Consider the following 243,793-nt stretch of genomic DNA (forward strand, 5'->3'; position numbering starts at 1 on the left):
TCAGATAGGCCTAAATACTGAAATAGTTTAAATTTGACTGTATAATAGTGCCATGTTATTAGTCTGATACCATGGTGTTAATAGTGTGTTTCCATTGCATTGGTGTCCAGGTTATTGAGAAATACCTGTCTGGTGGGATGTGCGGGTTCGACCGGGAGGGAAGCCCCATCTGGTGGGATGTCATCGGCCCTGTGGACCCCAAGGGCCTCTTCCTGTCTGCCTCTAAACAGGACTTCATCAAGTCTAAGATCAGAGACTGTGAGATGCTGCAGAAGGAGTGTGACCTGCAGTCTGAGAGGGTATGGGGAGGTTTCATTCATATAAATAGAATTATTAGAATGGGGATTCCCATTTAAATCAATGACGCCACTATCTATTCAGTACTATATTTGGAGGGTCAGGAGTTTTACATGAATATACAGTATGTTTGACAAGACCAGGAAAAACCCCTGGCACCAACCTTACTGAGATTCTATACCACTAATGAAGTGTTCCTGTAGAATCTTTGTCATCCTTGTTGAATACCCTACCTATGGTGACAAATCTGTCATACACTATATACAGTGCCTTGCAAAAGTATTCGGCCCCCTTGAACTTTGCGACCTTTTGCCACATTTCAGGCTTCAAACATAAAGATATAAAAATTTATTTTTTTGTGAAGAATCAACAACAAGTGGGACACAATCATGAAGTGAAACGACATTTATTGGATATTTCAAACTTTTTTAACAAATCAAAAACTGAATAATTGGGCGTGCAAAATTATTCAGCCCCCTTAAGTTAATACTTTGTAGCGCCACCTTTTGCTGCGATTACAGCTGTAAGTCGCTTGGGGTATGTCTCTATCAGTTTTGCACATCGAGAGACTGAATTGTTTTCCCATTCCTCCTTGCAAAACAGCTCGAGCTCAGTGAGGTTGGATGGAGAGCATTTGTGAACAGCAGTTTTCAGTTCTTTCCACAGATTCTCGATTGGATTCAGGTCTGGACTTTGACTTGGCCATTCTAACACCTGGATATGTTTATTTTTGAACCATTCCATTGTAGATTTTGCTTCATGTTTTGGATCATTGTCTTGTTGGAAGACAAATCTCCGTCCCAGTCTCAGGTCTTTTGCAGACTCCATCAGGTTTTCTTCCAGAATGGTCCTGTATTTGGCTCCATCCATCTTCCCATCATTTTTAACCATCTTCCCTGTCCCTGCAGAAGAAAAGCAGGCCCAAACCATGATGCTGCCACCACCATGTTTGACAGTGGGGATGGTGTGTGTTCAGGGTGATGAGCTGTGTTGCTTTTACGCCAAACATAACGTTTTGCATTGTTGCAAAAAGTTCAATTTTGGTTTCATCTGACCAGAGCACCTTCTTCCACATGTTTGGTGTGTCTCCCAGGTGGCTTGTGGCAAGCTTTATACAACACTTTTTATGGATATCTTTAAGAAATGGCTTTCTTCTTGCCACTCTTCCATAAAGGCCAGATTTGTGCAATATACGACTGATTGTTGTCCTATGGACAGAGTCTCCCACCTCAGCTGTAGATCTCTGCAGTTCATCCAGAGTGATCATGGGCCTCTTGGCTGCATCTCTGATCAGTCTTCTCCTTGTATGAGCTGAAAGTTTAGAGGGACGGCCAGGTCTTGGTAGATTTGCAGTGGTCTGATACTCCTTCCATTTCAATATTTCGCTTGCACAGTGCTCCTTGGGATGTTTAAAGCTTGGGAAATCTTTTTGTATCCAAATCCGGCTTTAAACTTCTTCACAACAGTATCTCGGACCTGCCTGGTGTGTTCCTTGTTCTTCATGATGCTCTGCGCTTTTAACAGACCTCTGAGACTATCACAGTGCAGGTGCATTTATACGGAGACTTGATTACACACAGGTGGATTGCATTTATCATCATTAGTCATTTAGGTCAACATTGGATCATTCAGAGATCCTCACTGAACTTCTGGAGAGAGTTTGCTGCACTGAAAGTAAAGGGGCTGAATAATTTTGCACGCCCAATTTTTCAGTTTTTAATTTGTTAAAAAAGTTTGAAATATCCAATAAATGTCGTTCCACTTCATGATTGTGTCCCACTTGTTGTTGATTCTTCACAAAAAATACAGTTTTATATCTTTATGTTTGAAGCCTGAAATGTGGCAAAAGGTCGCAAAGTTCAAGGGGGGCGAATACTTTCGCAAGGCACTGTATAGACAATTAGGCTATTTCAGCCACACCCATTACTGACAGGTGTGTATAATCGAGCACACAGTCATGCAATCTCCATAGACAAACATTGACAGTACAATGGCCTTACTGAAGAGCTCAGTGACTTTCAACGTGGCACCGTCATAGGATGGCTCCTTTACAACAAGTCAGTTTGTCAAATTTCTTCCCTGCTAGAGCTGCCCCGGTCAACTGTAAGTGCTGTTATTGTGAAGTGGAAACGTCTTGGAGCAACAACGGCTCAGCCGTGAAGTGGTAGGCTACACAAGCTCACAGAACGGGGCCGCCGAGTGCTGAAGCACGTAACTCATAAAAATCGTCTGTCCTCTTTTGCAACACTCACTACCGAGTTCCAAACTGCCTCTGGAAGCAACGTCAGCACAATAACTGTTTGTAGGGAGCTTTATGAAATGGGTTTTCATGGCTGAGCAGCCACACACAAGCATAGGATCACCATGCACAATGCCAAGCAGCGGCTGGAGTGTAAAACTCGCCGCCATTGGACTCTGGAGCAGTGGAAACACATTCTCTGGAGTGATGAATAATGCTTCACCATCTGGCAGTCCGATGGACAAATCTGGGTTTGGCGGATGCCAGGAGAACGGTACCTGTCCGAATGCATAGTGCCAACTGTAAAGTTTGGTGGAGGAGGAATAATGGTCTGGGGCTGTTTTTCATGGTTCGGGCTAGGCCCCTTTGTTCCAGTTAAGGGATTTTTTTTTACACTACAGCATACAATGACATTCTAGACAAGTCTGTGCTTATAACTTTTTGCCATCAGTTTGGGGAAGGCCCTTTCCTGTTTCAGCATGACAATGCCCCTGTGCACAAAACATCTGATATATGGCTTTTTCTTTGCAGCTCTGCCTAGAAGGCCAGCACCCTGGGTCGCCTCTTCACTGTTGAGACTGGTGTTTTGCGGGTACTATTTAATGAAGCTGCCAGTTGAGAAATTGTGAGGTGTCTGTTTCTCAAACTAGACACTCTAATGTACTTGTCCTCTTGCTCAGTTGTGCACTGGGGCCTCCCATTCCTCTTTCTATTCTGATTAGAGCACATTTTGGCACATTCCTCCTGACAGAGCTGGTGTAACTGAGACAGGTATGTAGGCCTCCTTGCTCGCACATGCTTTTTTTGTTAAGCCCACATATGTTCTATAGGATTGAGGTCAGGGCTGTCCTTAAGCCATTTTGCCACAACTTTGGAAGTATGCTTGGGGTCATTGTCCATTTGGAAGACCCATTTGCGACCAAGCTCTAACTTCCTGACTGATGAGATGCTGCTTCAATATATCCACATAATTTTGCCTCCTCATGATGCCATCTATTTTGTGAAGTGCACCAGTCTCTCCTGCAGCAAAGCACCCCCACAACATGATGCTGCCGCCCCTGTGCTTCTCGGTTGGGATGGTACTCTTCGGCTTATAATTATGGCCAAATGGCTCTATTTTTGTTTCATCAGACCAGAGGACATTTCTCCAAAAAGTACGATCTTTGTCCCCATGTGCAGTTGCAAACTGTAGTCTGGCTTTTTTATGGTGGTTTTGGACCAGTGGCTTCTTCCTTGCTGAGCCGCCTTTCAGGTTATGTCGATATAGATACTTTTGTACCAGTTTCCTCCAGCATCTCCCCAAGGTCCTTTGCTGTTGTTCTGGGATTGATTTGCTCTATTCGCACCAAAGTACGTTCATCTCTAGAAGACAGAACGCGTATTCTTCCTGAGCGGTATGATGGCTGCGTGGTCCCACGGTGTTGATACTTGCATGCTATTGTTTGTACAGATGAACATGGTACCTTCAGGCGTTTGGAAATTGCTCCCAAGGATTATCCAGACTTGTGGAGGTCCACAATGTTTTTTCTGAGTTCTTGGCTCATTTCTTTTGAAGGTAGGTCTTGAAATACATCCACAGGTACACCTCCAATTGACTCAAATGATGTCAATTAGCCTATCAGAAGCTTCTAAAGCCATGACATCATTTTCTGGAATTTTCCAAACTGTTTAAAGGCACAGTCAACTTAGTATTTGTAAACTTCTGACCCACTGGAATTGTGATACGGTGAAATAATCTGACTTCTGACTTCTGACAATATTTGTTTTATGTTTGTATTTGTTGGGATTTATATATTGTTTATTTGTATCTGTTGGACTTTAGTTTAGGTTATCCTTTAGAGTCAATTTGTCCAGGCTCAGTTGTTCCTTGACTAGCACCATTCACTCTCGCTGTCGATGTTTCCAATGTTATACCTTCTAATAGTAACTGTATCCACTGGTGAATTGGGAGAGAGTGAGGTGATTGCCATCTAAGAGCCAACATCTTTTTTTGTCCACGTACTTTGGTCATGTAGTGTACATTTATTAACACTTTTCCTCTCCCTTCCACTTTCTCACTCTGTTTTCTGCCTTCCTTCTCATCGCTCTCTCTCTTTTCCACCCTCTCTCTTTGTCTCTCCATCTCCATCTGTCTCACTCTCTCCTCCAGCTCGGGAGGCATGTGGAAGCCATCACTATGATCTATGACTGTGAGGGGCTGGGTCTCAAACATTTGTGGAAGCCTGCCATCGAGACTTACGGAGAGGTATACTAAATGTCGTGTCTTTACTATCATGAACTGAAGACTGATAGTTTTTATCAAAGATTCTCTGTAATTAGTTACTACGCGATCAACTGATTAATCACGTAACAAATTAATTAGGAAGTCGGGGCACCAAGGAAACATTTTCAGATTACTAAGTTATCATTTCCTAAAATAACTTTTCAGATATTTTATCTGATCAATTAGTCTTTGAATTAATGAATTATTTACTTTACCTCACGTTAGTCTCATTCCAAACGTCGTAAATTGTTGGTTGTCTGCACGAACCCAGTCTTCACTATGAGTCATCCATACATCAATTGTTTTAAATCATTTATTTATTACTAACTAAATAATTCACATAAACAAACAAACAAACAAGGTAAAGGTAATGATAGGAAAATGTGCCCGAGTGGGCTAAACCGGCATGGTGGCTTGTTAGATAAAAGAGGAAGTGGGGGGTCTAAGTGACTAAGAAGTCACTACAAAGTGATAACTATAACAATTGAAATGCTAATCCTTTGCACATGAACGCTCACTCAGTCGGGAACAATTGCAATCAATATATATATTTATGCTCAATGTGTCGTCTTGATCACTGGTGAAAAGTTAATTTCTTTTGTAGAATTGTCCGTCTCTCTCCCTCTCTCTCTCGGTTGTGGTTAGAGGGGATTGTTCAGAGTGACATTCGTTAGAGAATGGATGTTTCGGTGGTTGTCGTTCTTCAAATTCCTAGCTGCAGACTAGTAATCAATATCAAAGACTTGTTCTTATTCTGTCGGTATCGATAGTCTTAAGAGTTTAACCACGTGGTATGGTTAAACGATTCAGCAACGGTCTACAACCTTTGTTCCCCTCCTAATGGAGAAAAATATGGTCTGCAACCTTTAGCCATCTCGTAATTGAGGTAAGCTCGGTCTGCTGATCGAAAACCCGAGTGGGTTTTTTATTGGGAATTGCAGAAAAGGCTGTCACAGGATGTCTGACCCTAACTGGGCTCAGGGGCGGTCCTCTGATTTAGTTCAAATCAAAAGGGAATTGTATTTTTCTTCATTAAACAGTCCAAAATCATATTACACAATTATACAAACAGTATCATAACGCACTCATTCATCTTATACAACAATTAGATGTAAACCTCATATCTGAGGCTATTATACAAACAGCGTTAAGGTAATGTGGCCACACAGTCTCCCATGAGCTTTCCCAAATTGTGACAAACGGACCAGTTCATAGCTGGATTCTTCACCGATCTTATATACTCTCCCTGGAACATGAAATTTGTTCGTACCTCAAGTTCTGTGAGGTGGAAGGATTTCCTTTGTCCTCTATGAAAGTTTACTCTCTCTCTACTATGTGTCCATGAGGAGATCCTTTCAGGAATTTACTACCTCTGACCACAGCAGCCTAGTTGAAGGAGGCAAGGGGGAGGCAGGGAGAGGGGGATGGGGTTGCTATACCCAAAGAGGCCAACGTCATGACAACACACACACACACACACACACACACACACACACACACACACACACACACACACACACACACACACACACACACACACACACACACACAGAGAGTTCTGTTGAATCCATAGGGGGGGGGATCTGAGATGATACTGTCTGATCAAAGTGTTGTATCCTTACAGATCCTGACCATGTTTGAGGACAACTACCCTGAGGGCCTCAAGAGACTATTTGTCATTAAAGGTAAGTTTCACCACCACTTTTTCGTCATATCAATCTATTATATTTGGATGTGGAGAAATGATCTGGAGAAGACCAACCATGCTATCGTTTCTTTGTACATTTGAAAAAGATAGATCCTAAAGAAACCATGAATAATGGACACAGCTCATTAAAAATCGAATCCGCATTTGGGGAAACAGAGTCACTGTTTGCCCCACCACCTTTGTTATTATTTTGGTTTTGTTGATGAAACAGAGAAGAGGAACGTCCGGCAGTATTTCTTGTTATTTCTTTTTTTAAATGCAGTACATATTCTGCTGTTTTACCACACGTGTAATGATGTCCGAGGCTAAGGACCATCGTCATTGTTTGCAGTAAATTCTTTGTTGTTGTAATATCCCAAACGGAGGTGGCAATTTCACCAATTAAGGATTCCAGAGGGAGATGTTACCCCTTAGTATCCCAGTAGTTGTAACGATCATCGTAGGTGGAAGAGGGAGTAGACCAAAACGCAGCGTGGTAAGTGTTCATGCTGTACATTTAATCAAAACTGAACACTAAACAAAATAACAACAAGGAATAACGAGAACGAAACAGTTCTGTCAGGTGATACACACAAAACAGAAAACAAACTACCCACAACTCAAGGGCGAAACCAGGCTGCCTAAGTATGGTTCTCAATCAGAGACAACGATTGACAGCTGCCTCTGATTGGGAACCATACCAGGCCAAACACATAGAAATACAAACATAGAATAACCACCCATATCACACCCTGACCAAACTAAAAATAGAAACATACAAAGCATACGGTCAGGGCGTTACAGTAGTAAACTTACTTATGTTGTGTGTTTCACATCTCTCAAACCTTATTTAGACAGCATTGTATCACACTTGTTCTCTCTTTTCCCACTCCTTAGCACCCAAGCTCTTCCCCGTGGCCTACAACCTCGTCAAGCACTTCCTTAGTGAGATCACCCGCAACAAGATCATTGTCCTGGGTGGTAAGACACTTCCGTATTTCCATTTGAATGTTCTCATAAAAATATACTGTTCCAGAATGCTGAATCATGTCAGCTCTATGCGTGGCATTTCTATTACAGTAGGAACATTCCATACGCTGTGAATACATACAGTATATGGTTGCATCGTCTCTAACTCTACCCAGCTTAACCCTTCAGGTCAGTAAAGGTAATGAATGCACTCACTGTAAGTCGCTCTGGATAAGAGCGTCTGCTAAATAACTCAAACGTAAAATGGCAATATCAGTCTCTCTCTCTTTACCTGTCTGTTCTGCAGCCAACTGGCAGGAGGTGTTGCTGAACTACATAGACCCAGAGCAGCTTCCTGCCGCGTACGGAGGGAAACTCACTGACCCGGACGGGGACTCTCGCTGTAGGACCAAGGTGAGCTCACACCACCAGGAAGTGGGTTGCTTTTTTCATGACCCCCCCCCGAAATGAGACGAGAGATGTCCAATGCTGTAGTCATTGCTGCTCTTCAGTAGATTTAGGATAAAAATTCAATTATACATGGCGACAACATTTAGGGCTTGCAGTGCCACCTATTACTAGTTGCTCCACACCTGCCTAAGGGCTTTTGCAGTAAGGAAGGACTCAACATGCTGCAATATTGAAGCCATGCTGTGAGATGAGAGCAGCTTTGCTTTGCTACCTGCAACCACAAGATGCTGCAGGCAGGGCTAATAACGTTCCTAAGCTACATCCTGCTACTAGTGGGGCCAGTGGAATTACTAACTGTTGGACTTTGTATGTGTGATACATTGAGATTGTGGGCTATATATCACCATGAAACAATTCACAATGAGTCTCGAGTCTTTTTATTCCTTCTGGTCATTGAGATGTTATAGGAGTTCCAGATGGTTTCCTTAGTCTGCTTCAACAGGTACAGTCTGATGATTGGGTATTTTTCGAAGACAATACCGCATGGATATATCATGGATCTGCTTATTTTTGCTCTTCAGTTCAATTCTGCCTTGCCACAAATGACCTTCCTGCCAACCAGCTACAACCTCTGGCTCTGTAGTCATCTACCTGCCAGTAAATGCCATGACACTTGAGTCTAGATGCATTTGAAATGTTCTTACCTAAGAAACTGACCCTTGCTCTGATGTCTCTGTAGATGCATAGGTAGAGATGTCTTCCTAACCTGGAGAGGAACAGGAGGAGTAGGAGGACAAGTCTTTGTCATCCCAAATGAGACCCAGGAAATGACCTTTTGAAATCTTCCGGAAGACTAAGATTCTACGGACTGAAATTCTCCCTAACTTCATGATTCCATTTTACTCAACTGAGTAATTTAGTCTTTCAACACAGGATTGAACAGGAACTTCAGCTTTTATCATTAATAACTATACTATAGGGTTCTATGGAGTGTTTAGATCAGGGACTTAATTGGTAATCTCGGTTAACCCAGAACTAAATATTTTTTTCATTTGGTCAGATGCCATCTGTTCTGAACAAACAGAGAAAAACTCAAACGGACAACTAGAAAAAGCTCAAACCCAAGTTTATTCACCCACTGGGTCATACAGCTGCAAAGACAAGGTATGATTACACAAGCACATATAACCTCTTACTAGGCAGGGTCAACTCCTTACACATCTAGACAGCCAATACATCTCTGTTGCTAGGCAGGAACTTATTGGTTCCTCTCACTGGGGTAGTCATGGCCCTGCCTGATGCTAGAACCTTCGTGGGTGTGGAAGTGTATGTATATGAGGTAGGACTGTAGTAGGAGAGTCATTGTGGTGGGCCCCCCTCCCCAAGGTTTCTTCTCACTTCATCTGTTGACTTGACCTCGAGTCGAATTCCTCACTCGTCCCTTGTTCCACACCCGGTCTGCCTTATCAGAGACTAACTAGACTGTTGCCCTTTGCCTCCCTCCTTACAAACAAACAATGAACTTTCTGCACTTCCCCCTTGTCTCACTCAGTAAATTTCCATACACCAAATTCTTATCCACCCTTCATTGACCCCAACATATACATTCCTTATACATGTCAAATAATCAATAAGTTCTATTATGGTAACAGGAATAAGTATATTTCAAGCTACAATCCAACAGTCCCTCTTTTTTTAATAGTATCTCCATACTGTTCAACAATTAGGGTAGCCTAGTGGTTAGAGCGTTGGACTAGTAACCGAAAGGTTGCAAGTTCATATCCCCGAGCTGACAAGGTACAAATCTGTCGTTCTGCCCCTGAACAGGCAGTTAACCCACTGTTCCTAGGCCGTCATTGAAAATAAGAATTTGTTCTTAACTGACTTACCTAGTAAAATAAAGGTAAAAATAAATAAAAATAAACTTAGAAATTACTTATAAATAAACAGAAAAGAAAACATGATTCATATTCTCAGTTGATTACCTTAGAGACTTATGGCCTCTGACTATGTAATCTGCTTTCATGGCATAAAGCCCTGGCCTCAAACCTATAATCACACTATGCACACTTTTACTCCCCCCTGTCTGCCATTACCCCTCTTGTTGTACAACTGATAATGACATTTCAGCTGGAGATTTTGACTTTCTCTTCCTCCTTCCGGTTCCTACGAGATTGAAAGCAAAAAACTTGAAAAGAAAACACAAAATATGACAAGTGTTAGTAATGCGTTAAGCTATGCATAATCATATATGGCAAAAACTGTTCCTTTGGATACTGTTCTGCTGGGGTCCACAAAAATTAAAGCTCAAAATACCTCCTCATGCTTGTACCCAGACTTCCCCCATCAGGCTGCAGGTTTTACAGGTGGTGTTCCCACGCGATGTCATCCTCACTTTGGCCCTCTGTTTCCCCAGACAAGCGCCCCCATCCCCCCCCCCCCCCCTTTGTCTAGGATGTACAATGAATCTCTGTGTCTAGGCAGGTGGTGTTATCCTCCCATCCCGAGTCCAGAACCTTTCATACTCCTCCACATATCTCCCGGTCTTCTTATCAGTAGTATACATTATTGCACTTTGCCTCAGTCCATTGTTAATTACCTGGACTCAGGTATTTGAGAATAAGCGACCCATTCCTACTCAAGTGAATATGAATATCATGAAAGCTAGAAGACAGTATTATAGGGCAATAGTTCACAATCTATGGTATAAGCGCTATCATATGACTCCTATCTCCCTTATGGGAACATTCTGTCTCTGAGACAGGCCATCGTTGTACTTTGCCTCCGGCCACAAATACATTTGCACATAGATCATTCCATCTAAACCATAACACACTCATTACTACTGCTAGGCCACTTACAGTGGGGCAAAAAAGTATTTAGTCAGCCACCAATTGTGCAAGTTCTCCCACTTAAAAAGATGAGAGAGGTCTGTAATTTTAATCATAGGTACACTTCAACTATGACAGACAAAATTAGATTTTTTTTCTCCAGAAAATCACATTGTAGGATTTTTTATGAAATTATTTGTAAATTATGGTGGAAAATGAGTATTTGGTTAATAACAAAAGTTTCTCAATACTTTGTTATATACCCTTTGTTGGCAACAACAGAGGTCAAACATTTTCTGTAAGACTTCACAAGGTTTTCACACACTGTTGCTGGTATTTTGTCCCATTCCTCCATGCAGAGCGCCTCTAGAGAAGTGATGTTTTGGGGCTGTTGCTGGGCAACATGGACTTTCAACTCCCTCAAAAGATTTTCTATGGGGTTGAGATCTGGAGACTGGCGAGGCCACTCCAGGACCTTGAAATGCTTCTTACGAAGCCACTCCTTCGTTGCCCGGGTGGTGTGTTTGGGATCATTGTCATGCTGAAAGACCCAGCCACGTTTCATCTTCAATGCACGACACGGGGATTCTTTAGCTAAATAGCCCAGTACTGTAGCCTACTCCCGACCATCACATTCCATCCATATTTTTCGTTCCATCCTAACAGAAACCCAGAAGGTTTTTCATTTTTCTTGGAATAGAAACACCATAATATTAATAAAATTAATGCAACCTATGCCGCAGTACGCTGCAACTTTTAAAGGACGAACCACTGTAGAAAATGTTCTTTGTGCCCTTTAAGGTGCATCCTTTCTATCTAGTGAAATACCAAACTAAAACCAAATAATAAGACCCCACGCAACACCACAAAAAAATATTCATAACAGGTGGTTTGTGTGCTGGTGTGCATGGTAAAAAGTTGGGCAAAAACAAACAAATGGCCAGACCTTACTTAATTGTGACCTCCTTTTACGGCCGGATCCAGGTAACTTTATACTTAATAGAAGTGCGGAATTTCACTAACTGCTCTCCCAAGACAACAGCCTCGGAAATATTTCAAAGGGAGAGATATGAACACCCTATCCTATCCTGGAAGAGAAAATGTAAATTTCGTTAGTTTTCACTACGCTAAATCAGCAACACAAATTTTAATTACAGACAAAACAAAACATGATAATTTTTGTTTACAGAGAGGCTACTGTCCTCCACTCTTTGAATCACTTGTGTTGTAATCCACCCCAACCTTTACTGCATATACTATAACCAATATCCATTGGATATTCACTATTTGCTTCACACTCATTAATGTCTACTATTTTAAGATTAATATTCACTAAATCGAGACAGGTCTAATTTTGGCCCATTGTAATCAAAGCAGTGTTCTCTCGCCTGCACTGCACTTAGACACGACGGCATTCCTCTTGCCAAGTCTAACAATTTTTTACATTTTTTAAACTAGGCAAGTCAGTGAAAAACAAATTCTTATTTACAATGACGGCTTACCGCGGCCAAACCCGGATGACCCTAGGCCAATTGTTCGCCACCCTATGGGATACAACCTGGATTTGAACAAGGGCTGTAATGACAATATTAACTCGGTTGCAACACTCACTACCAAGTTCCAAACTTCCTCTGGAAGCAATGTCAGCGCAATAGCTATTCTTCGGGAGCTTCGTGAAATGGGTATCCATGGCCGAGCAGCCGCACATAAGCCTAAGTTCACCATGCGCAATGCCAAGCGTCAGCTAGAGTGGTGTATAGCTTGCCCCCATTGGACTCTGGAGCAGTGGAAACATTTTCTGGAGTTCTGAATCACACTTCACCATCTGGCAGTCCAACGGACGATCTGGGTTTAGCGGATGCCAGGAGAACGCTACCTGCCCGAATGCATAGTGCCAAGTGTAATGTTTGGTGGATGAGGAATAATGGTCTGGGGCTGTTTTTCATGGTTCGGGCTAGGCCCCTTTGTTCCAGTAAAGGGAAATGTTTACGCTACAGCATACAATGACATTCTAGACAAGTCTGTGCTTATAACTTTTTGCCATCAGTTTGGGGAAGGCCCTTTCCTTTTTCAGCATGACAATGCTCCCCGTGCACAAAGTGAGGTCCATACAGAAATGGTTTGTCGAGATTGGTGTGGAAGAACTTGCCTGGCCTACAAAGAGCCCTGACCTCAACTCCATCGAACACCTTTGGGATGAATTGCGAGCCAGGCCTAAATGCCCAACATCACTAATGCTCTTGTGGCTGAATTGAAGCAAATCCCTGCCACAATGTTCCAACATCTAGTGGAAAGCCTTCCCAGAAGAGTGGAGGCTGTTATAGCAGCAAAGAGGGGACCAACTCCATAATAATTCCCATGATTTTGGAATAAGATGATTGACGAGCAGGTGTCCACGTACTTTTGGTCATGTAGTGTGTATATTTGTATGTGTGTATTTGTTGGGCTTTAGCTTAGGTTATTCTTTACAGATTCAAGTATATTTGTCCAGGCCTCAATTGTTCCTTGACTAGCACCATTCATTCTGCCTGTTGATATTTCTAATGTTACAACTTCCAATAGTAACTGTATCCACTGGTGAATTGGGAGAGAGTGAGGTGATTGCCATCTATGAGCCAACAACTTTTTTTGTGGCAGTGTCACCTGCCAATGGTAATCATCTCTGATTTGATTAAGAGATTCAAGGAGCTATCATCGTTAAGTAACATAGTAGATGGAAAGCATTGAATATTTACATTCATGCACTTCAAAATTAATTTAGTAACTTTTTTGCCAGAAGCATTTAACTGCAGCAGGGCACTCCCACATCATATGAAAGAATGTGACTACCTGATTTAGGGTACACGGTGAACAGTTGGGAGTTGGGGCCAATTTCATTGTAAAACAAATCCTTGGTGTTAAATACAGTCTGTGACAAAACTTTGAATATACACTGAGTGTACAAAACATTAGGAACACCTGCTTTTTCTGTGGCATAGACTGACCAGGTGAATTCAGGTGAAGGTTATGCTCCCTTATTGATGTCACATGTTAAATCCATGTCAATCAGTGTAGATGAAGGGGAGGAGATGGGTTAAAGAAGGATTTTCAAGCCTTGAGACAATTGAGCTATGAATTGTGTACCATTCAGAGGGTGAATGGGCAAGACAAAATATTTAGGTGCCTTTGAATGGGGTATGGTAGTAGGTGCCAGTGTTGATTTGTCAAGAACTGCAATGCTGCTGGGTTTTTCACTCTCAACAGTTTCCTGTGTGTGTGGTCCACCACCCAATGGACACCCAGCCAACTTGACACAACTGTGGGAAGCATTGGAGTCAACATTGGCCAGCATTCCTGTGGAATGCTTTTGACACCTTGTAGAGTCCATGCCCTGATGAATTGAGGCTGTTCTGCGGGCAAAACTCCTGTGTTCCTTGTGTTTTGTACAGTCATTGTATACAGTTGAAGTCGGAAGTTTACACACACTTAGGTTTGAGTCATTAAAACTCGTTTTTCAACCACTCCACAAATTTGTTGTTAACAAACTCGGTTAGGATATCTACTTTGTGCATGACACAAGTAATTTTTCCAACAATTGTTTACAGACAGGTTATTGTAATCACAATTCCAGTGGATCAGAAGTTTACAAACACTAAGTTTACAAACACTAAACAGCTTGGAAAATTCCAGAAAATGCTGTCATGGCTTTAGAAGCTTCTGATAGGCTAATTGACATCATTTGAGTCAATTGGATGTGAATCTGTGGATGTATTTCAAGGCCTACCTTCAAACCCAGTGCCTCTTTGCTTGACATCATGGAAAAAAACAAAAGAGATGAGCCAGGACCTCAGAAAAAAATTGTAGACCTCCACAAGTCTTGTTCATCCTTGGGAGCAATTTCCAAACAGTAGTACGCAAGTATAAACACCATGGGACCACGCAGACGTCATACCGTTCAGGAAGGTGACACGTTCTGTCTTCTAGAGATTAATGTACTTTGGTGCAAAAAGTGCAAATCAATCCCAGAACAACAGCAAAGGACCTTGTCGAGATGCTGGAGGAAACAGGCACAAAAGTATCTATATCCACAAAATGAGTCCTATATCGACATAACCTGAAATGTGCTCAGCAAGGAAGAAGCCACTGCTCCAAAACGCCATACAAAAACAGACTACAGTTTGCAACTGCACATAAGGACAAAGATCGTACTTTTTGGAGAAATGTCCTCTGGTCTGATGAAACTGTTTGGCCATAATGACCATCATTATGTTTGGCGGAAAAAGGGGGAGGCTTGCAAGCCGAAGAACACCATCCCAACTGTGAAGCACGGGGGTGGCAGCATCATGTTGTGGGGGTGCTTTGTTGCAGGAGGGCCTGGTGCACTTCACAAAATAGATGGCATCAGGAGGAATGATAATTATATGGATATATTGAAGCAACATCTCAAGACATCAGTCAGGAAGTTAAAGCTTGGTCGCAAATGAGTCTCCAAATGGACAATGACCACAAGCATACTTCCTAAGTCTTGGCTTAAGGACAAGAAAGTCAAGGTATTGGAGTAGCCATCACAAAGCCCTGACCTCAATCCTATATAAAATGTATGGGCAGAACTGAAAAACGTGTGTGCCAGCAAGGAGGCCTACACACCTGGCTCCATTACTCTAGCTGTGTCAGGAGGAATGGGCCAAAATTCACCCAACTTATTGTGGGAAGCTTGTGAAAGGCTACGTTTGACCCAAGTTAAACAATTTAAAAGCAATGCTACCAAATACTAATTGTGTGTGTATGTAAAGTTCTGACCCACTGGGAATGTGATGAAATAAATAAAAGCTGAAAGAAATCATTATCTCTACTATTATTCTGACATGTCACATTCTTAAAATATAGTGGTGATCCTAACTGGCCTAAGACAGGAAATTTTACTAGGATTTAATGTCAGGAATTGTGGAAAATCTGAGTTTAAATGTATTTGGCTAAGGTGTATATAAACTTCCGACTTCAACTGTAAGTATATGGATGAGCGATGGCCGAGCGGCATAGGCAAGGTGCAGTAGAAGGTATAAAATACAGTATATACATGTGATATGAGTAATGTAAGATATGTAAAAAAAATAATGGCATTATTTAAAGTGCCATTGTTTAAAGTGACTAGTGATCTATTTAATAAACTGGCCAGTTATTGGGTCTCAATGTAGGTAGCAGCCTCTCTGAGTTACTGATTGCTGTTTAGCAGTCTGATGGGCTTGGGATTGAAAAACAGCTTCTGTCTCTCGGTCCCAGCTTTGATGCACCTGTACTGACCTCGCCTTCTGGATGGTAGCGTTGTGAACATACAGTGGCTCGGGTGGTTGGTGTCCTTGATGATCTTTATGGCCTTCCTGTGACATCGGGTGCTGTAGGTGTCATGGAGGGCAGGTAGTTTGCCCCCGGTGATGCGTTGTGCAGACCGCAGCACCCTCTGGAGAGCCTTGCGGTTGAGGGCGGTGCAGTTCCGTACAAGCTGTGATACGGCCCGACAGGATGCTCTCGATTGTGTATCTGTAAAAGTTTGTCAAGAGTTTTGGTTACAAGCCAAATTTCTTCAGCCTGCTGAGGTTGAAGAGGCGCCAGAGGAATAATCTTAATTTCTCCGAACCAGAATAGACTGACGAGTTTCAGAAGAAAGTTATTTGTTTCTGGCCATTTTGAGCCTGTAATCGAACCTACAAATACTGATGCTCCAGATACACAACTAGTCTAAAGAAGGCCAGTTTTATTGCTTTTTTAATCAGAACAACAGTTTTCAACTGGGCTAACATAATTGCAAAGGGGTTTTCTAATGATCAATTAGCCTTTTAAAACGATAAACTTGGATTAGCCTACACAATGTGTCATTGGAACACAGGAGTGATGGTTGCTGATAATGGGCCTCTGTAGATATTACATTAAAAAATTATCTGTTTCATCTGACATTTATAGCTTATTTGCTGTAGAGGGAGATCAGACTGGGTCTGTGTGTACACTACAGGCAGATTATGCAACAGTCAGTCAAGTTTTAAAGATCATTTTTAACACCTTTACCGCTTTAGTGCCACAAATGCATTTGGATCAAGGTCCTGTTTGTGTCTGCAGCTGTCCTCAGCTCAACATTTCCCTTGGCTTGCTGTGTTATGCTAGACATGTAATGAATGGTGTGACTTGTGTGATTTGACTGTGGACCAATGCTAATTGCCCTCTGCTTTTGGTTGAGATGAACCATCCCATCTGTCTCTCCCTTCACTCACAAATGGAATACATCACCCCTTATTGCCCCCCCCCCGGTGGTTCTCAATTACTGCTGCAAGCAGCATTTTTAACATCCATCTGTGTTTGGTGTGTCAGTATTTCTCAAATCCTTGGTTTTCTTGAGCTGAGGGCTCAGACTGTTTAGGAAGATGAGATCATTAGCCAGTAAGGTGGTCTAAAGAAAATTGTTGGTCTTGTTATTATAGCAAATAAATTACAAAATTAAACTCTAAGGCTGATACTCTGGACTTTTATTTCTCAGCTGAAAGTATGTGAAGCTCAAAAAGCCTATGATAAAACATGTACGCAGCAGATTCGTAGTTGTAGAAAGTAACGCTTTCTTTTTTATTTCCTCGTAAGTTCTTCCCTAAAAAAAATGTCCTACTGACTTTCATAGCATTTTTATCAGCTACAGTACCTTGCAAAAGTATTCACCCCCTTGGTGTTTTTCCTATTTTGTTGAAATACAACCTGTAATTTAAATATATTTTTATTTGGATTTTATGTAATGGACATGCACAAAACAGTCCAAATTGTTGAAGTGAAATGAAATGACTTGTTTCAAAAACTAAAAAAATGTAATGGAAAAGTGGTGCGTGCATATGTATTCACCCCCTTTGCTATGAAGCCCCTAAATAAGATCTGGTGCAACCAATTACCTTCAGAAGTCACATAATTAGTTAAATAAAGTTCACCTATGTGCAATCTAAGTGTCACATGATCTCAGTATGTATATATATATATATATATATATATACCTGTTCTGAAAGGCCCCAGAGTCTGCAACACCACTAAGCAAGGAACACCACCAAACAAGCGGCACCATGAAGAACAAGGAGCTCTCCAAACAGGTCAGGGACAAAGTTGTGGAGAAGTATAGATCAGGGTTGGGCTATGAAAAATATCAGAAACTTTGAACATCCCATGGAGCACCATTAAATCCATTATTATTATTTTTTATATGGCACCACAACAAACCTGCCAATAGAGGGCTGCCCACCAAAACTCACAGGCCAGGCAAGGAGGGCATTAATCAGAGAGGCAACAAAGAGACCAAAGATAACCCTGAAGGAGCTGCAAAGCTCCACAGTAGAGATTGGAGGATCTGTCCATAGGACCACTAAGAGCTGGGCTTTACGGAAGAGTGTCCAGAAAAAAATCCATTGCTTTAAAAGGCACGTGGGAGACTCCCCAAACATATGGAACAAGGTACTCTGGTCAGATGAGACAAAAATTGAGGTTTTTGGCCATCAAGGAAAACGCTATGTCTGGCGCAAACCCAACACCTCTCATCACCCCGAGAACACCATTTAACAGTGAAGCATGGTGGTGGCAGCATCATGCTGTGGGGATGTTTTTCATCAACAGGGACTAGGTAACTACTAGTCAGAATTGAAGGAATGATGAATGGCGCTAAATACAGGGAAATTCTTAAGGGAAACCTGTTTCAGTCTTCCAGAAATTTGAGACTGGGACAGAGGTTCACCTTCCAGCAGGACAATAACCCTAAGTATACTGCTAAAGCAACACTTGAGTGGTTTAATGGGAACATTTAAATGTATCGGAATGGCCTAGTCAAAGCCCAGACCTCAATCCAATGGAGAATCTGTGGTATGACTTAAAGATTGCTGTACACCAGCGAAACCCATCCAAATTGAAGGAGCTGGAGCAGTTTTGCCTTGAAGAATGGGCAGAAATCCCTGTGGCTAGTTGTGCCAAGCTTATAGAGACATACCCAAAGAGAATTACAGCTGTAATTGCTGCAAAAGGTGGCTCTACAAATTATTGACTTTTTGGGGGGGCACATAGTTATGCACAGTCAAGTTTTCAGTTTTATTTGTCTTATTTCTTGGTTGATTCATAATAAAACAAATATTTTGCATCTTCAAAGTGTTGTGTAAATCAAATGATACAACCCCCCCCCCCCCCAAAAAAAAAATCCATTCTAATTCCAGGTTGTAAGGCAACAAAATAGGAAAAATGCCAAGGGGGGTGAATACTTTCGCAAGCCACTGTAACCCCACAACATCCATCCTCTTACTCTGTCTATATATATGTGTGTATTCAAGATCCACTATGCTGGGACAGTGCCTACGTCCTACTATGTTCGTGAGTCAGTGAAGGTGGACTATGAACAGTGTCTAACAGTCAGCCGTGGCTCCTCACAGCAGCTAGAATATGAGATCCTCTTCCCTGGCTGTGTGCTCAGGTGAGTGGACCGATATTACTACCGCTATTTCTTTCTTTCTATCCCTCCCTCTTTCTCTGTCTTACCTCTCTGCAACCCCACTACTTGTCCTGTTCTATCTCGACCTCCCTTACCACCCTCCACCTTTATTTTCCTCTCTCTCTCTATCTCTTTTATTACCCTCCTTAACTCCAGTGCAGGGTGGCCCTGCATCGAGTCCGATACCCACGGTTCCCCATGGTTGACCCGGAAAAATGTCAGTTGGTGGGTGAAATGAAAACGTTCTTTCAACCCACGGGTCGGCTCGCGATTCAGAACAATTATAATCCGGATCGAAATATTTTAAATCAATATAAAAAATGGTTTACAGACCCAGGACTTGTGTTGCATTGTGTTGCGAATTCCATTCTGTGAGCGATGAGGCAGACATATAAGCTACCACGCTGTGGATCAGGGAGCTGTCCATTATTTGTGTGGTGCTAAAATGTATGTTTCGTCCTCCCACACGAGAATACTTTGCCAAGTGTACTTACCCTGGCTCGCTTAGCTCATGTGAAAATGGCCAACGTAGGTATTTGTTTACGATAGGCTAATTGAGTTTATTATCAGTTAACTATTAAGCTACTCCAGGCATTCATTTGCAGCCTTTCTTAAATTATGGGTCGGGTCGCGGACCTGTTAATGGTGAATCGCGATGTGTCAGAGTACATTTCTAATTATTTAATGAATTACTGGAATTGATTTGGCCAAGTGCGCTCTCTGCTTAGCAGCGGTCTCTGCTCAGTTTGGCAGCTGCGTGAGAGTGAGATGCCCGTGTGCTTCGCGGTTTACCTGATCTTTTTTCTGCAGTTTTCTTGAAGATTACTCCGCGACACAGGCGATGCAGCGCTGTCGTTCAGCAGCAGATGATGCGCTGTCTGCCACTGACTTGTCATTTCCATTCGCCATCACTCACCGCTGTCATCAAATGGATTCATGCTGGCCACAAGTTCTGACTGAGCTCAATTGTCATGAAACGCATATACAGAGAGCGTTTCTCTTTCATAGAAATGTATAACGAAGAGCGCCCATGTGTTTTGTGCGGGGAAGTGCTTAGTAATGAAACGACACGTCCTGCCTGACCAAACATCCACAGCATGATGGTAAACCAAGGGAGTTCTTTCAGAACAGAGTAGCATGCTTCAAGAAACAGTGCTACGACAGTGGAAAAGTAAGTCAGCTAGCATGGCATTGTTATTTTATAACAGGTGATGATAAGTAGAAATAAGGGAGCACTAACTAACTTCCATAGTTGTAGATGTGAGTTTATCTTTCAAACAATCCCCTGGCCTTGTACACAGCTAATAGCTATCATTTGCCAAAGCAAGCTAGCTACTGATAGTGCAACCCTAGTAACAGTACAAATGAAGATGAAAAATGATCAGGCCTACTGTAAATGATTGTTGAAAACTGGTCTCTGTTGGAACTGTTGCTGTTAAAATACAATCATATATTTTTTTATTCTTAACTGGAATAAACTGATTGAAGCAAGATGCTTTTTGAGGCAAACACAGCTGTCTCCTGCCTGACTGAGAAAGCAGTAGATGTTCTGGTCTAGTTTGGCACCACATACCTATGCGAGTCAACTCTGACATACTTAAAACAAGTACAGAAACAGTTTCAAGGTTGAGCATGACCTCAGTATTGCACTGTCAAGAACGGAGCCCAGAATAGACATGCTCTCAATAGGACTGTGTGTGTGTGTTTTCTGGTCTACGTCTGTGTGATGTGATCAATCAGTTTATTCCAGTTCAAAATAAAACATATGTATTGTATTTTAACAGCAACAGTTCCAACCTAAACTTTCTTTCTACAATTTCTACAGCAAGATGTACAGTAGGCCTGATCATTGTTCATCTGTACTGATGCTTAGAGTTGCACTATCAAAAAGCCTGTGTGTGTGTGTTCTGTTATTCATATGTGTGATGTGATCAATCAGTTTATTCCAGTTCAGAATGAAAATGATTTATTGTATTTTAACAGCAAACAGTTCCAACCTAGTTAGATATGGAAGAGTGTTTTTAAAGGGGGGAAATAAACATTAATATATATGGATGTGGATATTTAATTTCATTGTTATTTGTTCTTGTCTATATTGCAATTGTTTTAGGCATAAGGGCAATGAAATATACCAATATTTATGTATAGTTGCATATTTTGCTAAGCTTGGGTCCCAGGAAAACACAGAATTTCTCATTTGGGTCCCAGGCTGAAAAGGTTTAAGAACCTCTGATTTAGACCATAACGCTGGCTATATCAAGTTTAAACCGGTGCGCTGGTGAAAGTTTGAGCAGGCCTAGGTTATAGCCTACTAATTAAATGTAGTTTTGCATCCTATATTAGATTCTGGGAATTGTTTATATGATTTTCAATTAAACAGTTTTACTATCTAAACAATATTGAATGTAAAGGTCTTGTTTTATTATGTCGGCTATAGGCTTTCATCAGGTAAGAAGGCTAATGAGAAGACCCTTTTTCAGAGCAATTTTAGTTGTCAATGTGCCACATCTCATTGTAAAAAAAATGTATTATTTCGTTCTGGCATGGTTTCATGGCATAGTTTCCTTTTTATCTAAATGTTGATTAGACATGCATATACATTAACTCATGCAGGGAGGGGAATAGTAGCCTATGACTAGTCACATAGCCTTGTCATAGCCTATGATAGTCATAAAAACGATTAAATAAATTAATGTTATTTGGCGGGTCACAGATCGGCTCTCGGAACAATTCTATGCGGGTGTGTCGGGATATATAATTATGTAATATAATATCTCCCCCCCATGCAGGTGGCAGTTTTCTAGCGATGGGGCAGACATCGGCTTTGGGGTGTTTATGAAGGGGAAGATAGGAGAGAGGCAAAATGCGGGGCAGATGCAGGAGGTGGTTCCCAGCCAGAGATACAACGCACACCTGGTGCCCGAAGACGGCTCTCTCACCTGCAGCGAGCCTGGGGTCTGTGAGTACAGGACAGCTAGACAGAGACACATAAGCGATTTCTAAACTTTATACCCCTTTCACACTATCGTGCCATCCCAAACCAAACTGTGCTGGCTTGGGTATTTTCTTTTCACATTTGCCTTTTTTTCATGGTTCTAGCCACTTTAATGCTTGGTTTGATTAGTCTCAGTAGTGTGAAAAGCCCTACAGTGGGCTACAACAGAGGTACAATGACACATGAAGACTTGGGTAGGGGCACATAAGAACCTAGTCTAGTGGTACTAGACAGAGATTGGATCTCGGCCTACCAGTATAACACTAGCCCACCGTGTGACTACTTTACAGACCTGTGTCTTTGCCTGTTGGGTGACGTTTTTTCACACTTCTGAAGGTATATCCGTGGTCAGTGGATCGTTCTGATAAGGAATGCATTGTTTGCATCACCAAGTGTTGTCCAGGAAATAATTTATTCAAATTGTAAGATACTACCACCCCACCTCAAAATCAAAACCAATGTTTGTAAGCTCGGTCATGGGAAAATTGTCACCAAACAAGCATAGGAACGGTCAGCAAATAACTAGCAAGGTGGGTACATGTTATAAAGCTAGACCCAGGTTCCACTCAGGTCTAGAAACTGGGCAATTAAGAACCAGGCCTTGCATACAAGCACACAAAGAGGACAAGGGCGGGAGTAAAGGTGTAGGACTTGACTTAGGCAACATCCATGTTGTTTTCCTTCTTCTTCAGATGTGCTGCGGTTCGACAACACCTACAGTATCTTCCAGTCCAAACGCATCAGCTTCACCGTCGAGGTCTTGCTCCCAGGCCAATCTCAGTCTCCGAAAAAACGGGCTGGCTCACAAGTGGAGGCCAGCAACCAATCGCAGTCTCCGAATAACCAGGGTGGGTCAGAATCTGGGGCCAGCAGCTAATTGTGACAGACTTTACTGAGCTAGAGCTAGTCTCAGCCCCAGCCATGGTTAGTGAAGTCAGACCTGAAACCACTGAAATAGACTCCAATGATTATTAGCACTGAGGTACTTCATCTGACAATGGGCCATTGTGCTGCTCACGAATGAAGGTATGTAGCTCTGGTCCAGTGCATTACATGCGGCTTGCTGATGCTGAGACTTCTACATCTGCAAGCCACACGCAATGCCCTGGGCCAGAGCTAGAATGTACAATGAAGAGAAACAAGTCCATAACTCAGGGTTCCTGGAGTAGAGGAGATGTATTCAAACACAGACTGAAACAACTGGTTTACTTTCTACAATAAGTGTATGGCTTTTAAAAATCTATTTTATTTTAAAGACCAGGAAGTATATTATATCTGAATGTCATTGATGGTCCAGGGTGTATTATTTTGCAATGCTGAGAGCAGAGCAGCAAGACCTCAGGAGATATTTATTTCTTCAACACTCCTCTATATAACCATCTGTTCAAGTACAATCCCTTTTCCGTGGCAACAACGCATTATGGGCTTCACCCTGTCTTCTCTCTCTCAAGCACTGGGTGAATTTCAAGGTTTTTCCCTTGATTTCTCGTGTCCTTGATTCCTCACCTTCTTCTCAAAAGGCAAGGAATAAGGATATACTTTTGAGATGTACCCTCTCGCTCTCAATCTTTCTTCTTTCTGTCATGATTTATGAGTCATGACAAAATTAGGCCATTTTGAGTATGCCTTTACTTTTCAAAATCAACACAGTTCTGTTCAAATGAATATGTTGACATACTGGTAGTTTTATTTTCAGGGAAAACAAATCTATATTTTGTATTTTAATTGTTAGAACATGAAAGGCAAGAAATCTTTGAGAATGCTAATCCACTGTCCAAAATCTGTATCATTAAGCATTATTGCAGTAGAATGACATTCCATTTTGTTGTGTAATCTTCAGCACCAGTTTTTTCCTGTATAGGGTTGCAATTTGCAAAATTCCAGTAACTTTCCCAAAATTCCCAGGATTTCCAGAAATATGTAACAACAAAAGACATACATGGTGTAAATGCTTGCCTTAAATACGTCAGTGTGTTTAAAGAATGTGCAGCACTCAACGAACTGGCCCTTATGGGCAGTTGAAACACTCAAAAAGCTCTATTATATGTCGTCTGTAAACAGTACTTATTGATTGAAGTCGTCTTCTGCCAGCATCTGGATAAAGTATTTGCACAGTGAAAATCATGGAATGTAGCTAGCTATTATAGCCTTATTCAACGTTGGTTTGTGCTCACTGTTCAATAGATAATTTATGTTACCTTTATGTATTTTAGTAATGAGTAGGGGGAACAGTACCCACTCCGAAACATTTAAATTGTTATCTTTTTGTGAACATTTGTCAATCTTTTCTTTAGTTAAAATTGGAAACATGTCATTTATTTTTGTAGGATTCATGTAGTCAGTGCATATCTAATGTAACAGAAACCAATCTGAGCTGTTCCAATCTATTGGGGAAATAATATACATGTTTGAATCAACTTGAATTAATCTCGTCCACAAGCCGTCTCTCTTTCTCTGTCTAACCTATATGCAGATGTGGTAACAATTAAGCCTGGGGACTGAATATACAGTATACTAACTAAACAAGTACTTGGACGTACAGTATGGTACAAAATGATCGCACTTTAGAGCCCTTGACAGTACCTTAGTCTACAAAAGTAAAAGGTATGTCTGGGTCTTTCTCCAGTAGTTGTATCTATTGTCTGACAGTTCGTTTTCTAAGCATTGTTTTTATTAGGAACATATACAGTTGAAGTCGGAAGTTTACATACACTAAATTGACTGTGTCTTTTAAATAGCTTGGAAAATTTCAGAAAATTATGTCATGGCTTTAGACGCTTCTGTGAAGATGCTGGAGGAAACAAGTAAAAAGGTATCTATATTCACAGTAAAACGAGTCCTATATCGACATAACCTGAAAGGCCGCTCAGCAAGGAAGAAGCCACTGCTCAAAAACCGCCATAAAGAAGCCAGACTATGGTTTGCAACTGCACAAACCTTTTGGAGCAAAGTCCTCTGGTCTGATGACACAAAAATAGAACTGTTTGGCCATAATGACCATTGTTATGTTTGGAGGAAAAAGGGCTAGGCTTGCAAGGCGAAGAACACCATCCCAACTGTGAATCATATGGGGGTGGCAGAATAATTTTGTGGGTGTGCTTTGCTGCACTTCACACAATAGATGGCAACATGAGGGGGGAAAATTATGTGGATATATTGGATATATATGTTATTGGGCACAGGGACTATGGTGGTATTACAGACTCAGTCAGGGACAGGTTGATAATGTCAGTGAAGATACTGTCCAGTTGGTCAGTGCATGCTCGTAGTACACGTCCTGGCAATCCGTCTGGCCCTGCGGCCTTGCGAATGTTGACCTGTTTAAAGGTCTTACATCGGCTACAGAGAGAGTGATCACACAGTCGCCAGGAACAGCTGGTGCTGTCATGCATGTTTCATTGTTACTTGCCTCGAAGCGAGCGTAGAAGCAATTTTGCTTGTCTGGTAGGTCGTGTCACCGGGCAGCTCTCGGCTGTGCTTCCCTTTGTAGTCCGTAATAGTTTGCAAGCCCTGCCACATCCGACTAGTGTCGGAGCGGAGCCAGTTTAGTACAATTCAATCTTAGTCCTGTATTGACGCTTTTGCCTGTTTGATGGTTCATCGGAGGGCATAGCGGGATTGTTGATAAGCTTCCGTGGTATTTTCCTGCTCCTTGAAAGCAGCAGTTCTACCCTTGAGCTCAGTGCAGATGTTGCCTGTAATCCATGGCTTCTGGTTGGTGTATGTACGTACGGTCACTGTGGGGACGATGTCATCGATGCACTTATTGATGAAGCTAGTGATTTATGTGGTGTACTCCTCAATGCCATTGAAAGAATCCCGGAACATATTCCAGTCTGTGCTAGCAAAATAGTCCTGTAGTTTAGCATCTGCTTCATCTAACCACTTTCTTATTGACCGAGTCACTGGTGCTTCCTGCTTTAGTTTTTGCTTGTAAGCCAGAATCAGGAGGATAGAATTATGTTCAGATTTGACAAATGGAGCACGAGGGAGAGCTTTGTATCTGTCTGTGTGTGGTGGTCTAGAGTTTTTTTTTTCCTCTTGTTGCACATGTAACATGCTGAAAGAAATTAGGGCAAGCTGATTTGAGTTTCCCTGCATTAAAGTCCCCGCCACTAGCAGCTCCATGTCTTGATGAGCATTTTCCTGTTTGCTTATGGCTGTATACAGCTCATTGAGTGCGGTCTTAGTGCCAGCATCGGTCTGCGGTGGTATATAGACAGCTACGAAAAATATAGATGTAAACTCTCTTGTTAAATAATGTGGTCTACAACTTAGATACTCTACCTCAGGCGAACAAAAACTTGAGATTTCCTTAGATTTTGTGCACCAGCTATTGTTTACAAATATACATAGTCCGCCGCCCCTTGTGTTACCAGAGGCCGCTGTTCTGTCCTGCCGAAAAAGCATAAAACCTGCCAACTGTATGTTAATCATGTTGTTGTTCAGCCATGACTCGGTGAAACATAAGATATTACAGTTTTTAATGTCCCGTTGGTAGGATATACATGCTCGTAGTTTGTCTATTTTATTATCGATTAATTGTACGTTGACGGGGATGAGGGCCTTGTCGGGTGTCTGGAGTAAATACTTCCCGTCCGACTCATTGAAGAAGAGGAATTCCTTCAGAACGGGGTGAGTAATCACTGCCCTGATATCAATAAGTTTTTTTCGAACATAAGACACTGTGACAGAAACATTATGTACAAATTAAGTTACAAATAACCCCAAAAAACACACACAATAGCACAATTAGTTACGGGATCGTTAAACAGCGGCTATCTCCTTCGGCGCCATTAACTTTTTATGGCTGCAGGGGCAGTATTGAGTAGCTTGGATGAAAGGTGCCCATATCAAACGGCCTGCTCCTCAGTCACAGTTGCTAATATATGCATATTATTATTAGTACTGGATAGAAAACACTGAAGTTTCTAAAATTGTTTGAATTATGTATGCGACTATAACAGAACTCATTTAGCAGGCAAAAACCTGAGAAATTCCACTTCCTGTTTTTTTCTAGAGGTGGCAGAGTTTCAACCAAGGTCTCATTGAAATTACAGCCAGATATGGATGAGTTTTCACTTCCTATGCCTTCCACTAGATGTCAGCAGTCAATAGAACTTTGTCTGATGGCACTAATGTGAAGGGGGGTCGATTGACACAATAGTCACCACAGCCATGAGTGGACCATGCTTTCACCAGGCGCGTTCACGGGGGAAGGACTTGCGTTCCACCACTCATCTGAAGTAATTCTAATTCTCCGGTTGGAACGTTATTCAAGATATATGTAAACAACATTCTAAAGATTGATTCAGTACATCGTTTGACATGTTTCTACTGACTGTTACGGAACTTTTGGACATTTCGTCACGTTATAGTGGACGCGCTTTGTGACTTTGGAATTGTTTACCAAACGCACTAACCAAAGTAGCGAATTGGACATAAATAACGGACATTTTCGAACAAATCAAGCATTTATTGTGGACCTGGTATTTCTAGGACTGCATTCTGATGAAGTTCATCAAAGGTAACGAAACATTTATCATGTATTTTCTGGTTTCTGTTGACTCCAACATGGAGGCTAATTTGGCTACTGTTCTGAGTGCCGACTCAGATTATTGCATGGGTTAATTTTTCCGTGAACTTTAAAAAAAATCTGACACAGCGGTTGCATTAAGGAGAGGTATATCTATAATTCCATGTGTTTAACTTGTATTATCATCTACATTTATGATGAGTATTTCTGTTGAAACGATGTGGCTATGCAAAATCACTTGATGTTTTTGGAACTAGTGAATCTAACGCGCCAATGTAAACTCAGATTTTTTTATATAAATATGAACTTTATCAAACAAAACATGCGTGTATTGTGTAACATGAAGTCCTATGAGTGTCATCTGATGAAGATATTTCAAGTTTAGTGATTAATTTTATCTTTATTTATGCCTTTTGTGAATTCTATATTTTGCTGGAAAATGGCTGTGCTTATTGTGGTTTGGTGGAGACCTAACATAATCGTTTGTAGTGCTTTTGCTGAAAAGCCTATTTGAAATCGGACACTTTGGTGGGATTAACAACGAGAATAGCTTTAAAATGATATAAGACACATGTATGATTTACGAATTGTAAATACGAGATTTCTGTGGTTTGAATTTGGCGCCCTCTATTTTCACTGGTAGTTGTCATATCGATCCCTATATCGTGATTGCAGCCATAACAGGTTTTAACAGCCCTGCACCCCTCACTGCAACTTGCCCAAGCCTCCCCATTTCTCCTTCACCCAAATCCAGATAGCTGATCTTCTGAAAGAGCTGCAAAATCTGGACCCCTACAAATCAGCAGGGCTAGACAATCTGTACCCTCTCTTCCTAAAATTATCAGCCGAAATTGTTGCAACCCCTATTACTAGCTTGTTCAACCTCTCTTTCGTATCGTCTGAGATTCCCAAAGATTGAAAATCTGCCACGGTCATCCCCCTCTTCAAAGGGGGAGACACTCTAGACCCAAACTGATACAGACCTATATCTATCCTACCCTGCCTTTCTAAGGTCTTCGAAAGCCAAATGAACAAACAGATCACGGACCATTTCGAATCCCACCGTACCTTCTCCGCTATGCAATCCGGTTTCCGAGCTGGTCATGGGTGCACCTAAGCCATGGTCAAGGTACTAAACGACATCATAACTGCCATCAATACTAGACAATACTGTGCAGCTGTATTCATCGACCTGGCCAAGGCTTTCGACTCTGTCAATCACCATATTCTTGTCGGCAGACTCAACAGCTTTGTTTTCTCAAATGACTGCCTCGCTTGGTTCACCAACTACTTCTCAGACAGAGTTCAGTGTGTCAAATCGGAGGGCCTGTTGTCCGGACCTCTGGCAGTCTATATGGGGGTGCCACAGGTCTCAATCCTCGGGCCGACTCTTTAATCTGCTGTCACTCTTGCTGCTGGTGATTCTCTGATCCACCTCTATGCAGACAACACCATTCTGTATACTTCTGGCCCTTCTTTGGACACTGTGTTAACTAACATCCAGACGAGCTTCAATGCCATACAACTCTCCTTCAGTGGCCTCCAACTGCTCTTAAATGCAAGCAAAACTAAATGCATGCTCTTCAACCGATCGCTGCCCACACCTGCCCGGCCGTCCAGCATCACTACTCTGGACGGTTCTGACTTAGAATGTGTGGACAACTATAAATACCTAGGTGTCTGGTTAGACTGTAAACTCTCCTTCCAGACTCACATTAAGCATCTTCAATAAAAATTTAATCTAGAATCGGCTTCCTATTTCGTAACAAAGCATCCTTCACTCATGCTGCTAAACATACCCTTGTAAAACTGACTATCCTACCGATCCTTGACTTCGGCGATTTCATTTACAAAATAGCCTCCAACACTCTACTCAGCAAATTGGATGCAGTCTATCACAGTGCCATCCATTTTGTCACCAATGCCCCATATACTACCCACCACTGCGACTTGTATGCTCTCATTGGCTGGCCCTCGCTTCATACTCGTCGCCAAACCCACTGGCTCCAGGTCATCTATAAGTCATTGCTAGGTAAAGCCCCGACTTATCTCAGCTCACTGGTCACCATAGCAGCACCCATCTGCAGCACACGCTCCAGAAGGTATATTTCACTGGTCACCCCCAAAGCCAATTCCTCCTTCGGCCGCCTTTCCTTCCAGTTCTCTGCTGCCAATGACTGGAACGAACTGCAAAAATCACTGAAGCTGGAGACTCATATCTCCCTCACTAGTTTTAAGCACCAGCTGTCAGAGCAGATCACAGATCACTGCACCTGTACATAGCCAATCTGTAAATAGCCCATCCAACTTCCAATCACCATATTTTATTTATTTTGCTCCTTTGAACCCCAGTACCACTACTTGCACACTCATCTTTTGCACATCTACCACCCCCGTGTCTAATTTGCCATACTGTAATAATTTCGCCACGATGACCTATTTATTGCCTCACCCCCCTTATCCTACCTCATTTGCACACACTGTATATAGACTTTCTCTATTGTATTATTGACTGAATGTTTGTTTATTCCATGTGTAACTCTATGTTGTTGTTTTTGTCACACTGCTTTGCTTGATCTTGGCCAGGTTGAGGTTGTAAATTCAAACTTGTTCTCAACTAGCCTACCTGGTTAAATAAAGGTGAAATATAAATAAATAAATAAAATTAGTAGTATTTTAGTATTTTGATAAAACAGGGAGAGAAAATGAGCATTGCAGGCTGTGAATTCTGCAAACAACATTTCTAGGATGGGCTATTGGCAGGACAATCAACTTTTTCCTTTATTCAGATTACAACCGCTGACTTTAGGTTATTTGAAAACTAAATCTACAAAATATCGTTATTTGTTAAACAAGGACTTGAAAATGGGATTGTGAGCTCTGTGAACAACATTTCCCGTCCGAGAATGGTAAATGACTAATTAATACATTCATTCAATACATTGGAATACAACATTAACCATTCATCCACCCATTATGAGCAGGAGCTGAGAGGATCACCAAAACTAAAGGTATTTTGGTTTCAGTGCATTTTCTTTAAAAAAGGTTTTATATAGCCTATCAATGTGCAGGCATACTGTGTAATAGAATTGCTAATTGTGTACTAAAAACGTGAATGTGTTTTTGCCGAGCATACAAGCATGCCGACAACCATCCGTGGAGATCAGTGGACAACAACAGGCTGCAGAGAAAAAATGCATGGTTCCGTAGAGTACCAACTGGGATGGATCCCATGGCAAATGGAGTTTCTTCATCAACATCTTTATATTTTCATTTACATTTACATTTAAGTCATTTAGCAGACGCTCTTATCCAGAGCGACTTACAAATTGGTGAATTCACCTTCTGACATCCAGTGGAACAGCCACTTTACAATAGTGCATCTAAATCATTAAGGGGAGGGGGTGGTGAGAAGGATTACTTATCCTATCCTAGGTATTCCTTGAAGAGGTGGGGTTTCAGGTGTCTCCGGAAGGTGGTGATTGACTCCGCTGTCCTGGCGTCGTGAGGGAGTTTGTTCCACCATTGGGGGCCAGAGCAGCGAACAGTTTTGACTGGGCTGAGCGGGAACTGTACTTCCTCAATGGTAGGGAGGCGAGCAGGCCAGAGGTGGATGAACGCAGTGCCCTTGCTTGGGTGTAGGGCCTGATCAGAGCCTGGAGGTACTGCGGTGCCGTTCCCCTCACAGCTCCGTAGGCAAGCACCATGGTCTTGTAGCGGATGCGAGCTTCAACTGGAAGCCAGTGGAGAGAGCGGAGGAGCGGGGTGACGTGAGAAAACTTGGGAAGGTTGAACACCAGACGGGCTGCGGCGTTCTGGATGAGTTGTAGGGGTTTAATGGCACAGGCAGGGAGCCCAGCCAACAGCGAGTTGCAGTAATCCAGACGGGAGATGACAAGTGCCTGGATTAGGACCTGCGCCGCTTCCTGTGTGAGGCAGGGTCGTACTCTGCGGATGTTGTAGAGCATGAACCTACAGGAACGGGCCACCGCCATGATGTTGGTTGAGAACGACAGGGTGTTGTCCAGGATCACGCCAAGGTTCTTAGCGCTCTGGGAGGAGGACACAATGGAGTTGTCAACCGTGATGGCGAGATCATGGAACGGGCAGTCCTTCCCCGGGAGGAAGAGCAGCTCCGTCTTGCCGAGGTTCAGCTTGAGGTGGTGATCCGTCATCCACACTGATATGTCTGCCAGACATGCAGAGATGCGATTCGCCACCTGGTCATCAGAAGGGGGAAAGGAGAAGATTAATTGTGTGTCGTCTGCATAGCAATGATAGGAGAGACCATGTGAGGTTATGACAGAGCCAAGTGACTTGGTGTATAGCGAGAATAGGAGAGGGCCTAGAACAGAGCCCTGGGGGACACCAGTGGTGAGAGCGCGTGGCGAGGAGACAGATTCTCGCCACGCCACCTGGTAGGAGCGACCTGTCAGGTAGGACGCAATCCAAGCGTGGGCCGCGCCGGAGATGCCCAACTCGGAGAGGGTGGAGAGGAGAATCTGATGGTTCACAGTATCGAAGGCAGCCGATAGGTCTAGAAGGATGAGAGCAGAGGAGAGAGAGTTAGCTTTAGCAGTGCGGAGCGCCTCCGTGATACAGAGAAGAGCAGTCTCAGTTGAATGACTAGTCTTGAAACCTGACTGATTTGGATCAAGAAGGTCAATCTGAGAGAGATAGCGGGAGAGCTGGCCAAGGACGGCACGTTCAAGAGTTTTGGAGAGAAAAGAAAGAAGGGATACTGGTCTGTAGTTGTTGACATCGGAAGGATCGAGTGTAGGTTTTTTCAGAAGGGGTGCAACTCTCGCTCTCTTGAAGACGGAAGGGACGTAGCCAGCGGTCAGGGATGAGTTGATGAGCGAGGTGAGGTAAGGGAGAAGGTCTCCGGAAATGGTCTGGAGAAGAGAGGAGGGGATAGGGTCAAGCGGGCAGGTTGTTGGGCGGCCGGCCGTCACAAGAAGCGAGATTTCATCTGGAGAGAGAGGGGAGAAAGAGGTCAGAGCACAGGGTAGGGCAGTGTGAGCAGAACCAGCGGTGTCGTTTGACTTAGCAAACGAGGATCGGATGTCGTCGACCTTCTTTTCAAAATGGTTGACGAAGTCATCTGCAGAGAGGGAGGAGGGGGGGAGGGGGGAGGATTCAGGAGGGAGGAGAAGGTGGCAAAGAGCTTCCTAGGGTTAGAGGCAGATGCTTGGAATTTAGAGTGGTAGAAAGTGGCTTTAGCAGCAGAGACAGAGGAGGAAAATGTAGAGAGGAGGGAGTGAAAGGATGCCAGGTCCGCAGGGAGGCGAGTTTTCCTCCATTTCCGCTCGGCTGCCCGGAGCTCTGTTCTGTGAGCTCGCAATGAGTCATCGAGCCACGGAGCGGGAGGGGAGGACCGAGCCGGCCTGGAGGATAGGGGACATAGAGAGTCAAAGGATGCAGAAAGGGAAGAGAGGAGGGTTGAGGAGGCAGAATCAGGAGAAAGGTTGGAGAAGGTATGAGCAGAGGGAAGAGATGATAGGATGGAAGAGGAGAGAGTAGCGGGGGAGAGAGAGCGAAGGTTGGGACGGCGCGATACCATCCGAGTAGGGGCAGTGTGGGAAGTGTTGGATGAGAGCGAGAGGGAAAAGGATACAAGGTAGTGGTCGGAGACTTGGAGGGGAGTTGCAATGAGGTTAGTGGAAGAACAGCATCTAGTAAAGATGAGGTCGAGCGTATTGCCTGCCTTGTGAGTAGGGGGGAAGGTGAGAGGGTGAGGTCAAAAGAGGAGAGGAGTGGAAAGAAGGAGGCAGAGAGGAATGAGTCAAAGGTAGACGTGGGGAGGTTAAAGTCGCCAGGACTGTGAGAGGTGAGCCGTCCTCAGGAAAGGAGCTTATCAAGGCATCAAGCTCATTGATGAACTCTCCGAGGGAACCTGGAGGGCGATAAATGATAAGGATGTTAAGCTTGAAAGGGCTGGTAACTGTGACAGCATGGAATTCAAAGGAGGCGATAGATAGATGGGTAAGGGGAGAGAGAGAGAATGACCACTTGGGAGAGATGAGGATCCCGGTGCCACCACCCCGCTGACCAGAAGCTCTCGGGGTGTGCGAGAACACGTGGGCGGACGAAGAGAGAGCAGTAGGAGTAGCAGCATTATCTGTGGTGATCCATGTTTCCGTCAGTGCCAGGAAGTCGAGGGACTGGAGGGAGGCATAGGCTGAGATGAACTCTGCCTTGTTGGCCGCAGATCGGCAGTTCCAGAGGCTACCGGAGACCAGGAACTCCACGTGGGTCGTGCGCGCTGGGACCACCAGATTTCTTTAATAAAATAAAGATACAAATACTCTCCAGCTTTGATCCATGCCTGGGCCTGCAGGACGCAAATGTCTTTGTCAGACGAATCATTGGGTCGAAACTGCAGAACAGTTAGCAGGACAATTAGCATGACAATATACAGTATATTGGTAATGGTTCCCTAGTGGCGAGGCGGTCTAATGTATCGTATCTCAGTGTAAGAAACTATAGTTCCTGGTTCGAATCCAGGCTGTATCACATCCGACTGTGATTGGGAGTCCCATATGGCAGTGCACAATTGGCCCAGCATCATCTGGGTCTTGCCAGGGTAGGACGTCATTGTAAATAAGAATTTCTTCTTAACTGACTTGCCTATTTAAATAAAAACAAAACAATTTTGTAATGTGTTTTGTTTGGTAAATTGTTTTGTAAATATGAATTCACATTTGTGATGCCACTAAATAAACAATGGAAACATTTGTATTTATTTTTTCTACTTGATCAGAACAAGCTGTAACTGGACTGTAGCATATTACTTACTAAAACTGTTGTTATACTAAGGTTGTTATTCTGAGAGAAACAAAAATGACCTGGACGCCATGTACAGTATTATAGACTCTAAAAGGAAACATTACCACTGTCTCTTGCGCATGTCATTTTCCTTTCATAATGCATCCTTATTTACAAAGTGATTATTATTATTATTAGATATTCTCACAGCGCACATTTGTAAATCCCAAATTCTAAAAGTAATTGGAACGGTAGATACAAATGATTTGTGACATTGTGGTTACAATAAAGAATGTAAACATGCTGTGTTTTTAATTACAGAAGTGATGGACAGCTGGAGGCATTTTGAAAACAGGTTTTCATAGGGGAGTGTAGCAGGTGTTGTCCATCATGCAAACAATGTTTCCTATTAGCAGGACAATAGACTGTTCATAGCCAGGTGTGAAAATCCTCCAATTCGCAATGTATTCGATACTTAAGTACTCTAAAGTGTTCCATTTCTAACTCAAGACCTCATACAACAAAACTCAAATATACAATTGATAGAAAAAACTTCAACAAGTGGAAGGGTGAAAAGTATTATTATTATTAACCCTGCATTATAATTATATAAAAGCCCCTTAGACATTCTGTGTTTTTATTTACAGTAGTGATGTGCAGCTGGAGGCATTTTGTTAAACAAAGTTTATTATTTACATTTTAAAAACCTCACCTCGCGAGGGTATCGTTTTCTTAGCATGGGAGGAGAATTCTCCACCTGGGCGGACTGTGAGAGGATCAGGTACAACACAATGATATCCTTGGGCATGCTGTAGTCTTCAAATCTGGTGGGTAAGTTGTCCCTCAGCTGCTTGATGAAATCTTCCATCACCTCTGTGACAATGCCTGGTCCCTCTTTCTTCAGTGTGCTGAAGTACAGTAGCCTTTCAGATGACAAGTCCAAATTGAACAACTCAAGCTTCCTAGTAAAGGCCTCAAATTTCTCCACCTTGTCCGCGACTGTTTCCCAGATTTAACCCGTTTAAGTTAGAATATGTCCGCAAAAAAAGCTGTGTGTGCAGCTTGCAGTTAACGAGGCCTGTATATGGGGCAGGAAGGCCACTAAAAGCTCTATGCTAGATTCATAATTAGTCTGAGATTGAATTATTTGCAAACAGCAATATTTTCATTGCAAATGAGACACTCTGGCTTGGCAATGGGAAAAGATGGAGAGATGAAAGCATATCTATATCTATCTCTCTGTACATTCTTCTCTGAAATTTCGATTTTCATTATCCACCTTTCTTGATACTTTTTGAGAGTGATATTTGATCTTGCTATCAAGTAAAATGTTATGAACAAATGTTGACGTTACAGAAAGTAGAGTAGCCTACATTAGGCTACATAGACCAACACACGCAAGGTGTTCTGCAGTATGATGCAACTTTTACAGGAAGAACCACTGTACGGAAGGACCCCTTATCTGCCAGTAGATGTGCTCTTCAGAAAAATCCTGAACGACCCAGCTGTGACCAGTTACCCGTGGAGGAGAGAGTGAATTAAATTCCTGAAAGAGGGAGAGATAATTCCTTCCCTGAGCCTGATGGAAGAACTCGAGAATGGATAACACAGCTACCAAGTAGAAGAGATGATTGAGAAGAACTCAGTGGGGCTTCAGCACCTCTGGTCTCTCAAGACTCAAAAGATACTCCGAAGAGATCCAGTGAACAGTTACAAGGGCTTGTCTTGTTCACTGGATCTCTGGCACTCACACTGAGCATTGTAGTGCAGTTACACAAGTCAGGAGCCATATGTTGGTTGCATTGTCAAACCTGTCAGCATCCTTCAACCAGTAGTTGGTTGGAGAGTTAGGCCAGCTCTCTTTCCACTTCATCCTTCATCATGGATACGTCAGATGTTGTCAATTCAGTCTATGGAGACCTATGAGTTAACAAGTGATGTACCTTTTACCCTATGGTTGTAAACTGTTGCTGAAATTCAGTGTGGATGGGTGTAACAGGGTTAGAAATGTCCCTGTTGACTGACTTTCTCCATAATTATTTGTTTTTCATGCTATTTGTGTGTTAAGTGACATCTACTGGCATAATGTGGTACTGCAGTTACGCAGTTAATCTAAATAGGAAATTGTATTTATTTATTTAACTAGGCAAGTCAGTTAAGAACAAATTCTTATTTACAATGATGGCCTACCGGGGAACAGTGGATTAACTGACTTGTTCATGGGCAGAACAACAGATTTTTACCTTGTCAGCTCTGGGATTCAATCTAGCAACCTTTCGATTACTGGCCCAACGCATAAACCACTAGCTGCCACCCCAGAAGGTGAGGTGAATTAAGACTATATACACATATGGACGAGCGATGTCAGAGCGGAATGGACTAAGATACAGTAGAATAGTATATAAAACAGTATATGCATATGAGATGAGTAATGCAAGATATGTAAGCATTATAGGTGAATGAGATACCATAGAATATTATAGAAAACAATATAAACACATGACCTCGCCTTCTGGATGATAGCGGGGTGAACAGGCAGTGGCTCAGGTGGTTGATGTCCTTGATGATCTTTTTGGCCTTCCTGTGACATTGGGTACTGTAGGTGCCCTGGAGGGCGGGTAGTTTGCCCCTGGTAATGTGTTGGGCAGACCGCACCACCCTCTGGAGAGCCTCGCGGTCATGGGCACCTATCTCTTTAAGGGTTGATCCGTGTGTTCTATACTAACTTGCCAGCTATATCCAGACATCTAAGAGAGAGAGAACAGCTCACTGAACATTACTCGCCCTAGCAGAGCTGGGTAGGCTGTTATGTTATCCAGAGCGTTGGTGACTGCAACTGTGCTGTCAGATTGTCTGTAAATTCAGAGCGTTCTGCATTCAGAACGCACACCGGACCCTCTGGCCAATAAGTAGGGTTGTTCCAAAAGCTCTGACCTCACAATGACAGTCAAGCACCGAAGCTAACATTGGCTAGCTACTTCCAGACACATAATGAGAGAACACCCTACTCTGACCATTTTACTCTCCCTGGCAGAGCTGGTTAGGCCGTTTTCATGTTATCCAGAGTGTTGATGATTTACAGTGGGACAAAAAAGTATTTAGTCAGCCACCAATTGTGCAAGTTCTCCCACTTAAAAATATGAGAAAGGCCTGTAATTTTCCTCATAGGTACACTTCAACTATGACAGACAAAATTAGATTTTTTTTCTCCAGAAAATCACATTGTAGGATTTTTAATGAATTTATTTGCTAATTATGGTGGAAAATAATTATTTGGTCACCTACAAACAAACAAGATTTCTGGCTCTCACAGACCTGTAACTTCTTCTTTAAGATGCTCCTCTGTCCTCCACTCATTACCTGTATTAATGGCACCTGTATTAATGTTTGAACTTGTTATCAGTATAAAAGACACCTGTCCACAACCTCCAACAGTCACACTCCAAACTCCACTATGGCCAAGACCAAAGAGCTGTCAAAGGACAACAGAAACAAAATTGTAGACCTGCACCAGGCTGGGAAGACTGAATCTGCAATAGGCAAGCAGCTTAGTATGAAGAAATCAACTGTGGGAGCAATTATTAGGAAATGGAAGACATACAAGACCACTGATAGTCTCCCTCGATCTGGGTCTCCACGCAAGATCTCACCCCGGTGGGTCAAAATGATCACAAGAACGGTGAGCAAAAATCCCAGAACCACACGGGGGGACCTAGTGAATGACCTGCAGAAAGCTGGGACCAAAGTAACAAAGCCTACCATCAGTAACACACTACGCCGCCAGGGACTCAAACTGCAGTGCCAGACGTGTTCCCCTGCTGAAGCCAGTACATGTCCAGGCCCATCTGAAGTTTGCTAGATAGCATTTGGATGATCCAGAAGAAGATTGGGAGAATGTCATATGGTCAGATGAAACCAAAATATAACTTTTTGGTAAAAACTCAACTCGTCGTGTTTGGAGGACAAAGAATGCTGAGTTGCATCCAAAGAACACCATACCTACTGTGAAGCATGGGGGTGGAAACATCATGCTTTGGGGCTGTTTTTCTGCAAAGGGACCAGGTCGACTGATCCGTGTAAAGGAAAGAATGAATGGGGCCAAGTATCGTGTGATTTTGAGTGAAAACCTCCTTCCATCAGCAAGGGCATTGAAGGTGAAACGTGGCTGGTCTTTTAGCATGACAATGATCCCAAACACACCGCCCGGGCAACGAAGGAGTGGCTTCGTAAGAAGCATTTCAAGGTCCTGGAGTGACCTAGCCAGTCTCCAGATCTCAAACCCATAGAACATCTTTGGAGGGAGTTGAAAGTCTGTGTGGCCCAGCAACAGCCCCAAAACATCACTGCTCTAGAGTAGATCTGCATGGAGGAATGGGCCAAAATACCAGCAACAGTGTGTGAAAACCTTGTGAAAGACTTACAGAAATCCTTTGACCTCTGTCATTGCCAACCAATGTATATAACAAAGTATTGAGATAAACTTTTGTTATTGACCAAATACTTATTTTCTAACATAATTTGCAAATAAATTCATTAAAAAATCCTACAATGTGATTTTCTGGATTTTTTTTCTCCATTTTGTCTGTCACCATGTTACCTAGCCTCAGTGCAGTGGGAAGCTGGGAGGAGGTGCTCTTGTCCTCCATGGACTTTACAGTGTCCCAAAACTTTTTGCATTTAGAGCTACAGGATGCAAATTTCTGCTTGAAAAAGCTAGCCTTTGCTTTCCTGACTGACTGCGTGTATTGGTTCCTGACTTCCCTGAACAGTTGCATATCGCAGGAACTATTCGATGCTATTGCAGTCAGCAGGATGTTTTTGTGCTGGTCGAGGGCAGTCAGGTCTGGAATGAACCAAGGGTTATATCTGTTCTTAGTTCTGCATTTTTTTAACGGGGCATGCTTATCCTTTTTTGACTAGGTGGCAGAATTTTCATTTTTGGAAAAATAACATTCCCGTAGTAAACAGGATATTTTGTCAAGACAAGATGCTAGAATATGCATATAAGTCACCTGATGGCTCCCAGAGTGTTCTCGCGTAAAATACAGAGGTAGCCATTATTCCAATCGGTCCTACTGAAAAACCAATTGTCCCGGTGGATATATTATCGAATAGATATTTAAAAAACACCTTGAGGATTAATTATAAACAACGTTTGCCATGTTTCTGTCGATATTATGGAGCTAATTTTGAATATTTTTCGGAGTTTTCGTGACTGCAATTTCCGGGTGACTTCTCAGCCAAACGTGAAGAACAAACGGAGCTATTTCGTCTACAAAAATAATATTTTTGGAAAAAAGGAACATTGGCTATCTAACTGGGAGTCTCGTGAGTGAAAACATCTGAAGCTCATCAAAGGGAAACTATTTAATTTGATTGCTTTTCTGATTTCCGTGACCAAGTTACCTGCTGCTAGCTGGACAAAATGCTATGCTAGGCTATCGATAAACTTACACAAATGCTTGTCTAGCTTTGGCTGTAAAGCATATTTTGAAAATCTGAGATGACAGGGTGATTAACAAAAGGCCAAGCTGTGTCTCAATATATTTCACTTGTGATTTTCATGAATAGGAATATTTTCTAGGAATATTTATGTCCGTTGCGTTATGCTAATTAGTGTCAGTCGATGATTACGCTCCCTCATGCGGGATGGGGAGTCACTTATCTAAGATGGTGAGGAAAGAACTTTTAAAAGAATGACCGGGCATCCTCAACTGACGGGATGAGGTCAATATCTTTCCAGGATACCCGTCCAGGTCGATTAGAAAGGCCTGCTCGCAGAAGTGTTTTAGAGAGCGTGAGGGGTGGTCAGGATGATGTCTATGAGGGTGCCCATTTAGGGTTGTTCCTTGATTTGTGTGAGATTGAGGGCATCTAGCTTAGATTGTAGGACTGCCGGGATGTTAAGCATATCCCAGTTTAGGTCACCTAACAGAACGAACTCTGAAGCTAGATGGGGGGGGGGGCGATCAATTCACAAATGGTGTCCAGGGCACAGCTGAGAGCGGAGGGGGGTCGATAGCAGGCAGCAACAGTGAGAGACTTGTTTCTGGGGAGATTCTTTTTTTTAAATTAGAAGTTTGAACTGTTTGGGTAGAGACCTGGAAAGTATGACAGAACTTTGCAGGCTATCTCTGCTGTAGATTGCAACTCCTCCCCCTTTGGCAGTTCTATCTTGACGCAAAATGTTGTAGTTGGGTATGGAAATGTCCGAATTTTTGCTGGCCTTCCAAAGCCAGGATTCAGACACGGCAAGGACATCAGGGTTTGCGGAGTGTGCTAAAGCAGTGAGTAAACAAATTTAGGGAGGAGGCTTCTGATGTTAACATGCATGAAACAAAGGCTTTTTCGATCACAGAAGTCAACAAATGAGGGTGCCTGGGGACAGGCAGGGCCTGTGTTAACCTCCACATCACCCGAGGAACAGAGGAGGAGTAGGATGAGGGTACGGCTAAAGGCTATGAAACTGGTCGCCTAGAGCGTTGGGGACAGAGAATAAAAGGAGCAGATTTCTGGCCATGGTAGAATAGGTTGAAGGCTTAATGTGCAGACAGGGGTATGGTGGGGTGCGGGTACAGCAGAGGTAAGCCCAGGCACTGAGTAAGAGAGGTTGTATCTCTGGACATGCTGTTTATAATGGGTGAGGTCACCGCATGTGTGGGAGGTGGGACAAAGGAGGTATCAGAGGTATGATGAGTGGAACTAGGGGCTCCATTGTAAACTAAACCAATGATAACTAACCTAAACAACAGTATACAAGGCATATTAACATTTGAGAGAGACATACAGCGAGGCATAAAGTAATCACAGTTGTTGATTGGGAGAGCTAGCTAAGACAACAACGGGTAAGACAACAACAGCTAATCAGCTAAAACAACAACAGGTAAAATGGCGATGAATGGGCAGAGGGGGGTTCGTGGCTGGGGCAAAAAATAAACAGAATGGAGTACCGTGATTAATGGACAGTCCAGCAGGCATCAGCTATGTAGCCAAGTGATCATAGGGTCCAGGGGGCAGCAATAGATGGAACAGGGAAGCCGCAGAGTAGCACGCTGGCGACACAGCGTTTAAAGTTAGTAGCTAGTAGAAGCGTCTGCTCCGACGTCTGATGGAGGCCGGTTGAAGGCACAGCTGATGGAGTATTCGTTGGCAGACCTGTCGTGGTGGTACGGCAGGGCGCCGTGTTGACAAAGGATCCAAGCCAGGTGGCGAAAGAGGTATTGTAGTTGAAGTAATTTAGTTTTCTAGTCGGGAGATGCGCCTGGCTCACGGCTAACTGGTGCTAGCTTCGGGGCAGGGGTGTTAGCCACTATAGCCACTCGGTAGCAGCGGTGATCTGGTGCCAAGGTCCAGAACTTACGGCAAGGATCCGGTGGAGTAGTGTGTTCTAGCCATGTTTGGGTGGAGTCCGGGTGATCAAAAATACACAAAAACATACGAAAAGTACACGAGAGGACGAACAAAACATGTCTGCACTGCTACGTCATCTTGGAAATAGACTCCAATTAAGCCCTCTTGTTGTTTGTAAAGTACAAATTCAAAAGGCACTCACACATCTGAGCTATCTTTTTTTGCAGGTGCATGGCAACAGGAGGATAAGATGAGGAAAAAAGAGGAAGGAACCCGCACACTGCTCTTGATCGTATCACTGATCTTAAATAAGCTTTATTTATTGGCCTCACGGCCTTCGTCAACGCTTTTGTGAGGTTTTTAAATTAGCACGCTTATGTAGACCTAGCCACACCCACATCCAATCCATGTGAAGGAAAAACAAAAAGGTGCTATCAAATATAACAATATGCATTTCATAAATATTCAAATAAACTGAGTCCATAAAACGTAGCGGGTAGCGGCCCCCATTACCTCACTGCTGAAAGGGGGGGGGGGGGTTGGCCGAGGCTGACAGAGCCTTCAATAGGTTGAAGGTGCTGTTCACAGACGCCCCGTGTTGGCGCACCCGGACCCCTCTTTAGCATTCATAGTGGAGTTGGACCTGTCCGAGGCTGGGTTGGGTGCCGTGCTAACACAGCGCTCGGGTACGCCATCGAAACTCCGCCCCTGCGCTTTCTTTTCGAGGAAACTCAGTCCGGTGGAGCGTAACTATGATGTGGGGGAGGGGTTGTTAGCGGTGGTAAAGGCTCTGAGGGTGTGGAGACACTGGCTTGAGGGGGCTAGGTACCCTTTTCTCATCTGGACCGACCACCAGAATCTGGAGTATATCCGGGCAGCTAAGAGACTGAATCAGGCAAGTCAGGCAAGGTGGGCCATGTTCTTCACCTGATTCAGGTTCACCCTGTCTTATAGACCAGGCTCCCTGAACACGAAGGCTGACGCACTGTCTCGTCTCCATGACACGGAGGATCGGCCCACAGATCCTAATCCCATCCTTCCAGCCTCTAGGCTGGTGCACCAGTGGTATGGGAGGTGGACTCGGACATCGAGTGGGCATTATGGGTGGAACCTGCGCCTCCTCAGTGTCCGACTGGTCGCAAGTACGTGCCGCTTGGTGTTCGTGATCAACTGATTCGGTGGGCTCACACCCTACCCTCTTCGGGTCATCCTGGTGTGGCGAGGACAGTGCGGGGTCTCAGGGGGGAAGTATTGGTGGCCCACCTTGGCTAGGGACGTTAGGTTATGTCTCTTCATGTTCGGTGTGCGCCCAGAGTAAGGCTCCTAGGCACCTCCTAGGCACCATTGTTATTATCCAAGATGGCGTAGCAGTCAGACATCTTTGTCCTGTCGTGTTCCTTGTATATATAATTTTACATCTTTTTCTTCGCATATCTTTTAAAATATTTTGCTAAACCTCAACATCTAAATACTCTCCTGCAACCCGCCTCACCCAATGTAGCGTGGATCTGCTTTTTTCCCGAAAGTATTTATATTTACTTCGGCTCTGGAATCCCTCAACTGAAGCTAGCCAGCTAACTACCAGCTATCAGTCAGCAAACCATTGCCAGCGGTCATCAGCTAACCTTCAGCTCAGAAAGCTTTCGCCAGTTCGAACAACGTGACTCTAACCAGAGCATAACGGACCTATTATTATTATCCCCGGATTCCTACTGCAAACTGAACATTTTCATCTGGATCTTCACAATCCGCAATCCCGGATGACTACTCCTGGCTAGCGTTTCCATCCCAGAGCAAACACCGATTAGCTTGAAGCTAGCCCGGCCAGGGCTCCTGTGCTACCACCGAAGCATACTCCTGGGCTACAATATCCGGACCCCTTCTACAGCCGGTACGGGGCATGGAACCCCGCAGATTCCCTACGACTGGAATACCGACATAATCTGCCCGAGGACTCCAACAGAAACATCAGGCGCGACGCCCGCTGAAGGCCCATTATGCTAACCAGCTAGGCCTGCTAGCTACCTAGAGCTACTTGGAACCCTACTAATTCCACGACTGGTCTATCGACGTCACCGCACGAAGAGGCAAAAACAGACTTACCTGCTATCTGCTTGCTTGCTAACCCGGTCTGCTAACTGCTAGCTAACCCGGCCTGCTAACTGCTAGCTTACCCCGGTCTACTAACTGCTAGCTTGCCGGGCCGGTTTGCTAACTGCTAGCTTGCCTGCCCGGTCTGCTAACTGCCAGCCCCTGCTAACTGCTTGCTTGCTAACCCGGTCTGCTAACTGCTAGCCCCGGGGTGGCAGGGTAGCCTAGTGGTTAGAGCGTTGGACTAGTAACCAGAAGGTTGCAAGTTCAAACCCCTGTAACTGCTAGCCCCTGCTAACGGCTTGCTTGCTAACCCGGCCTGCTAACTGCTAGCTTAGCCCCGGTCTACTTGGTGTTAGCTTGTTAGCATCGGCCTGGTAACTGTCTGAATCGTCGTGTCCCCAGCCCAACCTCTCACTGGACCCATATGTTCACTTGGCTACGCAATATCAATATGCCTCATCCATTACTGTCCTGGTTAGTGATTACTGTCTTATTTCACTGTAGAGCCTCTGGCCCTGCTCAATATGCCTTAACCAACCATGTTGTTCCACCTCCTACATGTGTCACCTGGTTTAAACATCTCTAGAGACTATATCTCTCTCGTCATTACTCAATGCCTAGGTTTACCTCCAATGTACTCACATCCTACCGTACCTTTGTCTGTACATTATGCCTTAAATCTATGCTATCATGCCCAGAAACCTGCTCCTTTTACTCTCTGTTCCGAACGTGCTAGACGGCAAGTTCATATAGCCTTTTAGCCGTACCCTTATCCTACTTCTCCTCTGTTCCTCTGGTGATGTGGAGGTTAATCCAGGTCCTGCAGTGCCTAGCTCCACTCCCAAACCCCAGGTGCTCTCATTTGTTGACTTCTGTAAACGTAAAAGGCTTGGTTTCATGCATGTTAACATTTTAAGCCTACTCCCTAAGTTTGTTTGACTCACTGCTTTAGCACACTCTGCCAACCCAGATGTCTTAGCCATGTCTGAATCCTGGCTTAGGAAACCACCGAAAACCCTGAAATCTCCATCACTAACCATAACGTTTTCCGCCAAGATAGAACTGCCAAAGGGGGTGGTGTTGCAATCTACTGCAAAGATAGCCTGCAGAGTTCTGTATGACTATCTAAGTCTGTACCCAAACAATTTGAGCTTCTACTTCTAAAAATTCACCTTTCCAGAAACAAGTCTCTCACTGTTGCCCCTTGCTATAGACCTCCCTCTGCCCCCAGCTGTGCCCTCGATACCATATGTGAATTGTTTGCCCCCCATCTATCTTCTGAGTTCGTGCTACTAGATGACCTAAACTAGGAGATGCTTAACACCCTGGCCATCCTACAAACTAAGCTTGATGTCCTCAATCTCACACAAATTATCAATGAACCTACCAGGCACAACCCCAAATCAGTAAACACGGGCACCCTCATAGATGTCATCCTAACTAATTCGCCCTCCAAATACACCTCTGCTGTTTTCAGTCAAGATCTCAGCGATCACTGCCTCATTGCCTGTATCCGTAATGGGTCTGTGATCAAACGACCACCCCTCATCACAGTCAAACGCTCCCTGAAACACTTCTGCGAACAGGCCTTTCTAATCGACCTGGCCGGGGTATCGTGGAATGACATTGACCTCATCCCGTCAGTAAATGATGCCTGGCTATTCTTTAAAAGTGCCTTCCTCACCATCTTACATAAGAATGCCCCTCTCAAAAAATGTAGAACTAGGGATAGATATAGTCCTTGGTTCACTCCAGACCTGTGTGCCCTTAACCAGCACAAAAACATCCTGTGGCGTTCTGCATTAGCATCGAATAGCCCCCGTGATATGCAACTTTTCAGGGAAGTTAAGAACAAATATACACAGGCAGTTAGAAAAGCTAAGGCAAGCTTTTTCAAACAGAAATTTGCATCCTGTAGTACTAACTCAAAAAAGTTCTGTAAAGAACACTGTAAAGTCCATGGAGAATAAGAGCACCTCCTCCCACTGTCACCACCGATAAATCCACTATAATTGAGAATTTCAATAAGCATTTCTCTACGGCTGGCCATGCTTTCCACTTGGCTACCCCTACCTCGGTCAACTGCCCGGCACCCTCCACAGCAACCCTCCAAAGCTCCCACCATTTCTTCTTTACCCAAATTCAGATAGCTGATGTTCTGAAAGAGCTGCAAAATCTGGATCCCTACAAATCAGCCGGGCTAGACAATCTGGACCCTCTCTTACTAAAATGATCTGCCAAAATTTTGCAACCCCTATTACTAGCCTGTTCAACCTCTTTTTCGTATTGTCTGAGATTCCCAAAGATTGGAAAGCTGCTGCGGCCATCCCCCTCTTCAAAGGGGGTGACACTCTAGACCCAAACTGCAACAGACCTATATCCATCCGACCCTGTCTTTCTAAGTTCTTCGAAATCCAAGTTAACAAACAGATTACTGACCATTTCGAATCCCACCATACCTTCTCCGCTATGCAATCTGGTTTCAGAGCTAGTCATGGGTGCACCTCAGCCACGCTCAAGGTTCTAAACAACATCATAACCGCCATCGATAAGAGACAATACTGTGCAGCCGTATTCATCGACCTGGCCAAGGCTTTCAACTCTGTCAATCCCAACATTCTTATTGGCAGACTCGACAGCCTTGGTTTCTCAAATGATTGCCTCGCCTGGTTTACCAACTACTTCTCTGAGTTCAGTGTGTCAAATCGGAGGGACTGTTGTCCGGACCTCTGACAGTCTCTATGGGTGTGCCACAGGGTTCAATTCTCGGGCCGACTCTCTTTTCTGTATACATCAATGATGTTGCTCTTGCTGCTGGTGATTCTCTGATCCACCTCTACGCAGACGACACCATTCTGTATACTTCTGTCACCTCCTAGGACACTGTGTTATTAACTAACCTCCAGACGATCTTCAATGCCATACAACTCTCCTTCCGTGGCCTCCAACTGCTCTTAAACGCAAGTAAAACTAAATGCATGCTATTCAATCGATCACTGCCCGCACCTGCTCGCCCGTCCAGCATCACTACTCTGGACGGCTCTGACTTAGAATACGTGGACAACTACAAATACCTGGGTGTCTGGTTAGACTGTAAACTCTCCTTCCAGACTCACATTAAGCATCTCCAATCCAAAATTAAATCTAGAATTGGCTTTCTATTTCGCAACAAAGCATCCTTCACTCATGCTGCCAAACATACCCTCGTAAAACTGACCATCCTACCGATCCTCGACTTCGGTGATGTCATCTATAAAATAGCCTCCAACACTCTACTCAACAAACTGGATGCAGTCTATCACAGTGCCATCCGTTTTGTCACCAAAGCCCCATACACTACCCACCATTGCAACCTGTACGCTCTCGTTGGTTGGCCCTCGCTTCATACTCGTCGCCAAATCCACTGGCTACAGGTTATCTACAAGTCTCTGCTAGGTAAAGCCCCGCCTTATCTCAGCTCACTGGTCACCATAGCAGCACCCACTCGTAGCACGCGCTCCAGCAGGTATATCTCACTGGTCACCCCCAGTTCCCCCTTTGGTCGTCTTTCCTTCCAGTTCTCTGCTGCCCATGACTGGAACAAATTGCAAAAATCTCTGAAGCTGGAGACTCACATGTCCCTCACTAGCTTTAAGCACCAGCTGTCAGAGCAGCTTACAGATCACTGCACCTGTACATAGCCCATCTGTAAACAGCCCATCTATCTACCTACCTCATCCCCATACTGGTATTTATTTATTTTGCTCCTTTGCACCCCAGTATCTCTACCTGCACATTCATCTTCTGCCGATCGACCATTCCAGTGTTTAATTGCTATATTGTAATTACTTCGCCACCATGGACAATTTATTTCCTTAACTTCCCTCATTTGCACTCACTGTATATAGACTTTTTTTTATTTTTTTCTACTGTATTATTGACTGGATGTTTTGTTTATTCCATGTGTAACTCTGTGTTGTTGTATGTGTCGAATTGCTTCGCTTTATCTTGGCCAGATCGCAGTTGCAAATGAGAACTTGTTCTCAACTAGCCTACCTGGTTAAATAAAGGTGAAATAGAAAACATTCCTAGAGGGAAGTTACAGCCCCTCCCCGTTCCACAACGGCCATGGCTCCTGCGGTGGAGGAGTGGGTGCAGCGCTCCAAGGAGACGTGGGGAGCCATCCAGGAATCCCTCAAACAAGCTAGTGGACGGCAGAAGAGGAGTGCTGACCGCCACCGCAGTGAGGCCCCGGTGTTTGTACCGGAGGACAGGGTCTAGCTCTTGACCCGAAACCTACCCCTCCGCTTGCCCTGCTGGAAGCTGGGGCCACAGTGTGTGGGGCCCTTCAAAGTCCTGAGGAGGATAAACGAGGTGTGTTATCGATTACAACTCCCTTCCTATTATCGTATTAACCCCTCGTTTCATGTGTCTCTCCTCAGGCTGGTGGTAGCTGGTCCCCTGCAGGAAGGTGAGGTGCCGGAGGGGTACTCTCTACGGCTCTCACGGCTCCTACCGAAGGTGGCTCCCCTTCCTATTTTGGTGGAGCTCAGCAGTCGTCGTCACTGGCCTACTAGCTGCCACTGATCCTTTTCCCCCTTTCTGTTGATTGGTTTCACCTGTGTTGTGTTTAGGCTGATTAGTCGGGCTATAATTACCAGGAGTCCCGCCTGCCCGATTGTTTTGTGTGACTTGTGTGCACGAATGAGGTTTACGTGTTTCCCATTTCGTTGGGTTTTGCTGGACCCGTGTTTGGGGCATTTGGTTTGTGTGCGCCCTGCCCTGTGTTTCGTGGGGTGGCTTATGTTCGCCGTTAGTGCATTAAATAGCACTCCCCTGAACTCTCTGCTTCCTGCGCCTGACTTCGCACCCACTACACCCAGATCGTTACAGACAGGCGCAGGAATACGTAATATATGGTTTTATTACTCCACCCAAAATACAACATGTCATGAAAAAAGGCAGGGAGACAAAGCCCAAAACAAACATATATAAAATACACAGGGATGTAACCTAAACTAAAGAGTCAGGTTTAAACCTCTAAACATCAGCATCCTGGTGTCGCCTCTTCACTGTTGATGTTGAGACTGGTGTTTTGCGGGTGCTACTTCATGAAGCTGCCAGTTGAGGACTTGTGAGGCGTCTGTTTTTAAACTAGACACTAATGTATTTGTCCTCTTGCTCAGGTGTTCTCTGGGGCCTCGCACTCCTCTTTCTATTCTGGTTAGAGCCAGTTTGCTCTGTTCTGTGAAAGGAGTAGTACACAGCGTTGTACGAGATCTTCAGTTTCTTGTCAATTTCTCGCATGGAATAGCCTTCATTTCTCAGAACAAGAATAGACTGACGAGTTTCAAAATAAAGTTCTATGTTTCTGGCCATTTTGCGCCTGTAATTGAACCCACAAATGCTGATGCTCCAGATACTCAACTGGTCTAAAGAAGGCCAGTTTTATTGCCTCTTTAATCAGGACAACCATTTTCAGCTGCGCTAACATAATTGCAAAAGGGTTTTCTAATGATCAATTAGCCTTTTAAAATGATAAACTTGGATTAGTTTACACAACGTGCCATTGGAACACAGGAGTGATGGTTGCTGATAATGGGTCTCTGAACGCCTATGTAGATATTCCATTAATAAATCTGCCGTTTCCAGCTACAATAGTCATTTACAACATTAACAATGTCTACACTGTATTTCTGATCAATTTGATGCTATTTTTAAAAAAAAGGACATTTCCAAGTGACCCCAAAGTTTTGAACGGTAGGGGATGTGTATTTGTACGTATCTATTTGTATGTGTATATGTATGCATACTTATATATAAATATGTGGGTATGTGTATGTACAGTTGAAGTCGGAAGTTTACATACACCTTAGCCAAATACATTTAAACTCAGTTGTTCACAATTCCTGACATTTAATCCAAGTAAAAATTCTATGTCTTAGGTCAGTTAGGATCACCACGATATTTTAAGAATGTGAAATGTCAGAATAATAGCAGAGAGAATAAATTATTTCAGCTTTTATTTATTTCATCACATTCCCATTGGATCAGAGGTTTATATACATTCAATTAGTATTTGGTATCATTGCCCTTGAATTGTTTAACTTGGGTCAAACGTTTCGGGTAGCCTTCCACAAGCTTCCTACAATAAGTTGGGTGAATTTTGGCCCATTCCTCCTGACAGGGCTGGTGTAACTGAGTAAGGTTTGTAGGCCTCATAGCTCGCTCACGCTTTTTCAGTTCTGCCGACAAATGTTCTATAGGATTGAGGTCAGGGCTTTGTGATAGCCACTCCAATACCTTGACTATGTTGTCCTTGAGCCATTTTGCCACAAATTTGGAAGTATGCTTGCGGTAATTGTCCATTTAGAAGACCCATTTGCGACCAAGCTTTAACTTTCTGACAGATGTCTTGAGATGTTGCTTCAATATATCGACATAATTTTCCTCCTCGTGATGCTATCTATTTTGTGAAGTGCACCAGTCCCTCCTGCACAAAGCACCCCCACAACATGATGCTACCACCCCCGTGCTTCACGGTTAGGATGGTGTTCTTCGGCTTGCAAGCCTCCCCCTTTTTCCTCCAAACACAACGATGGTCATTATGGCCAAACAGTTCTATATTTGTTTCATCAGACCAGAGGACATTTCTCCAAAAAGTATGATCTTTGTTCCCATGTGCAATTGCAAACAGTAGTCTGTCTTTTTTATGGCATTTTTTGAGCAGTGGCTTCTTCCTTGCTGAGCACCTTTCAGGTTATGTTGATATATGGCTCGTTTTACTGTGGATATAGATACTTTTGTACCTGTTTCCCATAGCATCTTCACAAGGTCCTTTGCTGTTGTTCTGGGATTGATTTGCACTTTTCGCACCAAAGTACGTTGATCTCTAGGAGACAGAATGCGTCTCCTTCCTGACTGGTATGACTGCTGCATGGTCCCATGGTGGTTATACTTGCGTACTATTGTTTGTACAGATAAACGTGGTATCTTCAGGCATTTGGAAATTGCTCCCAAGAATGAACCAGTCTTGCGGAGGTCTACAATTTTGTTTCTGAGATATTGGCTGATTTCTTTTGATTTTCCCATGATGTCAAGCAAAGAGGCACTGAGTTTGAAGGTAGGCCTTGAAATACATCCACAGGTACATCTCCAATTGACTCAAATGATGTAAATTAACCTATCAGAAGCTTCTAAAGCCATGACATAATTTTCTGGAATTTTCCAAAACAGTAATTATAAGTGAAATAATCTGTCTGTAAACAATTGTTGGAAAAATTACTTATGTCATGCACAAAGTAGATGTCCTAACTGACTTGCCAAAACTGTAGTTTGCTAACACGAAATTTGTTTTAATGACTCTCACCTAAGTGTATGCACACTTCTGACTTCAACTGTATATATATATATATATATATATATATATATATATATATATATATATATATATATATATATATATATATATATATATATATATATATATATTTACCCTCCAAAATATAGGGGATTGGAAATTATGTTGACAACTTCCTTTTATGGACAAGACAATCTATCTGCAACATTAAAGCTGATCCACCCCCTACATGTTTTTCAAAATTGTAAATTCCATTATTTAAAAAGAATGTATAATAACATGAAAAAAATAAGGGTTATTTTATTTCTATTTTCTTCCCATTATGTTTTGCTCTGTCATCTCATCCTTTTCAAAATATCTTTATTGAAGAGATTATTGTTTTCACTCACCTTTTTAATTACGTTGTAATTACATAATCATAAACCATTATTTTGACACATCACCCCCACCTCAGACATTCTCCCTTCAGACATTCTCCCACAAACCCCCGATTTGCCTTATTGCTAATATAAACTGATTATCAAAGTAATTAGAGCAGTAAAAATACATGTTTTGTCATACCCATTTTATACCGTCTGATATACCACGGCTGTCAACTAACCAGCGTTCAGGGATCGAACCACCCAGTTTATAATACAAAACATTTCGTGGAATAATAGTTTATCATCAATACATCTATTTTGATTCCAATTATTTTCTTATTCAATAATAATTATATTTGGCTATGTGATAATTTAGAAAAGACAGAAGAGATACAGTCTTTTGAGGTAATTTAAATGTTCATATTGGCTGCAGGGTAAGTCGATTATGTAACGAGATTGTATTCGCTTATCTTCAGTTGGCCGCTTGGGCACGGGGCATGTGGCGAGCATGCCCTCAAGCAAGCACAGCACATACGCACGGAATTGAAGTCAATAAAGATACTACTTCTTCGTGGAGAAAATATTCTTCAATAGAACGAAGGTGAGTTATATTGTAATCTTGGGCTTTATTACGCGCCGCGTTCGTTCTGTGAAGAATTCGGTATTTTTATTGCAAGTACTGAGCGAGTTGGAGTAGAGAATTAGGGCACAATGGATTAGGTATAGTTTGAACCCAGTGACTCCTGAAAGCTTTATAGAACAAACAGCACACTACGTTGTATAACAAGCTGCATGTATCTCATAAAATCTTTTCACTTTCCTTGCGTAAGTGATGCCCACAATATGTCGAGAACAAAATGTTCCAAAAACAGGACATAGACTTTGTTAAATGTCCAACAGACCGTGATTACATCCCCAAATCAAACCAGCGCCATGCACAATGCGTTATGTAAGAGATGATGAATAGAAGGTATTTTCTAGAGTGGATTTTCTATGGATAGGGAAAATGATAATTACTCTCACCTCCAATGGGGTTCCATAGGCTAAATTCAAGTTGCAGATTCTTATGTTTAAATGTATGCCTCTACAGTCTTAGAAAAATGGGTTCAAATAGTTATTCGGCTGGCCCCATAGGATAATCCATTTTGTTTCCAGATAGAACACTTTTGGGTTCCATGTAGAACCTTAATGGAACAAAAAATGGTTCTCCTTTGGGCTTCTCCTATGGGGACAGCCAAATAACATTTTTAGGTTGTACATAGCAGTGTGTTCTTCTAATATATTTGTTTAATAATGGAGTAATATGTTTCCATGTGAATTATTGAATAGATTGTCGTGCGAAATACAATAAAAATGCCTACAGTTCTCTCAATGTATACAAATGAGTTATGGTTTCTGTGTATCCAGATCTCATGGGGAAATGTGCGGACTAAGTGGCCACTAGCTTCACAATGATCTTTACTTGACATTGTTTTGATAATTATTTCATAACTTATTTTCGAGTGATATCCATATCCAGTCTTGCAGCGCGGCTACTAGACAGTGTAGAGTAGGCTACACTCCCATTCCTCGTGTGCGCGACGATACACCTGACTCTTTCTTTTTACTCACTCTCGGTTTCCCTATACTGTGTTGTCGTTCTCTTCCTTCCAAACGTGGGGGATAGCCTAGCAATTCTTAGCTTTTGAGAACATTGTGAATAATCACCGCCTGGTTATGCCTTCCAGTTTTGAAATAAAATATTTTTGCGGCGCTTGTGCATTTATAAATGCTCACTCGGCATTTTCTGCAGTTCTGAGTTTTTGCTTTGGATACATTCTGTTACATTGATTGTACTCTTTCTTCTGTTTACTTTTGCATGATGGATCATGGTTACTTTCCTGATTTAGTTCGATAGTATTTCAAACGTGTAGCCTAATTTTGGGAGGAGGGGGGGGGGGGGGAGAATAGGCAATTGCTTCAGGCCTCACATCATAAGGACCCCTTGAATTGGGCATAATTAAAAAATAATACTAATAATACAATAATAAAATCTTGATGGTGCATAGATTATATAAGTCTTTACTATAGCCTATATACTAGTCAAGAGAATTTAAAGTATTTATAAACAAAGTAAAGTATTTATAAACAAAAAATCTTATCTCTTAAACTTTTCATTAATTTTGTTCTATTTATCTATACAATAGGCCATAATTGATTTTGGCCCAATAGGCCTGCCATATTCTCACATTGAAGGAGCTTTCGTTAAGTTATTTTTTGCTTAATAACCTTTAGGCCTACCTATACAAACATTTTAAAAAACAACTCTGCATCTCTTCCCAGCCGCAGTGGCTCTGCAAGTGTGGAGAGGATATTATCCGCTGCTGGCTGGCTCTCCAGTCACCATCGCATGAACCTGATGGCCACAGACTGGCCAAAGTCGTGTTTCTACAAATGAATTCTAAAAATGAATTCAAAAGGCACCAATTTTTTGTTGAATTTTATTTCATTCTTAGTAAGCCACAGCCAACGTATATGAACAATTGATAGACTATAATTATTTGATACAACAAAATGTTGTTTAAATGCTGAGCGCTTTATGTACCGTCTCAGGGAAGCTCATCTGCATGCTCGTCATCCTCACCAGGGTTTTGACCTGCCTGCAGTTCGATGTCGTAACCAACTTCAGTGGGCAAATGCTCACCTTCAACGGCCACTGGAGAAGTATTCTCATGGATGAATCCTGGTTTCAACTGTACCGAGCAGATGGCAGAGATGGCAGATGGCAGAGTATGGTGTTGTGTGAGCAAGCAGTTTGCTGATTTCAATGTTGTGAGTCCCCAATGGTAGCGGGGAGGTTATGGTATGGGCAGGCATAAGCTAGGGAAACCAAACACAATTGCATTTTATCGATAGCAATTTTAATGCACACAGATACCGTGACGAGATCCTGAGGCCCATTGTCATGCCATTCATCCGCCGACATTTACATTTACATTTAAGTCATTTAGCAGACGCTCTTATCCAGAGCGACTTACAAATTGGTGAATTCACCTTCTGACATCCAGTGGAACAGCCACTTACAATAGTGCATCTAAATCATTTAAGGGGGGGTGAGAAGGATTACTTATCCTATCCTAGGTATTCCTTGAAGAGGTGGGGTTTCAGGTGTCTCCGGAAGGTGGTGATTGACTCTGCTGTCCTGGCGTCGTGAGGGAGTTTGTTCCACCATTGGGGGGCCAGAGCAGCGAACAGTTTTGACTGGGCTGAGCGGGAACTGTACTTCCTCAGTGGTAGGGAGGCGAGCAGGCCAGAGGTGGATGAACGCAGTGCCCTTGTTTGGGTGTAGGGCCTGATCAGAGCCTGGAGGTACTGCGGTGCCGTTCCCCTCACAGCTCCGTAGGCAAGCACCATGGTCTTGTAGCGGATGCGAGCTTCAACTGGAAGCCAGTGGAGAGAGCGGAGGAGCGGGGTGACGTGAGAGAACTTGGGAACGTTGAACACCAGACGGGCTGCGGCGTTCTGGATGAGTTGTAGGGGTTTAATGGCACAGGCAGGGAGCCCAGCCAACAGCGAGTTGCAGTAATCCAGACGGGAGATGACAAGTGCCTAACCTCATGTTTCACCATGATAATGCATGGCCCCAAGTTGCAAGGTTCTGCACACAATTCCTGGAAGCTGACAATGTCCCAGTTCTTCCATGGCCTGCATACTCACCAGCCATGTCACCCTTTGAGTATGTTTGGGATGCTCTACATCGACGTGTATGACAGCATGTTCCACCAATATCCAGCAACTTCGCACAGCCATTGAAGAGGAGTGGGACAACATTCCACCGGCCACTATCAACAGCCTGATCAATGTCTTGCTGCATGAGGCAAATGGTGGTCACACCAGAAACTGACAGGTTTTCTGATCCAGGCCCCTACCTTTTTATAAGGTATCTATATTCACAGTCATGTGAAATCCATAGATTAGGCCCCAATTAATTTATTTCAATTGACTGATTTCGTTATATGAACTCTAACTCTAAAATCTTTTAAATCTTTCAATGTTGTCTTTATACTTTTGTTCAGTGTAAGCATTGTCTTGGTGCGTTCACACTCTTAGGGCCGGCCCATGGGTCCCAAGCTCCTCGTCCACTAGGAAAAGGCATTGTCAGATTCGAAGAGTTTCTCCAGGGTCTTGCCTGTCTCATCTGCCCCCTCTCCTGTCTCAACTGCACCATTTCTTTCCATTGTGCATGAGGGTGCTTGTCAGAAGAGCCACTCCAATTCCATAGTTGTGTGTTGTTGTGAAAGTAATTGTGCTTGTAGTCGCTGGACTTGGGCCTCATCTGTGGGTGTGGGGGTCCTTTGTAGGCTGTGTCTGTCTTTGGGCCCATCCTAAGAAACAGAAAAGAAGCATTGAATGTAGCTAGGCCTACATATCCCCTCTCATATCAAAACAACAGGATGTGATCTTCAAGTTAGATTGGATTGCTACATTTTATGTATATTTACCTGCTTATAATTGGTGTACTGATTTCTCAGAGAAGTCCATCTCGTAGTGACATCTGACACAAAGGGGAAAGGAGAAATATTAAACTATGTTTCTAGCAGCAGGGTAGTAGTGCAGGATCATCTGCAAATATTCAGGCTTTAGCTTTGTGAATTCACCATCTCAAATTGTAGAGCAGACATTGTTTTCACCCAAAGAAAACAATCAACAAGTTGGATGAGTCAGTTTGTTATCTGGCTAGCATCCACCACTCTTCATGGCCAACTAGTTAGCTAGAAAACAAACAAAGTAACAAAACAGACATAGCCAGCGTGCTTCATAACATAGTGTGGCATACAAAACAAACAAAGTCCAAACAAAGCTACCTAGCTACAAATGGAATTCATAACAGGAAGCAATCAAGCTACAGTTGGTAGTGGTCATTTAGCTAGCAAGCCAGTTATCCAACTAACATTAACTGTGGGACAGGCAAGGGTTTCTGACTCAGTCATAAGCCAACTTTTTTTTATAGCAAGTTCAACAAGGACTAAATTATCTTACCCGAACTGAGGACACAGGATAGGTGTAGTATTCCAATGAGATACTTCATTTCAACCAGTGGAGAATGTGAAACACTTTTTGAAATGTTATTATCCAGGTGTTATAAATACAAAATACATGATTACAAATATTATAATTGTAATATATTATAAATACAAGTTCAATATGTACTTCAATGCACATAAGAGGAGGTGGGGAGAGAGGTGTAGAAGAAGAAAACAGAAAAGGAAATGGATAAAACATAGGAGGAGGGAAGACAGCATATGATAAAGATGTACAGTGCTACCCTAATATTCTCTCAGTTCATCACAATAACATAGTGTCTCTAGCGGTATCTCCTAACCAGTTTTGGGATCAAAGTCGGCCAGGAGGTTATCTTAAGAGCGGGTGAGGTGGCGATGACGGGACTGGCTTCTTCTCTCACATCAAAACATACCTGCAGACGAGAGACAGATGGATAGAGAGAGAGCATGATTAAGCTTTGTTTTATTTTCATTCTAACACAGTCAGTCATCATATCAGGAGGTGAAATGGAAAGCTGACCATGAATCATTAACTCTACTACTACATCTCTATCTGTATTTCAATGTAAAGCATCTCTTTAATAATACTTCCTGTATAATATAAGCATAATTTATCTTATAACAAATCAGAAAAACACTGGATAGATAGATCCATGTGCATGTGTAGCATGTGACAATTGCAGGATCATATCAAGGATAGCATCACAAATTAATACATACAGTTAAAGTTGGAAGTTTACATACACCTTAACCAAATACATTTAAACTCAGTTTTTCACAATTCCTGACATTTAATCCTAATACAAATTCCCTGTCTTAGGTCAGTTAGGATCACCACTTTATTTTAAGAATGTGAAATGTCAGAATAATAGTAGAGAGAATGATTTATTTCAGCTTTATTTCTTTCATCACATTTCCAGTGGGTCAGAAGTTTACATACACTCAATTAGTATTTGGTAGCATTGCCTTTAAATTGTTTATCTTGGGTCAAACGTTTCGTGTAGCCATCCACAAGCTTCCCACAATAAGTTAGGTGAATTTTGGCCCATTCCTCCTGACAAAGCTCGTGTAAAGGTTTGTAGGTCTCCTTGCTCACACACGCTTTTTCATTTCTGCACACAAATGTTCTATAGGACTGAGGTCATCTTGAGATGTTGCTTCAATATATCAACATCATTTTCCAAACATAACGATGGTCATTATGGCCAAACAGTTCTATTTTTGTTTCATCAGACCAGAGGACATTTCTCCAAAAATTACGATCTTTGTCCCCATGTGCAGTTGCAAACCGTAGTCTGGCTTTTTTGGCGGTTTTGTAGCAGTGGCTTCTTTCTTGCTGAGCGGCCTTTCAGGTTATGTCGATATAGGACTCGTTTTACACCTTACGAACCATATAGCATATCATTACAGCAGTATGTACCAGTATGTTAGCTGTCTACCCAACGTTAGTACCTATACATCAAACTTGACAGTATATTAACTATAGGCTATTTAACTACCCAACATTTATTGACTTGATTATTCCTGTCATTCTTACGTTCCCTAAATGTTATAGTCGTTGTGCGTTCTCAATGGACATTCGGTGTGCTTTCGTAAATCCGCTCTTATCTACTCCGATTTCAGAGCACTCTCAACTGAGTGTACCAGACCGCAGAATAATGAATTTACAAGCGCTAAAAACCCGTTGAATATGGCCGGTGTCAGTAAACATCGGCAAAAAAACTTACTTAATTTATTTCCAGCAGCACAGTTACAGTCACTAACGCTTTGGTTAACACGAAAGCTGCCTAACCAGCTCTGCTAGGGCAAGTAAAATGGTCCGAGGGGTCTCACTTGTGTCTGGAAGTAGCTAGCAAGCTAGCCAATGTTAGCTTGGGTGCTTGACTGCAGTTGTAAGGCCAGAACGCTCAAATCAACCCTACTCCTCAGCCCAAACGTCCAGTGTGCGCTCCGATAGTGAAACGGTGGGAATATACCCAGAGGGTTTTTCATTTTCATTGAATAGAAACACTATCATATTAATCAAATGAATTAAGCAAGTACCAGTCAAAATTTTGCACACACCTACTCATTCCAGGATTTTTCTATATTTTTACTATTTTGTACATTGTAGAATAATAGTGAAGACATAACAACTATGAAATAACAGGTATGGAATCAGTTAAGAACAAATTCTTACTTACAATGACAGCCTATTCCTTCCTCCCCGTCGGGGAATTGAACCCCAGTCTCCCACTTGCCTGCAATATGGAGGACTATCAAATGCTTCTCAAACTACCAATAACTTGCATTAACAGAATAAATGGCTGACAATTAGATAACGTGACACAGAATGCTGCAGCAGCCCACAAGGTGTGCCACAGTATGACATAACTTTTATAGGAAGAACCACTGTATCTATAGAATACATTATGTACTCTATTGCTTTGGATATGAAAGTGTTACAGACATATAGCTTGAACTTGATATTGATAACCCATTCACAAGTTGCATTGTAATGAAACAAGTACTAGTAAAGTGGGTGCTAGACATTGGTGGTGAATGAGGTCAGTTTTCCACTTACTATTTAAGCTCTTTGAGCATCTGGAAAAGCAATATATTAATGCAATCAAGTATTAGTATTATTATAAAATATGGTGGAGATTGAGGTAACCGGTCCTGCAAGTACAGGGAACTTTATGGTCTGCCCGCTGGTCTTATTTTCTGAAGGGTTAGGAAGGGAAGAGGGAGGGAGGGGTATACTATGTGGGGTATGCACTGGAACAGACCACATGGAAAGTGTTTGTGTATACAGTATGTGTATGCTTTCATATATCCATACCACATAGACTGTGGTCTATACATACTGTATGTGTTGATATTTATTCAGGTGTCCATACATGTGTGTGTGTGTGTGTGTGTGTGGGTTGTTTATGTTTCCATTCATAGTATGTGTGCGCATGCATGCAGTGAGTGTTTTTTATATGGGTGTTTGTGCATATGTTTATTTAAGTATGTTTAATGGTGCATATAGCTACACGTGCTCTCATTTCAAGTACAATACCCTGATCTATCCACTGTCTATTGTTCCCTCATCTTCTTGGGATGGGAAGGGGGTGGGAGGTGTCTGGGTAGGTGGGTAGGACTCTGGCACATAGACTACTACTTCTCAAGCTGCACTGAGATGGTGTTTGTTCAGAGAGTAAGGACTGAAGTGAAGTTAGGTTCAGATATTGTGTTCAGATATTTTGGTTATCTGACTTACACCCCCCCCCCCCACACCAAGTTTAGCCACAAAATGGTTCCCCATGGTAGGCACTGTGTACTTATAGTTACACTTCCAGCACTATGGGTACAACCTTATGGATGGAACCAACCCCCAATGGCAACAGGGCATGCTAGCTAAATGCCTGATTTGTTGACAAACTCAGTAAGTTGTTTAGTTGATTGTACTGAAGGTCACAAACAGAGATCCTACCTAACAGGTAATATCTATTGTTACTTCAAGTCAGTGCTACATTTTGTGTCATATTTTAGTTGACTGTCTAAAACAGCTTGCAGGTAGCTTTAGGCTGATCAAACATCATTTACCAACTAACCTAACGTAGCAGGTGTATAAGAAATGCCTGAAACTACATGCCCCACATTTGTATTTGTATTAATTATGGATCCCCATAAGCTGCTGCCAAAGCAGAAGATCATCAAAGGTAAGGCATTAATTATATCGCTATTTCTGACTTTCGTGGCGCACATGCCTGGTTGAAATATATTTTTCATGCTTAGTATGTGGGCGCTGTCCTCAGATAATCGCATGGTGTGCTTTTGGCGTAAAGACTTTTTGAAAGCTGACACAGCGGCTGGATTAACAGGAAGTTAAGCTTTATTTTGATGTATTACACTTGTGATTTTATGAAAGTTAAATGTATTAATTCTGTAGTTTGAATTTCGCACCCTGCAATTACACCGGATGTTGGCCAGGTGGGACGCTACCATCCCACCAGCCCATAAGAAGTTAAGAAGATTCAACAACTGAGACATAAACTGAACAAGTTCCACAGACATGTGACTAACATAAATGGAATAATATGTCCCTGAACAAAGGGGGGTGGGGGGTCAAAATCAAAAGTAACAATCAGTAACCAGCTGTATTAAGTACTGCAGTGCATCTCCTCCTCATGGACTGCACCAGATTTGCCAGTTCTTGCTGTGAGATGTTACCCGACTCTTCCACCAAGGCACCTGCGAGTTCCCAGACATTTCTGGGGGGAATGGCCCTAGCCCTCACGCTCCGATCCAACAGATCCCAGACGTGCTCAATGGGATTGAGATCTGGGCTCTTCGCTGGCCATGGCAAAACTCTGACATTCCTGTCCTGCAGGAAATCACACACAGAACGAGCTGGTGGCATTGTCATGCTGGAGGGTCATGTCAGGATGAGCCTGCAGGAAGGGTACCACATGAGGGAGGAGGATGTCTTCCCTGTAACGCACAGCGAAATCGACCCCGCTCCAGTGTATAGACCTCAGTGTAACACTCATCCTTTCGACGATAAATGTGAATCTGACCATCACCCTTGGTGAGACAAAACCAGTGAATAAGAGCACTTTTTGCCAGTCCTGTCAGGTCCAGCGACTGTGCCCATAGGCAATGTTGTTGCCGGTGATGTCTGGTGAGGACCTGCCTTACAACAGGCCTACAAGGCCTCAGTCCAGCCTCTCTCGGACAGTCTGAGCACTGATGGAGGGATTGTGCATTCCTGGTGTTTTTAATTTTAACCTTTATTTTACTAGGCAAGTCAGTTAAGAAGAAATTCTTATTTTCAATGATGCCTAGGAACAGTGGGTTAACTGCCTGTTCAGGGGCAGAACGACAGATTTTGTACCTTGTCAGCTCGGGGATTTGAACTTGCAACCTTTCGGTTACTAGTCCAACGCTCTAACCACTAGGCTACCCTGCCGCCCCCGTGTAACTCTGGCAGCTGTTGTTGCCATCCTTTACCTGTCCCGCAGGTGTGATGTTTGGATGTACCGAACCTGTGCAGGTGTTGTTACACGTGGTCTGCCACTGCGTCACTGCATCTCTCTGTAGTGCTGTCTTAGGCATCTCACAGTACGGACATTGCAATTTATTGTCCTGCCACATCTGCTTTCCTCATGCCTCCTTGCAGCATGCCTAAGGCACATTCACGCAGATGAGCAGGGACCCTGGGCATCTTTCTTTTGGTGTTTTTCAGAGTCAGTAGAAAGGCCTCTTTAGTGTCCTAGGTTTTCATAACTGTGACCTTAATTGCCTACTGTCTGTAAGCTGTTAGTGTGTTAACGACCGTTCTGCAGGTGCATGTTCATTAATTGTTTATGGGTCATTGAACAAGCATGGGAAACTGTGTTTAAACCCTTTACAATGAAGATCTGTGAAGTTATTTGGATTTTCACTAATTATCTTTGAAAGACAGGGTCCTGAATACGGGACTTTTCTTTTTTTGCTGAGTTTAGAACTAAGTTCTATTTTAGCACCTGGCTACGCAGACGCTTGCAAGCAGTTTGGATGAAATGATTGAATAACATGTAGATGTAAATTTATTTTGCAACATTCAGGCAGGCAAAGTGCGCAGTGGTAAGTGTTGGGAGTTACCACAGGATAATTCCAGGGTTCTCAGGCATTATTGCTTAATTAAGTACAAACATTTTAAAGACCCCAAGGATTTTATAGAATTTGATTCTATAAAAAGTGACATCTTTCACATGCGTCTGTTTCCAATTACATCTCATTGAATGTTGACTATTAAATAGAAAAGAGCATCCACCATCTATTTCCTTTCTCTTCTGTTGTCCGAGTGAAGATAAAACGACCATTAGTTAGATACACAAGTGAACATGAAAGATCGAAGCAGGATTATTGGTATTTGTTGTGACACGTGGATTAGTTTAGATGACAATGACATCTCAGCAGATGTGTAATCTCCTCTTCTTCCCTGCACAGCCGAGCCATGCTAGTCTAGACTATTGTTTGTTTTGTTGATCATGTTATGCACTCTAAATGACAGGGCTGAGAGATGTTTTCTTTGTTAGAATTTATGACAAATGCATTAATATAATGACTACGATAAACTACAACAGACTATAGTAATCAAATAAATAGATAACAACAAGACAATTTAATTACAAAAGATAATGTTGCAATACTAATGTTAGAAGACACACAGATCACTCTCTCACATAGGTTCTGTAGATCTGCAAAGTGCAAAATCTGGTCTGCTGCTGGCTTTCCAACAAGTACTAAGAATTACACTCTCAGTTTGTTAGGCTAAATCTGCTCATCCACCAGTGACCAGTATTGTGGGAGTTGTGTTAATAACCACTGATCTGTAGTCCTCCAGTGCAGTTTATGGCAGTAGGGATGGAGGCAAGTCACGTCAATGCTTTCCCTGTACTGTCTGGTACCATTACAGCCACATGTCAATATGCAATATACAAAGGTTTTAGGGCTCAGTTCCAACCAACAGTTGAACTAGTGTTCTCCAAAAATAAGCGTCATGTCTATGTCATGCAACTGACTTTTTCAAGGGCTCCAGAAATGACAATGAGACATGCCTAGTTAAATAAATAATAAAATAAATGTAGAAATATAACCACTTATTTTCTGACTGAGTGATCCGAGTGATTCCCTTTTAACACTGCTCCATTGCAAGATTAATATATTATTTAAATGAGACTTCCCTAGTGAAATAACAATCTATTTCAATAAATAAATACGATGTGTCTTCACAGAGCTTATCTGTGATCTCTGGTGACTGACTGCTCTGTGTTCCTGTGGGAATGGAGTTCCCTGTGGACGGCCTGGCCAGCGTGACCCAAGAGGTCCTGGAGAGATCAGCCCAGGACTACATGAACAGCATCCTCCACAGCAATCCAGACTCACCTGCACATCTCACCCTCGCCAACAACACACAGGTAAACACCTCACCCTCAGCAATGCACACAGGTAAAGGAGCTTTGACTGCATTTGTGACCGACTAGCTCGATTCAGTCTTATGTAGCAAAATTTGAAATTGTGTTTTTTACATTGGATCAAAGTACAGACTCAGAGCTAGAGAATTGTATATCATACCATACAGTTGAGGAACGTTGGGAAATTGATGAACTTATAACCTCACTTATGAGAAAATGTCCCTTGAATATTTTGGTACACCTACTGGAGAGCTCTTCTTTGTCTACACCTATTCAGCATTGTTCACACAAGCTTTAGCCCCACCCAGCTCTTTAAGAATTCATGTGAGAATTCATACTCAACAACCAAAGATTTCAAGACTAAAGGCTGATTTGTACTTCTGGTGTGTTCATAAATTCAATCTGGTGTACCAGAGTGTGTTTAGAATGCACTCTGGGTGTACCGTAAACGCAGAGTGTTGTCAGATTGTCCGTTGGTAAATTCAGAGCGTTTCACTCTCGGAGCGTTCAAAGCACACCTTAGACGATCTGGCCGAGGAGTCGGGTTGATCCAAGCGTTCTGACCTAACAACAGCAGTCAAGCACCCAAGCTTACTGGCTAAGGTTGGCTAGCTTGCTAAATACTTCCAGACAGAACAGCTCACTCTGACCATTTTACTCACCCTAGCAGAGCTGGTTAGGCTGTTTTTATGTTACCCAGAGCGTTGGTGTCTGCAACTGTGCTGCATTTTGATAATATTTTTTTTTTGCAAACGTTTACTGACACAAGCCATATTCAACAGGTGTTGCGCGTTTGTAAATGTGTCAGTTATTCTGACGAATTTACCAGCTACGTCTATCGAGAGTTGTCACAGTGGAGTCTTTTGATTAGACATTTAACTAGCTAGCTAAACAATTAACCATAATCCCAACTCATAATGTTACTACCCTGCATGAATCTGCAGGGAGCTAACCAACCAGGTTCAATGATAGCTAGCTAGCTAACATTAGGCTATAACTAGCAATGCAAATGGCTCTGAGATATGAATAATATTATTACACAGATCATGCATGTAACATTAGCTAGCAAGCCAGCCAGCTAACATCAACTAGCTAGCTAACAGTACGCTTTAACGTGAAATTAACCCAACTTTTTGACAAAATTAGAAACGTGTAATATCTGAAAATGTAGCTAGCTAGACAATCTCACCCGTATACATGGATGGACGCTTCTCCCTCTCTGTCATGGATATCATGGTTGCCTTAGTTTGAAGATGTAATCCAGAGACAGCTGTTTTATACAACAGCCTTCGGTGTGTTCTCTTTTCGACTCCGTCTGCATATTTGCAATCAAACGGCAGAATTTTCTTAATCTCCTTAGCTATCATACTCTAATTCCACAGTGTTGATACCGATTTAAAAAAACTTGGAGAGCGACCCCTTTGCAGTGCTACTACGTGATATCTTTAAAAACATTTAAAAAAAAGCTGTGTTAGAAAGGATTACAAACACATCAGCTCAGGTTTAGCCACAGAAAAACAAAAGACCTTCCCTTTAGCCATGATTGGCTAACAATTGTGTTTGTATTTAAAGATGGCATACAAGTTTGTTATTAAGGCACATGGAAGTTGGCAAGTTCCAGAAGGCATTTCTACCAAAAAACATTTACGTTCAAATGGCTCTCCTGTGAAGTAGTGACGCGTGACATACTCCTAGTTTGCTGAAATTAGTCACATTTGACTGCCAAAAATCTTTCATTGAATCTGCCTTGGCTAGATTTACTTACTTCCAGTGCTACAGTTAATCCAGGTCCGCTTCGCTACTTTAAAACTACAGTTATATTATGAAATCTGCCCCTTTTCATAGGAAGTAGCCTATTTGATGGAATTCAAATGTACAACTTCCCTAGCATTTTTCTACTATATGCTAAATTATACCCCATTAGATTAAATGGTTGAATTTTGATCTTGTGCTCCTGTCCTCACCCAGGTGCCCATTGGGCTTTCCAATGTGGGTTTCGTCCCTCTGTATGGAGCCAACCTGAGACAGAAAGTCCTCGCCCTGTTCTCCCCACAGGACCAGTTTACAGGTGACCCCCCCCCCCCCTAAGGCTAGTGTAATGCCACTGTGTCTTTTGTGCCTTCAGGAACTGTAAAATGGATCATGAACATGTTTACCAATTGTAACAGTTAACAATGTAATAATATGTATTTAAAAGCATTTCTAAACGTTTATTGTATTCTTAGTCTATATATTGTGCATTCAGAAATTATTCAGACACCTTCACGAAAATGTATTAAATGAAAAAAATATCTCATCAATCTACACACAATACCCCACAAGGTCAAAGCGGATTTTTTTTTCTTCTATTGAAGATAGAAAACAGAAATACCTTAAGTATTCAGATCATTTGCTATGAGACACGAAATTGAGCTCAGGTGGATCCTGTTTCCATTGATCAACCTTGAGATGTTTCTACAACTTGATTGGAGTCCACCTGTGGTAAATTCAATTTATTGGACATGATTTGGAAAGGCACACACTTGACTATATAAGGTCCTGCAGCTGACAGTTCATGTCATAGCAAAAACCAAGCCATGAGGTTGAACAAATTGTCCATAGAGCTCCGAGACAGGATTGTGTCGAGGCACAGATCTTGGGAAGGGTACCAAAAAATGTCTGCAGCATTGAAGGTCCCCAAGAACACAGTGGTCGCCATCATTATTAAATGGAAAAAGTTTGGAACCACCAAGACCCTTCCTAGAGCTGGCTGCCCGGCCAAACCGAGCAATCGAGGGAGAAGGGCCTTGGTCAGGAAGGTGACCAATAACCTGATGGTCACTCTGTCAGAGCTCCAGAGTTCCTCTGTGGAGATGGGAGGACATCCTTGAAGACAACCATCTCTGCAGCACTTCACCAATCAGACCTTTATGGTAGAGTGGCCAGATGGAAGCCACTCGTCCATAAAAGGCACGACAGCCCGCTTGCAGTTTGCCATAAGGCTCCTAAAGACTATCAGACCATGAAAAGCAAGATTCTCTGGTCTGATGAAGCCACGATTGAACTCCTGAATGTCAAGCATCACGTCTGGATTAAACCAGGCTCTGCTCATCACCTGGCCAATACCATCCCCACGGTGAAGCATGGTGGTGGCTGCATCATGCTGTGGGGACGTTTTTCAGCAACAAGGACTGGGAGACTAGTCAGGATCAAGGAAAAGATGAACGGAGCAAAGTACAGAAGAGATCCTTGATGAAAACCTGCTCCAGAGTGCTTAGGACCTCCCCAAATACCCAAGAAGAATCAAGGCTGTAATCACTGCCAAAGGTGTTTCAACAAAGTACTGAGTAAAGGGTCTGAATACTTATGTAAATGTGATATTTTCATTTTGTGAAGGAGTCTGAATACTTTTCAAATGTATTGTATGTAATTGTTGTGTGTGTTATCTCTATCAGCGGTGGGGCTGTACTTGTTGGATCGATGGTGGTCACTGGAGGACATCCTAAAAACAGCAGACCCTGCCAGAGATGGATGTGTGGAGGTACTATCTTTGAAAACTATTTTAGCTGTATGTGTACTAATACACCACCTGGTTGTTGAGAAACAGCATGTGCAAGAGTTCTCACTATTGTTGCAGAAATTATTATACAGCTGCAAAAGTAAATGTAAAATAAGATGCATCCAAGAGACAATAGGTATATATTTGTGGGTTTATTTTTTAAATGTTTTTTTTAACAAGAATTAGATAGTATTGGGTCAGTGAATTGAATGAGACACACAGGGGTGCTGACTGATGTGGTTGTGTGTTTTGCTATGTGTTCCTCTACAGGTGGAGACTCTAGGGGAGAGGATAGTCCTGTACATTTTGAATCGTGTGGTGTACAGAGCCATGGAAATGAGTTCAGACGAACTACCTTTCCTCTGCCACGGGGAGAGCGACAACGCCAAGATCCTCTGGAAAGACGGACAGGCAGTCGGCTTCTACTCAGTCAAACCTTCAGGTAAGGAACCTGGCATTGACATTGAAGATAAAATCATTGATGCTCAATTCTTGTCACACATCAGGTATTATGGAGTAGAGCTGAGTTCAAGTGTCTATGTGCTGTTTAGTAAACTATGGGTGACCTTTAATACTGAAATTTTTAAATACAGAACAGCATATGTGTGCAAAACAAAGATAGTTCCTAACTCACAAAGCCAATGCGCATTTTCGCATAGACGTTTATATGTATTGTATGCTTTCCAATGTGTGTATATACAGTGGCTTGAGAAAGTATTCACCCCCTTGACATGTTTTCTATTTTGTTGCCTTACAACCTGGAAATAAAATAGATTTTTGGGGGTGTTTGTATAATTTGATTTACACAACATGCCTACAACTTTGAAGATGCAAAATATGTGTTATTGTTGTAAGAAACAAGACAAAAAAAATGAACTTGAGCGTGCATAACTATTCACCCCCCCTCCCCCAAAGTCAATACATTGTAGAGCCACCTTTAGCATCAATTACAGCTGCAAGTTTCTTGGGTATGTCTCTGTAAGCTTTGCACATCTAGCCACTGGGATTTCTGCCCATTCTTCAAGAAAAAAATCCAGCTCTTTCAAGTTGGATGGGTTCTGCTGGTGTACAGCAATCTTTAAGTCATACCACATATTCTCAATTGGATTGAGGTCAGGGCTTTGACAAGGCCATTCCAAGACATTACAAATGTTTCCTCTTAAACCACTTGACTGTTGCTTTAGCAGTATGCTTAGGGTCATTGTTCTGCTGGAAGGTGAACCTCCGTCCCAGTCTCAAATCTCTGGAAGACTGAAACAGGTTTCCCTCAAGAATTTCTCTCTAATTAGCACCATACAACATTCCTTTAATTCTGACTCCCAGTCCCTGCCGATGAAAAACATCCCCACAGCATCATGCTGTTACCACCATGCTTCACTGTAGGGATGGAGTTCTCCGGGTGATGAGAGGTGTTGGGTTTGCGCCAGACATAGCATTTTCCTTGATGGCCAAAAAGCTCAATTTTAGTCTCATCTGAGCAGAGCACCTTTTTTCATATGTTTGGGGAGTCTCCCACACGCCTTTTGGCGAACACCAAATGTGTTTGCTTATTTTTTACTTTAAGCAATGGCTTTTTATCTGGCCACTCTTCCGTAAAGCCCAGCTCTGTGGAGTGTATGGCTTAAAGTAGTCCTATGGACAGATACTCCAATCTCCGCTGTGGAGCTTTGCAGCTCCTTCAGGGCTGTCTTTGGTCTCTTTGTTACCGCTCGGATTAATGCCCTCCTAGCCTGGTCCGTGAATTTTGGTGGGCGGCCCTCTCTTGGCACGTTTGTTGTGGTGCCATATTCTTTCCAATTTATAATAATGGATTTAATGGTACTCCGTGGGATGTTTCTGATTTTTTTTATTACCCAACCGTGATCTGTACTTCTCCAAAACTTTGTCCCTGACCTGTTTGGAGAGCTCCTTGGTCTTCATGGTGCCACTTGCTTGATGGTGCCTCTTGCTTGGTGGTGTTGCAGACTCTCAGGTCTTTCAGAACAGGTGTGTGTATACTGAGATCATGTGACAGATCATGTGACACTTAGATTGCACAAAGGTGGACTTCATTTAACTAATTATGTGACTTATGAAGGTGATTGGTTGTACCAGATCTTATTTAGGGGCTTCATTGCAAAGGGGGTGAATACATATGCAGGCACCACTTTTCGGTTTTTAATATTTTAGAATTTTTTGAAACAACTTGGACTATTTCTTGTATGTCCATAACATGAAATCCAAATAAAAATCCATTTAAATTACAGGTTGTAATGCAACAAAATAGAAAAATGCCAAGGGGGTGAATACTTTTGCAAGGCACTGTATACTGAATGAAATTTTAAATGCAAAAAACAACAGTTCCAAAGAATTTACTGAGTTATAGTTCATATGAGGAAATCAGTCAATTGAAATAAATGTTATTAGGCCCTTATTTATGGATTTCATGTGACTTGGAATACAGATATGCATCTGTTGGTCACAGATACCTTTAAAACAATGGGTCTCAGGATCTCATCACTGTATTTCGGTGCATTCAAAAAGCCATCAATAAAATTCAATTGTGTTCGCTGTCTGTAGCTTATGCCTGCCCATACCATAACCACACGGCCACCGTGGGGCGCTCTTTTCAAAACATTTACATCAGCAAACCACTTGCCCACACAACGTCATACATCCAGTCTGTGGTTGTGAGGCCAGTTGGATGTACTGCCAAATTCTCTAAAATGACATTGGTGGTGGCTTATGGTAGAGAAATAAACATGAAATTAACTGGAATCAGCTCTGGTGGACATTCCTGCAGTCAGCATGCCAATTGCACACTCCCTCAAAACTTGAAATATCTGTGGCATTGTGTTGTGTAACAAAACTGCACAGTTTAGAGTGGCCTTTTATTGTCCCCAGCACAAAGTACACCTGTGTAATGATCATGCTGTTTAATCAGCTTATTGATATGCCACACCTGTCAGGTGGATGGATTATCTTGGCAAAGGAGAAATGCTCAGTAACTGGGATGTAAACAAATTTGTGCACAAAATTTGAGAGAAATAAGATTTTTGTGCGTATGGAACATCTCTGGGGTATTTTATTTCAGCTCATGAAACATGGGACCAACACTTTACATGTTGCGATTATATATTTGTTCAGTGTACATTCTATATATGTTTCTGACTATATATGTTTCTGAGTCTCCATATGTTTTCTTGTTTTCCATATAGGCAGCTTGTGCAGTACCTTCTTAACCCAGTGCTATCAGCTTCCTATCATGGACTCCATATTCGTCAGGAAGTGTCACCGTGACAACGGCCTGGGCCTTCAAATGCTGGAGAACTTTGTTGAATGTTTCAAAGAGGACTGCCTTGGGTTGAGATACCCCCTTTCAAAAGTTATGTACAAAGGTAATCATCAACCTTTTTTACTAGTTGTGGAATACAGGAAAAGGACAGAGCACGCCCCCATTCTCATCAACGGGGCTGCAGTGGAGCAGGTTTAGAACTTCAAGTTCCTTGGTGTCCACATCACCAACAAACTATCATGATCCAAACACACTAAGACAGCCGTGAAGAGGGCACGTCAAAGCCTATTCCCCCTCAGGAGACTGAAAAGATTTGGCCTGGGTCCTCAGATTCTCAAAAGGTTCTACAGCTGCACCATCGAGAGCATCCTGACTGGTTGCATCACTGCCTGGTATGGCAACTGTACGGCCTCCGACTGCAAGGCACTACAGAGGGTAGTGCGTACGGCCCAGTACATTACTGGGGCCATGCTTCCCGCCATCCAGGACCTCCATACCAGGAAGTGTCAGAGGAAGGCCATAAAAATTGTCAGACTCCAGCCGCCCTAGTCATAGACTGTTCTCTCTGCTACCGCACGGCAAGTGGTACCGGTGCACAGTGGCAGTTCTAGCTTGTATGGCTCCCGGGATGAACCCCCCCCTTCAAAAAAAAATATTTTTTTTTTGCATTAACTGTCATTTTCATTCAGACATTTGGAACAACACAAATAAATAACCATAACATTTAAGACTATATAAATGTATACAAAAATAAGACTCATAAATCTCAGAAGTAACAAAGAAAAATAGAAACAAATTGTAGTATATAAATACAAATAAAAAAAGAGAATTGAATTATTACACTATTGCACTTCAAACAATAAACACACAAACTAAATTGCACAACTAATGGCATTACTAATTGCATTAGTATTGTACAAAGTTAGAGGTGCACTATTTGATAGATTCCCCCGCTCCCCCTACCTTATTATTATTAATTTTTATTCTTAACTTCTTAAAGCATTGTCAGTTAAGTTCTTGTTGTATTTGGCGCATGTGACAAATAACATTTGATTAGTTGTTGAAATACTTACAATGTTCACACAGAGAAATACAAGGTTGATTGAAAGATTTCAAAACATTCCCTATCCTCTCCTAACCTGCAGCCATCAGCCTACCAGTCCACTTCCATAACAACTTCTTATCGTTTTCCAGTGTGTGGGAAGTACCTGAGCCTGTACCCGGCCGACAGAGACCTGCTGTGGGAGGTGGAGAGTGTTGGAAGACCCAGCCAGAGGACTAACATAGCCAACAAGATCCAGGCTATGGGTCTGAGCTGTATGTTTATCACAGGTTTAAAATGGCAGACGTGCACATCCCAGACGTGCACAATATAGCCTAAGTGTCTATATTGCTGTACTTAGGATGCTAGAATGACAATAATAGAAACAACTTCCTAAATTGTCCATAACAACATACTAGTACAACAACATACTAGTACATAGCCAAATGGTCCCCCTCCTTCCCCCATACACACATTCCACTTCTGCTATGTGCTGTATGTCTTGAAAAGAGACATTTCCCACTAAAATTATGGAATTGTAACTTCTTCCCTCAGCCTTATCCAAGTACCTCTCCTTTACGGAGCACTCTGTGGCGAACCGTGTGGGGGCTGACAATGAGCGGGTAATGGAGAAAGTGACATCACGCATACAGGAAGCCATGGAGTGCACTGTTGAAATTGTGGTACGTTTTTAAATATAACAATAGATTTAATGTAAAGAATATAAAACATGTTATGTCACAAATAATCTCTATTGTTCAATATTTATTTTAGTTTTGTATTACTGACTTATAGCATTTGCAATGGAATGTTTATTGTTTTGCTTACATAATAACATACATTTACTTTGTTTATAGGAGGACGTTACACTGGTCAAAGTGACAAAAGGCAAGTATTGGTTGTTTCATGTACTGGATCATGGTAATAGGTTCTAACATATGTTCTCTAAAACGACAGAGTTTCGCCTCCTAGCATAATTTTTTATGATGTTTCCAGAGAAGGAAGAAACGCCGGTTACAACCAGAGGCAGGAGCAGTGGCCAGAAATTCAAGAATATCTCGGATGAAAGCAAATCAGAGGAAATCAAATCAGAGAAAGTCATCAGGTAACAGAATGTGAATACTGCTTTGTTTCAAATGTTCATGTCCAGTAAAACACACAAACAGTTAAATAACTATTGCCTAAATGAAGGTCATTCACTTTGGAATATATGTGTGGTGTAGGATTGAGGATATTGAAGCAGAGGTGGATACCCCAAAAGAGAATTCAGTTTCAGGGCATCAGCAAGAGAATGAAAAAGTTGTTGCTGTAGCTGAATGCGACGAAGAGGAGTTAGCTGAGGTATATATAAATGTAATATGATTCATAAACAATTTATCTGTTTTTCAAGTGTCCAGGAGTAAGAAGGCTTAAGTGACACAGGCTCTTTAAAAAGTTTATATTTTACAGGATGTCGTTGACACAGCCACAGAGGACACAGCAATTGAGCTTGATAATGTGTCCTTGGAGATTGAGGAGGAGGAGGAGACGGAGGAGGTTCCAAAGAAGGTGGCAGGAACCAATGAAGACAAAGAAGAGAACAAAGAAGAAACAGCCGAAGAATCCTCGAAGGAGGGGAAAAAAAGAAGAGGCAGACCAAGATCCACTCGTCTCACCAAACATGTTGAGGCTGAGGAGGAGAGAGTGGAAGAGGAGCAGCCAGTAGTTGAGGAACCTGCTGAGGAAGAGGAGAATATCTCACCAGCAGAGGAGGAAGAGGCAGCTCCAGTGGTAGAAACAAGAGTCTTGAGGAGAGGAAGAAAAAGCGTTCCACCTACCCTAACACCAAAACGCAAGTCCACAAGAAGAGGCAAACTGCCTGAGGAAGAGAAGGCGGAAGAGCCAGAGGAGAAAGAGGCAGCTGAGGAAGAAGAGGCACCAGTAGTGGAAGCACTAACTGAGGAAGAGGAAAAATTGGAGGAAGAGAAGAAAGAGGTGGAAGCAGAAGAAGAAGAAGAAATGGTAGAAAAACTAGCAGAGGTAGTTGAAGAGGGAGAAAATGTGGAGGGGGAGCAAACAGCAGTGGATAATGTAACAGATGAACCAGTAGAAAAAACAGTTGAGGAAGAAGAGAAGACCACACCACCTGAGGAGGAAGAGGAGGCTCCAGTTGTAGAAACAAGAGTCCTGAGAAGAGGAAGAAAAAGTGTTCTTGTTACTACACCAAAATGCAAGGCCACACGAAAAGGCAAACAACCTGTGAAAGTGGAGGCGCCAGATGAAGAGTCAGCTGAGGAAGAAGAGCCACCAGTAGTAGAAGCCAGAGTTTTGAAGAAAGGAAAAAAATGTACCCCTGCCAAACCCAGATGCAAATCCAAACGACGCCACAAACAACCCGAGGAAGAGGTAGAGGAGGTGGCTGAACCTGTGTTGGATTCTGTGGATAAAAGGGTAGAGAGAGAAAAAGAAGTAGAGGAAACAGCAGCAATAGAGAAGGGAGAAAAAGTGGAGCAAGAAAAACCAGTGGAGAAGGAAATGGCAGAGGAGGAGGTAGCTGTAATAGTGGAAGAAGAAATGGTGGAGGAAGAAGAGGAAACTGAAACTGCACCAGTGGGAGAGGAGATTGTTGCAGAAGAAAAGGTGGAGGAGGAAGCAACAACTGAGGAAGAGGAAAAGGTGGAGGAAGAGAAGGAGAAAACTGAAGCTGAACCTGAATCAGCGGAAGAGGAGAGTGCTGCAGAAGAAAAGGTGAAGGAGGTAGCAACAACTGAGGAAGAGGAAAATATGGAGGAAGAGAGGGAAGCAGAGATAGTGGAGGAAGAACAAATAGAGGAAGCTGAAGCTACAGTTTCAGCTGAAACTCTTACTGTGGAAGAAAAGGTGGAGGAGGAAGAAAAAACCATAGAGGAGGAAAAGGTGGAGGAAGCAACAACTGAGGAAGAGGTAAAAGTGGACGAAGAGAAGAAAGAGGAAACAGTTATAGAAAAACTAGCAGAGGAAGTTGCTATGGTAGAAGAGGCAGAAAACGTGGAGGAGAAAGAAGAGGCAAGAGTAGTGGAATTTGTTGCAAATGAAGTGGTAGAAAATCCAGTTGAAGAAAAGAACACCTCACCATCTGAGGAAGAGAAGACCTCACCACCTGAAGAAGATGCTCCAGTTGTAGAAACAAGCGTCCTTGGGAGAGGAATAAAAAGGGTTCCTGCTGCTCTGACTCTGAAACGTAGGTCCACAAGAAAAGATAAACAGCCTGAGAAAGAGAAGGTGGTGGAGCCAGAAGAGGAAGAGGAAGCTGAGGAAGAGAAGACCCCATTAGAGGAAGCCAGAATCCTGAGGGTAGGAAGAAAATCAGCCCCTGCTACTGCCACACCCAGACGCAAATTCACACGTGCCCGCAAAGAACCTGAGGAAGAGGTGGTGGAGGTGGCTGAACCTGTGGCAGAAGAAGAAAAAGCTGTGGAGGAGGAAAAAGGAGCGGACGAAAAGGAAAAGGAAGCTGAAACTGAGCCAGGGGAAGAGGAGAGTGCTGCAGAAGAAAAGGTGGAAGCAGAAAAAGCAGAGGAAGAGGAAGGAACAAATCAGGAAGAGGAAAATGTGGAGGAAGAGAAGAAAGCGCAAATAGTGGAGGAAAAGGAGAAAGAGGAAGCTGCTGCTGAAGCTACAACTGTGGAAGAAGAGACTGTTGCAGAGGAAAGGGTGGAGTATGAAGCAGCTATACTAGAGGAAGAAGATATTGTGGAGGAAGAGAAGGAGTCAGCAGATGAAGAAAATATTGAGGAAGCTACAGCTGTGAAAGAAAGAGTGGAGGAGGAAGCAAAACTTACAGAGGAAGAAAATGTGGAAGAAGCAATAACTGAGGAAGAGGAAAAAGTGGAGGAAGAGAAGAAAGAGGCAGAAAAAGAATCGGGAGAAAAACTAGCAGAGGTAATTGAAGAGGCAGAAAAAATGGAGAGGGAGGCAACAGCAGTGGAGAATGTAGCAGGTGAAGCAGTAGAAAAGCTAATTGAGGAAGAAGAGAGAACCACAGCACCTCAGGAGGAAGAGGAGACCCCAGTTGTAGAAACAAGAGTCCTGAGAAGAGGAAGAAAAAGTGTTCCAGTTACTCCACCAAAACGCCAGTCCACACGAAAACAACAACAACCCGAGGAAAATGAGAAAATGGAGGCACCAGATGAGGAAGAGGCAGCTGAGGAAGAAGAGGCAACAGTAGTGGAAGCCAGAGTTTTGAGGAAAGGAAGAAAATCGGCCCCTGCCAAACCCAGATGCATATCCAAACAAGGCAGCAAACAACCTGAGGAAGAGGTGGAGGAGGAAAAGGTAGAGGAGGTTGCTGAACCTATGCTGGATTATGTAAAGAAAAGGGAGGATAGAGAAAAAGCAGTGGAGGAAACAGCAGCAATAGAGGAGGAAGAAAAAGTGGAGCAAGAAAAACCAGTGGAGAAGGAAATGGCAGAGGAAGCAACTGAAATAATGGAAGACGAAATGGTGGATGAAGAGGAAGAGGAAACTGAATTTGCAGCTGAACCTGAATCAGTGAAAGAGGATAGTGTTGCAGAAGAAAGGGGGAGGAGGTAGCAACAACCGAGGAAGAGGAAAAGATGAAGGAAGAGAAAGAAACGGAGATAGTGGAAGAGGAGAAAATTGAGGAAACTGAAGCTGCAGTTGCAGCTGAAACTATTACTGTGGAAGAAAAGGTGGAAGAGGAAGCAAAAAACATAGAGGAAGAAAAGGTGTATGAAGCAACAACTGAAGAGGAAAAAGTGGATGAAGAGAAGAAAGAGGAAACAGTTTTTGAAATAGCTATAGAAAAACTAGCAGAGGAAGTTGCTATGATAGGAGAGGCAGAAAAAGCGGAGAAAGAAGAGGCACGAGTAGTGGAATGTGTTGCAGATAAAGTGGTAGAAAAGCCATTTGAGGAAGAGAAGAAGACGTCACCACCAGAGGAGAAGGAGGAAGCGGAGCCTCCAGTTGTAGAAACAAGAGTCCTGAGGAGAGGAAGAAAAAGTGTTCATGCTACTCCGACTCCAAAACGCAAGTCCACACAAAGAGGCAAACAACCTGATGAAGTAGAAAAGGAGGATGAGCCAGAAGAGGAAAATGGATATAAAGAAGAGCCACCAGTAGTGGAAGCCAGAGTTCAGAGTAGAGAAAGAAAATCTGCCCCGACACCCAGACACAAATCCAAACGAGCCCGCAAAGCACCTGGGGAGGAAGAAAAGGTAGAAGAGACAGCTGAACCTGTGCCTGAAGCTGTAGAGGAAAAGGTGGATGAGGAAAAAGTAAATGAAGCTGCAGCTGAAACTGCTACTGTGGAAGAAAAGGTTGAGACAGAAGCGATAGAGGAAGAACATGTGGAGGAAGCAACAACTGAGGAAAAGGTAGAGGAGGAGAAGGAAGCAGAAGCTGCACCTGAAACTGCACCAGTGGAAGACGAGACAGTGGCAAAAGAAAAGATTGAGGAGGAAATTAAATCTGTAGATGAAGAAAAGGTTGAAGCAACAGTTGAGGAAGAAGAAACAGTGGAAGAAGCAATAACTGAGGTGACTGTGGTAGTAGAGGCAGAAAAAGTGGAGGAGGCAATAGAGGTGGAAAGTGTAGCAGAGGAAGTAGTGGAAAAGCCGGTTGAGGATGAGGAGAAAGCCTTACCACCTGAGGAAGAAGAGGGTAAAGTTGTAGAAACAAGATTCCCGAGGAGAGGAAGAAAAAACGTTTCTGTTACACCTCCAAAATGCAAGTCCACACGAAGAGGCAAAGAAGCCGAGGAAGAGGAGAAGGAGAAGACAAGAAAGGCTGAGGAGATGGATGAATTTGTGCAGGAAGCTGTGGAGGAAAATGTGGAGGAGGAGGAAGAAGAGGCACTAGTAGTAGGAGCCAACATTCTGAGGAGAGGAAGAAAATCTGCTCCTGCCACACCCAGATGCAACTCCAAACAAGCTTGCAAAGAACCTGAGGAAGAGGAAGTAAAGGTGGGGGCTGAAAAGATGGAGGAGGCAGCTGAACCTGTGCCAGAAGCTGTGGAGGAAGGAAAAGCAGTGGAGGAGGAAATGGTGGAACAGAATAAGATGGAGGCAGATGTTGCGATGGTAGAGGACGAAGGAAACACTGAAGTACAAGCAGACAGTGGTGCTCCTGAGGCAAAAGAAGAAGCAATCACACATCAGCCAGAGGAGGTTATGGCAGAGCAAACCAAGGAGAAGGAAGAAGAGGAGAACACAGAGGAGAAAACTACAGAAACATCAAAAGAGGCAGCTGAAGTAGAAACAGCTGAAGCGGTAGATGAGGTGGAAGAAGATGTTGATAAGGTAATGGCAGAAGAGGCAAGCATAGTAGAAGAGGAAGTGGCCTCAGTGGCTGAGGGTGCTGTCAAGCCTGAGGAAAACGGAACAGAGAAGGAAAAGAAGGAAGAAAAATCTATTGAGGAGAATGGCATGGAAAATGTAGAGAGCGGGGAGACAGAGGCAGAGGATGGAGTTGGGGTCAAGGTGGACAACCTTAATTTAGAGTTGGCAGAGGACGATGAGGAGGAGGAGGAGAAAGAGGAGGGGGAGAAGATGGAGGTAGAGGAAAAGAGAGCGGCTCCAACTCAGAAGGAAGAGCTGAAGAGCTCTGAGGAAGAGGAGGCTCCAGTGGTTTTAACGAGAGTTCTGAGAGTGAGGTTAACTGCCACACCCACAACCACACCCAACTCCAAGGCCACGCCTCAGCGTAAATCCACAAGAGACAGCAAAATAGTAACACCGGAGAAGTTTGATCCTGAGGTGGTCCTGCTTTCATCAGATCAAGAGCAGGAAGAAAGCCTTGTGGAAAAGAGACATCTACGTAAGAGAAAAAGCACAGGGCCAACACCTGTTCACAGATCCAAGTGCCACAGCAGAACTTAGACTGTGAAGACAGGTGTTTTTGTTCTCCTCTTTAAATATAAAGCTATAGAGGAAAGATTTCATATGGGACCAGATCATTTCCTTTTATCTATTTGTCAGAAGAAGAAAAAAATGGGAAAAATGCTTCCTGTTTTTATGTAATTTTCTGAGTCGATATGCTGCATATTTAATACCTTTTAATATTGTACGTACATTTAGCATTTTAAGTACAAATCTGTTTACTATTTTTTCAAATTGCAGCTGTCATTTTGACCTTAGTGGCGGGTAACACAATGTGTTTCAGTAGGCTGGGAGGCTTTGGTTTTCTGATAAATGTATAGTATTTTTAGGTCAAACGGTTTTTAACTGTTTCTGTTGCAGTTAAATTCTATACAATTTTTTTGTAATCACAATTTAAACATGATCTTCTAAGATAACATTTATTCTCTCAAAATACTACAGGGTGTATTTCAGTATACCATAATTCCAAACGGTGTCCCCTCAAGTATAACTCAACAACTCTATAAATAAATAAATATATTTTTTTTACATTTACATTTTTACATTTAAGTCATTTAGCAGACGCTCTTATCCAGAGCGACTTACAAATTGGTGAGTTCACCTTCTGACATCCAGTGGAACAGCCACTTTACAATAGTGCATCTAAATCATTAAGGGGGGGTGGTGAGAAGGATTACTTATCCTATCCTAGGTATTCCTTGAAGAGGTGGGGTTTCAGGTGTCTCCGGAAGGTGGTGATTGACTCCGCTGTCCTGGCGTCGTGAGGGAGTTTGTTCCACCATTGGGGGGCCAGAGCAGCGAACAGTTTTGACTGGGCTGAGCGGGAACTGTACTTCCTCAATGGTAGGGAGGCGAGCAGGCCAGAGGTGGATGAACGCAGTGCCCTTGCTTGGGTGTAGGGCCTGATCAGAGCCTGGAGGTACTGCGGTGCCGTTCCCCTCACAGCTCCGTAGGCAAGCACCATGGTCTTGTAGCGGATGCGAGCTTCAACTGGAAGCCAGTGGAGAGAGCGGAGGAGCGGGGTGACGTGAGAGAACTTGGGAAGGTTGAACACCAGACGGGCTGCGGCGTTCTGGATGAGTTGTAGGGGTTTAATGGCACAGGCAGGGAGCCCAGCCAACAGCGAGTTGCAGTAATCCAGACGGGAGATGACAAGTGCCTGGATTAGGACCTGCGCCGCTTCCTGTGTGAGGCAGGGTCGTACTCTGCGGATGTTGTAGAGCATGAACCTACAGGAACGGGCCACCGCCATGATGTTGGTTGAGAACGACAGGGTGTTGTCCAGGATCACGCCAAGGTTCTTAGCGCTCTGGGAGGAGGACACAATGGAGTTGTCAACCGTGATGGCGAGATCATGGAACGGGCAGTCCTTCTCCGGGAGGAAGAGCAGCTCCGTCTTGCCGAGGTTCAGCTTGAGGTGGTGATCCGTCATCCACACTGATATGTCTGCCAGACATGCAGAGATGCGATTCGCCACCTGGTCATCAGAAGGGGGAAAGGAGAAGATTAATTGTGTGTCGTCTGCATAGCAATGATAGGAGAGACCATGTGAGGTTATGACAGAGCCAAGTGACTTGGTGTATAGCGAGAATAGGAGAGGGCCTAGAACAGAGCCCTGGGGGACACCAGTGGTGAGAGCGCGTGGCGAGGAGACAGATTCTCGCCACGCCACCTGGTAGGAGCGACCTGTCAGGTAGGACGCAATCCAAGCGTGGGCCGCGCCGGAGATGCCCAACTCGGAGAGGGTGGAGAGGAGGATCTGATGGTTCACAGTATCGAAGGCAGCCGATAGGTCTAGAAGGATGAGAGCAGAGGAGAGAGAGTTAGCTTTAGCAGTGCGGAGCGCCTCCGTGATGCAGAGAAGAGCAGTCTCAGTTGAATGACTAGTCTTGAAACCTGACTGATTTGGATCAAGAAGGTCATTCTGAGAGAGATAGCGGGAGAGCTGGCCAAGGACGGCACGTTCAAGAGTTTTGGAGAGAAAAGAAAGAAGGGATACTGGTCTGTAGTTGTTGACATCGGAGGGATCGAGTGTAGGTTTTTTCAGAAGGGGTGCAACTCTCGCTCTCTTGAAGACGGAAGGGACGTAGCCAGCGGTCAGGGATGAGTTGATGAGCGAGGTGAGGTAAGGGAGAAGGTCCCCGGAAATGGTCTGGAGAAGAGAGAAGGGGATAGGGTCGAGCGGGCAGGTTGTTGGGCGGCCGGCCGTCACAAGAACGTATGAATTTAGTTACACTTATTGTCATTAAGAGACATCTGATTTTGTCAGTCTCACTCAGATATAATATTAAAACCTGCAAACATTTCTCTCCACCCTATAGAAAAATGTGTATAATTGCAGGAAATTAGTTATAAAAATGCTCAATCTTTTCTCTGTCGAATTGCAAAATCTGTAGAATTGCAGCAAACTTGTTTTAAAACTGCAACATTTTCTCTACACTCATGGCAAAATGTGTAGAATTGCTCTAAATTAACTGTATTACGTATGCACAAATGGGTACGCAGACCCATGAGCAACTGCGGCACCTGATTAGTTCAGATTTTTTGTGGCCCCCACCCTCATCAAAGTTGCCCATCTCTGATATAAATGCTATTACATAAAATGTGTAATATGTTCTAAATGTGTAATATGACACAAATATGATAATTTGTGTTTCAAAAGTGTAAAATATGTCCTATTTTATTAAGGGAATAATGTATTAAGCAAGTTATATTTTTATTTTACTGCACATTTGAGTGACATTTCTCTTTGACATTTTTTATGGTTCCATTTTTACCCAATTACAAATGTTTTAAGCGGAACTGTCACGTCTGACCAAAGTAAGCTGTTTTTCTCAGTTTTGGTTGGGGCGTGATAGTGACGAGGGTGGGTCATCTAGGTGTTTGTATGTCTATTTTGGCCTGATATGGTACCCAATCAGAGACAGCTGTTTATCGTTGTCTCTGATTGGGGATCATATTTAGGTAGGCATTTCCCCATTGTTAGTTGTGGGATCTTGACTATGTGTAGTTGCCTGTCAGCACGATTGTATAGCGTCACCTTTCGTTTGTTATTTTGTTCAGTGTTCATTCTTTTAATAAAGAGAATGTACGCATACCACGCTGCGCCTTGGTCTCCTTCATACGACGAATGTGACAGGAACTCAGGATCTAAAATCACATTTGATGTTGTTTTTGTCTATGGTTAATTTCAACATAATTCTTGATTTGAATTGTCAACACTGTCATGGTGTTACACTTTATGTGTATTTAAATATTTGGTACACCTTGAACATAATGATATTTAGTGTTAAAAGATATAAAAATGAATAAACACAAATATTTCCTTACTGAGCTGACGAGGCATAATATTTTAGTTCATTTGAAAGGGATGTTGTTCGCAATATTGATTTATATACCAATAAATGTATGTATATCCTCACATTTTGTTTATTGTTAACATGTGTTATTAAGGTTTGATGTACAGGAAGTTTAAATTTAGTAACAGTATAGTTAAATCCACAGTAATACCATGGCCATACAGAACAGTTTGTAAAATAACATTTAACTGTTTAAAACAACACTTATAAAAGCTGTGATGTTAAACTGTAAATGTTTTATCTTGAGAGGTGAAAATATAGCTAGCTTAACTCTGCGTTTTCGTTTTGTGTTATCGTGTTTCAAACTTTGAATGCTTTCTTATACATCTCAGTGTTCCACAAAAGCACAAGCCATGTAGCCTGTCTTGATCACAAAGATTTCCATATGTTGTATGACACACCTCTCGTTGCATAATTTGTTTTAATTAGGCAAGTCAGTTAAGAACAAATATTTCTTTACAATGATGGCCTAGGAACTGCAGGTTAACTAACTGCCTTGTTCAGGGGCAGAATGACAGATTTTTTTTACCTTGTCAGCTCAGGGATTTGATCCACCAATTTTGGTTACTGGCCCAACGCTTTAACCACTAAGCTACCTGCCGCCCCAAAAACAAAAGGGCAAAAGCGACGCTATTATTATTGTCTGAATTATAATATTTAAGTAACTTTAAGAATGATTACCGGCTGCATTCAACCTATAGCACTAGACTAAATTTCACTTGTGTCATCCTTGTGGTGCTTTCACTGATTTCCTACATGATCAGTGGTGTAAAGTACTTAAGTAAACATACTTTAAAGAACTACTTAAGTGATTTTGGGGGGGATTTGTACCATACTTTACTATTTATATTTTTGACAACATTTACTTCACTACATTCCTAAAGAAAATAATGTACTTTTTACTCCATACATTGTCCCTGACAGCCAAAAGTACTCTTTACATTTTGACAGGAAAATATTCCAATTCACACTCTTATCAAGAGAACATCCCTGGTCATCCCTACTGCCTCTGATATGGCGGACTAACTAAACACAAATGCTTCATTTGTAAATTAACGTCTGAGTGTTGGAGGGGGCCCCTGGCTGACCGTAAAAAAAAAGTATAAAAATTGTGTCGTCTAATTTGCATAATATAAGGAATTTGAAATTCTTAATATTTTTACTTTTAACATTTAACATTTAAGTCATTTAGCAGACGCTCTTATCCAGAGCGACTTACAAATTGGACTTTTGATACTTAAGTATATTTTAGCAATTCCATTTACTTTTTATACTTAAGTATATAAACTTAGCAAAAAAATAAACATCCCTTTTTCAGGACCCTGTCTTTCAAAGATAATTCATAAAAATCCAAAATAACTTCATAGATCTTCATTGTAAAGAGTGTAAACACTGTTTCCCATGCTTGCTCAATGACCCATTAACAATTAATGAAAATGCACCTGTGGAACGGTCGTTAAGACACTAACAGCTTACAGATGGTAGGCAACTAAGGTCACAGTTATGAAAACTTAGGACACTAAAGAGGCCTTTCTACTGACTCTGAAAAATACCAAAAGAAAGATGCCCTGTTGTAAGGCAGGTCCTCACCAGACATCACCAGCAACAACGTCGCCTATGGGAACAAACCCGCTGGACCAGACAGGACTGGCAAAAAGTGCTCTTCACTGAAAACTTACGGTTTTGTTTCACCAGAGGTGATAGTCAGATTTGCGTTTATCGTCGAAGGAATGAGCATTTACACGAGGCCTGTACTCTGGAGCGGGATCGATTTGGAGGTGGAGGGTCTGTCATGGTCTGGGGCGGTGTGTCACAGCATCATCGGACTGAGCTTTTTGTCATTGCAGGCAATCACAACGCTGTGCATTATAGGGAAGACATCCTCATCCCTCATGTGGTACCCTTCCTGCAGGCTCATCCTGACATGACCCTCCAGCATGGCAATGCCACCAGCCATACTGCTCGTTCTGTGCATGATTTCCTGCAAGACGGGAATGTCAGTGTTCTGCCATGGCCAGCAAAGAGCCTGGATCTCAATCCCATTGAGCATGTCTGGGACCTGTTGGATGGGAGGGTGAGGGCTAGGGCCATTCCCCCCAGAAATGTCTGGGAACTTGCAGGTGCCTTGGTGGAAGAGTGGGGGAACATCTCACAGCAAGAACTGGCAAATCTGGTGCAGTCCATGAGGAGGAGATGCACTACAGTACTTAATGCAGCTGGTGGCCACACCAGATATTGACTGTTAATTTTGGATTTTGACCCACCCCCTTGTTCAGGGACACATTATTCCATTTATGTTAGTCACATATCTGTGGAACTTGTTCTGTCATGTCTTGTTATGTCTGTTCCTGTCCTTTCTCTTCACTCTGTCTCTCTCTGCTGGTCTTTTTAGGTTACCTTCTCTGTCTCTCATTCTTCAGCTGTTCTACATCTCCCCTAACTAGCTCATTCACTCTTTTCCCACCTGTTCTCTCTTCCCCCTCTGATTAGGTCTCTATTTCTCTCTCTGTTCCTGCTACTTTCAGTGTCTGATTCTTGGTTGTGTTTTTGATGCCAGAAGCAAGCTGTCGTCCCGTTTGCTTCCACCTTGTCCTATCCTGTCGGAGTCTGCCTGGCAGGTGCATCCTGCATTATACTAACGTTCTTTTTGTTCCATTGACTACGTTGGAAGAGGATTTATGCCATTCCTGTTTTTCATTAAAGAACTCTGTTTTCTGTTAAAACCGCTTTTGGGTCTTCACTCAAGTACATAACAGAAGAATCAGACCAAGAATGGACCCAGCGGCTCCGGATCCTTTTCACTCCGCCGTCGAGATCCAGGGAGCGATGCTAGGCAGACACGAGGAGGAATTGTCTGCTGCTCGACATGCCGTTGAGACCCTGGCCGTCCAAGTCTCCGACCTCACAAGACAGGTTCACCAACTCCACCTCGATCCACCGCCCACTTCCAGGGTTTCCGAGTCTCCGGAGCCCAGGATCAACAACCCGCCGTGTTACTCTGGGGAGCCCACTGAGTGCCGCTCATTCCTCACTCAGTGTGATGTGGTGTTCTCTCTCCAGCCCAACACTTACTCCAGGAGCGCAGCCCGCATCGCTTACGTCATTTCTCTCCTTACCGGACGGGCGCGTGAGTGGGGCACGGCAATCTGGGAGGCGAGGGCTGAGTGTATTAACCAGTATCAGGACTTTAAGGAGGAGATGATACGGGTTTTTGACCGTTCTGTTTTTGGGGAGGAGGCTTCCAGGGCCCTGTCTTCCCTATGTCAGGGGAATCGATCCATAACGGATTATTCTATTGAGTTTCGCACTCTCGCTGCCTCTAGTGACTGGAACGAGCCGGCTTTGCTCGCTCGTTTTCTGGAGGGTCTCCTCGTCGAGGTTAAGGATGAGATCCTCTCCCGGGAGGTTCCTTCCAGTCTGGACTCCTTAATAGCTCTCGCTATTCGCATAGAGCGACGGTTTGATCTTCGTCGCCGAGCTCGTGGAAAGGAGCTCGCGTTCTCCGTTGCTCCCCTCTCCACATCACTGCCACCTGCCGCATCACTGCCACCCTCCTCCGCCGGCTCGGATGCTGAGCCTATGCAGCTGGGGGGTATCCGCATATCGGCCAAGGAGAAGGAACGGAGAATCACCAATCGCCTCTGTCTCTACTGCGGCTCCGCTGGTCATTTTGTCACCTCATGTCCAGTAAAAGCCAGAGCTCATCAGTAAGAGGAGGGCTACTGGTGAGCGCAACTACTCAGGCCTCTCCTTCTGGATCACGCACTACCTTTCCGGTCCATCTCCGCTGGCCCGGTTCATCTGCTTCCTGCAGTGCCTTGATAGACTCTGGGGCGGAGGGCTGTTTTATGGACGAGACCTGGGCTCGGGAACATTCCTCTCAGACAGTTAGGGGAGCCCACGGCCTTGTTCGCTTTAGATGGTAGTTCTCTCCCCAAGATTCAGCGTGAGACGCTGCCTTTAACCCTCACTGTCTCTGGTAATCATAGCGAAACCATTTCTTTTTTAATTTTTCGTTCACCTTTTACACCTGTTGTTTTGGGTCATCCCTGGCTAGTGCGCCATAACCCTTCTATTAATTGGTCGAGTAATACTATCCTATCCTGGAATGTTTCTTGTCATGTGACCTGTTTAATGTCTGCTATCCCTCCTGTTTCCTCTGTCTCTTCTTCACAGGAGGAGCCTGGCGATTTGACAGGGGTGCCGGAGGAGTATCACGATCTGCGCACGGTGTTCAGTCGTTCCAAGGCCACTTCTCTCCCTCCACACCGGTCGTATGACTGTAGTATTGATCTCCTTCCGGGAACTACTCCCCCCGGGGTAGATTATACTCTCTGTCGGCTCCCGAACGTAAGGCTCTCGAGGATTATTTGTCGGTTTCGCTCGACGCCGGTACCATAGTCTCCTCCTCCTCTCCCGCCGGAGCGGGTTCTTTTTGTTCAGAAGAAGGACGGGTCCCTGCGCCCATGCGTGGATTATCGAGGGCTGAATGACATAACAGTTAAGAATCGTTATCCGCTTCCTCTTATGTCTTCAGCCTTCGAGATCCTGCAGGGAGCCAGGTTTTTCACCAAATTGGACCTTCGTAACGCCTACCATCTCGTGCGCATCAGGGAGGGGGACGAGTGGAAGACGGCGTTTAACACTCCGTTAGGGCACTTTGAATACCGGGTTCTTCCTTTCGGCCTCGTTAACGCTCCAGCTGTCTTTCAGGCACTAGTTAACGACGTCCTGAGAGACATGCTGAACATTTTTGTTTTCGTTTACATGGACGATATCCTGATTTTTTCTCCGTCTCTCTCGATTCATGTTCAGCACGTGCGACGCGTCCTCCAGCGCCTTTTGGAGAACTGTCTTTATGTGAAGGCTGAGAAGTGCATTTTTCATGCCGCCTCTGTCCCTTTTCTCGGTTCCGTTATTTCCGCTGAGGGCATTATACTAACGTTCTTTTTGTTCCATTGACTACGTTGGAAGAGGATTTATGCCATTCCTGTTTTTCATTAAAGAACTCTGTTTTCTGTTAAAACCGCTTTTGGGTCTTCACTCAAGTACATAACATGTTCAGTTTATGTCTCAGTTGTTGAATCTTGTTGCGTTCATATAAATATTTACATGTTAAGTTTGCTGAAAATAAACACAGTTGACAGTGAGAGGACATTTCTTTTTTTGCTGTGTTTACTTTTACATATTTACTCAAGTAGTATTTTACTGAGTAACTTTCACTTTTACTTGCATAATTTTCTATTAAGGTATCTTTACTTTTACTCAAGTATGGCAATTTGGTACTTTTTCCACCACTGTACATAATAGAGTGCTAGCTTTGTTATCCAACTGATCTTGCATCCTTTCTGTCATCCTGTGAACCCCGTTCATTGCTGCTCACAGCTATATTTGGAAATCTTCTTGTTCAAATCCTGCAGTGATCACATATACAAACTGTTACCACATCCAACTCAAATCAAATCAAATTTTATTTGTCACATACACATGGTTAGCAGATGTTAATGCGAGTGTAGCGAAATGCTTGTGTTCCAACAATACAGTAATAACCAACAAGTAATCTGGCTAACAATTCCAAAACTACTACCTTATAGACACAAGTGTAAGGGGATAAAGAATATGTACATAAAGATATATGAATGAGTGATGGTACAGAGCGGCATAGGCAAGATACAGTAGATGGTATCGAGTACAGTATATACATATGAGATGAGTATGTAAACAAAGTGGCATAGTTAAAGTGGCTAGTGATACATATATTACATAAAGATGCAGTAGATGATATAGAGTACAGTATATACGTATACATATGAGATGAATAATGTAGGGTATGTAAACATTATATTAAGTAGCATTGTTTAAAGTGGCTAGTGATATATTTTACGTCAATTCCCATCAATTCCCATTATTAAAGTGGCTGGAGTTGAGTCAGTGTGTTGGCAGCAGCCACTCAATGTTAGTGGTGGCGTTGTGTAGACCTCACTACCCTCTGGAGAGCCTTACGGTTGTGGGCAGAGCAGTTGCCGTACCAGGCGGTGATACAGCCCGCCAGGATGCTCTCGATTGTGCATCTGTAGAAGTTTGTGAGTGCTTTTGGTGACAAGCCGAATTTCTTCAGCCTCCTGAGGTTGAAGAGGCGCTGCTGCGCCTTCTTCACGATGTTGTCTGTGTGGGTGGACCAATTCAGTTTGTCTGTGATGTGTACGCCGAGGAACTTAAAACTTACTACCCTCTCCACTACTGTTCCATCGATGTGGATAGGGGGGGTGTTCCCTCTGCTGTTTCCTGAAGTCCACAATCATCTCCTTAGTTTTGTTGATGTTGAGTGTGAGGTTATTTTCCTGACACCACACTCCGAGGGCCCTCACCTCCTCCCTGTAGGCCGTCTCGTCGTTGTTGGTAAACAAGCCTACCACTGTTGTGTCGTCCGCAAACTTGATGATTGAGTTGGAGGCGTGCATGGCCACGCAGTCGTGGGCGAACAGGGAGTACAGGAGAGGGCTCAGAACGCACCCTTGTGGGGCCCCAGTGTTGAGGAGTGGGGTGGAGCGGGGTGGAGATGTTGTTGCCTACCCTCACCACCTGGGGGCGGCCCGTCAGGGAGTCCAGTACCCAGTTGCACAGGGCGGAGTCGAGACCCAGGGTCTCGAGCTTGATGACGGGCTTGGAGGGCACTATGGTGTTAAATGCCGAGCTGTAGTCGATGAACAGCATTCTCACATAGGTATTCCTCTTGTCCAGATGGGTTAGGGCAGTGTGCAGTGTGGTTGAGATTGCATCGTCTGTGGACCTATTTGGGAGGTAAGCAAATTGGAGTGGGTCTAGGGTGTCAGGTAGGGTGGAGGTGATATGGTCCTTGACTAGTCTCTCAAAGCACTTCATGATGACGGAAGTGAGTGCTACGGGGCGGTAGTCGTTTAGCTCAGTTACCTTAGCTTTCTTGGGAACAGGAACAATGGTGGCCCTCTTGAAGCATGTGGGAACAACGGACTGGGATAGGGATTGATTGAATATGTCCGTAAACACACCAGCCAGCTGGTCTGCGCATGCTCTGAGGGCGCGGCTGGGGATGCCGTCTGGGCCTGCAGCTTTGCGAGGGTTAACACGTTTAAATGTTTTCCTCACGTCGGCTGCAGTGAAGGAGAGTCCACATGTTTTGGTTGCCGGCCGTGTCAGTGGCACTGTATTGTTCTCAAAGCGGGCAAAAAATTATTTCGTCTGCCTGGGAGCAAGACATCCTGGTCCGTGACGGGGCTGGTTTTCTTTTTGTAATCCGTGATTGACTGTAGACCCTGCCACATACCTCTTGTGTCTGAGCCGTTGAATTGAGATTCTACTTTGTCTCTATACTGACGCTTAGCTTGTTTGATTGCCTTGCGGAGGGAATAGCTACAAAGGGAAGGGGGAGATACCTACTCACTTGTTTAACTAAATGCATTCAACTGAAATGTGTCTTCCACATTTAACCCAAACCCTCTGAATAAGAGAGGTGCGGGGGGCTGCCATAAGCAAACAATGCCTTGCTCAGGGGCAGAACAACCGATTTTTACCTTGTCAGCTCGGGGATTTGATCCAGCAACTTTTTGGTTAATGGCCCAACACTCTAACCACCAGGCTACCTGCCATACATGATGCAATGGTGGTAACCCTTTTCTGCAGTCAAATGACCAAATCACTCTTTAGTGGCTTCATGGGTGAAATGTTAATTATATTTTTCATAATTACTCAACTTTTCTTTTTTTAATGTCGAAAGTCTGGTGTTTCCATGTCAAGCGGTTTTGTTATATTTCTGTCCTCTGTGATACATATAAAATGTTATATTGGGATGCAAACTCAAAATGTAATACATTTAATCTCTATATCGGTGTCTTATTTTTTTAAACCCATAACCATTTGTGTGAAGTGTATACTCTAGTTTCAAAGTAGATTTGTTTAAGTTAAGACTACTAAGAAACACTTTGATTTAGCCCATTGTAATAAAAGGTTGATGTATAACTACTAACGTTTGGTAGATAGCAAACATACTGGTACATACTGCTGTAATTCTATGCTATGTGGTTCATAAGGACATCCTCGATAACAATTTGTCAGCCAACATGTAAGGTGTAAGGTAACTTATTTCAAAAGTCATTACTTTAGTACATTGATTAGCAAGCTACCGCGAGGACGCGCTCTATCGACTCTGCACTTTGAGCATGCTTTTGGCGCACAGTCGATGGACTTCTGGCAAGAAGGACTTCTGGCAAGAAGGTTGAGGGTTCGAAACCTGCTCCCTGCTTGTTTAATTTGAAGTCATGCACAATTATCAGTTTATTATTTTTATTTTTTTCTCGAGAGCAAAACTTTAAAAAAATGTTCAATCAAAAATAATAGTTCTGAAAGCAAAAATGAGGCTTCAAAGTAAAACAAAAATTGCAATGAAATATTTTGTAATAGAGTCCAAAAGATATAAAGATATAAAACTGTATTTTTTTGTGAAGAATCAACAACAAGTGGGACACAATCATGAAGTGGAACGACATTTATTGGATATTTCAAACTTTTTTAACAAATCAAAAACTGAAAAATTGGGCGTGCAAAATAATTTAGCCCCTTTACTTTCAGTGCAGCAAACTCTCTCCAGAAGTTCAGTGAGGATCTCTGAATGATCCAATGTTGACCTAAATGACTAATGATGATAAATACAATCCACCTGTGTGTAATTAAGTCTCCGGATAAATGCACCTGCACTGTGATAGTCTCAGAGGTCCGTTAAAAGCGCAGAGAGCATCATGAAGAACAAGGAACACACCAGGCAGGTCCGAGATACTGTTGTGAAGAAGTTTAAAGCCGGATTTGGATACAAAAAGATTTCCCAAGCTTTAAACATCCCAAGGAACACTGTGCAAGCGATAATATTGAAATGGAAGGAGTATCAGACCACTGCAAATCTACCAAGACCTGGCCGTCCCTCTAAACTTTCAGCTCATACAAGGAGAAGACTGATCAGAGATGCAGCCAAGAGGCCCATGATCATTCTGGATGAACTGCAGAGATCTACAGCTGAGGTGGGAGACTCTGTCCATAGGACAACAATCAGTCGTATATTGCACAAATCTGGCCTTTATGGAAGAGTGGCAAGAAGAAAGTCATTTCTTAATGATATCCATAAAAAGTGTCGTTTAAAGTTTGCCACAAGCCACCTGGGAGACACACCAAACATGTGGAAGAAGGTGCTCTGGTCAGATGAAACCAAAATTGAACTTTTTGGCAACAATGTTTGGCGTAAAAGCAGTACACAGCTCATCACCCTGACCACACCATCCCCACTGTCAAACATGGTGGTGGCAGCATCATGGTTTGGGCCTGAATTTCTTCAGCAGGGACAGGGAAGATGTTTAAAATTGATGGGAAGATGGATGGAGCCAAATACAGGACCATTCTGGAAGAAAACCTGATGGAGTCTGCAAAAGACCTGAGACTGGGACGGAGATTTGTCTTCCAACAAGACAATGATCCAAAACATAAAGCAAAATCTACAATGGAATGGTTCAAAAATAAACATATCCAGGTGTTAGAAAGTCAAAGTCCAGACCTGAATCCAAACAAGAATCTGTGGAAAGAACTGAAAACTGCTGTTCACAAATGCTCTCCATCCAACCTCACTGAGCTCGAGCTGATTTGCAAGGACGAATGGGGAAAAAATTCAGTCTCTCGATGTGCAAAACTGATAGAGACATACCCCAAGCGACTTACAGCTGTAATCGCAGCAAAAGGTGGCACTACAAAGTATTAACTTAAGGGGGCTGAATAATTTTGCACGCCCACTTTTTCAGTTTTTGATTTGTTAAAAAAGTTTGAAATATCCAATAAATGTCTTTCCACTTCATGATTGTGTCCCACTTGTTGTTGATTCTTCACAAAAAACATACAGTTTTATATCTTTATGTTTGAAGCCTGAAATGTGGCAAAAGGTCGCAAAGTTCAAGGGGGCTGAATACTTTCGCAAGGCACTGTATAAGCAAGGCAAGCTAACACAATTGTACATTCAATTTGCAGTAAATGCTTTAGCTAGCTACATTCTTTCATCCACTGTTTCACAAGACGACAGCCCAGTTTTCTGGTTTTCTCAGGAGTCTCTAAAACATTAAACAACACAAATGACAATTTCATGCTCATAACACTAGCTACCTAGCTGGCTAATGCTAGCTAGTCAGCTAACTTGCTAAATAGTGATTTTCGTAAATTAACTTTATGACAAAAGAATATGCACAATCGTTTGTCTCTACATTAACTAACATGTTCCTCTCATTTGTAATTTTTTTGCTTGACTCATTATGACATTTGCTTCACCCGTAATGTTTTGTCGGCCTCCTTTTGCTGAAGAAAGTCACCAGCGACGGATGGCTCGTGTCAAATTCGTCATTGGAACCACTCGGTTATATGAAAACCTTGGGACCCAGATGCATAATGAGTGCTCTAACTCCCCCTTGTGGTGGTCTGGAGCAATGAAGCCGTCCCGCGGTGTAAGGTCGCAACTTTTAAAGGAGGAACCAAGACAAGACAATATATAATACACACCATTAAGCTGACACTTTTAAGCGACTTAGTCATGTGTAGCTTAAACCTCTTGATACTCCCCATCCCGGATCCGGGATCGTGAATAAAGCCTTAGGCTCATTAGCATAACGCAACGTTAACGATTTCTGAAAATCGCAAATAAAATGAAAATAATGCGCCTGCTCTCAAGCTTAGCCTTTTCTTAACAACACTGTCATCTCAGATTTTCAAAATATGCTTTTGAACCATAGCAATTCACTAATTTGTGTAAGAGTATGCTAAGCTAGCTTAGCATTTTGAGTAGCATTTAGCACGCAACATTTACACAAAAACCAGATAACCAAATAAATAAAATCATTTACCTTTGAAGAGCTTCGGATGTTTTCAATGAGGAGACTCTCAGTTACATAGCAAATGTTCAGTTTTTCCTGAAAGAATCTTTGTGTAGGAGAAATCGCTCCGTTTTGTACATCACATTTGGCTACCGAAACGAACTGAAAATTCAGTCACCAACAACGTCAAACTTTTTCCGAATTAACTCCATAATATCGACCAAAACATGGCAAACGTTGTTTGGAATCAATCCTCAAGGTGTTTTTTCACATATCTCTTTATTGATATGCAGTTCGTGGAAGCCTGCTTCCCCCTCAGAATCGCATGGAAAAATACCAGCAGCTGAAAAAGACGCAGCAATTTCGACGGAGGACCGTTTCATCTTGGTTTTGCCTGTAGCTCCCGTTCTAGGGCACGCACAGAGAATATCTTTGCAGTTCTGGAAACGTCAGAGTGTTTTCTTTCCAAAGCTATCAATTATATGCATGGTCGAGCATCTTTTTGTGACAAAATATCTTGTTTAAAACGGGAACGTTTTTCATTCAAAAATGAAATAGCGCCCCCAGAGTTTCAAGAGGTTAACCTCTTTCTAAATATGTTGGAAAACAAATTGCTTTATGTAATGAAACAAATCACTTTAAAATTATTCTCCAAATAAATATTACGGAATAACCCACATTTTATTGGTGTGACATGCGCCACCTAACTGTGATTGCGCCAAGGTGCTTCTCATTATTGGTGGGTGGGGTTTTCCCTATACATTTCCAGTGTTTCCCGGTTGTCAGAAGTTTCCCATTATTTGTAATGGTTGGCCTGTCTTGAGAGGACAAGAGAAGCGAAGGTGACTTACACCAAACTTCCAGTAATGGTAGTTGAATTGTAAGTATGGCAAAAGTATGACCTCCAGCCGGGATCAGCTCTCCTTCTCCCTGGGCATGCCTTCCTAAACCTTTGTATGTATTGCTGTTTCTAATTTAAAGTAAAAGCTAGTAACTATATATTGGTGATAGGAACATTGTATGGGCTTTAGCGCTGAAGATTGTGATATTATTGCGGAGTGCTCCAATGGTGATTATAGAGATGTGACTCTGGTGCTGAAAGATATTGGTGCTTCAGAAATCTCCAGGCTCCACCCCTCACTGTCACACTCCAGCAACAAAACCCTCATCCATGCCTTGGTTACTTTCTGACTAGACTAGTGTAACACTCTCCTCACCAGATCCCCACCAACCTCATCAACAGACTTCCAACTGGTTCTGAACTCCGCAGCCAGAATCCACACCAGCACCAGATCAACTGAACAAATCAAACCAATTCTGGTCCATGTGCAACACTGTATTAACTTTAAAATACTCCTTCTCACCTACAAAGTCCACAACCTAGCTCTCTGATCTTCTCCCGATCTATGTTCCCTCCCGCTCCTCCTCTGCTGGTCTCCTTGTCTCCCTCCATTCCACAATGGGTGCCGGGGCCCTTAGCTCTTATTCCCAACCCTACCACCTTAAACCAAAACATAACCCTAAACAGGGTAGCCTACCACCTTAAAAACCCTTACCCAGGTTTGTATCTTTTTCCCAACCCCTCCCTCTTTTTATCTGGCTTATTTTACCTGGTCCTTTGATTTTAGATTGTTTCGATGCACTTGATTTTATGACGTCATGTATAGATTTTATGACTTCATGTATATTCATGTATCATTTTATGTAGGCCTACTTTTAATATAAGATGTCCTTGAGTATCCTAAAAGGCATCTGCCAAATTAAAATTAATTATTATTTTTAGTAGTAGTGAATCTGGATAAAAACACCACAAAAAATACGTAATTGGCCTGTTATCAAATAAAATTGTATTAGTCACATGCGCCGAATACAACAGGTATTAGAGTGAAATGCTTACTTATGAGCCCCTAACCGACAATGCAGTTTCAAACAATGTGGATAAGAATAAGATATAAAAGTAACAAGTAATTAAAGAGCAGCAGTAAAAAAATAACAATATATACAGGGGGGTGCCGGTACAGAGTCAATGTAGTCCTGGTAGTCCTGTAGCCGCAGCAGCCTCCGTCACCAGGGGGCACCGGTTAGTTGAGGTAGTATATACATGTAGGTAGAGTTAATTAAAGTTACTATGCATAGATGACAACAGAGAGAGGCAGTGGTGTGGAGAGGGGAGGGGGGTTAGTCTGGGTAGCCATTTGACTAGATGTTCAGGAGTCTTATGGCATGGGGGTAGAAGCTGTTTAGAAGCCTCTTTGTCACGCCCTGGTCGTAATATATTGTGTTTGTCTTTATTTAGCGGAGAGGCGCCGGTATGAGGAAGCAGCATGGCGACGCGGATGGAAGCCCGAGAGTCAGCCACAAAAATTTCTTGGGGGCGGGGGCTCAGGGAGAGTGTGGCAGAGTCAGGAGTCAGACCTGAGCCAACTCTCCCTGTTTATCGTGAGGAGCCAAGGAGGAGACCAGAACCAGAGCCGGTGTTGGAGGTGAGCGAAGCAGAGACTGTGAAGGAGTTAATGGGGAAATTGGAGGAGAGAGAAATGAGGGAGTTGCTGTGTTGGTGCTTTAAGCATGGAATTCGCCCAACGGAGCGTGTCGGGGATTTGATGGCACCTGGGTCAGCGCTCCATACTCGTCCTGAGGTGCGTGTTAGTCGGCTGGTGAAGATGGTGCCAGCCTCACGCACCAGGCCTCCTGTGCACCTCTCTAGCCTTGCACGTCCTGTGCCAGCACTGCTCTCAAGATCTCCAGTACGCCTTCACGGTCTAGCCCATCCTGTGCCACCTCCACACACCAGCCCTCCGGTGGCAGCTCCCCGCACCAGGCTTCCTGTGCGTGTCCTCGGTCCAGTACCACCAGTGCCAGCACCACGCATCAGGTCTACAGTGCGCCTCGCCTCTCCAGCGCTGCCCGAGCCTTCCTCCTCTCCTGCGTGCCGGAGTCTCCCGCCTGTTCAGCGCTGCCAGAGCCTTTCTCCTCTCCTGCGCTGCCGGAGTCTCCCGCCTGTTCAGCGCAGCCAGAGCCTTCCTCCTCTCCTGCGCTGCTGGAGTCTCCCGCCTGTTTAGCGCTGCCAGAGCCTTCCGCCTTTACAGCACTGCCGGAGTCTCCTGCCTGTTTAGCGCAGCCAGAGCTGCCAGCCTGCATGGAGCAGCCAGAGCTGTCAGTCTGCATGGAGCAGCCAGAGCTGTCAGTCTGCATGGAGCAGCCAGAGATGTCAGTCTGCATGGAGCAGCCAGAGCTGCCAGTCTGCAAGGAGCTGCCAGTCTGCAAGGAGCTGCCAGTCTGCAAGGAGCCGCCAGTCTGCATGGAGCAGCCAGAGCTGCCAGTCTGCAAGAAGCCGCCAGAGCTGCCAGTCTGCATGGAGCAGCCAGAGCTGCCAGTCTGCATGGAGCAGCCAGAGCTGCCAGTCAGCATGGAGCAGCCAGAGCCACCAGTCAGCATGGAACAGCCAGAGCCGCCAGTCAGCATGGAGCAGCCAGAGCCGCCAGTCAGCATGGAGCAGCCAGAGCCATCAGTCTGCCAGGATCCGCCAGTCAGCCAGACTCTTCCAGATCCGCCAGTCAGCCAGACTCTTCCAGATCCGCCAGTCAGCCAGACTCTTCCAGATCTGCCAGTCAGCCAGACTCTTCCAGATCTGCCAGTCAGCCAGACTCTTCCAGATCCGCCAGTCTCTTCCAGTCAGCCAGGATCCGCCAGTCAGCCAGACTCTTCCAGTCAGCCAGACTCTTCCAGATCCGCCAGTCAGCCAGACTCTTCCAGATCCGCCAGTCAGCCAGGATCTTCCAGATCCGCCAGTCAGCCAGGATCTGCCAGAACCGCCAGCCAGCCACGATCTGCCGGATCCAACTACCTGCCTGAGCTTCCTCTCAGTGCTGGGCTTCCTCTCAGTACTGAGCTTCCCATCAGTACTGAGCTTCCCATCAGTCCCGAGCTTCCCCTCAGTCCCGAGCTTCCCTTCAGTCCCGAGCTTCCCCTCAGTCCCGAGCTGCCTCAGTCCCAAGCTGCCCCTCAGTCCAGTGGGGTTCTGGGTGAGGACTACTAGGCCATGGTCGGTGGCGAGGGTGGACTATCCAAGGACGCGAGGAAGAGGGACTAAGACATTGATAGAGTGGGGTCCACGTCTTGCGCTGGAGCCGCCACCATGGACAGACGCCCACCCAGAACCTCCCCAATGGTTTTGGTGTGCGTCCGGGAGTCCTCACCTTAGGGGGGGGTTCTGTCACGCCCTGGTCGTAGTATATTGTGTTTGTCTTTATTTATTTGGTCAGGCCGGGGTGTGACATGGGTTTATTGTGGTGTGTTATGTCTTGGGGTATTGTTAGGTGTTGGGTGTGTGGCTTAGTGGGGGTATCTAGCATAGTCTATGGCTGTCTGGAGTGGTTCTTAATCAGAGGCAGGTGTTTATCGTTGTCTCTGATTGGGAACCATATTTAGGCAGCCATATTCTTTGAGTATTTCGTGGGTGATTGTTCCTGTCTCTGTGTTTGTGTTCCCCAGATAGGCTGTATAGGTTTTCACGTTCGTTCTTTGTTTTGTTCGTTATTTCATGTCTTGTTCATTTCATTAAAGAACATGAATAACCACCATGCTGCATTTTGGTCCGCTTCTCCTTCGACAGACCGTTACACTCTTGGACCTAGACTTGGCGCTCCGGTACCGCTTGCCGTGTGTTAGCAGGGAGAAGTTTATGACTAGGGTTGCTGGAGTCTATGACAATTTTTAGGGCCTTCCTCTGACACCGCCTGGTATAGAGGTCCTGAATGGCAGGAAACTTGGCTCCAGTGATGTACTGGGCCGTTTGCACGACCCTCTATAGTGCCTTGCGGTCGGAGGCCAAGCAGTTGCCATACTAGGCAGTGATGCAACCAGTTAGGATGCTCTCGATGGTGCAGCTGTAGAACCTTTTGAAGATCTGAGGACCGATGCCAAATCTTTTCAGTCTCCTGAGGGGGGAATAGGTTTTGTCGTGCCCGCTTCACGACTGTATAGGCTGTCTCCCTATAGGCTGTCTCGTTGTTGTCGGTGATCAGGCCCATCACTGTTGTGTAATCAGCAAATTGAATGATGGTGTTGGAGTTGTGCCTGGCCGTGCAGTTATGAGTGAACAGGGAGTACAGGAGGGGGCTGAGCACGCATCCCTGAGGGGCCCCTGTGTTGACGATCAGAGTGACGGATTTGCCTTACCACCTGGGGGCGGCCCGTCAGGAAGTCCAGGAACCAGTTTCAGAGGGAGGTGTTTAGTCCCAGTGTCCTTAACTTTGAGGGCACTATGGTGTTGAACGCTGAGCTGTATTCAATGAATAGCATTCACACATAGGTGTTCCTTTTGTCCAGTTGGGAAAGGGCAGTATGGAGTGCAATAGAAACTGCATCATCTGTGGATCTGTTGGGGCGGTATGCAAATTGGAGTGGGTCTAGGGTTTCTGGGATGATGGTGTTGATGTGAGCCATGACCAGCCTTTCAAAGCACTTCATGGCTACAGATGTGAGTGTTAAGGGTAGGTAATCATTTAGGCAGGTTACCTTAGTGTTCTTGGGCACAGGTACTATGGTGTTCTGCTTAAAACATGTTGGTATTATCAGTTAATATCATTATTTAAATAATACTCTTACTTTAAAAATAATCCAGCGGGAAACAGTCTTATTTGAAATTAGGAATATATCATATTCTTCTGACTACCTAATGATTCCTGTGGAAAGACGCATTATTGAATGGAGAGATGAAAATGATAGAGCAATTATCAACATTTCACATCCGAATGGAGGACTACATTTTTTATGTTGGAATAAACATTAATCTGAGAATACATGTCTTTCCCCTCCAGCATCTCTGCGCAAAAAAAAAGTTATAGGCAAACACGGTGCGCTTATAACCAGCAGCTTTGCGTCGCCTGGTGTTGCAGGAGGTATTAAGTGATCACAGTTCTGTAAATTGAAAGGAAAGCATTATCGTTAGATGTAACTCAACTAAAAACATTCAAGCATAACATTGTATAACTTCTGTGTTGATAAAATGCAGTTTATAGTACTGTAATTAAACATGATTTTACACTGTTGCCTGATCCTGCCTAATAAGCAGTGTTTTAAGTGGTGGATTGTTTATTCTTTATTTCACAATATTCTAATAATACAGGGCGTTAGGAAAGAAAACACTTGGCCTGGGGTTGTTCAGTTGTCTTGTGCTGTGGTGGAATGTCTCCCCATTATGCTTGCACCAATCCAATGCTTTTAAAATGCTTTTGAAATGAAAGTGTGAACACTTATGGATGCAGGGTATCAGAACACCGGCTATTTATTTCCCCAAAACCAATTTGTCCCCCCAATCCCCCTTTCCACCCCTCAAAATCCAACAACCCTGTAGTCACATGCCCCTAATTCCATCTCCCTCTCACCCCTTCCCTCCATTTCATACCTTAACTACAGACACAGGTAGTCCTGTAGCCGCAACAGCCTCCGTCACCAGGGCTGAGGACATCCTTTTCATACCCCGTTCATGATAAGACACAAGGGTACCCGTGATGTTAGCCGTTATGAGATTTCTTCCTACAACAACAAAGATATATGAAATATTAAATTGCAACATGTAAGTGTTTCCTTGTCTTTGAACAAAAGCCTTCAGGCCTTTTGGTCTAACTGAAAGGTAGTTAGCCTTTGCCAGCAAGACCAAAAGCCCTTGGTCATTGTAGTAGGAGCCAGTCTTTTCATTATACTGCACTCACATAGAGCCTATTGCAGGTTACAATAGGAAGCAAATGAAAAGCACTTAAAGCTGCAATCAGCAGTAGAAACAATAAAGCATCTACCATGTTCCTGTTTGATTAAAAGCTATGGGACGGGGCTGGAAACATGTTACCACTCAAATTCATAGCAAGGGCTATGGATGCAAGGACTGACAATCAATGCTACAACAAACATTGGAGTAAAAGAAGCTTTTATTTGGGGTTCTGGTGGGGTATGACAGTTGAAATAAGCTCACAAGGCATTTATAATTTATATATTCAAGACTCAATGGGTACATATCATTAATTTAAAAGTCTCAAAAATTGATCTAGAAACGGCTGATTTCCCATTTTAAAAAACAAATGACAAGTTGCTAGCTAATCTGACTAAATATTTCACCTGTTGTAGTGTTTTACTTATTCTTTTGAGACAAACATCGAAGGGAATTGTTGAACATACCTTGAGTGATGGGAGATGTCATCATTGAGTGGTAACAGACTAGAATGGGAACAAATAAATTATATTTAGCTACAACGTGATGAGGATAGCTAGCTAATCTTTTTATAGCTAGCTACTGTAACTAACATGCTATAGGTGATACTAGCTATATTAGCTAGCTCAGATAGTATGCAATTATGAAAATCAGCGTCTAAACAACTCTCCAAGTTATAATTAAATGTTTATTTTATAAGAACCACACTTGCCAATGACATAATTCAGTTGTAGAAGAACTTTCCTTATCTGTATAGTAAATATTACATGGTTCATCTCAAAGACAATTTCACGACACCAAGGAATTTGTCTCTGAAAACTTTGGGTGTGGCTTCTATAGTGAAAATGCGCACATAGTCTCAGTTAACATCACCATTGAAAGGTTCGCGTATTGCACAGTACGATGTGTGTGGTTTGAATCACTTTTCAGAGGTAACGCGTACCACACACGAGGCGTGTGGGATACCATATGAATTGTGTGATTGGTAAGATGTTTCCACCTTTTAAAGGGGTGATTGGTGGCTTATCAGGTGCACCCAGCAGCCTCATGGGGCAATTTTTCTTCCCTTTTTCGTCTCAGTGTACTGAATTCGCACTCCTTAACAGTGAGCGATAGGTGGCGCTGTATACACTTTTTAGTTGGTTGCCATCCGCAATTACAAATTTAAAGAAGAAGAAGCGAGGAAGAGACCCGCGTATTCGCAAATATCAAAGCTGAAACAAAGCATGCAATTAATTTTTCGTTTTGCATGAGACTTTATATTCGCAAATTATCTGTGAAAATGCCTAAATCAATCAAGAAGTTCTGCACTACCCAGACATCTATAAGTAGCTACTTCGGCGGGTTGAGCAGCAGTGCCCCTGACAGAAACGTTCAATCCGGTATTATCGGTAACTCTGTTGAGCTATGCGCTGGGCTGAAACCAGGACCTAGAGGAAAGGTAAGGACACAGACAGTGCGAATGTTATTGAGTAACTGTATACAAATAAAGAATTTAACTCAGACATAGCTCAACCAAAGTGCATGACAGAGTTGTGAGAAAGCAATGGCTTTATACTTTGCATGTAACTATTGTTGTTAGCTAACGTTACTTGTTCGCTCTCACACACATCTATATCAATGGTATTGTGTTGCACACTATGAATTAAGTTGTATTTTATTTCCCTCTTCTGTTCTCTGTATTGTGCAGCATAAGCATTCTCCGAATAAAAATGGTGGGTCATTATTGAAACGAGCCAAATTGGCCCATAAAGGACAGGAAAAGGAGGACATGAACTGTGAGGTCATATCCTGGCGTGTCGATGGTGAGCACCCCTAGCCAAATGCCGCGTTCAAGACAACTCGGAACCCGGAGACGCTGACATTTCTGACTTGGAAACTCGTTGAGAAAGATGAGTTTCCCCACTTGGAAAGTATCAAAATCAACCAATCAATCAACCAATCAAAAGCTTCACGCTTTTTTTTCTTTGTATACGTTTATCAGAGGTTCCGATTTCAGAGTTGTCTTGAAAGCACCATAATGCATCAGACTTGATAGCAAGGTCTCAGTCTGAAACAAAGCAATATAGTTACTTGGAATGTTTTTAATTTTTTAAAATGTATTTCACCTTTACTTAACTAGGTAGTCCAGTTGAGAACAAGTTCTCATTTACAACTGCGACCTGGCCAAGATAAAGCAAAGCAGTGCGACAAAAACACAGCATTACACATGGAATAAACAAACATACATTCAATAACACAATAGAAAAGAGTATATTTAGCGCCGCACCCCCGCAGCTACTTGCCCAAGCCTCCCCAGCTTCTCCTTCACCCAAAACCAGATAGATGTTCTGAAAGAGCTGCAGAACCTGGACCCGTACAAATCAGCTGGGCTAGACAATCTGGACCCTCTCTTTCTAAAGTGCTGTGGGCAGCTGGGAGGAGGTGCTCTTATTCTCCATGGACTTTAGTGTCCCAAAACCTTTTGGAGTTAGAGCTACAGGATGCAAATTTCTGTTTGAAAAAGCTAGTCTTTGCTTTCCTGACCGACTTGTGTGTATTGATTCCTGACTTCCCTGAAAAGTTGCATATTGCGGGGACTATTCGACGCTAGTGCAGTCTGCCACAGGATGTTTTTGTGCTGGTTGGGTCTGGAGTGAACCAAGGGAAATATCTGTTCTTAGTTCTACATTTCTTGAAAGGGGCATGCTTTTTTAAGGTGGTGAGCAATTTACTTTTAAAGAAGGACCAGGCGTCCTCTACTGACGGGATGAGGTCAATATCCTTCTAGGATACCTGGGCCAGGTCGATTAGAAAAGCCTAATCACAGAACTGTTTTAGGGAGCGTTTGACAGTGATGAGTGGTGGTCTTTGACCACAGACCCATAGCGGATGCAGGCAATAAGGCAGTGATCGCTGAGATCCTGACTGAAAACAGCAGAGGTGTATTTGGAGGGCAGGTTGGTCAGGAAAATATCTATGAGGGTGCCCATGTTTACGGATTTAGGGTTGTACCTGGTGGGTACCTTGATGATTTGTGTGAGATTGACGGCATCTAGCTTAGATTGTAGGACGGACGGGGTGTTTAGCATGTCCCAGTTTAGGTCACCTAACAGAATGAACTCTGAAGATAGATAGGGGGCAATCAATTCACATATGGTGTCCAGGGCACTGCTGGGAGCTGAGGGGGGTCTATAACAGGCGGCAACAGTGAGAGACTTATTTCTGGAGAGATTCAATTTTTATTTTATTTTTACATTTTACCCCTTATTCTCCCCAAATTTGTGGTATCCAATTGTTTAGTAGCTACTATCTTGTCTCATCGCTACAACTCCGGTACGGGCGTACTGCTTCTTAACACAGTGCCATCCAACCCGGAAGCCAGCCGCACCAATGTGTCGGAGGAAACACCGTGCACCTGGCAACCTTGGTTAGCGCGCACTGCGCCCGGCCCGCCACAGGAGTCGCTGGTGCGCGATGAGACAAGGATTTCCCTTACCGGCCAAACCCTCCCTAACCCGGACGACGCTAGGCCAATTTGTGCGTCGCCCCACAGAAGGTTGCAAGTTCAAACCCCGAGCTGACACGGTACAAATCTGTCATTCTGCCCCTGAACAGGCAGTTAACCCACTGTTCCTAGGCCGTCATTGAAAATAAGAATTTGTTCTTAACTGACTTGCCTAGTCAAATAAAGGTAAAATCATTTTTTTATATTTTTTTTTACAAAAAAAATAAAAAAAACGGCCCATTAATCGGTATCGGCTTTTTTGGTCCTCCAATAATCGGTATCGGCGCTGAAAAATCATAATCGGTTGACCTCTAGTCCTTATACAAACTATCCACAGGAAAGTATTATTAAACCGACATTTCAAAACACTGGTACTGCCGTTGAGATTTCAATCTCCTGGCACATTGGACAAAACCATATAAACACCTACAAGAGCTTGGTAGGTATGCGTGCATCGTGTGCATGTACTTATGTTGTGCACATGTATCCGTGCATGTACTTGCGTGTGCACATGATTAACGAACAAGCTGTGAGAGCCACGCACAGAAACACACATTTTGAAGTGCGATTAATAATACTTTCCTGTGGATATTTAATTTCAGATTTCCAACAATATAAGGATGAAATCAGTGGACACTAGGTGTACTAACTTCAAATAAAGTTCATTCAACATTCTGACATGTAAAGGAGCTGTTAACTATTTTGGAATATTCAAATTAGAGAGTGGAGGCTTGTCCAGTCCGCACTCAGAATTATAGTAGGCACCCCCCTGAAAATGTTAATCCAAATCAGAAAATTATTTTACCTTGAAGGAGAGTGTATAAATATGTACTTAATTTGAAATAATTCAATTTGCCTGCAATCCACACTTTGGGTTTGTTTACACAGCCACTACCAGTTTTCATTTAAACTCTTATCCTTTTTTCCTATCAGAAATCAGGGCCCCCTCCTCTCGAGGGGCAGGCAGCCTCTCCTCTTCCACCCTGGAGAGACTGAAGTGCTTCGTCTGCCCTAGTGAGCCCCAAGGCAGAGGCCCTCCTGGGCCCGGGAATGCGGGTGGTGGGTCTGAGGATGCAGATGGTGGGCCTGGTGACGTAGGCGATGGGTGTGCTCATGGAGGTAATGGGCCTGGGGATGTAGGAGGTAGGGAGGCTGTGGCCCACAAAGAAATGACTGTCGATAAAGAGAGACAGAAAAGCGAAGAAGAGGAGTGGCGGAGTCCAGAGCCATCATCCAAAAAACAGGTAGGAGATCATCATCACCTTTCTCTTTTGATTTTCTCCTAATTAATTGTATTCTGTGAGTTTGAAAATGTATGTTAAAGTTGCACTATGTAAAAATCGCTCCTGCATTAACTAGTTGCTAAAATTCGAATAGTTTTCTTAATTTCAGTTTGTGACAAAAGAAGCAAGTATAGTGTAAAGAGTCATTGTACCATCTACACTGCTGTGAAGTATGTTTTCCATAACCAAAAATATTGTATTTTCAGCTGTTTGAAGCTGCTGTATAAAACCAAAAGTAAAAGATGCAAAAATTCAACTTAAGAACAGGAAGCATAGCAAAAGTACACATATATAACAGATCTAACGCTTCTTACTTGCTTTCAATATGAATGACACATCTATAACACATTTCTATGTGAATTTGGTCATGTCACCCAAAAAGTTACATATTGCAGCTTTAAATGGAAACTTTATTGTTGTGATCCTTCCTAGGCTCTCAGCCTCATTCAGTTTGCCAAGCCAGGAGAAGGAAGAAGAAGGGGGGGTGTAATGAAGACTCCTCCAGGAGTAGGGGGTGAAGTCTGTGTGACCAGTGCCCCCTGTGGGATCTCTAAGAGTGGGTACACTCCTCTGGAGCAGCAGTACCTGCAGATTAAAGAGCAACATAAAGACGCTCTATTGGCTGTGGAGTGTGGATACAAGTACAGGTTCTTTGGAGAGGACGCAGAGGTGAGATGCGTGTGTGTAGAGCGGCGAAGAAGCTGAACATCTGTCACCTGGACTATAACTTCCTGAAGTGTGTTAATCAATGTGTGTATCTATGTAGATCGCAGCAAGGGAGCTAAACATCTGTCACTGGTTTGTGTGTGTGTGTGTAGAAAGCAGCGAAGCAGCTGAACATCTTCTGTCACCTGGACCATAACTTCATGACGTGTAGCATTCCCACACACCGCTTGTTCGTTCACATACGACGCCTTGTCTCCCAGGGCTACAAGGTGTGGAACAGGGCAGATTCAAGGTTCTCCAGTCAGGCCCATTACTGTTGCAACTCATTATCAAAGTCAAAGGACAGACAGAGTATTTTAAGTAATGCAATGTGAAATGTTTTCGGCATACAACTGTTAAATGTCACCATAGCCTTTGTTTATGTGTGATGTTATTGTCTGCCACAGATTAATTATTAATTTAGGAAGAAAAATAATTATTTGTCAGTGATGACAGATGTTAGTGTGTCTGATTTACGTTTGATTGACTGTGATTGGTTCTTTCACCTCAGGTGGGCGTGGTGAAGCAGACAGAGACGTCGGCCATTAAGGCCTCCGGAGCCAATAAGAACACTTTGTTCACCCGCCAACTCAGCGCTCTCTATACAAAGTCTACACTGGTGGGGGAGGGTATCCTTACATATGCTGGTGTGTGTTATTCACCATATCCATACAGGTGATGTATGGACCGGGCATAAGAGTAGTCAACTGCTCACAGCTGCAGTAGTGTCCTCCTGTGTGTGATGACTTCAGCCCACTATAGTGTGCTTATTGACCCTTGACCCTGGGTATCAAGACGTCAACCCAGTGCATAGTCTGGTTGATGTGGAGGAGGGGGAGTGTGATGATGTGGTGACAGATCCTCCAGAGAGCTACCTGCTCTGTCTCAGTGAGACCTGGGATAAACCCAGAAAACAACTAACCATTGGGCTGGTGGTGAGTACACACTCAATTGTACGCACATGGGCTCAATGTGGGATAATTCAGACCCGAGTTATGTGCACGTAAATGGAACTTCATTCCCCATTTTACGCACTTTTCTCTTTAAGCGTATTCTTTACGCACGCGGAAACCATGAATAAAGTCACGCGAACCTGCCAGTTCCAAGTGGAAAAAGCATTCACTTCATTTTTTTTTACGATAGAAATAACAGCATACTCCATGCACTGTAATTTATAAATTGCTAGGTAAATGTGTAATCAGTTTGGATAAGGTGATTGTGTATGTGTATAAGCCAAATAACAATTGTTTTAGATCTATTTTACCTTATCACTGGATATTAATGTCAAACCAGTCACGGTAGGAAATGGAAAAGCATATCAACATGTATTTTTTATGCTCGAAGATGGCGCTGGAGAGGATTGCTGCGGTTTCATGGGCTCTTAACCAACCGTGCTATTTTGTTAGTTTTTTTTGTGTGCATTTTCTCTTAACTTTTATTTTGTACATAATGTTGCTACTACTGTCTCTTTATGACCGAAAATAGCTTTTGGAAATCAGAACAGTGATTACTCACCTTGAACTGGACCAAGTATTTCTCTTTAATGAGTCGGACGAGAGGGATTTACTCCAGACCCCCGAACAGGCCCTCATCCTGTCATTTGCAGGAGAAGGAAACAGAAAAGATAACAGGGAAAGAGATTGGAGTGCCTTGTGAGGATCTGCCGAAAAGTGGGTAATCTGCCCTTGCCATCCGTACTACTGGCAAACGTACAATCGCTTGAAAATTAATTGGGACAAGCTAAAAGCATGTATGTCCTACCAACTGGACATCATTAACTGTCATATCTTATATTTCACCAAGTCGTGGCTGAACGACGACATGATTAACATACAGCTGGCAGGTTACACACTGCATCGGCAAGATAGAACAGTTCTTTTGCCCATCTTAATTTTTATTGGTCAGTCTGAGATATTGCTTCTTTTCTTTTTTCAACTGCCGAGAAGGCCAGCAACCCGGAGTAGCCTCTTCACTGTTGATGTTGAGACTGGAGTTATGCGGATACTATTTAATGAAGTTGCCAGTTGAGGACTTTTGAGGCGTCTGTTTCTCAAATCGGACACTAATGTACTTGTGCACTACTGAGCAAGTGGACTGGGGCATCCCACTCTTTCTATTCTGGTTAGAGCCTGTTTGCGCTGTTCTGTGAAGGGAGTACTATAACAGCATTGTACAAGATCTAAAGTTTCTTGGCCATTTCTCACATGGAATAGTCTTAATTTCTCAGAACAAGAATAGACTAACAGGTTTCAGAAGAAAGCACTTTGTTTCTGGCCATTTTGAGCCTTTAATCGAACCCACAAATGCTGATGCTCCAGATACTCAACTAGTTTAAAGAAGGCCAATTTTATTGCTTCTTTAATCAGAACAACAGTTTTTAGCTGTGCTAACATAATTGCAAAAGGGTTTTCTAATGATCAATTAGCCTTTTGGCTAATTGATCATTAGTCATTTACAACATGAACAATGTCTACAATGTATTTCTGATCAATTTGGTGTTATTTTATGGGACTTTTTTTTTTGCTTTTCTTTCAAAAACAAGGACATTTATAAGTGACTCCAAACTTTTGAACGTAGTGTACATTTTATTTTTCAAATTTTTTTTTAAAGCCCTGTCAAGTTCGTTGTTGACTATTGCTATCATTGACAGCCATTTTCGGTGCATTTTTGGTACACGATATTTAAGGAAGTTTCGAGTTTTTGTTTGCCTGAGGTAGAGTTTCTAATGATAAGCTGTAGACCACATGATCTACCAAGAGTTTTTCATCTGTATTTTTCATAGCTGTCTACCTACCACCAGCACCACTGTTGCTGGCACTAAGACCACACTCGATGAGCTGTACACCGCCAAAAGCAAACAGGAAAATGCTCCATGAGGCGGCACTCCTAGTGGCCGGGGACTCTAATGCAGGGAAACTTAAATATATTTTACCTCATTTCTGTCAGCATGTTAAATGTGCAACCAGATGGGGGAAAAAAACTCTCGACCACCTTTATGCCACACACAGAGACGCGTACAAAGCTATCCCTCTGCATCCATTTGGCAAAGCTGACCATAATTCTATCCTCCTGATACCTACAAGAAAAAACTCAGGAAGAACCAGTGACTCTCAGTGAGGAAGTGGTCACTTAAGCACAAGCTACAGGTCTGTTTTGCTAGCACAGACTGGAATATGTTCCGGGATTCCTCCGATGGCGTTGAGTACACCACATCAGTCAATGGCTTCATCAGTAAGCACATTGAGGAAATCATCCCCACAGTGACTGTACGTACATACCCCAACCAGACACCATGGATTACAGGCAACCTCCGCACTGAGCTAAAGGGTAGAGCTGCCACTTTCAAGGAGCCTGGAAATTTTATAAGAAATCTCGCTATTCCCTCCAACAAACCGTCAAACAGGCAAAGCGTCAATATAGGATTAAGATTGAATCATCCAACGAGCGTTGGAGCCGGTGTTGTATGTGGCAGAGCCGAGAGCTGCCCAGTGACACAAGCCTAATGGACAAGCTAAATTACTTCTATGCTCGCTTCAAGGCAACTAACACTGAAACATGCATGAGAGCACCAGCTGTTCTGGACGACTGTGCTATTCATTGACTACAGGTAAGCTTTCAACAACACCGTGCCCTCAAAGCTCATCAATGAGCTAAGGACCCTGGGACTAACCACCTCCTTCTGCAACTGAATCCTAAACTTTCTGACGGGCCGCCCCCAGGTGGTGAGGGTAGGTAACAACACATCCGCCACGCTGATCCTTAACATGGAGTCCCCTCCTGTACTCCCTGTTCACTCATAATTGCATGGCCAAGTTTGCCTAAGACAACAGTGGTAGGCCTGATCACCGACAACGACGAGACAGCATTTGGGAAGGAGGTCAGAGACCTGGCCTTGTGGTGCCAGGACAACAACCTTTCCCTCAATGTGATCAAGACAAAGGTGATGATTGTGGACTATACAGGAGAAGGAGAACCGAGTATGCCCCCATTCTCATCTATGGGGCTGCAGTGGATCAGGTTGAGAACTTCAAGTTCCTTGTGTCCACATCACCAACAAATTAACATGGTCCAAGCACACCATGACAGTCGTGAAGAGGGTACGACAAATAATTTTCTCCCTCATGAGACTGAAAATATTTGGCATGTGTCCTCAGATGCTCAAAAGGTTCTACAGCTGCACCATCGAGAGCATCCTGACTGGTTGCATCACTGCAAGGCACTACAGAGGGTAGTACGTACGGCCCAGTACGTCACTGGGGCCAAGCTTCCTGCTATCCAGGACCTCTATACCAGGCGGTGTCAGTTAGGCCATAAAAATTATCGTGAGGTCCCTGTTAATTCCCAGCCCTAGTTTTCCTCAATTTGTAGGCTATAAGTTAAATATTATTAGCCACTATCGGTAGCAACCATAAGTAATAAATATTTAATAAATTTGTGTTTGCTTCCTTTCCTTACATTCATAGAATTCCATTCCTTTGTTTGACTTAGCCTAATGTGATTTGTTTCTTCAGTAAACGCTGTCCTGTTATTGTTATTGAGTGTCAAGTAATAGTGGATACTATTTTATGAAGGCCAATTACAAATTATAGTAAAAATAAATCGCGCCATGTACAGTAAGCTTATTAAACCATTACTTTGAACTTGACGCACGGCGCAAGACCTGGCACTTGTCATCGAGTTTCATGATCACTGCGGGCAATTAGGGTATATTTGATCATACTATTCTCCATATTATAATAGTGTATATTACTTCCAATTTTAACATTTGGAAGCTTTCAGAATTAATCAAACCACCTTTTTCATTTCTGAGTAAAGGCTCTGTTTTTCTATTCCATTCCATTTACCTTTCTTTCCTCTGTCTGTGTAGTTGTTCCTGAGGGTCGCTATCAATAGTGGATAATATTAGGCTAAAGTAGTGCAATAATTTGGATTGAACCACTTTTTTTAATTCATCAATATATTTCGTATGTTAAGGCTTTGTAAACCATTTTTCATTATCCATACATACTTTCCTAACCCTAACAAAAATATTCTGATCTTGAAGATAATTTAATCTACCAATTGGTGCTGAAATGGGAGACACATATATATATCTCTCTTAACCCGTTCTCTCTATCTCTTAACCCGTTCTTTCAATGTATTCTAGTTAGTCTGTCGCCAAAATTCAAAATAAAGAGGAACAGTATTTAAAGGGATGGCTTAAGATAAGTGTCCCGAAAACCCTGTTGAATGAAAACACCACAAAAATATGTTTGCCAGCAAGTGGGCAGATTTTCAGCGGTTTAATTAAATGTATTCATTGTGCGCCAGAGAGCCACACTTGCAGAGCGCGTTACGCGCCTGCATAAGTTACTGTAAGTCTGAATACCAACTACTAAGAAGTGCGTAGGAAAGGTGTGCATAGGACATGTATATATTTCCTAAGTCTGAATCGGGCCAATAGTGACTGGCAAAAATTGCTGTGTGTTTGTATGTGTGTGTTAGGCGGTGCAGCCCAGTACAGGTGACGTGCTGTTGGATTGTTTTGTGGACGGCTCAACGCGTTGTGAGCTGGAGGGGCGAGTCTTAAAGGTCAACCCTGTAGAGATCCTGGTGCCCTCTGACCTCTCAGACTCCTCCCATCGTCTGCTGCAGAGCATCGTCACCGCCAGGTAACCTCTAACCCTGATGTCTTATTCTCCTCAGACTGCTGAAGAGCACTAAAAGCTTTTGTTTTCTACAAAAGCAAAGGTGATGCATCTCCCAAATAGACTGTGACATTAACAACAGCCTAATTTCTGGCTGGTTTGGAAAATGGACATGAATACATTTGACCTCTTACACAGCCTGATTCTGCTCTGACCTCTGCATATATTAAAGTATTTTCATTTTATAGCATGCAATGAGAGGGAGGGAGATTCAGAATAGTGATGGGGATGGGATTCAAACCCACGTTGGTTGTGCATGTGTACTACAGGTGATGGTGTTTCCCGCTAGACCAGCCTCAACCTCTGCAGTTGTGCCATCTCTGACTGGTTGGCAGTGCTAGGTGCTGAACACTAGGGGGAAGAGAGAGAGAGAGAGAGAGAGAGAGAGAGAGAGAGAGAGAGAGAGAGAGAGAGAGAGAGAGAGAGAGAGAGAGAGAGAGAGAGAGAGAGAGAGAGAGAGAGAGAGAGAGAGAGAGAGAGAGAGAGAGAGAGAGAGAGAGAGAGAGAGAGAGAGAGAGAGAGAGAGAGAGAGAGAGAGAGAGAGAGAGAGAGAGAGAGAGAGAGAGAGAGAGAGAGAGAGAGAGAGAGAGAGAGAGAGAGAGAGAGAGAGAGAGAGAGAGAGAGAGAGAGAGAGAGAGAGAGAGAGAGAGAGAGAGAGAGAGAGAGAGAGAGAGAGAGAGAGAGAGAGAGAGAGAGAGAGAGAGAGAGAGAGAGAGAGAGAGAGAGAGAGAGAGAGAGAGAGAGAGAGAGCGAGAGAGAGCTCGAGCTCTCCTATGATCTACCCTTTAACCCAGAGTTAATTTAAAGTCATTGTTCTGGTAAGCAGTGAGTTTCCACTACATTTTTTTACACCAGTCAATTCCTTTTTAAATTCACGAGGGGATGTGAACAAGCAAACATTGTTGTATGTTCTCAGTGACTGAACACTGAGGAGAAGGTAATGTCAGGCTCTCATCTCCATTTGTTTTAAAACATGGCTCCCCAACCCTGTTCCTGGGTTTCGCTCCAACCCTAATCTAGCACACCTGATTCTGATAGCTGGTTCATAAGCAAATCGGTTTACTTACAACTGGGGTTGGAGTGAAAATGTACTGGGGGGTAGCACTCCAGGGACAAGATTGGGCAGCCCTGATGTAAAGATTTACTCCTCACTGCTGATGGTCTCTGGGTGATGTAATTTATGAGTGAGTGGCTGCAGGAATGTCTTCTGCACTCTTAACTTTCCTTCTCTCCCATCCCTTTCCCTTTCTATTCACACTCTTCTGACCAACTTCCCACCTGCTGTCATCTCTATTCTTTCTCTCATTCTGTCCCTTTCTCCCTCATCTTTCAATCATTTTTCATTAATACTCATTTTTTTCCCCCTCCATTTTCTTTGTTCTCATTTTCTGACTTCTCTTTCTTTCACAGCTCTCTTATCCATTCTGCCATGTTTGTGTGAATCTCTTAACCTCTTGAAACTCCCCATCCCGGATCCGGGATTGTGACTAAGCCTCAGGCTCATTAGCATAACGCAACGTTAACGATTTCTGAAAATCGCAAATAAAATTAAAATGATGCGTTTGCTCTCAAGCTTAGCCTTTTCTTAACAACACTGTCATCTCAGATTTTCAAAATATGCTTTTGAACCATAGAAATTGACTAATTTGTGTAAGAGTATGCAAAGCTAGCATAGCATTTTGTGTAGCATGTAGCACGCAACATTTTCACAAAAGCCAGATAACCAAATAAATAAAATCATTTACCTTTGAAGAGCTTCTGATGTTTTCAATGAGGAGACTCCCAGCCACATACCAAATGCGCAGTGTTTCCTGAAAGCGTCTGTGTGTAGGAGAAATCGTTCCGTTTTCTACATTGCGCCTGGCTACCGAAACGAACCGAAATGCAGTCACCTACAACGTGAAACTTTTTCCGGATTAACTACATAATATCGACCGAAACATGGCAAACGTTGTTTGGAATCAATCCTCAAGGTGTTTTTTCACATATCTCTTCATTGACATGCAGTTCGTGGAAGCTTGCTTCTCTCTCTGTGCCCCATGGAAAAATACTGGCAGGTGACTTTTGCGCACCAATTTCGGCGCAGGACACCGGGCGGACACGTGGTAAATGTGGTCTCTTATGGTCAATCTTCCAACGATCTGCCTACAAATACGTCACAATGCTGCAGACACCTTGGGGAAACGACAGAAAGGGCAGACTCATTCCTCTTGCGTTCACAGCCATATAAGGAGATCATGAAAGACAGAGCCTCAAAAATCCTTGTCATTTCCTGGATGCCAAGTCATCTTGGTTTTGCCTGAAGCTCACGTTAAAGGGCACGCACAGAGAAGATATTTGTATTTCTGGACACGTCAGAGTGTTTTCTTTCGAACAGTAGCAATTATATGCATAGTCGAGCATCTTTTTGTGACAAAATATCTTGTTTAAAACGGGAACGTTTTTCTTCCAAAAATGAAATAGCGCCACCATAAGTGTAAGAGGTTAAAACCTGATCTTCTCTGCCCTCTCTTCTGTTGACGAGGGTGTGGTGTGTCAAAAAGCAGATGTCACATTCTCCTGACCTTGTGAATTTCATGTGCATTGTCTGAAAGTTGTTTTATATGGTTAGCCTGGTGTGTTTTATTTTATTTAATCTTTATTTAACTAGGCAAGTCAGTTAAGAACAAATCCTTATTTACAATGATCGCCTAACACGGACGATCCTGGGCCAATTGTGCGCCGCCCTATGGGACTCCCAATCACGGCTGGTTGCCTGGAATCGAGCCATGGTCTGTAGTGACGCCTTTAGCACTGAAATGCAGTGCCTTAGACCGCTGCGCCACTCGGGAGCCCTATATTGTGTGTATATCATCTTCTGCATGATGACATGTGTTTTAGCATCTCTGGGTGCTACTAACGTTAACTTGTCTCTGGGGTGGGCTAGCCAGAGAGGCCCCTTAGTAACGGTCTCTGTGTGGTTGTCACATGGCTGTCGAGTGCCCAGTTAATGAGATCCTGGGAGGGTTCCAATGTAGGTGCTGTGTGAAGTCTTTCCCTCTGCTAAAATATAAGACCCTTAACATTTTCACTGTAATATTCACATACTTAGGGTTGCAAAATTCCACCCGTGATTTCTGGAAAACTTTCCCCAATTCCCAGGTTAAAGGAATTTTGTAACCATACAAATGCACACACTGATATCATTGTTGGACTTGTGAGGTTTTCCAGAAATCACGGGTGGAATTTGGGGAATTTTGCAACCCTACCCATGTGAATGTTACGGTGAAAATAAGTATTCAACCCCTTTGTTATGGCAAGCCTAAATAAGTTCAGGATAACATTTTTGCTTAACATGTTACAATTGTAGAATAGTGAGAATTCACTTTGTCTAAGGATTACAGAGAATAAGTGTAGGGGTCTATGATCCTACTCTTGATATACCATCTAACTCCATTGTCATGTGAACGCTATAAGGCCCGTAATCCTATCCAGTGGGTATGCCAAGTTTGCGAGCCTTGCGTCACCACTCGGAATCAAATCAAATGTATTTATATATCCCTTCTTACATCAGCTGATATATCAAAGTGCTGTATGGAAACCCAGCCTAAAACCCCAAACAACAAGCAATGCAGCTGTAGAAGTACGGTGTATGTATTTTGTCCCCCCCCACACCAAACGTGATCACGACACGCAGGCTAAAATATCAAAAACAAATCTGAACCAATTATATTAATTTGGGAACAAAAGCATTAAACATTTAAGGACATTTAGCTAGCTAGCTAATTTGTCCTATTTAGGCAGCTTGCTGTTGCTAGCTAATTTGTCCTGGGATATAAACATTGAGTTGTTATTTTACCTGAAATGCGCAAGGTCCTCTACTCCACCAATTAATCCACACACAAAACGGTCATCCGAAACGTTTCTAGTCATCTCTCCTTTTTCTAGGCTTTTTCTTCTCTTGACTTTATATTGCGACTGGCAACTTTCATAAATTAGGTGCATTATCGCTACCGACCTCATTCGTCTTCAGTCCCCCACGTGGGTATAACCAATGAGGAGATGGCACGTGGGTACTTCTATTTTAGCCCTTGGCAACGCAGACACTCGTTGGAACGTGCAATAATTTAATAATATAGATTTCTAACAAGGAGCTAATATCTTGCAATCAATGGCCGAGCATTAAGTGATTGAGTTAACCTTAGCTCAGAGATGCACATTTGGAGACCAATTATATATGCTATGTATGTTGTGAATAACAATTACCATTAGACATTTCACCAAATAATAATTCAAGAAATATTACTCAAATGTGAGCGCTACATTTAAAAGTAATCCGATTTATTAAAGTTCCACAATAAGAATACAATTAGCAAATGGTACATAACAGAAATCTTCACGATAAAAATAATACAAAATAGTCCAAGTCTTAACAGCATAGAAAATTCACCACTATGATATACAAACGTAGATCGGTTTACCAATGACTCCACAATCAGTGTTTAAACCATGACCAACATCTGCTCTTTAATTACTTGTTCTTTTTACTTTTCTTTAGGTATTTGTTTCTTAACTGCATTGTTGGTTAAGGGCTTGTAAGTAAGCATTTCACTGTAAGGTCTACACCTACTGTATTTGACGCATGTGACAAATAAAATTAGATTTGGATTTAAACCCAGTTTTTATTCTTCCAAGAGCACTAAAATCCCAGTATCTCCCATAGTCTAACATCACTTTGCATGTCCCAAAACATTCAAACAAAAGGCATGACAGTACACGCATTCTTGGATCTACTCATCAAAAACCTTATCTAAATTATATTGGCGCATTCCTGTGTCGCTTGTCTTTGAACTTTCCAATGAACAGTCGGAAATAAAATCCATAGAACTTACAGTACAATGAAACATATCAAAATTCATAGCTCTTCATGAACTCTTGAAACAATCCAAACATGACAATTTAATTCACACTAACATTAATTGTGTTGATTTCAAGTTTCGTCAGTACTTACCACTCCTGGTGAGTGACCCCAGGACTTCCGTGAGAACATCGCCATGGCGAAGGTGTGACTCTCTCCTATGAGATGTAAATATACAGCCAGCCGTCTGGATAATGCCATATTGAATCAACACTCCAGGCTGGTGTGTCAGCAAGTCGCTAGACGTGTCTTCGTCACTGGCCTTCATCGTTCACATTTGTTCACTCTGTCTTCGACTACATAATAAGTTGCACGGATTCACTGTGAGCAATAGTGTTTAGCATAATTTTTGAATGACTACCTCCTCTCTGTACCCCACACATACAATTATCTGTAAGGTCCCTCAGTCGAGCAGTGAATTTCAAACACAGATTCAACCACAGACCAGGGAGGTTTTCCAATGCCTCGCAAAGAAGGGCACTTATTGATAGATGGGTAAAAAGAAGGATTGCTTTATCCTATCCTAGGTATTCCTTGAAGAGGTGGGGTTTCAGGTGTCTCCGGAAGGTGGTGATTGACTCCGCTGTCCTGGCGTCGTGAGGGAGTTTGTTCCACCATTGGGGGGCCAGAGCAGCGAACAGTTTTGACTGGGCTGAGCGGGAACTGTACTTCCTCAGTGGTAGGGAGGCGAGCAGGCCAGAGGTGGATGAACGCAGTGCCCTTGTTTGGGTGTAGGGCCTGATCAGAGCCTGGAGGTACTGGGGTGCCGTTCCCCTCACAGCTCCGTAGGCAAGCACCATGGTCTTGTAGCGGATGCGAGCTTCAACTGGAAGCCAGTGGAGAGAGCGGAGGAGCGGGGTGACGTGAGAGAACTTGGGAAGGTTGAACACCAGACGGGCTGCGGCGTTCTGGATGAGTTGTAGGGGTTTAATGGCACAGGCAGGGAGCCCAGCCAACAGCGAGTTGCAGTAATCCAGACGGGAGATGACAAGTGCCTGGATTAGGACCTGCGCCGCTTCCTGTGTGAGGCAGGGTCGTACTCTGCGGATGTTGTAGAGCATGAACCTACAGGAACGGGCCACCGCCTTGATGTTAGTTGAGAACGACAGGGTGTTGTCCAGGATCACGCCGAGGTTCTTAGCGCTCTGGGAGGAGGACACAATGGAGTTGTCAACCGTGATGGCGAGATCATGGAACGGGCAGTCCTTCCCCGGGAGGAGGAGCAGCTCCGTCTTGTCGAGGTTCAGCTTGAGGTGGTGATCCGTCATCCACACTGATATGTCTGCCAGACATGCAGAGATGCGATTCGCCACCTGGTCATCAGAAGGGGGAAAGGAGAAGATTAATTGTGTGTCGTCTGCATAGCAATGATAGGAGAGACCATGTGAGGTTATGACAGAGCCAAGTGACTTGGTGTATAGCGAGAATAGGAGAGGGCCTAGAACAGAGCCCTGCGGGACCCCAGTGGTGAGAGCGCGTGGCGAGGAGACAGATTCTCGCCACGCCACCTGGTAGGAGCGACCTGTCAGGTAGGACGCAATCCAAGCGTGGGCCGCGCCGGAGATGCCCAACTCGGAGAGGGTGGAGAGGAGAATCTGATGGTTCACAGTATCGAAGGCAGCCGATAGGTCTAGAAGGATGAGAGCAGAGGAGAGAGAGTTAGCTTTAGCAGTGCGGAGCGCCTCCGTGATACAGAGAAGAGCAGTCTCAGTTGAATGACTAGTCTTGAAACCTGACTGATTTGGATCAAGAAGGTCATTCTGAGAGAGATAGCGTGAGAGCTGGCCAAGGACGGCACGTTCAAGAGTTTTGGAGAGAAAAGAAAGAAGGGATACTGGTCTGTAGTTGTTGACATCGGAGGGATCGAGTGTAGGTTTTTTCAGAAGGGGTGCAACTCTCGCTCTCTTGAAGACGGAAGGGACGTAGCCAGCGGTCAGGGATGAGTTGATGAGCGAGGTGAGGTAAGGGAGAAGGTCTCCGGAAATGGTCTGGAGAAGAGAGGAGGGGATAGGGTCAAGCGGGCAGGTTGTTGGGCGGCCGGCCGTCACAAGAAGCGAGATTTCATCTGGAGAGAGAGGGGAGAAAGAGGTCAGAGCACAGGGTAGGGCAGTGTGAGCAGAACCAACGGTGTCGTTTGACTTAGCAAACGAGGATCGGATGTCGTCGACCTTCTTTTCAAAATGGTTGACGAAGTCATCTGCAGAGAGGGAGGAGGGGGAGGAGGATTCAGGAGGGAGGAGAAGGTGGCAAAGAGCTTCCTAGGGTTAGAGGCAGATGCTTGGAATTTAGAGTGGTAGAAAGTGGCTTTAGCAGCAGAGACAGAGGAGGAAAATGTAGAGAGGAGGGAGTGAAAGGATGCCAGGTCCGCAGGGAGGCGAGTTTTCCTCCATTTCCGCTCGGCTGCCCAGAGCACTGTTCTGTGAGCTCGCAATGAGTCGTCGAGCCACGGAGCGGGAGGGGAGGACCGAGCCGGCCTGGAGGATAGGGGACATAGAGAGTCAAAGGATGCAGAAAGGGAAGAGAGGAGGGTTGAGGAGGCAGAATCAGGAGATAGGTTGGAGAAGGTATGAGCAGAGGGAAGGGATGATAGGATGGAAGAGGAGAGAGTAGCGGGGAGAGAGAGCGAAGGTTGGGACGGCGCGATACCATCCGAGTAGGGGCAGTGTGGGAAGTGTTGGATGAGAGCAAGAGGGAAAAGGATACAAGGTAGTGGTCGGAGACTTGGAGGGGAGTTGCAATGAGGTTAGTGGAAGAACAGCATCTAGTAAAGATGAGGTCGAGCGTATTGCCTGCCTTGTGAGTAGGGGGGAAGGTGAGAGGGTGAGGTCAAAAGAGGAGAGGAGTGGAAAGAAGGAGGCAGAGAGGAATGAGTCAAAGGTAGACGTGGGGAGGTTAAAGTCGCCCAGGACTGTGAGAGGTGAGCCGTCCTCAGGAAAGGAGCTTATCAAGGCATCAAGCTCATTGATGAACTCTCCGAGGGAACCTGGAGGGCGATAAATGATAAGGATGTTAAGCTTGAAAGGGCTGGTAACTGTGACAGCATGGAATTCAAAGGAGGCGATAGACAGATGGGTAAGGGGAGAAAGAGAGAATGACCACTTGGGAGAGATGAGGATCCCGGTGCCACCACCCCGCTGACCAGAAGCTCTCTGGGTGTGCGAGAACACGTGGGCGGACGAAGAGAGAGCAGTAGGAGTAGCAGTGTTATCTGTGGTGATCCATGTTTCCGTCAGTGCTAAGAAGTCGAGGGACTGGAGGGAGGCATAGGCTGAGATGAAGTCTGCCTTGTTGGCCGCAGATCGGCAGTTCCAGAGGCTACCGGAGACCTGGAACTCCACGTGGGTCGTGCGCGCTGGGACCACCAGATTAGGGTGGCCGCGGCCACGCGGTGTGGAGCGTTTGTATGGTCTGTGCAGAGAGGAGAGAACAGGGATAGATAGACACATATTTGACAGGCTACAGAAGAGGCTACGCTAATGCAAAGGAGATTGGAATGACAAGTGGACTACATGTCTCGAATATTCAGAAAGTTAAGCTTACGTAGCAAGAATCTTATTGACTAAAATGATTGAAATGATACAGTACTGCTGGAGTAGGCTAGCTGGCAGTGGCTGCGTTGTTGACTTTGTAGGTTAGCTGGCAGTGGCTGCGTTGTTGACACTACACTAATCGAGTCGTTCAGTTGAGTGTAATAGTTTCTACAGTGCTAGTAGACGTTAGCTAGCTGCTGAGCAGATAGCAGTGTAGACTACGTTAGGACGACGAAATACGATAATTACGCAATTATCTTTGATACAAAGACGGCTATGTAGCTAGCTAAGAAGAAATTGCTAAGATTAGACAAATCAAACCGTTGTACTATAATGAAATGTAATGAAAATGTAATGAAAAGTTATACTACCTGCGGACCGAAGTGTAGATGCGACCGCTCGCTCCAACCCGGATCCGGAAAAACGAGAGCTTCTTGGTAGCATAGTGATGGCTGCATCATGTTTTGGGTAATGCTTGTCATTGCTAAGGACAGGATGTTTTTTAGGATAGAAAGAAAAGGAATAGAGCTAAGCACAGGCAAAATCCTAGAGGAAGACCTGGTTGTTTGCTTTCCAACAGACACTGGGAGACAAATTCACCTTTCAGCAGGACAATAACCTGAAACATAAGGTCAAGTATACACTGGAGTTGTTTACCAAGACGATATTGAATGTTCCTGAGTGGCCTAGTTTCAGTTTTGACTTAAATTGGCTTGAAAATCTATTGCAAGACTTGAAAATGGCTGTCAACGATAGTTAGCAATAGTCAACAACAAACTTGACAGGGCTTAAAATGTGTTTTTTACACTACCGTTCAAACGTTTGTGGTCACTTAGAAATGTTCTTGTTTTTTAATGAAAAGCGCATTTTTTTGTACATTAAAATAACACCAAATTCATCAGAAATAGTGTAGACATTGTTAATGTTGTAAATGACTTTTCAGCTTTTTAAGTAAAAAAAGAAGGCGTAGAGGCCCATTATCAGCAATCATCACTCTTGTGATGGTGGCATGTTGTTAGCTAATCCAAGTTTATCATTTTAAAAGGCTAACTGATCATTAGAAAACCCTTTTGCAATTATGTTTGCACAGCTGGAAACTGTTGTCCTGATTTTAAAGAAGCAATCAAACTGGCCTTCTTTCGACTAGTTGAGTATCTGGAGCATCAGTATTTGTGAGTTTGAATGGCCAGAAACAGACTTTCTTCTGAAACTCGTCAGTCTGGCCAAAATTCACCCCACTAAGTGTGGGAAGCTTGTGGAAAGCTACTCGAAATGTTTGACCCAAGTTAAACAATTTAAAGGCAATGCTACCAAATACTAATTGAGTGTATGTGAACTTCTGACCCACTGGGAATGTGATGAAAGAAATTAAAAGCTGAAATAAATAATTCTCTACTATTATTCTGACATTTCACATTCTTAAAATAAAGTGGTGATCCCAACTGACCTAAGATGGGAATTGTTACTATGATTAAATGTCAGGAATTGTGAAAAATTGAGTTTAAATGTATTTGGCTAAGGTGTATGTAAACTTCTGACTTCAACTGTAGCCTTGTTATTGTTATTTAATAAAGAGTGTTTTACTTTAGTTTATTTAGTACAAATTTCTTAACCAACAACGCAGTTCAAGAAAGAGTTAAGGGCTTGTAACCATTTCACGGTAAGGTCTATGTTCTACATACAGGTTGATCAGAACCATTGGTGTGTGAAATTGATTATTTGGAATGGCTGAGTGTATTGGCTATTGATCATAGTGATCAGGTCTACCCAGGGGTGTGATGGTGTTGAAGGGCCTGTCTATAGCTGGTATTTTATAACCATCTCTAGCTAGAATGGAAGTCCGCTGGAGGCATGCTGCTTTGTCTGTGTTTTCAACAATTGAATCCTACAGACTAATATATGGTTCTTTGTTGCAATGGTTCAATTGGTTGTCTGTGTTTTTATTTTATTTTTATTTTTTATTTCACCTTTATTTAACCAGGTAGGCTAGTTGAGAACAAGTTCTCATTTACAACTGCGACCTGGCCAAGATAAAGCATAGCAGTGTGAACAGACAACACAGAGTTACACATGGAGTAAACAATTAACAAGTCAATAACACAGTAGAAAAAAAAGGGGAGTCTATATACAATGTGTGCAAAAGGCATGAGGAGGTAGGCAAATAATTACAATATTGCAGATTAACACTGGAATGATAAATGATCATGTACAGGTAGAGATATTGGTGTGCAAAAGAGCAGAAAAGTAAATAAATAAAAACTGTGGGGATGAGGTAGGTGAAAATGGGTGGGCTATTTACCAATAGATTATGTACAGCTGCAGCGATCGGTTAGCTGCTCAGATAGCTGATGTTTGAAGTTGGTGAGGGAGATAAAGGTCTCCAACTTCAGCGATTTTTTATTTTTATTTATTTTTTTATTTTTTTTAAATTTTGCAATTCGTTCCAGTCACAGGCAGCAGAGTACTGGAACGAAAGGCGGCCGAATGAGGTGTTGGCTTTAGGGATGATCAGTGAGATACACCTGCTGGAGCGCGTGCTATGGATGGGTGTTGCCATCGTGACCAGTGAACTGAGATAAGGCGGAGCTTTACCTAGCATGGCCTTGTAGACGACCTGGAGCCAGTGGGTCTTGCGACGAATATGTAGTGAGGGCCAGCCGACTAGAGCATACAAGTCGCAGTGGTGGGTAGTATAAGGTGCTTTAGTGACAAAACGGATGGCACTGTGATAAACTGCATCCAGTTTGCTGAGTAGAGTGTTGGAAGCAATTTTGTAGATGACATCGCCGAAGTCGAGGATCGGTAGGATAGTCAGTTTTACTAGGGTAAGCTTGGCAGCGTGAGTGAAGGAGGCTTTGTTACGGAATAGAAAGCAGACTCCTGATTTGATTTTCGATTGGAGATGTTTGATATGGGTCTGGAAGGAGAGTTTGCAGTCTAGCCAGACACCTAGGTACTTATAGGTGTCCACTTTTGTGGAGTGTGTTGCTGTTAAAGAGACTCTTCCATCTCTCTCTACCACGTGTTTGCTTTGGTTGTCTTGGAAACAGCAAGAGATGACAAAGCCACAGAGTCCTTGAAATCACAGGAGAGAGACTTTCATTGGAATAAATACTTGTCAGGCACAAGCAAAATATGGGTACTGTATGATGTTGACAGACATTGAAGTTTCAGTAAAACAAATAATATTTTATTTGAAGGGTTATGTTAGTTATAATGCTTAACTTATAGATGCTGTTATAGAGCATTATAACACATTATAATGAAGCAATAAGGTCATTTCCATGTGCACCCACATGTCAAGTTCATAGGAGCATGTCAAATGAAAAATAAAGGGCTTTACACTAGGGGTTTGAACTAACTTTTAAGTGATGTTCGGATCCTTAACAAAATTCCTTAGTGAAAAACATTTATTATAAAATAAAAATAATTGGCTCGCCTGCCCTTCGCTACTGATGCGAGTGGGTGTTCACTCTTCGGCCTGTTGTGTGTAGAATATCCTAGCCTATTCATTGATGATGGGCCCTGCTGTACTGAAATTGCAAGACATTGTAAGCCAAGAAATTGCCAGATACAGCATTCTATTGCAGCTTTTGATTATCGATATTTAGGCCTAGTGCCCAGTTCTAACTCTGTCTGTCTGGTGGCAGACCTGCTATACTGTTCTCTTTCCCAGTCCCTCGCTAGCTCGCTATGAAAGATGCATAGAGTCTATATTAACATAAGGACAACTCAGAGTATGCTTTTTTTTGTTCTTCTGAAATAGACTACATTCTTCATGTTTCTTTAGACCTGTCCAAAGTAAATAAGGGATTTATTGTGATGGTGTAGGCTATATTAAATTGATTTATTAGACATTTTAAAACGTAGATGTTCCAAAGGTCTGCATCAGTGGCTTGTAGGTGTGTGGAAATCAGGAGATGCTAAATGTGTTTATGCTAATTAACGTTTTATGTCATTACCATTTTATGCAATTACCGTGAGACGGGCACTTATTTGCTTGACAATCACCGGCTGACACAATTTCGTGACCTCCACAGCCCTAGATATATTTTCATTTCTCAAAAAGTGTCCATCCCAAAAATGTGGAATAAGCAGGCTTTGTTTTCTTGTCAAACAGGTGGAAAAGGGGCTCTTAAACATTTACCAGAAAAAGTACATCAAACATTTTTTTTTTTTTTTTTTGTTACAACACTTATAACTAATATCAACACTTACAGTGCATTCAGACAGTATTCACATCCCTTGTTTTTTTCCCCTCCACATTTTGTTTTCTTACAGCCAGAATAAAAAAAGTTTGTTGTCACTGGCCTATACACCCCATAATGTCGAAGAGGAATTATGTTTTTTTAAAGCTTTTGCAAATGAATAAAATGATAAGCTTAAATGTCTTGAATCAATACATATTCAACCCCTTTTATGACAAGTCTAAATTAGGTCAGGAGTAAAAAATGTGCTTAACAAGTCACATAATAAATTGCATGGACTCACTCACTGTGTGCAATAATAGTGTTTGACATGATTTTTGAATGACTACCTAATTTTTGTACTCCACACACACTTATCTGTAAGGTCGAGCAGTGAATTTCAAACACAGATTCAACCACAAAGACCAGGGTGGTTTTCCAATGCCTTGCAAAGAAGGACACCTACTGGTCAATGGGTAAAATAAAAACAGACAATGAATATCCCTTCGAGCATGGTGAAGTTAGTAATTACACTTTGGATGGTGTATCAATACACCCAGTCACTACAAAGATACAGCAGTCCTTCCTAACTCAGTTGCCGGAGAGGAAGGAAACAATTCAGGGATTTCACCTTCAGGCCAATGGTGACTTTAAAACAGTTTAATTAATGGTTGTGATAGGAGAACTGAGGATGGATCAATAACATTGTAGTTACTTACTCCACAATACTAACCTAATTGACAGAGGGAAAAGAAGGAAGCCTGTACATAATAAAGATATTCCAAAACATGCATCCTCTTTGCAGTATTACTTTAGTGCCTTATTGCAAAAAAATGTGGCGAAGCAATGAACTTTTTGTCCTGAATAGAAAGTGTTATGTTTAGGGCAAATCCAATACAACACATTACTGAGTACCACTGAAGATCGACATCCAGGTCTACGGCAGCCCCCCGCACCTCTCCGATTCACTTTCCCCCTCCATATTTTCAAGCATAGTGGTGGATGCATCATGTTATAGGTATGCTTGTAATCATTAAAGACTGGAGACACTGGGAGAGTAATTCACCTTTCAGCAGGACAATAACCTAAGACACAAAGCCAAATCTACACTGGAGTTTCTTATCAAGAAGACCGTGATGGTTCCTGAGTGGCCGAGTTACAGTTTTGACTTAATTCTACTTGAAAATCTATGGCAAGACCTAAAAAGGGTTGTCTAGAACTGAACCACAACCACTTTGACAGAGCTGTAAGAATTTAGAGAATAATAATCGTCAAATGTTGCACAATCCAGGTGTGGAAAGCTCTTAGTCTTACCCAGAAAGACTCACAGCTGTAATCGCTGCCAAACGTGCTTCTGCAGAGTATTGACTCGGGTGTGAATAAGTTATGTAAATTAGATATTTCTGTATTTCATTTTCAATAAATGTGTAAACATTTCTAAAAACGTGTTTTCACTTCATCCTTATAGGGTATTGTGTGTAGATGGGTGAGAAAAATATATATTTAATCTAAACTCAGCAAAAAAAGAAACGTTCCCTTTTCAGGACCCTGTCTTTCAAAGATAATTTGTAAACATCCAAATAACTTCACAGATCTTCATTGTAAAGGTTTTAAACACTGTTTCCCATGTTTGTTCAATGACCTATAAACAATTAATGAACATGCACCTGTGGAACGGTTGTTAAGACACTAACAGGTTACAGACGGTAGGCAATTAAAACTTAGGATATTAAAGAGGCCTTTCTACTGACTCTGAAAAACACCAAAAGAAAGATGCCCAGAGTCCCTGCTCATCTGTGTGAATGTGCCTTAGGCATCCCTTTTGAACACTCGACTAAGCATGCCTCTCCTTAATGTCAATATGCCTTGTCCATTGCTGTTCTGGTTAGTGTTTATTGGCTTATTTCACTGTAGAGCCTCTAGTCCTGCTCACCATACCTTATCCAACCTATTAGTTCCACCACCCACACATGCAATGACATCTCCTGGTTTCAATGATGTTTCTAGAGAATATCTCTTTCTTCATCACTCAATACCTAGGTTTACCTCCACTGTATTCACAACCTACCATACCTTTGTCTGTACATTATACCTTGATGTTATTTTATCGCCCCCAGAAACCTTCTTTTACTCTCTGTTCCAGACGACCAATTCTTATTGCTTTCAGCCGCACCCTTATTCTACTCCTCCTCTGTTCCTCTGGCGATGTAGAGGTGAATCCAGGCCCTACAGTGCCTTGCTCCACTCCTATTCCCCAGGCGCTCTCTTTTGATGACTTCTGTAACCATAATAGCCTTGGTTTTATGCATGTTAACATTAGAAGCCTCCTCCCTAAGTTTGTTCTATTCACTGCTTTAGCACACTCTGCCACCCGGATGTTCTAGCTGTGTCTGAATCCTGGCTTAGGAAGACTACCAAAAATTCTGAAATTTTAATTCCAAACTACAACCTTTTCAGACAAGATAGAACTGCCAAAGGGGGCGGTGTTGCAATCTACTGCAAAGATAGCCTGCAGAGTTCTGTCCTACTATCCAGGTCTGTACCCAAACAATTTGAACTTCTACTTTTAAAAATCCACCTCTCTAAAAACAAGTCTCTCACCGTTGCAGTCTGCTATAGACCACCCTCTGCCCCCAGTTGTGCTCTGGACACCATATGTGAACTGATTGCCCCCATCTATCTTCAGAGCTCGTGCTGCTAGGCGACCTAAACTGGAACATGCTTAACACCCCAGCCATCCTACAATCTAAACTTGATGCCCTCAATCTCACACAAATTATCAATGAACCTACCAGGTACCTCCCCAAAGCCTTAAACACGGGCACCCTCATAGATATCATCCTAACCAACTTGCCCTCTAAATACACCTCTGCTGTCTTCAACCAAGATCTCAGCGATCACTGCCTCATTGCCTGCATCCGTAATGGGTCAGCGGTCAAACGACCCCCACTCATCACTGTAAAACGCTCCCGAAACACTTCAGCGAGCAGGCCTTTCTAATCGACCTGGCCGGGGTATCCTGGAAGGATATTGATCTCATCCCGTCAGTAGAGGATGCCTGGATATTTTTAAAAATGCCTTCCTAATTTCTCCTTCTCCCAAATCCGTTCAGCTGATGTTCTGAAAGAGCTGCAAAATCTGGACCCCTACAAATCAGCCGGGCTAGACAATCTGGACCCTTTCTTTCTAAAATTATCTGCCGAAATTGTTGCCACCCCTATTACTAGCCTGTTCAACCTCTCTTTCGTGTCGTCTGAGATCCCCAAAGATTGGAAAGCAGCTGCGGTCATCCCCCTCTTCAAAGGGGGGGACACTCTTGACCCAAACTGCTACAGACCTATATCTATCCTACCATGCCTTTCTAAGGTCTTCGAAAGCCAAGTCAACAAACAGATTACTGACCATTTCGAATCTCACCATACCTTCTCTGCTATGCAATCTGGTTTCAGAGCTGGTCATGGGTGCACCTCAGCCACACTCAAGGTCCTAAATGATATCTTAACCGCCATCGATAAGAAACATTACTGTGCAGCCGTGTTCATTGATCTGGCCAAGGCTTTCGACTCTGTCAATCACCACATCCTCATCGGCAGACTCGACAGCCTTGGTTTCTCAAATGATTGCCTCGCCTGGTTCACCAACTACTTCTCTGATAGAGTTCAGTGTGTCAAATCGGAAGGTCTGCTGTCCGGACCTCTGGCAGTCTCTATGGGGGTGCCACAGGGTTCAATTCTTGGACCGACTCTCTTCTCTGTATACATCAATGAGGTCGCTCTTGCTGCTGGTAAGTCTCTGATCCACCTCTACGCAGACGACACCATTCTGTATACTTCTGGCCCTTCTTTGGACACTGTGTTAACAACCCTCCAGGCAAGGTTCAATGCCATACAACTCTCCTTCTGTGGCCTCCAATTGCTCTTAAATACAAGTAAAACTAAATGTATGCTCTTCAACCGATCGCTACCCGCTCCTACCCGCCTGTCCAACATCACTACTCTGGACGGCTCTGATTTAGAATACGTGGACAACTACAAATACTTAGGTGTCTGGTTAGACTGTAAACTCTCCTTCCAGACCCATATCAAATATCTCCAATCCAAAGTTAAATCTAGAATTGGCTTCCTATTTCGCAACAAAGCATCCTTCACTCATGCTGCCAAACATACCCTTGTAAAACTGACCACCCTACCAATCCTCGACTTTGGCGATGTCATTTACAAAATAGCCTCCAATACCCTACTCAACAAATTGGATGCAGTCTATCACAGTGCAATCCGTTTTGTCACCAAAGCCCCATATACTACCCACCATTGCGACCTGTACGCTCTCGTTGGCTGGCCCTCGCTTCATACTCGTTGCCAAACCCACTGGCTCCATGTCATCTACAAAACCCTGCTAGGTAAAGTCCCCCCTTATCTCAGCTCGCTGGTCACCATAGCATCTCCCACCTGTAGCACACGCTCCAGCAGGTATATCTCTCTAGTTACCCCCAAAACCAATTCTTTCTTTGGCCGCCTCTCCTTCCAGTTCTCTGCTGCCAATGACTGGAACGAACTACAAAAAGCACTGAAACTGGAAACACCTATCTCCCTCACTAGCTTTAAGCACCAACTGTCAGAGCAGCTCACAGATTACTGCACCTGTACATAGCCCACCTATATTTTAGCCCAAACAACTACCTCTTTCCCTACTGTATTTAATTTATTTATTTTGCTCCTTTGCACCCCATTTTTATTTCTACTTTGCACATTCTTCCATTGCAAATCTACCATTCCAGTGTTTTACTTGCTATATTGTATTTACTTTGCCACCATGGCCTTTTTTTGCCTTTACCTCCCTTATCTCACCTCATTTGCTCACATCGTATATAGACTTGTTTATACTGTATTATTGACTGTATGTTTGTTTTGCTCCATGTGTAACTCTGTGTCGTTGTATGTGTCGAACTGCTTTGCTTTATCTTGGCCAGGTCGCAATTGTAAATGAGAACTTGTTCTCAACTTGCCTACCTGGTTAAATAAAGGTTAAATAAATTAAATAAATAAATGCTGCAAGGAGGTATGAGGACTGCAGATGTGGCCAGGGCAATAAATTGCAATGTTCGTACTGTGAGATGCCTAAGACAGCGCTACGATCGGTACATCCGAACATCACACTTGCGGGACAGGTACAAGGTGGCAGGAACACACAATCCCTCCATCAGTGCTCAGACTGTCCGCAATATGCTGATGGGCTTGTAGGCCTGTTGTAAGGCAGGTCCTCACCAGACATCACCCGCAACAAAGTCACCTATGGGCACACACCCACCGTCGCTGGACCAGACAGGACTGGCAAAAAGTGCTCTTCACTGACGAGTCGCGGTTTTGTCTCACCAGGGGTGATGGTCGGATTCGCATTTATCGTCGAAGGAATGAGCATTACACCAAGGCCTGTACTCTGGAGCGGGATCGAGGTGGAGGGTCCGTCATAGTCTGGTGCGGTGTGTCACAGCATCATCGGACTGAGCATGTTGTCATTGCAGGCAATCTTAACAGGGAAGACATCCTCCTCCCTCATGTGGTACCCTTTCTGCAGGGTCTTCCTGACATGACAATGCCACCAGCCATACTGTTCTTTCTGTGTGTGATTTCCTTCACAACAGGAATATTAGTGTTCTGCCATGGCCAGTGAAGAGCCCGGATCTCGATTCCATTGAGTACGTCTGGGACCTGTTGGATGGGAGGGTGAGGGCTAGGGCCATTCCCCCCAGAAATGTCCGGGAACTTGCAGGTGCCTTGGTGGAAGAGTGGGGTAACATCTCACAGCAGCTGTATAAGGAGGAGATGCACTGCAGTACTTAATGCAGCTGGTTGCCACACCAGATACTGACTTTTGATTTTGTTCAGGGACACATTATTCAATTTTTCTTAGTCACATGTCTGTGGAGCTTGTACAGTTTATGTCTCAGTTATTTAATCTTATTTTCATCCAAATATTTACACATGTTAAGTTTGCTGAAAATAAATATTACAGCCTGAATTCCAAATAAACTCAGCAAGAAAAGAAACGTCCTCTCACTGTCAACCGTTTCTATTTTGCTGAGTTTATTTGGAATTCACGCTGTAACACAACAAAATGTGGAATAAGTAAAGGAGCATAAATTCTTTCTGAAGGCACTGTATATTTAGTTTAGGTTATTTTTTCGGTAACATGGCCTTCTCTTACTAAAAATCAACATATCCTTAAGATATTTTAACATTTCTATAATACAGCATTTGGAGGGAGGATAATGAAAGTTCAAATAAGTAACACGTAAAGGTAGACCAATTAGTTATACTGTTTTTACAGATATCAATTTACTTTATTAATTGATTTAAAACAAAATTCTGTTACCAAATCTGTAACAGAATTTCAGAAAAGTCATTAACGTCAATTCAGCAATTCAATTGGCTACAGTGCGGAATCATAATAGTCACAAACCACCGTTGGGTCACCTGCTAATGTTCTCTCTCCCACTGGAATACTGTTATGTTCAGTTAATAACTTTTCTTTCTGTTGTCTGGTGGTCAACCCCTTGCTCGCTTCTCTTTCTTCTCTCTCTCCAATGTCACCGCTCCCAGCTCCTATTGACACCTACTCATGAGCCCCATCTCTTTCCATCTACTGTAACCAGCATCCTCACCCACTGACTGACACCAGACGTCCATGGATATTGAATTCGTTTACAGACATTTTTCGGTTGGTCCGATTATTATTATTTTTTAAACTCAAGGTGTCATGTCATAGCTGACACCCCATTCTTTCTGCAGACATATTTTAATCTTATTTAACCTCTTGGAACTCCCCATCCCGGATCCGGGATCGTGACTAAAGCCTCAGGCTCATTAGCATAACGCAACTTTAACGATTTCTGAAAATCGCAAATAAAATGAAAATAATGCGTCTGCTCTCAAGCTTAGCCTTTTCTTAACAACACTGTCATCTCAGATTTTCAAAATATGCTTTTGAACCATAGAAATTGACTAATTTGTGTAAGAGTATGCAAAGCTAGCATAGCATTTTGAGTAGCATTTAGCACGCAACATTTTCACAAAAACCAGATAACCAAATAAAATCATTTACCTTTGAAGAGCTTCTGATGTTTTCAATGAGGAGACTCTCAGTTACATACCAAATGCGCAGTTTTTCCTGAAAGCGTCTGTGTGTAGGAGAAATCGTTCCGTTTTCTACATTGCATCTGGCTACCGAAACGAACCGAAAATTCAGTCACCTACAACGTCAAACTTTTTCCGAATTAACTACATAATATCGACCGAAACATGGCAAACGTTGTTTGGAATCAATCCTCAAGGTGTTTTTTCACATATCTCTTCATTGATATATCTTTCGTGGAAGCTTGCTTTCCTCTCTGAATCCCATGGAAAAATACTGGCAGCTGACTTTTGCGCACCAATTTCGGCGCAGGACACCGGGCGGACACCTGGTAAATGTGGTCTCTTATGGTCAATCTTCCAATGATCTGCCTACAAATACGTCACAATGCTGCAGACACCTTGGGGAAATGACAAAAAGGGTTGACTCACTCCTCTCGCATTCACAGCCATATAAGGAGACAATGGAAAACAGAGCCTCAAAAATCCTGCTCATTTCCTGGATGCCGTCTCATCTTGGTTTTGCCTGAAGCTCACGTTCTAGGGCACGCACAGAAAATATCTTGGTAGTTCTGGACACGTCAGAGTGTTTTCTTTCGAAAGCTATCAATTATATGCATAGTCGAGCATCTTTTTGTGACAAAATATCTTGTTTAAAACGGGAACGTTTTTCATCCAAAAATGAAATAGCGCCCCCATAGCATCAAGAGGTTAACAGAATTTTGGGAAAACATGTTCACACAAAAAAACAGCGAGATTTTACAGACATTCTGCTACCAAACTTTGCATCTGCACAGTTCTTCCAGTAAATGTGATTTTTGTACATGTTCAGTGTATGTTGTTAAATATAGTCCTTGTGCATAGAGTTGTATTGTTTGTTAAACTTTGAAAACTTTTTTTGGCGCAATTCCGTTATCCTTGGAATTATCTATAATGCAAGCGTAATGTAAACAAATTGTCATATGTGACAATCTTCAAGCAATGTTACTAGTTAAATGGCTTTTTTATTAACTATATTTTTTAGATATTTTTCTCATTTTTATTCACTTTTTTCGTAAATACAGTACTAGTCAAAAGTTTGGACACACCTACTCATTCAAGGGTTTTAATTTATTTGGACTATTTTCTACATTGTAGAATAACAGTGAAGACATCAAAACTATAAAATAACACATATGGAATCATGTAGTAATCAAAAAAGTGTTGAACAAGTCCAAATATATTTTTGATTTTAGATTCTTCATAGTAGCCACCCTTTGCCTTGATGACAGCTTTGCACATTCTTGGTATTTTCTCACAAACTTCACCTGGAATGCAAGGAGTTCCCACATATACTACCGTTCAAAAGTTTGGGGTCACTTTGACATTTCTATGTTTTTTCTTGGCAATTTCTCGCATGGGATAGCCTTCATTTCTGAGAACAAGGATAGACTGACGAGTTTCAGAAGAAAGGTCTTTGTTGCTAGACATTTAGAGCCTGTAATCGAACCCACAAATGCTGATGCTCCAGATACTCAACTAGTCTAAAGAAGGCCAGTTTTATTGCTTCTTTAATCAGAACAAGGTTTCAGCTGTGCTAACAAAATTGCAAAAGGTTTTTCCAATGATCAATTAGCCTTTTAAAATTATAAACTTGGATTAGCTAACACAACGTGCCATTGGAACACAGGAGTGATGGTTGCTGATAATGGGCTTCTGTATGCCTATGTTATTGTAACGGCTTTCTTTAGGTGAAGGAGAGTCGGACCAAAATGCGGCGTGGCTATTTAGATTCATGTTTAATAAAACAACTAAACACAAACACTACAAAACAAGAAACGTAACGTGAAAACCGAAACAGCCTAAACTGGTGCGAACTAACACAGGAACAGGAAAAAGGACTATCACCCACGAAACACTCAAAGAATATGGCTGCCTAAATATGGTTCCCAATCAGAGACAACGATAAACACCTGCCTCTGATTGAGAACCACTTCAGACAGCCATAGACTATGCTAGAAAACCCCACTAAACCACAATCCCAATACCTACGAAAAACCCCAAGACAAAACACACCACATACCATAACCCATGTCACACCCTGGCCTGACCAAATAAATAAAGAAAACACAAAATACTAAGACCAGGGCGTGACAGAACCCCCCCAAGGTGCGGACTCCCGGCCACACACCTAAACCCATAGGGGAGGGTCCGGGTGGGCGTCTGTCCACGGTGGCGGCTCCGGCGCGGGACGTGGACCCCACTCCAACAAAGTCTTAGTCCATTTTCCTCGCGTCCCTCGCCGCCGACCTTGGCCTAGTAGCCCTCACCAAGGACCCCACTGGACTGAGGGGCAGCTTGGGACTGAGGGGCAGCTCGGGACTGAGGGGTAGCTCGGGACTGAGGGGTAGCTCGGGACTGAGGGGTAGCTCGGGACTGAGGGGTAGCTCGGCACTGAGAGGAAGCTCGGGCACTGAGAGGAAGCTCGGGCACTGAGAGGAAGCTCAGGCACTGAGAGGAAGCTCGGGCACTGAGAGGAAGCTCGGGCACTGAGAGGAAGCTCGGGCACTGAGAGGAAGCTCGGGCACTGAGAGGAATCTCAGGCAGGTAGTTGGCTCTGGCAGATCCTGGCGGTTCTGGCAGATCCTGGCTGACTGGCGGATCTGGAAGTCTGGCTGACTGGCGGATCCTGGCTGACTGGCGGATCTGGAAGATCCTCGCTGACTGGCGGGTCTGGAAGAGTCTGGCTGACTGGCGGATCCTGGCAGACTGACGGCTCTGGCTGCTCCATGCTGACTGGCGGCTTTTTCTGCTCTATGCTGACTGGCGGCTCTGGCTGCTCCATGCTGACTGGCGGCTCTGGCTGCTACATGCTGACTGGCGGCTCTGGCTGCTACATGCTGACTGGCGGCTCTGGCTGCTCCATGCTGACTGGCGGCTCTGGCTGCTCCATGCTGACTGGCGGCTCTGGCTGCTCCATGCTGACTGGCGGCTCTGGCTGCTCCATGCTGACTGGCGGCTCTGGCTGCTCCATGCAGACTGACGGCTCTGGCTGCTCCATGCAGACTGGCGGCTCTGGCGGCTTCTTGCAGACTGGCGGCTCTGGCGGCTTCTTGCAGACTGGCAGCTCTGGCGGCTTCTTGCAGACTGGCAGCTCTGGCGGCTTCTTGCAGACTGGCGGCTCCTTGCAGACTGGCGGCTCCTTGCAGACGGGCAGCTCCTTGCAGACGGGCAGCTCCTTGCAGACGGGCAGCTCCTTGCAGACTGGCAGCTCCTTGCAGACTGGCAGTTCCTTGCAGACTGGCAGCTCTGGCTGCTCCTTGCAGACTAGCAGCTCTGGCTGCTCCTTGCAGACTAGCAGCTCTGGCTGCTCCTTGCAGACTGGCAGCGCTGAACAGGCGGGAGACTCCGGCAGCGCTGTAGAGGCGGAAGGCTTTGGCAGCGCTAAACAGGCGGGGTACTCCGGCAGCGCTGGAGGCGAGGCGCACTGTAGGCCTGATGCGTGGTGCTGGCACTGGTGGTACTGGGCCGAGGACACGCACAGGAAGCCTGGTGCGGGGAGCTGCCACCGGAGGGCTCGTGCGTGGAGGTGGGACTGGGTGGACCGGACCGTGCAGGCGCACTGGAGCTCTTGAGCACCGAGCCTGCCCAACCTTACCTGGTTGAATACTCCCGGTCATCCCTTGCCAGTGCGGCGAGGTGGAATAGCCCGCACTGGGCTATGCAGGCGAACCTGGGACACCGTGCGCAAGGCTGGTGCCATGTAAGCCGGCCCATGGAGACGCACTGGGGACCAGATGCGTAGAGCCGGCTTCATGGCACTTGGCTCGACGCTCAATCTAGCCCGGCCGATACGTGGAATGTACCGCACCGGGCTATGCACCCGCACTGGGGACACCGTGCACTCCACCGCATAACACGGTGCCTTCCCGGTCTCTCTCGCCACCCGGTAAGCACAGGAAGTTGGCGCAGGTCTCCTACCTGGCTTCGCCACACTTCCTGTGTGCCACCCCCCAAGAAATTTTGGGGCTGACTCTCGGGCTTCCATCCGCGTCGCCGTGCTGCCTCCTCATAGCAGCGCCTCTCTGCTTTCGTCGCCTCCAGTTCTTCTTTGGGGCGGCGATATTCTCCAGGCTGTACCCAGGGTCCTTTACCGTCCAACTCATCCTCCCATGTCCAGTCTTCCAAATAATGCAGCCTCTGTTGCTGCTGCTGCTCTTCACCACGCCGCTTGGTCCTGTTGTGGTGGGTGATTCTGTAACGGCTTTCTTTAGGTGAAGGAGAGTCGGACCAAAATGCGACGTGGCTATTTAGATTCATGTTTAATAAAACAACTAAACACAAACACTACAAAACAAGAAACGTAACGTGAAAACCGAAACAGCCTAAACTGGTGCAAACTAACACAGGAACAGGAAAAAAGACGATCACCCACGAAACACTCAAAGAATATGGCTGCCTAAATATGGTTCCCAATCAGAGACAACGATAAACACCTGCCTCTGATTGAGAACCACTTCAGACAGCCATAGACTATGCTAGAAAACCCCACTAAACCACAATCCCAATGCCTACGAAAAACCCCAAGACAAAACACACCACATACCAAAACCCATGTCACACCCTGGCCTGACCAAATAAATAAAGAAAACACAAAATACTAAGACCAGGGCATGACAGTTATATAGATATTCTAGAAATAATCTGTCGTTTTCAGCTACAATAGTCATTTACAACATTAACAATGTCTACACTTAATTTCTGATCAAATTTATGTTATTTTAAAGGACAATTTTTTTTTTTGATTTTCTTTTCAAAAACAAAGACATTTCTAAGAGACCCCAAACTTTTGAATGGTAGTGTATTCTAGGCACTTGTTGGCTGCTTTTCCTTCACTCTGCGGTCCAACTCATCCCAAACCATCTCAATTGGGTTGAGGTCGGCGGTTGTGGAGGCTAGGTCATCTGATGCAGCACGTCATCACTTTCCTTCTTGGTCAAATAGCCCTTACACAGCCTGAAGATGTGTTGGATCATTGTCCTGTTGAAAAACAAGCGATAGTCCCACTAAGCACAAACCAGATGGGATGGCGTATCGCTGCAGAATGCTGTGGTATCCATGCTGGTTAAGTGCGCCTTGAATTCTAAATAAATCACTGAGAGTATCACCAGCATAGCATCCCCACACCATCACACCACCACCTCCATGCTTCACGGTGGGAACTACACATGCAGAGATCATCCGTTCACCTACTCTGTGTCTCACAAAGACACGGCGGTTGGAAGAAAAAATCTCTTTTGGCTTCATCAGACCAAAGGACAGATTTCCACTGGTCTAATATCTATTGCTCATGTTTCTTGGCCCAAGCAAGTCTCTTCTTATTATTGGTTTCCTTTTGTAGCGGTTTCCTCTGCAGCAGAGGTAACTCTGGGTCTTCCTTTCCTGTGGCGGTTCTCATGAGACCCAATTTAATCATAGCGCTTGATGGTTTTTCTGACTTGAAGAAAATTTCAAAGTTCTTGAAATTTTACACATTAACTGACCTTCATGTCTTAAATTAATAATGTACTATAGTTTCTCTTTGCTTATTTGAGCTGTTCTAGACATTATATGGACTTGGTGTTTTACCAAATAGGGCTATCTCCTGTATACCACCCCTACCTTGTCACAAAATAACTGATTTGGCTCAATTGCATTTATGACGGAAAGAAATTCCACAAATGTACTTTTAACAAGGCACACCTATTAGCATTCTCTAAAACAGCTTCAGGAGGTAGTCACCTGGAATGCATTAATAGTGTGCAAAGCTGTCATCAAGGAAAAGGGTGGCTATTTGAAGAATCTCAAATATAAAATATATTTTGATTTGTTTAACACTTTTTTGATTACTACATGATTCCATATGTGTTATTTCATAGTTTTGATGTCTTCACTATTATTCTACAATGTAGATAATAGTACAAATACATAAAAACTGGCATGAGTAGGTGTGTCTGAACTTTTGACTGGTACTGTATATTTTTAGATATTTTTCTAAAACATTTGACTTGAGCTTAGATTTTTGTGCCTGAGCTGTTCAGACTAACAGGTTGATTCTTATAGGAGTTGGTGTAATAACCTCTCTCTACCTCCTATTCCCTCCTTCTGTCACTCTTCTCTCCCTGCCTTCTCCCTCTCTCCACTCCCTCTCTATTTGCCTCTCTCTTTCTGCAGTGTGCAGGCTGGTGATGGTGTACGTATAGAGAAGAGGGAAAGTGCTCAGTTTGACTTTGCCTCTGCAATGAACACTGTCACTGAGTTCTACTTTCACGCACAGGACGCAGGTGTGTCAGAGAGAGAGAGACAGAGAGAGAGGCGGGCGGGCGGGCGTACAGGTCCGTGCTTCCGTCTGTCCTTTAAGTGAAAAATATTTTCTGTTGGGACAGCGTGTGTGTGTATTTTGGGGACGCTGGCGGATGATCAACGAAACAAGTATTCTAACAAAATGAGGCACGAGGTTGTGACTCATGGCTGTGTTTGTGTGACCATCCCCAGGTTCCAGACCTCTCTCCAGTATAGCCTCTTTGGAAAGCCCTGTGGTCTGCTGTCTGGGTCCTCTCATCCACTACCTCACAGAGTTTAACCTGCAGAGAGTACTACTGCACCACAGGTACTCAACACACATACACACACACCGCCCTTGTGGTTGCCACAGACTGACTCCCTGTGACTCTTGTAATATTGTATGTGGTAATTCTCTGTGTGTGTGTGACTTTAAGTTCGTTCAGGCACCTCTCCTGTGAGTCAGACGGTATGGTCCTCAGTGCTCCCACTCTCAGAAACCTGGAGATACTCACCAACCAGGTACGTGTTCGTGAATGAGTGGTTGCTCCACTAAAAGTTTTGCGATTATGCTGCGGGACTTAGAGGTAATTTGTGGTTTCGTACGGTACCCTGTGTCACTACTTCATTGCTCCAGACCAGTGCAAGGGGAGTTGGAGCACTGATTATGCTTTTGGGTCCTACTGTGTCTCTAACTAAAGTTTTGCTATTATGCTGCGGGACTTAGAGGTAATTTGTGGTTTCGTACGGTACCCTGTGTCACTACTTCATTGCTCCAGACCAGTGCAAGGGGAGTTGGAGCACTGATTATGCTTTTGGGTCCTACTGTGTCTCTAACTGACAATGAGTGGGTGACATAAACTTAAATAATTATAGATAGATATATAATGGTGCACGACTTGTGCACAACTTAATTATTACTTAATAAAACTGTTGTTACACTAAGGTTTTTATTATAAGAGTAACTTAGACTACAGGGTAGGGTGTGGAAATGTTTAGGATTATTTTGCTCTTACTGTAGTACTGTAGCCAACTCCCGACCGTACAGCGCCTAAGTGGCGCAGCAGTCTAAGACACTGCATCGCAGTGCAAGCTGTGTTGCTACAGATGCTGGTTCAATTCAATTGCCGGTCTTGACTGGGAGACCCATGAGATGACTGTAGGTTTTTACTTTATTTGAAAACAAAATATTCTCCAAAATATTGTTATTTTTTTAAACAAAACAATTATTATTAATTTAGAATAATATAAAAGCCCCTTGGATATTCACACATGTATATTATTAACCCTTTTATTAGCAGGACAATATATATTGGTCATATTGGTCATGGCACCCGAGTGGAGCACAATGGGATTGCTTTGCAGTTCTCTAGCTGTATCCACTGAAGTAGCGGTGGGCGCGAGAGGTTCAAGACACGAGTGCAAGGGGCACGGGACGGGTCGCAGAGCCGTGCACAGAAGACGGACCTAGCCCATTAGGACGGGCGGGGGAGGGGAGGTGGACCCCTACCCCGCTCCACTGGGTAGCACAGAACAACACCTTAAGTGGCATTGCCCTAATAATGGCGCTGACTAGGGAAACGTCCTGCTGTCATTCGTGCCAGTCTGCATGTTAAAACTAAAATAATGTAACATATAATGGCGTGCAAAATTCCCCTTAGATATGAAATCGGAGGGCAGATATTATTAAATATTAAAGCATCAGACCTCTCGCTAAAGGCGTCAGTCAAAAGTTCCACTTAAATCCGAACTGGATTTAGCAAAAAATGACATGAAAAGCACACATTTGTAAATCCCAAACTCTAAAAGTAATTGGAACGGTAGATACAAATTATTTGTGATATAAATAAATTTGATTTGATTTGATTTTGACATATAATGGCGTGCAAAATTCATTGTGGTTACAATAAAGACTGTAAACAAGATGCTGTGTTTTTATTTACAGTAGTGATGGACAGCTGGTGGCATTTTCAAAACAGGTTTTCAAATACTTGTGGCCCGATTAGCAGGACAATAGACTCTTTATAGCCCTGCTACTGTAGGTGTGAACATCCCCCTACTTACAATGTATTCATTTACATTACATTACATTTAAGTCATTTAGCAGACGCTCTTATCCAGAGCGACTTACAAATTGGTGAATTCACCTTCTGACATCCAGTGGAACAGCCACTTTACAATAGTGCATCTAAATCATTAAGGGGGGGGTGAGAAGGATTACTTATCCTATCCTAGGTATTCCTTGAAGAGGTGGGGTTTCAGGTGTCTCCGGAAGGTGGTGATTGACTCCGCTGTCCTGGCGTCGTGAGGGAGTTTGTTCCACCATTGGGGGGCCAGAGCAGCGAACAGTTTTGACTGGGCTGAGCGGGAACTGTACTTCCTCAATGGTAGGGAGGCGAGCAGGCCAGAGGTGGATGAACGCAGTGCCCTTGCTTGGGTGTAGGGCCTGATCAGAGCCTGGAGGTACTGCGGTGCCGTTCCCCTCACAGCTCCGTAGGCAAGCACCATGGTCTTGTAGCGGATGCGAGCTTCAACTGGAAGCCAGTGGAGAGAGCGGAGGAGCGGGGTGACGTGAGAGAACTTGGGAAGGTTGAACACCAGACGGGCTGCGGCGTTCTGGATGAGTTGTAGGGGTTTAATGGCACAGGCAGGGAGCCCAGCCAACAGCGAGTTGCAGTAATCCAGACGGGAGATGACAAGTGCCTGGATTAGGACCTGCGCCGCTTCCTGTGTGAGGCAGGGTCGTACTCTGCGGATGTTGTAGAGCATGAACCTACAGGAACGGGCCACCGCCATGATGTTGGTTGAGAACGACAGGGTGTTGTCCAGGATCACGCCAAGGTTCTTAGCGCTCTGGGAGGAGGACGCAATGGAGTTGTCAACCGTGATGGCGAGATCATGGAACGGGCAGTCCTTCCCCGGGAGGAAGAGCAGCTCCGTCTTGCCGAGGTTCAGCTTGAGGTGGTGATCCGTCATCCACACTGATATGTCTGCCAGACATGCAGAGATGCGATTCGCCACCTGGTCATCAGAAGGGGGAAAGGAGAAGATTAATTGTGTGTCGTCTGCATAGCAATGATAGGAGAGACCATGTGAGGTTATGACAGAGCCAAGTGACTTGGTGTATAGCGAGAATAGGAGAGGGCCTAGAACAGAGCCCTGGGGGACACCAGTGGTGAGAGCGCGTGGCGAGTAGACAGATTCTCGCCACGCCACCTGGTAGGAGCGACCTGTCAGGTAGGACGCAATCCAAGCGTGGGCCGCGCCGGAGATGCCCAACTCGGAGAGGGTGGAGAGGAGGATCTGATGGTTCACAGTATCGAAGGCAGCCGATAGGTCTAGAAGGATGAGAGCAGAGGAGAGAGAGTTAGCTTTAGCAGTGCGGAGCGCCTCCGTGATACAGAGAAGAGCAGTCTCAGTTGAATGACTAGTCTTGAAACCTGACTGATTTGGATCAAGAAGGTCATTCTGAGAGAGATAGCGTGAGAGCTGGCCAAGGACGGCACGTTCAAGAGTTTTGGAGAGAAAAGAAAGAAGGGATACTGGTCTGTAGTTGTTGACATCGGTAGGGATCGAGTGTAGGTTTTTTCAGAAGGGGTGCAACTCTCGCTCTCTTGAAGACGGAAGGGACGTAGCCAGCGGTCAGGGATGAGTTGATGAGCGAGGTGAGGTAAGGGAGAAGGTCTCCGGAAATGGTCTGGAGAAGAGAGGAGGGGATAGGGTCAAGCGGGCAGGTTGTTGGGCGGCGAGATTTCATCTGGAGAGAGAGGGGAGAAAGAGGTCAGAGCACAGTCACAAACCAGCGGTGTCGTTTGACTTAGCGAGATTTCATCTGGAGAGATCTGCAGAGAGAAAGAGGTCAGAGCACAGGGTAGGGCAGTGTGAGCAGAACCAGCGGTGTCGTTTGACTTAGCAAGCCACGGAGCGGGAGGGGAGGACCGAGCCGGCCTGGAGGATAGGGGACATAGAGAGTCAAAGGATGCAGAAAGGGAAGAGAGGAGGGTTGAGGAGGCAGAATCAGGAGATAGGTTGGAGAAGGTATGAGCAGAGGGAAGAGATGATAGGATGGAAGAGGAGAGAGTAGCGGGGGAGAGAGAGCGAAGGTTGGGACGGCGCGATACCATCCGGTAGGGGCAGTGTGGGAAGTGTTGGATGAGAGGGAAAAGGATACAAGGTAGTGGTCGGAGACTCTAGTAAAGATGAGGTCGATATTGCCTGCCTTGTGAGTAGGGGGAAGGTGAGAGGGTGAGGTCAAAGAGGGAGGAGTGGAAAGAAGGAGGCTGAGTCAAAGGTTGGGAGGTTAAAGTCGCCCAGGACTGTGAGAGGTGAGCAAACTCTCCGAGGAACCTGGAGGGCGATAAATGATAAGGATGTTAATGAGCGGCGGCCGCATCTACACTTCGGTCCGCAGGTAGTATAACTTTTATAACTTTTCATTACATTTCGTCGTTATAGTAAAATTTCTTCTTAGGATGCCGTCGTATCAACGACAATTGCATAATTATCGTTTTCCTTCTTTTCAAAATGTTAAGTTGAAAGGGCTGTTGACGAGTCATCTGCAGAGAGGGAGGGGGGGGCGTAGGGGGAGGAGGATTCAGGAGGGAGGAGAAGGTGGCAAAGAGCTTCCTAGGGTTAGAGGCAGATGCTTGGAATTTAGAGTGGTAGAAAGTGGCTTTAGCAGCAGAGACAGATGGAGGAAAATGTAGAGATGGAGGGAGTGAAAGGATGCCAGGTCCGCTTTGTTTCAACGACAATTGCATAATTATCGTATTTCGGTTAGCCAGAGTATTTAGCCTCCATTTCCGCACTGTAGAAACTATTACACTCAACGGCTGCCCGGATAATTGCTCTTAATTCTGTGCATTAGCTCGCCTGTTAACTATGTGAGTCATCGAGCCCACGGAGCGTCGTTCGGGAGGGTTTGAGGATCCCTATGCCTCCCGGTCCTGGAGCACTGACGATAGGGGACATAGAGCCCAGTCAAAGGATGCAGAAAGGGAAGAGAGGAGGGTTGAGGAGGCAGAATCAGGAGATAGGTTGGAGAAGGTATGAGCAGAGGAAGAGATGATAGGATGGAAGAGGAGACGAAGTAACTTTCTCGGGGAGAGATGGTATCGAGCGACAGGTTGGGACGGCGCGATACCATCCGGTCCTCCGTAGGGGCAGTGTGGGAAGTGTGGGAAGTTGGATGAGAGGGAAAAGGATACAAGGTAGTGGTCGGAGACTTGGAGGGGAGTTGCAATGAGGTTAGTGGAAGAACAGCATCTAGTAAAGATGAGGTCGAGCGTATTGCCTGCCTTGTGAGTAGGGGGAAGGTGAGACTGAGGTCAAAAGAGGAGAGGAGTGGAAAGAAGGAGGCAGAGAGGAATGAGTCAAAGGTAGCATTTGGGGAGGTTAAAGTTGCGAGCCCAGGACTGTGAGAGGTGAGCCGTCCTCAGGAAAGTCTCTGCTGCTAAAGCTTATCAAGGCATCAAGCTCATTGATGAACTCTCCGAGGGAACCTGGAGGGCGATAAATGATAAGGATGTTAAGCTTGAAAGGGCTTTTCTCCCCTCTCTCTCCAGTAAATCTGTGACAGCATGGAATTCCCCTCCTCTCTCCTCCAGACCATTTCCGGAGGCCTTCTCCCTTATAGACAGATGGGTAAGAGAGCGAGAGGCACCCCTTCTGAAGAAACCTACACTCGATCCCTCCGATGTCAACAACTACAGACCAGTATCCCTTCTTTCTTTTCTCTCCAAAACTCTTGAAACTCTCCCGCTATCTCTCTCAGAATGACCTTCTTGATCCAAATCAGTCAGGTTTCAAGACTAGTCATTCAACTGAGACTGCTCTTCTCTGCATCACGGAGGCGCTCCGCACTGCTAAAGCTAACTCTCTCTCCTCTGCTCTCATCCTTCTAGACCTATCGGCTGCCTTCGATACTGTGAACCATCAGATCCTCCTCTCCACCCTCTCCGGTTGGGCATCTCCGGCGCGGCCCACGCTTGGATTGCGTCCTACCTGACAGGTCGCTCCTACCAGGTGGCGTGGCGAGAATCTGTCTCCTCGCCAGCGCTCTCACCACTGGTGTCCCCCAGGGCTCTGTTCTAGGCCCTCTCCTATCTCGCTATACACCAAGTCACTTGGCTCTGTCATAACCTCACATGGTCTCTCCTATCATTGCTATGCAGACCAATTAATCTTCTCCTTTCCCCTTCTGATGACCAGGTGGCGAATCGCATCTCTGCATGTCTGGCAGACATATCAGTGTGGATGACACCACCTCAAGCTGAACCTCGGCAGCGGAGCTGCTCTTCCTCCCGGGAAGGACTGCCCGTTCCATGATCTCGCCATCACGGTTGACAACTCCATTGTGTCCTCCTCCCAGAGCGCTAAGAACCTTGGCGTGATCCTGGACAACACCCTGTCGTTCGAGGTTCATGCTCTACAACATCCGCAGAGTACCCTGCCTCACACAGGAAGCGGCAGGTCCTAATCCAGGCACTTGTCATCTCCCGTCTGGATTACTGCAACTCGCTGTTGGCTGGGCTCCCTGCCTGTGCCATTAAACCCCTACAACTCATCCAGAACGCCGCAGCCCGTCTGGTGTTCAACCTTCCCAAGTTCTCTCACGTCACCCCGCTCCTCCGCTCTCTCCACTGGCTTCCAGTTGAAGCTCGCATCCGCTACAAGACCATGGTGCTTGCCTACGGAGCTGTGAGGAACGGCACCGCAGTACCTCCAGGCTCTGATCAGGCCCTACACCCAAGCAAGGGCACTGCGCATCCACCTCTGGCCTGCTCGCCTCCCTACCATTGAGGAAGTACAGTTCCCGCTCAGCCCAGTCAAAACTGTTCGCTGCTCTGGCCCCCAATGGTGGAACAAACTCCCTCACGACGCCAGGACAGCGGAGTCAATCACCACCTTCCGGAGACACCTGAAACCCCACCTCTTCAAGGAATACCTAGGATAGGATAAGTAATCCTTCTCACCCCCCTTAATGATTTAGATGCACTATTGTAAAGTGGCTGTTCCACTGGATGTCAGAAGGTGAATTCACCAATTTGTAAGTCGCTCTGGATAAGAGCGTCTGCTAAATGACTTAAATGTAAATGTAAATGTAAATGAGGATCCCGGTGCCACCACCCCGCTGACCAGAAGCTCTCGGGGTGTGCGAGAACACGTTGAAGAGAGCAGTAGGAGTAGCAGTGTTATCTGTGGTGATCCATGTTTCCGTCAGTGCCAAGAAGTCGAGGGACTGGAGGGAGGCATAGGCTGAGATGAACTCTGCCTTGTTGGCCGCAGATCGGCAGTTCCAGAGGCTACCGGAGACCTGGAACTCCACGTGGGTCGTGCGCGCTGGGACCACCAGATTAGGGTGGCCGCGGCCATGCGGTGTGGATAAGTAATTCGTTTGTATGGTCTGTGCAGAGAGGAGAGAACAGGGATAGATAGACACATAGTTGACAGGCTACAGAAGAGGGAGTAGCTACGCTAATGCAAAGGAGATTGGAATGACAAGTGGACTACACGTCTCGAATGTTCAGAAAGTTAAGCTTACGTAGCAAGAATCTTATTGACTAAAATGATTGAAATGATACAGTACTGCTGGAGTAGGCTAGCTGGTAGTGGCTGCGATGTTGACACTACACTAATCAAGTCGTTCCGTCGAGTGTAATAGTTTCTACAGTGCTGCTATTCGTAGGCTAGCTGGCTAGCTAGCAGGTTGATTGCGTTACGTTACCTTAAAAGAACGACAATAGCTGGCTAGCTAACCTAGAAAATCGCTCTAGGCTACACAATTGTCTTAGATACAAAGACGGCTATGTAGCTAGCTAGCTACGATCAAACAAATCAAACCGTTGTACTGTAATAGTTTCTACAGTGCTGCTATTCGGGGGCTAGCTGGCTAGCTACGTTAAAAGAACGACAATAGCTGGCCAGCTAACCTAGAAAATCGCTCTAGACTACACAATTGTCTTAGATACAAAGACGGCTATGTAGCTGGCTAGCTACGATCAAACAAATCAAACCGTTGTACTGTAATGAAGTGAAATGAAAATGTGATACTACCTGTGGAGCGACGCGGAATGTTGACCGGGTAGTTGAAGTTCAATTCGGTAGAGGTTGGCTAGCTGTTGGCTAGCTAGCTAGCAGCATCTCCTACGTTAAGGACGACAAATAGCTGGCTAGCTAACCTCGGTAAATTAAGATAATCACTCTAAGTCTACACACTCTAAACTACACAATTATCTTGGATACGAAGACAGCGAAGACAACTATGTAGCTAGCTGACACTACGCTAATCGAGTCGTTCAGTTGAGTGTAATAGTTTCTACAGTGCTGGTGGACAGTGGATGTTAGCTAGCTGCTTAGCTAGCTGCTGGGCAGATACGTTAGGACGACGAAATACGATAATTATGCAATTATCTTTGATACAAAGACGGCTATGTAGCTAGCTAAGAAGAAATTGCTAAGATTAGACAAATCAAACCGTTGTACTATAATGAAATGTAATGAAAAGTTATACTACCTGCGGACCGAAGTGTAGATGCGACCGCTCGCTCCAACCCTAACAAAAGTGTTACATTTGTGAATAGCACTGTCCGTGACTAAAATCCCCAAGTCTTCCAGTATTTTCTAAATGTCTCCAGTAGATATCCGTTCCACCTGAAAGCCCTAATCTGCTCACTTAAATGAATAGAGATCCTGGTCATGGTGCCACAGTATGTCGTTACAGCATAATCAAAGTGAGGATAATCGGCGATCTGCTGTTTACATAATGGTCTATTGTAAGATGAATGTCACACCTTTCCAGTACTCCTCACCCCACCCCAACTCCACCCTTAACACAGTTACCATTCAAAAACTAGCTGTTTATCTACAAAAAAAATGACATTGCGACCAAAGGGAACAGACAAAAGGGACATTGTTTTCATCAAGCCAGCTTCTTTCTATGGTGCTACTCGTTCCTGGGTCCGTCAGGTCGTCAGTTCACCCTGACATTTCTATTCCTCTTCTGACAACAGTCTACTCTGTAGCCTGTCACGTTAACGCACAATTTAAGGGCACTGATTGGGTGATTGGTACAAAGTAAGCCTTATTTTCAGGAGTGAGAAATGCAAAGTGAGCTGAGACAAGTTTGCTTTGTCTTTATTCACTTTATTTTGTCAAGATTTTGTCATATTTTGTCAAGATTTTGTCAGCATTTCCGTTATGCTGTTCTGCTATTCCAAGGATGTGTTACCGAAGAGATATACCACGAGTGGGCTCAAACAGAATACCAACTGGGATTGATCCTGAGGAAAATGTGGCTTACCAGTGAACCTCTGGGTGTTCATAATTAATACTGTGTCAGAAGTTTCTGTCTTTAATAAAAAAATGTTTTAGCTATCCTGACCTGGACACAATGTACAGTATTATAATAGCCCTCCCGATTGGCGCAGCAGTTGAAGACACTGTATCGCAGTGCAAAATGCATTGCTTCAGATGCAGGGTTCGATACCCGTGCTGGCCGCCACCGGGAGACCCATATGTAATTATTGTTTGTCATGAACTTGCATCTGCAGCAATGCATTTTACACTGTGATGCAATGTCTTAGACTGCTGCGCCAACCAGTAGGGCTATTATAATAATGTACATGGGGTCCAGGTCAGGATATCCAAAACATTAATTTTTTAAAGACTACTTATAAACATTAATTTTTTCAAGACAACTTATTTATTTTAATCCAAAGCCTGAATGGGTGAGTCACTCAGCTTTATGTAGGTGCCGGGCTATATGACTGTGCCATCAACTTGATAATATATAACAATTTGTACGTTATTTCGTTAAAAAAAATAAAAGTGAGTGATTGTAATCTGAATATCAAAATATTTTCGATATCCTGTAGGCCTACTGTAGGCGACATGAGTCTCACTAGTGTTGAGTAATGTTGTCACGCCCTGGTCAAAATTGATTATGTTTATCTTTATTTATTTGGTCAGGCCAGGGTGTGACATGGGTTATTGTGGTGTGTTTTTGTCTTGGGGTTTCGTGGGGTTTCAAGCGTAGTCTATGGCTGCCTGAGGCGGTTCTCAATCAGAGTCAGGTGATTATCGTTGTCTCTGATTGGGAACCATATTTAGGCAGCCATATTCTTTGAGTGTTTCGTGGGTGATTGTTCCTGTCTCTGTGTTTAGTTTCACTAGATAGGCTGTATAGTTTTTTCACGTTTCCATCTGTTGTTTTTTTGTACATTTCAGTATTTTCATGTCTAGTCATTTTTCAACAATAAATATGAGTAACCACCACGCTGCATTTTGGTCCGCTCCTCCTTCAACAGAAGAACGTCGTTACAAATGTGCTGTTAAAAGTGGTATAGGTCTTATTTAAAAAGCATATTGAAGTTAGAAGCAATAGCATTTGATGCAATAGCCTACCCATGGTCACTATTTTAGCACCGTTTCGTGCTGCTCTGAGACAAGCATGGGGTCTGGTCTTGGTAAATCAATGATAGTTTTATTTTCACTGAATCTCTGTTTGTGTATTGGTTAGACTAGAATTATACAATTAGGGTGTGGACATGTTATGCTCTTAGTACTGTAGCCTACTCCCGACCGTTACGTTGTACAGCTCCATATTTTCTGTTCCATCCTAACGAAACCAAGGGGTTTTTCATTTTTCTTGGAATAGAAACAACATAATATTAATCAAATTAATTAAGCAAAATTTCTTAAAATTAGTCCCATACAATATGTTCTTACAAAAATGGTTTTAAATGCTCTTGTACAGCCACTGTTGAAGGCTATCAAATGCTTCTCAAATATGCCCTCTGGTGGTCAAACTAGCACTAACTAGCTTTAATGGTTACCATGGCTGACACTTAAATAACGTGCCATAGAATTCTGCGGCACCATGCAAGCTGTGCTGCAGTATGCTGCAACTTTTACATGATGAACCACTGTACTTTTTCTGCAGTTTACTTGTATACAACAAGGTCGTATTTCATATGTAACTTTATCTTATATAATGTCCTGTTTGGTGCTATTTTGTGGCCTAAATTAAGTTTGGGCAATTGTTATTGTGGAGCATTGGAGCGGTACGATACTACTAGGCCAAGTGCAGTACTCTTTTTCACAGAAAGGTTTGTGTGCGTGTTTTACAGACCGATGGAGGTACGAAGGGGAGTTTGTTGTGGGTGTTAGACCACACCCACACCTCATTTGGTAGAAGACTGATGAGGAAGTGGGTAAGCCAGCCCCTCAAAGATGCACAGTAAGTACACACTGAATCCCAAACCAGTCCTTTGCCCCTACTAACTCGCTTGGAGGGCCCTCCGTGGTCATCTGTTGCTGACGAAACTCTGAGGGTGACTTCAAGAGTGATGAGTGGGTCAAACAACGGCTCATAATAATGGCTGGAACGGAGTGGCATCAAACATAGAAACCATGTGTTGGATGTATTTGATACCATTCCACTCCAACCATACCATGAGCCTGTCCTCCCCAATTAAGGTGCCACCACCCTCCTGTGGGATCAAATTAACTCATCAGTTTCGGGACACACTTGGGACTTGAATGATGCAATTTATGTTCCACGTTAAATAATAAAACAAGAATTAAATTAAAATGAACAAATTTCCCCTGTCATTTTACAAGATATAAACCTCCGTAACAGTTAAACATTTAATTTGTGAGGTATTTAATTTGTTACATGTGTCAAGCCTAGAAATCAGACACAAACAAATGTATTTTGCATATAATTAGGCTCACCTCTCCATTATTTTGTATGAAATTGTTAACACCAAACATATCGCGGTGCATGTTGGGATAGCACTTTGCTCTTGAGCTGGCAGCATTACTGGCTCAGTTGAAGTGGCCCCTAAACCCATGATCATTTTAAATCCCTCAGATTTACATCACTTGTGCATATGGTGGAGGCGTGAGTGAATTTGCAAATGGGGGGCGAGTGGAAAGCAAAGGGACTGGTTTGGGCTTCAGCAACAGATTACGGTGAAGTTGCCACGAGACTCTGATCTTGTGTCAGTTTTGCATTTCCCCTATTAATGGTTAAGGATTTAGGGGCGGGGAGGGGAGGGGAGGGGAAGGTACCTAGGGGAAACTTTACCCTGGAGCAAGTACACACATGGACCTATGCAATCCTTTCACATCTGCACTGAGTGTCTGAGGGATAAATCAAATCAAATCAAATTTTATTTGTCACATACACATGGTTAGCAGATGTTAATGCGAGTGTAGCGAAATGCTTGTCCTTCTAGTTCCGACAATGCAGTAATAACCAACAAGTAATCTAACTAACAATTCCTAATCTACTGTCTTATACACAGTGTAAGGGGATAAAGAATATGTACATAATGATATATGAGTGAGTGATGGTACAGAGCAGCATAGGCAAGATACAGTAGATGGTATCGAGTACAGTATATACATGTGAGATGAGTATGTAAACAAAGTGGCATAGTTAGTGGCTAGTGATACATGTATTACATAAGGATGCAGTCGATGATATAGAGTACAGTATATAGGTATGCATATGAGATGAATAATGTAGGGTAAGTAACATTATATAAGGTAGCATTGTTTAAAGTGGCTAGTGATATATTTACAACATTTCCCATCAATTCCCATTATTAAAGTGGCTGGAGTTGAGTCGGTGTCAGTGTGTAGGCAGCAGCCACTCAATGTTAGTGGTGGCTGTTTAACAGTCTGATGGCCTTGAGATAGAAGCTGTTTTTCAGTCTCTCGGTCCCAGCTTTGATGCACCTGTACTGACCTCGCCTTCTGGATGATAACGGGGTGAACAGGCAGTGGCTCGGGTGGTAGATGTCCTTGATGATCTTTATGGCCTTCCTGTAACATCGGGTGGTGTAGGTGTCCTGGAGGGCAGGTAGTTTACCCCGATGATGCGTTGTGCAGACCTCACTACCCTCTGGAGAGCCTTACGGTTGAGGGCGGAGCAGTTGCCGTACCAGGCGGTGATACAGCCTGCCAGGATGCTCTCGATTGTGCCTCTGTAGAAGTTTGTGAGTGCTTTTGGTGACAAGCCGAATTTCTTCAGCCTCCTGAGGTTGAAGAGGCGCTGCTGCGCCTTCTTCACAATGCTGTCTGTGTGAGTGGACCAATTCAGTTTGTCTGTGATGTGTATGCCGAGGAACTTTAAAACTTGCTACTCTCTCCACTACTATTCCATCGATGTGGATAGGGGGGTGTTCCCTCTGCTGTTTCCTGAAGTCCACAATCATCTCCTTAGTTTTGTTGATGTTGAGTGTGAGGTTATTTTCCTGACACCACACTCCGAGGGCCCTCACCTCCTCCCTGTAGGCCGTCTCGTCGTTGTTGGTAATCAAGCCTACCACTGTTGTGTCGTCCGCAAACTTGATGATTGAGTTGGAGGCGTGCGTGGCCACGCAGTCGTGGGTGAACAGGGAGTACAGGAGAGGGCTCAGAACGCACCCTTGTGGGGCCCCAGTGTTGAGGATCAGCGGGGAGGAGATGTTGTTACCTACCCTCACCACCTGGGGGCGGCCTGTCAGGAAGTCCAGTACCCAGTTGCACAGGGTGGGGTCGAGACCCAGGGTCTCGAGCTTGATGACGAGCTTGGAGGGTACTATGGTGTTGAATGCCAAGCTGTAGTCGATGAACAGCATTCTCACATAGGTATTCCTCTTGTCCAGATGGGTTAGGGCAGTGTGCAGTGTGGTTGAGATTGCATCGTCTGTGGACCTATTTGAGCGGTAAGCAAATTGGAGTGGGTCTAGGGAGTCAGGTAGGGTGGAGGTGATATGGTCCTTGACTAGTCTCTCAAAGCACTTCGTGATGACGGAAGTGAGTGCTACGGGGCAGTAGTCGTTTAGCTCAGTTACCTTAGCTTTCTTGGGAACAGGAACGATGGTGGCCCTCTTGAAGCATGTGGGAACAGCAGACTGGTATAGGGATTGATTGAATATGTCCGTAAACACACCAGCCAGCTGGTCTGCGCATGCTCTGAGGGCGCGGCTGGGGATGCCGTCTGGGCCTGCAGCCTTGCGAGGGTTAACACGTTTAAATGTTTTACTCACCTCGGCGGCAGTGAAGGAGAGACTGCATTTTTCCGTTGCAGGCAGTGTCAGTGGCACTGTATTGTCCTCAAAGCGGGCAAAAAAGTTATTTAGTCTGCCTGGGAGCAAGACATCCTGGTCCGTGACTGGGCTGGATTTCTTCCTGTAGTCCGTGATTGACTGTAGACCCTGCCACATGCCTCTTGTGTCTGAGCCGTTGAATTGGGATTCTACTTTGTCTCTGTACTGACGCTTAGCTTGTTTGATAGCCTTACGGAGTGAATAGCTGCATTGATTGTATTCAGTCATGTTACCAGACACCTTGCCCTGATTGAAAGCAGTGGTTCGTGCTTTCAGTTTCACACGAATGCTGCCATCAATCCAAGGTTTCTGGTTAGGGAATGTTTTAATCGTTGCTATGGGAACGACATCTTCAACGCACGTTCTAATGAACTCGCACACCGAATCAGCGTATTCGTCAATGTTGTTATTAGACGCAATACGAAACATGTCCCAGTCCACGTGATGGAAGCAGTCTTGGAGTGTGGAGTCAGCTTGGTCGGACCAGCGTTGGACAGACCTCAGCGTGGGAGCTTCTTTTTTAGCTTTTGTCTGTAGGCAGGTATCAGCAAAATGGAGTTGTGGTCAGCTTTTCCGAAAGGGGGCGGGGCAGGGCCTTATATGCGTCGCGGAAGTTAGAGTAACAGTGATCCAAGGTTTTTCCGCCCCTGGTTGCGCAATCGATATGCTGATAAAATTTAGGGAGTCTTGTTTTCAGATTAGCCTTGTTAAAATCCCCAACAACGGTGAATGCAGCCTCCGGATAAATGGTTTCCAGTTTGCAAAGAGTTAAATAAAGTTCGTTCAGAGCCATCGATGTGTCTGCTTGGGGGGATATATACGGCTGTGATTATAATCGAAGAGAATTCTTTTGGTAGGTAATGCGGTCTACATTTGATTGTGAGGAATTCTAAATCAGGTGAACAGAAGGATTTGAGTTCCTGTATGTTTCTTTCATCGCACCATGCCTCGTTAGCCATAAGGCATACACCCCCACCCCTCTTCTTACCAGAAAGGTGTTTGTTTCTGTCGGCGCGATGCGTGGAGAAACCCGTTGGCTGCACCGCATCGGATAGCGTCTCTCCAGTGAGCCATGTTTCCGTGAGGCACAGAACGTTACAGTCTCTGATGTCCCTCTGGAATGCTAACCTTGCTCGGATTTCATCAACCTTGTTGTTAAGAGACTGGACATTGGCAAGAAGAATGCTAGGAAGTGGGGCACGATGTGCCCGTCTCCGTAGTCTAACCAGAAGACCGCTACGTTTCCCTCTTTTTCGGAGTCATTTTTTGGGGTCGCTGCATGCGATCCATTCCGTTGTCCTGTTTGTAAGGCAGAACACCGGATCCGCGTCGCGAAAAACATATTCTTGGTCGTACTGATGGTGAGTTGACGCTGATCTTATATACAGTAGTTCTTCTCGGCTGTATGTAATGAAACCTAAGATGACCTGAGGTACTAATGTAAGAAATAACACATAAAAAAACAAAAAACTGCATAGTTTCCTAGGAACGCGAAGCGAGGCGGCCATCTCTGTCGGCGCCGTCGTAGGGATGGATTTGGGGTTGGGCTGAGACTGTAATCTCTCTAACTCGCTCAGATCTGCTGTCAGGATTATAAATCTTTGTTTCTACCATCAGATGGGTTATGAGAGAACACTGCTTCACGCTTACATGAATAAAACCCAGATTACACACACATGCACATGTCTCTCTGCACTCTGCAGTCACACTCTAATGCTTAATGCACATTGTGTTGCTGGGGAGGAAACTGAAAATAGCACTTGTGCTTCTGTATACAAAATGTCAACCCTGGAGGCACTTGTTCACCCCACAGGTCTATATGTGAGAGACAAGGTGCTGTATGTGAGATCCTGGAGTCTGATTCCATCACCCTACCCTCCGTTAGAGCCCTGCTCTTCCGACTGCCAGACCTGGAGAGAGGAGTGTGCAGCATCTACCACAAGAAGGTACGCTCGCGCATGCACACATACACACACGCACACACGGTCTAGAAGCAGTAGCCTCACTCAAAGATTAAACGAGTGACCACCATAGCAATGGAAATGCTTGTCATCGATGATTGAAGGCAGGCGAGATCCGGTAGAACCATTCTAGCCAATGATAGGGAAGATACACGGGGGAACAACAGGCACAAGTAAGTTGTTTATTTCAATGTTGTCGGAATGCCATGTGCATCCACTTATATCAGTACATTTGTAAAAGCCTAAACATTTCAAAACTTATATTCGATCAAATAAGCCTCACATAATTCGATATTCTCTCATAGACCTCCATACAAAAAGGGCTTATCACATCCGAACAGATTGTGAGCGAAGCAAATCCTCTCGCTTCACCTCTTCCTTTCTGCCTCACTGTCATATCTCCCACCCTCCCAGTATGACATTGTCTCCTTTCTTCCACAAGCTTCACTCAAATGTCAGGACAAAGAGCTTTCATCAGTGTGTGCATGTGCTTATTTGATGCTGAACCTTGCTCTTGTCCACAGTATCATTTTCTCAGCATGCACTCTTGCCTCAAAATCTGCTGAAAGTTTAATCCTCACAGTGATTGGTTAGAAGTTTTTTCTAATCTATTCCACCCACCTACCCACCCTACACACACACATACATATTAATTGTCATATTTGGATGAGTTGTGTGATGGTCTGCTTCTCTATTTAATGGAGAGAGGAAATAGAATGGTTATGGTAGCAAGCCTTCGTGTGCTCTCAACCATAAAAACCATGTCACATGACCCAAAGCCAGAAAACCATTAAAGCTGTGACACTCATTAACCCTCTGACCTGTTTTAATGCCAATATGAATTCAATATTATCTGTAACGCCACATCCCTCCAATAACAGTAATAGACCACTGACATGCAGGTCACCGAATCAATAAAACTGTAGTATCTATAATGATTAACAATAGTATATTTTTATAACATAGTGCCTGCCTTCAGAAAGTGTTACAACCTGAATTTAAAATGTATTACATTTATATTTTTTGTGTGACTAGCCTACTACACACAATACCCCATAATGTCAAAGCTGAATAATACAATTAGTAAAAAATGAGTCAAGTATTCAGGAATAAAAATGTGCTTAACAAGTCACATAAGTTCCATGTGTGCAATAGTAGTGTTTAACATGATATTTGAATGACTACCTCATTGTCTGTACCCCACACACACAATTATCAGTCAAGCAATGAATTTCAAACACACAAAGACCAGAGCAGTTTTCCAATTCTTTTCAAAAGAAGGGCACCTATTGGTAAATGGGTAAAAATACAGAAAGCAGACATAGAATATCCCTTTGAGCATGTTTAAGTTATTCATTTGACTTTGGATGGTGTATCAATACACCCGGTCACTACAAAAGATACAGTAATTCCTAACTTATTTGCCAGAGTGGAAGGAAACTGCTCACAGGATTTCACAATGAGGCCAATGGTGACTAAAACAGTTACAGAGTTGAATGGCTGTAATACGAGGGAACTGAGGAAGGATCAACAACATTGTAGTTTCTCCACACTACTAACCTAATTGACAGAGTAACAAGAAGGAAGCCTGTACAGAAAATAAATATTCCAAAACATGCATCCTGTTTGCAACAAGGCACTAAAGTAATAATGAAGAATTTTGAAATTAATAATGGGCAAATGTTGCACAATGCAGGTGTGAAAAGCACTAAGAGACTTACCCAGAAAGAGCCACAGCTGCAATTGCTGCCAAAGGTGATTCTAACATGTATTGACTCAGGGGATTTAAATACTTGTCTAATCAAGATATTATTGTCTTATTATTGTCTTATTTTTCATAATTTTTTTACAAATATTAGAATTTTTCTTCCATTTTGACAGAGTATTTCTTGTAGATCATTTACAAAAAATGACAAATCCATTTTAATCCCACTTTGTAACACAACAGAATGTAGAAAAAGTCAAGGGGTGTGAATGCTTTCTCAGGGCACTGTATGTCATGTGGACAGATAATGGTGGTTATAGATTTAGATGGTGCTGCTCTTTGTTGAGTTTTATTGAAGAAGTAGATTGGCTTTTAACATCTGTGATTGAACACGGGTTAGTGTGTGACCAACTCAGTGGCCTTGTGGTTAGAGTGGCCGCCCTGATATTGGAAGTTTGGGAATTCAATCCCCAGCCAAATCACAGTACCCGTTTGTGTGTCAGATATTACCTATGCTGAAGTTTTAACAGGTCAGATAAAACCTACCCAATTATGGTCTGCAAATCAAAGGACCGAGGCTGTCGTCTACCAAAAGTATCTTGTCCATCTGTAAAAATAGCCAGAGTTGAGGCAGAGTTCATCAGTAACACATTGAATGAAAAGGTGAAATCTGATATACAGTTGAAGTCGGAAGTTTATATACACCTTAGCCAAATACATTTAAACTCAGTTTTTCACAATTCCTGACATTTAATCCTAGTAAAAATTCCCTGTTTTAGGTCAGTTAGGATCACCACTTTATTTTAAGAATGTGAAATGTCAGAATAATGAATAGAGAATAATTTATTTCAGCTTTTATTTCTTTCATCACATTCCCAGTGGGTCAGAAGTTTACATACACTCAATTAGTATTTAGTAACATTGCCTTTAAATTGTTTAACTTGGGTCAAATGTTTCAAGTAGCCTTCCACAAGCTTCCCACAATAAGTTTTGGCCCATTCCTCCTGACAGAGCTGGTGTGACGGAGTCAGGTTTGTAGGCCTTCTTGCTCACATGCGCTTTTTCAGTTCTGCCCACAAATTTTCCATGAGATTTCCTCAGGGCTTTGAAATGGCCACTCCAATACCTTGACTTTGTTGTCCTTAAGCCATTTTGCCACAACTTTGGAAGTATGCTTGGGATCATTGTCCATTTGGAAGACCCAATTTGCGACCAAGCTTTAACTTTCTGAACTGATGTCTTGAGATTTTGCTTTCAATATATCCACATAATTGTCCTTCCTCATGTTGTCATCTATTTTGTGAAGTGCACCAGTCCCTTCTGCAGCAAAGCACCCCCACAGCATGATGATGCCACCCCCGTGCTTCACGGTTGGGGTGGTATTCTTTGGCTTGCAGCCTCCCCCTTTTTCCTCCAAACATAATGATGGTCATTATGGCCAATCAGTTCTATTTTTGTTTGATCAGACCAGAGGACATTTCTCAAAAAAGTATGATCTTTGTCCCCATGTGCATTTGCGAACCGTAGTCTGTTTTTTTTATGGCGGTTTTGGAGCAGTGGCTTCTTCCTTGCTGAGCGGCCTTTCAGGTTATGTCAATATAGGACACCTTTTACTGTGTATATAGATACTTTTGTACCAGTTTCCTCCAGCATCTTTTGCTGTGGTTCTGGGATTGATTTGCACTTTTCGCACCAAAGTACGTGCATCTCTAGGAAACAGAACGTGTCTCCTTCCTGAGCGGTATGACGGCAGCGTGGTCATGGTATTTATACTTGCTTACTATTGTTTGTACAGATGAACGTGGTACCTTCAGGCATTTGGAAATTGCTCCCAAGGATGAACCAGACGTGTGGAGGTCTACATTTGTTTTTCTGAGGTCTTGGTTGATTTCTTTTGATTTCCCCATGATGTCAAGCAAAGAGGCACTGAGTTTGAAGGTAGGCCTTGAGATACATCCACAGGTACACCTCCAATTGACTCAAATTATGTCAATTAGCCTATCAGAAGCTTCTAAAGCCATGGCATAATTTTCTGGAATTTTCCAAGCTGTTTAAAGACACAGTCAACTTAGTGTATGTAAACTTCTGACCCACTGGAATTGTGGTACAGTGGAGTGAAATAATCTGTCTGTAAACAATGTGTCATGCACAAAGTAGGTGTCCTAACCGATTTGCCAAAACTATAGTTTGTTAACAAGAAATTTGGGGATGGTTGAAAAACGTGTTTTAATGACTCCATCCTAAGTGTATGTAAACTTCCGACTTCAACTGTACAAACTTATACTCTGTTTTACAGGTCAGACCAAACCTAAGTATGTTCTCCCCATCGATGACCATTGGTGAGCAGGCTGGAGGTGTATTTTTTGTTTTTATTTGGTCTTCAAAACATTTAAAACAAAAAGAAATTATTAACCCCCCCCCCCCCAAATATCTTTTTGTTTTTTTACAGCTTTTTTTGCTAAATATCCATACACTACTGTTCACTACTGGGGTCACTTAGAAATGTAATTGTTTTTTAAGGAAAAGCTACTTTTTTGTCCATTAAATTGAACTGGCCTAAATCAAACAATAAAACTGTCCTTCTTTGGACGAGTTGAGTATCTGGATCATAGCACTTGTTGGTTCTATTACTGGCTCAAAATGGCCAGATGGCCAGCATCCCGTAGTCGCCTCTTCACTGTTGACGTTGAGACTGGTGTTTTGCCGGTACTATTTATTGATACACCGGGGCCTCCCACTCCTCTGGTTAAAGCCAGTTTGCGGCTGTTCTGTGAAGGGAGTAGTACATAGGGTTGTACGAGATCTTCAGTTTCTTGGCAATTTCTCGCATGCAATAGACTTCATTTCTCAGAGTTTCAGAAGAAAGGTCGAGAAGCTTGTCAGGTTCTGATTATCTTATTATCTTCTTCACTCGAGATTAGCCCCTAATTGCTAATGAATCAGTTCTTTATTCTCCAGGCTCCGCTTTGTCATCAAAATGGACAACCTTGCAATGATTGACATGTATCCATCGTGATTTTCCCTGGACTTTTACTGCTGACATTATGAGCAAAACTTGATAAGGACCTTCCCATTTTGGCACTAATGTGTCTATTACATTTATTTTACACTACATCATGTCGCCCCTCTGGAGTTGTTTCCCACGCCTCTTTTACTTGTCTGTCTGCTTCCCCTACTGCATTAGAGAGTTAAGCATTGTGTCACTCATAAAGTGAACGTCTGCTTTTCTCAAATCTAACGTGCCTGGTTGTGACGTGTCGACCTGTGATGACCTCAAACTGACTCAACCCTGTGGTTTTGTTATGTGTTGCCCGTATACTACATAAAACCGTAGGCCAGGTATTTCCAAACTGGGGCACGCGCAATGCCGTCGGGGGTACGCCAAATAAAAATGTGATTCACAAATTTAAAAAAACATATATATTAAAAAATATATATATATTATTTTAAAAAATTGTTAAGGAAAACTAACAATTCTTCACATTTTCAAACAGTACATTTATATTTTCCAACGGGGCTATACTTTTTTTGAGGTTATTTCTCACCTGAGTAGCCTCGTTTCACTGCCAAAAATAAAATTAAACCTTCTAGTGTACAGCGAAATAACAACAGTGTCAAATACAGGTAGCCTAGTCAAATAAATAACATCCAATCACATTAACCGTCACTCTCTCGCGGGAAACCGTCACTCTTGCGCTGACATTTAGAAACAAACATGACCATTTGAAAAATAAGAATAAAGACAACTTTTGAGAATTAAGACATGTATAAAAGCAACAGATACCATTAAAAAGAAGAAGCTAGAAGTGTCTTATATGGTGAGCTACTGAGTGGCTAGGACAGGAAAGCCCAACACTATTGTGGAGTACTTACAGTGCCTTGCGAAAGTATTCGGCCCCCTTGAACTTTGCGACCTTTTGCCAAATTTCAGGCTTCAAACATAAAGATATAAAACTGTATTTTTTTGTGAAGAATCAACAACAAGTGGGACACAATCATGAAGTGGAACGACATTTATTGGATATTTCAAACTTTTTTAACAAATCAAAAACTGAAAAATTGGGCGTGCAAAATTACAACCTTTACAGATCATTACCTTTGCAACTTGTCCAGGTAACTGGAAGCATTCAGTAGAGTCATTATCTCTGGTCCATTCTTCACAGGAACTCCCAGTGATGTCCTGAATCCTCTGTTTTTCCATATTTTTCCAAAATCATAGGTAACACCAAACGCATACCTTGAGTCTGTGTAGCTGTTTATATATTAGCTGTTTTTCCTTCAGCCTGTCTGCATGCTTCTGTCAAAGCCACCAATACCGCCACCTGTGCAGATGTTCCTGCAGGTAACTTGCCTGTCACTATCACAATGTCCATTGTAGTAACTGCCCAGCCTGCCCCCCCCCCTCCCCCCAATTCTTGAACTGTCTGTGTATAAGATTAACTCAGGGTTTTCCAATGGATGACTCTTAATAAACCCATCAGAGAGCTGATCCAAAACCAACTCACAACAGTCGTGTTCAAGTAATTGGTATCTGAAGGAAGCATCAGAGTAGCTGGATTACATGGTGTGCCACATTGTATGATGATGTTAGGAGCCTCCAACACACTACCATTTGCTCCAGCTGTGACCTGTGCAGCTCGATTAATTGTCAAAAGAGTATGAACAACATGTCAGCAGAATCTTTAATCACTACTTTAGTAGCTTCCATAGCTTCCTTGCTAATGGAATTTTGTTTTGTGCAAGGTGGGGCAACACCTGTCAAGCACACCGGTTCCATATCCAAAGTTCCACACTCAGTTTTCTTCGTAGTCCAAATAGGATGATTCTGAACTGTAGATCCCTGCAGTTGTCTAATTTTGCCACATCACCTTCCCTTCAGAAATGTTCAGTGTAGAGTCAAGTTGCATAATAATATCAAGGCCTAAAATAGGTTGTTCAAATGAGCCTATCCACACCCCTGCATCAATCTTCATTGGACCAATAGAAACACACACTCCTGTTGCTCTCATCTTTTTGCCCGTGTACTGAGGACATATATGTTTGGATAAGATATGGGCAATACTGTGACTTGAGCACCTGTATCTACTAAAACATCTACTGCACAGTTGTTTACCATCATGTTCACATATATTCCATCCGATTTCATGTGTACACCAGCTGGGTTGTCCTGTTTCCATTTTCCCTTAGACGGACACTGCTTCTTCTGGCCATTCCTCATAAGAACACGTTTTCTTTTCTGACAGTCTCGTTGCCAGTGACCAGAAATCCCGCAACAATGACAAACATCAGGTTTCTCTTCTGCTAAACGAATAATGTTGTTGGTTTCAATCAGAACCTGAACAACTCTGATAACAGCCGGTTTATTATGTTGATTGATGTCTCTGTCCAGTTGTGACAACCTGTCGATGATGTTGCTGTGGTTTTGTCTCTCCGAATAAGTAGTTGTGGAAACAAAAGTTTTTCGCAAATCGTCATGTATGGATTGCATCAGCTGATGGGTGATTGCCCCATTTTTGGAGGAATTGAGTGCATCTTGATCTTCCATGTCGAATTGAGTGCATCTTGATCTTCCATGTCGGGTGGAATGTGCCTATCCACCTCTGCTCTAAACCTTTCTTCAAATTCAAAAAAACGGTTCTTTCGGTTTTTGAACAAATTTGGTTCTCTCTCCCCAATTGGTGGTTGCATTGGTCAGACCCTAAAGGAAGACATGTATGGCTCTCCATCTATCGACCACATCTTGCTCTTCGACCCACCTCGACACCATCTGGTGAAATTGCAGAGCGCCAAATTCAAAATACAGAAAACGTAATATTAAACCTTCACGATAACACAAGTGTCATACATGATTCTTTAGCTTAGAATCTTAGCAATCTAACCGCATCTTCGGATTTCAAAAAGGCTTTACGGTGGAAGTCACAGCATTCGATTATCTGAAGTCAGCGCCCCACACCAGCATATTATCCAAACAAGCACAACATCCCAAATAGCAATAAAATAAGTGACTTGCCTTTGAAGATCTTCCTCTGATCGCAATCACAAGAGTTCCAGGAACACAATGAATGGTCGTTTTGTTTGATAAATTCCTTCTTTCTTTCCCAAATAGTCAGTTTAGTAGGTGACATTTAGTTCAGTAATCCACCCGTTCAGAATGCAGACATAGGGGTTCCAAAAGTTACCAGTAAAGTTTATCTAAACAAATCAAACAATGTTTCTAATTTATTATTAGGTACTCTAATATCTAAATAAACTATCATATTTCATACGGAGCTAACTATTTTCAATAGGAAAATCGCGCAATGAGACTAGTTTTGCCATGGGACTTCCTGAGGATAAACAACTGTTCCTCGTTGGTTTTTCAGAATACCAGCCTGCAACCATGTATAAAGACTGTTGACATCTAGTGGAAGCCATATGAACTGCAATTTGGGAGGCAGAAGTCTTTGGTTTCAAAAGCTTAAGCTGGAAGGTCAACAGAAAAAAAATTGGTCCTCTGGTTTTCGCCTGCCAAATCAGTTCTGTTAGACATTCATAGACACTCATAGACATAATTGTAACTGTTTTAGAAACTTTAGTGTTTTCTATCCAATACTACCATGCATATCTTAGCTTCTGGGCCTGGGTAACAGGCAGTTTACTTTGGACACCTCAGTCATCCTATCCCTAAGAGTTTTAAATACCGTCTTGTTTTTGTCATCAACTTAGACATTATCTGTAATTTCCCTCAAGCTTTTTGTATATCAGACAGACTCAGTCTTTGTCAACAATGACAGAATGTCTTTATTTCTTGCCTACACTTGTCTACTTTGAAATGGTTATTCATATCACTAGACAGTGAATTTAAAAATGTTCATGCTCACATCCGAAGGAGCTGTTCTGCCCTTCTCCAGAGGGTTTTTCTCACTTAACAATGGCATTACATTAACTTCAGAAGTTGTATAATATATGTTGATATTTATATAACCCCTTTTGAGGACTCAAACCTCTTATCTTCTAGAACCTACGTTGTTTCTGTAGGGCCTGGTTAACATGTTAACTTCAAAAGCTTGTTGAAGGCTTATATTACCCACACAGGTACAAATTGCTACTCAACTAGCAACTCACTTCTATGTAACAAGGTTACACAAAAAGGACTCAAACCTTTTAATAGAGGACTTGAACCCCTATAATAGATATTTAACAAATCTATAACAGAGCAAACAAATGACTAAACCCTGTAACAGAACAAAGGACTCAAACCTTATACATCACAGATACGTATCACTCAATGCATGCACTAATTTTAACCTAATTTGGTTCTTTGAAATGACATCGGTCTAGACTCACCCAGCAATCATGAGATTAAGAGTTGAATCCCGTGGGTTGCGCTCTGCCCTCTCTCTTTCTTTTCCCTGCATCAACACACAGTTGAGTTTTTCCTTGTTGTTGGTCACAACCAATTAATCTGGGTCACAACACCAAGTGCCAGGAGTTGATGTTACTCTTCAATAACACAGACCCCAAAGTAAATCAGGGTGAGAAAAAAGGTTTATTCAAAGAGGACAAATCATAGATGTTATGCTGAGAGGTAGATGTTTATTTGTATTTATTATGGATCCCCATTAGCCACTGCTAAGGCAGTAGTGTATAGTGTGTATGCTATTGTGTATGCATGTGTCTGTGCCTATGTTTGTTTGTGTTGCTTCACAGTCCCCGCTGTACCATAAGGTGTTTTTTAAATCTATTTTTTTTAAATAAAATTTTAGTGCTTGCTTGAGTTACTTGATGTGGAATAGAGTTCCATGTAGTCATGGCTCTATTTAGTACTGTGTGCCTTCCATAGTCTGTTCTGGACTTGGGGACTGTGAAGAGACCTCTTGTGGCATGTCTTGTGGGGTATGCATGGGTGTCCAAGCTGTGCGCCAGTAGTTCAAACAGACAGCTCGATGGATTCAACATGTCAATTCCTCTCATAAATACAAGCAGTGATGAAGTCAATCTCTCCTCCACTTTGAGCCAGGAGAGATTGACATGCATGTTATTAATATTAGCTCTCTGTTAACATCCAAGGGCCAGCCGTGCTGCCCTGCTCTGAACCAATTTCCTAAGTCTGTTTTTGTGGCACCTGAACAGTCGTCCAGGTGTGACAACTAGGGCTTGTAGGACCTGCCTTGTTGATAGTGTTAAGAAGGCAGAGCAGTGCTTTATTATGGACATACTTCTCCCCATTTTAGCTACTATTGTATCAATATGTTTTGACCATGACAATCCAGGGATACTCTAAGCAGTTTAATCACCTCAACGTGCTCAATTTCCACGTTATTACAAGATTTAGTTGAGGTTCAGGGTTTCTTGAGTGATTTGTCCCAAATACAATGCTTTTAGTTTTCGAAATATTTAGGACTAACTTATTCCTTGCCACCCACTCTGAAACTAACTGCAACTCTTTGTTGAGTGTTGCAGTCTTTTCAGTCACTGTAGTAGCTGACATGTATAATGCAGTTTGCCTTTTTTCCCAGAATTTCATTAAAGATGCTCCAAAGCTTTTTACTATCATTCTTTATTTATTTTATCTTGGTTTCATAATGTAGTTTTCTTCTTTTTGTAGTTATCTTTTTATTAGAATGGTATTTATTTTAACAGGGGTTACACAGCCAAGAAAATTGAGTGCACCACACAGACTAAGTACAATGAAATGAATCAGGATAGAGCAAAACCTTATACAAAAAGGCAGTCATAAAAATATATACAAACATCACAATTATAACATGGAGACCAGATTTTCCAAAATGTATCAGACCTCTGGTGTAAATCAAAGGTAAGTTTCTCGATAGGTAGGATAGCAGAAGCTTGAGAGAGCCACATTCTCACAGATATTACTTCAGTTGTGGACCATAATAACAATATGCATTTTTTTGGCTAAGTAAACAAGGGTTTTGAACAGACGTTCAGTGTCAGGATCAAACACAACGTTATAATCAAAGTAGAGAAAATATGACTTTGGTGAAAAAGCAAATCGTCTAATCAGCTCAGCACAATGTACCCTCCAAACTCGTCATCAAGCTCGTGACCCTGGGTCTCGACCCCGCCCTGTGCAACTGGGTACTGCACTTTCTGACGGGGGCCCCCAGGTGGTGAGGGTAGGTAACAACATCTCCACCCCGCTGATCCTCAACACTGGGGCCACACATGGGTGCGTTCTGAGCCCTCTCCTGTACTCCCTGTTCGCCCACGACTGCGTGGCCATGCACGCCTCCAACTCAATCATCAAGTTTGCAGACGACACTACAGTGGTAGGCTGATTACTAACAACGACGAGATGGCCTACAGGGAGGAGGTGAGGGCCTGCGGAGTGTGGTGTCAGGAAAATAACCTCACACTCAACATCAACAAAACTAAGGAGATGATCATGGACTTCAGGAAACAGCCGAGGGAATACCCCCCTAAGTTCCTCAGCGTACACATCACGGACAAACTGAATTGGTCCACCCACACAGACAGCGTGGTGAAGAAGGCGCTGCAGCTCCTCTTCAACCACAGGAGGCTGAAGAAATTCGGCTTGTCACCAAAAGCACTCACAAACCTTTACAGATGCACAATCGAGAGCCTCCTGTCAGGCTGTATCACCGCCTGGTACGGCAACTGCTGTGCCCACAACCGTAAGGCTCTCCAGAGGGTAGTGAGGTCTGCACAACGCATCACCGGGGGAAAACTACCTGCCCTCCAGGACACCTACACCACCCGATGTCACAGGAAGGCCATAAAGATCATCAAGGACAACAACCACCGAGCCACTGCTTGTTCACCCCACTATCATCCAGAAGGCGAGGTCAGAACAGGTGCATCAAAGCAGGGACCGAGAGACTGAAAAACAGCTTCTATCGGAAGGTTATCAGACTGTTAAATAGCCATCACTAACATTGAGTGGCTGCTGCCAACTTACTGACTCAACTCCAGCCACTTTAATATTGAAAAAATTGATGTAAATAATGTATCACTAGCCACTTTAAACAATGCCACTTAATATAATGTTTACATACCCTACATTACTCATCTCATTTGTATATACTGTACTCTATACCATCTACTGCATCTTGCCTTCATAATGTAAAACATGTATCACTAGCCAATTTAAACAATGCCACTTAATATAATGTTTACATACCCTACATTACTCATCTCATATGGTATCCAGTGCAGTATATACATCTACTGCATCTTGCCTATGCAGCTCTGTACCATCACTCATTCATATATCTTTATGTACATATTCTTCATAATTTTACACTTGTGTGTATAAGGTAGTTGTTGTGATATTGTTAGGTTAGATTACTCATTGGTTATTACTGCATTGTCGGAACTAGAAGCACAAACATTTCGCTACACTCGCATTAACATCTGCTAACCATGTGTATGTGACATAAGATTTGATTTGATGTGTAAGTGAATATCATTCCAATCTGTATTCTGCTACAGTATAAAAAAACGTGCATGAAGGTGCCAGTATCCTGTTTACATTTGAACCATAAATGTGATGCATTGCAATACGTTCTGTGAAGGCGGACAGGTGTAAAGTAAGTTCTATGAAACAATTTTAACTTTAGCTTGTATACTTATGGGGGTGCATTTGGGGTAGACCCTTTCGCAGATAGAAGCTCATTCTTCCTCACCAAATGCATGTCCAATGTCTCTCTCCCAAACATGTCTCAATGCATCATAGGATGAGGCACTTCTGTTCGATAAAATAGAATATATGTCAGAGATTAAACCTCTCTGAACAGTAGGATTCGTAAATAGATAGTAACTTCAGTTATTTGAAAATGTAGTTTATCGACTGTCTACTGACCCTCTATGAAGTGTCTAAGTTGTAGGTACTTAAAAAATATTTGTTGGGTAAGTCAAACTCAGTTTTTATCTGTGGGAACGATTTAAGTGTCCTGAGTAAATAAAGGCATGAGGTCAGCAATACCCTTGGGGGGGTTATCTATATTAAGGGCAATCAGTGACCAGAGTGATATGGTCTGGAATCTGCAGATGCCTCCTTGCATCTTTCCAAGCTAAGAGTGTATTATGTGTTGTAAAAAGCCTGTTTCAGTCAATTGGAATGGAGATATTGTTTCTAAGTTGATTGTAGAGGGGATATTCAAAGGTAATGCTAATTTTATTACTAGACCTCATTGCCTCAGCCAGTGGTTCTATGACTAACGAGAACAGAGCAGGAGATAAAGGGCAGCCTTGACGACATTATACATTTAATAACGATATTAAATCTTTCTGATAATTTACCATTTGTGTTAACTGCCGCTGATGGGTCAGAAAAAATACATTTTACTAAATTAATAAAATGGTCACCCAGATTAACTTTTTCTAATACAGCATACAATAATTTACACTCAACTCTATCGAAGGCCTTTTCGGCATCGATAGAGACAATGAGTGCAGGGTCTTTAATTCTGCCAAGGTGGTTTATGATATTCAGGGCACGTCTCACATTTTCCGTTCCAAATCTGGCTTTGACAAAGCCAGTCTGATCAGGTTTAATGAGGTCTGGAAGTAGGACCTCCGACCTGCGAGCAAGTGTCTTGGCAACTATTTTAACATCAACTCCTAGCAAACTGATAGGTCTAAAGTAGATGGCTCAGACGGTTACCAAACTCATAATATTTTAGCTTTGTAAATTTTTTTTAATGTTTTTTGGATCATGAGAAGAAAAAAACAACCATTTTTTTACGTGTTTTGTATGCTCTAAATTGAGTTTGGACTTAGCACAAGCTAGTGAATTCCTGTTCGCCTGGGTTGGTTGGTTGTTTATGAAAAAGTTCTAAATGCTTTACTTCAAACTCCAATTTTTCCCTATTTTCAATTCTAAGCTTCTTGATCAGGGAGGCTTGGGAAATGATATGACCCCTTGTGGTTGCTGTAGCAGCATGCCAGATAGTTGCAGCTGAGACAGGAGAGAGTAGGTTGTCGAGCCAGTAATGTGATATTTTATCACAGTAGAATCCTTCATTGTTAACCAAAGATGTATTAAGTCTCCAATATCTAATGTTGGGACAATTAATAAGACGTTTGTGTAAGCCTAAACAAAAAAATACAAATAAAGTTTATAAAAACCCCACTCCTGAGTCCCCAAATGAAATGACAGACCCCCAAAACGGCACCTACCCTGTTTTCTGTCACTTTACTAACAGGAAGCCCACTAATGGTTTTAAAGAAGTTAAAAGGTTTCACTGTGTCCTATGTTGAATAAAGGGGAATTAACATAAATCTATGGACATGTGGATGAAAAAGGAATAAACTAAATATTTTAAATTGTCCTAAGTGTTATCGTTATTGCACTCATATGCACGTGCCCGAACAGACACACCATACAATCACATGTAGCCTAGCCTATATAATAAAAAATACAAAATTGTGGGCCTAAAGTAAATTAATATAGCCTAGTAAATACACCCCTTTGCCTACCTTGAGACCCGGCTAAATGAGCAAATTAACAGGAACGTCATTGGGATTTGGCTTATTCATTCCGGGGAAAAAAAGAACCTCATTAGTTCTATAAATGAATAGCTTACTTACATTACACCACAACGCTTATTAACAATTACTTTGAATACCATTGTATGGTAGATGGTTCCGACCTGAGGTATTCAACCAACTGCATGTGGTGCATTATTTTGCTAGGGCAAATAAAAGTTACTCACGTTCATGTCTATTCACTGACCATGTGTGCACCCTAATAACACAACTAGCAACCTTCACGGATCTGGGTTCTGTGCCGCTGTAGAGTGGATATTGTCCCGGTAGAAGGTGAGCGCAGACTGGGGATCTTCAAATGTGTGGCTAGCCCCCTGTAAAGTAATCCTCAGTTATCCCGGTGTATCAGGCCAAATCTGACTCCTGCCTTGTGAAGGTGGGCTTTCACATCTTTGTATGCAGCTCTGCGTTTTGCCAGATCTGCAGAGTAATCTGGGAAGATATGGATCCGCTTGCCATTGTAGTTCAGTTGTCCTCTTTCGCGGGAGTTGCGAAGAATGTTCTCTTTGGTTTGGAAGTAATGTAGGTGGACCAGCATTGCTCTGAGAGGGTGACCGGCTGTGGTTTTACCGCTAGAGTGCGATGTGCCCTGTCGATGACTGGGGGCCGGTCAAACGTCTTTCCGCCAAGGACGGAAAGAGGACGGGCAGGTAAGTGGCCATGAACTCGGTAGGATTGCGCCCTTCCATCCCTTCTGTGATTCCGACCACACGTATGTTCTGTCTCCGGGAACGTGTTTCCTGTTCATCTTGACTAACCTTCAACTTCATGTTCTCGGAGGTAAGCTCGTCGTTTTTGGTTTGCAATTCGGTAAGCCAAATACCTATGTCGGTCAATGGCGTTTCCATATCCTTTATTTTTTGGGTTTGTGTCGTGAAAATTGTTTGTAGTGTTGCCATAGTTGACTGGACTTCTGTCATAATTTCAGCTCATAGACTTGACACAGAGGAGCGAAGTTCGGTCATGAAATCAGAGCGTAGTGTAGCCATTTCTGCACGGATGGTGACTAGCATCTCAATAGCGTTAGCATCCACCATCTTGTTGCTAGTCTTTGTCGTGTCTTCTTGTTTACCGTTTTCCCAGTTCCGGACATATCCAATAATGTCACCCGAATGTTGCTAGAGTCAGTAGTTGTGCAAAATTAGTTATTGTTTTGATAGATAAAAGGTTAAAACATAGAAGTATCAGCCGATAGTGAAGTGGCCTCGAACACATCTTTACATAGCCATGTTGAAACCCTTTTCTTCTTTTTATTCAGTTTAGTCACATTATTTCTCAATTTGCAATAAGGCTGCCAATCGGTTGTGCAGCCAGACTTATTTGCCATTCCTTTTGCCTCATACCTCTCAACCATACAATTTTTCAATTCCTCATCAATCCACAGGGATTTAACAGTTTTTACAGTCATTTTCTTAATGAGTGCATGCTTATAAGCAACTGGATTAAGCATATTTCATAAATGTGTCAAGTGATTTGTCTATTTGCTCCTCATTACACACTATGGACCAACAGATAATATTTACGTCAATAACATAGGAATCACAACAAAACTTATTGTATGACCTCTTATACACAAGCTTCAATGCCATACAGCTCTCCTTCCATGGCCTCCAACTGCTCTTAAATGCAAGTAAAACTAAATGCATGCTCTTCAACTGATCGCTACCCACACCTGCCCGCCCGTCCAGCATCACTACTCTGGACGGTTCTGACTACAAACTACAACTACAAATACCTAGGTGTCTGGTTAGACTAAACTCTCCTTCCAGACTCACATTAAGTATCTCCAATCCAAAATTAAATCTAGAATCGACATCCTATTTCGCAACAAAGCATCCTTCACTCATGCTGCCAAACATACCCTTGTAAAACGGACTATCCTACCGACCCTTGACTTCGGCGATGTCATTTACAAAATAGCCTCCAGCTCTACTCAGCAAATTGAATGCAGTCTATCACAGTGCCATCCGTTTTGTCAAAGCCCCATATACTACCCACCACTGTGACCTGTATGCTCTCGTTGGCTGGCCCTTGCTTCATATTCGTCGCCAAAAACACTGGCTCCAGGTCATCTATAAGTCTTTGCTAGGTAAAGCCCCGCCTTATCTCAGCTCACTGGTCACCATAGCAGCACCAGCATCCAAAAATCACTGAAGCTGGAGACTCATATCTCCCTCACTAACTTTAAGCACCAGCTGTTAGTGTAGCTCACAGATCACTGCACATGTACATAGCCCATCTGTAAATAGCCCATCCAACTACCTCATCACCCATACTGTTATTTATTTTAATTTAATTGGCTCCTTTGCACCCCAGTATCTCTACTTGCACACTCATCTTCTGCACATCTACCACGCCAGTGTTTAATTGCTATATTGAAACTATTTTGCCACTATGGCCTATTTATTGCCTTACCTCCCTTATCCTAGCTCATTTGCACACACTGTATATAGACCTTTTCCATTGTATTATTGACTGCATGTTTGTTTATTCCATGTGTAACTCTGTGTTGTTGTTTTGTGTCGCACTGCTTTGCTTTATCTTGGCCTGGTTGCAGTTGTAAATGAGAACTTGTTCTCAACTAGCCTACCTGGTTAAATAAAGATGAAATAAAAAATATATAAAAAATATTAGGCCCAGCCTTTGGAACTTTGGTTTTCCTAGATATGGCTATTATATTGTGATCACTACATCCGATGGATCTGGGTGTTGCTTTCAAGCTAGTTTCTGCAGCATTAGTAGAGATGTGATCAATACATGTTGATGATCTCATTCCTGTGCTGTTTGTAAATACCCTGGTAGGTTTACTGATAACCTGGACCAGGTTGCAGGCACTGGTTACAGTTTGAAGCTTTTTCTTGAGTGGGCAGCTTGATGAAAGCCAGTCAATATTTAAATCACTCAGAAAATGCACCTCTCTGTTGATATCACATACATTATCAAGCATTTCACACATGTTATCCATATGCTGACTGTTAGCACTTGGTGGTCTATAGCAGCTTCCCACCAGAACGCGCTTTAGACAAGGCAGATTAACCTGTAGCCATATTACTTCAACAGTGTTTAACATTAGATCCTCTCTAGTCTTTACAGGAATGTGGTTCTGAATATAAAACAGCTGTTTTACTGGGAAGCTTAGCAGCAGCTTAGTGCTAACAGTATAAATCTGGTTCATAGGCACATGATTACTGCAATAAATAACTGTAGGATCAGTAGAGGCATTCACAGCCGTTAAAGGGACATACAATAGGCTACTTATATTGTGTCTACTGATGCCCCTGGTGTAATGTACAATTGCTGAAGCATTATGACAACCCTGCGTCACAATGGTAGGGATTAGCTGAGCTGGGCTTGAGTCATTGATAAATCATTGTCTCAAAGCAGCTGTGAAAGGATCCAGGATCCCAAATGATTTGGGTGTTTTGTTTCCAAAGGTATCGAAATTGTCAACAAAAGTTACACCCATTGAGCTGCAACAATCACGTAGCCAGTTGTGAAGAGAAAGAATCCTGTTAAAGCGTACAATGCTGCGATTCAGAGATAGTGGATATGGTACGGATATGATGGGTCTTTTGTTAGTGTTTAGAGAATCAATCAACTCTTTAAAATCCAGTTTCAACTTTTCAGAGCTGCCCTTCATAATGTCATTAAAACCCACATGGACTACGATGTAATCGATTTCCATGTCCTGGCATAGTGCATTCGAGAGCAGCTTAGTAATGTCATTTACTCAAGCTTTGTCATAAAACATTGTTTTTGCACCAGGAACGGTCACATTTCTTACCATGGAGCTGCCCGGAATCACTTTTGGCGAGAACGACGAGGAAATCCTCGGCAGTGAAACAATTTCCGCAATGGAACTCCGAGTGATCTGGTTTGTCCTGAAACAGTGCGTAATAAATACAGCTCCTACAGCGCTGGAAACGTTATTTCTCCAGACAAAACTCATCTGGTACCAACTTCGTTAGCTTGATGGCTAGCAGCTTAGCGTCTCTGTCAAGCAGGCTTAAACTGGTCTGTTTAAGCAGGATTCCGGGACAAGAAATAGCGGTCCTTGCTGTTAAAAGCAAACTGTGTTGGGAAATCAATGCAAAAACATGTTCTGTATTCGCATTTAATGAATATCGGTTTGTTTCAATCAAAATAACAAACCAAGTGTTTTCCAGCATACACTGTTCGGCTGCGCACTCTGATGACGTGACGACATGATGTGCAACAAGTACGGACACATCTGTCCTCAGTGATTCTCTCCACAGAACAAAGGGACAGAATGTACTTTATAACCCAGCCCTAGCCTGTGGTTGACCAATTAGGATACCTTGCAATAAAACTGGACCAATGGCCAAATAACAAGTATCCTATTTCAGGCTCAATGTGAAGACAAATTCCTTCCATGTCTCTGACCCATTGCTCATTATTTCCCTATTACAGAAAAAACACTATTTCCATTGATCGTTAGTACTCTATTGACTTTTAGTCCTCTTGACCTTTAGGCTTCTTGACCTTTAGTCCTCTGCATTTATCTTGAAATATTCTTACACTTGTCTATTGGGCTGCAGAGAAGCCTCCCCTTTACAGACCATGCTGTTCCTTATATAGCTGATACCAAGAATGCTCAGTCATGGCTGGTTCAACACCTCCCATATAGATTGGGGAGCACCATAAGTCACTTTGGATTCATCCTCTGGTCATCTGCCTCTGGTGTGGTCTCCCAGATGCCGGGACAATTAGGAATACTGTGGCCTTTGTTCTGTTCCTCCAGGCTATCTCGATCTCATTGACACCCACCACATCTCATCTATGGAATGCCAGCTGTAGGTTTTTACAGAGACACAAAGATTTCGGAAGCCCGTGCGGACATGTGTGGAGGGTAGCGGACATTCGATATTGCATAATTTCATTCAAGCCGACCTAATAGCGCGGAAGCGTAAGATGTAAATTAGGCTTAACAGCTGTCATATCAGTATTAGATGAGAGTGAGGAATTTACATCTCATCTCTCTCCCCACACACGCATACTCTTTGTTTTATTCCATGGTCTCATTTATACATTATACATACATAATTTATACATTCTTAGTTATGTCAATGATATTACCTCACCACAGGGAAATTAATGAAAGATGAATTGAGTTTTAATATCAAACGCACACATTGCATTCTAATGACCCATGTGTTTGCATGTGTGTGTTCCAGTGTTCCACCCAGGAGTTCTACCTCATCAGCAGCAGTCTTTCTCGGCTGGGGGTGGAACTACAGGCTCTGCTCCCATCCATCCAATCACAGCTCAGCTCCTCTCTGCTCCGAGGGCTCCTATTGGACACACCTGAACTGCTGGCTCCTGCTCACAACTTTCTCAAAGTCCTCAACGAGAAGGCAGCCAAGTGAGTCACCACAGTGTGCGTGTGTGTGTTAGGCTTGAGCGGTATACCGTATACTGGGGTATTTGGAAACGGGGTGATTTTTCCGTTGAAACTATTTCTTTTAAGTTTTTAGCTACTTTTTTAGTAAATACATGCAGTCAACCTGTGCAATACGTTAGGAAATAAAGCAGATTGCATTGATCATTTCACCTGCCACATTGTTTTACATTATGAAGCTTACTGTAGTTCCCCAGAATATTTGAGCCAGTTACGTCTTTGTTTGTAAATAGCACAACGAAAGAAAGCGGGAGCACGTGCGTCCAGCTGTGTATTGACAGGGGTGCCATTTTATATTGAAAGTGTTTTTTTGTTGTTGCTTTAATAGAGTGATCAGTGGCGTGCAACTTTAGTTTTCCTTCACAGAAAATACATTAGTACAACACATTTAGTAGAAAATGACAACAGAAGTGCAATGCTATTTGGCTGGCAGCCACCCAAGTAAATGAGCTCACAATGAAAAGTATTTTTTGCAAAAACGTTACATGGCCATCATATTTCTAATGTTTATCATAGAAAGAATGTAGCCAGCTACATTTCCTAAGGTATTGCTTAAAGTTAATCTTGCATTTTATTTGAGAAAAGTTGGCTACACTGAGAAAAATACCAGAGAAAAGTAGCGACACAGAGCCCTTACTGCTGATAGAATGTCCATTTGGGAATTCTCATCTGAGTGGAGAATCAAATCAGTCTTTATTTATACAGCACATTTGTTTATACAGCACATTTATTTATACAGCACATTTCAGACAGTGCTTACAGCCCAACACCATGCAGGACGTTTGGCATTTGCCAGAGAACACCAAGATTGGCAAATTCGCTACTAGCGCCCTGTGCTCTTCACAGATGAAAGCAGGTTCACACTGAGCACATGTGACAGACGTGACAGAGTCTGGAGACGCCGTGGAGAACGTTCTGCTGCCTGCAACATCCTCCAGCATGACCTGTTTGGTGGTGGGTCAGTCATGGTGTGGGGTGGCATTTCTTTGGGGGACGCACAGCCCTCTATGTGCTTGCCAGAGGTAGCCTGACTGCCATTAGGTACCGAGATGAGATCCTCAGACCCCTTGTGAGACCATATGCTGGTGCCTTTGGCCCTGGGTTCCTCCTAATGCAAGACAATGCTAGACCTCATGTGGCTGGAGTGTGTCAGCAGTTCCTGCAAGAGGAAGGCATTGATGCTATGGACTGGCCCGCCCGTTCCCCAGACCTGAATCCAATTGAGCACATCTGGGACATCATGTCTCGCTCCATCCACCAACGCCACGTTGCACCACAGACTGTCCAGGAGTTGGCGGATGCTTTAGTCCAGGTCTGGGAGGAGATCCCTCAGGAGACCATCCGCCACCTCATCAGCAACATGCCCAGGCGTTGTAGGGAGGTCATCTAGGCACGTGGAGGCCACACACACTACTGAGCCTCATTTTGATTTGTTTTAAGGACATTACATCAAGTTGGATCAGCATGTAGTGTGGTTTTCCACTTTAATTTTGAGTGTGACTCCAAATCCAAACCTCCATGGGTTGATGATTTTTGTGTGATTTTGTTGTCGGCACATTCAACTATGTAAAGAAAAAAGTATTTAATAAGAATATTTCATTCATTCAGATCTAGGATGTGTTATTTTAGTGTTCCCTTTATTTTTTTGAGCAGTGTATAAACTGAAATATTTACTACACAACAAACATAAGAGGATAACAAGACGAAATAATAACAAGGAAAACTGAATGATTAAAAAGCACCTTAAGGAAAGACAAAGCTAAAAAGGTGTGTTTAAAAATTGCGTGTTTAGAAATTCCCAAAGTTTCGGCCCCCCTCAGGTTCTCTAGCAGGCTATTCCAGAGGTTGGGGGCATAGTAACTAAAGGCTTTCTCTCCATGCCTCTTGGTCCTAGGCTTTGTGATATTTAAAAGGCCAGTACCAGAGGACCTGAAAGACCTACTGGGTACATAACTTTAAAGCATGTCCAACAAAAACTGGTGCACAATCGTGGATTATTTTAAAAACCAGTGTTACGTGTGCTCTCTGTCCGGTCTTGGTAAGTACCCGTACTGCAGCATGAATTAAAATGTGCGAACAGATTCTCTCTCTGTGCTTTGGCTCCAACAATAAGTACAGTGTCTTTGGAAAGTATGGGCTCCCGAGTGGTGCAGCGGTCTAAGGCACTGGATCTCAGTGCTAGAGGTGTCATTACAGACCCTGATTCGATCACGGGCTGTATCACAACCGGCCTTGATCGGGAGACCCAAAGGACGGCGCGGAGAGGGTTGGCCCAGAGTCGTCCGGGCTAGGGGAGGGTTTGTCCGGGGTTGGCCGTCATTGTAAAAATAAGAATTTGTTTTAAACTGACATGTCTTAACTGACAGGTTCCTCAACAGAGTACTTTGTAAAGGGTCTGAATACTTATGTAAATGTAACATTTCAGTTTTTATTTTTGTTATAATTTTGCAAATATTTATCGAAACCTGTTTTTGCCTTGTCATTATGTGGTATTGTGTGTAGATTGATGAGGGGAAAAAGCAATTTCAGCCATTTTAGAATAAGACTAACGTAACAAAAAGTGCATGAAGTCAAGGGGTCCGAATACTTTACTGAATGCACTGTACCTCAGCCTTGTCTTGATTTAGCTGGTGGTTGTGAGCCATCCATGTATTTAAATCACAAATACAGTCAAATTTTTCTGTGGAGCTAAAATCCTCTGGTGACAGAGAAATGTAAAGTTTGGTATCGCCTGTAGCAGTGAAAAGCATCTAGATTACTTTTCTTCAGAAGGGGTTTCACCATAGCAGTTTTTAGTGCAGTGGGAAAAGTACCTGTGAACAGGGAGTGATTAACAATAGCTTGCACTTTTTCAGATATGCAATTAAAAACTGTTTTGAAGAAGGAGGGGATGGGATCGAGAAGGCAGTTGACGGCTTAAGTTGATATTTCACTTTCCTTAGCATGTCTGTGTCAACCAGGGAAAATAAATTCATAGTGCCTTTTCGTGGTATGCTAGGGCATATGTCATCAAACTTCTCATCAAGATCTTATTATTATGATTTTTAGTGATGACGTTAGAAAAATGAGCCCATCTGGCATTTCTAAATGCCTTGATATATATCTCTCAGAATATCATAATGGCCCTGCAACTTTGACTTTCTCCACTTCTGCTCTGCCTTTCTGCACTTTCTCTTTAATTTATTAGTTTCCTCACTCATCCAAGGGGCTTTCCGTTTGGACGTGGCCTTTTCCAACTTTACTAGAGCTTTGGCATCAATTGTTGCTCTTAATTTGCTATTAAAGTTATCAAAAGAATCATCACAAAAGGAAGGCAGAATATGTGATGGAGCATTGTTCATACATAGGGTTGCACATTTTGGAGAATATTCATAGGTGGAAACTTTTCTTGGGAATTAATGGGAATATATGGGAATTAACAGGAATATATTGACATTAACCTCTTAGAACTACCCATCCAGCATCCGGGAGAATTGTCATCAACTACACTAATTAGCATAGCGCAACGGCCAAATAATCTTACTAGAAAATATTCATATTCATGAAATCACAAGTGAAACATAGCGAAACACAGCCTTTATTAATCATCCTGTCGTCTCAGATTTTGAAAATATGCTTTACAGCCAAAGCAAGACAAGCGTTTGTGTAAGTTTATCGATAGCCTAGCATAGCATTATGTCCAGCTAGCAGCAGGAAGCTTGGTCACGAAAATCAGAAAAGCAATCAAATTAACCGTTTACCTTTGATGATCTTCGGATGTTTTCACTGACGAGACTCCCAGTTAGACAGCAAATGTTCCTTTTGTTCCATAAAGATTATTTTTATACCCAAAAACACCTCCGTTTGTTTGTCACGTTATGTTGAGAAATCCACCGGAAATAGCGGTCACGGCAACGCTGAAATTTTTTCCAAATTATATCCATAATATCGACAGAAACATGGCAAACGTTTTTTATAATCAATCCTCAAGGTGTTTTTCAAATATCTATTTGATAATATGTCAACCGGGACAATTGACTTTTCAGTAGGACCGAGAGGAAAAATGGCTACCTCTCTCTTTTTTACGCAACGATCACTCTGAGAGCCCTCAGCTGGCCACTTACGCAATGTGGTCCTTTACGCTCATTCTTCAACATAAAGGCGTGAAACTACGTCTAAAGGCTGTAGACACCTTAGGGAATACGTAGAAAAAGGAATCTGGTTGATATCCCTTTCAATGGCCAATAGGGATGCATAGGAACACAACGGTTTCAAAATATGAGTCACTTCCTGATTGGATCTTTCTTAGGCTTTCGCCTGCAATATCAGTTCTGTTATACTCACAGACAATATTTTGACAGTTTTGGAAACTTTAGTGGTTTCTATCCTAAGCTGAATTTAAATGTTTCTGTCTCCATATAATATGGTAAATAAACTCAGCAAAGAAATGTACGTCCTCTCACTGTCAACTGCTTTGGGAGAGGGGTGGTCGCTGCTCCTGCTGACTCCATTCAAGGGTGCGGGCTTCTGTTATGAATTCTATGAATGGTGAGTGGAGGAGTCAAGCGCAGAGAGCCGGTAATTCCGTACGTGGATCTTTTATTCCAAAGACAGCGGAGACACGCACATGCAAAACACAAGGGCGCATGAAACAACCCGTCCAAAATACACAGGACTAAAACTGTCCGGAAAAATAGAGATCACACACCAATACCAATAAACAGAGAACAAAAGGAAAGAGAATCGATGGCAGCTAATAGGCTGGCGACGACGAGCGCCGCCCGAACAGGAAGAGGCACCATCTTCGGCGGGATTCGTGACTGCCTGTAGGACTTGCCTTGTTGATAATGTTGTTAAGAAGGCAGAGCATCGCTTTATTATAGACAGACTTCTCCCCATCTTAGCTACTACTGCATTAATATGTTTTGACCATGACAGTTAACAATCTAGTGTTTCTCCAAGCAGTTTGGTCACCTTAACTTGCTCAATTTCCACATTCTTTATTACAAGATTTAGTTGCGGTTCAGGGTTTAGTGAGTGTTTTGTTCCAAATACAATGCTTTAAGTTTTAGAAATATTTAGGACTAACTCATCCCTTGCCACCCACTATGAAATGAACTGCAGCTCTTTGTTGAGTGTTGCAATCATTTCAGTCGCTGTAGTAGCTGATGTGTATTGCGAGTCATCCGCATACATAGACACTCTGGCTTTACTCAACGTCGGTGGCATGTCGTTATTAAAAATGTGAAAAAGCAAGGGGCCTAAACAGCTACCCTGGGGAATTCCTGATTCTGACTCGGTTATAATTTAGAGGCTTATTATAGCAGGAGGTGTAAAGCATAACACATACTTTTTCCAGCAGCAGACTATGATCAATAATGTTAACAATGAGGTAAGGTATGGCGGAAGTTTATGCAAGCAGGCTTTATAGACAAAAAGAGCGCACTGCATTGATCTTCGACACTTCAAAGAGGGCCAGCCTACTTTCTAATATAAAATGTAATTGATGTGTACTGAACATATCACCCGTAATAAAGCGCAATGCTCTATGATAAACTACATCCAATGGCTTCGATACATTCATTTAGACGGTATCGCTATAGTTAATAACCGGAATGAATGTTGACTTAATTATTTGTTTTCTGCTATTTAATGAAAGACAGGACCTATTCCTATAGATGGGGTATATATTAATTCTTAATTTAACTAATTCATCAACTTGTTTTTTGAAAGATAGCTTTTCGTCAATCCAGATGCCCAGATATTAATAAGTGGACTCCATCCAAATCAGACACATTTTTACGTAATTTGGTAAACAACATATACTTGGTTTTACCTGCATTAAGTACCAATTTCAGTTCATCAAAGGTTTTCTGTTGTGAAATAAAGGCTCTGACCGAGCTTGGTCAGCTGTGGGGCAATGGCATACACCACAGTGTCATCTGCATACAGGTGAAAGTAAAACATGTGTGTGTGTAGGTCAGGGGATAAGAGGGAGCTGTTCTGTGACCTATCGGGCTTCCCAGTGCTCCAGGAGAGGAGAGTCGAGATCCAATCGGTTCTGACTGAGATACAAGACCACCGGAGAGAGGTTCGATACGCACTCAGGACCCCTACACTGGACTACGTCAGAGTCAGTGGACAAGAGGTAACAGAGAGAGAGAGAGACTGTGTGTTGTGTGTGACACTGTGTGTTGTGTGTGACAGAAGCTGCGGGTGTACAGGGAAGTGTGTGTCTGTTTGTGTTAGGCGGAGACTATTATCATTTTAGCCCTATTTCCACTACAAGATATGAAGGAGAGTCTGAGGAGCGGGGTGGCGAAAGATAATTGTACTTTTCAATTCACATTACAGCCTTGCCTTTCGTTGTGGCTGGCAATGTGACATACTTGGTCCGCAGCTCAAAATTACAATTTTACAATTAAAAACTAAAAATTGTGTTTTAATTGAGAAACGGGCATTGGTCTGAAGCCAATAAAGATAGGAAATTCACTTGAGCACCACAATGCCTACTCCACCCATGCTCAGCCAAGGTTCTCCAGCACACAACTTTGACTTACTACAGTAGCTATGTTGGTCTATTGTAGACAAAAGCACAGTTGCTTTAACAGCATGTATTCATCAAGTAGCGTTAAATTCACACTTTGGATGGCTAGGCTACCTAGGCCTTTTGAATCCAAAATTACAGACAAATTAATTAATCAATCATCACAATAGTGATGGCATACTGGATGAGTATCTTTTTAATTACAGCTGCAAAGGCCTACACAATGCAACCCTACATACAGCGAGCTCAACCCTGTTTTTGTCCAATTGCAGTTGTTGTCTGTTTTAAGGGTTTAACTTTTTTCATCTTTTTTCCAGTATTTATTTTTTTACCATATGACCTAATTATTAATTTTATCCCACATAAAAATGTTTTTACAGCTGATTTATTACTATGTCCTGCGCTAAAACTAGGATCCGGAGTTGGTTAGGTGAGCATACTACCAGATCAGGAAAAACTCTGGGCCCCAGGAAAACAATTTCCCCACCACCACTCTGGGACCTGTGTTGCCACCTCTGAAATCACACAACACAATGTTACAAATGAAACAACATATCCTATTTGTATGCTCTACATTTTCCATGTTTTTGGTGGTGGGGATGGACTTCCATAGTTTTACGAGGCTCAGTGCAGCCGGCGGCTACTGTGACAATTTCAGAATGTAACAGGCACTTAATTAAAAAATCTATAAAACAAGTCTCAAATATTAGGAAAATGTCTATACATTTCAACTGTTTAAAAAAACATTGCACTGCTATGCTATTACCATTTATATTGTTGGAGTGTTAACTCAATGAGACAATTCTGTTTACACTGCCCTGCTTCAAGTGGTTGGGCGAATATCATGCGCTACTTCCAGACGCAAGTTTGCATTTGAGTAATATGTGTAGCCTATGGTATTTTTACAAAAAGTTTACTCAGTGTGAAGAGGCCTTTTGTGTAGGTGGCTGAGTCACAGTGGTGATCTAATTTAGGCGTGCGTGTATGTTTGCGAGAAAAGCTGCGGGTGAATAGGTGAGTGTATGTGTTTGTGTTAGGCGGGCACTGATGGCCTCATTTTCTGTAGGTGGCTAGGTCACAGTTGGGATCTGATTTTAGTTGTGTATGTGTGTCTGAATTTTTAACTGCTTAAATGTAACCTAATGTAATTCCCCAAAGTAATTATTTATCATAAGAGGGCAATAAACCAGGGTTTCCCAAACTTAACCCTTAACACTACACAGCTGATTCAAATAATCAAAGCTTGATGATGAGTTGTTTGTTTGAATCAGCTTATGTAGTGCTACAGCAAAAAACAAAATGTGCACCCAGAGTAGGCCCCAGGACCGAGTTTGGGAAAATCTGCCACAAACAATAATTAGTAATGCTGCAAGAAAGGTTCAAATCTCACCTTACTGGTAAAAAATAGTTATACATTGCTGAGGTGTAGTCACTTTTGAAGACACAAGCTCAAGTACACAGTATAAATATGAAAATAGGGTTCAGCCAGGAGTTGATGGACAGTCGGAAGAGCGAATTAAATGGTAGGAGGGACATCCTAGCTTCAAATGGTGTCAGATTTCACATCCTGCATCACACAGGCAGAAGAGACTAAATCCTTTCCGTAAGAATCAGGGCTACCTCTCAATGCAAGCCATTTCGATCTGTGGTGTCCACATATCGATTTATAAGCGCAAATGTCTGTCCTAACCGGTACCAGAACCATGCAGGTCTCCAAAACCGGGGACTTTACATCTTTAAGGCTTGTTTGTGTGTTTTAATCAAATTGACGTTGTCTCGTTTTGCAGGCAAGTTATTTATCTCCCCTCCTGTTCTACCTCCTAAACTCTCTCCATCCTTCTCTCTCCCCCTACATCCCTCTCTTCCTGCTTCCCTCTTTGCCTCCCCCATCCCAGTTCTTGATAGAGGTGAAGAACTCTATGGTGTCTGTGGTTCCGTCCGACTGGGTTAAGATCAGCAGGTGAGAACACAGAGAGGACAGAGACGGGAGTTTTACACATTTTGTCACATTTTATTTATCTGTTCTAATCAGTGTTGTCTCTTCCTGTTATGTCTACCTTTCCCCTCTGTCTCATTTCTCTGACCACCGTCTTGTAAGATAGAGGTCCTGACAGGAAATTGTGATTATTTCTTTAGCTGGGAAATTAAATTAAAGGCCATGATCTATGACTGAGGATGAATCGCTCTCTCTCCCCCTCCCTCCTTCCTCTACTGCCTTCAAGTACTAAGGCAGTGAGTAGGTACCAGTCTCCGTACCTGATAGGAAGATGTAGGAGTCTGTCCCAGCTCAGAGAACAGCTGCTCATCGACAGCCAGAAAGAATGGACCAACTTCCTACAGTATGTATCCTTTATTCATTACCTACAGTACATCAATTTCATGTTGTTGACATCCATCCAAAGTGGGGAGAGGGTTGATGTGTAAAACAGCAGAAATTCCAATGGGAGGTATAAGACCTAATTTAAAGGGGCTACGTGTAACATTTCCACCGGCAACTAACACCAACTGTCAATTACATATCAGTAGTAGCAAAGTTCTAGAAATCCACAAGAGTAAAACATACTTTTTAGAATACCGCACAACGCTTTTTAGAACACCGCACAATGCAGCTAATTAGCATTTCACTTCTAATTAGCATTTTTACTAATTAGCAATTTTAGGTGTTTTAAAGTGACCTTAAAAAAAACACGCATCAAAAATCTAATTTAAAGACATCCTTCTCGCCAACCCGCCATGTCAGGTCTCCTGGCACCTCCACTCCCAAATACCAGTCAAAGCTCTTCTCTGTCCTGGCACCACAATGGAGGAACAAGCTCCTTCCTAAAATCCAGACAGCAGAGTCCCTGCCCATCTTCCAAAAATGTCTCTTCAAAAGCCTCTTGGTTTAACCCCCAAGCACCCCCTTGCACTAACACTTGCACTTTATTTTCTTACTATCACTGATTGTGCTAATAGCTGTACTTGGAGGAAAGTTTTACTTGCAGCGACTGTGATATGCATATGTCTTACCTACCTTAATGTAACAGTATTTCTTCCGTCGCTCTCCTCGCCACAATGTGGTATTGAACCAGGGACTCCCTGCACACATCAACAACATTGACCCTCGAAGCACCGTTACCTATCGCTCCACAACAACTACTTCAAGGTTTTGGAGTGAGTGACTAGGGCTGTTGCGGTGACTGTATTACCGCCACACCGGCAGTCATGAGTCATGACCGCAGTAAAATTCCATGTCACGGTAATCTCCTCTTATGCACTCTGGACAAGCTTTGGTAGTACCCAACTTGGTAATGACCATCAGGTCCTAATGGCCTGGTACACGGGGCTCTATTGTCCCTATAACCATTGGTATCAATGCAAATGCAATCAAAAATCACATCAAACACTTATCATCAAAACAGTATCATGCTTTTAAAACTCACCTCACTGTGCTGATCAATTTGAGTCTAAAAAATTGTTGTTTTGGATGTTTTTTCAAAGTCCAACAGAACGAAATGGACATTGCTTACTAAGGTGATGATTCATTTAAAACACCCCTACGCAATATTAGAGTTTATGCATAGGCTTATGAGCCTAAGCCCCCCCCCCCAAAAAAATAGCCTACCACATAGTACCCATGCCAGACAAACAAAACTGATTTAAGACGGTACATAATAGGTCTAGCCCAGTGGGGGGGGCTTGCTTGTCTGCATTTATTTTGACATTAATACGTGTCACATATCAGTTTGCCAATGAAGCCAAATACAAACATGGTCTCTTTTTGTTTTCTTGAGTAAGGACGCTCCAAAATGCAGCTGTTTCAGCCTAGCTCAGTTCTTTCTGTGGTGGTGTGGCAAGCCAGCAGAAAATACAGAGCGTTGAGAGCTGTGATTGGCTCTGTTCTGTCACTCATGGGGGACACTACGTCACCGCCAAGTCTAAGGGTAGAGCTAGAAACTTGTAACTTGTAGCCCCTTGGATGCTGCCAATTAGATCACTCCCTGAACTATATTAGAAGTGCCCATCCAAGAAGGCTCAAGGTCATTGGCCACAGATATAATTACTTCAAATCACATTATATGTACTTAAGCAAGTCAGCCATATTAGCTTTGTTTTTTTTAAAGGCAGTAAATGAGGCTGAATGAACTGTTTCGCTGCCAGACAAGGCTCCACTGATAGCCATATGTAACAGTGGTAAGGTATTGGGACTGCTGTTGGGACAGCATTATGTACGCCCTAACAGTTTGCGGGCACCGTTTGTCACTGTTTTAGTGCACTTAATGTATTGTTTAGTGTTGTGTTGTCTAGTGGCTTTGCTGGCATGCATCCCACTTTTCTATATTTTTTTTGCCCCACCAAGATTTATTTACATGCAAAAATCGCCTCTAGTCTAGCCTATTCTCCAAAATGAAACACATTTGAATAATAATAATGATAAAGTGTGGGCTGTATTTTTATTCATACTGGATGGACTTAATGCTTGACTCCATCATTTCTATCCAGCAGTCTGGGAGAGAACGCATAGCTCTGGGCAATGCTGTTGGTTCATTGATTGTGCAGGGCAGCGTACAGAGTTAGCCTACAATTATAGTACATTTGTATTTGATTTTGAATAGCCTAGTAATAGGGCAGTTTTAAAATTTTCGAAATTAAAATGAATAAAATTTTAGCCATACAAAATATCTCACCACCGTGCATTTCCATCTCCTCCTCTCTCTCCTTTATTCCTTTCTAGAGCGCTCAGAGGGGCTGTCAACATTTTAGTGAAATATGTTTTCGTACGAAAACATGTTACTATCGATGTTCCCGAACAGATTTCCCTTGGTTTCCCAAATTAAGCACAGAGTAGCAGCAGGAACAGGGTTGGAGCAGCTCATATGAAGCACATGCTTCGCTCTAAAACTGAAGTAGCCTACTCGGCATCATTGATCCCGCAGGTGAAGAAGCTGGATGTGGAGGTCCTGGGCTGGCTTGGTTTACATGTGGAGCCACACCTGTCAGGTGGATGGATTATTTTGGCAAAGGAGAAACGCTCACTGACGGGGATGTAAACAAATTTGTGCGCAAAATTTGAATTAAATAATATTTTTGTGTCTATGGAACATTTCTGGGATCTTTTATTTCAGCTCATGAAACATGGGGACCCACACTTTACATGTTGTGGTTATCTTTTTGTTCAGTATATCGAAATATATTTTACATATTAGTAAAGACAAGATTAAATTGAGTATAGTCTGATGGGTAAAAATATGATCACTTGATGAGTGAACAGATGTGCAGCTTGAGGCAAGGAACAGAGGGCAAGCTTTGTGACTTTCAAATCATTAATAGTCGCATCATGCAGCTGTCGTGGAATTATTCTAATCAAAATGAGACTTTTTGATTTCCTCAAAACAATCAAACTTTATTATTTGATTACTGCAGTAACGGAGCTTGTCAATGACCCACCTGTACAGTAAGTGATTTGTTGAGAGCCCAAACAGCAGAACTAAGCCACAGCATTTTATAACAAAGTCCCTCCTCCTGGATATTCATGACAAATCACAGATGAGAGAATTTATACAAAGGTACATTTTGCTCTCATGCAACATACGTTAAGATTTACATGGCGCCAAATATCTGTCTATAGTTAATTTACTTCTTTCTTATACAGAAATACTAATGCAACATAGACACTAGGTCCTTTCCTTAAATAAACTGGAGATTGGGTCTCTCTGGCACCGACAGACAGGCACACAGACACTAATCATGGAAGGGATTGTTGTTTTATCACCAAGCCATCGTAATTCTACTGTCAATGTTAGGCTTCTCTCTCCACACAGACACATAAGAGTTCTAAGAACTCTATTATGTTGCCTCTAAGAAAAACAGACAGTGTAAGTACTAATATAGGCTTACATTCTAATATAAAAGTATTGTGATTAACATAATGTTGTAATTCTACGACACAGCCCATAATTTCTAATACACAAACAAAGGTTTGTATCTCTCACAACTTAAGTTTCCAAATATCTCTAAATCTAGCATATATGACCTGTTTCAAATGATCACTTTTACAACTTCATATGAGCTCTCGCTCCGGAATGGGAAAAATATCCTTTCTATTTTTATTCAACTAAGTTCAATTATATTCTTCTTACTATAAAATCATATCATATAAAATAATGGCATGGGACTTCTAAGCATATCTTGTCTGCTAAATGAACAAACCTATAGCCTATGACATGGAGCAGAGCCAGAAAACATACAGTAGGCCAACTCATATTCTGTTCTTCTGAAAAACATTTTCTCTTTATCATCATGTTTTTTTTTTAGACCTGACCAAAATAAATAATGGATTTATTGTGATGGTGTATATTAAATAGGATTTTTTATTCGACTTTTTTAAGTGTATATAGGTGCTCCAAATAGGTGCACACCGCTAACTAGCTAGCCATTTCACACTGGTTACACTCACCCCCTTTTGACCTTCTCCACAGCAACCAGTGATCCGGGTCAACAAGCATCAATCTAACAGTATTGCTTATGTTCCTCTCCTCGCTCCATAAAAGCCTCGACCCTTGCAGAGCAAGGGAAACAACTACTGCAAGGTCTTGGTGCGAGTGAAGTCACCAATTGAAACGATACTAGCGCGCACCACTAACTAGCTAGCTATTTCACACCGATTACATTAAGACAACCGCATATCACTTTTGGTGACAACTTTTGGTAGTTTTGTCTGTTCCCTTCTATACTCAAACTCTCTCTCTCTCTCTCTCATGCTCTCAGTCAGTTTGGGGAGTACTACCACACTATGAAGAAGGCTGTTGGTAACTTAGCAACAGTGGACTGCCTGTTCTCATTGGCTGAGGTCGCTAAGCAGAGGAACTACTGCAGGTAATCACTCTGATGACCTTTACCTTAGAGGTGTGTGTGTGTGTGTGTGTGTGTGTGTGTGTGTGTGTGTGTGTGTGTGTGTGTGTGTGTGTTACAGTTTTAAACAGCCTGTGAGGAGGAGTAGACTGGGCCCAGAAGGCTTAGCTCTACTGCCAACTGCACCCTAAACATCTCCCTCTCTCTATCCATCTCTGTGTCCCTCTCTCGCCAACTACACCCCCTACTTCTCACCTCAGAGTATATAACTGTGTTCTCTCCCAGGCCGGTGTTGTGTGAAGGAGATCGTCAGATCGTGATCAGGGACGGCAGACATCCTGTGATAGACCTACTGATGGGAGAGCACACACAATACGTCCCCAACAACACAGAATTACAGGTATACACACAAACACACACACAAGCTGGTGTAGATTAATCCTTCTCTCTGTGAAATGCAAAAGGCGCCAATAGGAATCCGAGCCAAGCTCTCATACTGCCCACCCAATCACTACAGATCAGCAATGTAATATCGACCTTTCACTCTCTATCCATAAATCGTTCTCTCTCTTTCTCTCAAATTTTATTGGTCACATGCTTCTTAAACAACAGGTTAAATGCTTACATTGAAAGTGAAATTTTTCCTTATGGGTCAGTTTCCAACAATGTATAGTTTAAGATAAAAAATATAAATAGTGACACAAGGAATGAATAACAATAACAAGTAAAAAATAACATGGTACCAGTACCAGGTCGATGTGCGCAGGTGCGAGGTAATTGAGGTAGTTATATACATATAAGTAGGAGTAAAATGACTAGGCAATAGGATAGGTAATAGACTTAGGCGGCAACGTATGTGAAGCAACAGCCTATGTGTGTGTGGCGTTGGTATGCATGTGTGCGTATGTTTTGTGGGTGTATGTAGTGTGTGTGTGTTGGGGTGTAAGTATGTGTGAGTGTGTGGGTAGAGTCCAGTGTGTATGCGTAGTCAGTGCAAGATAGAGAGTTAAAAAAAGGGTCAATGCAGGTAGCCATTTGATTAGCTACTGTATTTAGCAGCCTTGTTTAGCAGTCTCATGGCTTGTGGGTAGAAGCTGTTCAAGGTTCCTGTTGGTTCCAGACTTCGGACAGTGGGACCGCTTGCCGTGCGTTATCAGAGAGAACAATCATTGGCTTGGGTGGCTGGAGTTTTCTAAAAATTATTTGGCCTTACTCTGACACCGCCTGGTATAGAGGTCCTGGATGGCAGGGAGTCGGCCCAAGTGAGGTACTGGGCTGTACTCATTACCTTCCATATCGCCTTGCAATCAGGTGCCTTGCAGTTGCCGTACCAAGCAGTGATGCAGTCAGTCAAGATGCTCTCAATGGTGAAGCTGTAGAACATTTTGAGGATCTGAGGGCCCATGCCAGATATTTTCATCGTCATGAGGGGGAAAGGCACTGTTGTGTCCTCTTCACAACTCGGTGAAGTGGACACCAAGGAATTTGAAGCTCTTGACCTGTTCCACTACAGCCCGATCAATGTAGATGGGGGCGTGCTCGCCCCTCCTTTTCCTGTAGTCAACGAACAGCTCCTTTGTATTGCTGACGTTGAGCAATATTTTGTTGTCCTAGCACCACAACTGCCAGGTCTCTGACCTCCTCTCTATAGCCTGCCTCGTCGTCGGTGATCAGTCCATCCACCGTTGCTTCGTCAGCAAACTTGATTTTTCATGGAATATCTACATAGGCGTACAGAGGCCCATTATCAGCAACCATCACTCCTGTGTTCCAATGGCACATTGTGTTAGCTAATCCAAGTTTATCATTTTAAAAGGCTAATTGATCATTAGAAACACCTTTTTGCAATTATGTTATCACAGCTGGCAGCTTCATTCAATAGTACCCACAAAACACCAGTCTCGACGTCAACAGTGAAGAGGCGACTTCCGGGATGGTGCCCTTCTAGGGAGAGTTCATCTGTCCTGTAACAATGTACTCTGAAAGTCGGGAAGCAAGTTCAGGGAGTGAATACATTGAATAAATAAATTAATAAAACAAGAAACACAAACAGCGCACCGGCATGAAACAGGAACAATGATGACTGGGGAAGAAACCAACGGGAGTGACATATAAAGGGTAGGTAATCAAGGAGGTGATGGAGTCCAGGTGAGTGTCATTATGTGCGTAACGCTGGTGACAGGTGTGCGCCCTAACGAGCAGCCTGGTGACCTAGAGGCCAGAGAGGGAGCACACGTGACAGTACCCCCCCGACGCATGGCTCCAGCCGCAGGATGCCGACCAAGATGACGATCCCGGGGATCAGGAGCGGACCGGTCACCTCTGCTAAGGTGCGGGAACCTGTCGATCCGGCTAAGGTGCGGGAGCATGACAACCTAGAGCACGGAGAGAGAGCATACGTGGAAGTTCCCCCTCCCCAGCGTGTTCGGCTCTAGCCGCAGGACGCCAAACGCAGGGACAGTCCCGGGGATCCGGAGCGGACCGGTTGCCACCGCTGAGGTGTAGAAACCTGATAAACCGGCTGAGGAGTGATGAGCTGGCTGAGACTTCGCCGGTTGCCTCAGTTGAGGCACGGGGACCTGTTCACCCAGCTTAGGCATGGGAGCCTATCGAACCCGCTGAGGCATGGGAGCCTATCGAACCTGCTGAGGCCTCCCAGGTAGCTCCAACACCCAGACCTGACATCACCCCCAACACAAAAACATAACAAAAAACACTCCCTGATGCTTCTTTTTTATTGAGTTGTCATTCTGTAACGATGTATGCTGAGAGTCAGGAAGCAAGTTCAGGGAGTGAATACATTGAATAAATAAATGAACAAAACAATGATGACTGGGGAAGAAACCATAGGGAATGACATAAAGGGCAGGTAATCAAGGAGGTGATGGAGTCCAGGTGAGTGTCATTATGCATGTAACGCTGGTGACAGGTGTGCGCCCTAACGAGTGGCCTGGTGACCTAGAGGCCAGAGAGGGAGCACACGTGACAGTCCAGTGTCTGTGTTTTTTTGCCCATCTTAATCTTTTATTTTTATTGGCCAGTCTGAGATATGGCTTTGTCTTTGCAACTCTGCCTAGAAGGCCAGCATCCTGGAGTCGCCTCTTCACTGTTGACGTTGAGACTGGTATTTTGCGGGTACTATTATTGAAGCTGCCAGTTGAGGACTTGTGAGGCGTCTGTTTCTCAAACTAGACACTCTAATGTACTTGTCCTTTTGCTCAGTTGTGCACTGGGGCCTCCCACTCCTCTTTCTATTCTGGTTAGAGCCAGTTTGCGCTGTTCTGTGAAGGGAGTAGTACACAGCGTTGTACGAGATCTTCAGTTTCTTGGCAATTTCTCGCGTGGAATAGACTTCATTTCTCAGAACAAGAATAGACTGACAAGTTTCGGAAGAAAGGTCTTTGTTTATGGCCAGTCATCTGTGGATCTGTTGGGGCGGTATGAGAGTGGGTCCAGGGTATCTGGGATGATGGTGTTGATGTCAGCCATGACCAGCCTTTCAAAGCATTTCATTGCTATACTGTAGAAGTGAGTGCTACGCAGCGATAGTCATTTAGGCAGGTTATCTTGGCGGATGTTACCTGTACTCCATTGCTTTTGGTTGGTGAATGTACAGTATGTACAGTCACTGTGGGGAAGACGTAATTAATGCACTTATTAATGAAGCCGTTGACTGATGTGGGTGAATTCCAGAACATATTCCAGTCTGTGTCAGCGAAACAGTCCTATAGTTTAGCATCTGCTCCATCGGACCACTTCCATATTGAGCGCATCACTGGTACTTCCTGCTTGAGTTTTTTGCTCATTAGCAGGAAGCAGGAGGATATAGTTATGGTCTGATTTGCCAGAGGAAGGGCCTTGTGTCCATTTCAGTGTGTAGAATAAAGGTGATTTAGAGTTTTGTCATCTCAAGTTGTACAGGTGACATGCTGTTTAAAAATGAGGTAAAAACGGATTTCAGTTTCCCTCTTAATCTCTTTCATTCTCTCCCTCCAGATAGAGTGAAAGAAGAAATGCATCGATCTCTTTGTGCTCATATGGTCATTACTCTCTATGGACTGTTTATTCATGTTCATAATATTATCATGTTCATATCATGTCCATAAGTCATAAGATTCAATGAGAGGGTGGATAGAAAGATAGTAGGACAGGGACCTCACGATACGTTGCACGATACATACACTATTCGATACATATTGCGATCCGTTATGCATTAAGATTGAATATGTATTGACATTTGATTCTGCAATAGGGTGGAACTGAGGATTGAACCACTATGCTGCTAAGGTTTTAAATCTTTCCAGGCAGAAACAATTTTGCCTGATTAATCTGCTTAGAACTGCTCAAAGTCAGAATATCAATTGATATAGAGTCAGGTCAAAAAGTATTGGTACCTTTTGATAAAGATGAGCAAAAAAAAGACTGTATACAGTAATATTAATCAGAAATACTGAGCTATATTTGGTAAATTATATTATTTTATACTAATACAAGTTTGAGGAGGCTCAAACTTGGCCATAAGTGGCTCTTCCAGCAAGACAATAACCCCAAGCACACGTACACATCCACAAAGAAATGGTTAATTGACCACAAGATCAACATTTTGCAATGGCTATCTGTCTCCGGACTTGAACCCTATTGAAGACCTGTTGTTTGAATTGAAGAGGGCTGTCCATAAGTGCAGATGAAGGATATCAAGGATCTGGAAGGTTTCTGTATGGAGGAATGGTCTAAGATCCCTCCCAATGTGTTCCTCAATCTCATAAATCATTTTAGAAAAAGGCTCAGTGGCATTATCCTTGCAAGTTGAAGTATTGAAGTGCTGGAGTGCAGAGCTAAAACAACCAACACTTTTGAAGCTCACTGGATTTCACGTTTGCATGTCAAAAACCGAATGACCACATGCTGCCACAGTTAACCTCTTAGAACTACCCATCCCGGATCCGTGAGAATTGTCATCAACTACACTAATTAGCATAGCGCAACGGTCAAAAAATATTACTAGAAAATATTCATATTCATGAAATCACAAGTGAAATATAGTGAAACACAGCTTAGCCTTTTGTTAATCACCCTGTCATCTCAGATTTTGAAATTATGCTTTACAGCCAAAGCAAGACAAGCGTTTGTATAAGTTTATCGATAGCCTAGCATAGCATTATGTCCAGCTCGCAGCAGGAAGCTTGGTCATGAAAATAAGAAAAGCAATCAAATTAACCGTTTACCTTTGATGATCTTCGGATGTTTTCACTGACGAGACTCCCAGTTAGACAGCAAATGTTCATTGTGTTCCATAAAGATTATTTTTATACCCAAAATACCTCCTTTTGTTGGTCACTTTATGTTGAGAAGGCCACCGGAAATAGCGGTCACGACAACGCCGGGAAAAAAAATCCAAATTATGTCCATAATATCAACAGAAACATGGCAAACGTTTTTTATAATCAATCCTCAAGGTGTTTTTCAAATATCTATTCGATTTTATATCAACCGGGACAATTGGCTTTTCAGTAGGAGCGAGAGGAAAAATGACTACCTCTGTCTTTTACGCAAGAATCACTCTGAGAGCCCTCAGCTGGCCACTGACGCAATGTAGTCGTTTACGCTCATTCTTCAAAATAAAGACCTGAAACTACGTCTAAAGGCTGTAGACACCTTAGGGAAGCCACATAAAAATGAATCTGGTTGATATCCCTTTCAATGGGCAATAGGGATGCCTAGAAAGACAGGGGTTTCAAAATAAGAGTCACTTCCTGATTGGATTTTTCTCAGGATTTCGCCTGCAATATCAGTTCTGTTATACTCACAGACAATATTTTGACAGTTTTGGAAACTTTAGAGTGTTTTCTATCCCAAGCGGTCAATTATATGCATATTCTAGCATCTGGTCCTGAGAAATGTGGTTTACCTTGGAAACGTTATTTTTCCAAAAATAAAAATAGTGCCCCCTAGTTCAAGAGGTTAAAGTGCATAATTTCAAATCCAACATGCTGAAGTACAGAGCCAAAACAAAAACAAAAAATGTTACTGTCCCAATACTTTTGGAGCTCACTGTAGCTCTATTTATGCTGTTGTTCAAATGCCCAGTTTGCTTAAAATATCTTCTCAAACAAGATGGTATGATAGATAACCCCAAGCATTTGGAATCTATTCAGTTTTGGAAGAAGAAGTATCATGATTGACACATGATTTTAAAGAGAAAGAAAATGAAAATGAAGTATTAGAGTTATTTTCTCAGCTGCTATGTGTCGGAGGTGGTGGCTTTTAGCTTAGGGGTGTCAATAATAAAAAATAACACCACTTAGTTACTTAGCTATTTACACTTTGTCCCCCCTTCTCTGTTTGTTCAGGGTGACGGGAGAAGGACTCTGATAATAACAGGCCCTAACATGGGGGGTAAGAGCTCCTACATCCGTCAGGTGGCGCTAGTCAGCATCATGGCCCAGGTGGGATCATATGTACCAGCTACAGAGGCAAGACTAGGCATCCTGGATGGCATATACACCAGGTACACACACACACACACACACACACACACACACACACACACACACACACACACACATATATATATATATCTCAGTAAATGTGATTACTGATTGACACATTGTCAGCCCCTTGTTGCCCATTATCAACTCATTAGCAACTTAGTTCTGCAGTCAACTGTGAGTGGTTCTGGTGGCATTTTTAGCTCCTCAATGGTTGCCAGGTAATATGAGAGAGACCAGAGACTATTCTCCCTCTCACACGCGCGCGCGTGCACACACATACACAAGCGAGGACTCTTTCTCCTTTTCTCTCTGCTGTTTGGCAAAAGCAGAAAGAATAGTGGCCATGACAACATTAGAGGCACAGAGTTGGGATCCATAATAAATGCAGCAGACTTTATTTTTCTCCATCGCTCTTTGTTTTTCTTTGCTTTCTCTTTGTCTTTCTGTCCCTTTCTCTAGTGAAATTAGACTTACGACAATATTTAGTACTGCAAGGCCAACATTGCCCCTATCGGAAAGGTACATTAAAATCGTGTTGGATATATATATACACATTGCACAACAACACACCTCTACGGATAGTATTGTCCACATAAATTATTACTTTTGTTTTGATATTGTTAACTTGAGTGCGTGGCAGCCAAACAAACACTTCCCTAATTCGTCCCGTACTAATGAACAATCTACGCAAAATGACAATCTTGTGTACTTGCATCAAGTTATAAATTGCGGGGTGCACACATCTACATATTTTTGTTATGCGTAGAGTATAAATTAGGCTTTATGTGGTGTCTCTGTTTGCATGTAATTTGAGTGCACAACATCGACATTTTTAGCCGTGTATATAGCCCCGATGACTGCCCACTGTGTGTGTGGCCGTAAAGATGTGATGTTATTTTTATTGTGACAGCCACAATCTCCCGTAATCCTTTTGTGTTCCTCTGCAAGCCGAGTGTGTGTTGGTGTCTACCACAGGTAATGTGTGTGTGTTTCCCGATTTGAACAATGTGAACGCTATGGTATAGGGAAATAACTCTAATCACCTGCAGATGTTTGTGTGTTTTGCATGTTGAAGCATGTTTCTGTGTGTTAACACACAGAGGGGACAATGGCCGTCAGCATACCACGGTAAACGTGTGTGTGTGTGTGTGTGTGTGTGTGTGTGTGTGTGTTGGTTTGGGCATGTGTGTTTGTAGGTGTGCCTGGGCGTGTGTCGATTCCTACGCGTGTGTATGTGTGAGAGATCAGAGCTGAAGAGAGATGAAAGCGAAAAGGTTGATTCCTACATCCACCTCTGCCAGTCTCATATCTCTCTTTATCTCACACTTTATCTATCAGTTCCTCCATTCGCAAAGACAGTGATATGTGTATATATTTGTATTTATCTATAACACAAAATCCATGTTAAAAAAATCCATGTTATTGTTTCTTTGTATTCATGTCTATGTTTGTGTTGCTTCACAGTCCCTGCTGTTCCATAAGGTGTATTTTTATCTGTTTTTTTAAATCAACTTTTACTGCTGGCATGATCTGAGACAATTTCAATTTTCAGGTGCGATAAAACTAGGGCCTGTAAGACCTGCCCTGTTAATAGTGCCGTTAAGAAGGCTGAGCAGCGCTTTATTATAGACAAACTTCTCCCCATCCTAGCTACTATTGTATCAATATGTTTTGACCATGACAGTTTAGTCTCCTCAATTTCCACATTATTCATTACAAGATTTAGTTGAGGTTTAGGGATTAGTGAATGATTTGTACCAAATACAATGCTTTTAGTTTGGGAAATATTTAGGACTGACGTATACCTTGCCATCCATTCTGAAACTAACTGCAGCTCTTTGTTAAGTGTTGCTGTCATTTCAATCGCTGTGATAGCTGATGTATATAGTGTTCAGTCATCCGCATACATGGACACACTGGCTTTCTATGATTGATAATGTCAAAAGCTGCAATGAAGTCTAACAAAACTATCACGTTTTAAGGTATGACCCAGGTGCAGACAGTGTTGAAGAAACTGAAGGTTATTCATTAAACAGGGGCAGGCAAATGACAGGTCAAGGCAGGCAGGGGTCAATAATCCAGAGAAGGTGTAAGGCACTGGAACAGCAGGCGGGCTCAGGGTCAGATCAGGCAGATGTTGGTAATCCAGAATAGTGGGGCAAAGGTACAGGATGGCAGGCAGGCTCAGGGTTAGGGAAGGCAGAAGTCTGTAATCCAGAGTAGTGGGGCAAAGGTACAGGATGACAGGCAGGGCCAGGGAAGGAAGAAAGTAAGGGGGAAAACGCTGATAGGTATGTAAACTGTAAACAGGAGACAAAGGGCTGTGAGACATGGTTTTAATTCTAGACACAGGAAAGGTAGGAAGTATACAGAGGGTACGGGGCAACAGAGGACGAACAGCAGAGGGGTTTATGATCTTGGAGCGGGGGGAAAGGTCTCGGCTTCCGGGAGCTGAGAAAGACAATACAGACAACTCTGGGTGTTAAGTCTGCGTACACGTTCGGCTGGAGACAGCCTAGCCCTGGCGAGCTGCATCGGCTCGGGAAGAGTTAAATCGGCAGTCTTCGGTGGCTCTTGGAGGAATTCGGGTAAGCCCGGATCATCTCAGGGATGTAAACGCCGGGGACATCCGGAGTTCATCAGATGCAAGGTCGGATCCTTGAGTGAGCGATTGGGACCACAATCAGACCTCTTCTCCCTCCTACGTCCCTGTAGCCGACCATCGATCTGGATGGTTAAAGCGATGAGTGAGTCGAGATCCGTCGGTAGTTTCTGGGCTGCAAGCTCGTCCTTTACTTCCTCAGATAATCCGTGCAGGAACGTGTTGACCAGCGCTTCCGGATTCCAGGCATGCCCCGCTGCTAGCGTGCGGAAATCCTGCCGAAGCTGGTGTAGCTTCCGGGCAGCCTCTCTCCCGGACACCCGAGCCTCAAACCTTTTTCACCTCCGCCACAAATCCCTCCAGACTGAGGCATATGGCTGACTGTTGTTCCCAAATGGCCTTAGCCCAGGCGAGGGCCCTCCCGGATATCAGCGTGGTGAGGTACGCTATCATAGAGTGGTCCAAGGTGAAGGAGGATGGCTGCAGCCTCCATGACGAGGGAACACTGAGCCAGAAACACCTGACAGGTGCCCGACTCTCCATTGAAGCGCTCTGGGGGAGGTAAGCAGGGTTCCCGGGAAACCGGGGTGACGGCGCTGCTAGCAGCCGGGTTACTGAGGGGCTTGGAGGTTATCGTCGTGATATGGCTGCCTAGTAGACAACCCACGGAATTGCTCCCACAATGTGTCCCATGCTAGGTCGTGACGTTCAGCCACGGCCTGGAATCCTTCCATCAGACCGCAAAGCAACTCCTCGTGCCTATCAATGGTGGCTCCTTGGGAGGAGGTGGTGTTGCGGAGATGGTCCAAGTCTGCTGGGTCTGTCATTGCCAGTTCGTACGTTCAAGTTTTAAGGTATGACCCAGGTGCAGTGTTGAATAAACAAAAGTTTATTCTTTAAACAGGGGCAGGCAAATGACAGGTCAAGGCAGGCAGGGGTCAATGATCTAGATTAGGTGTCATTCACCGGAACAGCAGGCGCGCTCAGGGTCAGGTCAGGCAGAGGTTGGTAATCCAGAGTAGAAACAGGAACTATAGACAAGACAGGAGCAAAGGGACAAACGCTGGTAGGTATGAAGAACAAAACAAACTGGCAACAGACAAACAGAGAACACAGGTATAAATACACAGGGGATAATGGGGTAAGGTCTCGGCTTCCAGGAGCCGAGAAAGACAATACAGACAACTCTGGGTGTTAAGTCTGCGTACACATTCGGCTGGAGACAGCCTAGCCCTGGCGAGCTGCATCGGCTCGGGAAGAGGTAAATCGGCAGTCTTCGGTGGCTCTTGGAGGAGGTTGGTAATGACCTGTCATTAATGGGGGTGGAGACAATTGCAAAGACAGGTGAAACGGATCAGGGCATGACAATACATTTTGCTTCCCTCCAGGCCTGAGGGCACACGCTTTCCAGTGAGCTTAAATTGAAGATATGGCAAATAGGAGTGGAAATATCATCCACTATTATCCTCAGAAATGTTCCATCCAAGTTGTCAGACCCCGGTGGCTTGTCATTGCTGATAGACAATAATATTTTTTCACCTTTTTTACTTTACAGAATTCAAAATTACAATGCTTGTCTTTTATAATTTGATCAGATATACTTGGATGTGTAGTGTCAGCGTTTATTGCTGGCATGTCATGCCTAAGTTTGCTAATCTTGCCAATTAAAAAAATCATTAAAGTAGAAACAGGAACTAGAGACAAGACAGGAGCAAAGTGAAAAACGCTGGTAGGTATATAAATATCAGTGGATTTTGTCATGACTGAGCTATGATTCAATGGATGAGTTTGTCTTTTATCCCAACATTTAATTTAAGGTGCGCCAAAGCTTTTTACTATCATTCGTTATCATTTATCTTTGTTTCATGTTGTGGTTTCTTCTTCTTTTTATTCAGTTTAGTCACATAATTTTCTCAATTTGCGTTACGCTTGCCAATCGGTTTTACAGCCAGACCAAATTGCCTCATCCCTCTCAACCATACAGTTTTTCAACTCCTCATCAATCCACGTGATTTAAGTTTTTATTATATTATTCACATCAACAACATAGTGATCACTACAAAACCTCATACACTATATTAGGCCCAGCCTTTGGAACTTTGGTTTTCCTAGAATGGCTATTATATTGTGATCACTACATCCGATGGATTTGTATACTGCTTTCAAACCAATTTCTGCAGTATTAGTAAAGATATGATCAATACATGTTGATGATTTAATTCCTGTGCTGTTTGTCACTACCATGGTAGGTTGATTGATAACATGAACCAGGTTGCAGGCACTAGTTACAGTTTGAAGCTCTCTCTTGAGTGGGCAGCCTGATGAAAGCCAGTCAATATTTAAATCACCCAGAAAGTATACCTCCGCTGGGCCGTGCTCTCTGGATCAGAGATTCTCAGGTGAGTTCTGTGACTCTGGCCTCGCAATCTTCTTCGAGGCCGTGATCATTCTGGTGATTTTGATAGGGAGTTCGACGGTGAGGCATGTATCTGTACCTGGGGCAAAGACTTTCTGTTTTCCTGGGGCAAAAGTTTAGGATATCACCAGGCTGCTTCCCGTGGCTGTGAGTCAGTCACTACTTGACAGTCTCTACTTGACACCAACAAACGCCCCATAATATCTGGCCCTCTGCCCTCCCTAAATCGTGGCATTCAACGGTTCAGCAGATTTTTAGCCCTCTGTAACTGGCTACGAGACTATTGCAGCTCTGTGGTTTTAACATTTATTGACAATTCTGATACCTTCTGGAAACAAAGTTCGTATTATAAAGAGAATGGGATCCACCAAAATCATTTGGGTTGCTGGATCCTTTCTCAGCATTATAAGGCTGCGTTGAGACAATGACTTATGAATGACCCAAGTCCAGCTCATTTAATCCCTACCATTGTGTCGCTGAGATGTCATAAGGCAACTGTCACGTTCTGAGCTTTGTTCCTTTTTTATGTCTTTATTTTAGTTGGTCAGGGTGTGAGTTGGGGTGGGCATTCTATGTTGTTTTTTTATGTTTTGTTCTGTTGTTATATTTCTATGTGTTTGGCCTAGTATGGTTCTCAATCAGAGGCAGGTGTCAGTCGTTGTCTCTGATTGGGTGCCATATTTAGTTAGCCTGTTTTCTATTGTGTTTTGTGGGTGGTTGTATCCTGTGTTAGCGTTTTCACCATACGGGACTGTTTTGGTTGTTCGTTTGTACTTTTGTTATTTTTGTTCAGTGTTCTGTTGATTTATTAAATATATCATTATGGACACTTACTACGCTGCACATTGGTCTGATCCTTGCTACTCCTCTTCTGAAGAAGAGGAATTCCGTTACAGCTACAGCAAATGTACATTATCCTAGGGGCGTTGGAAGACACAATGTAAATAACCTAATTTAACATGTTAACATATGTAGCTTAAGAAACAAGGTTCATGAAATCAATAATTTGCAAGTAACAGATGACATTCATATTCTGACAATCTCTGAAACTCACATACATGGTTATAACAACTTCTGAAAAGACAGAAATGCCAACGGTGTTATGGTCTATTCAGAACCACATTCCTTTAAAGCTTAGATACGATCGAATGTTCAATTCTGTTGAAGTAATATGGCTACAGGTTCATCTGCCTCACCTAAAGCCCATTCTTGTGGGAAGCTGATATAGACCACCAAGTGCTAACATCAGTATCTGGATAATATGTGTGAAATGCTTGATAATGTCTGTAATATCACCAGAGAAGTATATTTTCTGGGTGATTTTTTTTTTTACTGGCTATCAAGCTGCCCACTCAGGAAATAACTTCAAACTGTGGCCAGTGCCTGCAACCTGGATCAGGTTGTCAGTCAATCTACCAGTGTAGTTACAAAACAGCACAGGAAATAAATCCTCAACATGCATTGATCACATCTTTACTAACGCTGCAGATATTTGCTTTAAAGCAGTATCCAAATCCATGGGATATAGTGAACACAATATAATAGCATATAAATGAAAAACAAAGTTCCAAAGGCTGCGCCTAATATAGTGTACAATAAGTTTAGTTGTGATTTATATATTGGTGATATAAGACTATTTTTTTGGTCTGTGGTGTGTAATGAGGAGCAACCAGACACTGCACTCGACGCATTTATGAAACTACTTATTCCAGTTACTAATAAGCATGCACCCATTAAGAAAATGACTGTAAAAACTGTCATATCCCCTTGGATTGATTGAACAATACAGTTTCCGTAGGGTATAAAAGGCTATCTAAGTACTACAGCTGTAGATCAGAGCTCTGCCAGTCTTTAAAGCACAGCAATGCTTGAAGTATGAGGGTCTCTCTGATGCTTTTTCTCTTCACGCTCTTTTTCTCCCCATTTCTCTCCCCCTCTGTTCTGAAGTACTGCCCTGTAGAAGTAGCTGATGTTCCCTCTAGTACCAACACTCACATGTTTCCACTTATCTTCTTCTTGTTCTCTCTCCTACACCCCTTTCTCATTCTCTCCTCTCTCCTAGACTATAAATTAGAGGCCGGCCGATTAATCGGAGTGGCCGATTAATTAGGGCCGATTTCAAGTTTTCATAACAATCGGAAATCGGTATTTTTGGACACCGATTTGGCCGTTTTTATTTTTTACAACTTTATTTAATCTTTATTTAACTAGGCAAGTCAGTTAAGAACACATTCTTATTTTCAATGACGGCCTAGAACGGTGGTTAACTGCCTCGTTCGGGGGCAGAACAACAGATTTTCACCTTGTCAGCTCGGGGAATCCAATCTTGCAACATTACAGTTAACTAGTCCAACGCTCTAACCACCTGCCTCTCGTTGCACTCCACAAGGGGACTGCCTGTTACGCGAATGCAGTAAGCCAAGGTAAGTTGCTAGCTAGCATTAAACTTATAAAAAACATATAAAAAACAATAAATAAATAAATCATAATCACTAGTTATAACTACACATGGTTGATGATATTACTAGTTTATCTAGCGTGTCCTGCGTTGCATATAATCTGACTGAGCATACAAGTATCTGACTGAGCGGTGGTAGGCAGCAGCAGGCTCGTAAGCATTCATTCAAACAGCACTTTCGTGCATTTTGCCGGCAGCTCTTCGACTTCAAAGCCTATCAACTCCCGAGATTAGGCTAGTGTAACCGATGTGAAATGGCTAGCTAGTTAGCGGGGTGCGCGCTAATAGCGTTTCAAATGTCACTCGCTCTGAGACTTGGAGTAGTTGTTCCCCTTGCTCTGCATGGGTAGCGCTGCTTCGAGGGTGGCTGTTGTCGTTGTGTTCCTGGTTCGAGCCCAGGGAGGAGCGAGGAGAGGGACGGAAGCTATACTGTTACACTGGCAATACTAAAGTGCCTATAAGAACATCCAATAGTCAAAGGTTAATGAAATACAAATGGTATAGAGGGAAATAGTCCTATAATTCCTATATTAACTGCAACCTAAAACTTCCTACCTGGGAATATTGAAGACTCATGTTAAAAGGAACCACCCGCTTTCATATGTTCTCATGTTCTGAGCAAGGAACTTAAACGTTAGCTTTCTTACATTGCACATATTGCACTTTTACTTTCTTCTCCAACACTTTGTTTTTGCATTATTTAAACCAAATTGAACATGTTTCATTATTTATTTGAGGCTAAATTGATTTTATTGATGTATTATATTATGTTAAAATAAGTGTTAATTCAGTATTATTGTAATTTGTCATTATTACAAATACATTTTAAAACTCGGCCGATTAATCGGTATCTACTTTTTTGGTCCTCCAATAATCGGTATCGGCGTTGAAAAATCATAATCGGTCGACCTCTACTATAAATAAGATATGCTGTATGGCCATTTATAATTAAGTGTTTTGGAGAAAGGGAGAAAGATTATGCTTTATCTGGATAATAAACTCATTATGAATATACACTCCTCTGAGATGACAAAGAGAAAAGGTAGATTCCTCCATCCTCCTCTGCCAGTCTCATCCCTCTCTTTATCTCACACTTTGTGTGTGTTATAAAGGACAGAGAAAATACTATTTTAGTTCGGGAGATGAGATGACATAATCTGTTTCCTCCTCAACAGAGTTCACCAGAGTGTTCCCTTGGTTGGAAAGTGTGTATGTGTCTCGTTGTTTGTGCGTTCATGGCTGATGGTATTTGAGTGCTGATGGACGAGTGCATGTGTGTTGTCCGTGTGCTTCTCTGATGGACATATTGAATCCGAAGGTTATGGAGCACATTTTCTCTTTTCCTCACTGTTGTTATGGAAACCGCAGAGGAAATTAAATGTAGAAAGCTGTTTGAAAAGGACCTTACATCGACCGTACATTCAAACCAGCCATTACTCTTTGTTCTCTGATGTCTCCTATCTCCTCTTCTCTGTTTTCATGTCATATATTATGTCAAAATGGTTTTCATGTCTTGATTCTGCAGTGTATTGTAGCATCTCTCTGACGCAGTGCTTTAGATGCAGCCTGCATGGACTTTGAGCTTCAGAAGATCCACATGTCGTCAATCCCTTAGCAGCAGAAACACGATAGGCGAGTCTCTCCAGGATTTTGTGATCAATTAAATAAATCAACAATTTTCCGCATTTTATGCAGATTTGAAAAATCACTGCACTATTACCGGTTGACAAAGTAGCCTAGTGGTTAGAGAGGTGAGCCATCAACCCTCAAATATAATACAAAAATGTTGTGAAATGCTGGAGTGACTGATAGACCTCTGTTTCTAAAGACAGTTTAGTAGTAGGGATGATTGATCCCTGAGTGAGGATAAGCTTACTCCAGAAGTAACAGACCCCTTCAATCTATGTAGACTTTAAGGGGTTGTTTCTGTGACACAGATTCTGCCTAATCCTGGACTGAATAATCATTTTCAGGTAAGATTCTACATTGAGCCTGCTTTTAAGACTAGGCTTAATCTGTGTCTGGGAAACCATCATTCATTGTAGACTCTCTATTGAAAGTGTTTTTTAGTCCACAAGTAGGCTCATCATGGTCCATTCACCCAGACCCAGCCCTGAATGTTTCATAGCTGGATTGAAGGGCATGGTTGTTGTGTAAAGGGCAAGTCTTCCAATGTTCCACTGGCGTCTGTTCTGTTGGAAGTGTGGACAGAGGTGGCATGGAATGGCTTTCGGGTGGGTGGGTGGGTGGCAGAGCATGGCACGGAGGGTCCTACAACCCATCTGGCTTCGCTTAGACTGAGTTTTCGCTGGCAAACTGCCTCTAGTCTGGAGGCCTAATCAAGAGAATAAATAATGGAGGAAGTGAAACAATAAATAAAGGAATAAATGCGTACAGCGAATTAACAGAAAATCACTTCCTAAACGAGGGGAAACTCCAAGACAGCCATGATGTCCACGGATGCTTATGGTCTGGTGAAACGCAGATAACAGCTCCTTCTTTTGTGAGTGAGTACCAGTCTGTACAGCCACAGAATATTGAAGTATCCAAAATATTTGTTTTATTTAGAAATAAAAGACCACACAGTTTGCTCTGGCATGTTATCTACATGGCATCACTGAGCCAGCTGAATCGCCTCATGGTCTTATACTCGTCTATCCACTGCAAGGCTACGTTATATATTTGACTGATAACACTTTCCTGGAGTATGACACACATGCACGCAACGTGCGCACCCTAATTGTTTGAGGAGATGCAGAGGTATGCTGGCCACACACCTCCCCTCTCTCTGGCACGTGCCATAACCATGGTTTTGAAATTATTATTATTATTTTTATTTAACCTTTTTTTATCAAGGCAAGTCATTTAAGAACAAATTCTTATTTACAATGACGGCCTACACCGGCCAAACCCGGGCAACACTGGGCCATTTGTGCTCCACCCTATGGGACTCCCAATCACAGCTGGTTGTGATACAGCCTGGATTCCGGTTCAGTGACACCTCTAGCACTGAGATGCAGTGCCTTAGACCGCTGCGCCACCTGGGAGCCCCAAGTTACATCTGTTGTTACAGACGTTAGCAGTTTATCTGATTGGTCAAATGACAATATGCATGTTGAGAGCTGGGAAACCATATTGAAAATTAAATTAATGTTGCTTGTATTGGTAAGGGTCGAGTGTTCCTGCAATGCACTAACTGGCTGTAGTCATACTACTGGGACAATTGGGCTGTATTGTTGACTGTATATTTGGATTGTTTGATTTTTATATTGAAATGTTTAGTGGTGAACAATCCATTATTAGTCAATGGTTATCAGTGAGAGTCCAGAGCTGGCTAGGGAGAGACTAATCTAGTTCATGTGAGTTGTGATTTTTCTCTCTCTGTCTGTCTGTCTGGTTTCATAAATCTCTTATCCTGTGATTTGCTTCATGTTTATCTGACAGCATTCAACAGAATTCTCATCTGCATCCTAATCTTAGGCTCTGCTCACACACACGCATGGACACACACCAGGATTTCCGTTAGCCGCTAATAGCCTGCTTTTGTCCGATTTATTTTCACATTTTATTTTCGAAAAGCCAATAAATTAAATTGCCAATTTGCCGGGAGAATAAGGAAAGAAATCCCATTATGAAATAATGCTTTTTAGCCTATTTAATGATGGAAATACCAGTCGATGGAAATATATTTGCATAATCTTTTTGAATTAAATTAGCGCGTGTACAAATTAAATTTGCGCGTGTGTATAGTATTTTCATTACCTATCTTATTACATGCGTACAGCATACAGATACAGAGCCTTTGAGTGGAACATCTGTCAGACAGGGCAAGAGATTGGTGCTTTCAAGACAACTGGAAACTCTGAAATATACGAGGTCAAATCATGACGTCAGTGATCTTCATGTCAGAAAGTCGGAACTCTAGAAAGCGGCCCAAGTTCCCGAGTTGGAATTCCAAGTTGGATGACTGTTCAAAATGATTTTTCCCAGTCAGAGATATTTTTTTCTGTTGTCTTGAACGCACTGAAGTCGGAGATTTCCGAGTTCCCAGTTGTTTTGAATGCGGCATTAAACGGCAACGGAAGGCAGTCTTCATCAGTGCGTCACACACCACTTTGCAATGAGCTGGAGGCAGTATGCATTTTCAAAACATACTTAATTGTTTGAAACCTGACATTTTTTATATACACTGAACAAAAATATAAACGGAACATGTAAAGTGTTGGTCCCATGTTTCATGACCTTAAATAAAAGATCCCATGAATGTTCCATACACACAAAAAGCTTATTTCTCTCAAATGTTGTGTACAAATTTGTTTACATACCTGTTAGTGACCATTTCTCCTTTGCGACGATAATCCATCCATCTGGCAAGTGTGGCATATCAAGAAGCTGATTAAACAGCGTGATCATAACTGGGGGAAATAAAAGGCGACTCTAAAATGTACAGTTTTGTCACATAACAAAAGGGCACAGGTGTCTCGAGTTTTGAAGGAGCGTGCAATTGGCATGCTGACTGCAGGAAAGTCCACCAGAACTGTTGCCAGAGAATGTCATGTTCATTTCTCTACTATAAGCCGCCTCGTGGTAAAACAACCGCAGACAGCGTGTAACTACGCCAGCCCCGGACCTCCTTCGGGATCGTCTGAGACCAGCCACCCGGACAGCTGATGAAACTGTGGGTTTGCACAACTGAAGAATTTCGGCACGAACTGTCAGAAACGTCTCAGGGATGCTCATCGCATGCTCATTGAACTCACCAGGGTCTTGACCTGACTGTAGTTAGGCATCGTAACCAACTTCAGTGGGCAAATACTCCCCTTCGATGGCCACTGGCACGCTGGAGATGTGTGCTCTTCACGGATTAATCCCGGTTTCAACTGTACCGGGGAGATGGCAGACAGCGTGTATGGCATATTGTGGAAGAGCGGTTTGCTGATGTCAACATTGTGAACAGAGTGCCCCATGGTGGCGATGGGGTTATGGTATGGGCAGGCATAAGCTATGGTACATTTGCATTTAATCAATGTCAATGCACAGAGATACCATGACAAGATCCTGAGGCCCATTGTTGTGCCATTCATCCTCCGCCATTACCTCCTTTTTCAGAATGATAATGCATGGTCCCATGTCGCAAGCGTCTGTACACAATTCCTGAATGCTGAAAATGTCCCAGTTCTCCATTGGCCTGCATACTCACCAGACATGTCACCCATTGAGCATGTTTGGGATGCTTTGGATCGACGTGTACTACAGCGTGTTCTAGTTCCCGCAACTTCGCACAGCCATTGAAGAGGAGTGAGACAACATTCCACAATCAACAGCCTGATCAACTCTATGCGAAGGAGTGTCTCGTTCCACGAGGCAAATGGTTGTCACACCAGATACTGACTGGTTTTCTGATCCACGCCCCTACCCTTTTTTTTAAGGTATCTCTGACCAACAGATGCACATCTATATTAACAGTCATGTGAAATCCATAGATTAGGGCCTAATAGATGTATTTCAATGAACTAATTTCCTTTGATGAACTGTAACACAGTTGCGTTTATTTTTGTTCAGTGTATATTATTAGGCATGTCTTACCTTGCTTCAAAGTAGTCTATTAGATCTCTTCAGTTTCAACATTTCTAGCAGATATTTTCACCTCTGTCACACAAAACCTCTCGCAAGTGCAGTGCCCTTTTGACAATGGCGTTTTCTTGCTAATTGCATTATGGAACAAACATTTTGCCGTAGCCTACTACATTGTGGACATTGCCGTGCTTATAATGTGAAGAAATAATAGTTTATCAACATTTTTAAGCTGAACGTTCTGATCTGTTGCCTCAGACTCATTGCATTGTTTTTTTTAAATGTAGCCTAGGCCTACTGGTTGTTTTACTTTTGGGATCTATCAACCCACAACTGTCTTAGTCTGTTTTGGAATATAATATTTCTTTCTCGACAAGCTGACCAATAGAATAGGTAGCCTAGTCGTTTCTACTATGGTCGTTTCTACTATGGTAGATTGACATTACTCGTCTTGTTGGCTGACGAAAGTAAATGGGGACAATTATTCTAACTTGTACAACAGAATTCGGTAGGAAGGGGGCCGCACATCGTTGCATCTTCAACCTGCATGTTCTGTTAAAACCTCTCTGGGATATGTGGGACGCTAGAAAGCCAGGGAAAATGCAGAGCGCCAAATTCAAATAAATCACTATAAAAATCTAACTTTCATTAAATCACACATGCAAAGATAGCAAATTAAAGCTACACTTGTTGTGAATCCAGCCAACATGTCAGATTTCAAAAAGGCTTTTCGGCGAAAGCAAACGATGGCAATATCTGAGGATAGCACCTTCGTAAACAAAGAGAGAAAAGCATATTTCAACCCTGTAGGCGCGACACAAAACGCAGAAATAAAAATATAATTCATGCCTTTGACGAGCTTCTTTTGTTGGCACTCTAATATGTCCCATAAACATCACAAATGGTCCTTTTGTTCGATTAATTCTGTCAATATATATCCAAAATGTAAATTTATTTGGCGCGTTTGATCCAGAAAAACACCGGTTCCAAATTGAGCAATGTGACTACAAAATATCTCAAAGGTTACCTGTAAACATTGCCAAAACATTTCAAACTACTTTTGTAATACAGCTTTAGGTATTGTTTTACGTAAATAATCGATCAAATTGAAGACCGGATGATCTGTGTTCAATACAGGAGGAAAACAACCTGTAGCTAGCTTTTTGGTCATGCGCCTCTATCTAACAGTACACTTCGTTCAAGATGGCCGTACTTCTTCATTACCCAAAGGAAAAACCTCAACCAATTTCTAAAGACTGTTGACATCCAGTGGAAGCGATAGGAACTGAAAGAATTCCCAAGGAAAATTAATTGAAAAGAGAGTGACCTCAAAACAAAACAAAATCTGAATGGTTTGTCCTCGGGGTTTCACCTGCTAAATAAGTTCTGTTATACTCACAGACATGATTCAAACAGTTTTAGAAACTTCAGAGTGTTTTCTATCCAAATCCATCTAATAATATGCATATCTTATCTTCTGGGGATGAGTAGCATGCAGTTGAATTTGGGCATGCATTTCATCCGGACTTGAAAATACTGCCCCCTGTCACCAAGAAGTTAATATGTATAAATGTGATTTATGTCATTCTGAGCACTGTGGGTGGATGCCCTAATCAGGTTGCGCTCCTGATGCATTTGGAAATGGTGTCGGGTAAATTAAAATCTTTCCAGTCAAATGTCCAGTAAACACATGTTCCTAACAGAAACCCTGACACACACACACACACACACACACACACACAGTAATGTACACCTAACCTTGTGGGGACACAATTCAGTCAAATTCAAAATCCTATTTTCCTACTCTTACCCTAACCTTAACCCAAAAACCTAACCCTAAACCAAACCCTCGCTCCTAACCCTAAAATGAACCCGAGCTCCTTACCCCAACCCTTGACTTAATTCTATAACTAATTCTTACCTTAACCCTAAACCCCCTAGAAATAGCATTTGACCTCGTTGGGACTAACAAAATGTTCCCAGTTGGTAATTTTTTTTTTTTGTTTACTATTCTAGCGGGGACTTCCGGTCCACACAAGAATAGTTAAACACTGCCAAACACACACACACACACAGCCTCTAAAATTACTTGAAATAGTATGTGGACACTCGTTCAAATTTGTGGGTATGGCTATTTCAGCCACAACCGTTGCTGACCGGTGTATAAAATCGAGCACACAGCCACGCAATCTTCATAGACAAACATTGGCAGTAGAATTGCCTGTACTGAAGAGCTCAGTGACTTTCAACGTGGCACCGTCATAGGATTGCCACCCTTCCAACAAATCAGTTTGTCAACATTTTTGCCCTGTTATTGTGAAGCGGACAAGTCTAGGAACAACAACGGCTCAGCTTCGAAGAGGTGGGCCACACAAGCTCACAGAACAGGACGCCAAGTGCCAAGAAACACGTTCTCTGGAGTGATGAATGACGCTTCACCATCTTGCAGTCCGACGGACTAATATTTGTTTGGAGGATGCCAAGAGAACGCTACCTGCCCCAATGCATCGTGCAAACTGTAAAGTTTGGTGGCGGAGGAACAATGGTTTGGGGCTGTTTTTCATGGATCAGGCTAGGCCTCTTAGTTCCAATGAAGCAAAATCTTAACGCTACAGCATACAATGACATTTTAGACGATTCTGTGCTTCCAACTTTCTGCCAACAGTTTGGGAAAGGCCCTTTCCTGCACAAAAGCGAGGTCCATACAGAAATGGTTTATCGAAATCGGCATCGAAGAACTTGATTGGCCTGCACAGAGTACTTACCTCAACCCCATCTAACACCTTTGGGATGAATTGGAAAGCCGACTACGAACCAGGCCTAATCGCCCAACATCAGTGCCCGACCTCACTCATGCTTATTTGGCTGAATGGAAGCAAGTCCCTACAGCAATGTTCCAACATCTAGTGGAATTCCTTCCCAAGAAGAGTGGGGGGCTGTTATAGCAGCAAAGGGGGGACCGACTCCGTATTAATGCCCATCATTTTGGAATCAGATGTTCGACGAGCAGGTGTCCACGTACTTTTGGTCACTTAATGTACCTGTGTGTGTGTCCCCCTCTCAATTCCTCTTTTTTTTTGTGCTGTGAGTTGAGTCTCAGTCTGTAGAAGGGGGTTCAAGGTTGTGCAAGGAGATTGTGTGTTGTTATTAATGGACGGTAGGCTATTGGTGTCACACAGGTCCAACACGTGTAGGTATTAGTACAAATACAAACTGTTCTGTCTTTTCACTGCTTTGTGGAACACATTCACACACACACAAACATCCTAAAGCTGTGTTCCTCCTCTCTGCCTGTAAAATGTAGAAATTAAATGTGTAGAATGAAGTAGACACATTTCATTCTAAAATTCTTCTCTCCTGTGTGTTATTGGTCTGTAGAATGGGAACGTCTGAAAGCATAATTAATGTGTGTGTGTTTTGGTAGAATGGGAGCATCTGACAGTATCTATAAGGGCCGAAGCACATTCATGGAGGAGCTGACGGAAGCCTCGGAAATTGTCACCCGGGCAACCGAGAGGTCATTGGTCATCCTGGACGAGTTGGGGCGGGGCACCAGCACCCACGACGGAATAGCTATCGCCTATGCTACTCTGGAGTACTTCATCAGAGATGTGAGTGTGTGTGTTTGCATGCATCTGTATGTCATCCTATTATCCTATCCTAGTCGTTGAACGAGCATAATTCCACAACAAGACTCCTTTTTGTGGGGGGGGGGTGTAATATTGTGGCAGCCTTGCACATTTTTTCTTCAAAAATAAGTGGAAATAGAGTGGGGTGAGTGGGTTAACTGCCTTGTTCAGGGGCAGAACGACAGATTTTTACCTTGTCTGCTCTGGGATTCGATCCAGCAACCTTTCGGTTACTGGCCTAACTCTCGAACCACCTCGCTACCTGTAATTGGATTTTCAACATTGCAGAACCAATTGTTTTTTCTACAGAATTGACTATTTAAATTTTAAAAGTAAAACAAATGGCATAATTGTTGGCACCCCTGAGCTAGTATTCGGTTACTTGGCCTTGGCCAAGAACTGCCAACACATGCTTTTGTAGCCATCAATGAGCTTGCAGCTCCTTTCTATTGGCAATTCGGCCCGCTCTTCAACTTCAAACTGTTCCAATTCTTCAATGTTTTTGGGTTGCCTTCGACCAACTGCTGTTTTCAGATATCTCCATAGGCATTTGATGGGATTCAGATCTGGACTCATCACTCGCCATTCCAGAACAGTCCGCCATATCTTCTTGAACCAACACTGGGTGATTTTTATTTGTGTTTGGAGTTGTCCTGATGAAAGACCCAAGAAGTTCAAAGGAGACCCAGTTTTTGGACAATGGATTGAACATTGCAATCCAAAACACCTTGATAATCTGTTGGTTTCACGTCTTGCACATGTTCAAGGCCCCCAGTACCAGAGGCATCAAAGTATTATCAGCATTATCAAACCTCCCCAATGTTTGATTGTAAGGAGGGTGTTATTTTCTTCACTATAGTTACTTCACTTGACTGTAAGTGTAAAGGCCAAAACACACCGTGCTGATGAACGGGAAAAAGCAGCGGGTGGCCATCCTATCTTCTTAGATAGAACGTTGGCAGTCATTTTCTGTTCAATCTTGACGAATCTACATGTTAAATCACCACACACATGGTGATTGTGAACACTCTGCAGCCACCCACTGCTTTTAGACTTTCGTCGGCACAGTGTGTTCTGGCCTTCCTGACATATGTCTCCCTGGCTTCACTGGTAACATAGTGCTATACACTTTTCAATACACACACACCTCCCTCCCTCTGTACCCCATAGAGCTGAGTCAACACCTCCAGTGGGGTTTGATGTCAGACTCCATCCAAATCACTAAGTTATGGCCTCCAATAAAGCTTATTGGTGATGTGTGTGGGTGTTTTGTGTGTGTGTGTGGGTGTTTTGTGTGTGTGTGTGTGTGTGTGTGTGTGTGTGTGTGTGTGTGTGTGTGTGTGTGTGTGTGTGTGTGTGTGTGTGTGTGTGTGTGAGTGTGAGAGCGCTGTGATAGTTTGTTTTCCATACGTAGAGTAGGCCCTAGAGAGAGACTGGGAGCCGAACAGAGCTAGAAGAGGGAGTATAATTGGGGGAGGTAGAATTGATCTATAATGCTAATATAATGGAGTTGCTTGTTAGTGTTTGTGTGTGTGTGTGTGTGGGAGAGGATCTTACATCACCTCTGCTTCAGGAACTGCAATTTTTTATTTGATTTAAAAGGAGGGGAGAATTGATCCAAATAGGAGGTAGAGAGAAGAGGAAGGCAGATGCATAAAGAGCAGGAGAGGAGACATAACGAGGCAGAGATAGAGGTGTGGAGAGTAGAGAAGTTACCTGATGTCCCTCAGGACTCTTCTGGATATTGCAAATTGTTCCTGGTTTGACTCTTTAAGTGACAGAACAGTGGCTTGTTACCTGATCTGTGTGTGCGCTCGTATGTAGGTGCGTGCGACTGCATGCTCCTGGTCTCTCTGCCTTTCAGGTCTCATTTAGTTCCATCTGGACTCCACCGCTCCAGGGTGGATATATATTTATCAGCGCACATTCAGGTCTTGGGGGAATGAGCTTATTGGTGCACATGGGGGATCTTGTTTAGCAGAATCTACAGTGGTGAGGAATCATCCACCATATGTTTACTAGCTGGAAAGCTGATGGAGCTGGAGAGAAATGGGCCCCTGTGTGCAGCTCCACGATACGCCTGGCTGTAAAAGCTGTGTTGTTGTCGACCTCTGCGCACTCATCCAATCAAGGTTTTACTATGTGGTTGTTGTTTCACCTTCCTCAATTGAATGTGCTTCTTGTCCCTCTGGATTGGAGCGTCTGCTAAATGTCTCAAATATATTCATCTAAATGCAATCAAGCTTAGTTGGTCAATTAGCTTTTATGTTTATTTCTAATTCATCTCATTCATATCACAGAAAACGCTGGCCTCGTTTTAGATTTGGTTAATTAATTAACACTAGCGGCAATGACTGAATTCAAACGTGGGTTCGTTTCTGTGTGTGGTTTGATGTCGGTGTCTCAGGTGTGTTTTTTGCAAGTAGGAATCAGTTAGACAAGTTATTCTGACAATTAGCTCCACCCGACTGGTGTGCGACCAAGGTAAAGTTGGTTTGACATTGGATAGCCTATCTCTGTGGGTAGTTAGGGACAGGGGATAAATTACACAATGTAATTGAGACAATATTTTTATGTTCACATAAGTTTATTGCTTGAGTACACAGTTTAGCAGATGTTATACCAGGTGCAGCAAGATGCTTATGTTACTAGCTAACAAGTACACAAAAAAATCGAAATGTAAAAGAAATCAAGAAATGTTGGAACAAATCCAATTGACAACCCAAAAAGCATTATAACAGTAATGCAATCTATTCATATATACACCGGATAGATTTACGCAAGATGTACTAAGAATGATACAGTGTGTACAGCAGTAAATATATTAGAGTGCGCTATCTACAGTGGGGCAAAAAAGTATTTAGTCAGCCACCAATTGTGCAAGTTCTCCTTCTTAAAAAGATGAGAGGCCTGTAATTTTCATCATAGGTACACTTCAACTATGACAGACAAAATGACAAAAAATAATCCAGAAAATCACATTGTAGGATTTTTAATGAATTTATTTGCAAATTATGGTGGAAAATAAGTATTTGGTCAATAACAAAAGTTTATCTCAATACCTTGTTATATACCCTTTGTGGCAATGACAGAGGTCAAATGTTTTTCTGTAAGTCTTCACAAGGTTTTCACACACTGTTGCTGGTATTTTGGCCCATTCTTCCATGCAGATCTCCTCTAGAGCAGTGATGTTTTGGGGCTGTTGCTGGGCAACATGGACTTTCAACTCACTCCAAGATTTTCTATGGGGTTGAGATCTGGAGACTGGCTAGGCCACTCCAGGACCTTGAAATGCTTCTTACGAAGCCACTCCTTCGTTGCCCAGGCGGTGTGTTTGGGATCATCGTCATGCTGAAAGACCCAGCCACGTTTCATCTTCAATGCCCTTGCTGATGGAAGGAGGTTTTCACTCAAAATCTCATGATACATGGCCCCATTCATTCTTTCCTTTACACGGATCAGTCGTCCTGGTCCCTTTGCAGAAAAACAGCCCCAAAGCATGATGTTTCCACCCCCATGCTTCACAGTAGGTATGGTGTTCTTTGGATGCAACTCAGCATTCTTTGTCCTCCAAACACGACAAGTTGAGTTTATACCAAAAAGTTATATTTTGTTTTCATCTGATCATATGACATTCTCCCAATCTTCTTCTGGATCATCCAAATGCTCTCTAGCAAACTTCAGACGGGCCTGTACTGGCTTAAGCAGGGGGACACGTCTGGCACTGCAGGAGGTGAGGGCCCTCGGAGTGTGGTGTCAGGAAAATAACCTCACACTCAACATCAACAAAACTAAGGAGATGATTGTGGACTTCAGGAAACAACAGAGGGAACACCCCCCTATCCACATCGATGGAACAGTAGTGGAGAGAGTAGCAAGTTTAAAGTTCCTCGGCATACACATCACAGACAAACTGAATTGGTCCACTCACACAGACAGCATCGTGAAGAAGGCGCAGCAGCGCCTCTTCAACCTCAGGAGGCTGAAGAAATTCGGCTTGTCACCAAAAGCACTCACAAACTTCTACAGATGCACAATCGAGAGCATCCTGGCGGGCTGTATCACCGCCTGGTACGGCAACTGTTCCGCCCTCAACCGTAAGGCTCTCCAGAGGGTAGTGAGGTCTGCACAACGCATCACCGGGGGCAAACTACCTGCCCTCCAGGACACCTACACCACCCGATGTTACAGGAAGGCCATAAAGATCATCAAGGACATCAACCACCCGAGCCACTGCCTGTTCACCCCGCTATCATCCAGAAGGCGAGGTCAGTACAGGTGCATCAAAGCTGGGACCGAGAGACTGAAAAACAGCTTCTATCTCAAGGCCATCAGACTGTTAAACAGCCACCACTAACATTGAGTGGCTGCTGCCAACACACTGACACTGACTCAACTCCAGCCACTTTAATAATGGGAATTGATGGGAAATTATGTAAATATATCACTAGCCACTTTAAACAATGCTACCTTATATAATGTTACTTACCCTACATTATTCATCTCATATGCATACGTATATACTGTACTCTATATCATCGACTGCATCCTTATGTAATACATGTATCACTAGCCACTAACTATGCCACTTTGTTTATATACTCATCTCATATGTATATACTGTACTCGATACCATCTACTGTATCTTGCCTATGCTGCTCTGTACCATCACTCATTCATATATCCTTATGTACATATTCTTTATCCCCTTACACTGTGTATAAGACAGTAGTTTAGGAATTGTTAGTTAGATTACTTGTTGGTTATTACTGCATTGTCGGAACTAGAAGCACAAGCATTTCGCTACACTCGCATTAACATCTGCTAACCATGTGTATGTGACAAATAAAATTTGATTTGATTTGATTTCAGTCCCTGGCGGCATAGTGTGTTACTTATGGGAGGCTTTGTTACTTTGGTCCCAACTCTCTGCAGGTCATTCACTAGGTTCCCCCGTGTGGTTCTGGGATTTTTGCTCACTGTTCTTGTGATCATTTTGACCCCACGGGGTGAGATCTTGCGTGGAGCCCCAGATCGAGGGAGATTTTCAGTGGTCTTGTATGTCTTCCATTTCCTAATAATTGCTCCCACAGTTGATTTCTTCAAACCAAGCCGCTTACCTATTGCAGATTCAGTCTTCCCAGCCTGGTGCAGGTCTATAATTTTGTTTCTGGTGTCCTTTGACAGCTCTTTGGTCTTGGCCATAGTGGAGTTTGGAGTGTGACTGTTTGAGGTTGTGGACAGGTGTCTTTTATACTGATAACAAGTTCAAACAGGTGACATTAATACAGGCAACGAGTGGAGGACAGAGGAGCCTCTTAAGGTCTGTGAGAGCCAGAAATCTTGCTTGTTTGTAGGTGACCAAATACTTATTTTCCACCATAATTTGCAAATAAATTCATTAAAAATCCTACAATGTGATTTTCTGGATTTTTTTTCTCATTTTGTCTGTCATAGTTGAAGTGTACCTATGATGTCAATTACAGGCCTCTCTCATATTTTTAAGTAGGAGAACTTGCACAATTGGTGGCTGACTAAATACTTTTTCCCCCCACTGTATGTCAAGATACCAGTATATAAATAGATATGTGGTGTGTATAAACAGTGTAACTAAAATTCAATGAATAGTAGTTGAAATATTAGAATGAGCTATGTTGAGAATACATTATTTAAATATACAGTATAACACCCCATGGTACAGCATATTATAGACACAAACAATCATTTTCTTGCTGGAAAGATGTTGCATTCTTCTATAGGGACATGTCGTGTAAGTTTAAAACAGTGACATTTCAATGACAGCGAAAGATTACATATCAGAAGTGCCTTCCGGTTGAATATCAGAGAATGAACAAAAATCTTTTCTCTGCTATATTTTACAGAAAATCATGAAGGAAAGCTAATTCATTACATAGGGGTAACAGGCTAATATTTAATTTTTGTTGAAGTAGAAACAGAAAATGATGGACAGAATTAGGATTACAGATCATAAGCTGTGTTCAAATACCCATACTAACATACTGTATACTACATACTTAATGAGTATATACTACATACTATATACTATTTGTTCATTTTTAGTATACTGTCAATGAACGGTAAACTTTCAGTTGAGAGTACTAGCGCTTCGCCTGTCTACCGGAAGTTGATGCTGTTGCTACGCAACTTCTTGCTAGCTTGTTAGCACAACAAATTACTAGCTAGACATCTTACGACTTCATTAACAATGTCTATTAAGAACGCACAATGACTATACCACTTAGCTATGCTAAGAATCACTTGAATAATGAAGTCAGTAGGTTGCGTTCGTAAATTCACTCTGGCTGTTCTCTCTGGTTTCAGAGTATTCCCGTCGGAGTGTGCCAGAATACAGAATAACTGAAGAATTTACACTCAACACCCATTGAATATGGCCGGTGTCAGTAAACGTCGGCAAAAAAATCATAATTAAATTGTCACCAACGCTTAGGTAACATGAAAGCAGCCTAGTCAGCTCTGCTAGGGCGTGTAAAATGGTCAGAGTGAGGTGTTCTCTTATTTGTGTCTGGAAGTAGCTAGCATGCTAGCCAATGTTAGCCAGTTAGCTTGGGTGCTTGACTGCCGTTGTGAGGTCAGAACACTCTGATCAACCCTACTAGTCGGCGAGAGCAAGGCATCTAGTGTAGTGTGCGCTCTGAACGCTCCGTGACCGAACCGCTTTGAATTTACGAACACACCTTTAGTAGCCAACTAACGTTTGGTAGCTAGCTAACATACCAGTACATGCTGCTGTAATGATCTGCTATGCGGTTCGTAAGGATAGTGTAGCTAACAAATTGCTAGCCAACATAACATGTAACTTCTCTCATTTGAAAAGGCATTACTTGCAAAAAAAAATAATGTGTTTGTTAAAGCAAAGAATTTGTATCCACTCTCATCGGATTTTCTTCAAATCTGAAAATGTTGTGATGCCACGCCCATTTCATGAAGAATTGCATTATGGGCCCTAAAAGCACGGAAATAGTGTCCACTGCTGATATTCTTCGTATTTTGGTGAATTTAGTACTACATCCGGGAACTTTTGGCATACTAACTATACCTATGCTATGACCAATAAGCATACTACATACTCAATGTATATCACAAATAGTGCGGTTATGAGTATTCAAACACAGCTATACTGTCTCATTCAAAGTGAAAATGCAGCATGTCCCCTCATTGGAAATCTACCTGTTATATGTACCAAGCTGTTACGCAAACCTGAAACCTAGCCACTCTCTTGTACCTTAGCAGCAGTTGCTAGATGGCTCCACACATTTTTAGCTAGCTAGCTAATGTTATATCCCGACAATATTGATGCTCAATATATTTTGTTCTCAGCCATATCTAAGCCATATTTAATATGTAATTCAGGCCAGATTGCCTACATTATTGAAATTGTATCTATTTATTTAGTTAGTTGCTAGCTCGTCCGAGCAGCCTAGCTATGGGACAATTATCTCAGCCATATTTACAATTAAATTCAAGGCAGGCATGAACTCAGATTGGCTACAAACATTCATTTTGTCGCATTAAATCGCCCCAAAAATGTGGCAAAGCAATAAACTTTATGTCCTGAATACAAAGCCTTATGTTTGTGGCAAATCCAACACAAAGCATCACTGAGTACCACTCTTCATATTTTCAAGCAGGGTAGTGGCTGCATGTTAAGGTATGTTTGTCATCGGCAAGGACCTGGGAGTTTTTGGGGGGATGAAGAGAAATGGAATAGATCTAAGAACAGGCAAAATCCTATTTAAAAAAAACCTGGGTCAGTCTGCTTACAAATCAAATCATTTGTCACATGCGCCGAATACAACAGGTGAAATGCTTACTTTTACAAGTCTTTAACCAACAATGCAGTTCAATAAATAAATATTTACAAAATAAACTAAAGTAAAAAAATTAATATATTAATAATAATAATCAAAAATTAACAAAATTAAAATTACATAACAATAACGAGGCTATATACAGGGGGTACCAGTACCGAGTCAATGTGTGGGCATTCAAGTTAGGTCATTTCTAAAACGACTATGCATAGTTAATAAACAGCGAGTAGCAGCAGTGTAAAAACAAAGGGGTGGGGTCTCATCATTGTTGGTGATCAGGCCTACTGCTTTTGTGTTGTCATCAAACGTAATGATGGTTTTGGAGTCGTCCTTAGCCATGCAGTCATGGTTGAACAGGGAGTACAGGATGGGACTAAGCACGCGTTGCTGAGAATCAGCATGGAAGATGTGTTGTTGCCTACCCTTACCACCTGGGGGTGGTCGGTCAAAAACTCCAGGATCCAGTTGCAGAGGGAGGTGTTTAGTCCCAGGTCCTTAGCTTAGTGATGAACTTTGTGGGCACTATGAGCTGTAGTCAATAAACAGCATTCTCACATAGGTGTTCCTTTTGTCCAGGTGGGAATGGGTAGTGTGGAGAGCGATTGAGATTGCATCATCTGTGGATCTGTTAGGGTGGTATGCGAATTGGAGTGTGTCTAGGGTTTCAGGGATGGTGTTGTGAGCCATGACCAGCCTTTCGAAAGAACTTTATGGCTACCGACGTGAGTGTTATCGGGAGTTAATAATTTAGGCAGGTTACCTTTGCTTTCTTGGGAACAGGGACTATGGTGGTCTATTTGAAACATGTAGGTGTTACAGACTCAGTCAGCGAGAGGTTGAAAATGTCAGTGAAGACACTTGCCAGTTGGTCTGCGCATGCTTTGAGTACAATTCCTGGGTGGTAATCCATCTGGACCCGCAGCTTTGTGAATGTTGACCTGTTTAACTTCTTATGTCCCACCTGGCCAACATCCAGTGAAATTGCAGAGCGTGAAATTCAAACTACAGAATTATAAATATTGAACTTTCATAAAATTACAAGTGTAATACATCAAAATAAAGCTTAACTTCTTGTTAATCCAGCAGTTGTGTCAGATTTCAAAAAGGCTTTATGGTGAAAGCACACCATGCGATTATCTGAGGACAGCGCCCCGCATACAAAAGCATGAAAAACAGATTTCAACCAGGCAGGTACGCCACGAAAGTCAGAAATAGCGATATTATAAATGCCTTACCTTTGATGATCTTCTGTTGGCACTCCAAAAGGTCCTTTTGTTCAATAATGTTATCCTTTATATCCATAAAAACTCAGTTTAGCTAGCGCGCTTCAGTCAATAATCCCACCCAGTTTCCCTCCATCAAAATACAAACAAAATGAATCCCAAACTTTACTAATAAACATTTCCAAACAAGTCAAACAATGTTTATAATCAAACCTTAGGTACCCTAATACGTAAATAAACGATCAAATTTAAGACGGAGAATCGATACTGTCTTTACCGGAGAAAAATACCAAAGAATGTGCTCTCTTCCACATGCTTGGAAACACTACAGCCAAAATGGGAGCCACCTAGATAAACTAGAATTTCTGGCTCATTTTTCCAAAAACCAGCATGAAACTCTTTCTAAGGACTGTTGACATCTAGTGGAAGCCCTAGGAACTGCGATCTGGGAGGATTTTGCCTTATAATAAAAGTGACAGCCATTGAAAACAGTGGTAGGCTGAATTTCTTTTGGGGGGGTTGGGTGGTTTGTCCTCAGGGTTTCGCCTGCCATATCAGTTCTGTTACAGTCACAGACATTATTTTGACAGTTTTAGAAACTTATGAGTGTTTTCAATCCAAATCTACCAATTATATGCGTACCCTTGCTTCTGGGCCTGAGAAACAGGCAGTTTACTTTGGGCATGCTTTTCATCCGGACGTGATAATACTGCCCCCTACCCAAGAGAGGTTAAAGGTCTTGCTCACATCGGCTACGGAGAGAGTAATCAGCTGGTGCTCTCATGCATGCTTCAGTGTTACTGGCCTTGAAGCGAGCATGAAAGGCATTAAAGCTCATCTGGTTGGCTCACATCACTGGTACTTCCTGCTTAATTTTTGCTTGTAAGCAGGAATCAGGATCAAATTATGGTCAGATTTGCCAAACGGATGACGAGGGAGAGCTTTGTATGCGTTTCTGTGTGTGGATTAAAGGTGGTCTATAGTTTTTTTTTCCTTTAGTTGCAGATGTGAAATGCTGGTAGAAATGAGGTAAAATGTATTTAAATTTGCCTGCATTAAAATCCCCGGACAACTAGGAGCGCCGCTTGTAGATGAGCATTTTCTTGTTTCTTTATGGCCTTATACAGCTCGTTGAGTGCGGACTTAGTGCCAGCATCGGTTTGTGGTAGTAAATAGACGGCTACGAATAATATAGATGAGAACCCTCTTAGTAGATACTGTGGTCTACAGCTTATCATGAGGTATTCTACCTCGAGACATTCTGCACAAGCAGTTATTGCCAAATAGACAGAACAGAGCAGCTACGTCTTGTAAGATGAGGTGCGCCCCCCGCGCACCTCATCTTACAAGACGTAGCTGTTCTGTTCTGCCGATGCACGGAGAAGCCAGCCAGGTCAATATTATTTGTGTTGTCATTCAGCCACGTCTCGGTGAAACATAAGATATTACCGTTTTTTAATGTGCCGTTGGTAGGATAGTCTTAATCGTAGATTGTCCTGTTTATTTTCCAATGATTGCACGTTGGCCAATAATATGGAGGGTAGTGGTGGTTTACCTACTCTTCTGTGAATTCTTACAAGGAACCCCGCCCTTCTCCCCTTTTCCTCAGTCTTTGCATCCTTTCCTCAGTCCTTTGCGTCAGACTCATTAAAGAAAAAATCTTCATCCAGTTCAAGGTGAGTAATCTCTGTTCTGATGTCCAGAAGCTCTTTTCGGTCATAAGAGACGGTAGCAGCAACATTACGTACAAAATGAGTTACAAACAATGCAAAAAAACTAACAAAATATTAGTTGATTAGGAGCCCATTAATTATGACACTGGGAGAATTCACCTTTCACTTTGTTGAGCATGAGAAAAAACAACAGCGTTGCAGTTCTTGACATATTCAAACCGGTGTGCCTGGCACCTACTTCAAAGTCACTTCTTTTGTCTTGCCCATTCACCCTCTGAACGGCACACATACACAATCCATGTCTCAATTTGCTCAAGGCTTAAAAATCCTTCTTTAACCTGTTTCCTCCACTTCATCTACACTTGATTGAATGGATTTGACAAGTGACATCAATAAGGGATCATAGCTTTCACCTGGAGTCACCTGGTCAGTCTATGTCATGGACAGCCTCCTCCCTAAGTTTGTTTTATTCACTGCTTTAGCACACTCTGCCAACCGGAAGTCCTAGCCGTGTCTGAATCCTGGCTTAGGAAGACCATCAAAAACCTTGACATTTCCATCCATTTTCTGACAAGATAGAGGCGGGGGGGGTGGAGTTGCAATCTACTGCAATCTACTGCAGAAATAGCATGCAGAGTTCTGTCTTACTATCCAGATCTATGCCCAAACAATTTGAGATTCTACTTTTAAAAATCCATCTCTCCAGAAACAAGTCTCTCACCGTTGCTGCTTGCTATAGACCACCTTCTGCCCCCAGCTGTGCCCTGGACACCATATGTGAATTGATTGCCCCTCATCTATCTTCAGAGCTCATGCTGTTAAGCTGGGCATGCTTAACTAACCTCCAGACAAGTTTCAATGCCATACAACTCTCCTTCCGTGGCCTCCAAGTAAAAATGAAATGCATGCTCTTCAACCGATGCATGCCTGCACATCCAGCATCACAACTCTGGAAGGTTCTGACTTAGATTATGTGGTCAACTACAAATACCTAGGTGTCTGGTTAGACTGTAAACTCTCCTTCCAGACTCACATTAAACATCTCTAATTCAAAATTAAATCTAGAATCGGCTTCCTATTTCGCCACAAAGAATACTTAACTCATGCTGCCAAACATACCCTTGTAATACTGACTATCCTACCGATCCTTGACTTCGGCGATGTCCTTTACAAAATATCCTCCAACACTCTTGTAATGGTCCAGTGTGTAGGTGGTGTAGAGAGACAGGCGCAGGACAGCAGATATGAGTAATCAACAGACAAAATATCCAAAATACAAAGCAATATAGCGAGCCCACAATAACAGATCGGTGTACAACGAGCAATCACTCACAAACAAACATGGGGAACAGAGGGTTAAATAATAAACAAGTAATTGGGTGATTGAAACCAGGTGTGTAAGACAAAGACAAAACAAATGGAAAATAAAAAGTGGATCGGCGGTGGCTCGAAGGCCGGTGAGGCCGAACGCCGCCCGAACAAGGAGAGGGACCGACTTCGGCGGAAGTCGTGACAACTCTACTCAGCAAATTGGATGCAGTCTATCACAGTGCCATCAGTTTTGTCACCAAAGCCCCATATACTACCCACCACTGCCCCATATACTACCCACCACTGCGACCTGAATGCTCTTGTTGGCTGGCTCTCGTTGGCTCGCCCTCGCATCATATTCGTCGCCTAACCCATTGGCTCCAGGTCATCTATAAGTCTTTGCTAGGTAAAGCCCCGCCTTATCACAGCTCACTGGTCACCATAGCATAGCATAACTCACCTGTAGCACGTGCTCCTGCAGGTATATCTCACTGGTCACCCCAGTATCTTTGGCTCCCCTGGTCACCCCAGCTCCTTTGCACCCCAGTGTCTCTACTTGCACACTCATCTTCTGCACATCTATCACTCCAGTGTTTAATTGCTAAATTGTAATTATTTCACCACTATGGCTTTTTATTGCCTTACCTCCCTCATCCTAGCTCATTTGCACACACTGTATATAGACATTTTCTATTGTATCATTGACTGCATGTTTGTTTATTCCATGTGTAACTCTGTGTTGTTGTTTTGTGTCGCACTGCTTTGCTTTATCTTGGCCATGTCGCAGTTGTAAATGAGAACTTGTGCTCAACTAGCCTACCTGGTTAAATAGAGGTTAAATAAATAAATAAAATTTAAGTGCAGGGGTTCCTAATGTTTTGTACACTCGGTGTACATGTAGCGTGGGTATAACATCATGTAAACATTATTAAAGTCAGAAACCAGTGGGCAGCAGTATCTAAGGTGCAGGGTAGAGTACTGGGTGGTAGCCGGCTAATGAAGGTGGATAGTGATGACTGTTTAACAGTCTGATGGCCTGGAGATAGAAGCTGTTTATCAGTCTCTCGGTCCCAGCTTTGATGCACCTATATTGTCTCAGCCTTCTAAATGCTAGAGGGGTGAACAGGCTGTGCTTGGATGGCAGAGGTCCTTGATGATCTTCTTGCCCTGCCTGTGACACCGGGTGTTATAGATGTTCTGGAGGCTGTGTGTGTGTGTGTGTGTGTGTGTGTGTGTGTGTGTGTGTGTGTGTGTGTGTGTGTGTGTGTGTGTGTGTGTGTGTGTGTGTGTGTGTGTGTGTGTGTGTGTGTGTGTGTGTGTGTGTGTGTGTGTTGCACACCTTTTAGTTTTCTCATTAAATGCTTTCAATATTCCTATATGAATTTCTACAATTTATAGTTGGTCTGAGGTTTTTAAGTCATTGAAAGTTATTGTAATTTTAACATATTGTCACATTTACATTGTGTAATTTACTGATATTCCCTAATTAGCCCCAAAGGGATATCCTATGTCAAACCATATTTACCACAGATATTACGATTGGGTCACGTGCAGCTGCACTTCGAATTGAAAATGACTTGTGTACTGCTAGAGTGGGCATGAGGGCACAATTGAAATGAACCCAACATTAATTCCTGTTGTTTTGGACGAGACTGACTTTATGACTAAAATTATCCTATTTACACTTTGTAGTCACTTTTGACAGATTAAATGTTTGATGCCACATAGGCTGTTTTCTAAATGAGAAGTTTAGGGGCATTTGCTCTTTTAAACGATCCATGTTTGTAAAACAAAAACTGTTCTCTGAGAGAGCTCTGAAGGTTTCATGTTTTACAAAATAAATAGATGAATCTTCTTGTAATGTAAATTGGGGAAATGCAAATGTTTAAGTAGAAGCTATGCCTTTCTGGGATGTTTTTGGCGGTGGTTTGGCTAGAAAAGCACAGGCTAACGACCTGTTGTGTAATAGCATTGCTTTGTTTGAACAACTTCAAAGGAATGAGTTTATAAAGAGACAAACATGGCACTGTTTCAGGGCTTTTACTTTTCCTTCATTTTGTAAGCAATACTAGGTAGATACAGTAAATACCCCTGATGCATTTCTGTGATTTCCAGTCCATACACACACTTTCACCATCACCACCTACCCCTATTCCTTCTCCTTCTTTTCCACACCATCATCATCACCCTCATCACCATCCGACATGAGTCTGCATCAGAACAGGAGTCCTGGTTGTCATAGCAACCAGTCTGTCCCGGTCTCCTATGCTCACCTGTGAGGTAGATTGTAGTTATGTATGTGTCTTGTTACCTAACACTCTGATTGGAGCATTGTGAACAGACAGCCTTGAAGTTCAACATTCTCTCTCTTTCTCTGGGGATGTGGAGAGGGAGGGATAAGAGAGGGAGACTGGTTGCCATAGCAAAGCTCTCCCAGAGACTCTGAGAAAGAGAGAGCTCAGAGGAGTTCTGTTGGCAGCCACAGAACCAGCACTTGGTCTAGTGAGATACATGGTGTGCAGGCTTTAGTTCCAGCCTAGCACTAATCTCCTTTGGCAGCCTGTTAACATAATAATGAATGAGAGTTTTTTACCTTGTCTGCTCGGCGATTCAATCTTGCAACCTTTCCGTTACTAGTCCAACGCTCTAACCACTAGGCTACCTGCCGCCCCAGTCGTGTATCCTAAGGTCAACAACAGATTGCCAGGACAACCCCACTTGCCCTTCTGATGACCCTCAGAGATTAGAGGTCAGGGTACAGGGTGCGGCCACTCATCTAATTGAACTCATTGTAGTCTAACAGGGGTTGGTATTATGGTGTTAATTATAATTAACCATTTCAAGCCATTTCCAGGGCCAAATTCCAAAACCAGTTCTCACATGATGGTTGTAACAGTGCAGACTGTGAAATGTAAATGGCGTCATTGTAAATATTAATTTGTTCTTAACTTACTTGCCTAGTTAAATAAAGGCACAAAATGAATAAAAATAGGCCCGGTTTCCCGGACACAGATTGAGCCTAGTTTAGTGCTGAAAAACCTGACCAATGGAGATTCTCAGTTGAAATAGCTTTTTAGTCCAAGACTAGGCATAGCCTGTGTCTGGGTAACTAGCCCATAGTGCTATAATGGCCTTTTACCTTGAACACCGGACAGCAGGTTAACCAAGGTACACAAATTGGCACACACATGCACATATTTATAGTGCTAGCTATGATACAGGTAGTAAGTTCCCCAGTACAATGTTCCTCTCCTCTTCAGGTCAGGAAAAGTTGCCACCAGGTGACTACTCATCTCTATTTATCCTCCTCTTTCCTCCCTTCCTCTTGCCTCCCTGCCTCTCCTCTCTCTGTGTCTGAGACCTCTGTGTCTATGTGTCTCAGAATAGGTTTCACAATAAGTGTAAAGCAATAGCATGAAGATAAATTATAACCTGGGTTGATTGAATAGGGTCATATACACTTTTCTTTTTATTTATACAGGTGATCTCAATAAAATTGAAAATATGATTGTTCACTTACTGTTGAATGTTTGACATCCATCTCTTGCTCTCCCTTGGTCTCTATCACCCTCTCTCCCTTTCTCTCCCCATCCTCTCTCTCCCCATCCATTTTCCTCCCCCTTACCCCTCTCAGGTGAAGTCTCTAACTCTGTTTGTGACCCACTACCCACCTCTGTGTGAGCTGGAGAAGGTGTATCCTCTGCATGTAGGCAACTTCCACATGGCCTTCCTCCTCAATGAACCAGACATCGCCACAGACGGTATGCTGGTGGTGTGTGTGTGTTTATGTGTGTACATGCTTGTGGGTCTTTCTATAAACAAGGGCACCCGTGAGGATTTCCTAGACTTGACAACTTGTTACAGCTGTTATAAGTAATTGATAATAATCTGCCAACATTTTTTTTGTTTAGTCCTTTCTCGTGTTTGGTGTCTTGACGGATTTGTCCAGAATCGTGTGACATAAAACATACATTGTCTGTCCTTGCATTTATGGCAAGTTGTCACTATATTGTATATTAGGCATTAATAAATTAGACATTGAACTTGAACCCTGTAAGAATCCTGGATCTAGCTGTCGGACAGTTGTTTTTGTATAAAGACCTCAGAAATGCAGTGTAACTACGTAACATTTTGTGTCTACTTATCTTATGGCGTGAAAACAGTTTTCATGGGCATACCAATCCCCAAAAATGTATGCGATTTGCTAAATCGAATGCTTCTAACAGAGTCACGTTATTGTGATACTTACAACTTAAATCGATACTGTCATTAACGTGGCTCTTCAATAGTTATGCATAATACTTGTTGGATGCGTATTTATGTCGAGCTGTTTAATTACGGCGTGATATTTTCACATCATCGTCTGATCCAGGGAGGAATTTTCCGAATGACTGTCAGTTGTTGTGCATACACTGCACCAACAGCCCAAGTGCTGGAAAAAAAGCTGTTTAAGGAATGTCCAGAGTATTTTGTTGTCATTCGTTACGCCCGGTGTAACGGTTGTCGGTGGAAGAAGCTGAGGACCAAAGCGTGGTACTTGTTCATATTATTTATTTAAACTGAACAAGATCAAACAAAGAAACAAAAAGCACAACCGAAACAGCTCCGTCAGGTGCAAAACACACTAAACAGAAAGTATAACCACCCACAAAACACAATAGAAAACAGGCTACCTAAATATGGCTCCCAATCAGAGACAACGACTGACACCTGCCTCTGATTGAGAACCATACTAGGCCATAGAAATATAACAACAGAACAAAACATAGAAAAACAACATAGAATGCCCACCCCAACTCATGCCCTGACCAACTAAAATAAAGATATAAAAAAGGAACTAAGGTCAGAACGTGACAGACCCCCCCCAAAGGTGTGGACTCCGGCCGCACAACCTGAACCTATAGGGGAGGGTCTGGGTGGGCATTTACTGCGGTGGCGGTTCTGGAGCGGGACGTGGGCCCCACTCCACCATAGTCTCGTCCCACCCTCGCCACCGACCCCGGATTGGGGACCCTAGCAACGGGTCCCGAATGGACGGGAGATTCCGGCAGCACCGGACAGGCGAGAGACTCCGGCAGCTCCGGAGTGAAAGGCGATTCCAGCAGCTCCGGAGTGAAGGGCGATTCCGGCAGCACCGGAGTAACGGACGGCTGACTGGAGGCTCTGGTAGCTCCTGACTGGCGGGCGGCACTGGCAGCTTCTGACTGGCGGGCGACTCTGGCAGCCCAGGACAGGCGGGCGACTCTGGCAGCCCAGGACAGGCGGGCGACTCTGGCAGCTCAGGACAGGCGGGAGACTCTGGCAGATCAGGACAGGCGGGCGACTCTGGCAGCTCAGGAAAGGCGGGAGACTCTGGCAGCTCAGGACAGACGGGAGACTCTGGCAGCGCTGGAGAGGCGGGAGCACCTGTAGGGAGGAGACGGAGAGACAGCCTGGTGCGGGGGGCTGCCACCGGAGGGCTGGTGCATGGAGGAGGCACCGGATAGACCGGACCGTGAAGGCACACTTGAGGTCTCGAGCACGGAGGCGCACTTGAGGTCTCGAGCACCGAGCCTGCACAACCCTACCTGGTTGGATACTCCCCGTAGCCAGGCCAGTGCGGCGAGGTGGAAAAGACCACACTGGGCTGAAAAACAACATAGAATGCCCACCCCAACTCACGCCCTAACCAACTAAAATAAAGACATAAAAAAGGAACTAAGGTCAGAACGTGACAGCCGGTGGAAGACAGTTGTGCCTGGATCCACGTTGGCTCTAATATCCCTAGCGAATTGATGTTGATCATCTTGTTGTCTGCTTGATTTGGGCTCCCAGGTGGCACAGTGGTCTAAGTCACTGCATCTCACTGCAGTACCTGGTTCAAATCCAGGCTACATCACATCCGGCCTTGATAGGAGTCCCATAGGGCGACACTCGACTGGCCCAGAGTCGTCTGGGTTTGCCGTCATTGTAAATAAGAATTTGTTGGAATGAGCCTACCTTTAAAATCAGACATTTCCTCAATTAGGTGCTTGAAAAGTCCTTGTATTTATTGTTGCCAATTTATATGTTTTCTTGCTCCCTTATTATCTGTGATTTATTTAATTACTTTTTGTGAGAGCCAACTGGGCACAGACTTCAATTCAATGTCTATTCCACCTTGGTTCAATGTAGTTTCATAGAAATTATGTGGAAACAACGTGGATTCAGCCAGTGCGAGATGTGTCCACTTTCGTCATTTTCCCTCTGCTTCAATTGAAGGGTGTTGCTCTACTCTGTTGCAGTGCGCTTATTATGTGGACGACAACATCTAATGTTGGCTTCAACTTGGCTTTCCATACAAATACTTCCATTACAAAAGGAACCAGTTTTTTAAATTTCTTTTTCATTATAAAAACATAAATTGTGAGATTTAATGTTACCGCTATTCATGAACATAGTGTCACACCCTGATCTGTTTCACCTGTCCTTGTGCTTGTCTCCACCCCCCTCCAGGTGTCGCCCATCTTCCCTATCATCCCCTGTGTATTTATACCTGTGCTCTCTGTCTGTTTGTTGCCAGTTCGTCTTGTTCTTTCAAGCTAACCAGCGTTGTCCTGTCGGCTCCTATCGTTTCCCAGCCTCTCTTTCCTCATCCTCCTGGTTCTTGACCTTTGCATGTCCTGACCCTGTACACGCCTGCTTGACCACTCTGCCTGACACTGAGCCTGCCTGCTGTCCTGTACCTTTGCTCCACCTCTGGATAACTGAACTCTGCCTGTCCCTGACCCGGAGTCCGCCTGCCGAACAAAAATATAAATGCAACGATTTCAAAGAATTTACTGAGTTACAGTTCATATAAGGAAATAATTCAATTGAAATTAATTTATTAAGCCCTAATCAATGGATTTTACATGACTGTGAATACAGATACCTTTAAAAATGGTTGGGGAGTGGATCAGAAAACCAGTCAGTATCTGTTGTGACTACCATTTGCCCCGTGCAGCACGACACAACTCCTTCACATAGAGTTGATCAGGCTGTTGATTGTGGCCTGTGGAATGTTGTCCCACTCCTCTTCAATGGCTGTGCGAAGTTGCTGGATATTTGCGGGAACTGGAACATGCTGTCGTACACGTCAAACATGCTTAATGGGTGACATGTCTGATGAGTATGCAGGCCAGAAAAACTGGGACATTTTCAGCTTCCAGGAATTGTGTACAGATCCTTGTGACATGGGGTTGTGCATTATCATGCTAAAACATAAGGTGATGGTGGCGGATGAATGGCACAACAATGGGCACGATTCAGAATCTCATCACAGTATATCTGTGTATTCAAATTGCTATCGATAAAATGCAATTGTGTTCGTTGGTCACCCCTCCCCTGTTTTGCCCTTAGAACAGCCTCAATTCATCCGGACATGGACTCTACAAGGTGTCGAAGGCACCACAGGGATGCTGGCCCATGTTGACTCCAATGCTTCCTACAGTTGTGTCAAGTTGGCTGGATGTCCTTTGGGTGGTGGACCATTCTTGATACACAATGGAAACTGTTGAGCGTGAAAAAAAAACAGTGTTGCAGTTGTTTACACAAATTGGTGCACCTGGCACTTACTGCCATACCTTGTTCAAAGGCACTTGAATATTTTGTCTTGCTCATTCACCCTCTGAATGGCACACAAACACAATCCATTTCTCAATTGTCTCGAGGCTTAAAAATCCTTCTTTAACCTGTCTCCTCCCCTTCATCTACACTGATTGAAGCGGATTTAACAAGTGACATCAATAAGGGATCAAAGCTTTCACCTGGTCAGTCTGTCATGGAATACTCAGCGTATGTACAGTTATGTAAATTGTACAATTGTATAACATTGAGGTCCTTAAACATTTCAAATAAGTACTTGAAAAAGTCCCTGAAAGTCCTCGAATTTGACTTGCCAATATCTGTATGAACCCTTCTTGAAGGATGTGTAGTCCTAGCCATATGTTATCGTATAGGTGGAGTTATGGGCCAATTTGCATATATTCACTATTATTCCTCTAACTACACATAGAACTGCATACAACTCCTTTTTATTTTTGTTTCAAAACAATTAAACAATGTCACACATTGTCCCCATTATTTATAGAAATAACCTTGTGTAGAGTTTAACCAAGGCTGTGGGTTTATGAAGGGTTAGTTAGGACGGTTGACTTAAGTCCAGTAAGGCTAACCATAGCAAAGTTGTGTTTATACCTTTGTGTGTGCGTGTGTGTAGACGTTGAGGTGCAGCCAGAGTTCATCACCTTCCTGTACCAGTTGACTGAGGGGGCGGCTGGGCAGAGCTATGGGCTAAATGTTGCCCGATTGGCTGAGATTCCAGAAACTGTACTCCACATCGCCGCACGCAAAGCACAGGAGCTAAAGAACATCGTCGAAGCCCGAAGGTACACATACAAAAAAGACACACACTATTCCACACAGTGGGACACTCTTTCGGCTGAGCAGTCCAATGACTGAGTATGAGAACACTTCTGCAAAACGTTTTAAATCAATCTTGACTAACAACATGCCACTGGCTTTGAGTAAAGCCAGTTTGTCTATGTATGCAGATAACTCAACACTATACACATCAGCTACTACAGCGACTGAAATAACTGAAACACTTAACAAATTGCTGCAGTTAGTTTCAGAATGGGTGGCAAGGAATAAGGTCCTAAATATTTGAAAAACTAAAAGCATTGTATTTGGGACAAATCATTCACTGTACCCTTAACCTCAACTAAATCTTGTAATAAATCATGTGGAAATTGAGCAAGTTGAGGTGACTAAACTGCTTGGAGTAACCCTGGATTGTAAACGGTCATGGTCAAAAAATATTGATACAACAGTAGCTACGATGAGGAGAAGTCTGTCCATAATAAAGTGTTGCTCTACCTTCTTAAACTTCTTGTGACTCTCAAACCCGGATCCGGAACCGTAATCATCGCCTCAAACTAATTAGCAAAACGCAGAGGACATAAATCTTCCTAGAAAATCTTCCTATTCATGAAAATCACAAATGAAATATATTGAGACACAGCTTAGCCTTTTGTTAATCACACTGTCATCTCAGATTTTTAAAATATGCTTTACAGCCAACGCTAGACAAGCATTTGTGTAAGTTTATCATGGCATAATGCTATGCTAGGCTCTGCTAGCGGCAGGCATCATTTTCACGAAAATAAGAAAAGCAATCAAATTAAATCATTTACCTTTGAAGAACTTCGGATGTTTTCACTCAGGAGACTCCCAGTTAGATAGCAACTGTTCCTTTTTCCAAAAATATTATTTTTGTAGGCGAAATAGCTCCCATTTCTTCTTCAAGTTTGGCTGAGAAATCGACTGGAAAATGCGGTCACTACAACGCCAAACTGTTTTCCAAATTAGCTCCATAATATCGACAGAAACATGGCAAACGTTGTTTAGAATCAATCCTCAAGGTGCTTTTAACATATTTATTCGATAATATATCCGTCGGGACAATTGGTTTCTCATTAGAAGCGATTGGAATAATGGCTACCTCAGTACTTTACGCAAGATTTTCTGCGGGAGCCATCATGTGACCACTTGCTCAATGTGGTCCCTTACGGCTATTCTTCAACATAAATGCGTAAAAAGACGTCACAATGCTGTAGACACCTTGGGGAATACGTAGAAAGCGTAAGCTCATTCGTAGCCCATTCACAGCCATATAAGGAGTCATTGGCATGAAGCGCTTTCAAAAAATGCGGCACTTCCTGATTGGATTTTTATCTGGGTTTCGCCTGTAACATCTGTAACATTCTGTTGCACTCACAGACAATATCTTTGCAGTTTTGGAAACGTCAGAGTGTTTTCTATCCAAAGCTGTCAATTATATGCATAGTCGAGCATCTTGTCGTGACAAAATATCCCGTTTAAAACGGGAACGTTTTTTATCCAAAAATTTAAATACTGCCCCCTAGTCGCAAAAGGTTAACAGCACTATCAACAAGGCAGGTTACAGGCACTAGTTTTGTTGCACCTGGACTACTGTTCAGTCGTGTGGTCAAGTGCCACAAAGTGATTTTGGAAAATTGGCTAAATGTGGAATAGAGATTGAATTCATCACTACTTGTATTTGTGAGAGGTATTGACATGTTGAATGCACTGAGCTGTCTGTTTGAACTACTAGCGCTACTGACACCCATGCATACCCCACAAGACATGCCACCGGAGGTCTCTTCACAGTCTCCAAGTCCAGAACAGACTATCCGAGGCGCACAGTACTACATGGGGCTTTATTCCATGTCAAATACCTAATGCAAACAGTAGAATGAGATACAAACAGAAACAAATATACTTTATAGAACAGAAGGGACTGTGAAGAGACACAAACACCAGCACAGACACATGCATACACACACACGATAAACTATACACACACATACACAAGGATTTTTAATTTTATGTGGTAGTAGAGTAGTGGTCTGAGGGCACACACTTAATGTGTTGTGAAATCTGAAGTGAATGTATTGTTTTTTAAATGGAATAAACTGCCTTAATTTTGCTGGACCCCAGGAAGAGGAGCTGCTGTCTTGGCAGATCCAAGCGTCGGCTGGAGTGGTGTAAAGCTTGCTGCCATTGGAGCCTGGCGCAGTGGAAATGCGTTCTCTGGAGTGATGAATCACACTTCACCATCTGGCAGTCCGATGGATGAGTCTGGGTTTGGCGAATGACTTGTGAACGCTACCTGCCCCAATGCATAGTGCCAACTGTAAAGTTTGTTGGAGGAGGAATAATGGTCTGGGGCGGTTTTTCATGGTTCAGGCCCCTTAGTTCCAGTGAAGGAAATTCTTAACGCAGCAGCATACAAGGACATTCTAGACAATTCTGTGCTTCTAACATCATGGCAACAGTTTGGGGAAGGCCTTTTCCTGTTTCATCATGGCAATGCCCCTGTGCACAAAGCGAGGTCCATACAAAAATGGTTTGTCGAGATCGGTGTGGAAGAACTTGACTGGCCTGCACAGAGCCCTGACCTCAACCACATCGAACACCTTTGGGATGAATTGTAACGCAGACTGATAGCTAGGCCTAATCACCCAAAGTCAGTGCCCAACCTCACTAATGCTCTTGTGGCTGAATGGAAGAAAGTCACCACAGCAATGTTCCAACATCTAGTTGAAAGCCTTCCCAGAAGTGTGGAAGCTGGTATAGAAGCATAGGGGGGGGGGCAACTCCCTATTAATGCCCATGAGATGTTCAACAAGTAGGAGTCTGCTTACTTTTGGTCATGTAGTGTAGATATGGGCAGTACCAAAACCAGTGATCTAATGATTGTCTTTTCGTAGCTAAATCTGCAGTTAGGATGGTTGTATTCCCCATATACTGAATATAACATTCTATTGCTTGCAAGAATTTGTATAATAATTTAAATGGAAAAACTCAAAGTTTTGATATCCGGCGTCGTTTTGTGTATCAGGTCATAAACCATGTGCCATGGAATCGGTGTGTCGAAAATCTCCTCCCAACTATTTTGCAACCTGTGTGGCGCAGCTGTCAATTTTTTTTTGTTCCTTAAATCAAACTGTTATACTGTTTTATTCAGAATTTATTAAAATAATTTATTCATAGCCAATTTTTGTCTTTAATACAGGGCCGACAGACATGTTCCTTACCTTCTCCCCTTTCCATTTGCCTCGTCCATTTTTGTAGTAATGCTGCAATCAGTTGTAATTTTGGATAGAGCAGGCATTTCCATATATATTTGTTAACTGCAAGTGTGACGTAACTCGACCAGTCTTATTTATGATATAATTTACAAAGATTATTAAAGTGAAATTGCACCCAGCTCATTAGCTATTTTTTTATTTGACTAGGCAAGTCAGTTAAGGACAAATTCTTATTTTCAATGACGGCCTAGGAACAGTGGGTTAACTGCCTTGTTCAGGGGCAGAACGACAGATTTTTACCTTGTCAGCTTGGGGATTCAATCTTGCAACCTTTCGGTTACTAGTCCAACGCTCTAACCACTAGGCTACCTGCCGCCCCTTTCTATGGCTTCTTTTAAAAATAGCAATATTTTGGAGATAATTTCATTTTTTTAAATAATCGAAAGTGAAATGTTGTAATCTGAATGATGGGAAGAAGTCCATTCTTGAACACGAGGTGAACTATTGTTACCAATCTGCTAGAGAACCAGTTCGGATTTAAGTATAGTTTTTGTATGATTTAAGCCTTTATTAAGTGTTCCAATGCTTTAGTAATTGATCATTTCTTCCCCTCGAATTTATATTCATTATATAAATACGCCTGTTTAATTTTTGTCTGGTTTGTCATTCCAAAAAAAGGTCAATAGTCTTTGCTCATATAATTTAAAAAACAAGTCATTAGGTGTAGGCAGGGCCATAAGCAAATAGGTAAACTGGGATATGACTAAATAATTAATCAGGGTGATTTTTCCATAAATAGACAGGTTGTCCTTTCCATAGTAACAAGATTTTATCTAATTTGGCTAACTTTCTATTAAAATGTATTGTAGCGAGATCATTTCGTTCTTTCGGGATATGAATACCAAGTATGTCCACTTCACCGTCTGACCATTTTATTGGTAAACAACACGATAATGGCAAACTTTTATTTTTAGCAATCCAATATAAAATATGGTGCATTTATCATAATTCGGTTATAATCCAGAAATGTGATATAGATCCTCTGTGAGGCTGTGCAGGGATCCAAATTGTGGATTTAAAAGAAAACATGAATCATCAGTATACAATGACACCTTTGTTTTTAAGCCCTGGATTTCTAGCCCTTTGATATTTTTGTTGGATCTGATTTTAATAGCTAACTTTTCGATGGCCGTAATAAATAGAAATGTCTATCATGGACATCCTTGTTTTACTCTTCTTTACAATTTAATACTTTCTGATAATAAGCCATTATTTACTATTTTACACCTGGGGTTACTATATATAACTTTAACCCATTGTATAAGAGATTTTTCAAAATTCTAATGGTCCAGGCATTTAATTATATGCTCTATGCATTTTGCTAGGATTTTGACATCACAACATAGTGTAAGGGGTCTCCAGTTTTTTAGGTGGACTGGATCTATATACTGTATTTACCACCTGGGTCCTATTTCAATAATAGTGAATTCAGACCTTCTTGCTGAGTATCAGATAGTCTACCGCTTTTATAGGATTGGTTAAAACAGAACTTTGAGTACATCGAAAAAATATTTGATATAACTCAACTGGTGTGCCACCCAGCCCTGAAGTTTTCATGACCTTGAAGGCTTTAATTGCATCTACAAGTTATTCCTCTGTAATTAGGTCTTCACGTGAGTCTTTCTGTATAGCTGTTAATTTTACACTATTAATAGAAAAAAAATCCTTACAATTAACTTTAGTTCATGGAGATGGAGGAGACTGAAATTAAAACATGAATCATGGATGACTCTGTCATTTATAGCAAGTTTCAGTAAATTATTTTTGGTCGCATTTCTATGTTGAAGATAAAAAATATAAAACAATGTGTATTTTTCCCTGTATTCCAGTTCGCCTTATTTTTATAATATATTACACTTGATCTTTCTTCAATAAGTTCCTCCATTTCTTTTTGTTTTTCCTCTAACTTATTCTGTGCCTCTATGGCACAGTTTTTATTACCATCTATCTGCATTGTTAGACCTTCTATTTCCTTTGTTAATATGGACTCGTTTGACCCTAAATTGCTTTTGTTTTATAGATGAGTATTGAAATGCATGGCCTCTAAAGGCACTTTTAAAAGTGTCCCAAACAATAAGGGTATCTGCTGTACCTATGTTCTGTAGGGAAAAGTCAGGTATAAATTATTCTGTCTTGGTTAAAAACAAGTTGTCATGCAGTAAGCTTTGACTATATTTCCAGTATCCTCGCCCTTGCAGAAATTCTGTAAGAGTAATGTGTATACCAATTATTTGATGGTCCGACCGCATTCTGTCACCAATCAACACTCTTTAAACATTTGCTAGCAACGAAAATTACATAAGGAATTAGTCAAGACGACTTGCTTGATTGAGCCTCCTCCATGTATATCTCACTAGGTCAGGATGTTTAAGCCTCCATATACCCGCTAGTTCCAATATATCCATAATAGTCGTAATTTCCTTAAGTGCATGAGCGTGATAGTTTGTGGTGTGAATTCCTTTGCAGTCCATTGAGGTACTTAAAACCGTATTATAATCTCCTACTGTAATAATTGAGTGTATTGCCTGTAAGCTCGATAAATTATTATACACTGCCGTTCAAAAGTTTGGGGTCACTTAGAAATGTCCTTGTTTTTTAAAGAAAAGCTCATTTTTTGTCCATTTAAAATAACATCAAATTGATCAGAAATACAGTGTAGACATTGTTAATGTTGTAAATTACTATTCTTTCAAAAACAAGGACATTTCTAAGTGACCCCAAACTTTTGAACGGTAGTGTATATATTATTGAAGAACCGTGGATCATCATTATTTGGACCATGTAGATCAATGAGCCAGATCTGTGTATGGGTCCAGTAGCATATTTAAAAGGATCCACCTTCCTTGCTGATCTGTTTGAACAGTTTGCATATTCGGATCAATGATTGTTCATTAATATCATCACCCCTTTTGAGTTTCTTTGCCCATGGGAGAAATATATTTCGCCCCCAGTCATTTTTCCATACAACTTCTTCGAAAGGTGTAGAATGAGTTTCCTGTAAACAATAGATATTATATTCCTTCTAGGGGAAGGAAGCCAGGTAAAGACTGATCGTCTTTTATTATTATCTGCTAAACCATTACAATTATAACCAGCTATACTTATTTCACCACTTGCCATAATGAGATACAAGTTTAGATTATACATACCATAATATTTTTGTAAACTTACCATTAAGAAATACCATGATAACTGAGTGTCCATATAGCTGTACCATGATATTTTCACTGTTAAGCATAATGTGGGTGGGACAGTGATGGTGCCGGAGGGTAGGGCTAATGTTATGTACATCATCAGACTGTTAAATAGCCATCACTAACAGGTTACCACCCGGATACTCAACCCTGCACCTTAGAGGCTGCTGCCTTATAGACATGGAATCACTAACCACTTTAATAATGGAACACTAGTCACTTTAATAATGTTTACATACTGCTTTACTCATCTCGTATGTATATACTTGTTACCGGAATTAAATTCCTCTGTTTTAATACCCAATTAAAATCAATCACTCTGTCAATTCATAAGGATTTGTATGAACCTTATTTGTATAAAATGGACAGAGCCCAGTCTTAAAGTCCACCAGCAGCTTTTATTCACGAGAGTACTGCTCCTTACACATTTTACCACAGGTTATAAACTGAAAATGACATCATTAGTTTCAGTACTAGCCCGTGTCATCTCCGCTCTAGTAAAATGGCTGTAGGGTTCTTGCATGTCTCTCCCTATTAAGATAATATATGACTGAGCCAAGGTCAGCTTGTGTAGCCAGACTGGCTATAAGTTCATCCATTTCTACCATGGTACAGACAGTCATTGTTCTAATTCTTGATTATATTTACACACATTATATTCAGTACTAGGATTAAAAATAAAATGCATACATATACACTAACATAATAGTATTCTGATTAGTACATACACAGTAACATAATAGTATTCTGATTAGTCAGTCCTGATTGAAATGTATACATAATTAGTCATCATTGATAAAAATTCCCTTAACAATACTGTATTCTATTCTACTGTATTTTAGTCAATGCCACTCTGACATTGCTCATCCTAATATTTATATATTTCTTAATTACATTATTTTACTTTTAGATTTGTGTATTGTTGTGAATATTTAGATACTACTGCACTGTTGGAGCTAGGAACACAAGCATTTCGCTATGCCTGCAATAACATCTGCTAAATACAGTATGTGTATGTGACCAATAACATTTGATTTGATCCTTTAAAATTAGCACATGTTGCCACTTACAGTACAGAACCAGATTCTCAGCAACATTTTGAATGCCTTCACCTCTGTTTTACTGCATCTAGTTATTTAAAAATATATTTAAAAAAAACATTGCATATCTTAATTTATTCCCACAATTGACAAATAATTTGCATAATAATATCAGCACTTCTAGGAAGGATTGTCACCTGTAACAAGGGCTGGCAGTATGAATTCTACATTTTGTCAACAGATGTGGGATGCATAGACTCACTCAACCCACCCCATCCAAACAAACACCTCTGCCCCTCTCCCCTTCCACCCATAGATTGACCTTTCGTACACACAAACACACAAGCTAACATTTTCAACAGTTGTTCCATCCCGGACCCCAACTCAAGGGAAGACTTGATGTGTGAATGTGTAAAACAGTTTGGCTATTTACAAATTGAGTAGGAATGGGAAGATTTAATTAACCAATATCTAGTCCTAGCTTATAGAGCTCCCCCCCCCCCCAACACCCACACAAGCTGGTCCACCGTTATGACCAATCTTCTCAAGAACCTCTGTGCAGTTAGACCATTTTGATTATTCTGTGCCTCCATGGCCACAATAATATGCCGCCTCTCTGATTGTCCGAGTGTGACTCCCTCCCCATGGGTTACTGCAGCCAGTGTAGCCAGCAATGCCAGTACCTGCGGGTAATCCACTATCATTAGCAGCTTTGAGAAAATCCTAGTATATTATGCTCACCCATTCGGGGGCATAGGCTTTTGGGCCTACTCTACCAGGCAAGCTCAGACTCTTGAGGGGGTGGTGCTGCTTCAGTGAGTCTGACTGCGTTCAACTTTCTGTCATGGCTGCATAGCCTACTTGCAGTAGGAAACCATGTGTTTTGATGTATTTGATACCATTCCACAAATTCCGCTCCCGCCTTCACCACGAGCCCGTCCTCCCCAATGAAGGTACCACCAACATCCTGTGCCCGCATGCTGTGCCTTTTTTATGTCCTCTTGTTTGTTGTGTTTTTATTTCTACCTTGTTGATTACTGCCTACTTTTTGGCTTTGGGTACTTTGTGTGTACCAGTTCCTTGTATTTGGGGATTTATTATTTAATGAATTATCCTATCTTTTATCTATTTATAAATACTATACGTAAAAAATGTAATACCAATTATTTTACAACATTCCCTAACTTGAATCGTATAGTGTATTTATAGTTAAAGGATTAATTGTATTTTATTATTTCTGTGAAAAATATATATAAAAGAATTAACTCCAGAGCACCAAATTTTTGCGCTTTCATATTGTCTGTATATCAAATAAGCCATTCTCTTATCTTGTTCTTTATTTTAAGTTCAATAACATTGACAGTTTAGTTTCGGCTTTTTTGTTTATTTTTCTCATTTGAAAGGCTCGCCTTCCATCTTTTTACGGGCACGCCTAATATATCATTTATAGATTTTAGCAGATCGGTTTCCACGCTTACTGTACAGGGTGGTGAAATAGGTCATCCGTGTCAGTCAAAGAGTCTCTTCATTTTCCTTTAGAGTTTGGTTCTCTATTCTTTCTGTGTTTACTCTCTGCTATGTTTTGGTGTTGACTGTGTTGGTTGTCTTTGTCTATACAATTCTCTAGCATTACAAGCTGTTTTGAGTTATCCAGTGTGGATGTTGTTGCACACGAGTGAGCAGATCAGCGTAGAAGTACTATTATTTAGTCAGTTTTGGGGACATTAATATATATGCTTTTTCACGAGGCATTCTGAACCGCCATGCTACCTTCTTATTGAGTCATTGTTAGTTTTACACTTAAGACATGCCGTTGTGCTGTAGAATTTGTGAATGTTGTCTCTTGATTAAATAAAAAATAATACTCAGAAATCTACACACAATACTCCATAATGACAAAGCGAAAACAGGTTTTTCGAAGAAAAGAAAAAAATGTATTCATAATTTAAAAACATACCTTATTTACGTACAGTACCACTCAAATGTTTGGACACACCTACTCATTCAAGGGCTTTTCTACATTGTAGACATCAAAACTATGAAATAACCCATATGGAATCATGTAGTAACCAAAAAAAGTGTTAATCAAATCCAAATATGCATAAATTATACATAAGCATAGGCCTATATTTGAGCCCCCGACACACAAAAAAAACATAATTAAAATAATGATTGTGACATAGCGTACCACATATTACGCATAACAGAATATATATATTTTGTTTTTTTTTACTGATTTAAGTTGTCTTTGGTACTGATATTCACCTTTGAGTGTGGACTGTATTATTATGCATACTGGGTGGACTAGTTACCTTGTGCTACGCTCAAAAATGTATATATTTGAGTCTGGGAGAGAACTTCTAGGCCTAGGCGAAGCTATTGGTTTATTGATTAATTTTTTATTTTTTCATAATTAATAGGCTGACACATTACTTTTAGCAACAGAATATCTCACCATCATGCATTTCATCTCTTCTCTCACCTTCAATTCCTTTCTGGAACATGCAGAGATGGGGGCAGTCAACAGTTTAATGGAATATGTTTGTTGTGAAAACATGTTACTATCAATGTTCCCGAAAATATTTCACTTGGTTTCCCATATGAACCACTGGCTGGCTGCAGGAACATGGTTGGAGGGCGCACTGCATACAGAGTTTGGGCAAAATATCACCTTTCGAGCAGCAAGAGGCTGCATGCTCCTCAAACAGTGGTTGAGGCATGAAGTGAAATAACTGGAGTAGCCTGCCGGTGGGAAAGCAGCCTCCATTCGCTATTCGAAAGCCTTGTTCCTGCCCGTTTGATAATGGGCCATTCTAAATCGAAACTAGCCTGAGGCAAGGAAGAGAGCGCAAGCTTTTTGTGACTTTCTCAAATAATCAATAGCGTATTGTCGCATCATGCAGCCCATATTTGTTTTCATTTCTGAGACAGTCTAAAGTTTGTATCATTCACAACTAAAGTTGCCAAATAACTCTAAATGTAGCATATAGGACCTGTTTGAAATGATCACATTTATGCTCAACTTAGCCTTTTCATATGCGCACTTGCTCTGGAATGGGAAAAATACAATTTCTATTTTATTCAACTAAGTTCAATTATATTCTTCTTACTAGAAAATCATATAATATAAAATAATGGAATGGGACTTCTACGCATATCTTGTCAGCTATATGAACACACCTACAGACTATGGCATAGCCCATTGCCAGATAACATACAGTAGGCCAACTCATATTCTATTCTTCTGAAATACATTTTGTAATTAACGCATTTGTATCTTTATCTTTTTAAATTAAACTGATTTGGTGAGGGCTGCAAGATGTTTACCAGGTTTATTTTCCATTAAGTACTAGGCTTTATTTGAGATGAACCTGTATTTGTTGGCTCACTTCAAAATGGTATTTTCTTCATTACCATATAAAGATTTTGTGCTTTTTCTAAAATAGTGATTTATTTTTCTTTAATTTTAATTTCTAACTCAGATTTAACTAATTGCGGAATATGAAATTATCATTCCCCTAATTAAATCAAGTTATTTTGCAGGGTGTGCGTGTGTCAGGCAACCCGCAGGCCAGGGCGTACAGAGCTAGTCTCCCATAGGAATTACCTGTTAGCAGAGGTATTACCTGTTAGCAGAGACACACACACACACACACCATGTAATCCCTTCCATATGAAATGTGTGTCTCGTGCCAGACAGTCAGAGCCCGTGGGGTGCAGTAGAGTACTAGCTTGCCACTCATTCCTCTACCATCAAGGCTCAATTCACCCCTGGGGACCGGTGTCTTATTTCTCAAAGAATCAGATTGGTTTTTGCATGTTCCACCATCCTGACATCAGCCCATTCCTTTAAAGGATCTAGTAATATTTCCACCTGCAACTTTCGCCAAATGTCAATTGCATACCAGTAGTAGCAAAGGAATATATATCCATGAGTGTAAAACATTATTTTCAGAACGTAGCATTTTATATGTGACTATCTGGTCCGGCGGCACTCTGATTCTACCATATTGCGGACACTTATCAGTCCTTTCAGATCTACATAAATGGCGGGGGGCTTGATATTGGGCAAAATTTCAGAACACACAAAATGGATTTACTTCAAGACTGAAACATTTGTACTAGAATAATTCCATATAATTCTCTGTTGGCTTCCAATTATATTGGATCGAATTAAAACCACTTTTCTATTGTGTTCCCCCTACCTCTAATCCACTTCTTTCACTCTCTCATTCTCGCTCTCTCTCTCTTTCTTTCACCCTCTCTGATCTCTCTCGTTCTCTCTCTCTCCTTCCCTCTCTGATCTCTCTCTTTCCCTCTCTGATCTCTCTCTCTCTTTCCCTCTCTGATCTCTCTCTCTCTTTCCCTCTCTGATCTCTCTCTCATTCTCTCTCTCTCTCTCTCTCTCTCTCTCTCTCTCTCTCTCTCTCTCTCTCTCTCTCTGATCTCTAGAAAGAGCAAGAGGTTGTTTGCTGAACTGTGGAGCATCGACGACAGAAAGGCTCTTTTGGACTGGGTGCAGCTAAACTCCTGATCACACACACTCGAATGTGCACACACTCAGAAATCCCTGGCCGTTGTGACTCTAAGCCTGGTTTGTCCTCTTGTGTTCTCCATAAAGTTTCTCTAGCCCCGGCTCAGGAAGGACTAAAGCCCTGAGGGAACAGGAGGAACAGCATTAATCTCTGTTTCTATAGAAAATGGACACACACCATTAAATGCCAAAGCACATTCAAGTGCGCGGCGGATTAGCGGGACCGGTGATGCGAGAGCTATCTCTAAACCCAGTCATTTTTTTTATTGAACCTTTATTAAACTAGGCAAGTCAGTTAAGAACACATTCTTATTTGCAATGACGGCCTACACAGGCCAAACCCGGGTGACGCTGAGCCAATTGTGCGTCGCCCTATGGGACTCCCAATCACGGCCGGTTATGACACAGCCTGGATTTGAACCAGGGTGTCTGTAGTTTTTCTTTGGTACCAGGTAGTTTAATTGTATTAAAGTAAGTAAATACCTAAAGGTACCCAGTTACCACATAGATTGTTGGTTAATACCAGCTGAAACAACAAGTTTATCTATGGTTAGGGAAACTCATAGCGTTAATGGCATGGCTGCACGCTTGCTGTGAATCCAGTATGAGACCACGCAGAGAAGCAGGGGATAGCGTTATTTTGACAAGCATAGGCGAGAGACGTGCTTTGATAATGCAACCCATGGTTTACAGAATGAAGTCGAATTTTTTGGTTGAAATGTGAATAGCATCCCCGGGACAGTCCCAGGCTCCTGGTTACCCATGTTAATCCCTAATTCAGATTTAGTCTGGGTACCAGTCTGTTTAGCTATCATTCCACTCCTTGCCACTCCTGTCATTTGGCAAGTGACAGGAGTGGAATGTTATCGAAAATGACTGTTACCTAGCCTAATTCAGGCTGTGTGGGTAGAATAAATTCAGGCTTGTACAATTCAATAAAAAAAAAAAACTTTATTCAGACTGTTGAATCTTTGTGTTCATTTCTCTAGTGTGAAACTCACTGTCTAATGAAATACTTATCTTCCATTTTTAATGTCTGATTTAGTTTCAGTGATACCGTTTGGGTAACGCTTTACTTGACACATCATAACAGCAGACATAATATGGTCATAACACTGTTATGACCCATATTTACACCTGTTGTGACATTGTGTTATTTTATGGCTGGTTATGACACCTAAATTAGTTTCAAAACCCACATTTTATTTAAAGTCATGTTTTTTCATAATATTTTAAATAACGAAGCATTATGACCATCGTGTTACTTTACTTAGACTAAGAAAAGACACTTTATGAGACTGTCAGAAAGCGTTATGACCAGCATAACCATATAAACCAGAAAGGCCTATCAAATCAAATTTTATTTGTCACATGCACCGAATACAACCTTACAGTGAAATGCTTACTTACAAGCCCTTAACCAACAATGCAGTTTTAAGAAAATAAAAGTAACAAATAATTAAAGTGCAGCAGTAAAATAACAAAAGGCGGCTATATTACAGGGGGTACCGGTACAGAGTCAATGTGTGGGTCACCGGTGTCAAGGTAATATGTACATGTAGATAGAGTTATTAAACATGTAGACATGTAGATAAGAACTGAGAGTAGCAGCAGCATAGAGGAGGGCATGGGGGGCAATCCAAATAGACTGGGTAGCCATTTAATTAGATGTTCAGGAGTCTTATGGCTTGGGGGTAGAAGCTGTTTAGAAACCTCTTGGACCTAGACTTGGAGCGTAGGTATTGCTTCCCGTGCGGTAGCAGAGAGAACAGTCTATGACTAGGGTGGCTGGAGTCTTTGACAATTTTTAGGGCCTTCCTCTGACACCGCCTGGTATAGAGGTCCTGGATGGCAGGAAGCTTGGCCCCGGTGGCCGTACGCACTACCCTCTGTAGGACCTTGCTGTCTGAAGTAGCCAAGCAGTTGCCATACCAGGCAGTGATGCAACCCGTCAGGATGCTCTCGATGGTGCAGCTGTAAAACCTTTGGCATGCCAAATCTTTTCAGTCTCCTGAGGGGGAATAGGTTTTGTTGTGCCCTCTAAACAACTGTCTTGGTATGCTTGGACCATGTTAGTTTGTTGGTGATGTGGACACCAATGAATTTGAAGCTCTCAACCTGCTCCACTACTGCCCCGTAGATGAGAATGGGGGCGTGCTCGGTCCTCCTTTTCCTGTAGTCCACAATCAACTCCTTTGTCTTGATCACATTGAGGGAGGGGTTGGTGTCCTTGCACCACACGGGCAGGTCTCTGACCTCCCTATCGTCTCATCGTTGTCGGAGATCAGGCCTACCACTATTGTGTCATCTGCAAACTTAATGATGGTGTTGGAGTCGTGCCTGGCCTTGCAGTCATGAGTGAACAGGGAGTACAGGATGGGACTGTGAACGCACCCCTGAGGGGCCCCCATGTGGGGCCCCCATGTGGGGGATGTGTTGTTACTACATACCCTTACCATCTGGGGGCGTCCCATCAGGAAGTCCAGGATCCAGTTGCAGAGGGAGGTGTTTAGTCCCAGGGTCCTAGTGATGAGCTTTGAGGGCACTATGGTGTTGAATGCTGAGCTGTAGTCAGTGAATAGCATTCTCATGTAGGTGTTCCTTTTGTCCAGGTGTGAAAGGGCAATGTGG

The 243,793-nt window shown here is 42.9% G+C and overlaps 4 protein-coding genes across 11 annotated transcripts in view; all 4 read left to right on the top strand.

Annotated features, from left to right (window-relative positions):
- Positions 1 to 24,585, top strand: part of LOC135545706 (SEC14-like protein 2) — a 41,674-nt gene extending 17,089 nt beyond the window's left edge. For all 4 annotated transcript variants that reach the window (XM_064973512.1, XM_064973520.1, XM_064973527.1 and 1 more), the window contains 8 exons: positions 111 to 299; positions 4,686 to 4,781; positions 6,424 to 6,484; positions 7,384 to 7,467; positions 7,763 to 7,869; positions 19,010 to 19,149; positions 21,957 to 22,126; positions 22,855 to 24,585. In XM_064973512.1, coding sequence (XP_064829584.1) covers positions 111 to 299; positions 4,686 to 4,781; positions 6,424 to 6,484; positions 7,384 to 7,467; positions 7,763 to 7,869; positions 19,010 to 19,149; positions 21,957 to 22,126; positions 22,855 to 23,039 — 1,032 coding nt within the window. In that variant the 3' untranslated portion in view covers positions 23,040 to 24,585. The remainder of the gene's footprint in view (positions 1 to 110; positions 300 to 4,685; positions 4,782 to 6,423; positions 6,485 to 7,383; positions 7,468 to 7,762; positions 7,870 to 19,009; positions 19,150 to 21,956; positions 22,127 to 22,854) is intronic.
- Positions 24,586 to 63,447: 38,862 nt separating this feature from the next.
- On the top strand, positions 63,448 to 75,984 carry LOC135530365 (trichohyalin-like). Its single transcript, XM_064958938.1, has 11 exons — positions 63,448 to 63,582; positions 65,548 to 65,647; positions 67,014 to 67,099; positions 67,388 to 67,559; positions 70,315 to 70,494; positions 71,586 to 71,708; positions 71,989 to 72,116; positions 72,291 to 72,321; positions 72,430 to 72,538; positions 72,657 to 72,774; positions 72,883 to 75,984. The coding sequence occupies exons 1-11, from the start codon at positions 63,448 to 63,450 to the stop codon at positions 75,982 to 75,984; spliced, it is 4,284 nt and encodes a 1,427-aa protein (XP_064815010.1).
- A 23-nt stretch (positions 75,985 to 76,007) lies between these two features.
- LOC135531422 (neurofilament heavy polypeptide-like) lies at positions 76,008 to 78,290 on the top strand. Its single transcript, XM_064959614.1, has one exon. It carries the CDS (start codon positions 76,008 to 76,010, stop codon positions 78,288 to 78,290), a length of 2,283 nt encoding a protein of 760 aa, XP_064815686.1.
- Positions 78,291 to 100,394: 22,104 nt separating this feature from the next.
- Positions 100,395 to 242,116, top strand: msh3 (mutS homolog 3 (E. coli)). 5 transcript variants are annotated; one of them, XM_064973548.1, is made up of 24 exons: positions 100,395 to 100,670; positions 100,920 to 101,034; positions 103,650 to 103,960; positions 104,432 to 104,668; positions 104,818 to 104,934; positions 105,216 to 105,333; positions 105,500 to 105,639; positions 110,189 to 110,355; positions 136,328 to 136,488; positions 136,649 to 136,763; positions 136,873 to 136,957; positions 147,565 to 147,674; positions 152,351 to 152,483; positions 171,912 to 172,099; positions 178,094 to 178,262; positions 180,557 to 180,621; positions 180,884 to 181,000; positions 185,409 to 185,516; positions 185,778 to 185,892; positions 191,843 to 192,000; positions 208,458 to 208,644; positions 224,354 to 224,480; positions 228,938 to 229,106; positions 241,081 to 242,116. In XM_064973548.1, the coding sequence occupies exons 1-24, from the start codon at positions 100,479 to 100,481 to the stop codon at positions 241,160 to 241,162; spliced, it is 3,486 nt and encodes a 1,161-aa protein (XP_064829620.1). In that variant the 5' UTR covers positions 100,395 to 100,478; the 3' UTR covers positions 241,163 to 242,116. The 5 variants fall into 5 exon arrangements, with proteins under 5 accessions (XP_064829620.1, XP_064829629.1, XP_064829637.1 ...); XM_064973557.1 differs by having other exon boundaries at positions 136,328 to 136,437; XM_064973565.1 differs by lacking the exon at positions 228,938 to 229,106.
- The last annotated feature ends 1,677 nt before the right edge of the window (positions 242,117 to 243,793 follow it).

This window comes from Oncorhynchus masou, chromosome 1, assembly GCF_036934945.1.
Source record: "Oncorhynchus masou masou isolate Uvic2021 chromosome 1, UVic_Omas_1.1, whole genome shotgun sequence".
NCBI lineage: Eukaryota > Metazoa > Chordata > Actinopteri > Salmoniformes > Salmonidae > Oncorhynchus > Oncorhynchus masou.

Bases quoted from the DNA above. Each gene is read 5' to 3' on its own strand.
- LOC135530365 (XM_064958938.1), top strand. From the start codon at position 63,448: ATGGAGTTCCCTGTGGACGGCCTGGCCAGCGTGACCCAAGAGGTCCTG. The intron at 63,583-65,547 runs GTAAACACCTCA...GTCCTCACCCAG, and splicing joins CCCTCGCCAACAACACACAG to GTGCCCATTGGGCTTTCCAA. The intron at 72,117-72,290 runs GTACGTTTTTAA...CTTTGTTTATAG, and splicing joins AGTGCACTGTTGAAATTGTG to GAGGACGTTACACTGGTCAA.
- LOC135531422 (XM_064959614.1), top strand. From the start codon at position 76,008: ATGAAGGAAGAGAAAGAAACGGAGATAGTGGAAGAGGAGAAAATTGAG.
- msh3 (XM_064973548.1), top strand. From the start codon at position 100,479: ATGAGACTTTATATTCGCAAATTATCTGTGAAAATGCCTAAATCAATC. The intron at 101,035-103,649 runs GTGAGCACCCCT...TTTTCCTATCAG, and splicing joins CATATCCTGGCGTGTCGATG to AAATCAGGGCCCCCTCCTCT. The intron at 181,001-185,408 runs GTATGTATCCTT...TCATGCTCTCAG, and splicing joins GAATGGACCAACTTCCTACA to TCAGTTTGGGGAGTACTACC.